This window comes from Strix uralensis, chromosome 5 (genome assembly GCF_047716275.1).
Source record: "Strix uralensis isolate ZFMK-TIS-50842 chromosome 5, bStrUra1, whole genome shotgun sequence".
Taxonomy (NCBI): domain Eukaryota; kingdom Metazoa; phylum Chordata; class Aves; order Strigiformes; family Strigidae; genus Strix; species Strix uralensis.
In genome coordinates this window covers 83,924,344-84,156,714 of record NC_133976.1, presented here as the reverse complement: position 1 = coordinate 84,156,714, position 232,371 = coordinate 83,924,344, and the positions used below count along the sequence as shown (strand labels likewise).

Here is a 232,371-nt window from a genome sequence, read left to right as displayed (position 1 = left end):
GGGAATATTACAATGTCTCCCTTAACAGACTGAGAAGGTACCTAAATTTTTGGCCTTGACCTGCTGGCATGAGACTCAAACTTTTTCAGGCAGCCTGCCCCAGAAGAGCTGTCTTTTGTCTAAGGCTCTATCGGTGCCAGTAAGGCAATGGGCTTGAACTTCCTCCATGCAGGGCTCGACTGCCTTTCACACAGCCCAGTTTCATGTAGTGCAACTCTGATATTTTCAGAAGCATTCTTTCCTAGCAGAAGTGAAGAACATAATCAAGCCTATAAGTAGAGATTAGTAGAGAGGGCCTTAGCAGAGAGCAGTGTACTCTAAGAGTAGTATTGTGCCAGCACATCAGACAACACTGTACGTCAGACTGCTCCATTGACATTAACCAGCAGAATCCAGGCTTTGAAGAACATTGTTTTTCAACTTGTATATACTGCTTGTGAGTCTTGATGGTTTTGAGCTGTCTTAGCTGTTGCCTTTCTACCAATGATTCGGAACATGTCCCACCGCTTCAGAAGACTGGCTGGATTGTTGAGCATGCTACAGGATAGATTTACAGGAATGTTAAATGGATTTGGGGAGGAGTCTTATATAACTTCTTAATTATTAAAAGCATCTAATCTCTCTGCTAACTTTTACAGACTTGCAAGTACCACTCCTCTACAGCAGGTGAAACACAATCTGGTATTATTTGTTGCAGCTCTGCATTATCAACTAACATCATACCCAGGAACCTCAAGAAACATAGTGATGCCAAGATATGATTTTCTCCACTGGAAAGTGTCCTTAAAAGTAAACTACAGACCCAGTTCCATTTTAACCAGCTGGATATTGCTTCCTATCATATTGCCTCCTGTGTATATTATTTATTACCTGAGCTAACTGTATTACCTGTAATAGACCCATCCTTATGGCTTATAGGAGCTAGTAATTTGAACCCATGCAGGCAGAGGTTTGTGTCCACAGGGATCGCAGCAGGACCTGGCTCTACATTCCTATACTATTCCAAAATTAGCGGGTATGCCTTTCTGTTTTAGCATTTAGTTGGTGCAGCATATAATGTGGATATAAAATAACATAATTTTCAGCAAGTTTCCATTCCCCCTCTCCCAGAGATAAGTGTATAAAAAGCAGTAGGTTTGCTCACTACCCAGGGAACAGATTAATTGGTTATAAAACATCAAGGCAAAACCCAGTTCAATGGTTGCTTCCTTTGGAGTATTCTCTGATGCTACTTTGTTAGGAAAAAGCTACCAGGAGCTCTATGTGATTGCACTATTGCCCTGTACCAAGCAAGTATGAACAACATTGAGATCTGTGCAACTGTGGATATCTGTGCAGAGTGATCAAGCAAAGTGCAATTCATTTGTTGAAATGGATGGGGTCATTACACAATCAAAAAAAATTACAGGTATATTACCTCAAAACTCCTATACATGAGCTATTGTGCAAGCAAAAGGCTGTAAGCTAGAGAACTTACACACAGCAACTGAGAACACCTTTTACTTTTTAAAATTTCTGTTATCTATTAGTTTTTAGATTAATCAGTCCAGAAGCTAAGGCATCTGGGTTCTTCCCTGCCTGAAGGCGGTTTCTAACTGCAGTTCTGAGATTAACATAAGATACTGCTAGAGTAAGAAGTATTTGATACCTGTTGTTACATCACTTAGAAATTAGGAAATGCCATTTCAAAGGAGTGACTAAGGAGAGTGGAGTGATTTAACTTTTCCTATTTGAAGACATTATTCTATGTGAATACTAAAGCAAGCGTTAAAAAAGTATTCTGTAACGTTTAACGTACTCATCTTGTCTGTATGCACAAAGAAAGAGTAATCAATACTTTTCCCCTCTTTTCAGGGGTAAGTTGTAGTGCAGAAAAGTTTGGCTGACATGTATAAAGCTGTTCAAGGTGGAGTCAGGAGTCCTGACTCCTCTTCCTTTTAAGTAAAATCAGGCATATAACATTAGTGTAGGTTATACATAAAATTCCTCCTGTGGCACTTCAGTTGAGCTGAAGTAAACAGATGAACAGAGTTATCTAATTTAATCTAATTCTCTTTGGTCTGCCTATAGCTATTTCATTAAAAGGGCAACTGCCTAGTGACAATTTGTCCAGAGATTAAAGCAGCATGTGTATTTCTTCGTCTTGCTGGAAATCTTTCACAGCACCCAGCCCAAGTTTTGGGACACAATGGTCACACTGCTCCCTGTATAAACTCAGTATCTTTGACAGCTTAGCCATAGTGCATTGGTACTTTTGTCTGTGATATAGACAGCTGGAATTCTTGCTAGTCATGACACAGTGCACGATCCTACTTCACAAGCTTGCAGAAACACTGTACTTTATTCAGTCATTGAATAAATCCATTTACCTCTCTCACACTAGAGAATCTGTCGTAGTGTCATAAACAGGCTAAAAGGAGAAAAAGATTTGAATTCCAAATAATTATACCTCTGTCCAGTTATCATTAACAAATAAAAGTCCTTTCTCAGATGGTATTAGTCAACAACTTTTCTTCCCAATACATTGCTTAGATTGTAAGGTTGAAGGCTAAGCAGGATCCATCACCTGTTCTGATTAGACAGTTGATTACAAGATAATCCCCTGAATATTTCATGCAGGAATGACAGTGCTGTATCCAGGCAGTAAGGTAACTTGAGTAGTTGAGATAGAGCCTTATAAAAAGGTTTCTGTACTTACCTACCTGGAAACACTGTAAAGCTTTGCAGATATAGACACTCTTCCCCACAGAAACCACCTCCAAGACAGTCTAATCCTTGAATAATGTTTTTTTGGACAGAGCTGGCTCTGTTGTAGAGCCCTGGTTTTGCATTAGCTTTTTTTCTTCCTTTCTTCCACTCCCTCTCCACTGCCTTCTGGGAAGTTAGGACAAAATATGCCTGTTGATATGTTGCTTGTTGAGGCATTATGAAGCATGAAGACAAGATGCTAAAATTCCAGCAGAGAATTGCCATGGCATCTCAGGTCATGGGAGTTTTGCCTTTTTCCTTCTCTTTCCTCCGTGATGGTAATCACCAAAACAAAAGGTCTTGCTAATTAGCTTCAGTCTGTGGTTTGCTTAAAGCAGGATCAAGCCAGGATGGAAATAGCTGCTAGGGCTGTTCACTACTTAAGCCAGTGCAGAGGCGGATTGTGCTCACGATCAGCATAGCCACATCCTATTAGCACTGATGCAACATCCAGCCAAACCTCCAGGCAACATGGAAACACACACACCAGGTAAGTTTATTCTCTGCTTCATTGTTAATTGCTGCCTATGAAGTTGAATAGATGGAAAGGGGGTGGGGAACAGAGAAAGGAATACTTTGAAAGGACTTCTGTGTCTTCTTTCAGGACATTTTCAAAATAACAAATTAAAAAAAGAAAAATCTGTGGCCCAGGTTACATACAGACAGTTCAGAGATAAAACATGCAGAATTCATTTCTTCTGAAGCCTTGGGAGTGCGTCTGTGGGTCAGTGTTGTGATCCATGTGGAAAAGACAATCACTAGGCAAATGCCTTCTGCTGGACTTCTACTGTTTCCATCTGCATTTGCCTTATTGCAGTGCAACTGGGGGGAGCGAGCAACATCCTTTTTCAGAAGGCAATGTGCAGCAGTGAGCTTTCAATTCCCACACACAAGGAACAAATCTGCTCAGTGCATAAAACGTTTGTGTTTGAGTTCCCAGTGTACAATTTTAGAATAACATTCAGTGCTGATATTGTGTCACTATTACTTTACTGTTACAGTCAAAAGCTCTGTGGTTGTTTCCACATTATCTCATTGTTTCTGGGGCCATAGCTCTGCTGTGAACTCTGAACTATCAGGCATCTCACTGAATCCTGCTATTTCTGTGCTCTCCCATCCAGTCCCCTTCCTAAAATTATTTGTGTAGCAGACCACAGTGTGCAAAAAGCCATTAGATTTAATGCCTACCACTGATCTTTGTTGAGTTATTCCAGTGTCCTTTTTCTATCTCCGGTCCTTTACTGTTGGAGTTAGTCCTGATATATACTTTATGTCAGAAAAATCAGGTACTTTCTGTAATCTTTACATGTAGAGTAAAATTTAAAAAAACAACAGGAGGGGAGTCTGTAAAGTTATACACACCATTGTATTATGTAGATATAGCTCCATTAAGTCTTCGGGTAATGCAAACATTCATAAGGTGGCTCAGGTTTTTGTTTTATACTGTGTGGTTGACACATCTATCTCCACAGCTCTACTCTGTTTCCTTCATTCTTGACGATTCAGGTTCATAGTCTTTCACCATTTAAGAGACTCTCTGGCTCATGGCGTGTGCCAGAGGTGAGTGAGCACCTCTGTTAACTCAGGTACATCCTTACTGATCCTAATGCCAGAGGTGAGGGCTCCTGTGTACAGGGGGCTACCAAAGGAGCACAACCACAGGTTTTTACGTTTGTGTCTGTGACCATAGCTATTCAGGCCAGTCAAAGCCAACAAGGATCTGTGCTTTCCCTTGGCTGCCCCTGTCTGTTTGAGGTGCTGCAATGCTGTTTCTGGCAGCAGTTCAGGGACAGACTGTCAGGGCCTAGAGTGCATTCCCCTTCTAGGCATTGGTCATGTTAAAGAGTTTAGCTGGCTGCATCCAAGGCCAGCTCCTTCACCAGCCAGAGCTGTTATGAAGAAAGCTGGAAGTGAAGTCCTGCCCTCCTTTCCCTTGCAGCTGGGGCTCTACCGCTCGCTCCCTGCCTGCACTACATCACAGCTGAGCAGCAGCTACACCTGCACCCAGTCTTGGATCTTCACTGGTCTGGCCCTGCCCCGACCCGGCGGCTCTGCTCCCCGGCTTGACCCCGGACCTGCCTCGTCACTGCTACCTTGCTGGGGAATCACTGAGCTGTGTCCAACTCTGATCACTGTCTCCAGCCCTGACCCTAATGCCGACTTGTTCTCCGTCTGGGCACCCTGTCAGCAGGGTCACTCACTGCTCTGCCCTATCGTGCTCTGCTCTAGGCTCATCTTCCCCTGTGGAGAGACAGCCATAGGCCTCCTTTTCCCTAAAATGATTGTAAGAGGATTGTTATTATCCTTTGTGTCAGTAACTCTTACTTTCAACAATCAGTGACTATGCACTCACACAAAGGGCCAGAGGGTTATGGACAAGTCACTCTGTTTACCGCATATTAGCAGATTCCTGACTCATTATAGTCTCAAAGTGCATGCTGATATGGGAAGAAGCTCACCCTGTGCCAGAATTACTTCTTGTGCACAGCTCCACCAAGCTCACAGCTACAGCAGGGTGTGATTTCCTCCACTGTGTCTTCAAGACTACCATTAATGCCTTTTAAGAATCATAGGAATTAAAGACAGACAAGACTTTCTGGATTGTCTCTAATGCTCTCTAATGCAACATGGTACAAATTAAAGCAAATTTCAGCTTAGAGGGTATGAAGCCTACCATGGAGAGGAGGAACTTAGAGGAAGCTTCTGGGAAATGGAAGTGTAAGTGTGACTTGGAGGAAGTAATAAGGGTTAAGACACGATCAGAGATGGAACAGTCATGCTAAGGTTTGAGTTAGGCAGCACAGCCCCACACAATTCCCTGTCTACTTTCCATCTTCATCACATTGTCCCAGTCATATGCCCTGGGCTAGCAGATCTCCTGGAGAATGAAATTGGGGGTGCAACCAAAGGGAGGAAGAAGCGGAGCTAGAAGCAGAAAACATAATTTTTCAGGTTTGCCACTTCCTACCTGTTCCCCCACAGCTGAGTTTCCACCAAGAGACGAGAGACCCAGATTTGCAGCCTGCAGTTGGAGTGCTCATACAGTATCTCTCAAACTGCAGATGGGAAGGGCAAAACCACCTATGAGAAGTCCTGGCTTAATGCCTTTGACAGTCTGGGTGCATCTGCCTGTCTGGACCTCATTCCAACATTCAGTTTGAATCCTGAGCCTCCAGGACACTCAGCAAAGATAATCTCTTGGGTAGGAATCAGGATCTCACTTGTGTCCCTTTACATTTGGCTGTACATAACACTGTTTCCCTTTCCTTCCCAGCCTCCCAAATATGATCAGAGAAGACGTACTCTTTATAGAGAGAACTGTCTAATGCTGAATTTAGTTATGAGACTGATTTTAGTTGAAGCATTTAAGTAGTAGGGGACTAAACATCTAAATGATTCTTAAGCCATCCTGAAGAAAGAAATATCAGATATCTGAAATTTAATGGTCAAACTCTATCCTTCTTTTATTCAAATAAGGAGTTTGAGAACACTTCACTAATCTAAATTATCTTTGATGAAACCTACTGGACCTTTTCCTTCAAGTAATATTGAATAAAGAATGGATTTCCTAGTAAAAATTTATTCCTAGACATTTCCTCTGGTGGCCTGTTTCCTTTAAGCTTGACCAAGGCTTATTTAATTAACATGGATTCCCTTGTGATGAAACTCTTTAATTGAAATATTAAATAATAAGCAGTATTTTGAAGAGACAAGAGGTGGAAGCTTAAGAAAGAACACTGCATTAGAATGAAAATACTTGCATACTTATACAGACATACCTGACTGTATTGAAATCAGCCACTCTAGATGTGCACGTTCGGAACTGAGAAGTCATTAGCTTAGTGGGGACCTAAAGAACATATGTATAACCATGGTACATCTTTTTATTTATATATATAACTCCTTTGAAGAAGTTATGTATAATCAAGCTACATAGAAAGTAGTTCTTTCTCATACCTACTCAGGGGGGTGGAAGGAATAAAAAGTTTGCCAAACAACGCTCCTAAATTGCAGATGTTTTGAACAACCTTACAGAGGAGTCTGTGCGAGTACAGGTATACTTCTGGCTGTGGTGTCTGTCAGAAATGCAGCCCATTTCTGATACTTAACTAGAAAGAGAGGAAGATAAATGCAAGCAGGCCAGTGTCTGTGCCCAGGGTGGCCAAACCATTTATAATGTATTCTGCAAGTAGTTGTGTCTATGATAATCTGACCATCTGGACCACTCAGATCAGATAATTGGCTGCTGCTCAGGATTTAATACAGAGCTCCTAATTAGGTAGACTCCTTTAATGCATATTTCACAAGCAGGATGGTCCTTTAATACACCCTCTCAGTCCTTCCACTTTTGGCAGTACGTGCAGCTTCTTCATCATTGCACTTCAGACAAGGAATTGGAAACTCAAATAGTGAGGTCAATTGTTGCACACGCGGCCAACCCTTGAGTTTACAAAAAGGTGAAGCAAAGGAATGCAGAGACTGAGCAAGCAAGTAGATGGTTACTGGCTGTGAACTGGTGCTGGAACTAGAGCTGGTCACTGATCTCTGTGCTGGAGGTAGCTTGTCCTTGGAAGCCATTTACGACTTAAAGAAGTTTGACTGGAGGATGGCTCCCAGGCTATTTTTCTAGAATGAGTGTAGTTCTTGAGCACTTGCTTTCCAGGTTGAATTCAAGATTCACTTTATTACTGTTCTCTGGGGAGGTGTGTATATATATGTGTGTGTGTGTGTGTACCAAGGCTATGCATGTGTGCATGTATAAAAAATTATATATATATGCACATACATACACACACAGCTTGTTTCCATTGATACTAATTCCTCTAGAATATTAACAGAATGAGAACATGTAAGGCCAGATGTCATAAAGGCTTACAGGGTAGAATGAGGTCAGGCAGCATCTGAAGCAGAAGCCCCTGAGGCGCTGCAAGTACCACAGGCAAACACTATCAAATGTGGAACTCATTCAGAACAAAACGCTTTGGTTCAGTTGGTTTGATTTGGGAAGATGTAAATCTTTTGGGAGAACAGAAGTCTTCCAAATTCAGACATGGAAATTGCATTTCCATCAAAAAACTTACTCTGACTGGAAGTCCCTGACTGCCTCACCTGCTTACCAGTGTTAACCTCAGGTTCGTGACACAGTTTCTGAAGGTTGGGAAGCATAATGGAAATGAAATCATTTTATTCTAAATGAACTGCAGATCTTTTTCCTAGGCTCAATTAGAAAGACAGGGAAGAAAAAAAGGGTCTTAATTGACTGTCCAAAGGTCTTGTGAGATATTCCAGGCTTAGTCTGAAAATACTGGAAAAACACTGTGTGTAGCCTTTGGGAATTGAACCTTCACTTATTAATTAGTTTCCTTGGAGTTTCCCTTGTGGCATCATTATGTGCTTCATTAAAGTAAAACAAGTGTGAGTTTCCTTGAAAGATCAGAAGACTGGTGAGTCAATCTACTGTACTGTTGAAGTGCTGCAGGACCCTAATCCATTATTGCTAGGAAACATAAGAATAATCATAACATTTAGGGGTAAGGTCTGTGCATTCCCTTCTTTAACAATTTACTTGCTCTGTTAGCACATAATTGTGTGTAAGTAGATTCAGCCTGTGTAGAGGGCATAGAAGATTAGTACACTAATTAGTAGGACACAATGTCTGCCTTAGACTCCTGAAAACAAAAGAAGGGATTCAACTGAATAAGGGGAAATATGACTTCCAGATTTTAGCAATACATGCTCCCCACCCCTCTGAAAAAAAAAAAAAAAAAAAAAAAAAGAAGAAAAAAGGGAGAGACAAAATTTTGTTATCACCATATGTAAGAATGGATCCTTTTAGATTTCCCTTGAATTATTTGAAGATGATGATCACTGCACAGTTCTATAGGTTTCCTGCATGCAGCCATCTCCTTCAATGCTCTGCCTTTGGAGATGCCATGCAAGGTATTTCTGCCACTGGTTGGCTGTTTCAGCAATGCAGGAGAAACACTCTTCAGTCACATGAACACTGAGTAAGAGACACTGTTCCTGCCTTCCCTCTTTCCCTGCCTCCATCACCATAAGGAAGCTGTGGAGGAAACTCCTCAAACTCTCCCAGTGCTTTCTTGTGTCAGAGAAAGGTGAAATCACTTTCTCATAACACAGTGCAGCAGATCTCATAGGGCAGTTCCTCCCGGACTGGAAAGTAATTATACTGTGCTGTTAAAGCTTCTTATTTCCTTAGACAGAAGGTGAAAGTGGGGGAAGAGAACTGCAGCTCTATCAGGATTGCCTAGTAGGAAGGCAAGAAGAGATACTACGGATGTAGCGTCTCTGGATATGCAGCGGCTGATGAATGTTCCAGTTATTTCTTGTTGCTGGAGAAGACAAAAGTCCTGACTGGAGAGGCATAGTGTTTTGTCTCTTTAGTGGTAGTAGGGCTAATTATGTGGGCAGATGGGTCTGCTACACCTATGTCTTCTCTCTGGTAGAAAACACTAATGCTTGAGGGACCAAGCCATAGTTTTTCACCCCAATAAGCTTCTCAAAGAAACTATGAGTAAAGATCAATCAATCCCATTTCAGTTACGGCACCACTAGAGGGGGAAAGAGTATGAACCATTTGCATGTCAAAACAGTTTCTGTACCTATTACATTTTATCATCATTTTTTTACCGTGCTACTGCCTGTCTGAGATTGACTTTGCATTTCCAACCCATGACCAAGCATTCTTCTCACATTCTGTTGTTGCTGTACCCTGCTCTATGGCAGAGATAGAGCTTACCAGTGGTGGTGAACAGGGAGCAACATCTAACTCCTCACCCCCTCCAGACCCTCCATTATGCTACATTGTGACCACGTAACTTGTCAATACAAGAGATGGGGAACACACCTAAGACTAAAGGGTTCAAGACATTAGTCCCTCAAGCCAGAACATGTAGGTATAAACTTAGATGTACTTTATGAGAATTTCACACCATTACATGTCTAAAAGTTATGAGTTCTTGGTGGAGAATGACCCTTAGCCAGAAGTTTGTACCTGATGCCACTAGATTTGTTCATATCAGACTAGAATTGAAACACAGCCCATTTCAGGCCTAGCTGTAAGCCATAGTCAAACGTGATTCAGTTCATTTGCAGCAATTTGGGTTCCATTTGGCATAAAAATGCTGCACCCAGAGAATCAGGGTGCAGGCACTGAAGATACACAGCTTGCTCATGTCCTGGGGAGTGCTTAGCTAGCTGCAGAGAACAGACTTTCCAACTCCTAACCTTACAACTGAGTGCAGGAGTACAAATGCTGTTGATGAACCAGGGTAGTGCTCAGCTAAGTGCAGTGTCGTACCTGTTGTTCCTCTGCAGCTGTATAGATCCCTCTCCATTTACTGAAGTGCAGCATCTGAGGTTGAATAGCATCTATTAACTGCAGCATTTCCCATTCCTTTAGGAAACTGCCTGCACAAAACCTGCTTTATATACCAATACTTATCTCTTATTCTCAGACGTTCCTCTAGCCTCCTCACGCCCAACTCTGAATGGACAGAAGACAGCAAAATCAGCAAGGGACTCTTTTTCAGCATACAACAATAAATATCTCACAGTTCCTCAAAACCGGACTTGCTTGCACAACAGCAGGGTCAATGGAGCTTTTGAAGCACCAAGCTGTACGGAGTCCTTCAGCAGTTCTGTAAGTAGGATTTTATGTTCATTAACCTACATCTAATGCCTTTGAGATGAGGAAAAGCCTTGAAGCAGGGTGAGCAGAGCATGGTATTCTTCCTGTGTGTTAGCAAATACACACTGTACTGGGAAAAGTGACTATGCTGATACTACAGCTTTAAGTAGTTCCGTAGGGTCTCAGCATACAGCAAGAACTAATTGCTACTGTAGTAGTCCCACCAAGATGTTCTTAATTATTTACTTTAGCCAAAACCTTACAGAGCAGGAATAGGGGCATTGTTATTACCCCCAGTATAGGAAAAGATCTGCAGGCTGATGACTAAATTGGCTAACCCTGTGCAAACCCTGGGCTAGCACGTGCCCAGGTGTTAATGTGGCTGGATTAGAAGGTGGGAGTGTAGCGTGGCTGCAGTCTTTAGGGCAGAGCTGTTGTTAGAGACCTCTTAGGATGTGTTTGTAGTGATATATTGGATATTAGAGGACTAGAATAAAATTGTCATGAAATGCTGAACTTACCTTCCCATCTTCTTATTTCTTGGTCTGCTGTCTACTTGTCTTGAAAATGTCAAGAAACAACAAATGTGCAACTAAAGATGGTAATTGAAATCACTGATTCTGACTTTTATAATGGCTGTGAGAGGGGAGGAGAGAAAGATCTTGATAGTTCCTTCAGTGACATTTTGGAAATTGCGATTTATTTGTGTTCCTCCCTAACAAGGTCTTCTTGTGGCAGAATGTCACATGGCGAGGAAAGCAGTGCAAATTTAGGGCCAGAAAACATCCTTACTGAAATCTGTGGGAATTTTGATTTGCTTTCTGTGCAATAGACACCCATAATAATGGGGATGGCACTTTGCTGCCAAGAGCGAGGAAAGGAGTCAACAGAGAGGGAGGGAAAGGCATTGTCGTACCTCCTCATCCTATTATTCTGTGTAACTACATAACATCAAATGTTGCTATGGTGCTCTCTCAGGTGGCTGGGATGTGGCAGCTGGCTACAAAGAGCAATAAACAGGAAAACCTCCCAGTGACATTTCATGTTCTCCAACCTCCTTGTACCCTTCCTGCATCTTGTTTGTGCTTCTAATTTCTGCCCACGCTCGCCAGTAAGGGAGGAGAGGATGCTTAGAGCTCATCTTCTCTAGAGCCAGCTAATGTATTGCATTGTGCCAGTGACTTGGTGGTGGTGACATCATTACTTCTGGGCTGTATAGTGTGAAACTCTCTGGAAGGGAGACTAGAAACCTGCAACGGGTTTTTCTTCACTGGGGCAGAGATGGATCCAGGAGGTTTGCATGGACTGCCTGTGAGTATTACATGAAAACGTATCTAACTAGGAAATGGGGAATTGCAATAAAATGCAGTGTCCCAAGCAGTTTTATATTCTGCCAGAATGCAGTGCTGAGTGTTAGTTTAGATATGCCTAAAGGGACTATATATACATTTTACACATAAAGTATGTGATAAGTGTAATGTGCAGAACAGATTATTTGGTGATAATTTCGTGAAAGACTGAATGATGTAGTATGCATATAAAACCAAGATTTATTTAGTGATATGGTGACTGAAAGCTACTTTGTGGGAAAGTAAGTGAAGCAGAGCAATGAAAAACAAGAATCTGGGAGATGTTGGGGTATATAATAATATGCACATTTATATAACACCTTCAGAAATCCGTGTTGTGTTAACAAATGAGAAAATTGCCATACAGCATGCTTGGTTAACTTTGCATTCAGGGCTACCAGTGCGTGTAATGGAAGGGGACCTAGAGAGAGAATGAAATCTGTGGCTGGTACCTGTCAAGATTTTGCTTGTATAGCCACCTATGGGAACCATAAATGTCTGGAATTATGTTATGGGCTTATCTCTTTGGATCAAGTTGACCCTGTTTGTTTGCATGTATCTTGTTCCCCAGTCACTGGAGGGCTGGTGTCACTAATGAATGACACTGTAGAGAGCTCTGCGAAGGGATTTAAGATACAGCATTGAGCTGGAAATGGTGGCTGGTAACAGTTTTGGAAAACATATGGGCTATTTTACTGAACGAGAATTGGATGTGAATGCCTTACAATCAGTATCAAGAGTTCAACACAGATGCTGCAGAATTGACGTCCAGGCTGGGGTGTGATGGCGGGGTTAGTACTGGAGCAGCTTCACCCCAGAGGGGTTCAGGGGGTGGAGACGAGAAGGCAGGGATGGTGCAACGGGGCAACTGGAGCAACATGGGTGATTTGAATGATTTTAGTCATTGATCTCCTTTTGCAGTGTTACTGGTCAGTCACATAGTATTTTCATGATACATTAAAATACAGGTCAGCTAGCATTGTTAGCCATCCATGGGGCATATCCTCTCTAATCCCTGGTATTTTCCAGAGTGTTTCTGTCTAGCCCTACCCTTCTTGCCCTTGTACTACATTGAGGATATTTCTTCTGTTCTAGCTCAGTTTCTTCCCTTTCTTTCCGCACAGTTTTCTCTTCCTTCCCCTGCCTACCTTTGCTCCACAGCACATCCTTTGTCTGTAATGTGATCCTTATTCTCACTTCTCCACCCCATTTCAAAATGTGGGTGTCTTCTGCTGGGTGGTCTGTGTACATGCAGAACAGAGAGACAGCGTTGGTATGGTATGTGCCTCTGTACCTGTCTGTCAGGTAGGTATCCCATGCATTGGGATGAGGCTGCTATCATTACCCACTCTCATTTTTTATGGTTAGAGGATGTCAGCGTGACTTAATCTGGTCTGCAGAGTGCATGTTTGTAGGTCATACCTACCCCTGCCTGACCTCCAATTTTGACTCTGCGCAGCTTTACGTGCTTGTGTTGAGATAGACCCTGGGCCTGCCGCCGCCTTGGGCTTTTTGGCTTTCTTGTCTGTGACAGTTGTGTGTTTCTCTCCCAGATTATAAACAATTACCTGGAAAGGACACAAGGAGAGGCCGTGGACAAGGCATCCTCGAGCGGCATGTGTTTCAGGGACAGCAAGAGAAAGGTCGACTATGTGTTAGCCTACCACTACCGAAATCGCCTTGCTCGGCACCAGCCCGGTGCGGGCTCACCGAAGCCGACACGCGGATCTGCCTCCTTGGCCCTGGTTTCAAATGGAGGGGCTGAGAAGGGCCACGCTGAGCCGCGGCAGCAGGAGGGTGGCCAGCGTGCCCCACAGGAGCGGCCGGGGTCTCCGGGGCCAGAGGTGATCGAGCTCGGCCCGCTGGACGCCCTGGAGGAGGAGAAGCGGCTGCAGCGGGAGGAGTACGAACACAACCTGGTGGAAGCAGGGCTGGAGATAGAGAAAGATCCTGAGGTAAGAGGGGGAGAGGCGCTCCTCATGCGCAGCACTGGGTAGCGGATACTTCAGTGCTGGAGGTGCCTGTGTGCAGGACATAACCGTGGCTGGGCCATGATGGTGGGGCAGCCCGGCGGTGACTGGGAGCACAGAGCATGGCTGCCCGCTCTCCCTGCCCGTGGGGAGGCCGCAAGCCCGGCTCTGGCCAGGCGTTAGCGACCAGCCTGGCCTGCCTTCATTCCTGCCCTACTTTAATGTTAACTGAGAGGCAAATCACACCTGTGCCGCCTCTTAAAAATGAGAATATTTTTCCTTCTAACACAGCCTCGCTGACTCCCCCACCGTCCTTCTGCAGCTGCAGCAAGTGTAGGATGTTCTGGAGGTATGTCTCGTGGCCAGGCTGAGGACCTAATCCTGAAGACAGCTTGTAACTGTAGTTCAATACTGAACATCCCTGGGTCAAATGCTGCTGCCACAGGAGCCTCTAATTAGGGATCTGCAGAAATATGTTGTACAAGCTACTTTATACATGCCTAATACATAGTGTGAAGGCAAGAAGGTGGTGGGGGTGTTTCTTGGTTGCTTGGTTCTTACTGCTTAGTAAATACGTGGTTGTTCTGGTTGTTGAATGCACTATTGAGTAGCCATTTCAATCTTCAGTAGAAAACATATTTCTTTATCTAAATGTTCTTATGGTGTGCAGTGAACACACTTTTCTTAAAAGAAAAAAGTCTTTACTTTTTAATATTTTTAAAATGAAGAAAGACTCTCTTAAGTAATTTGCTGGAATACAAAGTGCTGTTAAGACATTTCATATTTCCTCAGACTAACTCAGTGATTTTCAGTGTGACTTTTAGCTTTCTTCCCAGCCATACGTAAGTTTTGTGTCATTTCTTCATTCCACCCATAAAATGAACAGCTCCTACGCTGCAACAGTAGAACCTCCCAGCCTTCAATGTATTTATTCTCACCACATGTGCACGCTGTTGGATAGCACTATGGTCGTATCAGCTGGGAGTTGTGGTTAGGTTACTTGATTGCAGCCAGTTGGTCAATTGAACACGGGTCTTCCAAATCCCATGTTGATGCACTGAGCCCTGTGCTATCCCTCTGGACCTCTTTGAAAACCACAGATATTTATATCCATTGAAGGGAAGTCCCCGCTGGGTTCTAGTTTTAGGTGCTCTATTGTTTTTGACACCAAATTTAAGAAACTTAGGGCTTCTTTTCAGAGGTGCTGAGAACTTACAGCTCATATTGCTTTCAGTGCAACCAGTCAACACTTCCAAAACATGGACCAAATCTCAGATTGCATCTGAAAATTTGAGTCTAGCTGACTTGGCATAGCATACATATGTTAAATCACTGGCAGGAATAGAAAGACATAGAAAGGTCTTTGACTCTTAACATTTTCCTTGCTCAGTTTGCTGAGTTGCAGGTGGCTATGAGTTGTATTTCATTGCACAGCCTGGCTGAGCCATCCTTGCACTGAACAGAAAAAAGTGATCTCAGATCCTGATTCTTTTATGCTAAGCGTTGGGGTTAAGGTTCAATAATGCTAACACATGACTATCTTAGTGCTATGATTTTTATAACCAAATTGCATAAAACCCATGAGAACAGCTGGTTTTGGAGGCTTTTTTCAGTTCAGAATTTCATCAGAACCTGATAAGTCTAGCAGGAGATTTGGTTTTGATTATTCGACTCATTACTTATCCAAAGTCCAGCTGGCTACAAATTCTGGTTCGGACCCCTTCCAGGTGATGAAGTGCACTCTTAAATAATATACAAAGTAATAAATGATGTCACAGAGAGCTGATAAAGAAAAACCTTTTTGTCATGGTTTTCCTTCTGAAGAGGAAAAGGCTTTTTGTAAATGAACTGGAAAGTTCTGAGGAAATTATTTGGTGACCAGTTCTTTTATGGGAAAAATTAATTTTGAAAATTGCAAAAAATGCAATCCCATCACTTCTCTAGCTGTATATGTGTGTGTACATAGTCATTCCTGCCCACCCCCAACACACAAGTTGCCTTATCAAAAAGAAAAAGTGTTTTTCCCTCCAGAATCTCCTGAGAAACTGGAAGGAACTATGCATTATCCTTTTTCTTCCCTGCCCAAGACATGTGGCTTTTACTTCCTTTTCTGTTTCTCACCTCACTGTTTTTTTTTTTTTTCTCCTGTTAACTCCTGTTCAATCACGCTGAAGCTGCTGTCTGTTATCTTGCTGTGATTTTCATAGAACATGCTGACCAGGCACATGTGAAGGGTACAGCTGGCCTTATATGTTGATTATAATTGTATGTTGAACTGATATGAGAACAACTTCTGATTTTAGCCCTGGGAAAAATATGTCTCTGTAGGTTCATTAAACTCGGAACAGTCTTAAACACAGTATGTTGTATTTTTGGTGTATAACACAGCGGACTTTCAACTACTATATTTCTAGTGGTTTATGCTGAACATGCATGTTTGGGTGTTTTATTTCAGTGCTAGTATAACAAGTGGATCTTTTTCATATAGTATTATTGGAATTTGAGACATATTCTCTAATACATATCTCACTTCTTGCCATATGTTCTGGACCAGGTCCTAAGATGAGTCTGATCTCCTGATCAGAGGGCTGGCTACAAAGGTAACTCAAACCAGTCCTCTGTGCTTCAGCTTCTGTACAAGGGATTCCACTTTTGGACCCTTCGGTTAGAGCAGGCCTTGCTTTCCTCTACCTTATATCACCTGCATACAGTCTTGCTAAGAAAAATATTAATTTAAGAACAACAGGATATCCTGAACACAATCTCTTTCCTGAAACAGCATCAGTTTTTACTTGAAGTAGCAGCAATAGAAAGAAAGAGGGCAAAAGGATATCTGCTATGTCTGTGGTCTTCAATAAACATTTCTGCACTTTCTAGGTGGCCAATAGTAGCTATATAGCTAAAAAAAAAAAAAAATCTTTGATAGGGCCTATGTAGTTCTGGCCCTTGTTAACCTCATTCCTTGGACAAAAAAAAACCCCAAACAAAACCAAAAATGGGATCAAGCCATTGTCCCCTTTTTGCTGATGTTGTGGGATTCTTGAAAGATATATTCACTGTGTAATACAGCTGATTCAGCATTTAATGATTTCTAAGGGCATCTGTCTTGTGGCTGGAAAGTTGCTTAATCTATGATCTAGGTTAACCCTACTTTGTAAGCTTGATTAACCTAAATGAACTAAACACAGAATCTTTTGCATCCCGGTGCTCAGTCTACTAACCTCACAGGATATTGGAGTTCCTCTAGAAGCTGCTTTTGTAGGCTAGAACTGTTTAGACACCAGGAAGTTCATCTCTAAGAACACAGGATAGCATTATGGCAATTAAAAAATCTTTATTTCTACAACTATCTTTTGAAAAAGTGGGAATTTCCATGTTAACATATGATGTTAATATGGTTGTTATATGCTGAATAACTAGGGACAAACAGCTTTCTCATTTGTATTGTCAATTCATTGTGTAAAAGAATAGAGACAAAAAAACGAAGATACATAATTTGTGTGTGGAGAGGGGGGTATTACTCTTTTTTGAATATGTGGAATATAGGCAAGACTATGGACCATCTCCATACTTACCCAGTTATTAATTGTGAATTAAGGAATTTTTTACTAGTTTTCAACTTCCTTATAACTTTTTATCATTTGTTATTGTTGTCCTCCAGAGAAACTTTGTTCTCGCTTAATATAAACTTCTTGGGTTTTTTTGTTCTGCTGTCTTTAAATGGAGATATTATTTTGCATGTCCAAGACAAAATGCACAATGAAGGCAATGGGCATGAAGCTGAATGTTACAAATTTTTCCCCCCTAATCTGACATGAATAGCCATAATGATGGGTGGTCATGAGTTTTGACAACTAGTGCAGATTGTTCTCAAGTCATCTGAGAATTTCTTTGCAAGAGTGGTAAAACAAGAGTTGACATCATCGTTCTATAATATAAAAAGCATTGTAGAAACAAAATAGAAATGCATTTTTCCTTTGTTAAGGAAAAAAGTCTATACTATTACCATGCTCTATTACTTTACCATACTCTCTGGTAAAGTCATAGCTGATCCATACCACGTATTCATGTGTTATAACAAGTACTGCCTTCATGTTCTGTGTGTCAGAGACCATGGCACATCAAGTTTAAGAAGCTCTTTGGATGGTTATCTTCTCTTCAAATCAAAACATTTGGGTGGTCCAGTGTAGTCTGTGCCCATGAAAACAGCTGAATAAGCAAAATTTAGGGTTATGTGGAAGTGATATTTGGCGGAAAGATTAGGATAGAAGAGAAAACTCCCTATTCATATCTGATGACAGCAGTATAGCAACACAGAACTACTGTTTTACATAGTTTGCTGTGAGTAAAAATAATGTTTGCATCTGTAACTGGCCTGTTTGACCAGTCTACAAAGTTAGATAAAAGAAACCTGGTGTTGACTCTTGCATGTGTATGTAGAAATAACTACCTTGTATTTTACAATATTACATTGTGACTAATACAGACCCCACTAATACAGATCCTGTAAACACTTATGCTAATCTGCATCGTGTTAAGCATTTGCATGATTTGCTTCCTCTGCTTCAAAGCAACACAGTTAAAAGTACAGTAAAACTCTTTTCACAAGATGTCCACGCCAGAACCCAGATTCTTTGGCACGTCTTTGTAAACTTGGAAGGAATGCCAGCAGGACGCATTTACCCTTGTGAGCTAGCCGCCAAAGCCACGACAGTCATCTCCAGATAAACCCTATTTAACACTAGTGGCACAAGTCAAATTTTGCATTGGATACACAAAGAATTGCCTGAGATGGGGTCACCTTAAGAGTACCCTCAAATATTCCACCTCAATTCCCAGGAAAGGCCATAAATACTACTGACATTGCAGACAGTTCTTGGGGTTGAAACCTTTTGTTTTTCTTTTTGTTCCTGGGGAAACTGATCGTTGTGTTTCACCTAATGTGGAGCACCAGTAGTTCAGTTAAATTTGAGTGTATTGCTGCTTTAATGACTGCAAATGCAACATGTACTGTATTCAATTAGTATTATGTATGGCAAAGCATAATAGGAATAGAATAAGAAGACACTGGAGATGCACCTTGGCATTCTGACAAAGCAGGATCATTTTCCAGCACATTGGAAACGAAATGTACTTTGCTAAATAGCATTTAGGAGATGAAAATATCTTTTAAGAGGAAGATTATGACGATTTTAAAACCAAGTGTAAATTACCCTCCAAGAAGCTCATCTAACTTGAATTTTAGAGCTAGCATACTTTTAAGGATGTCTCATTAAACTCTGTTGGCTACATTATACTTTGAGACAAGGAAGTCCTTGGGGTCCTCCATGTATCAGCTTATGCAGTACTGTTGATAGTAAAACTACTGATGTTGGTGGTTGTGACTGGCTTTTTCTTCTTGATATTCCAAGGCATGGTTTTGAATTTTTATGAAAAAAAAAAAACCCCAAACAACCCAACAAAACAAACCTAAAACCAAAGCCAAACAAACCTCCCCGAATACACCCTGAACTCAAACAAGCCTCCACACCCAAACCAACCAACCTAGCCCGCCCCCCAGCCTGAACCAAAGAAAACCTTGAAGTGCTGCAGCTAGATTTTTATCTATGGGATTAAATTGCACTGCTTTGTCACACTAAGGTGCTCCCTATTTTCCAGTGGAAGAAGGCTTTATCTTTTATCTTCCTTCAGTGGTAAAGGACAAGAGTAGCCAAAGTTATATTGTAGTAAATTATTCAATGCAGAAGGGCTTTTTCTTTCTCTGTGTCCTCCTATCCCCACCTCCGAGGAAATTTCTGTTGAGAAGTTGTTGAAAGAACGCAGAGGGAGCCCAGCCATCATTTAATGCACAAAGGCTCAACTTTATTAGTACTCACACTTCTTTTATATCCACAATAATTAGTTCATACATATTGCAAAAAGCAAGCTCCTTATAGGTTGCTAAGGTTAGATACATTGGTTGCTAAGGTTAAATACCAATCTCGCCCCTTATGATTTCTACAAGGCCTTCTACATAGTCCTGCTTCTGTTCTTTGTTCTTCTTTGATACTTTTCGGTATTCTCCCATCACGTCGCCGTTGTCAGCAGTTCCTCGGTGCTGTGCCCTTTCTCACGTAGCCAGTTGTTAGCAAACTGCTCCACATCTCCCCCGTTTTCTTTTTGCACTTGTGCTAAAAATATTGCAGAGGCAGTCTTCTGCAGGGCCCTTTGCAGAAGACTGACAATACATGGCAACATCAAAAGCACAACCACAATTACCAAGATCATGACCCCCACAGACTTGATCAGAGATATTAACCATCCTGAAAGTCCCCATCCTTTAAACATCCTTGTTAACCAATCTAATCCATCATCTTCTGTTAAATGTTTGACACCATCCTTTAGCTGCTGTATGCTTTTGAAAATAGATTCTGAGTGGTCAGACAAATTCATGCAACACATTCCTTCAAAATCTTCACATCCATGTCCTTGCGCTAAGAGCAAAAAATCAATAGCTGCTCTGTTCTGTAAAGTAGCATGTCTAACACTATCAACATCAGTTAAAAGACCACTTAAAGCTAAAGAAGTAGCATTAGTCTGTTTGCTAAGCCAACATCCCAACTTATTCAAAGTAGTTAAGGCATTTGCAACACCAACTCCTGGTGCCAATATGGAGGCTGTTATGATTTGGCCTGGATTCCAGAATTCAATGTTATCTCGACAAGAACTTTCAAACCGATGAACGGTCCTTGGGACTCGCTTATGTTTTCGAGTCATATTCAGAATCATTGACACATTTGGTGTTAATAACGTGAGACGTCCGAGGCTACACGGGCCTCCATTCAGTTTAGATGGGACGCCTCCCCAGGCACGATCTCCACAGATTAGAAACACACCAGGAGGTAATGCAAGAGGAACAGCAAAAGATCGTGAGATGTTAGTCGAAGTATAATTGCACCAAGCAGTTGAATTATGATAAGCAGTATTAGTTGCATTCACATTTTGCCCTCTCCGTGTGGTGTTATAGGAGTAATTAAAAAACACACAAGCATCCATTATAACAGAGCCTAGCAACTCTAGCTCTTGAGGTTCTTGCGTAACCTGTGGAAGGTGACTGTATACACCATCCCAATTATCTGTACAATTTTTTGGAGAGTTGCAAAGAGAGAAAATCTGAAGGGTTTGTGGGATTGGCCATGTGTCTACTGGCACTCCCACCAAACAGGTGGAGAATGGATTTTCCGGATTCGTAGTAGAAAGGCACAAGGTTTCTTGATGTGTCATGTTTGCCAAAGTTACCCAGACATTCTGTTTAGGTTGTGAAACCATCCAGCCTTCAGCTTGATATATTGTCCAAAACAGGCCAATCACGCTGGATAGGATCTTAATGAAGGTTGCCATCTGTGGAGACACAAATAAATTCCTAATCCTGATTAATCAATTGTTCTTTGTACTTCTATCTTTTATTGCTACATAACGCCTTTTCATCTGTCCCCACCTACGGGGAGCAATCTGTATCCACGTAGGAATAGCACTATGTATGAAACACTCAGTCTGTAAACATGCAGATTTTGATTCCTGTTCTAACCATTGCTTATGATGCTGCAGCCACCAAACAGCCGCTGCCAGGGATAACGACTCTCGATTTTCCCACAAACCGAAACATTCTTGAATTGGCTGTCCTGCAAACCTTGCTAATGCCCTCTGTGGGTTGTCATTAATCCATGTGTTACGACAGTTAATACATCTTAACCCAAAATATAGCTGTGATTGGTGTATCCAATATCTTTTTTCACATCCTCCACAAAACACCTTTACCCACGCTTGATGATCTGGATTGTTGCAGTTTAAACAATTTTGCCCACTTCTTATTACATTCCCATTTAACCACTCAATAATTCTCCATACATCTGACAATGTTGCCCAGTAAAGTGAATGTCCGAGTAGACCCTCAAGTTGGGTCAAAACAGGCTGGATCTTCAGCCGCTGTCGATGAGCTTGTCTCTCCTCTGGTGTCATTGGGAGGTGCGGCAGGTTTTGCCCATCTCGCTGGAACCCATACGGTGCCTGTTGGTGTAGAAACACAAAGATATCCCCTTCCCCATATTACTACTTTAGCTGGTCCTTTCCACAATCCATCTTTTGGATCCTTATAATTTACCCATATCTCTTTCCTTCCCTCACTTACTTTTGCCTTCTCATAATGTAACATAGCTGGTGGTTGTTCTGCGTCTCCAAATATACACAAGTGATTCATTACAAATAATGTTTTTGCTAATCTTTCCTGTACATCCTGTATTTCCTGATATTTTGCTACATAACGTTTCAAGGTACCATTTGCTCTCTCAACTATGGCCTGTCCTGTGGGAGAATGCGGTATCCCTGTTACATGCTTCACTCCCCACTTGCTTAAAAATCTTTGCATTCGACTTCCGACATATGCTGGTCCATTGTCTGTCTTTATAGTATTCGGGACTCCCATTATTGCAAAACAACATGTTAAGTGTCTGATTACCTGTGTGGCTTTTTCTCCACTCTGCGCAGAGGCCCATATATATTTGCTATAAGTATCTATAGTAACATGTACATATTTAAGTCTACCAAAACTTTGTATGTGAGTCACATCCATTTGCCATACTTCATTAGATTTCGTCCCTCTAGGATTGACTCCTATTCCAATACCAACCCCTCTATTGTGAAAACTACAAACAGGGCATGTTTTTACTATGGCCGTTGCTTCCGCCATTGTGATGCCAAACTGTGTTTTTAGCCCTTTTGCATTCTGGTGGAATATGTCATGTGCTTCTTTTGCCAATTTGTCTTTCGGCATGGGAACATGTATAACAGTGGATACCAATTTGTCCGCTCGAGCATTACCTTCCCCAAGTCCTATATCCCATTTATGACTCCTAACATGAATTACAGCATACGGTTGTTCCCTTATTTTTATGGCCCTCTGTAATTGTAAGAACAACTCATAGAGACGCTTATTTTGTACTTCCCTGACTTCTGCATCTTCTATCCTTGCTACTATTCCCGCTACATACATAGAATCAGTTACAATATTCAATGGTTCATTAAACTTAACCATCGCCCAAACTACTGCCAACAGTTCCAAAGTTTGTAGTGTGTCTTGTGCTGTGGCTTTTAATATCTCGTGTTTCCATGTATTATCTTCCTGCCACGTTATAGCTGCTGTCTGAGATTTCTTTCCTGCATCTGTATAAACTGTGATGGCATTCGGGATCGGCGCCTGTTGTCTTTTTGGCTGTTCAATCCAATGTAATTGTCCTAACCATCTCAAAGGTTCCATAGATAATTGATCAGTTGACAACATCATTGGCCCATTTAACATGGCTTCCTGCAATGCTGTGCTATTTGCCAGGTACCACTGCATGGTTTCCTTCTGCATTGGACAGTATATGAATTGAGGTTCTCTTCCACTTATTTGAATAACTCGCACACGACCTTTCTTTACTAAATTTGCTAGTGCCTCAATTTTTTGAAGTAGAGATTTTGATTGTTGTAATGCTGGCGTGATCCATTCTAGCACCCATGTCTCCCCCGTTTTCTTTTTAGACTGTATAATAGCTCCGAGCAAATGCTGTGAACCCATCCACACAAGTATGTCCAGGGGGAGCTCAGCGTCTCTCCGACGCACTTGTCCAGAAGTAATACGGTCCATAATCTGTTGTAGCACTCGCTTCTGGTCTGCTGATAAAGACACCACCTGCGCAGGATCATTTCCTTTTAACAGTGGTCTTAATTGTTGTAAAAGCTCGTTTGGGATGCCCACTATAGGTTTTAGCCATTGTAAATCTCCTAATAGCTTTTGAGCATCATGCAGTGTTGAAATTTCAGGATTAATTGTCAATTTTTGTGGTGTCACTATTTGTTTCGTCAAAGACAATCCTAAATATTTCCATGGAGCTGTTTTTTGTATCTTTTCTGGTGCAATTACCAATCTTTGCTTTGCAAGGGTGTTTACAATTTCTTTTATCTGTGCTTCTGTAAATGGTTCTTTTTGTGCAAATAATATATCATCCATATAGTGATAAATTATAACATCAGTCCATTTTTGACGTAATGGCTGTAAGGCTGCATCTACAAAAATCTGACATAAAGTTGGACTATTTCTCATTCCTTGCGGTAAAACTGTCCATTCAAACCGTTGATCTGGCCCTTCTCTATTTATTGCCGGTAAAGTGAAAGCAAATCGGCGCATGTCCTTTTCATGAAGCGGAATCGTAAAGAAACAATCTTTTAAGTCCACAATCAATATAGGCCATTCATAAGGTAACATAGCTGGATTCGGCATACCTGGTTGTAAAGCCCCCATTGGTTCCATTTGTTTGTTTACTTCCCTAAGGTCATGCAAAAGTCGATATTTGCCTGATTTCTTTTTTATGACAAATATCGGAGTATTCCAAGGACTAGTAGATAATCTTAAATGTCCTTGCTGATATTGTTCTTGTACTAGCAAGTGTGCTTGCTCAAGACTTTCCCTTTTTAGTGGCCACTGCTTTACCCATATTGGATTGTCAGATGTCCAAGTTATAGGGATCGGGAAAGTCCAAGCAATGGCCATTAGAATAAATGGTGATCATTTGTCAAAACTATTCCCATTTGTGCTAACACATCTCTTCCAATTAAGCAATTTACCCCTGGAGGTAATTGCACTACAGCAAGCACCGCTGTGACTGTTTGTCCTTCAATTGTCAATTGTAGGGGCGGCGTTCGATTAGCTAAAGTTAAACCACCCACGCCAGTGATGGTAGTGGTATGCTCTTGTAACGGCCAGCCTTGTGGCCAAGAAGAAGGTGACAGTATGCTGGAATCTGCGCCTGTGTCTAACAACCCTTCCACAGTTATTGCGTTACCTTGAAATGACAGGTGAACAGTCTTTCTGGGTCTCGTACTCAGATCCAGTGTTAGCAGGGTCAGGCTTCCTGTGGATCCGAAGCCTTTATTTCCGCGACTCTCCTCAGTTATTGGTCGTATTGTTTGAGTCACTTGTGGCAGAGGCACCAGCTGTGCAATCCGTTGTCCCTGTGCAATCTTTACTGGTGGATTCAGTGTATATGCCATAATATAGATTTCACCTTCATAATCTGCATCAATAACTCCCGGTAAAACAAATAGTCCACATTGTGATGCCGATGATCTTCCTAATAATAAAGCTCCCATGGCTCTCCCATTAATGATGATAGGTCCTCGTACATTCGTAGATATTGTTTGAGGATTATTTGTTAACAGAATAACATCTACTGCTGCTGCCAGGTCCAACCCGAGACTTCCCCGGGTGGCGGGTTGAAGGACTGCGCTGCGGCTGCAATTTTGGTCGTTGCGCGGCGGCCGGCGAACGCGCTCCGTGTGGAGTTTCCCGACCGTCTGTGGCAAGCCACCTCATTATGGGAGTTGGATCGGCAAGTTTGACACCATACATTTCTGGCTGTACAACTCTTTCGTACATGCCCTGGAGCTCCACATCGGTAACACCGCAGCTGCCCCTTTTTAGGTGTTTGCACTTTAACTGCTGTTGCTGCTGAAGTCTGGAGAGGCGCAAGGGCTGCCATAACCTGACTTTGAGTAGCCTGAGCCTGTTCTTTCATTCCTTCCCCTAATTTCTTTATTGCCTCTACAAGAAAAGCCTGAGGTCCAGTGGGTATCGAGGACGCTTTTTCAAGTGCCTCCTCTACAGTCCAATGTGCCCTTAATGTATTCAATAAACTCTTTGTAGCAGGATTGCCATTTTGTGAAATACATTGTTTTAAGAGAGCACCCTGCATGTAGAGAGGTACTCTTGCTCTTTCAATTGCATTTACCAACTTATCTACAAAACTGCCCAAAGTCTCTTCTCTCCCTTGCTTAATTCCCATATACATTGGAACTCCGCCTGGCTCTTTCACTTGCTCTATAGCTTCTCTCACTAACCTCATTGCCTCTCTCACTTTATCCGGACCGAGCAATGCTTGAGCTTCTACTCTAGCATAAGGTCCTAACCCCATTAATTCATCCATTGTAACCCCTTGTAATGGATCTCCTGCTTGCCGCTGTACCGCTATCGATTCTAACACTTTCGCTTGCCAATGCGCATTAAACAACAACCACTGACTAGGAGAGAAAATTAACTTTGCTATACCCCGACAATCTGCAGGCAAAAGAAGTTGAGTGCTCCAGAGATAATCTAACATTTGACGAGTCGGTTCACCAGTAACACCATAAGAACTCACTGTAGAGCGCAATTGTGATAAAAGCTTCCAATCTAATGCCGTAACAGTAGCATTTAGTCCACCAGCTGGGTTCGGCTGAAACTGAACTGGAAAAGCCATTGCTGTCGCCATCTGAGTCATCTCCTCATCCCCTTTTTCTAGCCCCTCTCGCGCCAATGCATTCCAAGCCCGACACCTTTCTTTAGCGATCTCTATCCCCAGCCCATCTTCTGAGCCAGGAGTAGAATTCTCGCTTTCCGGCGTCACAGTGTGGCTGGACGCGTCAGGGCTACTCAGGGCAGAAGCGAGGGGAGCGGTAGGGAGAACTCGTTCTGAGCTTTCCTGTCCCGTCTCTTCGGAACGTAAAGGTGGTAAAACAAGCTCACGAAACGTAGGCGGTAATGGCCACTTAGTTTCCTCCTCCCCATATCTGGTGTTTTTCTCTTTTGCCGCAATTGCGCCCTGTGCAGCTCTTTTTTCAGCCTGATACCTGAGCAATTCATTATGAACCACCCTCCATAACTTTCCCAACTTTTTTGCTGTCTTATCATCATTCAATGTTAATTCCCATAATTTATCTCCAAATTTTCGCCATTCCGATAACTCATGAACTGTATGTGGATTAATAAAACAACCTTGCTCTACCCCATAAGCTAAAAGCCCCTGAAGATCCTTTTTTACATCTATTCCCTCAACCCGGCGTTGTGCCAGCCAGGATGCAAATAAATCATATGCTGCTTGCCTGTCCATACCTTAATTTTTTCCGTTGCAGCCTTTCCAGGTCTCGGCAGCACGTATCAGCAGAGCTCACCTCTTGTGACACCCTGGGCGCGGGCCTTTTTAGTCGCCTTTCGCCGTCCTCGCTGCTTAAGGACCTGAACAACCTTCTCTGGTCTTTATCCTTCGTGGTGCCTTATACGTCCTTTGGCACGTATCACGTCGGGGTCACCATTTGTTGAAAGAACGCAGAGGGAGCCCAGCCATCATTTAATGCACAAAGGCTCAACTTTATTAGTACTCACACTTCTTTTATATCCACAATAATTAGTTCATACATATTGCAAAAAGCAAGCTCCTTATAGGTTGCTAAGGTTAGATACATTGGTTGCTAAGGTTAAATACCAATCTCGCCCCTTATGATTTCTACAAGGCCTTCTACATAGTCCTGCTTCTGTTCTTTGTTCTTCTTTGATACTTTTCGGTATTCTCCCATCACGTCGCCGTTGTCAGCAGTTCCTCGGTGCTGTGCCCTTTCTCACGTAGCCAGTTGTTAGCAAACTGCTCCACAAGAAGTGCCATCAATGTTCTTGCTAAATTAGTTGTTTTTTTGAGTCTGCCCTAATATCACATTTATGTCATATATAGTTTATTTTAATGTTAATGCTTTTCATTGTGAAAAAGTGGAATTCCAATGGCTAAGAGTTTAATTTATTTGGAAAGACCTTTTTTTTTCCTTGACAAAACATTTTTTTTGGCATTAAAATATTTCAAATTTTAGTTAAAAGATTATGTATATTGCTTAATTTAGTAGTAATTAAGAGCCTGAAAAAATGATGTCTTTTTCCAAAATCTATCAATGTGATTTGTGGAAAATTCCAAGAAAAACATCTCATGCTCTTAGTACATGAGAGACAACTTGCAGGTACTCAGTGCGAATTTTATAGTTGTCTCAAAATGTTCATTCATCTAAAGTGCAAAGGAAACCTTAATAGTAGCTAACATTAATTTTAAAAGGATAGGGAAATTTAATATGAGTCTGAGACCTTTATCCATGTTAATGAACACCTCCCGAAGCCAATGAGAATGCATACAGAGTAATGTAGTATTGGAAGCAGACTGGGGTCTTTTGTGCTCTAGGACTTTGGACTTTGTATTTCACTCTCTCTTAGTACAGCACTCAGCAATACTTCTTTGGGGGCCTCTTAGCGTAACAATTATATAAATATTTGATGGTTATTTTTTAACGACTCTAGTTACAGAAGCATTAATTAGCTAAAACATGTTCTGCTCCTGTATGTTACTTATATGGGGCTGAAATGTAATACACAGCTCTTATAAAATTAAAGTTGAACAGGCAAGGCAAGGTTTTCAGTGATAGTCAAGTGGATGTGATGAAAATATTGACAAGTTGATTAACTATTTAAGAGGAAATTATGTCTCTATTTTAGAGAGGATTTTGGAGTAGCCCCGTGGGAGTTAGGTGTGGCTCAATCAGTATTAAAATAATGATCCATGATAACAGGTGTCTAGGTAGAATGGCTGTGAATTCAAAGCTGAAAAGTCCATACTATGAATCCTGGTTTTTAATGACTATGTTGTGACTTGAATAGATGAATGGGCAGACAGGCACACTTTGTGTATTTTAATTAACATCCAGACACTTAATGCTTAGCCATTAGGTACCTCAGTCAAAATGGCTTCCAAGGGACTTAGAGAAAATTGAAGAGATGTGCAAAAATGGGCCTGCTATGTTATCAATAACATTTATAGAGCTCTTGGGCCAGCAGTGAAAAATCTCATCAATTATCTGCAGGCTGGGAAATGCAGGTATCAATTTCTTGAATTTCAGATGGTGGTAGATTTGGGGTGTGCATTCTGGTGATGTTACGATGGGAGCTGGGCAAGAAGTATCCCATTCGTACATATATTTTTACATAATGCCGTTTCTGTCAGACTTGTCTGGTAGGAATAGCAAATAGCCTTCCGAATTTGTGTCTTCTTTTCACTGTGTCCTGTGCTGAGTTCTGTCACCTGCTGGAGGAGCTAATTCCAAACTGCTAGAGAGGTGAGAAGCCCACAGAAATGGCTTATACATCTCTGCTAGGGCGTAGTACGGAGAGAACAGGACGCTTGTAGGTTAGAGGATGAAAAGTAACGAAATCAGCTGCTTGGCTTGTTCACAGATGAATCCATGAAAACATTTTTAATTATCAGTGGTCTTGTTTGCAGCAGAAATTTTAATCTGCAAATTAAATCCATGGAGACAATTGGAAGAGCAATAGAGGGAGCCCTGAGGGATGCCACACTGCTCTAATGACGCTACAGTAGCTAGAGTGCCTGCAGAGGAGACTCGGATGCTGAAGTAGTGATAATTTCTGTAAGCTGTTTAGGCCAGTGCAGCTTGAATAGTAGTTTCATGAAAATAGTCATAAAATATGAGATAGTTTGGGGATTTTGGTCCTGGGTTTGTTGCTTTTCTGACCTTTTTAAGTATAGAAATCGTGCTGCTGTTGACTGAGGTGAGGAATCAGCTCCTACATGTGCTGGATAAGGATTGCCCAGCAGCAGTACCTGCTGCTGGATGCATGTCAGCCTATTCTTTGGCAGAAGAAGAAATCCCATATTTGGGAAATTCTTTTGTGGGGGAAATGGGACTTTCTTTGCATTGCTGTCCCCAGGCAACTGCCTACTTTGCTTATAGCAGCATATATGATGCTGCTCCTCTGATACCAAAGGAGTGATTGCTTCTGCATTTTTGCTGATTGAATAGTTGCTGTATGCTTTTATTACTTTGTGGAGGCGTTGCTTCTTAGTCATTATTTCACACCTCATGGAAAGGAAAGCAGGGAGGTCCGCCTCTATCTGGGAATGGACTGTAGATAAGTGCTCCCTGATTTTAATACATTGCTTGTACACATATATGTTCATTTATGTACTGTTTTATGTTGTTATAAAGGATCTGAGCTAAGATGGTGTCTCTCTGTTCTTCCCTCATGCTTTTTGGTTTGTATGAGAGCAGATTAAAAGGCATTCTTTGTCTGAAAACTCTGTGTCTCAGAGACAAAAATGAGAAACACAGACAACAATGACAGACAAATTGATTTTGCTTATTTTGATGGAAAAAGTAGGGAATAGAATTTGTTCTCGAGTGACTTCTTTCTCTGTGGAAGATGAGAGTGGTGCACATCTTTCATTGATCAGTGTTCTCTTCCAGAGCCAGGGAGAGCAAACCAGAGGTGCCATGCCTTCTCAAAGCAGGACAAAACAACAGAACAACAGTTTCAAGTGAAGCAGTGAATGGTTTCTTAGAAAGGGATCTTCCACCTCTGCTAGTTCTGTTTTGGCCTCTGATGAACCAGCTGTGGAAAAGCCTTCACTGTCCAGAGCTTCTGGATTGTCATAACAAGCATCAGTCCAGAGTTATTTTTTTCTCAGCTCACAAATCAGAGCAAAATTCAGTCCATTTTTGTGGAAGTCACAAGGAATACTCTTGAATAGCTTAACTGGAGGTGAGAATAGAGAAGGAGTTAGAAACCAAAACTAGAATGTCAGAGACAGAGAGAGAAGAAGAAGAAAAAGGAAAAAAAGACCTCTGCAAGAACATGAAAAGGAAAGGAAAATCCTCTCAACTGACCAACCAGTGGTACAGCGATGCTTGTGCCAGGGGAATGCCATAAAGTGGCAATCACCAGCTTCTGCCATCTCAGATTCGGGAATGGATTCCAGCAGAGAAAATGTTGGGGAGTGTCTGACTATGGAAACTGGTCTTTGAAAGATAGGACTGTCTTATGGGAAAAATCCCAACTGTTCATGTATGTGCGGAGTGAGGGGTTGGAATTTGCTATCCTTTAGCATATCCAGGGAAAGGTAATGTAAATAATGACTCAGGCTTGCGGGATTATTTTCATGTTTTTTGACACTTTGAAGGTCTTCTTGCTTTACTGATGACTCTAATGGCTGTGTGTGTCTTTGTGCCCAAATTTAAGGTATTAAAATGTCTGTTGCTTGTGACATCATGACTAGACAGGCAAGGATATTTCCCCAGGAAGAGAGCCACTATAGGAAAGGAATTATTCCCTGCCAGATGCACAACTAGGCATTTTATGGTGTGTACATTTTAAAATGTTATATTGTATATGAGAGGGAGGTATTTTGGAATGAAAATGGGATTCCTATTCAAGCTGGTAAGCATGGATAATGGAAGGGTCTTTTAAAGAAAGAAAGAAAGAAAGAAAAGTAATTCTCCTTTAGAAATCAGAACATCCTCTTCAACACAAACTGTTTCTTAAATCCTTTGTAGACCTAAGTTCTAGGTAGGGGCTGAGCTCCAACAACTCAGTAGTAGTCTGTGTGGATGCGTACAGATTTAGTGGGGGGAAGCTGTCACCGAGGGAAAGATTAGTTAACTGTCCCACTTTTACTGCAAGTTGAGAAGAATCTAAAAAAAATATATATATATAAATGGAGGGAGAAGTGAAGAGCATGGTTCACTGCTCTCCATGCTGGGTCTGTATGGGTGTTGACAAGGAGTCCAGTTTTTGTTTACATTTGGACTGTGCTAACGGCAGCTGGGGTCATCTATAGCTTCTGTAGCTCAGGGATGGTCTGTTATTTTCCAGCTGTCCAAGGATCTGTGTTGGCCACTGGAAACTGCAGAAATACAACTCTTCTCCAGTCAAACTCTTCTCCAGTTTTCCTGTCCATTTCAAGTATGGCACAAAGTTACTGTGCAAAAGCCATGCTACCTGATAACTCCACCTATTTGTATCACCAGAGGTAGCAGTATGGAATGAAATACTATCTCACTTCTTAACTTTTTTAGTTAGGGTTGGTCTACATGATCCAATTTTAATGAATGTATTTGCAGAGTGACAGCATCATTCAAGGGAAAACAGGAGAAATCTGAAACCACACAAGGTTTTTGAAGGCTTGATATATTTTAGTTCAGTGTAAGAGTGGATATGTTTGATGGTACCTGAATGGCAGCTTCTGAATATTGTTTCTAATTTCAAAAATGTTAAGCATCTCGTTGCTCTTAGCAGTGGGACTTGTTGGATGTATAGTACTTGGGAACAGGGCAGCACTTCACGTCTCTAAAAATAGTTTCAAGAAGGTGCCTTTTCAGTCTGGTAAGAGTTGTATTTATGCTTTCCATTTTTAAGAACAAATAGAACAACTTCAATATATGACATAACTCATAGCCACCATGATGGCATCTGCATTTTTACAGTGTTGCAATGTGTGCAGGTAACTGCTCACAGAAGTTCCTCTCTCCCTTCCCCAATGGCCTGGCAGGTTTATGCAGATGAAAGCAAGGCTCTTGTGGTTATGCAGGAACCAAGGTCACTTCCCTGTCTTCAGTGTGGTCTGGGCTATGTACTGTAGCAGACCATCCTTCAAAGGGACTGGGCTTGATAAGCATTTAACATACCACAGGCTGGGACTTCTGGTGGAGGAAAGACCTTCAGCTACATCTTAGACAAACTGAGATTGGTTCTGTGTACAAACCATGGTTCTTGTAATGCCTACATCCTGGAAAAAAAAAAAAAAAAAAACCAACCCAAAAACCTGTGATGCATAAACCTTATAGAAGGTTATTTTCAGCTAGAAGTATTTTTGCCAGTCACTGTAAGGTCTTTTAAATCATAGGACAAGGCAAATAATTCAAAACTGTATCACATATTTGTTTCTCTTGTTTCAGATCAGCAGTTACTTTGGCCTGAATAGAACAAAGAGAGAAAAAAATTCATTAGAGTGGCATCAGGCTGCACAATTCCCATTAACATCAATGGGAGTTAGGTGGCTAACACAGCATGGAAAATTTACCTTTCAAGGTGAATTCTCTTCTTGATACACAGGGCTGATAACTGTGTGCATGCTAGTAAGTCTTCCTTATGTGTACAGGTGTTCATGGTGACAGGTCAAAGATAAAAATCATGTAAGAGCTAGATATTGATTTCTTTACAGTTATTCCAGGTTAGCATTAATGTAAGAATAATTTCATCACCTGAAACAAAACAGTTTGACAAAATTATTTATTTTGAACAGCAGTATGGAATTTTATTTGTTATTTTTGTGGGTCTTTTTGTTTGTTTGTTTGTTTATGGAGATGGTGGATATGTTTGCTTTAGCTCCATACTCCAGCTCTATCACTCTATCATCTAGGATTTAATTTACCAGTTCACTGCTGGCTTCTCCCTTGAATTCCTTGATCTCTGTAATCATTTTAGATCATCATTGCATTCACTAAAAAGTTTGAGACCTACATACTATACTTGTAAGGAAATTCTTCTGGTGGAGTTAGGTAGATGACATCTAGTGGTAAAGCTAATGAACAAAATGCATTTGAGAGAGAATGAGCTACTGGTAGTTAGGGGGAAAAATGAAGCTATGTAGACTGATATTCCTTCTTTGGAAACAGCAACCTTTCTAGGGGGAACACAAAGACACCACTTAGAAGCATTGTCCTGAAAATGTGAGGTGGACATTACTTTCTGTAGATTAGTGCCAATATTGAGTACACTGGAAGAATAGCAACATCTTTCTCTTCCAGAGGAGCACAGTGCACTTCCCTTAGTTATGGCATCACTTTACCAGCTAGGAGATGGAGTATTTGTCTGCAGGCTTTGTCTGCATGTTCACCAAACTCAGTCATGGTTTATCTGGAGCAATTTAGTAATACAAAGAAAATTTAACATCTCAGAAAGAATATAGTGAAGATCTTGCAAATACTTAAGCAGAACTCCAAGCTGGCACCTCCAAAGTGCTAGTTTAAAGTTCTGTTATTTTTCCTTAACCCCTTCAAAATGGGGAAGGATATCCCTGCCCATTCTATGCTTAGGAGTTTTCTCCAAATCACTCAGAGTCCTAACTCTGCTCCCATTAAAACTGGCCACAGGATGTGAAGGATTATTTGTCTTTCAGAATGCTTTGAAACAAAGTTTCAACTCCAGCACAGGTTCTGTGGGTCGTGTTTAGTTTTTCTGGATTGATGTGTAATTGTTTCTACCTCTTTCTTGCCTTACTCATCTTCCATCATCTTCACTCATTTGTAAGTTGTAAACCCCTGATGCATGTCTTGAAAACATCTGGTGTTCCTGCTCTTTTTTCAACTCTCATGTTCCATACCACATTTTACAGGATTTGAATAATCATTCTTTGCTTGCCTCTAACCATTTACACATGTTTAACTGCCATAGAACCCTGTTAGGCAATCAAGACACAGTAGCGTCCTAAAGATCATGTACCTATGGAAGGTCATTGGAAGGCTACTGCATCCTTTCATTGCCCGCACTCTGGATAGTGGGACCTAGGAAATTTCATATGATATTCCTTGTTATGTAGGTGTACATTCAGACTTTCGCAGGACAGGCCAATACACTGTGGTGCCCTGTACCTCTGGCAAGCCTACTTGCTTGTCACAGGTCTCTGTGAGTTCACTGGATAATGTTTACTCTCTACCTCCAGTGGCACCGCTCAGCTTTCACAGGTCAATGCATGGTAACTGCTTCACCTCACCAGTGCTTGACCTGGTCACCTATCTCTGGCCTCTGTGTATTCATGGCAGTACCTTCACAGCAGTCTTCTGCAGGACTGCTCGCCTATCCATCACAGACCACTGCCCTTTCCAGGATTCTCTGTTTCTGTCCACAATGCTCTTTCATCTTCATATGCTATACCTGTAATAATCCTGCCACTTCTCAGTACAACTGGGTATCTTTCTTTGGTCTATGTGAAATCAGTCACAGAATCACAGAATCATTCAGGTTGGAAAAGACCCTTGGGATCATTGAGTCCAGCCATCAGCCCTACTCTACAAAGTTCTCCCCTGCACCATATCTCCCAACATCTCAACTAAACGACCCTTAAACACATCCAGGGATGGTGACTCCACCACCTCCCTGGGCAGCCTATTCCACTGTCTGACCAGTCCTTCACCCTTCCCTGCTGTCCATCAGTTACAGTCAGTCATGGGCCTACATGAAGTCATAATGTCCAAGACATCTGCTCCTCTGTGAAAATCTGGGGACTGCTACATACATGAGGACTTCATACTTCACAACTGCTTATCTCTCAAAAACTTCTGTGCAAAGTTTTGTTTCTCCCTTATTCTCTCCTGTTTTAAAGTAACGCTGTGTTTAAGAAACTGCTCACCCAAAGCTGGCAAAGCTTGACTTCAGTTAGGCACCAAAGTTTGCTCATTAGAGGATGTGCTTTACTTTTCAACTGATCTGTTGCAGGAGGCATTTGAGAGCACCATGGTAACGACATAAGTCACAGTTTGCACCTCAAGGGATCCCAGTTTGTTTTTCACCTGTGAGTCATGGTTCACAAGTGACTCTCCTGGAAAGTATTTGTTGGTTTAGGGGCATTGTGTCACATGTGGCCACCAACTGGCAAATCTTTTCACAGAAAAGTCAGCACAAAGAATGCTTTTAAATGCTCCAAGATCCAGTCGTAAATTGTTGTTAATTTCCAGATCTTCATATGCTCTATTAGCATTATCAGGCTTGCTCCCTGGCAGGACAAAACCCACATAACGGGAGACCTGCTGGATTATGTTGTTAAAGACAGCTCATTTTAGTATTAAAAAGTAGGTGTAGTTTATAATATAGTGATTGCTAACCCTCCTGATATCAGTATAGCTATTCTGTAGTAAGGTACTGTGCTCCTTGTAATTAATTCTCCATTTCCATTATTTCATAAAAGATGTAAATGTAATTATAATGTAAAACCAATTTTGTTAATGTTGTAGAATTTTAAGTACCACAAAAGACTAATAGGTAGCTCTAAAATGTATTCCTTCACTTGTATGTGTCAGTGGTAATTATCAATGAAAATAATAGGTGCATAATTATGGAGCACTCCAGTGTAATTAAAATCACAATAATAAGTGTAGCCAAGGAACTATACATCAAAAGCTGTAAGCCAAGTCCAGGAAATGAGGCAGTGGGCACCTTCCTGCTACCTGGACCCTTGAAAACAAATGGGAAGGCGGAAGAAATGCAAAAGCAAGAAGGCTGTTTCCTTAGTACAAACCTAAGTGCTCTTTCAAGTAGAAAAAGGACAGGGTAAATTCATATTGACTAATACTCTCCATTTCTAAGGAGAGTGCCTGTATTCTGATACATGCTCATATAATCAGTATAAAGGGGCAGGCACCTTTGAAGAACAAAGTTCATCCTGGCTCCCAGCTGCCTGTCCAGCCCCATCACCTTGTTCAGAGCAATGGCAGTAGCTTGAGGAGTTGTTATTACCTGCTGCATGTGAACTGCTCCTGCAGCTTCCCTCCTTTTGGTTCCCTAAAGGAGTAGCACTTGTCTTGTGAAGACTGATTGCTAGGCTGAAAATCTGGCAAGATTCTTACCTGTGTCTTTCTCCGTGTCAATGCCAAAACCGCTGTGAAATATCAGGCTTTTAGAAGGAGTAGAACTTAAAGTAAATACTACTCCCATGTCATTAAATACATGAGGATAGAGACAGGAATAAAACATAACTAGCCAAAAGCTATCATGGGTCTGAAGGTGGTGGTGGGGACAGGACATCCTGTCCCTGTGTTCCCTGCCTGAGGTCCTTATAGTTCTGGTTTCCAGTTTTCACGCCCTCTATTGCTGAACAGAAACAACATCGAAGTGGAGGTGAGAATTAGGTGAATGTTAACTCTTTTCACTGGCAAACAGGCTTTCAAATGTATGGAAGCACTTATGTGAAGGGGAACAAGAATGAAAAATGGGAAGATGTCTCTTGGCAGCATGTCTGTATTAATCTTTACAGCTAATTCTTACAACTGAAATTGTGCTTCCCTTGGCTTCTGTTCTTAACATGATTATTTTTACTTACACATGCCCTCTGTAGTTCTTCAGCTTTTCTTTCAGCAAATTTTGTCTTTATTCTGCCACTTGCCCATACAGTGACAGCTGTATTTATTATAGACTGTTTTTTATAAATTATAAAACTTCAGTTATTAATAATAAAATACAAATCAAATTATTTACAATTTCAGAGTTATCAAATGTTGCTTACCAATTTGTTTTGTCCAGCTGATGGCAAATGGTGCCCTACTTCAGTAAATTTAATATTATTTTTCTCTGAAAAGCTGGGTTTGGCAAATATATCATGATTAGATATTGATGTATGCCTGTTAACTACAGTCAGGCAAAGTGCACTGGAGTGAGATTTTAATGGAAAATATTTTTATGATTGATCAAAAGTATTTGGGGATTCATACCAATTCAATGATTAATTGGAGGGAGAAAAACCCAAAGTTTTGGAAAAACACACTGTTTGCTTTATTCTTTTTTTATAGACTGCATTTCTGGTCTGTTTGGATTTGCTGTTTCAAGAGGAGATTTGCCTAAATGTTACTCAAAAGCAGATATTTAAAAAATTAGAAAACAAAAGCAAAAAAAAATTTAAAATTGACCATTAAATTTAAGTCAAGGAAAACTTTTCTTTTTGCTGTTGTTTTCATTTTTGCAAATGTTCTGAAGGCACAGGGCAGGCTGATCTGAGTTAGGGATTGTGTGAATCTGTCCTCTTCTTTCCTACCCTAAGCAATGTGTCTTGCACATTCCTCTGTCTTGCAGTGTTGCCAGGAGTTGATCACTCGAAGTGTGAATCCAGTTGAAAATTAATTGCTCTTTAAAACTAGGATTTGGTTTTCAGGGTACTGATCTGGCTATAAAGAAACTCACTATGCAGTTATATAAATGTGACTTCTGGCTCAAGGGGGTGGAGGGGTGGGTGTGTATGGCGAGACCCAGGGAGGAATTTGGGACCACAACCTCTGTAACTGACACCAGCCCGAATTAATGTGAAATGGCAAACTCCCAGCTGCCTGTGTGAGTTGTGAGCCTGCTAGATGAGGTGCTCAGATGGATCACAGAGAGGGGACCAGTAGAGACTGCCTTGGAGAATAACAAAGCATGATGCTCCTGCTCAGGACTCGCTCTAAGTACTACTTTCTGTATTCTCATCCTGCTCAGTGGGAAGGCCAAATGCTGCTTTTTCTTTGGTCAGGGCAGGGGAAGAAGGTTTGAATGCCAAGGCAGTCTCCCTGGAGGGTCAGAGTTCAAGCAGGGGTTTCTAATTTGGGTATATGTATAAAACTGGGTGTATGTATACTGTGCATGTGTGTATATATATTGCTCTATACTAATGTGTGGAACATAAGGGGAATTAAGGCACTTTTTAGACTTTCAGAGTTATATAAACTTGTGTATGTGTATGCTTTTAGTCAGAAGGAAACATTGCAATTAGTTGTATTTTTTTTTTTTTTTGTGAACCATTTCTATAAATATTTGAAAAGAGCTAACACATGTTGCAAATATTTAGTTAACGGTCTTTGTTGAAACGAAATTTAAGAAAGCTCTAAAATCATAATATCCTACCAGTATTAAGAGGTCATTTTGTGTATGTGTGAATGTTCCAGTTGAAGCCTGTTTCAGCCAAAACATCTGTTCAGTTATCTGTGATTGATGTGTGAATATTTTGGCAAAAGCCCCACTCAGTATTTTTAATAGTGAATGATAAAGTTATATTTTCAATGTTTTAACATCATGTGCAAAAGTTATATAGCCAGATCTGGATCTATGTGGTTACTGCTATTTATACTACTGTTGGGGCGTACGACAGATGAGAATCCAGTGTGTTCTGAATAAACACAAAAGAAGAAGATGGATCCTGTATTAGCAAGATTATCATTTATGTGTAAGGAAATAGAACAAAGTAGCCAAGATAAATTGCAGTGGGAGCAGAAGGAATCAGTAACATGTGCTATCCTCTCAAACTTGTGTAAATGAGCTCTCGATCTGACCAAAGAGCTTAATGGTTAAAGATATTACAAAGCATTTAAATTATCCTTGACCACAAATGTGATATTTGTGTAATATAAATGCCAATAAGGATATGTAGTAATACATATGTAGGCAAAGACACAATTTTCTGTATTGTTTCTTTAGTAAGCCAAAATATGCAGTTAATTTATTGCCATGTCTTAGTCTGCTCATTTCTTATTGTTTGCCAATTACTGCTTAAATCTGCTATTTTTTTTCTTGTTTGTTCTCTTGCTCCCAGTTTTGCAGAATAACTCGAGTCTCTTATCTCATAATACTCCCCTACTGCATGCCAAGAACAGAAAGCATTTTGTGATCAGTATTAAACAGATTGATTTGGTGACTCCCCCTGAAATGGTCCAGAGTTTTGCTTGAGGCAGCTATGTGTACCAAAGACTGCCAAAACAAGTTTTTTTTTTAAAAAAGGCAAAACAAAAAAGCCCCCACTTTTTTCTTTTGATCTCAATCCTGATATATCCTTTCTGATAAACTTAATGATAGCACCTGATGTGTGAACACCTCTGAACTGTTCATACGTAGAATCATAGAATGGTTTGGGTTGGAAGGGACCTTAAAGATCACCTTTTAGTATGTTAACACTTGTCCAGCGATGCCAGACAGGTGAAGACAGTGAATGCCATAGCAGTTTCTGTTATGAGATCATGCCCAGAGGTTCTTTCTCCAGCAAGCAGTCACAGAATCACAGAATCATCTAGGTTGGAAAGGACCTTGAAGATCATTTAATCCAACCGTTAACCTAGCACTGACAGTTTCCAACTCCACCATATCCCTCAGCGCTATGTCGACCCGACTCTTCAACCCCTCCAGGTATGGGGACTCCACCACCTCCCTGGGCAGCCCATTCCAATGCCCAACAACCCATTCTGGAAAGAAATACTTCCTAATATCCAGTCTGAACCTTCCCTGGTGCAACTTGAGGCCATTACCTCTTGTCTTATCGCTCATTACTTGGTTAAAGAGACTCATCCCCAGCTCTCTGCACCCTCCTTTCAGGTAGTTGTAGAGGGCGATGAGGTCTCCCCTCAGCCTCCTCTTCTCCAGACTAAACCCCCCCAGTTCCCGTAGGAGCACGCCCTACTGAGGCACTCAAAACTTAGCATAATATGAGTTTTTGCTACAGGAATTAATTCCTGTTTGTTCATTTTGTGAATGCTCTTAAAGTACCCACTTAAGATGCAAGCTTAAGTGTGTGACTCTATCGGGGCTTTAAAACTGATGGCTAGATTCTGCAGGCCTTAATAACACTAGTATAAAGAGGTTTTTTTTCCCCCCACTGATTTCAGAAGGCTTTGACTTAGCGCTCATGTGTAGCTTTCATCATCACAGAAGGAAATACATTGGAGAGTAAATGCATTACAGGATGTGTCTAAGGATTGCAGTGCCTAACCAACAGGAAAGATTTCACTTGAGCATCCTGAGCCTCTGAGCAACATGCAGACCTTGCAGAACTCTGGAGAGTAGCTGGCTTTTGTTATGAAAAATTTGAGTATTCTGTTGCTGAACATATTACTAAGTCACAGCCTAGCATAGCCTGTGTGCGGCTTTGTTACTTAGCCCCCCTTTTCTGAATTTTTAACGTTTATCAGAAAATAATACTACTTGCTAATACTATTCAATATGGCAGAAGTCCAGGAAAAATGTGGCAGAAGCATGTTGAAACAAAGGCACAAAAATGTTCAATGTGATGCAATATATAATTTTTTTTTAAAAAAAAGGCTGGATAGACAGAGGCACTATGTGATCTTCTTTGAGTGCTGATGTAAAACAAGCAAAAAGATTTATGCAAAAGGCAAAATGCAGAGTACTTCTAATGAGGCATAAAATGGATTTTAAGATGTGGATGAAGGTACTTATTGCTATCAGTGTATAGCACCATATTTATTACCAAAATCTGGTAGTGATTTCCTGTAAATTTCAATTTGTGTGATACCACCAGGTTTGGAATAACAATTCTTACAGTTTTTCTTTGTTAATTTGTTTCCCTCAAGGCACAAAAACCTTTGGCATTATATCAGGTCAATATTCATATTCTACATTCTATCTGCTAAGTATCTTTTTCATAGTTTTAAGTTAATGGCCCACCTGACCCTTACATCTCAAGAAGTGATTTGTTCAGCTTTCTACATAAATCTTCATATTTCAGTGTAAACCCAAACATAAAACCTTACTAAAATATGCTTTTGTTGAATGCTGCTGTGAAATATATTGGAGAACCTACAACTTTATAATGTGTCGAGTTTTACCAGTCATTGTTACAGTAACAACATTTGCTGATAGTTTATTCTTAGAATTGTAATAGAAATTGAAAATCACATTTCAGTTACAATCATTTGGCAACTGATTTTTTTAAAAATTTTTATTTTTACCTGACAGATGGCTGGTCAAATAAGCAATACAGTTGATGGCTAATCCATCTTTAATTTTTTCTTACAAAGTTGCAAATTGGCATTTGTAAATCCTGACTGGCTGCTTTTTTCTGGGTTTTTTTTTTTTTGTTTGTTTGTTTGTTTGTTTGTTTTTTTGTTGTTTTTTTTTGTTGTTGGTTTTTTTTTTTTTTTTTTTTTTTGCAAAGTGACTCCAAATATATGTTGATAGAGATGAGAGATAATCTGGCCAACATACGTTATGGCATGTATGAAGGAGTACGGCTAGGATGGATGAATGCAGTAGGTGTTGTAATAGGTTTTCTGCTGATATCTACTGAATGACTGTCCTTTGGACCGTAATTTCTGGGGAGCTGAGACTAGCAGTATAGATGGGAAGATATCTGATGTGGTGATAGGGTGTATTGAGGGCTGATTTTCAAAACTTGATAGTTCAGCATGTTCTACGGAGATCACTAGAAAGTGCTGGCTAATTAACATTTCTGAAAATCTACTATTGTCCATTTACTGGCTGATTTTAGTAGTGATCATCATGCCCCTGTGGGAAGATATTATTTCCAGCCTAGGTACCACATTAGCTGAGAGAGCTGGGTCTCTTAGAGTTCCAGAAATAGTATAATACTGCACTTTCCATCTATGAACGAGGTATTTCTTGGACACTGATTCCCAGCCTGTTTGCCAAGCGTCTCATGTTAGGTTCAGCTGCAATGTTTCAAGCAATTATTTTTCTTTGCTTGATGATTTGCTCAGATTGCAGGGCTGCTGCTGCTGTTGCTGCCTTCTAATCATCTTCAGAGCCTGCAAGCATCCAGTAGAGCTTATCAGCATGGCCTCCACCACACTTCATCTGAAGTGTGCTTGTGCCTCACTGGCTGGGAACTGCTTCTCTAGGAAGCCCTTGGACACAAGGAACTAGTCCCAGAGTCACTGTGGCTGTTTTATATCCCTGCTGATGCTGGGCAATTGGAAATGCAGTCTGTTTCCTTGCATTATGGGTTAAGTAGAAGAAAAAGAGATGTTCCTACCTGAATTTAGTTGTCTTGTTCGCTGAAGAAGTGCGAGAAATACCATTGTACTCTTTTGCAATCTGTCTTTGCTCTTCCCCACACCTGGCTGTACAACCTAAAATGAATAGCACCAGGACTGTAAATACAACCTAATAATAATCAAAAATGTATCACTGTTGCAACTAACTGCAGTCAAGTACTCTGGAGATGTGATAAACTCCCTTAAAGAACACATGCTTTGAAGAAGTTTAACTTGTAACATTGTCAATGTAGGAAAGGTTAATTTTTATACTGAGTGTTGTGATTTTTTTTAGTGCCAAAATGTAGGAGATATACTGATAGTGACCATTTCCAGTACCCACTTTCCCCATCCAAAGTTAAATCCCGTGTTTTCTAATCCCCCCTAATAGACAATAACCCACTAGTCTTTGTGGCCCTCACATCAGCTTTTGAGCATTGATGTATCTTGACTCACCCAGTCTGAGATCTTCTGGTTCAAAAGAGGAATGACTTTCCGAAGCATGCATGGAGTATGCTGTACTTCAATCTTGTTCCTGCTTATTCCTGTTGGCAGCTACCAAGAACAGAACCATTTACCTTGTACTATGCAAGAAGAGAAGTGTTTTTTTCTCAAGTAACCAGAGTATTGGGACACATAACAAACCAGCATCGTTAGCTTTCCTTTGGTTGATTGCTGAAGATGGCCCTTAAATCTCAACAATAAAATAAATTTAAATTATTTTCCTTGTGTTAAATTCTGTCTGTATTTGTTCTTCCTTCAGTCAGTGCATGCAGATTCCAAATTAACTTTGATCTTTTCCCCTTGCTGATAAACCTGGTCCAGCCTCAGGTATGTTCAATTTTCAGGTCATAACCTTTAACAATGCCCATCCAAATATCTCTGTTAACTTCGTGTAGCTGCACCAAATTACATCATCTGACAGCCTAGCCTGATAATCTCATTAAAACATCAGAAGGAAAGTGATTGTATCATAATCTGTATTATTTATTATAAACTAATCACTAGATTGTAGTATAACCTGAAGATAGAGGACTGCTTAGTGCTGAGATTATGAACTAGTAACAGCTCTTGAGTTCCCATTACTTTCCAGACTTGAGGCACTGTGAAGTGTGATATGGTAGGGAACGCAGGCATGGTGTGAGCACCTGCCGAGACACCTTTGGTCTGCTCCACCACCAAACAGAGCGCTGTTAACCAGCCCCTTTTCAAAATGGTATGGAGCTGATCCCCGTGACAATAGTGTCATAGCAGCCCATAATCTGTCCAAGGGTGAGGCAGTCTGCTTGCTTACTCTGTATTTTTTGGCTACACAGTTATATGAAGAAGAGGTGATAGTAGGAAGTAGGAGGTCAGATACTGGGGAAAAAGAAAGGCCTAAATTCTCTCCTATTAGATTTGGCATAAATACCATATAATGATCCTATCATTTGGGACAGTCCATCAATGCAGTACAATGTACCTAACAGTTGCAATGGTAAAATATTTAGGAAAAAAAAGGAATGGTACAAACTTTTATGACACTTTTACTCTGATGTTCTCCTGATGACAGCTACTTTCAGTTCAGGTGATTTCCCCCCCACTTGATGCAGTTTGTCTATCTAGAAACCTTCTATGGATCTGTCTTCCAAAGTCTGGTATAGTTTCTTCTTGAAACATCATACAATTTTTTGTACCCACAGTCTTTTGGCAAGACAGAGGTACTCTGTGTCCTCTTGTTTATTTTGAGTCTGGCTCCCAATATCTTAGTCTGGCTTTGACTGACACCCTTCAGTTCTTGCTCTGAAAGAGGCAGTAGGCAGTCCATCCACAGCCCTCTCCTCACACATGATTTTATAGACTTCTACAATGTCTTCCTTGAGATTGCTCTTTCCCAGAATGAAGGGTCTGTCATAGCAAGGCTTTTATGGTTGCTGTTGCCCTCCTCTGAACTCACTTGTTTTATCTCTTTGGAGGTGAGGAGACAGGGACTGCACATTCAGCTTGAGATATGGATACAGCATGGATTGCTATGTTTAAATAGTATTTTTTTCTTAGTCTTTATTCCTTTCTTAATGGAACATAATGTTTTCTTTACTTCTCGACTCTTACAAAATACTGAGCTGATATTTTCAAGGAACTTTCTGTTGCAACCCTAAGATGTCATTACTGACTGGTGTAGGTCAATTCAAAGCTCAGCATGTTATATATGAAACTGGTTTTAACGCACAGATGTTGCTTTATATTTATCTACATTGAAAGCCATTTGTCATTGTTCAGGCTTTTACTCTTTTCTACAATTTTCCACAGTCTGCCCTTATCCTTGCTACCCTGAAAAACTTCATCAGCACAGTTTGTCTTCTCATTGCTTATCTCTTTTTCCAGGCCACTTATGATGATGCTGTACAGCGCTAATTCTCCAAAACCCCTTCATTGACTTTTTTTTTTTTTTTTTTTTTCAGCAGTGCAGGATCTCCTCCTACCCAGTTTCCTGTTGTTTAAAAAATTATATATCCACCCCAGGACCTGTTGCTTTATCCAAAATGTGTTACATGATGTTACTGCGACAGCCTACAACTGCCAGTGCTTCTTCCCCTTCTCTTCCAGTTTACACTGAGGGTGTAACTGTCCAGGGAGGTTTTGAATTCCCCACCAGCAAACAAGCCAGCCAGAACACTCTGATTGTCTTTATCTTAATCCACTCCCAATCAAGCCTCTGCAAATACAGCCAACCTTCCTTGTACTGCTACCGATGTTTGGTGAGAGCCCTCAAAGTGAGACACCATCCTGGAAAGGCTTGTAGCATATGATTAGGAGAACATAGTAAATGAAATACATTTGTACCATCTGTTAACACTTTTAAATTAAAGAAAAGTAAACTCTCCAAAATATTTTTCCTAAGAATGAATTGAAATTTAAAATCTTTCAACACAAAATTGAATCATCCCTCTGTATGATTGTTTGTTAATATCCCAGATCAAGTACTGACTGATGAAGCAATATTTTAAGGTGTCATTGCTCTGGTTTTCAGTTTGGTATCCTAACCACTCTTTTTTTTTTTTTCTCCCTCCAAATTTTTTTTCTTGAGATTGAGTCTGCAAGAGTAGGGGTTCAGTCTCTATTTCATTAATCCCCCTACTGGTAACATGCCTGTTATCTGGTCTAAAGATTGACTTCCATGATCTTGCTGCTTCATCTGGAATATTGTTTAGGGTATAAATCTCTGTGCAGATTATTGTGTCTCATTCCCTCAAGAGGAATTACATTTTGCCCTTTTTAATGTTAACTCTTTGGCCTCAAGAAGTTTGTTGATTTTATTATTGATAATCAAGTTTGATATGATGTATTTCACAGAATATTGGCTTATTTGCTAGCTAATTTGGCACTGAATGTAGCCAGGCCAGCTGATTACGTGTTTTTCCATTGACACTGCCAAAATACAGGAGGTGGTAGAGTAGACACACTCCTCTCTTCCTCTTTGAGGAAGTCTGATTTTTTTTTTTTTTTCAGTTTTGCATTTTATTATTATTTCTGGTATTCTTCAGTCTCAGAAGATGTACTGAAATTGTGATATGTTTTTGTAGCAAGAAATTTGTGTCGCTGACATAGGAGAAATTTGATGATAAAGTTATTCTAAACAAATAGGGAAGATTTGAAAGTCACACTTATGCTGTAGTAACTAGTGGCCATAGGTAAATATCTGGAAATTAACCAGGAAAATGCACTGATTTTTAAATCCAAAATGTGCATTCAGAAAGAATTAAAGATGAATGACAAACCTGACGTATTTGTTACTCACGTCCATATAAGTTCTGCATTGAGTACTGCAGTAATGCAGAGGTCTGTGCCTTTTTTGTATTTGGCAGACTTAACAATCTATTCTACATTTGTGCTTGAATTTCTAACAGCTCATTTTCATTCTGTTGTGTGCCATTAAATATTTCCATCTTCTTCAGGGGAAGCACGCCTGTGTTTTTAGGCTTCCTGTATCATCTTCCATTCAGAGATACTTTCTGTCTATAGATGAGTGGGAAGATCTTTGTTGGAAAGGTAGCCGTGCCGTGAAGAAACATTGCAAAGGATGTGCGAAGTCAACTGTTTCATTCCACAGTGCTTTATCTAAGGAATTAAGGTTATATAGTTTCTTTTAAAGTGTTTTGGCCAGATCTTTCATTCCAAGGTGTTCTGTTCTTTGCTTATACACACTAGTATATTCTTTAACTGTTTATGTTCAGAGGTGGGAGTAAGAGAGTAAAATAAACAGGACATTAACACTGTCACTGTCGGTGGAAATGAAGAAAGGGAAAGGCAAACTGTCAAAATGTGTAAATTATTGCAGCTTTGCTTAAGGTCTAAAATTTGGACTTGAGCATGTCTGCTTTGTATATTGTTGAGCAGCTAAAAATAAACCTAACTGTGAACTAGATGGAGCTTACCTTTGCTGTCAGTGAACAAGCCTGTGCTTTGCATCTTTACGCTTGTGCTATGCGTGACTGGTTGTCTGTCAGGAGTGGAACAAGTTCTTGGAGCTGTCGGGGATGGCTGCTAATTTTTTCTAATACTGTTGCAAGAGAATCTGCAGTCATTAATGAGGACCTCATGCTAGGCACTATACAGCCATAGAGTAAGATAAATCTGTACCCCAGAGAAATAATGATAATAGGAAAGGGGAAGTTTGGCAAAAGGTAAAAGGATTACAGGTTTTGAAGGAAAATGTGAAAATTATAAAATGTGTAGGCAGTAGTCATACACTCTTGTTTACTGTATTATTTGAACACCTCTTAATCTGTAACTTCTTTATCTTCACAAACATCTTTTGATAGTGGGAAGTTCCATTATCTTAATTTAATCAGTGACAGAAAGAGCTAAATTACCTGCCTACAATTATGTAGATAACATGAGTAGGAAATTGCTCTGGACTGACATCTCTTTGTCAAGACATTCTGGGTCTTGACGTCTCACCTGGACTAGTGCACTGCCCTTCCTTTTCGTGATGCAACTGACATACACTTTGATATGCTTTGCAATAAACTGATTTTGTATCTTGGACACCAAACATTAAGATCAGCAAAATGCCAATCCTTGTACAGACAGAGATTCAACACACTTGGCGCAAAACATAGACGCTTTCACAGTCGCTGTCTGATTCTGGCAATGACATGTCATTCCGTCACATGCTACCCGTGCAGGGGGCCAAAGCAGCTCAGTATTTGGCTCAGTTTTTGTAAAATGTATGTAGCTGGAGTTCTGTGATAGTAACAAGAAATTGCATTTTATTTGCGCTATCACATCACATTGGTTTTTTCCTCAATTTCCAGGGCTGGTATCAGGAGAGTAGACATTAATTTTGAACAATTGCATTTGCAGACGTGACTGATCCATTTGGTGATGGAATAAATGGGAAGATGATTACTTTTACTGAGATACTAGGACCTGTCTTTTTTTTTCCCGCTCTACAAACTCTCTCATTTTTCCTTTCCTAGTGTGGCTGGTATAACCCATGTCAGCAAAAGATGTCTGATTATATTAATTGAAGCCATTAGAAACTTGCTGTCTGTATGTGTCTGGTATTTTTCTGTCTATTTAATAATCACAAAAGGATAAAATGTTTAAGGCCCACATAGTTTGTCTTTTGAAGAAGGAAGTTTACATGCTTCAGGTTTTATAATTTATGCCTTTCCATTTCCTATGTATATTTTTTTTAATCAGAAGAAAGATTAGCAGTTGCCTTGGATTCCCTTAGGCAGTAGTTAATCACTTCTGTTCAGCTTCTTTCTGCCCCTCAATGTTTCTCTTTTCTTTCTATTAAGATACATAGCAGAAATCTATTTATTTGGACAAGTGCTTTAAAATATCTTATTTCCTTTAATATACATGTTATATATAACTATATTCCTTTAATATAGGATGAATGATAAGTGATTTCACAATGAGGAAATAATGGGAAAGACTTACTAAAATGTTGCATTCAGCAATGAATTTTGTATTTGCAGAGCTGCTAGGAGCAATATGTTAACCACAAAAAAAGTCTGAGGTTCTCCCAAAGTATAATTATTGGGTTTTCCCTTTTTGTTTTCTTGACTGTGACTGACAAATATGATGCCTTCAGCACCATATGCTTTAGCTCATATTAGAGGTGTCTAAATAAACTGTTGAGAACACTTCATCTTGGGGTGACATGTCTGACACCTGACAAATGGGTTGTCTGAATGAGGTAAGGTGGGAGTCAAATTGGCCTGACAAAATAATGTCACTATGAGAAATCTTTGAGCTGGACACACAGTATTTCACCTCATGGAGCAACAGGACTTCTCCACAAACTCCTGCTGCAATTGAGAATGCTTTATGGTGCATCTCCTCAATCTGTGATCTGTCCCTGCAAGGGCTGGAATTGAGAAACTGTGAACTGGAAGAGATTAATAAAAGCATCATAATTGTGTTATAGTGACTCAAAACCATTCCATGTTACAGCTGGAAAACTGTACTGTCAAAGTGTGTGAGAAACATGGATCTGTCACTAACTTTAGAATGACAAAATTATCATTTGATATCTGACTTTTGTAGAAACCTAAGTTCAATGACAAATCTAAATTTTTGGGCAGAGAGAGATTTTCTACTTACTCTAGCTATCATGCTTGTCCAGCCATGTTTCAGAACATTCAGGTTTTAGTTAAAAAGAATCATCACTTTTTGAGTTTTTACTAGTCAAATTACAATCAATAGGAGTACATTCTTTATATACATCTATATGAGAGCTTTCATAGTTATACTTTTTTGTTTTTCTGCTATGGCCTTGATGATGATAAGTTTGCAATAAATCTTAGACTTGCAGTTGATGCAGGTGCTAACGTATTTTACTGTTAAGGCATGAAAGATAGAAAAAGTCTCCTTGGAGAAATATAAATTTTATTCAGCCTATATATTTCCACTATAATACAGAAAAAAATGCAATATAGACTGCTGTTAAAGTCCTGCTTTAAACTACTAGGAATACATGATAGACTGAAAGAAATATCTGATATATTTTTCTTCATGTGTTGATTGAAAAGCAAAACAGACCTTCCAGATTTTCTTCCATTTTACTTTAATGCTGACTTTTCTTATTGAAATGGGAAGACCCAATTCAACTTTATAAAATAGAAAAGAAGGCAAGATACAAATATTTCTTGAATAATTCAGAACCAACCTATTGAAAAACTTCCACTCTTGAAACTTATTGGAAGAACTCTGTAATATGGAATATAGATTTGATGAAAAAAGGGTCATGAGAGCAACGAATCTGTTTGTCATCTGCATAGCAACACTTAGTCATTTGAGTAATATAATCAGGGAATGCAATGATATAGACATAGAACATCGCAGGGCCAAGAATGAAGTCCTGTGGGACATCAGCTGTAAGTGAAAAAGGACTTGATTAGGGATGGCTGTATTAAATAACAAGTGAATGGTCAGACAAAAATAACGTTAGCCAGCACAACGTGTTAGCTTTAGTGATACATCTAGAGCACAATGAATAAGCAATGGTGATTGTGAGTATTCAAAATAGAAGACTGACAGCATTTCATTAAAGCAAACATTCAATTATATTCATGAACACATGTACTTTGATCGTTTCAGGTGATTAGCCGAATGACACCATTTAGTGGGTGTCTCCAGTAGACAGTTATAAATCCACTCTGGCAATGAGAAAAACAAGTTCTAACTTTTGCTAATGTTCGCAATACAATAAGCACTCTGGGAATAAGCTAGTTGAACAGATCTTTGCCAGTCATCATAACGATAATGACAAAAAGGACATGCAAACAGACAACAGGAACTACTGCGGGTGAAGGCTTGAAAAGTGGGGAAAGGACCCTTACCAGAGGAGTAGTTGTATAGGTTTTTATTTTGCTGGCTCAGTAGAAAATTAGGTAGATGGTTTATCCCTTGAGATACGATATGAGATTGATGATTTAGAATTTATTTAAAATTTCTTTGATTAATTTTAATGTTAGGAAAATATAAGAAGATGTGGGAAACATGGTTCTAGTAATCCCAAGATAAATACTCATCTATTGTTTTTGTTTACCATGCAACAAGAATCACCTGGTCCTGTTTTCCTTAGTTTATTTACTTTGCATTAGTCTTTATTAAAATGATCTCAATTTCCTATCATGGGGTGATTTTTAAGGCTTTTAAAGATTTTTAAGGCTCTGATTCCTCAGCATCTGATATCACTTCATGAACAGCACAACTTTCCAACATATTTTTGTTCAAATGTACAAAAGTCATATTCTTCATCTGGTCTTTTCTCTGAAATTATCTGACTGATTTTATTTGCAATCTGTGTAGTCATTTGAGCCTGAGCTGGAAACAACCAATTAGATCAGATTGTCCCTCCTCTTGCCAATGTGGAATATAGTCCCCCAGACAGAGGACACACGCTTGATTTTAGCCAAAAGCTGAGAAGCAGCCTCCTGATCTTCACTCGCTGAAATTTAAACTCTCATCTGTTATTAATCTATTTTCAGCAAATGATTACCAGAACATCTGCTCATGCCCAGTAAATTTTTACTTCCTTCTCTTAAAGCTGACTTCCCCAGTGGACTGATGAAAGAGACATTCTGTAGCTCATTCTGCTCTTTAAAATAACATCGGTCCACTGAAGATATGTTGGCTGAAAGTGATGTAGTGATCTTTGTAGTTCATGTTGCAGCTATAAGGGAAATAAGAGCAAAATGATTACAAAAAGCATAGTAGGATTTTCATTTAGACCCCTTTTTTTTTTTTTTTTTAAATCAGGAAGCATTATGAAACATTCAGCAAATGCATGTTTGGTGTTTACATGAAGTTGTAAGCATTTATACACTTTGAAAAGATTAAATACTGTTCTAAAATGCTGATGCCAATGTGATATGATCCAGATTTATTCGGAAATTTCTATAAATTGTATGCAAAATGAAAAAAAAAATCACCGAGGGGGAGATTTTTCTGAGGTAAATGTGCTACAACTTTCTTTGATTTAGACATACGTTTAGACTGTGATTCATATGTCTGTCTAAAACTTTTCGTAACTCAAAGCTTTTGAGAATGAGAATTTTCTTGGAGTCAATTTCCAACAGAAGATGCTAAGTTTCCATGGATATGGCCTGTGTTCCCAGATTTGTAGAGTTATGCTTCTTCTTGATTATAGTGACACTAAGCTATGTCCATTAGCATTCTTTCTCTAGATTTAAGTAACTGTTTGTACATATAATAGGCACCTACTCACAGACGGGGCATCCAAGTTTTGCATTTAAGCCCAACATGTAACCCAGCTATATTTCTCACCAGGTTGGACACCCTGCTTCAGTTTTCTTGACTCGGTTCTAAATTTCAGGATATATGAGTGACTGCAAATATAAGTTCATGCTCCCCTGGAGGGGACTCTTCTGATCCTTAAACGTGTATGGGTGAGATAATGCAAAGTGACAGTATGCCCTAGCAGCAAAGCTCCAGCAGGCACACAGCTACACAAAGAGCATTAACCTTAACGTTAATCAAGCCTTTAAAGTCTCCACCTGGCCACTTCCATGACCTTCCCAAATATGTCCTCATATCCTCTTTCTAATCTCCCTCCCAACTTTTATTCCCTTCATTTCCACAGTAAACATCCATCTGTATAATTTACTGACATAATCACGTGCATTGTGGAAAATTCTGTATCAATATGCCTACATTTAATTTTCATGTTTTTGCCAGGGGTGCTGATTTCTGATCTTAGACTGCCACTGTGTAGCTTAGATGTGCTACCAGGACAGTACCCTCTCAATAGCCCAGATCGCAGCAAACTGTGCAGAAGCCCTCTTGTGTAGTCTTCTGCCTCTGCACAGCATAGCCAGTTATTTACATAAACATTAGGCTCACGTCACTTCTCAGAAGTTAAATTTGAATATTTTGTTTAGGGTGGCTACTCCATCTACAGATATTTAAGGCAGTAAATGTTGGGCCTGATCCCCTGTAAAGAACTACTACTCTGATGAAGTGTCTAGGAAATAGTTGGGCAAAACTAAAAAATGGGAACCCAAAGGAAAGCCCACCCAGAGCAGAAATGTCTTTTCTTTGTCGATTCAGATGGGCACAAAAGCCCACTAATAAGTCATATGACTTAAAAAATATGAGTGCAGAATCTGTAGCTTGGGGGTTTCCAGTTCACATGATTCCAAAATCTGGACCTGTTGCCTTCTGTCTTCATGGTGCACACACAACTACACTCTAAGCAGTAGATTAATGAATTTTAGAGCATTAGGAGATTTAGCTTTTAAAGGAAACGTCACTTTTAAACCCAGTTGTAACATGTTAGTTATTCACTGTGATTGCCTACTGTTGCACAATTTAGTTGGAGTTGACATCTTGAAACCTTATAACTGTGTTCTGTTCAGTAATAGTGAAATACATTGTTTTCACTATTTTATGTTTCAGAATAAGAGCCAAGGATTGAGTTTTGTCCGGATACATGCACCTTGGCAAGTACTTAGTCGAGAAGCGGAAATCCTTAAGATAAAAATGCCCACTAAAAAGGTAAGTATCTCCCATCTTCTATCAACTAGTTGTATGACTGAAGGAGGAGGGGGTGTGTGTAGATCAGAATGACAATTAAATATATAGAAGCCCATGGAGTTACTTTATTTCAAAATCAGAGCAAATGAACTGTCAGGATTATTCTTTCACATTACTAATTATTTTGAGATGATTTAGTATTCACAGTCATATTTAAGATGGGATTTGCAAAGGGATTTTCAAAGGCTGCAGAGGCGACAGGCTCACAGTCTGCATTCAGAAGAGTGATGACAGAGGTGAGTTTTAAGGAGGGCTTTGAAAGCTGAGAAGGCAGTAGCTATCTGGATTTTTGTCAAGGAAATTTCCTCCAAGGTGAGGTGCAGTATGGGAGATAGTATGATAGCTAGTCAGTGCCTTAAGATTTCTCTAAAGCCTGGGGATGCTGAGAGAGTCTGTTTTGGTGGTGTCAATGACTTAGTGAATTCAGACTTGTCTACTGCCATTAAAACTTTGACTCACTATCTTCTTTACAGTCTTTACAGTCTGCTTTTAGCAGAGTTGCTGGCAAACATTGTAAATTCTGAGTAGCAGATCCCAAACCTTGAGGTCCTGCAATGATTTAGTGTGTTGGCTGACAACTCCGCTGAAGTCAGTGGAACTACCTTGTGCTTTCAGTTAGTGAATCTCATCAGTTACACTACTGAACACTTACTTCATTGCATTGTCAGTAGAATTCAGGGAGAAACCAATTTTGTTTTCTTCCATAGAGTTGTTTGTTTTTCATTTGGGTGGGGTTTTTTTTCCCCATATTGATTGTTTTCACCCAGTAAAAGCTTCAGTTTTGTTCACATCTCATGGTGTTACAATCTGTCACTGTCAGAAGCTTGGCCAAGACAATTTTGCATACTCTTACTGTATTGTGTTTGCATCCCAGGAAAAAAATATAAATCTGGTTACTTTTAATCAGTCTTCAAAAATGAGTAGATTTTGGACAGCTACAGTACCTCTGTCCTTTCTGGCATATTGATGATGTGTAGGCCCTTTCTAGAAATGGACTTAAATATTCAGCTCCTCTCTTTGATCCCTTTCCAGCTTTGTTCCTTTTGTGCATTTCTAGTGCCTGCTCATGTCTCCCTCCTTCTTCCTGCATGGGAATTTCCCCCTCTTAGCTTTTTGCAGGTACGCTGAAGCAAATCTTACACTATTTCAGTTGATGAATATTGCCATCATATTGTTCTGAGCTAAGGTCTGTCCTGGAGCTGATAGTCTCCAATGACCACTCTAGTCATTCACAAACACTTTCACATCCCCTTCTCTCCTCTGAATGTGAGAAAAAATGCACAGTATGTCATAAGACTTGAAAGACACAGAATCATCTGGCGTAAAGATATCTAAAAATATTGACCAATTACTTCATTTAACCACTACATATTATACATTATTTATAGCATCCTTTCCTTTAAAGCAACAGATTTCAATGAACAAATCAGGTCTGTGCACACATGTTGAACGAGATTGCCATATAACTGACTTTTATTGAATATTATGATAAATATTCAAAGAGTAAATGAACATGCAGTCATTGATTAGGCAGTTATGAAAACAGCATTCAGGTTTGTACTTGTAATTTATGTTGGTCTGTAGAAGAAGACTAAATGAAATATGCCTACATATGTCTACAAACAAGGAAAACAGATGTCAATTCTCCTGAAAATTCACCCTAGGGTAATAAGTTGTTTTGTATAACTTAAAAGTAATGTGACATTTTGAAGGAGAAGATTGCTGACAACTCTTGTTGACTACATTATTTTTCCATTACCTCAACTGCACAAATGAAGCACTACCAGTGCACTATCAGAAAGCAAGTACGACAGGAAAACTGTGTAATGTCTTTTTGTTTTTTGCAATTAAAGACAGTTGGAAGAGGAATTTCCTGTGAAGAAAACAAAAATCCACTTTGAAAAACTGAAATTTCGTATTTTGGGGATTTGGCAAAACAAACTGAAAAATTAGGCCAGTAACCACTAAAAAGAAAATTCTATCTTGTTCAGAGAGACAAAAGGTTGTTTTCAAGGCACATTAGATATTTTCTGTGATGCTATTTTTATTTATTTAAAAATCCAATGAAACCATAAACAAGGCATTTATCCACCTCTAAACATGATGAATTGTTTGCAAAATTTTTTTTAAAATGTTCAGTTTTAAATCATCTTTTAGGACAAATGACATGCTGGGAAAAGATCCTTTTTGAACAATTTTAATTATATGTATACTTCTGGATACAACAATAGTTGTTTTTGATGAGTGAGAATGGGCCACACTCAAACGTGAGTATGAGAAACGAACAGTATGAGAAATAAACAGGACCAACTGGAAGCTTTGGTCCATTCCCAGGGCAATGAAGTGTCTGGTGTTAGTGAGACTTGATGGAATGAGTCCTACAACTGGAATGCTGGGATGGAGGGCTATAGGCTGTTCAGGGTGGACAGGCAGGGCAGGAGAGCTGGAGGAGTTGTACTGTATGTAAGGGAGAAGTTTGACTGTACAGCCCTTGCAGTTAGGGATGATATGGTTGAGAGCCTCTGGGTGGGTGGGGAGGAATTAAATAGATAGGGGGGGAAATTAAATAGATTAGGGGGATGGAAAACAAAGCAGATGTCATTGAGGGTGTCTCCCACTGATTGCCTAGCCAGGATGATAGCACTGATGAATTATAGGCAGTTAGGAGAAATTTCTGGATTGATAGCCCTTGTCCTTATGGGAGATTTTAACTTTGCAGACATTAACTGGGAATACCATGCTGCTGTGACAAGTACATCTGAGATATTCCTGAAGTGTCTTGAAGATAATATCTTGTCACAAGTATTCAGTGAGCCAGCTAGGAAAGGTGCCTTCCTAGACTTGCTATTTGTGAATAGAGAATGACTTGTGGGAGATGTGATGGTAAGTGGCTGTCTTGGCCACAGTGGTCACAGAATGGTTGAGCTTAAAATTTTCAGTGTAATGAGAGAAAAGGTCAGCAGAGTTGTTACTCTAGATTTCAAGAGAGCAAACTTTAAGGTACTCAGGGAGCTAGTTAGCAGTGTCCCCTGGGAATCTGCTTTTGAGGGCTTAGGAGTCCATGAGTGCTAGTCAGTTCTTAACAACCATCTTTTAAAAGCATGGGAGCAGGCAATTTCAGTGCATCATAAGTCAAGCAAGCAGGGAAGAAGACCAGCTTGGTTGAGCAGGGAACTCCTCATGAAGCTCAAGAAGAAAAAGAAATTCTACGATCTCTGGAAGAAAAGCCAGGCTTTGCAGGAAGATTACAGAGCTGTGGTTCACATATTCAGGGAGAAAACATGACAGACTAAAGCTCAGCTAGAGTTGAAACTGGCCAGTGTTTTGTCAGATAGCAAAAAGGTTTTTTAAAATAAGTTAATAGCAAGAAGAGGTCTAAGGAAAATATTGGACTGATACTTGTTCACCTGACAAATAGGGATGAAGAAAAAGTGGAGGCCTTCAATGCTTTTTTTGCCTCACTCTTAAATATTAATGATAGACCTTGGGCTGCCTGGTTACTGTGATTTAATCCCAGACAGCAATTCAACACCATGCAGCCACTCACTCACTGCTCCCCACTCCCAGTGGGATGGGGAGGAGAATCAGGGGAAAAAAAGTAAAACTCATGGGTTGAGATAAGAACAGTTTAATAACTAAAATATAATAAATGATAACAACAACAATAATAACTAATAATAATAATTTTAATTGTAATGTAAAGGAATATAACAAAAAGTGAGAGAAATAAAACCCAAGAAAAGACAGATGATGCATAATGTAATTGCTCACCACCTGCTAACCAATGCCCAAGCAGTGATCTGTCCCCCAGTCAACTCCCCCAGTTTATGTACTGAGCATGACATTCTATGGTATGGAATATCCCTTTGGCTAGTTTGGGTCAGCTGTCCTGGCCATGCTCCATCCCAGCTTCCTGTACTCCTGCTTGCTGGCAGAGCATGGGAAACTGAAAAGTCCTTAACTTAAGATAAGCACTACTTAGCAACAGCTAAAACATCAGTGTGTTATCAACATTATTCTCACGGTGAATCCAAAACACGGCACTGTATCAGCTACCAGGAAGAAAATTAACCCTATCCCAGCTGAAACCAGGACACTGGTTCTCTGAGTAGGAGGACCACAACTAGGGGAACAGTGGCTTTCCATTTGTGGACACTGAATTTGTAAGGGACTATCTGTATCAGCTGAATGTTCATAAGTCTACGGGGACTGATGGGATTCATCCCAGAGCACTGAAGGAGTCAGCAAATGTTACAAGACCCCTTTCGATCATCTACCAAAGGTCTTGGGAGTCTGGAGAGGTCCCCGCTGAGTGGAAGCCAGCCACATTATTAGAATTTACAAGGGTGAGAGGGAAGACCCAGGAAACTACAGACCTGTTAGTTTAACCTTAGTACCTGGAATAATTATGGAGAAGATCATACTGGATGTTATTGAAAGGCATTTAAAGGACAGTGCAATCATCAGGCACAGTCAATATGGTTTCATGAAGGGAAAGTCCCTTCTAACTAATTTTATATCCTTCTGCGGTATGGGTTCTTGCCCAGTGGATGATGGGAAGGCATTAGATGTAAATTTTTCTGGATTTTAGTAAAGCTTTTGATAGTGTCCCTCACAGCATCCTTCTGGACAAGTTGTCCAGCTGTGAGATGAGTGGTGCACTGGGTGAAGAACTGTTTCAACGTTAGGGCTCAAAGGGTTGTAGTGAATGGGGCTGCGTTTGTCTGGTGACCAGTCACCAGTGTTCTTCCTCAGGGCTCAATTCTAGGGCCAGTTCTGTTCAATATATTTGTCAATGATTTGGATTCAGGAGTTGAATTCACCATTAGCAGGTTTGCTGATGATACCAAACTGGGAGGTGCTGTTGACTCTTGAGGGACAAGATGCCTTGCAGAGGAATCTGGATAGATTGTAGCATTAATAGGATGAAATTTAACAAGTCAAAATGCCAGATTCTGCACCTGGGATGGAGTAACGCTGGGCACAAGTATAAACTGGGAGAGAAGTGGCTGGAGAGCAGCCCTGCAGAGAGGGACCTGGGAGTGCTGACTGACAGCAGGGTCACCAGGAGCCAGCAGTGTGCCCTGGCAGCCAAGAGGGCAACTGCATCCTGGGGTGCATCCAACACAGCATGGCCAGCCGGTCAGGAGAGGTGATCACCCCGCTGTGCTCAGCGTTGGTGCGGCCTCCCCTTGAGTGCTGGGTGCAGTTCTGGGCCCCACACTTTCAGAAGGATCTGAAGGTCCTTGAATGTGTCCACAGGAGGGCAACAAAGGTGGTGGAAGGGCTGAAAAGAATGTCCTGTGAGGAGGATGTAAAGTCATGTTTGGTAAGGTTGTCTGTGTTTCAGGAAACAATACTTTATGTCTCTGAGAAGCTCCCTAGTACTTTACATCAATCTGAATCAGCAAAAGCTAGGTCCTTGCACTTAAAACTGCCACAGAGCCATGAGCCTGGCATCCTCACTTCTAATGGCATGTGTTCATGTGCTGTCAGACCATACTAGCAATTATCACCCAGGAATAATTTATTCTGCCAGGGTAGTATAATTGGCAGCAGGTAAAGGTCCTTCCTGCTTTGTCTGCTCCCTCTATTCCCAGTTACAAAGTCAAAATAATTACTCTACCTTTCCACCATCTCCCTGCAGCTCCTAGTTCAGTTAGTAAGGGTGTTTCTCATATTAACAGTTCTGCACTGAGTTTTCTTCTGGAAGTAGCTTGTGAACAACAAGAACTTTTGGGAACTGAAACCCTTATGAATTCAGGTTCTTGCTGTTTTATGGGAATATATCTTCAGAGAAGGTGTTTATTTTAATTACAGATTTAAACATATGTGTATAGCAAATTCTTTTTTTTTTTTAAATTTCAGTGGATTTTTGGAATTGACATGGTAATGTACAGTATTTTATTTACTCAGGTGTATGAAATCACAGAAGAAGGGGGAATACTCAAAAAGTTAAATGAAATATGGTGCAAATTGACTGGACCTCTGCAACCCCAGGTGCCACAACAAGAAAATACAAACATGAAAAGCCTGTCTTATCCATTCTCCAGAGAGAAAATATACTTGTGAGTACTTTAAATTGTGATGAGCAATGAAGAAACTTATAACTTACTAGTTTAGTGTTGTCATTTTTTCTACCAGTACTTCAATCAAAATTCAGAAATTCACTGAACATTTCTGGAAATCCTGAGGGAACATCCAAGTTGTCAGATTATTCCTGGATAATATTTCCAAGTGATAAAAGCATATGTCTTCATAAAACTAAATTTATTGAAGGCTATTAGTTCTAAAGTAAATGAACATGCATTGACACTGAGTTCAATTTCAGTGGTTAACAGAAATCTAAGATGTAGAGACTTTCTGCCAGTGCTCTACTTCCGTCTGCTGGATAAGGCACTGGAAGCAGTGCAACAAATAAAATATCTATGTTTTTAGCTTGAACTGTAAAAATCCTACCACCAAATTCCTGATTATTTGGTTAAGGATATTACTGTCTGCTTTGAAAAACGAAAGAGCTAGTAGAACTCCCATAATATTTTTCCTCTTGATAGATTTATTATAGTAATTAAAAATTGGCTAATAATATGCAGATAAGAAATTCTTGACACATGCCCTTTCACTCAGAATAATATTTCTGGGCCCAGTTTGACATTAAACACTCATTTTTATCCTCATGGGTGTCTCCTTGTATTTATGTCTGATAAAGAAAATTCAGTAATAAATATAATGAACCACCATATCATTTATTGTCCTCTCTGACAAATTTAATTTATGCTGAATACAAGTCAAATTGATTGAGGAGAATAAACTAGGAAGCTAATTTCACATATGATGATTTTAAGGTTTAAGGGAATGCACAATTCCAGTGGAATAATTATTTGAAAGCAAGTGAAATGTTGACTAGATAGTTGCCTGGGAAAGAGTAATGAACATCTGCATTAGGCTAGTTGAAACCTGATAATGTAACCTCAGAATGTTAAAGTGTTGAGGGTATGTAGTAAGGGAAAGATTAAAAGGTCTTCTTGTGTAAACAATAGATAAGCTCTCCTTAGCTGAAAGGCATTTTACATTAGTCAATATTTTTACCCATCATCATTGTAATCCAGGTAGAACTCTGCATGACCAGGTCTAAGACACACATATAGCACAAGCTATAATGCTGTACTATTTAATCTAGATTACCTTTAAACCTCTCTCTTTTTTTTTTTTTTTTTACTTGCTGTGGTTTCTAAATGAATTCTAAATCAGAATCTTATATGTTATCTTACTTATTGCTACCACATCTGAAAACATAACTGATTTTTTTTTCTCTCAATGTTTTAGGTATAACATTAAAGACAAAGACACCTTTTTTGACAATGCTACCCGCAGCCGAATAGTAAGTAAACAAAAGTAACTTATCACTGACTTCTTGTGCTGAATAGGATTTGCTTTAATAGTGAGTGTTGGTGACTACTTTGCTAATTCCATCAGTTTATGCATTTCTCTGTTCCTGCAAAACACTAAGCAGTGATAAATATCTAAGAAATATCCTTCTGGAGCTGCCCAGTGGTCCAGGGGTAGGAGATGCTATGTAGGGAAACACTGCTACTGACTCCTCTTCATTGTTCAAAGTTGTTATTAAGCCCTACTTCCTAATCTTTAACTAGATTTTATTTCATGAAAAGGATCTCCTCTACAATCCTATAGTAACTTCCTAGCTCCAGCAGTCTATGGTGGGAAACCTTGTACCATGTTCCTGAGATACTGCTAGGTCTCCAGCAGGTTGGTAAGGCAAGATTTAAGATTTCTTTTTACATACACAATTCCAACTCCTCCCTAATGTGCTATGCTCGTCCATAGACACTCGGGTTTCACAGATATAGCATACTTACTGATCACTTTATGTGCATTTGATGTTATACTTCCAAATGTGAAAGCTAAATGTTTTTTCACAAAGTCAGATTTTGTGGTGATAGTGCAAAATTCTCATTCACACGAAGTCCTTATATTTCATATAGTTTTATAAGGATGTGACACAGCAGAATCTAGCCTACAAATGTTAGGGCAGATAAGCCATTAGTAAGACTTGCCATAGCGTTGTTAAATTTTAACTAGTGGCCTAAAATCATGCATTTATATATGAGTGAAACATATGATTTAAATGTATGTGCAAACGAACTCTACAGAAGAGTCTTATTTTAAAGTTTTATTTTATTGCTAGCTTCGTGATGAAAGTAATGCTAAAAGACAATTTTGGTGTTATATCACTGTTCTTTTCCACAGGTACGTGAAATTTTGAAGCGCACCTCTACAAAGGCCAGAAACAGCATGGGTAAGAAGGAGGGAAGATAATTATATAGGTTGTTTTGAAAGGAATTGTTTAGGTATCTCACAGCATATTTATATTTCTAGCAAAACACAAAAATATGCTGGCACATTTTCAGAAAAAATAGAGATTGAAACGATTTTTCTGAGGAATAAAATCAGACTTTCTGGTCTATGGTTTGGATAGGACACGATAATGGGGGCTTGCTTTTCATTTCTACAGGTGCAGGATCTGGCACATAACTTGCATCTCATGAGTTGTTATAAAATTGGATTTGATTATTATGTGATCTGCTTTTGAAAATTCAGATGTCAGCTACAATATGTTGTATTATTTCTTCCGGGAGCAGATTTTTCTTGCCATTTCAATAAAATAATACATCTTTCCAGGTTATTTGTATCACTGCAGCTTTAAAAATTATGTCCATGAACTGCATATAGTGAAATACGACTGTTTTGAAGATATTGTGTGATACTTTTGGGGTAATCCTGAAATACTTGGAGCTTTTGTTTTCTTGAGGTTCAGAACATATACATGTGTACTTATTCTCTTTACTCTTTTCTCTCATCCATTGTGATATCATGACACATATCTCCCCGGTGGCAAAGAAGTGATAGTGCTTCTTGTCTGAGATATTTTCTGGAAGTCCTTCTGTAAGCTTGACCACTTATGTGCAGATCACAATGTCCTAGGGTAATGTACTTGTAAAGAACAAGTGTACTGTAGGAACCGATTCCTGCACAGTTTTGTTGTAACTTTGTGCAGTGAAGCTGCAGTAACAGATTTCTTTGGTGCAACAGCTGGAGTGGAAAATAGATTAATTTAGGTTTCCGTGAAATAGATATACCTTTTTTTTTTTTTTTTTTTTAATTATATGCCCAGTACGAACATTTAAATTTATGATTATTACACTGTTTCCTTTAAAAAAATGAAAAGATGGTTGAGAAAATGTCAGACGTTCTTCACTTCTAAAACATTATTCAGCTGGAGTCTGTTTTGCTCACTGTTTGCTTTGTGTTGTTCTATGTTGTGATCTGCTCAGAGGCTCTGGTGGGGCAATAGAGAGAAATGCTACCTTATTTTGCTGGATTGCTCCAGCTGGCATCCCGGGAACCATCCTGGTAACTGGGGAGACCATGCTTTCCCTGGGAGCTGTGGAGCCTGTGCAAGTAGATGTCTCCAGAGTGCAGGATTTTAGAGACAAGGCAGTGTAGGGTATATAAAACAAGAAGCCTGAAGTGCAGCAGGGACATTAAGCCTGTTGATGTAAAATCCGGCTCCCAGAGCTGACACTTTCCCAAGGGATCCGGAAAGATTGAGTAGAACCTGTTGAAACTGTTAAGACTTTGTAAGTTGCTGAGCTGAGAGAAAGCATGAAAGAAGCGTTCTGTCCTACAAGGACACAGTAGGAAGGGAAAGAGCACTTCACCAATGAGGTTTTTTTGTCTCTTAATGTTTTCTCTATTTTAATAGCTTGTTCTGGTTTATAGTGTAATAAAAGCCATCATTAGAGATCAAAGCACTAGTAGTGATTGATTTTTCAGGCTTTTTTTCACAAAAGGTGAAAATACAGGCTGATCCACTCAAGCTCAGGTCAGCTCAAGATCCCATTTGACATGAAGCAGATATTTTAACCATCCTGTCCTTTCCATCTTTCTGGCCCATAGACAAAACATAATTATGCATCACGTTTGACCTAAATTCACTAATTGTTTTGGTCTTCCGAGATCCTTCCCCAAAAGTCCTATGCTTCATATGTCACTAAGGTTTTCCCATCTCACTGATCTTAAGACTTAAAACCATTTATCATGACTGATTTAAAGGATTTTTTAAAATATCCTTGTTTTACCCTGTTTTTTTAACATTCCATTGCCTATTTTGCACAAGAGGTAGGACAGCGATGTTGGAAGTACTTATAGCAGTCTTTGGTTTTCATAAACATACGTTCATAATAGGAGGAAAATAACACTTCAAATGTTTGCTTATTGATTTTTACACCTGCATAAGGCTGAATCTGATTTCACTTCTATGACATTATACAAGGAAGGTATATTTTCTTCTAGCATAACTCTGAATCACTGTAAACTTTCCAAACATGGCATGTTTTCAGAAGAAGACTTGACATTATCCAAACATGAAGATTTCCTGATTCTATTAATGCATGTAGTGGTAAAGGTATTTGTCTTTGTACCAAGGAAGAAATTTATTGGTAATGCCTAACTAGCATCTCTGACCCAACTGTTTGAGAAAAACCCAAAACCCATCTCTGACCCAAATGTTTGGGATATTTTCCCAAACATTTCTGAATGATAGTTGTGTATTTTGACTGTGGATTTTTTTTCTAGTTGTAACTAGCTGGTTACTTTTTACTGGGCATTGAAAGCAAAAAGGTCTGGAATAAACTGCTAATCTTAGCTTTAATTGTCATTTTATGGAACAATTGTTTTCACCTGCAGAGACTGAAGACAGAATAGCTACGAGTCATAGGTCTTGAGGGGCAGCAGTGGCCTTGTGTACGTCTGTAGGTGCTGTAGTCATTAGCTGGGGATTGAGTTGCTAAAGCCCTTGGAGTGCGTGGTCACTGCGATAGCGCTATGTCCCTATATCTTCCTGTACCTTTCACCAGACTTCCTGTTTGCAATCTTTAGGACTCAGCAGTTTTTGTCCCAGTGCATCCAGCTTTCCAGCATAACCATGATTTGGTGAGCACAAACTTATTTAACTCTTGCAAACAAAGAAGCATTGTTTCAACCTTAGAAGGATGACCTAAAGTATTGATATGGGCAAGGGTAGAAAACACAGCACTTGATTCAGTGAAAACAAGACCTGATACAATATTAATCAACAGAGAGTAAGGGTTTCTTCAATCACAAACTTTTGTGAAAGTGTTTGGTTTTGGTGGTTTTTTTTTTATTGTTTGGGTGTGTCAGTGGGGATTCATGGTTCTGATCATTGTCAAACTTCAAGAAGGACTTCCCAGGTGCTTTCCTCCTCATTCACACTCCTCTTTGCTATCAGGATGAGAAAGTGGTCAAAACAGTCTTTGTACCATACCAGTTCACTCAAGAAAAAAGACTGTAAGGAAATGAGTCTTTCTGTGAAAACATGTTTTCCATAGCCAGGTACTTCTAGGTTGGTATATACTCATCTTGACCTGATTTTTGAATATCTTAAGTAATACAGCTCAGTCCTCTTTGTAACATCATGAAACGAAATCTGTAATAACGTTTTCTGTTTAACTGTGCCTAGCTGTTGACCATATTATTTTTTTTTTTTTTTTTAGGTATTGGCACATTAATAGCAAACAATGTTTATGATGCAGCATACCCACTCCATGATGTATGTATATACTATTAAAAATCTAGTTCCCTGAGGGTATTCCCTCAGTAGTGCATAGACATTAATGTTTATTGCCTGTGACAGTGAAAGTATATTCTGTTTGTGAGTCTAATATGAAAACTCTTACATAAATACATTTCAAGTTGTGGCCTAAAAGTAAAATCAACACTGTAAGAACAGCTGAGCAATCTTTTACTGAATTTTATCTGTGTTTACACCAGTTACTAAATTATTTTCTTTCTCTAGGGTGAATATGAAGGCCAAAATGATGACATGAATGACAGAAAGGTAAAATACACTGAAAAATTCATTTCATATTAGATTTAATGTGATAAATATGATTTAATTTCCTAAATGCTATTGCAAAGCGTTAGCCAACATTCAAGTGATTTGCATTACTAATTTTCCTATATTTCTGCATATAAAAAATTTTCACAAGACTTTTTATAAAGTCTTCTTATGAAGTATTTCAGTGAATTTAATTTGATATTTACATCTTGAAATGTTTCAAGTTTCCCTCTGCATGCATAGACAAAAGTTTTCAGCCTGTCAAGAAGCAAAAGTTGTTAAATAACTTATATGATAATTTTCTTTCTGTAACTGGATGGTACAATCGAACAATGTTTGCTAGAATAAAACATAGTTGTATTTTTCATTTAATTGTGCATTCAACTAAATTACATGTCATTTCTAAAAATCTGTTTCCAATTATTTTGAAAATAAAAAGTTTCTAGCTATCAAAAGACTTCTGAAAATATATCACCCACCAACTCTTTGCACAAGAGAAATGGATGCATAATCAAAGACTATGTGAATTCAGACTGTTTTTAATACATATGCTTACTATTAGAAATGAGCAATGCCATTTAATTACTGTACTCCATTAAGGTCCATTCCATATTGTTCTCTAATGTTTGCTCATTTTCTTTTTCCTTGATATACAAACAATAAGATAGGAAACGAAGAGGGAAAATTGTGAGGAGAGAAAGGCGGGGGAGGGAAGAAGGAAGAAAAAGAATGTTTGGATGCCTAAAATATTTACTATATTAGAAATTAAATTACATATATTCTTGGTGACTTGTATATTATTTCATAAATGTTTTTAACTCTGTGGTATTATATGTTGGTATGTGCCATCTGTTGCTTGAAGGAGAGCTAAGAAAATGCCATTTATTTGGCAAAAAACAGTGTAGTTCTCAAGAGTGTAATTGCCACAAATGATGATTATTTGAGCATTTGAAATGAAGGCTGAGTTCATAGTTCATACAAATAAATTTGATTTCTCCAATGCTGGGTTAGTAAAAATTTGTAAACACAATCTTTGTAGTTTTTGGTAAATAGTGTTAATGTTCAGCCACTAGATGTCTTCATGTGCCATATACAATTAATTTAGTATATGAAACTTTGTAAGCAAAAGAGACAAAGTTGGAAAAGAATCTATAAAGAAGATTGTGTATTTATGTCTGTTATTTTGAACTTTTTGTTCATGAAGAAATTGTCTACCCTGTACTTGCAGAATTTTCTCTAATTTACTAGTGATATAGTAATGGACTCTGAGAGTCAGCTACGTAGTTTACTGACTTATAAGGTTAGCAAAATTTTTAGAGAAGAAAGGTAAAAGAACATTAGTCAATGGAGGAAGATTGGGTACTATGGAACAGGGGGGAAGAGGGCCTAAAAGGACTAGTGTCTGGAAAAATATTCACCCTACTAGTTGTATTTTGTGTTGCCTTCTTTTTATTCTGCCTATTAGGCTCAGTTATGAAGTGTTAAGTATTAAAAACATAAAAGCTTCTTTCCAGAAATACTTCATTGATTATTCACATATGTCTCTGCTGCCTAGCCATTGAATCTGCTGTAGTATTTCTATGCATAACATCATCTGTTTTCTATCTGAATCTAATAGTCTCAGTGTTTAATTTCCTGAAAAGCCCTGATCAGGTTTAAAGGAAAGGGGGGCATTTTTGAGCTTTTTTTTTTTTTTTTTTTTTTTCCTCCGCCCCTTTAATTTTGTCCATTTTAACTTATCTGTATCTTCCATTTCAATTGTCTGTTGCATAAGCCCAACAAAATGATGAACTGAGCCCATCTGGGGTACTTATGTCAATAAGGCAGCAAAAGTAATTAAGGTTTATGTACCAGTTCATAATATAAAAGGTTAATCCTTATTAACCCTCTTTGGGATTTTCTTGGAGAAAATGAACAGTGAACAATACTTTTGTCACATCCTATGGGAATTAGAAATCTGCAGTCAATGAAACCCACTCTTTTGCTAAGGCTGTTGATTGGAGTAAAGGAATTTCCCTGTTTTAGTGTGATTTCTGCTCTTGAAAAAATCTTTTTAAGAAAGCTATCGCACAGCAGCATGGTAATAACTCAACATGAGTATAAACACTGACTTGGTCTTCTTTAAGCTTCAAGCCCACTAGCAACTTGTAACCCTTCATTGCTACCAATATGTTTGACATAATGAAATACACTAAGGCTTTGTTACCTATCTGGGAAATACACTGTTGTCATATACTGCAACAATATCCCTAGAATATTAGAAGAAGATTGGAAAGTGTTATTATAAGCTTAGAGAAAGTATTGCTTTTAAATGAAGGTGATAAAATACAATACAAAAATACAAAAGCTTTTCCTAGAATTCCTCTGAACTTAATAAGTATCATGAAAGGAAGCACATTCCAGGTTCCAGATTAAGCTTAATCTTGGAAAATGGCAGTGTTGAGACTGAGGTTTAGTGTGGGCAACACACGTGAATGGAAAATATTCATGCCATAAACTCACCTTCAGTGCTACGGCTTTTGGAATCAAAAATAACCAGTGTGACTCTGTAGTCTGACATAATGCCATAGCAACCTGTTCCTGAACCAATGCAATTTTAGAAAGACCTTTCTTCTTGGTCTTCAAATTCCATTCTGTAGCTATGTTCAAAACAGCTTTTAAGTAGTTTTAACAATTTAATAGCTTTAACAAATTGTTTTGTATATTACAGTGAATGCATTTATTAATATGATTATTTATGGAAATAAATAAAATTGTAGGTAATGCTGTGGGGTAATGACAAAGGGTGATTTTGAACAGGTAACCACAAGTATTGATATGAAAATATCAATATGGCAGGCAGGGCAATCGTCTCCAACTCCTGTTGAAGCCAAAGAAAATCAAACCTAGTCTCAACGTTTCTTTCCACAAGCGCAAAGCATTTTGCAAGACTCTGCTCTGTAAGAGCTATATTCTAAAAGCCAAGACTCCACACTCCTTGAATCTCATTGCTGAATTCCCAATTGCTTCAGCAGTGTAGGGTTTATTCCCTTTTCTATGAATAGAAAATACTTTATGCTCTATCTTTAATGAGTATGCAATGGAATAGCTCATTTTAAAGGAGCTGACATCACCTCTCATATGCTACTCTATTGCTGGATGCCCTCAACTTCTTTTTTGAAAAGAGGGACAAAAGGCTTGACACCTGTCTTCTTGGATGATAAAGATTTATAATCTATAAATTGTTTATAAAATAATCTATAATTTATTTATAAAAATAAAGTGATGTGGTTACTTTAGTTTCATTTATCATCATATTCCAGTTATTTGTTTGTTTTGTTTTTTTTTTATGCATTCTGTACTTCAAGAAAGAGTTTTCAATGAGCATGCTGTCTTAGACTTTCATAGCCTAAAACTGTGAATGGAGTATGAACAACTCAGGTGGTTCCACAGAAAATCTTACTCTTTTGCATGGGACTGCCCTGATTTTTCTTTTTCTCTGAAGATAAAATGCAGTGAACAGTCATCTAAAAAAAGATCACACTGATGTTTCCCTTGGGCTTTCTCTGGTCCTCACGTAATTCTGGAACTCTTCATTTTTTAATGTCCTTTCTGGATTATTGATAAATGTATACACGGTTATAAAATGTAATGTTATCAAATTAACTCATTTACCAAATTGTTAATTGCATGGTAATTTCTATCTAGCAGCTGGCTTTTGTTTCAGAACAGTATGATGTCTTTCACACCATAATTACCAGTTTCCTCTAGAGCCTCTTGTAAAAGAGTGTCACAGGTTTATTTTTTCTCCTTGAAAGTTCAACAAAGTTGTGTCCCATAGATCACAGCAACGAAAGGGGGAATGAGGAAGACTATCCCAAGTCCCTTGCTTATTGCAGTTGAGTGTATTGTGGTTAATATAGCGCAGGTCTTGAAATATTTCCTTTTATCCCTGACTCTTCCTACTGGATTCCTCTCATTGTAAGAAGTTTCTGTAGGATCTGTGCCTAGCTTTGAGCTGCCTGTAAGCTGTGGGTGAATTTGCATTTCCAACAGGAAACATGTGAACCTGTGTGTCCATGTGCAATATGGGGCAAGAAGGAGCTTTTATATGGGCTCTACTGGGTATAGTAGCTTCAGGAGCTGAGTAGGAAAGCAGACTGGTTTTGACACATTTATTACCTCTTGGTATGATTTTACATACCAGTTTTGAACTCTCACCTCAGTTCACTTCATCTTGGAAACACTGGTCAGTAGTTATTTATGGTGTGATTCCAGACATTAAATAAATTACATCATAGAAGAATTTCACTCTATAAGTAGGATAATTTCTGGCATCTTTCCAAAGATTTCCACAAGACTACAACATCTTTTATTTTTCCTTTTGAGCCTTTCTATTTAACATCACTATCTAATAAATCTGGTGGGGAGGAGGTAGGTACCTGGAGAAAGATGTGTGTACACCACCTTCTCATTGCTGGCTTGGTTGGAGTCTTCCATAACCGTCTGAAAAATGTACTTAGAAGTTTGTATTGAACTGTGGGAAACTGCTTTTTTTGGTACATATATTTTTAACTCTTAGAAGATGTTTGTAAAAACAGATGGGAGCACTTGTTTCAAGTTAATTTTCTGTGTGTTTTTTTTATTTATTTATTTAGTTGCTGTATCAAGAATGGGCAAGATATGGAGTATTTTACAAGTTTCAGCCTATTGACCTCATAAGGTAATATGGACCTGTATAAAACACTAAGGGATCTGGTTCTTAGCTGATGTAAATGAATTAAATTCCTTCCAGATACTTCAGCAAATGAAATCTTGGATTGATCAGGGCATTAAAAATAATGCTCTCATTGCTTTTCTGTAGCTCTGATGATAGTTTACTGTAACAAAAATACACTAACAATAATATACCTTTGTTTCTGTATAGTGACTATTCCTGGAAGAATATCATACTTCAGATTTTTTTTTAAAAAAATATTAATTCTTTCAGAAAAAAAGAATTTCCATTTATAATGATGAATTTTTATTGGAAAGTATGGTTACAAAATCTGGTGAATAATCAGAAACTGGTGTTCACATCATGAATCAGTGTAAAAGTATTTGACAGTTTTGAAATGGATTTGATTTTTTACTCCTGGTTTTACAAGTTTTATTCATCTGAACACATCCATATGTGTTCCCAGTGGTTTTTTATATATTTTGAATTTTGATGTTACAAACATATAAGAAATTGGGCTTAAAATAAGACAAAACAACCATGCTTTTTAAGGAATTTCCACAATATCTCTACAAGAAAGCCAGAACAAAACGAAACAATTTTTGTTGTATACTATAAATATGGAGTAAAGAAAAGGAAATGTTTGTGAAAACTGCTGACTTCAAATATTCTTACATAAGATATCTGTCTAGGAATAAATGAACTGTGATATTAACAAACAAATAATGGAAAAAAGTAAGAAAAATCTGTTTCTGGATAATTTGTCTACATAAAAACAATGATATTCATTAGTGTTGATCTTTTAAATAATCAAACTCCAACTAGGTTTTGTTATATGATCTGCCCCAACATGATTACCTGCAAAAGCTGGATAATCAATAATTTTGTAAAATATTATTGTATTTTGAGTTAAAGTTGGAATACTGCATATAGTTTTTCAAAGACTTAAGCACTAACTTGTAATGTGAGCAGAATTGTTCTCTACTGGGAACAAGATGTTTCAAATCGGCAAATGGTAGTGAGACCATCAAATCTTACTGGGGTTCTGCAAGGCTTTGAATTTTCCTCTTTTTTGCCTTAATGTTTTTGTGCAGGATTTATGTCCTTTTTGATTACCAGTTATTCCAGGCCAGGCTACTGTATGAAATAGGTAAACTCAGACCAAGATTACAACACCTAGTATGTTGTTAGTAAATATTACAAATGTTACGTTAAACTATGACTGGCTAGAGGAATTCTCAAGTTTTACCAGACCTGACAGCTCAGCTGAATTACAAATAGAGGTACATCTGCTTACACTCCATCTTCATTTGTATTTTGCTGTCTCCATTACAATATTTCACTATCTTGATATGATTTCATAGAGATTCTGTGGTTTAAACTTCTGTGAGAAAGAAAGAAAGAAATAAAAAAAAAAGGATCAGACATGTGCAATTGATTCTTTGTTCTCAGAGATGATTTTTCTTGCTTTTATCTTCCATATTTTGCTTGACTGCAAGTTTGACTGTTACCACTAAAATAAATGTGGTTTTTATTTTCTGGGTAATGTTAGAGCTTTAGAGTATATATACCTGAAGAATTACCACCCTTTTTTTCCTGCAACTGAAACAGGCTTTTTGTGCTTCTCTACTGTGGGGGGGATTTGAGGTCAGTCTCAATGTGGATGCTTATTCCCTTGGCAAACACCAGCCACACTTTGTGGATTTTGATAATTTACTGGGATCCTTCTTTCTTAGATTTATTAGATTATACTCAACTTTTTTCTGGTTATGGGAGCACTGTGTCATTTACCAAGTTTATACTCAGGCTTTGATGGACAGAAGCAGCAGCATTTATTTTGCCTTATACTCAAAGACTGTTCTGACTGATGTTTTCAAATACATTAACTCTGTTGAAGTTTGTTGCTTAAATAACATTCACATCCCCAATGAATTAGACTTTTTAGTCTAATTTTTAATACAACTTGTAACAGTGTAAATCGTTTTAACTATTACTGTTTTACCTTTATTCAGTAAGAATGCAAATTGAAAGTCATTCTTTAACTGAAGTGCCTATGCTGGAAGACTAAATATGGCACCGTAGAATTATTATAAATAATTCCTGGAGCCTCAGTACCTTGCTTCTGGCCATACAGTTGTTGCCAGTTTCCAAGTGACTGCACACCAAAGCTAGGAACCACATATTTGTTATGCTCACTCCTGGCACAGACTGGGAATTCTCTGAGGTCTCTTCTAATGTCTGACGTCCTGAGGGAATGCTAACTGCATAGTCAGTCTTAGAATATTTTCAAGTTCTCAATAACATAAAACCAAATACAGGACCATTACGATATTCGCTGACAGTTTCGTTCATGCCTGTGTCTTAACCTGTAAAAGTATTCTGCTCTGGCTTTACGTACCTCTTTGGGTTACAGTGAAAAGATAATTTTTTTATAAATTACGAAATGCAGTTGTGAATGAGGAGGGTTTCACCAAATGAGAACACGGTGGGTGTCACATATTTTTGTTCTACAATAAAACAATTTCAGTTAAAAACTTCAAGGGATTATATAGTGCAGATCATGCAGATAGTACAGTGTGAATTGAGGGCTGATTTGTAAAACGTTTATGCCATCATGTCTCTCAGTGCACATCCAGATATTAAATAACATTGCTTAAAACAAAGCCTGGCTAATGCATTGTTTTATTTTCAAAAGCATGTGAATGTCTAAATATAGCCATACGAATTCCATTTTTGCTTTTCATATATATCAATTTTCAACTCAGATGAAGAGGATGCTAAACATTTTTCTAGCAGGAAATTACAAATTATTTGCTGACAGATATCTTAGGCTAGAAGTACTGAAAATGGTTGACCTCCTCTTTCAGTCACCCTTAGACTTGGAAGGCATGAGTGGTATATTGACAAGTAGAGAATGAAAGTTGCAGTTCTAGGATGTGCAGGGCTCTAGACGTTTGTCTGTTATAATACACTTTTTTTCTCATCCTAATGTAAGTATTGATGTTACTGGAGAGGAGTTTCTCTAGTGTAGCTTTCTTGCACTTATCAACAGTAGTTCCTCTCAATCCTTGTAACATAATATAGAAGGTGGTATAAAAAAATCTGTGGTTCAGTGATTTCTTTTCTATTTTGATAATGTTTTTTCTCGAATGAAGATGAGTTCAAACCCAGTTTTTAGCAATTTTTGCAGTTAATGAATTTGTTAGTTTCCTAAGGGGTAATACTACTGTTGATCCAGAGACAAGAAGGACACTCCCTAGGAGTTCTATGAACCTGCGTAAAGAAAACAGGTTTTGTGATTTTTTAATAAATGTTATAGTATGGTAATCAAAATTTTAACAAAGGGATTCTAGAATTAATAGGTTGTCCTTAGACCTACCCTTTGCTCAAAGCAGGGCTGGCTTAAAAGCCAAATCAAATTGCTCATGAGTTTTGAAATCTCTAAGGATGGAGATCACACAGCATCTCTGGGCACCCTTTCCAGTACTCTACCACTCTCGGGGGGGAAGAAATTTTTCCTTCTGTCCAGACCAAATTTTCCTTGGTACCACTTGCAGTCACTGTCTCTTGTCTTTTAGCAGTGCACCTCTAATGAGTTATAGCAAGTTAAGAAATTATACAGCGAGTATAAGAAGTACAATAGGATTTATAATAAATTGTATTTCTCGTTGAGTGCAAGCTTTACCACTCAGGAGCTCTAAATGACAGGTGAAGTGAGGATGCTAAGGTTGCTGGTATCATAAAGAGATGGTTATCCTTCTCAGACAAAAGCTTACTTATCTTCCCAGTTTTCCAGGAGTTATCTTCTTAGAGGACATCTTGAAGCATCTGCAGATGAGAACCCATGTATGAACTGAAATTCTGGATGGGGGACCAGCATCTTGTTATTAATATAAGATTACCTCACCCTAGGGAAGTCAAGCAGAGCTAGTTTATTTTTAATTGTTGTGGAGCTTATTTTAATATTAGTACTTCTAAAAGGACACAGCTCATCAGCTCCTTCTAATCTGTCTCATTTTTCATGTTTTCATTTCTATTTCCTATTGCTAGGACTTCACCTAGCTTCTTAGTAACTAACAGTCTACATTATCTATAGCATGATTACTTTCAAAGCTCCAAGGGACTCCATATGCTTATCCTGCTGTAAAGCCTAAAACTGGGGACACATGGCCATGGTAAAGGTTAAGACTATGTATACAATAACTCATTTTGCAAGAGTAGGTGGAAAAGTGTTAACCAAAATATTATTTATAGCATGTAAATCCACACTTGGGAGTTTCTGTTGTTCAAACTGCCTAATATATTTCCTCCTTCCTATTTCTAACTATGTTTTTCTTTGGTATGGAAAATTGTTTCAACTTTGTGTGTAATGAATTCTGGCCCTTCGTTGCAGTGTGCCTGTGTTGAACCTGCTCTTGACTGAACAGCCACCAGTTCCCCCCCTGTTCCTGCATTGCTGCCTTCCCAAAGCACAGCAGCCTGTACCTTTCTCTTCCTGGCAGTTTTTAAAGCAATGACAGACCTATGATGTTCTGAAGTTTGGTTGTCTTGGCTCTGGGTACTGTTGCCTTCACTTTCAGTGTCTTGGGGCCTGTTGTAATGAAGTGTTCAATGTAAGAAATCAGTCCCCAAAAGTGTTATTACTAGCTTGCCTTTTTTTCCTCTTTTTTCTTATTTCACTAATTTTCACCACAAAAACCAAAACCGGCTATATCTGCTTACACTACTTAGGACAGGGGAATTTTAAAGGAGCAATAAAATAAGAAAAGGGTACTTCTGCTGCAATGGTGTTTTTATTGTCTTTAGAGATAAGCATTTCTTCCCTGGCAAAAGTGTGGTTAAGATCAATTTCTGGTACAACATTCCCCTAACTGTGACCATCTATCCTGCTTAATACATTGGCAAATCACTGCTTCTTTCACCGCTGTGCTTTGAGCCACATCTTCATCTCTTGAGAGAGAACATTTGTCTTCACATACTGTCTAGAACGTTAAGAACTTGAAAATAAAGGTCTGTGGTGCCCTCCCTAATCCAGGAGGTACACTCAAATGTTGTTCAATCATTGTTTATGCTAACTTCGGGGTTATGGATCCTCAAAGTGCAGATTCTCCTGTATGTATTAATTCCTCTGCTTTGCTGTCACTCTTCTGTTGTTATTGTGAATTAATCTAACCAAATGTCTGACCTTTATTTTTTTATGCAATGTAACCACTTTAGCAGAAGACAACCTTGTAATATGTGATTATCTCACAGGGATTGAATAACCTTCTCCAATCCTTGCGTCGGAGCTAAGCCTAATCAGTCCAGACTAATATTTTGGGAGAGAAATTCCCAAAACAGCCCCATTCCACGGTGGGCTAGCTGACCAGCAGGTCAGTCTTACACTTCCCAGATTTGCAACAAATACCTGTATCTTTTCTGAAAGGCAAGTTTGAAAGCAGGGAACCACCAGGCCTGCCTCCCACGCACAGCCAGCAGACAGAGAGCAGTGAGCTCCCTTCACACCCCGCCTCTGCAAAGCTCACATGATTATCACCAGCTTCCATAAGGGTGCAGAGTGAAAAGAAAACTCCACCATGGTAGATGTACGGGGTAACACCCCCTTCCTAATGCTTGGTGAATAGTTACGTTACAAACTTTTCTCCCTGCTGAAACAACTGACCCTGCTAGGTCAGGTGGTTGTTTACTACCTCCTGAGTAAGACATCACTTGCAGTGTGGGGTCTGTACACTATTACAGTGAGGAGCTTTTATCTACCTGACAGTTTGATTCCTTATTTAACAGAAATGCCTTTTGAGTGGAAACTGAGTATATTTCAGGCTTACCCACTGATTCTTTTATAGCCCCTTTTCTTCACTGTATGCCAGTGGGGTGCTCCCCATTTTTCAGGGTTCCCTTTCCCTTTGAGGGAAGAGGGAGCTTGATTTCTTTTGGATATTAGCAATCAGTGTGTTCAGAGTGTTGCGTTTTCCCTCTTAGCCTGGTGAATTACTGTAGCATTCTTTTGAGACGACACTGATTCATAGGATCCTGGAGAAGGTCCCCTTATGCCAGGTGGGCAATGACAGTAAAAAACAGTTCTTCTTGGTAAGTAACTAAGTGACTCAGTTCCCATAAAGAAATATGGGAACACTATGCAATTCTTCCATGACTGTCGTATCTTCAACATTCACAAAGATGCTGAGGCTATATGCAAGGAATTCTTTATTAGGGAAAAGAGAAAATGGCTTTAAGCCTGGGAAAATGCAGTAATCGAACAAACATAGCATTAAGTAGAAAAATGCCCATGAGCTCTACCAGTAACTTTGGCAGTAGTCCATCTAGCTCCTTTCCAAACCTCTGCTGAGAACGTGCCTGAGGCAATAATCTGAGCATATCTTCTTGCTATAACCCTTTTGCACTTTGAGTCCAACATCTTTTTATAGTTCCAACGAACTCTACAACAGAAGTTCATTCCCAACATTGGGTACGTTCAACTTACAGTTCATCATCATTAAAGTACTAGGTACAGTGGGAAGTGCTATGCCAGCATCCACTCAGCCTTCATGTTGTCCTTTGTGCCAGATTTTACAGATAAGAGCTTCCTGGAGGGAGCCAGAAGCAGGTGGGACCCTGGAGCAGAGTCCTAGCTGTTGAGAAAGGAACGCTTTCTCCATCATTATAATTCTTTCCCCTTCCCCGTGTCTCTCCGATTTCATTACCCCTCGTGATCCCAGTTTATTTGTCAAAGGGCTTTTGTATCATGTCATACATCTTTTAAATGGACTGCATATTAGATGCTTGATGCTAGGACAGAACTTTTCATCTGCATTTTAGGGAGTTTCTCCTCCACCCCTGGAACTTCTCATCACAGGCCTTACATAAGTGCCCCAGGCTGTGTTTATTGCAAAGCAAAGGGGGGTTGCTCATGGTGCATAAATCACTGTAGAATTTGTGTTGAATTATTCTGCTGGATGCAGGCCTGTGACTGGAGTGAGATGATTTACTTACAGCTCTGGATTTCATAGACTTTGCCAGTCCTGTAGGAAGTGGTTCTCTGTCTGTTTTGGCAAGAGCTTGATCTTATTTATTGGTGCTTGTATGAGAGATGAAATTTTAAACCAGTAGGCTTGTATTGAAGTAGTGAGGAAAGCCAGACCCCTGCTTTCTGATAAACATAATTCCCAGGCTTCGGGGTCACTGTCTGAGCACTGAGGTCCTCCTTACCATCCAGATTCCTCACTCCTTTGGTGGGATTTTCAAAAGCTAGATCCAGCAACACATGTGCACATCTACGTCAAGACTTAATGCAAAGCCAAGGCTCTGAAGACTTGAAGTTGTTTCTGTGGAGCTTCCTGGTGTCTCCTCCTTGGATTGTGTAGTTTTCTAGGCAGCTAGAGTTCAGTTTTATCTGTTGTCAGAACTGTCTCAGGCTAAGTTATGTAGTGCATATATGATGCCAAAACTTCATAGCCAGAAACTTTTATTTCTTAATGGACTTGAGTGACAGGTCCCAATCCAACAGGTATCTTTGGAGATGATATCAGTGTATTTTGGTAGAAAATGAGGTTTTTTCTTTTAAACTGGAGAAACAAAAGCCAGAGGCCACATTTGGAAACAAAAGAGAAAGTCCTGAACATTTTTATATACGTGCATGCAAATATCTGTAGGCACCTAGAGGTGTGTATGGCTGGGAACTGCAGGGAGTAGAAAACAGTTGCCTCTTTTGGGTGGTCATGGTTCTGCCTTATCTTTCTTGTAAAACTGCTCTTGACATTTTAATCTCTGTAGAAAGTTCTGGCTATAGCATGCTAGGGTGAGAGGAGGACCTATTCTGACTCCTTGAGTGCTGAACAGGGATTAAGACCAACCCTTTTCATCTGGTTTAAAGGTGTACCCCAATATTAAGAGGCTTTGTATGAAGATCCTATCTCTCTCTGTACATAAGTTACATGAGGATAGACCATAGCTTTGTCTGAGCCAGTAACCTGTCTCTGTCAGTGGGCAAAACCAAGGTAACAAGGGAAGAGATTAAAAACTGGGAACCATGTAACAATTATCCCCCCAAAACACCCCCATAAAGAAGGCTTCCAGCATGGGAAATCTCTGAACTTCCACAGTCAGCACAGAGAGCATAAAAATTAACATTTTAATGCAATATTGAGCAGGTGATTATTGCTGTTGTGTATTACTATCTTGGTGGAATAGCTGCAATTGAAGTTCTCAGAGATTACAGAATCGCAGGATGGTTGAGGTTGGCAGGGACCTCTGGAGATCATCTGGTCCAAACCCCTGCTCAAACAGGTCCACATGGAGCCAGTTTCCCAGGACTGTGAGTAGATATTTTTTGAATATTTCTAAGGAAGGAGACTCCACAACCTCCCTGGGCAACCTATTCCAGTGCTCAGTCACCCTCACAGTAAAAAAATATTTCCTGATTTTCAGGGGGAACCTCTTGTGTTTCAGTTTGTGTCCATTGCATCTTGTCCTGTCACTGGGCACAACTGAAAAGAGCCTGACTCAGTCCTCTTTGCATCCTCCCTTCAGGTATTTACATACTTTAATAATGTTCCTCTTGAGCCTTCTCTTCTCCAGCCAAAACAGTCTCAGCTCTCTCAGCTTTTCCTCATATGTGAGGTGCTCCTGTCCCTTAATCATCCTTGTGGCCCTTCACTGGACTCTCTCCAGTATGTCCACGTCTCTCTTGTACTGAGGAGCCCAGCACTGGACATAGTACTTGCACTGTGGCCTCAGCAGTGCTGAGCAGAGGGGAAGGATCAGCCCCCTTGACCTGCTGGCAATACTTTGTGTAAAGTGGCCGAGGATAGCATTCACCTTCTTTGCAGCAAGGACATGTTGCTGGCTCATGTTCAACCTGGTGTGTAGCAGGGCCCCTAGGTTCTTTTTTGCCAAGCTGCTTTCTAACTGGGTGGTGCCCAGCAAAGACAGGTGCATGGGGTTGTTCTTCCCCAGGTGCAGGACTTTACAGTTCTTGTTGAACTGCACGATGTTCCTGTCAGCTCCTTTCTCCAGCCTGCTGAGATCCCTCTGGATGGCAGCACAATCCCCTGCTATATCAGGCACTCCTCCCAGTTTTGTGTCATCTGCAAACTTGCTGAGGAGTACACTCTGCCCCATCATCCAGATCATTAACAAAGATGTTAAACAGGACTGGACCCAGTATTGACCCTTAGGGTACACTGCTAGTCACTGGGCTCCAACTAGGCTTTGTGCCGCCGATCACCATCCTCTGGGCCTGGCCATTCAGCCAGTTTTCAATGCACCTCACTGTCTGCTCATCCAGCCCCTACATCAACCTCTGTGAGGATCTTATGGGATACAGTGTCAAAAGCCTTACTGAAGTCCAGATAGACAATATCCATTGCTATCCCCTCATCTACCAGGCCAGTCACTTCATCATAGAAGTTTATCAAGCTGGTCAAGCATAACTTGCCTTTGGTGAAGCTGTGATGACAACTCCTGCTGATTCTTTCATCTTTAATGTGCCTGGAAGTGGTTTCCAGGATTATCTGCTTCATCACCTCCCCTGGGATTGAGGTGAGGCAGATCGGCCTGTAGTTCCCTAAATCCTTCTTCTTGCCCTTCATGGAAATGGGGGTGACATTTGTTTTCCTCCAGTCTTTGGGCACTTCTCCCAGTTACCATCATTCAAAGATTATTGAGAGTAGCCTTGTAATGGCATCAGCCAGTTCCCTCAGCACTTGTGGGTCCATCCCATCAGGGCCCATAGATACATGCATGTCCAGCTTGCTTAAGTATTCCCTGACCTGATTCTCTTCCACCAAGGCCACATCTTCCTTGCTCCAACCTTTCCCCCTGGTCTCTGGGACCTTGGATTCCTGAAAGATAATGAACCAGAAACTCTTGCATGCATTTAACTTGAAGGATGCATTTGAATGTGTTTTGCCTTTTCATTTGTCACAGTCTCCAAAGACTTGAGGACTAGCAGTTTAAATTTTAGTTAAATAAGAGAGTTCTGTAATTCTCTTATTGTCTCAAAATGACAAAAGGCAAGCCTTGCTATCTCAAGGTGTACAGGAATATTGTGACTAAAAGAAGAATTTATTGTCTTTTACTGGAAATTATACATGTTTATTAGCCGCTAGATGGTGTGTATCTGACAGTAGTAATACCTACAGTGCAAGTACTTACAAGTACTTACTAAATCAAATACATGAGATTAATTCAGACTCTGTAGTGAGACCTAGCTGTATTAATTTGAAAAGCAAGGAAGTCTTCATGAAATATTAGTTATTATAAATCAAAGATATTTATGAAAAGAAGTCAGTATTTGAGCTTCAAACTCTGTTAACTTAGATGAAAATCATGCAAATTATCTTGTGAAAACTGAAAATTAGGTAAGTGATAAAATATCAGTGACCTCACACTTGTTCAAGGTAAAAACTTGGGCAAACATCTCATTTGCAAGTAAAGAAAAGCTAGAAAAGCAACTCATAATAGGTGTTAAAAAAATAGGAAGAAAAAGACTGCCAGTCTAAAAGACAGGCTGATTCCCTGTATCATATTAAATAGGTTACTCCTTATTTGTAGGAGCTTGCACAGTTTGTTATGAGAGAAAATGTTGTATGTATAACTGAATTAATTATTTGTTTCTTAGAGTGTCACTTGGTGTGCTGAGGTGTTTATGAAGTGAAACTGTACTCCCTTCCTCATAGGTAACCTCTATTGACTTACATCACTGTTGACTCAGCCTCAGGTAGCCAGGCTACCTGCTGTGGATTTTTAATTTTCCAGGTATGGAGGTTTACTGACAGTTTTGAATGTTAAATATGCTAGAGAATAAAGTAAGGAAAGCTAAAGAGAGACACTGAGTGTATGTAGGTTGTCTTATGCATGAGTTCTTAGAAGTGATGGGACAAGCACTACATTACTACTCCTGCTGAAAGTGTCTCCCTTTAGTAAGGTGTGCTGTGGCTACTGCAGTCTCAGACACGTAGAACTTTTGCAGGCAAAGAACATGACAGGCAAATCCACACATCAACAGAATAATGTAATCAGGCACTTAATACTTTCAAACATTTCATAAGGTTAAGGACTGCTATTACTGCACCTAAAATGCTATGTATGAGTACATTATTATTTTTGTGTTCCTGCAAATCACATCCTCTGTGTCTAGCCCTCCATTAAAAGGTCTCTTTAACCATGGGGATCTGGACACAATGCACAAATCAAAAAATGCTCTGTAAAAGCACTGAAGATTTGAATTCTCCCATAACAGAGGGGAGAATGCAGTTACAGTGCTTCTGACTAACCAGCATCATGTTGCTTGCTTATACAATTGGTAGGTAGTCAGCCTTAATTTCTGTCTCAGTCACATTACATGCTTAATTATTATGCTTCTATTGTTCTTTGTGTTAGAGTCAGTAAACAAAGGCTTTTTTCAGTTTATACTCCATCACCACAAACTATGCTCTTTCAGTTGTATTCTGAATATTTCTTGGAATGGAAGCAATAAAGTTTGTGAATCTATGAAGCTCAGTGAATGGCTTGTCCTGGTTTTATTTCTTTACAGGGTAAGGTCTGATCTTTAGCTATTTTAAACTGCAGTTAATACTCAAATTCTGTGACTTTTATTCTAGATATTTTTCCCAGGTTTTTGAATACATTAGAATTTGAGAACTTAAATACTCCCTTCCTCCACACACATCACCTTCTCCCTAAACAGTACCCTGTTACTCTGTTGAATAGTACTTATTTCTTAAGAGACAAGAGACTAGGGGAAAACATAGTTCTACATCTAAGTGAATTTCAAAATTTCTGTTCTCTAAGGAGTTGCAATATTTTGGCAGTGTTTTTTTGTCCCATAATGTTAATATTGTCCCATAAGTAATATTTCACGGTGACTTGGAAGAAAATATATCTGTGGCTGGTATAGTCTGTAATTTAGGCAGGTTTGCCTCCAGACTTCAGGTACTATTGGAGAACACAGCAAATTTTTGTTAACTAATGTATTCAAACAAGAACTTTAACTAAAAGGGCTTGATTAAATGGCTCTTGTGGCATCTTGCTTCATTCTACTTCCAGGCAAAAGGGTCAGACTCATAGTTTCTCTGTTGGTCTTTGGTGAATGCTCCTAGTCAGAAGCACTGCAGATGACTTGCTAGAGAAAATACACAGGGTATGAAGTCTTTTATAGAAATCAAAAGCCAGGCTGTGGCTCTGAACTTGTTTCCATGTCTTACTGATCTGGTACTAAGTGTTCCAAAGTGAATGAGGGACATTTGCATATGTGGACACAAACATGAACGTTAGAGCTAGCTTTCAGCATTTAGGGTTTGATTTAGGGTTCTTGCACAGGCTTATCAACTATTTTCACAAAGACATTTATAGTCACTCTCTAGTGGACAGTCTTGATCTTTATCTCCAGTTTAGGGAAAGTCTTGTGCTCTTACCTTGGACAGAGCTCCTTTCCTTGTTTTCTGCACACAGAACCAGTTGGCCTTTCTAATGGACTTTTTCTTTCCTGCCTCAGACTCAGCTGCATTGTAATTTAACTGAGGTTCTGTAGTTGTGGTTTTTTTCTCCTCTTAAAATTTTAATAAAAAAAGCTTTTCAGTCTCTTGGCAAATTGTTCCAAGGGGGGTTGTCTTCTGCCAGGAGCATTTCTTGGCTTCCATAATGCTCCATTTGGTGCATTCTCTGTATTTCTGGATTTAGCACTGATATGTTTCTTCTTGGGACTGTCTGGACAGAATATGTGCATATATGCTGTCAGGCACAAACATGGTAGAAATCTCTAGGATCTCTGGATGCACAGCAGCCTCAGTGCTGCTGCTGAGTGGTAATTCCACCCAGGTGTCCCAGATGGTTGTAATAAATGCTTGAATCCTGCCCTGAGAAAATTTTCAAATGGAGAAAAAATGACAAATCCAGAAAAGTTTGGGCATAGGCAACTCTACTTGGAGTGAAATGGTGGGGTATACGGAGATGTTATGTCCTGTTCCTGATTCTATTATAGTGACTGGGGTTTTCTTTATATTTCAGCAGTCTTTCTGAAATAAGCCTACAGTTTTGAGATGGCAACTTAAATTTGCTGAGAACTATTCTCTCAGAAACAAGGAAGGATCTCCTTTGTTCTGAACTTAATGTGTGCTAGAAATTAGTTCTATATTTGTAAGGGTAGTCATTGTTCTACCTTTGGTTTAATGGTAGATTTTCTTCTGGTGACAAAGCCTCCTGAAGGAATTAATTGTCTTTCTGAACCTCTGCAACAGGTTGCCGTTCTCTCCACTGGTTTGTCACAGCTGTTCATAGGCCTGTGCTATGAACTGGCTTCTTGTGGGTCAGGAAGGAAATGCACACCTGGGCTGGAAGCTGGTGTGAGAAAGAAAGTTTTTAAACTGGCTCTGGTAGCAGAGGTGTTCTGACATGAAACTATTCTTTGAGAGAATGGCTTGTCTTTTCTCCCAACAGTAGAAACACCAGAATTTTGTCCACAATCTGTGTGAATAGGTCTATTTTGAAGACATAAACTAATGTAAGCAAAGTAAGGCATGTGACTTGTTTGACCATTTGCACAGGGGAAAGCCTACTCAATAAATAGCTGTAAATCAGTTTAGTTTTGCATAGAAAATATTGCATTGAAACTATTCCACCACCATGGGGGTGGTGGAATGAATTGTGGCAAACATGAAATAACAGCTGGCCTAGAATGGGGAATGGAAATTAAAAAAACTGAAGAGTTTTGAACAGATTTCCCAGTTAGGTGACTCACTGTCTACAACATCTTTTCCTTGCTTTTTAAACTTTGTTCCTGAATGACTCCAGAGTTCTTTCCAGCATGTGTCATGTACCGCATGCTTTATTGGCATTCCAGGTATCACACACTTGTTTTCAGAGTCAAAAACTAAGGGGTTTTTTCCTTCTCTCTTTCTCCCCTCCTTCCCCAAATCTTAGTTTATTTATAAATTGCGCAACTTGGCATGGAAGCACTGTGACCAATGTGCAAGCATAGAGTTTAATTATCAGTTATTCTTTTTGATGTTGGTTTGGCAACCAGACAGACAGAAGTGTATTGCAGATGTCTGGTTCAAGTGTTACATGGGTGAAGCAGAAGGAACTGAGTAAACATTTTCACTGCATCCTTCTCAATAATTCTGCCATGAGAGGGAGTACACTTTCTACAGGTGGTGGTTGCTGTTGTTTTTTTAATGTTGTTTGTGATCATTTGCTTGAAGTACAACTTTTGCTGTTTGAAGGAGTTATGGAAGATTTGGCCAAATCTTCCCTTAAAGACATGATTCTTACTCAAGAGAACTTAGTGCTTGGTAGGTGGCCATTTTACCAGCATTCAAAAAATCTGCCAAAGTGAAAGGCACAAGATTTTGTCTTATACTGTAACAACGCCCAGAACAAAAAGCTTGACTGCTACTTCTGGTAGGAGCACTACACATTCATTATCAAAGCCCCTTGCTTTGGATGCGAACTGCTGTTCTCATTGCATATGTGTATATGAAGGGACATTTCTCTACATTAGAATGCAGTTAATATGGAAATAAAGCTCATGTAATGTAGAGGGCACCCTCTTTTTTGTGGCGTACCGCAGTAGGCTATCCATGAGCATACTTCAGAAAGGATAAGTCCTTAGCTTTGTCTGGATATATGTGAACTGGATGTCAGTTAGCTACTAAAGTAGGGCAAAACTCTCCTCTCAAGTCTCCTCTTTTTCCATGCCAGCATAAATCATGAGTAATTCCTTGAGTATAATAAAGTAAGACTGGTTTTTAATGCAATGTAAATGTGAGAAGATGCCAAGTTCTTGGTGTAAATATACAAAAACTTGCAGAAATCCATTTTCTTGATGTACATCTTACTCTACCCTTGAAGAACACATATTTTTCTCTTTATTTTCTACAATCATTCTAATTTTGTTCCTTTTAGTGTGAAAATATAGAGGGGCTAGTATATCCGCATTTGAGAAAATTTATCATCCTGCTTTCAAAGTGAAATAACATTGTAATTTGCTAGCATGAAACTATTGACTTGAGTAGGGGTGGAATGCTTTCAAACCTTGTAAAGCTATGCTGGTGTGTCTTTCTTAAGATATATTTAGAGGGGTGCTAGAAAGATACCCACATCATGGTATTCTTCAGGTCTGAACCAAAAATCACTGAATCCAGCTGTGGCTGCAGTAGATGTTGTCACAGGGGGCCACAGGTATTTGCAGAGGCGTGGCTCCTATTTAGAGCCGTGGGAGAACAGTTCTTGGGACATGTCAAAAAAGGAAGGACCGTGTCCACGTCCTGTGTTTTTCTAGCTTGATAAACTCAGATTTAAATTTGTCATCATGCTTCCAAGCACTGTCATTGCTTTTCCTTAGGTTATTTCACTTTCTGGCACATTGGTGGACTGAGCTTGGGCACAGAAATCTTAATTATTTTTCTTTTTCAAAACAGTTAAGCCACAGAACATTGTGCAGTTTTCTTCTTGGCAACTGCTTTTTTCTGTACTGCCAGGACATTGTTGAGCTCTTCTCACTTTCTCTTGGCATGGATGCACATAGCAACCCTTTGCTTTATAGGTTACAGATCACATTTATCACTGGAAGGCTTCAAATTTCCAGAGGAAGCCTCATGAACCATAAACTTCAACTTCATTGACCCTGGTCAGCTGTTCTTTGCTCTAATGCTTCTGGGATTTGAACACTTTCTGTGCTAATTTGTAGCCCTTTGTCAAAACAATAGACAGTTTAGAACAGCTCAGATTATGGACTCTTTTTCATGTCTGCTTTGACCTATTTGGAGCACTGCACTAGATATGCATGTTGCCCAACTCTACAAATAAGGAAGAAGTAAGAAGAGAGATAACCAGAATAATCCCCCTCTCCTTCTCATTGCATGTTGCTAGGATGTGTTCAATGACATTTGCCTTACTGTCAAATGCAGGGTGTGTCACTTCCCAATCAGGAGGAAACTTGAGAACAAATTGAGTCTCCCTCTGTCCTGGGCTGCTCCAAGACCATTGCTGCTGCATGTTGACTCACACAGGAGGCTTGAAGAAAAGCTATAGGCCATCTGATTATTTCTGTATTTTAATCAAGTATTTCCTGCCTCACTTCATATTTAAAAAAAAAAAAAGAAAAAAATTGTGAAGATAAACTACCTCTTAAAAATTACCTCCAAAATTACCTGGCATGTGCCAGGTTACAGGGTAGTCCCACAGTATTTGGATTGTATTTGGAATGTGAATAATTATGTTTATATTTTCATAAACTCTACTATATCATATAATATCATATTTTCTTATATTCTGTGCAAATGTGATAATCTGTATTCCCATTCTGACTTGCACAAGTTGTCTTTCTGAAACAAAAGAGAATTACTCAGCTAATTAAGTTATTGCCATTCGAGTCAGTCTGTTGTGATTCCACTTGTGTTGTTTGATACTTCACACGGTCTGTTGCTTAGGACAGCCTTGCTAATGTCAGGTGTAGGGGTCGGACTTTTTTCCTAGATGATTCCTGAAATTTCTCTCACTTTTGTGCTGGTTCTCCAAGTTATGACATCCCTTTATACTGAAGATAATGTTGTCTGTGTAGCCCCTTAAAGTACTTCTGTTTTGCCTTTTATGATTGCACATACCCTTCCTAAAGGATAAGCAAGGTTGGATAGACACAAACAAATATAGGCACTCGTGTAAGGCAAGACTGAAATAGGCATGACCACACTGCCCACTTTCCTGTGAGAGCGCCAAGGAATGTGAAGTTAGTTGCAGCTGTGATGGTGTAAGAGCAGCAGGAACTGTAGTAATAAAAAAAAAAAAAAAAACCAACAAAAAACCCAACACTGCTTCTACCCTTACTCCTTTCATCTGAGCTGGAAACGACTGTGGAGGCTTGTCACATTGTCCCATGGCTCTCTGCCTTGGTTGCACTCCTGCCCCTGTCTCTTCTGTGGCAGGAGCAGCCTGGCCCTGAGACGCACATCCTGGAGTAGAAAATTTCAGTTTTGCTTATGCTGCTGAAAGGACTTGAGCTCTACTCTACAGACATGGAGGTTTGTCATTAAGTTCTGTCAGAACTTATATCTGTTAAAGGAAATCCTGGGCCTCCAAACATCTCATTTAACCATTTTCATTAAGAATTGTTTAAATCTGGGGTGTTAATTTGGATAGAACTCTCCTAGTGTGAGTAAATTCAGAATCAATCTCAAAGTGGGATTATGCTCAGCCTTTATGAGGAGTAAGTCTTGTCTTTCTTTTATTAGACATGTTATCTTGAAATTATTTTTGTTCTTTCTGCCACCACAGTGTGAATGTATGTCTCACTGATTCCAATGCAATGTCATGCCCTGAGTGCTCTCTGTATAATGGCTTTCTGTCCAGCATTCCCCCATCTTATTCTCTGGCTTGTGAAATGTTTTGAGCTCTGTTGTTTCTTATCTAAATTTAGTCTCATTTTAGTGATGATTAGTTCTTGAGCTCTCTGAGGCTCTTGGTGTTTTGCAATATTTGTAATCACTCCTAACAGTACTTTGGACTGATCAGTGAGTTTCATCTGTGTTTAGTTTACTACTTGCAGTGTGATTCATGAAGATGTTGGGTTGAGTACTAGCACATATTCATCAACATCTACAGTGAACTGTTCCTCGGAGCAGAAAATGTTTTTTCAAACCAGCTGTTCAGAGACTGCTAATTTGTCAAAAATATTTATTCTTTCCGAAAAGCCAGTGCTACAGGGTGCAAGCAAACCTTGTTCTTTAACAGCAATTCAAGGTTACTAGTCTTAAGATATCAGAGGATGTTGTCAGTATGTTCCCATAGATGTCATTTCCATGGCGCTGACCAACTGAATCCCGGAGGACTAGTCTGAGAAGCCGAATTCTTTCCAGTGTTTTCTGGTAAACATTTGGTTGAAATTCTGCTACTCTTGGTGGAAGTGGGGGATACTTCACTGACTTCATTTAAGCGATGCAAAAGTTGCAGTCTTCCCTGAGTAGATATTATGTATTATAATGATACAGGTCTGTCTTTAACTTCTCAGAATGGAGAACACCAAACTGCCCCAATCACCCCCTTCATTTGGTGATGCTGACTTCAAGATACTCCGGGTTTTCATGCATGTCTTTGTCAATAACTATTTTAACTTCTAGCAACTGTTAAGAAGCTGTAAAACACATTTGAAAGTTATAACCTTGACACATCATGGTTTTTTTTTCCCTCCCGTCTTTTTCAGAAAGTATTTTGGAGAAAAGATAGGACTTTATTTTGCATGGCTGGGTTTATACACAGAATTCCTCATTCCTTCTTCAGTAGTTGGGATTATTGTATTTCTTTATGGATGCATAACCATTGAGAGTGACATTCCTAGGTAAGTTTCTCTGCGATCAATAATTTGTTACTTGAAAATTATAAGACTGTGATTTTTGTTTGTAATCCTTAGTGAGAATAATTGCTTTTTAACATATCTGAAGAGCAATGTTGTATCATTAACAACTCTGTGAGCATTAGAAATGCACATGCATTGAGTAGATAAGGCATTTGAATGACACACATTTATTTGACTGTTCAGTATTGCAGCTCCTGAAACAGAAATGTTCAGTGAGTCTACTGCATTACTGTAAATTCTTTTTTATGGCATCCATTTGTTTTTTATGAATGCACACATCTTCACACTCACCCAGAAAGACATTGTGCAGAACTCACTGATATTAAGGCAAATACACTGTTCATTACTCTTGGATTACTTTGTTCTTCTTAATAAAATCAGGCTATTTGCACAAGTAAAATGAACATAGTTAGCAGATTTAGCATATTTGGTATCCACAGTATTCTCCTTCTTGACAGTTACAAAAAAATTTTGACTTTTGTACTGTGTGTCCTGAGGGTGTTATACTAAACAAAAACTGCCAAATTGACACAGTGATGTTAATGTCTGCTTCTCATTAAAAATAAAGGACATTTCCTCTGTGTTGTCTGTGTCTGACTTCTGGTGGAGAGAGGACACTGGATTACTAGTACTGCTGGTCACACTCATGGCAGTTTCTGCATTCTCTCAAATGAATTGGCAACTTTTCAAGTGGATCACTGCAGTAGGACATTATTACTGATAGGTAAATGATGAATAACAACAGGTTTGAGTCAGGGTTTGTTTTCTCAGCTTGATCTGAATGAATCTTGATGGGCTGTGCTTGTCTGTAGGAAAGCCTGTGCTAACATTTAAACTTAGGTGAGATTTATGACTAAGATGTATCTGCAGCACCCTCTACTGCCTTTTGAAATAGAAGAGAGCATTACTATAATGATATGATAGCTGGAAACAGCTGTATGCTTTTCAAATTATGTAATATTAAACATATTGATACTACAGTTTGAATAGTTCTGTTTTCATTTGAAGTCATAGAAAAAATGCTATTTAATGATGGTCAGTACAGGAACAATCATAATCACAATATGCCAGCTATCTATGAAGCAATGTTGTAAGTCTTTCCTTAGCTCACAATCCCGGACAGAACAGTTGAGCTTTGCACTACTCAGTTCTTCTGAGTAAGACTGTGCAGGTAGGAAGGTCTTTCACATACAAACATTATGAAAAAAAACCTGAAAGCATACTCAGCAGTGTCAAGTAGGGTTAGGCTTGTTGAAGAGATAGTGATAATGATTTTTTAAAGATTTTTAGAAACTGAGTAAATACATAGCAAATGAGACTAAGAATGAAAATACCAATTTTAAAGTAAAGATTTTAAAATCTGTAAGAAAGTCTCTTACCTCACATTTTCCAGAGGACAGCAGAACAAATGCAGTAAACTGAGGAAAAGGAAATACAACTTAACATCTGAATATATGAGACAGAAGTGGAAGCTTTCTAGTTTTTATAAGATTTACTGCTGGGGGAAGGGGGCTTTTTTCCTCCTTTTTTTTTTTTTTTTTTTTAATTTTTGAAAATTAAATTAGCACTCTGTACTAGAAAAACAAGGAGCTATGGAGACCAAGAATACCACATCCATATTCAGCATGAAAACTTGAGAACCCTGAAATGTAACGGTATCTGGTTTCCTGAAACCACTGTGCACACAATATCTGAACACCCTTACAACATACTAGAACGGGTGCCTAAAATAACTGCTCACACTTGAAGAACTTAGCCAAAACCTTATAGCAGGTGGTGGTCCAGATGAAAATTGGTGTTAAAGCCCTAGGCTGGGAAAACAACCATTGCTTTTATAAATACCTCACACATAAAATGCAGGGTAGAGGTGAATCTCAAAGAAAATGTTGTGAAATATAACAACCTTGCTAAGAATGAGACTCTTGGCTGGTGTAAGTCTTTTAAATTCAGTACACGTATGTCAGTTTGTACCAAAACTTAATATATCTTGCAAATGGTGTTGCAGAGTTATTCTGTCTGTGACACAGACCAGCCAACGTGCCTGGGTGCTGGGTCTAGCTTTTATGCAGACTTACATGGCCAGCCCTGATACACAAAGCAGCATGGCATTTGGCATGAATTTTTGTGCCACCGTGTTAAAAATGTGTGTTTTGTCAAGGGCACAGAATTTCCTTTATGGCCACTTCAGAATTCTTTTTCATGAATTTAAATCTGATATGTATCAAATCATATAACTGACTGTAGAGATGACAAATTTCACTTTGACTATGTTTTATTTTCTTTTAACCTCAGCCTTCAGTGATGCAGTCTTCACTAATTCACTAATATAGTGTAGTGATTAGATTGGTTGTTGGGTTTTGCTGTTGGTAAGGTGCCTATAAGTATTTTAATATTCCAGCCCATGGCAATGTGCCTTGAAGGAACACACAGCTTCTGTTTTCTGCAAGTGCAAGCCACATATCTAAGAATTTGTGCACTTGTCATCCACAGTAAAGAAATGTGCGACCAACGCAATGCCTTCACCATGTGCCCCCTGTGTGACAAGTTCTGTGATTACTGGAACCTCAGTTCTGCTTGTGCTACCGCTCGAGCTAGCCACTTATTTGACAACCCTGGCACAGTCTTTTTCTCCATCTTTATGGCTGTTTGGGGTGAGTATTGCTTTGCATGTTAACAGTGTCGCTTGATCTTTGGACCCCTGACAGAAGTGAAAGCTGCGATGCACAGTATTAGAACATGGAGTAGCCTTACATATAATAAAGTGCTATTAGACTGAATGTGATATCTGTGTCTTTAAGAACCTGGCAAGGCCAGCTCAGAAGGCCAGTGAGGAGCTGTTTGTGCTGAGACTGGAGAAAGCAGTATTACAAGGCTTTCCGCTGTCAACAGCAAGCTTTGGAATAAATGGAGAGGAGTTGGGTTGATCAAGGAAGAAAAATGTGTCTTTTCTCCCTCTACTGCCTTGTTTAATGGCACTTCCAATCTTTGCCATGTTTTTCTTCATTTTTCTTCATTTTCTATCAACATAGCAAGTCCCTTTAACACCTTCTGCATTTGGGGCCAGAATGTATTTGGGGATTGGTATGGTGTAGGCACCTGAAAGAGTTTAATTTAAGCACAGAATGCACTTCTATGTGGGACAACTTTGTAGCATAGTTTTATCAAAACTTTATGGGATTCCAAGAACAATGAGACTATTATTGTTTTAATTGTAATATGTTCTAAAGTATTCTATTTAAACAATCTTGGTTTTCTTTAACGGCAAATATGCCCCGTCTCACTGAGGATATCATAACATGTCATAAACACTTAATGAATGCATTGTAGTGTTATTGTTTCTGGCCTCACCTCTGCCCTGAAAAGTGTGTGTACTGTGCTTGCTGGCATTATGCCCTCATTCACTCTAGATCTTGCCTATTGTGAAAGTTTAAGGTGTTATTGCTACTGTAAAATGATTTTTTATTTCCCTATTCATTGTTCACACAATGAAATTTTCATCTTAATATGAAATTGAGCAAATATATTATTGCATTATAACCATCCCTCAGCAATCAGTGTGTTATACTTTGCAACCCTATTAAAATTTTACAGCTTGTTTTAGAAATGACTGATTAGTAGCTTGGTGTTGGATATGGATAGCATAGGGTTTTTAAGGAACTTGCAGACAGAACAGGTCAAGGAAGTAAGAAGTTTTTGTTTATCAGTTCCTGGAAACCCTTCAGCAGAAGTTAGAGAATATGTAAGCACCATGACTGAGAGAAATGACAAAAGGTGATGAATTTGTAGACTCTCACAATGACTTACTTTCCTACTTCAGATTGCTGCCAATTACAGAGTAGGCTGGCAGATAAGGTGTCACAGTTTACCTGCTGCCATGAAGTGTGCAGTGCAGTGTCTTGTCCAAGTTTCAGCGTAGCTGTTTGGACAGCATGTGTATGAATGACAATTCATTTACCCTTTCAGAGGTAAATAGTATTTTCCTGACAGAGAATCTGTGTTGTGTACTTGTGTCCATGCAAATGATCTTTTCCATGCAGCCTCATTCAAAACAATTCTATTTTAGTATCAGCAATGCAACGTGCAAAGCAAAAAGTTGATATATCCTTGCACTAAGATAAATTAGTAGAATCTGTAAAGGAACAGAAAGGAACAAAAAGTTCCATATGCATTGCTTTTAAAAAAAGGCATGTAAGAATAACAAAATTCTTTCTGAGCTGTAGCCCCCCTCCAAAAAATTTTTCTCACAGATTGGAAAAGTCTGTTCTTGGGACCATGATAACTGAGCTTGTCAGTACAAGAAAATACAGCCGTCATATACAAAGAACAGCAAAGTGAAATAAAGTATCCTTTACTAACTCTGACCAGCTTGCCTATTAAGTATTAGATTACACCAAATTTTGCTGCCTTACTACTAGGAGACTGAACTGGTTATATCTAGAGCTCATTCTGCTGAATGACAGATCTCATTCACACACCTAATCAGCTTGCCTCACAGTATCTTGAGTAAATGTTGCCTGAATGCTTTTTCGTAGGATATGGTATAGTCATGTGGAAACTGGCATGTCTTATGACTTACAATTGTATACTTAAAGGAGCTAAGTATGGTAATTTGAGCTGGCTTCATTTCATGATGGTGTTGGGCACAAGAAGTTTTCATCCTGCTTGCCTTCTCCCATTCTGTAAAGGGCAGATGACTTACTAAGGTTAATATCTTGAAAGGAATCATTATTTTCCTAGATGATCTTGATGTCTCATAAAATATCTTTGTGTTTCCAGCAATGCTGTTTGCAAATGACCATACTCATAACATACGGAGTAATGCCTGGCTAATTGTGCTTAATGTCACTGGTGTTCTGGGATACTGAATTTCAGCTGTCAGATGTGTTTATTAGAAGGGCAGTTGAATACAGTGGGACTGTTCTTCTGCTAGTGTAAGTCGGTGCAAAATTGCTGATTTCAGAACAGCTACTGTGTCTAGCCAAATAAATTCTTACAGAGCTAAATGTGGAACTGACTATTTGAATAGCAGGAAAAAATGGAATGAGTACTAGCACCCTATAAAATAACCAAATGTTTTTGCATTTAGGATATCTGAAAACCCTTGAGTTTTCAAAACATGTTAAATATAGCTTTTATATGTCCTCTCCTCTGTAAGGAAGGACCAGAGATAGCAAATTAATTGCTTAGTGTCTGGATTTACTTTCAGTGTAAAGCCAGTCCTGTGTTTGATTGATATTTATTTCTTGCATTATGGGAGGATACCTGTGCAGAAAATATTTGCAGCTAACTGTTGGAATAGATTCTGTCTTGTAAGAGTTAATTTTAATAGTAGTCTAACTTTTCCCAGTGTTATCTTACAGCTTACACCAAGTGCAGATACAGTCAAAGGATGCTGGATCTAATTCTCCACTGTTGTGTGTCTTGTGGAGCTATCTACAAGATGTTCAAAGTGATGTAAATACTGCTGTGATCTAACAGTGTTTTTACAACCCCCTTTTCACCAACTGAAAAGGTGAAGTGAAGCATAAGAAAATGGAAAACAGTGCTCACAGTTGTTTATAGGTATAGCTTTTACTAGTATAGTGTGTGGTTTTAGTTGGTATATACTGGTTTAGTATTGATATAGTCATCTGAAAATAGGTGTCCACAATCAAGTGTAAGAAGTGCTATTTCTAATAAATTCGTAAGTCCATAAATCATGAGCAGCTAGGCAAAGGGTTATTTAGAGGAAACAGCAATTATGAGAGGAAGGACAGGAGACTTAAATAAGAGACAACAATACAACATGTGTTTCTTCATATTAATTAAAAAGGAAAAGCAGGAGGCTGAACTACTGGCCAGTCCTTTAGAACAAAATCACTGTGTCTATGCAGGACAAAAATGTTCAACTGTACCACTATAATATATTTCAAAAGAACATTATATTCTACTTATTACTGATGGTCTTAGTTTACATATAGGCATCGATGATTTATTTCAGTAGCAGGCTACACCTACCTTCTCCACGTGTTTCCAACTGATTAGAAACACTGAAACAGCAAAATCTGTTTGGTCAGTTGCAGTGTTACAGATTAATATTTAGACATAGATTTTGTTTCATTATATGCTTTGTACTCATGATTTATAGAATAACGCATAGTAAATTAAGAGAGATAATGTTCTTGGGGTGAGTATCAGCTGGTATGGGTTCAGTTCCAATCTCTGACAAGAATTTACTGGTGCCTTTGGGCAATCCATGTTGTATCTTTCTGTATTTTATTTGTAAAGACGCAGTAATTATTGTTTTTATGCTTTGCTTGTGTTCTTTCATTAAAATTGGGCCTGGGGCTGTTAGTGCTTACTTGTAAAAGACCTAGCATAACGGGATTCAAATATCAGTTGGGGCTTATAAGTAACACAAATATTCCCCATAGTGCATTGGATTTATAAATGTAAATTTTTTTTTTTTTTTTTTTTTAAAGCTACTATGTTCCTTGAACAATGGAAACGTTTGCAGATGAGATTGAATTACTCCTGGGATCTAACTGGACTGGAAGAAGAAGAAGTAAGTTTTCCTCTCCCTGTGTTAATTTACTGTATAAATTATTCTATATCTGAAGATATGCATTGATATTTAGAGTTTTCATGAGCATTCTCCAGCCCAATGCAGCTCATAGCTATGTTTTTCTCAATGACTATAACTGATAGAGTTTTGAGTTCCAATGTGTCATTAATCATCACCTATATCTTACTAGTCAGCACTCTAATTTTAATAATTAATGTTGAAAAGGATTATAAGATAACAGCTGATCATTCTTTGCTGAGAATACCCATATACCATTGTACAGAGTGCAGGAACAGAATGTTACAGAATAAATACTTTGTTATATATAACAAAAATTCTCTGTGATGATGTTTGTAACATGTCAGGGTAACATAAATAATATCTGCATGCAGGTCTGTGCTGCATCTATGATGTCTTAAGTACACATCCTGAGCTCTGCGTACCCACCCACAGGGCTGTTGCAAACAACAAATGGGGTTGGTTTCCTGAGAACAATTTTTCAGTGCTTTGCAATGAGCCCATGGGGCTTATAACTGTACCTGAACTGACTGAAAAGTGAGACATACTTTCTTATTAGTATTTACAAAATCCCTAAATTTGATTTTAGTTCTGTTCTTAGGCATTGTTTCAAATGTCATGGCCTATGATCTGTTTAAATTACCGACTCTTGCCAGAGACTAATTTCTAACTCTGACTAAAGAGAGTACGGTTAGTAGCTGTAAATATCATACTAAGAACAGGTAGAATTTGGTACACATCCCCTAACAATAGATGTCAATGTATCTCTAAAACAGGGTCATATTCAGTAATTCAGAATTGCAGCAATTAGATTCTCTTTTACTGTTAATAATGAGCCAAGTACCTGTATGAAAAAATTCAGTGTGTCTTGCTCTCTTCATTGACTTAAATAAAATGTGTTCAGGTTCCTGGAAGGTGAGTTGTAGGCCTGCCTTGGTTTGATGGGAGGATTCAAATCCATTTCTTCATGTTGCAGCACAGTTCCTTAAACATCAAGACCACATACAAGCCTCCAGCCCTGCTACTTGAGTTCAGCTCAAACAGGATGTAGAGTGCAAATATCCTAGAAGTAAGCTGAATCATGATCTTCATGATGTAGCATGGTGATAATGTTATTCTGCTTTTGTCTATTCCTCAGATAAAAATCATTGGATAAAATGAAAAAATAACCCTGAGAACAGACAGCAGACTCCAGTATTCACTTATTCCATCACTATTCCAAAATGCAGCCTTTAGCAATGCCTTTAGTGTAAGGGAGACCTCACAAGCATTCCTTCACTGATGACTTGACTACAACCTCCCCTATTTTGCCTCTGGTTTCTCAGCTTTTTCACTACTCGCTAGCCAGTTATGATGTGGGTGATGCTCACAGTATAACCCAGCACTCACAGTTTGTAAGTTGTGATGCAAACCAAGCGCATCAGCGCATCAGAAATTATTGCTTGTCCTATGTGGAATGTCATAGTGCTCCCTGGGAAAACAACAATTTTGTACTAATTACAGTACAAACTGAGAAGCTGGATAGGAAACTCTTGGCTCTGAAGCATTCTTGATGAATCCACCAGATTTTACTGAATTTCAAGTTCATCACTTGCAGCACAAAATCCTAAGGTTTAGCTCAATATTTGCAAAATGCTGTGAAAGAATCTATAGATTTGTGAGGTCCTGTGTTGAAGAGCTCTGAAGTGGTAGAAGTTTGTGGACAGGAACTCTGGGATCAGCAAGAATCCTTTGTTTATGACAAGTGAAGGAGTGCCAGATACATATCAGCACAAGTTGAGGAACTAGGAACGTAGAAACAGAAAAATAAGGCTGGAATGGATCTTGAGGGGCCATCCCTTGTGCACGGTAGGATCAACTCTACTTAAATCATTATTGAGAGATGTTTGTCTAATTTGCTCTTAAATAAATCCAGCAGTGGAGATTTCACTTCCTCCCTAGGCAATCTATTCTAATACTTATCTATCCGTACTGCTAATAAGTTTTTCCCAGTGTCTAACTTAAATCTCCTTGCTAAAGGTTTATTTTTTTTTTGTTGTTCTTTCTTTCAGCGATAAAGAGATTACCCCTGTCCTCTTTTCAGCAAAATTCAACATAATACCATATTTCTCTGCCACCCTTTTTAAAAAATGAACTAGCCTCTGCTTTTTCAGTCTTTGTCCTTAAATAATTTTCTAGATGTCTGTTTATTCTTGTTCCACTCTGGACATTTTCTAGTTGATCCAGCTCTTTCTTGAAGAATAATGCTCAAAATGGAGGTGTCTCTTGTCCTGACATCTTAAGCAAAAAACCATGCACTGTATCATCTTCTGTCAGCTCTTGGTACTTCAGCAAAAATGCAGGTTAGATCAGGTTTTGTTCACATTTTATCCATTAGATTCATAAAGATGAGGATAAATTTGTAAGACAGATACTGGCATCGTGTTTCGGTGGTGATGAAGTCTTTACAAGTGTTGAATATTATGTTGGAAAATTGTGTCTGATCAGGTTAGGCTAGAAGGAACTAGAATTGGAATGCACAGGATCACTTAACAGAGCAAGAAGGAAAGGGACAAGGAAATATTTTGGAAGGTTTAACAGTTTTAAGAATAGATAGGGTTAAGTTATTTATTACTATCAATTTCTTTAGAAAGAGAAGTTACGGAACCAAAACAGGGAGGAAAACAACCATAAAATTTGAAGAGCTGAGAAGTACATTGTGAGAATTATATTGAAATAAATGCCTTCAGTGTAATCTTTGTGGACTCTTGACTATAAAATTTTCAGTAAAATTACTTTCTTTAAACACACTGGGCCAAATCTTTTGCTTCAAAAGAGTCACACGAGAGATTAATTTAGTCCATTTATTTGTAAATATCTTGGCAACAGCAGTCTGAGAAAGCAGACTCCCTAAGGCTTGCTTGCATATTTGCAGCTGGCAGCTGTACAGACTTAGAGGATTTGCGTTTGTACATCTGAAATCTGCAAAAATATTAGGTAGCATTGGGTATTAGACTGTAAAATAGATAATTGTGTTGAATAGCAGTTGAGCAACTGATAACTATATGGGAGAGGGAAAGAAAAGCAACAAACCCACACCAGAACCATGAAAACAGACAAAACCTTGGAGATACCATGAATAAACACTCAAGTGTCATACCACAGACTGTGTTTGTGTAACCCAATCAAACAGGTTGTACACTTGGTTGTTTTTCAGGCTGTGTAATAATAAGGGATATAGCCTTCAATAAAGCAGGGGTAGAGGTGAGACAATCCATACCCTTTTCTACTTGTGAAGGAGCTGGTGAAGAAATACTAAAGGACTCAAAGTGATGATGTGGGTAGTAGAAACTATTGGCCTCCCAAGAATCTTCAGAAATTGTATTTCTAGGACCCAGGCTGTTCCTGCTTTAGGTTTTTTGGGTGGAGGAGATTCTACTTCGTTTTGCCAACAAACCTGTGTAAACTGAAATAGAAATGCAATTATAAAAGATGAAATCTTAGAATCTGGATCAGAACTTGGAAGAATAAATGAAGAGAAAGTCCACACTAACTGAAATGCCAACGAGTGGAGGTCTTGTTATTGTTCAAATAGTTATGCTGTTACACTGTTTCAGTACAACAGAGAGGAACTTAGGTGTCTGTCTTCATTAGAAACATGTTTAGTGAGTTACAATTTTAAGTGAAAATCCTGTGCTCTGTAAAATGTTTGCAAACTCTGATTCCCAAAGTCTCATTCCACCTTTTGCCATTTGATGACTTTAAAAAAAATATTTATTGAATGCCAAAGGGAAGACTATAAGATACCCTGTGGATTATTGCTGAGTTAAGATAAAGTAATAAGGAAGGTAGATTGGGTAAAAGAGAATTAAATAGCAAGTGGACTTGATGACATTAAATATGTTTACAGATACATCCCATTCTCTCCTAACTCGATCATGGTTTAACTTGATCTTCTTTACTACATTTTCAAATTTGTTGTGATCTGATTAATTTGATGTTTCACCTTGTTCTCCACCTTGCAATTTATAGGAGCAGACTCCTTTTCTGGAGTTCTAATAGTGTCTACTAAAACAATCAGTATAAGACATTTGTGTTTGCATGAAAAGTGGAGGAGTGAAAAGCAGACTAATAAAATAACTGTATTCACAGCTTAGTCATCTTGGGGAAAAGGTGGTCAGTAATGTTAGAAGGGGTATGTGTAACTACAAAACTTTGTGTTGTCTCAGATCTCTCCTTTCACCCTCACTGCATCCTCAGGTTTCTTGTGCCAATGACATCTTTGGTTTGGGTTATTTTCCCCAGATGCGTTATCTCACATTTTCCCCATGCCTATTCTGATTTTCCTGTTGGGTCCATGTTTCCAAATATTTTTGATCTCTTTGGTTTTTTACTAACTTTTCTTGGGTTTTGTCACTCCTAGTGAATCTTCTGTCACCTTCATTAAATTACTGTTAGCACTAATTATTTAATGATCCTAGGATAGCCTGGATCTTCTGAACAAGTCCTTTCAACATTAGATCTAAGTGCTATGTTTAGGAGGATGAGAGTTTTATTAGGATAGTTGGGGAAGGAAGGTTGAAAAATGGATGTTATTCCTCATGCCTTAGAGGAAACTATTTAGTGCCAGCTGTTGCTCCATTAAAGAATTACACTTTAAACATGTTTTAGTTTTTAAACTATAAGAACCAAAGCAGGGGATAGTTTCTTTGCTCGCCAAGGAGTTGGTAAAGATATATGATCACATTCTTTTCAGTCCAAGACTGTTGATCTAGAGATGTGCTACAACATGCTATGTTCTAGTTAATTTTCCTTTTATTTCTCTTCTACCAAACATATCAACATGTTTTCATTTCTTTTCTTTTATTCCTTTTTCATGATAATGACCTCCTGTGCCCTTTCCAGAACTGAATTGTCTACAAACCTCAAAGCTGTTTGATTCCTTATAGGTAGCTTTGATTCCTCAGGGTGTTGTGATGGGCCACTCAAAGGCTGGGTCACCCTGGGGTGACATGAGTTCTCTCGTCCTGTAGACTCCTGAGTTCAGAGAGGAGACTCACGTCTTCACGTTCTCTGGTGTAGGCGCAGAGTTGGGCAGTTGCTTGGAGTGTGAAGCTATGGAGGAGGAGCTGGAATGAGCTCTTTCAGCCTGTGCAGCACATCTCTCTGCTGTGGTTGTTGTTGCCCAGAGCATGGTCATGACATGGATGATGGAAAACAGGAGCTATTAGTAGAAGAAAGGAACAACAGGGAGGAAATTCCTGTTTTCTAATAGTTCTCTGCCTTGACTCACTGCATCCCATGTCTTTATCCAGCACTGCCCCTCTAGGAACAGGAATAATCTCTAGGCCTTTCCTTCTTCCTCTCCTCCTCCCCAGTGACCCAGGAGATCCAGGTAGGTAAGCAGGTTTGCCAGCGATGTGCTTCTTGCAGAACAGGCAAGATATGGAGTGAGGGTAACATATCTGTACTACAAGGGAGCATTTTTTCTGAGGGAGACAGGTATGAAGTGGAAAGAGACCTTCTCCTCTCCCAGAGTCTCACAAACCCTGTCTGCATTTTTCAGGTCCCCCAAAGTCACAGTACCCCCTTTCCTAGCTCTCTCATACAAAGGTCTCTTAGGCGCCATTGTTTTTTCCCAGCCCCTTTTTCCCTCCCCTCTGTCCTCCTCTGCTGCACCTAACAAAATCAGTTTTCCTGTGCGTTGAAGGTGTCTTGGGCTGATTCAGTATTAGGTAAATTAGACATGCTGACAGCTTCCAAGATTAACCTGCTATTGGTGTTAACAAGGAGATCAGAATCTGGTCCTAGTTCATGTGGTTGCTCCAGGAACCTCAGCACCACATCATTATGTATTCTCTTGTGTGAAAAAAGAACTTTCTCTTTAAGAAAGTGAGGTTTTTTATTTTAAATTTAAAATGCATTTACATACTCGTGTGTATGAATGGAGGCTGCCATTGTTTTAATGCCAGCTGCATATCTAAATAATGTGGAAATGAGTTAAGAAACTTACTCAATGAACTAGAATAAAGAGGCCTAAATGTCATTTATTCTTCTCTAAAGTCTTTTATTGATAGGTCATTGATATTTATTCTGTGATTTTTTCCCAAGCAGTGTCATTGACACAGAAAGATTAATCAAGACTAAAATAAGATGAAAGGAGAAGTAACTCTACTATCAATCTGCACAGTGTACTAAACCCAGTGGAATTTATTTCTAAAAGTACTTTTGAACTTGGGAAAAGCTTTTAAAATTTAAGAACAATACTTCATGATATTGTTTAATGACAGCCAAAATTGCCAATTGTTTAAAATTAATGCAGAGTTTCAGAACTCATCATATTTCAGCAGAATTGGTTCCTATTCTTTAGTTTTGCTTTAAGCTTTTTTATTTTGTTTAATTTCCTTCATTTTCACATGCATATGGATGCTTATGAGTAGTGCAAAGCTGTTGCAGATGCATGCTGATGAAAACTTTCCCACGTTACACCTATATCAAATATCTGATTATGTGGTGTGAGACAATGTTTTATTGATACAAGTTTCGAATGGTCTTGCTTTATTGATTACTTTCCAAGAGCACATAACTGTGTGGTTTTTTTCTAGATTCAACCACACCTCTCTGGGTCTGAGCTATAGAAGTAGTTCTAACCCTTGGAAAACATAAACACTTTTTAAAATTCTGAATCTTGACTTCAGATCAGTATAACTCCACTGACTCTTTTCAGATATCATCTTCCTGCTTCCGTCTTACTCTGCTACTTCTACTGCAAAATTAAATTTCTTCTAGGCAGTGTAGAAAGTTTTTGCCATTTTTATGTGTAGGTCTGTGTGAAAAGCTTCTGATCTGTAGCTTGTCTGTTAATAGTTCATTATACAATAATGAAATTCTCAGTATTTCTGAATGTATGCCTATCCCAGCATTTTCAAATATGAGTGTATTAAGGTAGACATCTTAAGCTGAGATTTTCAAAGGACTCTGAAAGTTAAACATCCAGATTCCATTTGCTCTTCCACAGAAGGTGGGTGACCAGCCTCCTTAGACCTAACAGAACAAATGCATCCAAAATGTAAATTCAGGCACCTGAACTATGTGGCACAGTTTCTAGACGAAAATCAAAACACTTCCTTTCTCTTTAATGTGATTCTCTCTTTTCTAAAAATCATGTTTTTGATTAGGTGATTATCTATGGATTTATTCACCTCAGTTTATAAAATTAAGAGGTTAGTAGGGTTTTTGTTTTGTTTTAATGTATTGGCCATGTTATTCTCTGAAGTCTTTGAAAGATCTAGACTCACAGGTTGAAGTTGCATAAAATGCCTTAGTAGTTCACTGATACCACTAGGTAGAGATCCCCTCCTTACTTTCATACTGCTAATTCTAGTGTCTCCTCCACCACCTGAACCCACTGTTTAAACCTGTGGAGAAGTAATTCCAAAAATAAAGTGGACAGTGTTTGTGGTGGAGGGGACCAATTAATTAGATATGTTTTCACATAGTATAATCAGGGTATTGGGCAGGGGAAAAGAAGCACGTGGGTTAGGAAGACCCTTCTAGCTATAGTGAGCCATTAAATCAGCTCCTCTGTAGCATGCAACCTCATTTATAGATTGCAACTGCATAGCAGCTTAAGCCAATCTAACTCCACACTACCGTGGTGCTACTATCCCAGCCATGCAATCTTGTTCTTCCTCTCACATGCATGCTGGCAGATATACAACTGAGTTGTGAACAGTTCAGACAGCTGATACAGCTGAAGGGTTGCTGGAGGCATGAGAGGTAGGAGTTTTTATCCTGCTCATACCATGCAGCTGCATATGCCCTGATGTCAGTGTAAGGACAGAAATGGAAATGTGTGGTTAGTGCAAGGTGAAATCGAGAGCATGGGAGCCCAGCCTTAGTTTGGCTTATGCTGCTGAGAAAATCAAGCCATTAAACTCAAGCCTGAAATATAAAAGCTTTTGACTACAAATTCAATGTTCACGTTTCCTTCAAATAGGTTGTATTCATGAACATTGCTGGCTGTAAATACAGTCATTGGGATATTTATGGAAAACAATTAAAACAGGCACTGGTACGGCTGAAACAAATTAATAAAGACTGATCAAATATTTATGGTCAAAGAGATTTTTAGTTCAGATTAGCTAAAGTGTGTCTTTCTCCACATGTGAGAGGAGCCAATCCTCTAATCTGGATCATGTTTCAATTTGAAAAGTTCACAAAGGTTTGGAAAGACAGTAGTTGGTCAGAATATACACCTTCTGGAACCAGATAATTCTGGATATTATAAAGTGTTTGTTATCTTGACTCTGATATATGTGCTTTAAGATGTTTTAGGAAGTGTACTTTAGAATGCTATATAGAGTCCCATTGTTTTACCTAGTAAGCCAGGTTGCTTGTAAGCCACGGGTTCCAGGTGCACAGAGGCTGTAAGGAAGAGAACTCCAGGGAAATGAAAATTCCAGAAAATATGATAAATAGCCAGTGCTGGGAAAATACTATTTCATAAACAAAAATCTGATCTGATATTACCTGGAAGACTGGGCTATTTATGAGACATCTTTATTAAAATGGGAGAGACTGATAGAGACTTTGAGATCTGGCATGCTAGAAACTTTCTTCCCTTATATTCACTTACCTTTCTAGTAAGTGAAAGACAGGGAAATTAATGATATTTGCATTCTATCAGATAGTTCTATCTATGGGATTGATACAAGTACTATGTTGTAAGCTTGATCTAGAATTCAACTTTGACAGCTACTTCCCACTCAATCATAGATCTAAAATCCGTGACCTCTGACCAGCTGTAATAGGATGAATCTACAAAATGTTTGTCTCTTTTGTGCATCAGTGATCTTCTCTTTTAAACCTCTCTCTAAGTTTCTTAGGATCACTGTGGTGCATAGTGTGTATGACAAGTTCAAGGTCCAGTGTCTCATGATTTTCAGTTTGCTTAGAATTAAAATACCTTATCTTAGTTCGAGGAAACTGTTGATTTCTGACCTTGTTAATTTGTAGGATAATGTATCTTGAGACCATAATGTTATCATTTGTGAAACAGCTATTTTAGATCAGATTTAAAGGATTTTGCACTGTTTATTGTATTTCTTTTTGTGAGAGCTACAAATCTGAAATACATCCAAAGTACACTCAGTCTTAAATATTGACAGAAAAAAATTTCCATAAACATGCTCCCCTAAAGAGTGCCTCCGCAGCCAAGTCTTCCCACTGTTACACATTATCAGACAAAACAAGAAAACAGTGCTCAAGGGGGAAAAAAATCCCTTCTTTAAGAATATTTTTTTGGAGAAGATGTTCTATGCTTCTATAGTGGCAGTGAGGGTCCCAGCCCATGACTACTTGATACTACCATAGGACAACTAAAACAATAGACATAAATAATAATAAAACAGACATTTTAAATTTTCTAGAGTCCAGGTAACATTTTATCTAAGAGCAATAAGATAAGCTGGAAGTTGTTCCACTGGCAATGGGGTGATGCCCCATCTTAATGGGCTAGCATCCAACTTTCCAGCTGGGTTTCTTTATGTTTGTCAGATCATTTGTTTCAGCAATGGCTTACCATGTAGTAGAATAAGTAATTTTAAGCAAAATTTTCAATGCCATAGTTCAAGGGACATCTGGTTTCGCACAATTCCACTTCTTGATGTAGAAGTATTTCAATGGGTTGGATTTTAATTGAATAATGAACAAAAATAATGATGCTAAATTCTGCTATAGTTACCCACAAAATGTGATATCTTGACATTGCAATGTCAGCATTTGTTGTTTGGTCCTAGCTTAAGGGCACTTAAAAATCTGAGGCCATATTTCAAAATTTAATTTTGCAGGTAATCCTCCAAAGCGCTACTACTGTTCTTGCTCAATGGGAGCAAACAAAGACAATCTATCTATCTGGCAAATATATTTCCATAATATGCCTTATGGGTTCTTGTGTTTTAACCACTTCAGTTTTATGTTGCTTTAGAAACCTTTGATAGTTGAGTTCCTATGTACTTGTTCAGTGGCTTTTGTCTTTTAACATCCCTAAACTTGTAATAATGTTAGATGACTTATCCAAGCTTTTGTTTTAATTTTACATAAATGAAGTTTATTGTGCAAGGGATCTAGACTGAAAAGATTGTGAACATCTACCAGTGATCCCTTCATATGTACTGAGATGTAAAAGTACTTTTCCTTGGATGAGCATCCCATTATTAGGACGTTCTAAACAGATCATTAGTGTGAATGACAGTCTGTTCCTTAGACTTCTCCCCCTGCCACCCACTGTGTCATCATCATAAGAGAAAGAGGGTTTTAGTCCTTGATTTGTAATAATTAACCCTCTTGCAGCAGAGAACAGCTGGGCTCTCTGTTCTGTTCATTCCAAGTTTCCATCTTGATTTGGGGCAGCAGCTGGATCATTCCAGTTTTCATTTGTAGAAACCTTCCTTCCCACCAGTGTGCACTGCTTTGCTGCTCTACTTATGTTCGGCATATTAGCTTATCCTAATATGTTCAATGAATTCGCCATGTTTCTTTGACTTTTCTTAAAATGTAAAAATGAAGCAGTAGCTTGTCTTATTTTTTTGCCGGTAACTCTTTTGGTCTGTTAATCTGGAATAGTTTCTAAGGTTCTATTTTATTTTAGCAATCCAGATGTGTTTGTCATGCATGCTTTGTAAAATTCCATTATCACTTTCTTCCTAAATCAAGGAGAATCAAAGAGAGATTGGTTCACATATATTCTTATCAAACTGGATCATTACCTACACAGCCTTAATTTGTAATGTATAGTGGATACACATGTTGCATGTTTGAGGCAAATCCTGGAGAGTGTTCTCAGGGAAAATTCTCACTGACGTCAATATGAGTTTTGTCTGAGTAAAAATTTCATGATTTGGCTCTTTGTTTTCAGGATGGGAATTATCGTTTTCTACTCTGAGCACTCATTTGGCCTCAAAGTACCTTGGCTCACATGGTTTTCAATAAGTGTCTGGCAGCTGTACTGGCAAACTTCCAGTATTGTGGGATTCATATTTATCCCTACATGGACATTTGGCCTTCTTCAAGTCATCACAACTATTTCTAGCTTATTGTCCTAAGTGAAGAACTCTTCTCATTTTCAGACAAATAATTGATTCTGAATCACATTCTTTTTACATCGGAGTGGAATTGTTCCTTCACATCCATCTATATATGATCAGGATCAAATATCTCTAAATCTGTACTGTAAAGAAATGTTTCATGCAATATACTCCTAAAAAGAATATACAGATACATGCATTCCGTGAAGTGTTGTGGTCTGTTCAGTCAAGGGTAAGATGACTTGGCAGATTCAGTGAAGACAGATCAACTAATTTTCCAATCCAGATGTAGGTGTATGAAATGCAGTTAAAAGGACATTGAATTGTCTTACGAGGAAAACTAAACATAACTTGACCAAATTTGAACAGAATATGTACTCAAAGCAAAACTGCCAATATCAAAAAAGTAAGTTACAGTACAATGTTTTGCTTGGCATTTTATTTTCTCACCCTGTTTCCTTTCAAGCCAATTTTGAAAAGTTGTTCTGAACTCTGGCAGCTGCCCCTGGTGTCCCAGAATGCTTTGCTTAGCAGAAAATAAAAAAGGAAGAAAGCCAATTCAGTTCTGCAGGTGCTCTCATAATGTGATTAGATCTGTTTCTTACAGCTTCATTTATCTCATTTCCCTACTTTCATCAAGCTGTCTCCTCTCATGTAGCCATCCATGCCTGATGCCTTCATCCTTCCTTCATTTAAGTCTAAAGATGTTTCTTCCATCTGACCTCTGAACCTTATCAAAGGAAGCGTGATACAAATTAATGCAAATCAACAAGCTAGTGAAAACTTACAAAACATGAAGATATGTGCATTGACCACATCTTTAAACATTTTTTGTTGTATCTTTGTTTTTCCTTTCCCCATCCCGCTCACCACCCTTTCTGGTGCTAATCAGCTTTAGTAATGTCAAAGATTACCCATGCCTCATGCTTTCTTGGAGTTCCACATAGAGCACTTTTTAAGGAATAACAACAGTAACCCTTGTGACAAGAAGTGCTATAGTGATTCCTGAACTTCATTCATTGTGGTATTGATTTTTATGTGAGGCATAAGTAACGTGAAAGAAGTCTGTGATGCAAAGTGTCGCACTTGCACCCGTAGAACATGTTTTATTAATTTGAATAGTACATAAAATTACAAGTATAAAACAATCTGTCATGCTAGCAGTTTCATTATATTTGTTTGGTATGGAATCATAGTGCTAGAGTCTCAGGGGCATAGCGGTACTTGAGCTTTAGAGAAAAAAAGTTCCTTCAAGTCTCCCAGGTTAGTACCAGACTCCCTGGGAGCAGTAGAACGCACGTACCATTTGTGGGACTGCCTTTAGGGCAGACATACATATGACTTGTTCATAGAGTTCAAAAAGATATGGAAATATTAATTTAAGGCAGTTATTTAAATGGTAGTGTGCTCACGTTTCTGTTCAATATGCCAGGAAAATCTCATCATCAGGATAAAAAAAATACATTGGAAGTCTCACTGTGTCTATATAGTGGTGTGCAACAGAGAATGCTCAAGATGGTGTCTTGATGTAGTGAGAATATTACAAATAACAGAAAAGAGACAGCACATGTATCCCCCAAGGAAGACTGCTGAAGTTCCATGCAACCCCCCTTCTATTGTCCATGAGGATCAATTAATTTTTTTAAAATGTTTTTTATTCTCTTCATGGCTATCAGATTCATCAAAAAGTGTTAGTAAGTCGATTTGGTGACTGGGCTAATAAGCATATATTCTAATTATAGTAAGGATAGATGGTAAGAGCAATGCCATAGGAATAGCCTTTTTGTGGGAGGCATCAAATCCAAATTCCAGGCTCTGAATGAACTCAGAACTTGGCAGGAATGAGGACATACATGGCATTTGTCTTTTTTATGAGCTGCTCTCTTTAAAATTGTTGTAAGTTTGTGCTACCATGCTTAATTTATGCTCTAATTAGGAAAAGAAAAATATAATTTGCAAGCAAACCTTGAAAGGTTATTGATAGGGGAAACTGGACCAGATGCAACAGCCTAAGAGAGGTGAGGCAGCCACAGCTCCATGCCCCGGGTCCAACCTGTAGTGAGGTGAAGCATGTATTCCCAATAGACATACGTACACAGAGCACACATATACACCATATATATGCATATATACATGGCTAGCCACACAGATTACACAGACAGAAACACACAGCAGGCACAAAACCACAGACAGCACAACGGCCTCATCCTGCTCCTCTCCCAGGCTGAGCAGGATGGAGGTCTGCTAGTGAGAATATATTTATGCATATATGTACAATGTGGATCCCCCCAGCAGCTGGGCTCAATCAGTCTGCCCAGTAGCTGCCCCTGGGCCCCAGTCCCCCCAGTTGCTGGCACCCAGAGGTACAAGCCTGCAACACTACAGCCTCTCTCCAGTTGCTCACTTACAGATATATCTTGCTCCCCAAGAGCTGGCTGGGACTTGTCTGGTCCCTCAGCTGCCAACCCACACTGGTCTTGATCTTGAGGACACACAAACACACAGACACACTTCAGTGTGAGTGTGGGTCCAGCTGATTGCACTCCCAGACACCCCAGACCCTGTGGTCTCTCTGACAGTTGGCTGGGACTCCCCTGGTTGTCCTGATAGCCAACTCCACTGTGGTCTCATCCTTAGTGACTCACACCTCCCTGGCTCCCAGGCACTTCACCTACTTCAGCTTGATCTCCACTAGCACTTACGTACCCAGTTTCACACCTGCACTTGCTCCAGTTGTTGGTGGTCAGAACCCCAGACAGACCAGCAAACTATTTACATGTGACCAGCCTTTTTCATCCCCTCATCCCTCTATTTTTTCACAGTTGTTCCTCCCCAAGTGACCTAGATCTCTGCTTTCCCCAACTTTGGTTTCTCCCCTAAGCATCCCACAATAAGTCCTGTACAATCCTTAAACACTCTTCCCCTGCATCCCATAATGTATCCCATACCTCTAGGCAGTGATCCCCCTAGTCCAAAAGCTGCTGTGATGTTGAATCATCTTGATGGCTTGGATTGTGGATAAGTGACCAGAACTTTTCTTTTTTTTTTCTTTTCTCTTAATCATAATCACACATTTGGTTGCTTTTTTCCTTTTTCAGGAGCATCCCAGACCAGAGTATGAAATCAAACTGCTGCAGAAAAAGCTGAAACATAAAAACATCACAGCGGAAAATTCAAATGAAGTAAGATGCAACTTACTCTTTTCACTTATATTGGATTTGTGTTTTGTTACATTGGGATTATCTTTTTTTTTTTTTTTCTGTCTCTGATGGATAGTTTGCAAAAGGCACGTTTGGTGCTCTCAATCAGCCTTGTAAGCTGCTTGCTAGGGGTCTGGTGTTATGCAGCCCTGCAGTGCCATTGAAAGGCTTTGAGGTCATCACTTTACTAGCTCTGCCAAGTAAAGCAATTTGTATAGGAATATAGCTGACAGGTGGTTCAGCATCTAATCTGTAGAGTGATGAATGATTAGTAAGATAATCACCGCAAGAATTGTTATAGCAATGACCTAGAATTTCAGTACTTTGTGGACAGTAGAGAAAACAGCTTTTATTACAGTGATTTCATTTGCATAGGTAACATTGGCATCTTTAGTCATGTTGCAGTTACACAGTTGTGCAGTTTTGGTAACATTTCCAGTATAAATGAAAAATAATTGGTATATCATTTTCAGATTGAAGTGTGTTTAAGCTTTCTATGGCTATTTCAAACCTAAGAACAAGCACTTTTTTTCCCCACTCTCCTCTTGTAAAATGCTGGTTGAGGCCTATTTCCTAAGCACTCATAAGTCATAAGTAGACCTCATCACCCTCTACAATTCCCTGAAAGGAGGTTGCAGAGAGCTGGGGATGAGTCTCTTTAACCAAGTAATAAGTGATAGGAGAAGAAGGAATGGCCTCAAATTGTGCCAGGGAAGGTTTAGACTGGATATTAGGAAGTATTTATTTACAGAATGGGTTGTTAGGTGTTGGAATGGGCTGCCCAGGGAGGTGGTGGAGTCCCCATCCCTGGAGGTGTTCAAGAGGCGGGTTGATATAGCGCTGAGGGACATGGTGTAGTTGGGAACTGTCAGTGCTAGGTTAACGGCTGGACTAGATGATCTTCAAGGTCCTTTCCAACCTAGATGATTCTGTGATTCTGTGACTTTGTCAGTTAGGCTTGGTTAACCATTGCTTATTACATGCATGCCACATGTGCCAGCAAAGCTAAAGCATTCCAAAACTATGTCCAGTTTCCAGGTAGAAGGAAACAGCTTAATTTGTTTAAACATTGAGAACCAGTATCTGAAGTGGAGAATACTCCAGTTTTCATCTGGGTCCAAAAATTTAGCCTTGAAGCTTATCGAAAGAACTTAATTATCCCTTTCTTCTCCTGATCACTGTCGAGATTGTGAAGTGTTTGCAGTGAATCTTTGATCTCAGTGAGACTGCCTTTCACCTGCTGGGTCCAACCAAACTCCACAGAAGACTTGCCCAATACGAGCAGGGACTCTCACATGGCAGTATGGGGAGGTGTTCCCTTACACATTAAACAGTTCTTTGGGCCTTCCAAGTGAGGGATCAAAGACTGCAGAAGACAGATAAAGCAGCTGCTGCTGTTCAGCTTTTTCTGACTTAAAATAAGTGAAATCTGAAAACAAGTCAGTGATTGATGCTGTAGAATATTAGACTTCTGTAGTCATGAGGCAGTGTTAGATAATTATCTTGCTTAAATAAGACACAGAAATCACAGCATTATAAATTAGACATTAATTTAAGGTAAAAGAAAGCAATGAAAAATGCTAAGAGCGTAGGTAGAAAATGAGGAACAACATAAAGGTCCAGCACTATCAAAATTGGAAGAACTCCTTTCAGACATCAAGGGAAAGGCTTTCATAGAATATTTTTTCTCCAATTACTTTTTGTGCCAATGTAGATGGAAAAATAGCACTCAGAAAGAAAATACTTGTTTCAAGTTTTTGGGGTATCTGTATGCAGACTTTCTCCTATGTCCTCATAGGAAACAAAATCCTATTTTGGAAATTGATGTAGGCATTTTGAACTGCAAAACTCCTGATTTTTGGTGATATCTAATTCTGAAGTAATTTTGAAAAAAAAAAAAAATTAGTGCATTAAGTCATTTGAGTATTTTCTGGAAATTTTTCCCATAGTCATCTCAATCTCTTTTTTAAACTTCATTAAAATTTAAAGTACTTCGACATTTGCCATCAAACAGTTACTCATAGGGAGCAAACAGTTTTTTATATGGCAGAACATTTCATTTGGGTTGATTAAGATAAATTTCTAATAAATGCACTCATCCTGCAACATACGGACTACTATGTCTCCCCAAATTACTGAGATATATTTCAAACCTCTGAGCGGTTTTCCATCAGTCAACATTTTGCTTACTTAATTCTGTCACAATCACTTTTTTGATTTCCCTCAAATTCTTTCCAGCAAGCAGAACATTAGTCTGGGTTTGGAAGATGTGTTGCTCAGTGGTTTGTACCTTGATGTCTTATGAAATTATAAGGGCATGACATGTTTGTGTGAGACCTGCTGAAGAGGAAAAAGATCAGTTCGTTAATTAACTGTTGTGTTTAATATAACTGTGGAAATGTACCACTACATTTTGCTTTGGAAGTTCCTGAAAAGTTAGACATTAAAATTGATGAGTATTTAAGACTGCAATAGTTCTTCTGCCTAATTTTTAGAGGTTTTAATCTTTTCTTTTTCCTCCTTCAGACAGCTGTATGTTATGCTCATTGCAAGACCACTAGCTCAGGACCTTTTGCATGGCAGGTTAATATTAAGGAACAGGTTTCTGTGAGGTCTCTGGCTCAGTACTTCTGTCTTGTTGGGTCAAAGCCAGGGTACAGGACTTCGTCATATTAATAGTGCAGATCTAGTGTTTGGACAGGCATCAAAGCAGAGGTCTCTCTGTAGTTAAAGATTCGGCCCTCCTAATTTCTTGGTTTTGTATGAATAAGCAGATGCCTGTGAGGTCTCAGTCTCATCATATCTTGGTTGACAGTCTGTCATGGCATAAGTTTCTGTGAAGTTCTTGCCTGAGTATTTTTAGCTAACTAGTCTAATCTAGCATATCTTTTGGGTGTAGCTGGTCAACAACTGTAGTGTGGTGTGTTGATATCAAAGGACAGGCTCTGGCATCACTGCCTAAAACTTCTCATTACTTATCTAATATGAAGTCAGAAGTCTCCAGTTCAGCAGCTGTGACTTGTTGGGATAGAAATGATGCCAAAGCTGCAGCTATTGTGAGAATACTGATTTAGAGCTTATTGGAAGGCATATATTTCTATAAAATTGGCTTGTTTCCAGTATGTTAATTCCTCTGTTCCGGTGAGGATGTGACTAGTTTTATGGCAAGAAACTGAGCTTTTATGTGGAAATCTCTGTGTACGATGCATTTTTTTTTTTTTCTTGCCTTATTCCAACCAGGAGTCCTTGTGAAGCTAATTGGATTATTTTTGCAATGAAAGGATAGGGGTTTGGTTATGGGCTGGTTTTGTGATTGCAGAAGATAATTGACACCACTTACTGTCTTAAATGATAGCTTGAGAATACTTGTTAAGAGGAAACCTGCTTCAACATACAGGTTTCCTTGTCCGCTGTTGAAGTCATTAACTTTAATGAGTGTGGAAGATGCCCAGCACCTGTCAGGGCCAGTAAACATATGAGTCACTCTACTCAGGCAACAAATTCCAAATCACCTTGATGAGACTGGCAGTAGAAAGTATTACAGATCTAATGTATTACTTGCCCAGTGGGGTTTGTGTTATAGGATACGGCTTTCATACAAATATTACTTAGGGTATTTAGGCTACCGTAATGAACAAAGAACAAAATTTTAGCCTACACCACCCTGTGTGGTTCAGGCTGTTTTAAAAAATATTTTATTGGTTATTTTGAGAGTGGGAAAGAAACTGTGAGGGCTCAGAGCACTTCACAAAAGATTGGTGTGAAGTTACTCTTGCATTAACACACCTAGGTTCTACTATTTCAGTAGCAAATTCATTTAAAGCTAAAGGAGTCAAAAAATGTACATGAAATGCCTCAGGTTAGGTGACAAATGCATAAACAGATAGTCCTTATAATTTATGACATTAGTTTAGAAAAATGGTGAGTTTTAAGGGACTGATTCTGGAAACCTGCAATGATGTGGTTTATAATCAGTAGCACTATTTGATTCTTTGTGGTCACATAAATAAAGGCTTGCAACATAGAACTTCTTGATTCATGTACATTAAAAGGCTTCTTTATCCTTGCAACAGAGATGGAGGCTTATGTGTGCATGTATGAATGCATGTGTCTGATAAAACATTCATGCAAATACGGCAGATGCAACTTTTGTAACAGAGCCATTCATATTATTTTTGTTCTTGTTTAATGCACTGTAACATGGAAGATGTGGATAGAAATATTTAACGAATTGGGTAAAGCTACTGTATCTGCAGAATGTTAACTATAAAAGGTGTTTAATAGTTGTAATCTTCTGACAGGTTGTTCCTCTCTCTGTGCAATAATAATGTTGTCAACGGAAATACATGCAGGTCAGGAAATGAAGATTGGTCTTGTGCCTGAAAACATGCAGATGAGGCTAGATCCAACTCTCGCTGGGGCTGATGGAAAGAAAGCCTTCCAGTCATTTCTGGGAGAGATGGATCCGGCCCTGACTCCTTTTCATTAAATGTCCAGCTGATCTGGCAAACATGACGCAGCATCATATATATTCTTATCTTTCATATTTGGCAGGAAACTGAGTAACTTATTCTACATATTTCTCAAGGAAAATTTTCTTTATAGAAAATTTCTCTTGGCTCATGTCCTTACTTGGAGCAAACCTTGGGAATAATAGAATCTGGCATTCTAGCTTGCCTTTAATTAATTTTAAATATGAAAGTGGCAGAATAAGTTATTTAAATTGTTAATTCAGCTGGTAATTGAAACAAAAGAAAGAAATATTTCATTCTGAACCATTGTTTCAGTTAACAACTGAATTAAAGCAAGCTCGTTTGAAGAGGAAGATCTCTAGTGTAAGGATGACATAGGTAAATATAAAGTAGAATTCTATATTGCTGATGAATACTGTATATAGGTATTTTTAAAATTTCAGCATTGCAAAACATGAAATAGTAATTCTTGCTACTAGTTGGTTCTTTACCCGGTTTTGCATAAGCAAATCTCCCACAAGGCCTCAGAAACACTTCGGGTGTTGAACCACTTCTTTATTAACTAAGTCCTTGATAAGAATTATCAATTAAAAAAAAAATTAAAGAAAAAAATACTTTTTAGAATATGTTAGCCGTAACTCTGTAGAAGAAACCAAGATAATTGATCATAAATACTAAGTTGAACAATCAGAACTGTAAAAGAACTGTGAATAAACCCAGAGTTCCTTAGTCACGAATATTGATAAAATATTTTTTAGCATTTATTGGACCTTATTATTAATGTTATAAACCCACCAATTTTGATCCAGTATTTCTTAAATTGGCCAGCGTCTTTCCAAACTCTTTCATTGCTTTATTTTGACAAATAACTTCACTTTCCAAGCATAGGGGATAGTAAGAGGAACATGTATTACTCTTGGGGTTTTTTTTCAACTTATTCCTTGAATCATTAACTTTTGAAAATAAAAAATGGAGAATGAGTGAAGATGAATAAGGACACTTATGACAATAATTTTAGGGAGAGATCTCACTCTCTCTGTTGTACCAATATTTGGCTCACTAATTGGATCAAGTCACATTTGATGGGTAAATGTTATAATTCTGGTTATTTTAATGTTTATTTGAATTCTGAGTTACACCAGTTTTATATCAGAGTATTCATAAGCAGAATTTGTGTCTTCAAAAGACTGCTGACACGGTCTTTCAGTGTGTTCTTATTTAGATGTGTGGGTTCTTTGACTATAAGGTATATGATGTATATTCAATCCCTATTGTGGTCTAGGATTTTGGTTATTTTTGTACGCAGCAGTGTAAAAAATGCAGCTAAAAAGTCCCACTTGCTCCCTGTATCTGAAAATCTGAGGTGGTGTTTTCTCATTTGTATCAAATAAATGAACCCAAAATATAGGCACAGTTCTGTGCTCCAATATTTAGAATTATATTCCATGCAGCCTTCAGAAGGAGCTCTTCCAATACTCTTGCTATGAAGAAAGAAAATGCTTTAAAATATACTATCATAGAATAATTAAAGTTGGAAAGGCCTTTGGGATTTTATCTAGTCCAAACTCCTGCCCAAAAGAGTGTCAGCTATGGTATCAAACCAGGTTGCTCAGGATATTATCCAGTTGGGTCTTGAAAACCTTCAAGGATGGAAATGGTAAAACCTTTGAACGCTGTCTGACTGTCCTCATGTTGTGAAAGCTTCTCATGATATCCAGCCTGAACCTCTCTTGTTTCAGTTTATGCCCATTGCCTCTCCTCCTTCCAGCATGCACCACTGTGAAGAGCCTGTCTCTCTCTTCTTGATGACCTCCTTAAACAAGCTAAGCGAGCCTTGTTCCTCAGCCTCTCTTCATGGGACAAGTGCTTCAGGGCCCTGTGCTAAACTCACATAAGTTGGGCAACTTATTTTTTCTACTGGAGGGCTCGAAACTGGACACAATATTTCAGATGCAGGCTAATGAATGCTGAGAAGTGGAAATAATCACTTCCCTGGATCCTCTGGTTAAGCACTGATTAATACAGCGCAGGGTGCTGTTGGCCTTTTCTGCCAGGGCACATTCCTGCCTCATGTTCAGCTTGCTGTCTACACAGACACCAAAGGGCCTTTTCAGTAGAGTCTACTATTGCAAGGAGTTTTCCATTTCAAAGGCGAGTCTTTGCATTTGTCCTTGTTGAATTTCATGAGGTTTGTATAGACCTGTTCCTTCAGCCTGTCTAGGTCCCTCTGGATGGCAGCCATGCACTTGATCATATTGCTTGATCTCTCCCGAATCTGATGTCATTTGGAAACTTGATGAGCAAGCATTCCATCACCTCTTCCAGGTCCTTCTTTAAAAATGTTAAACAGGGCAGTCCTGGTATAGACCCCAGCAGTACTCCAGCTGTTACAGGTCTCCATGTAGAGTATGACTCATTAGCTAATACGCTCTGAGCCAGACCATGGGACTTGTATTTTGCTGAAGTCAAGGCAAATGACATTGGCAAGTCTCCTCTCATCCACAAGTCCAGTAATTTTCAGGCTGGTGCATCAGGATTCACCTTCGGTAAATCAGTAATTTGCAAACACTTACTTCTCCTTTAAGAGCTCAGAAATGAGTTTCAAAACCACTTTCCAAGAGGCCAAATTGAGGCTGACTCCTTGATTATCCTTTTGTCCTTTCTGTGAAGATGGATAAAAATTTGTTCTTTCTCCAGCTGTCAGGGCCATTCCCTGATCTCAGTGTCCTTCCAGAGATGATAGAGATCAACCTTGCTCCTCTAGCTTCCATTCCTCTTCTCCAAAGTTACAAGTAAACAAAATCACTGCTTATTTTATCTAAAGGAATAAATCATCATTGTTTTGTCTAGACATCAAAATGGTGTTTAACTAGGAATACTGGATGCTTTTTTATTCAACTGTTGGAGGCTGAACAGTGAAGATCAGAACCAGGATTTTAAGAAAAAGGTATCTTACTCTTATGAGACTCTTTCTGCCAAAATAAAAATTAGTGGTCTTTTTCAGAAGAACTTTGAACCTAGAAACAAGAGAAGGCAGGGCTGCTGTTTGTTGGTCTTATTTGTGTTACTTACTAAGATTTTGGCTCAAGGAAGCATTCTTTCTAGGGCAGTACTATAGCTTGTGCTGTTTAATCATGTCACTGGGTCTTAAGCATATGATTAAAGTTAAGCACATGCCTCAGCATCCCGAATACAGATACAATTAAGTGCTTTTTTGAATTGAGGCCTAAGCTTCTTATTGTCAACTTTAAAGATGATGCAGGTCTCTTTCCTATTAAACTGAACAGAAAGACTCATTCCTACAGGTTGTATTCATCACTACTTGAAATTAATGGGAGTTCTGCCTGAGTAAGTAATAAAGTATTAGTCCTTAAGTCTGCAGTTACTTCAGATGACTTACTATCACACTGTACCCAGTCAAAGACTATAATAGCAGGTTAGAGTGTTACAGCAAAGTCTCAGTTTGAAAAATAAATCTCCAGAATTCTTCTGGGTTTTAATTTAATGCAAATACTTGTACTTAAGAAAAACTAGAGTATTTCCCTTTCCTGTGTGCTGGTGACAAACTCCTATATCTTGGGGTATATTTTTTTACCTTCTGTTGAGAATATTTATAGGGTAAATTTAATGCTATTAATCTCCAAGGTCAAAACAGAAGCCCAGATTTGAGACAAAATTTACACAAATTGGCTATGGCAACAACAGTCAGTTAAGTTACTTGCCAAGAATTTTTTATTTGATACATACTGAAATCCCGTCTGCAATTTTTAAGAAATAAACTGCATTTACATTAAATTCCTTTGGGCATCCATCCTATGAAGATGAAAATTCCACATACTCCAAGATTAAAGAGCTAAAGAAGTCAGTTTGAACTGCTCAGCTACTACAGCTATTACCATGCTTAATTGAAAAATACTTGGCTGCTGATCTGCTCATTTTCATGATTCTCTTAATTTAGGGATAAGATGGCATGGTGCTTGGAAGCTCCTTCACATCATAGTATTTCATGTAATAGATAAACCTGAATTCAAGTCAACTTTTTCTCCTATTGATGTCATCTGGGCATTGTACAACTGAATTTAGGGAGAGTAGACATTTAATTATTAACACACAATGCCAGATTCACTGCTTCTTTCAGTCTCTATTGTTCATGTAGTGAAAATGTAAAGCTGTTTGGATGCATGGACTAATTTAACAGTTTCCAAATGCATACTCTAACTCTAGCCTCAGAGACTCGTGCATAGCTAATGATATAAATAAAGATGGAATATTACATTTTTAAATAGTGAAAAGAAACCTCTAGTGCATCTCCTCTTCTGTTAAGGAGTCCACTGAAAGATGATGGAGTGGTATATATGTGCCTTTAGCTATTCCTTTGTAGGTAAGCATAACTGTTCAAAATTCAACCCTCTACATGATTTTGTTTTAAATTTCCATGAAATCAAAACAGAAAATTGAAGGAGCTTTTTGGACTGTCTGATGCCAGAGCGCAAGAACAGTTTTAAGGTTTACTGCTATCTTTGGCCCAATTGCCAAATTTAGCCAAAATCTTATGATTACAATTGGTCTTACGTTTAAAATGGCCACCTTACTGGCATGGCAGTCTGTGTAAACCCTTCCCCTCCAACCCCTCTCCCTCTCAAAAAACAATGAAGATCTTCCTGATGGGTTTAAAATGGGATGGTCCTTTGAACATCAGTCTGGAATCTTCCCTAACCCATAGACACCCGTTGCCATCCTTTCTTGTGTAACAAATTACAGTGGCTTAGAGAAAGCATAGACAACTTAGTGGACCAAGTGCTGCACTCTGTTTTGCATCGTTTGGACCTGATTGTTCTGTTCTGTGCTTGATTTTCTTATTGAGATGAATTGCCTGGAAAATAGGTCAGACCTCATTTCTTAAAACAACTTAAATACCATTTTGACAGGGTTGATGCTTGTCTTTTACATTGCAAATAGATCTTGAAAAATTAACCTACTCTTTGAAAATATTTACTATTGCAGTCAGACTGCTTTGTTTTACAAATACTGTATTAAAAATACAGCTTCAGTTCTGTCTTCCTGTCGATGCGTTACAAAAGTCATCCTTTAGTCAGGTGACTTTTTTCTTTTTTTTTTCCAGATCTGGGTCCACCCAGTGAATTAATTTCTTGCATCTCTTTTCTCCTCTACTGTCACTCCCTCACTGCTTTGTTTCATCCTTTTCTTCCTACTTCCTTCATACCACTTCCTGTTTTCTGCAGCTCCTATCACAGCCTCTTCTAGTCTTATTCTCCTCCTTCCCAGATTATTTTCTTCTATTCAGCCTCCAAAAAATACTCATTATTTCTCCATCCTCATTTTGCATCTCATAATTTCACATCACTACCTATATATTCTGTCTGTTTATTTTTTCTTAGTAAGGGCACATTATAACAAGGTACAGTGGCTATGCAGGTGAAGGAGGAAGAGATCCCACCTTTACTTATGGGGCAATCACTGACTATTAGTTCTAAGTTCAGAGACAGTTTGGTGAAAGCTTACACTTTAAATTTGAAATATGCAGACTCAGTTGACAGCTCTGTAATTGAATGTAAAATCAAAAGTAGAGAATCTTCACAAGAGAGGGGAGGTCAAATTTCACTGTGTGCTGTTAATTTTAAATCAGTGGAATGGAATGAAAGCTCTTGGATGGCAGGAGTTAGTCAGTCCTATGACTGCTTTCATTTCTGATAGGATCTAGTTTGACTCCTCCGTAGCCTGAAGACTAGCTGTGGACTGTGTACAGAGGGGCCTTAGTTTATCCATTGCCCTCTGTAAAGCTGAGCATGGTGATAATGGTAAAATTATAATAAACTAAAGTTCTTGTCAAGGAAAACCAGCCTAACTGTGAGTTCTCTAGAAGGGCTCAGTTAACTGACTCCTACTGGTTTCAGGTATAACTTTACCAAGGCCATTGATCTAACAAAACACTAAGGAAAAATTTAATCCCATTTCTCTGATTCATAATGCAGTATACAGTTGAAATTTCATGTTTAAAATGTTTCCAAACACACTGTGTAGGTAAAGAGCCTTGAATTTGTTGTGTTACAGATAGTCATCATTACTATTATTCTGTTTGTTGTCCTTGTGTATGCAACTCCTATCTAGGTAGATCAACAAGGAGATTTTACCAGGCCTTTTGGAATAGTGGATTTAGAACAATGATAAGGTATACTACCTCATCAATCCTTCCACATGATTGCTAACACAGAAAGACTGTGGGTTTATTTACTGTAAATTATTATTTTAAATAGCTTATTGTGTTTACTTATGCTTGTCTGATGGATATCTTTCAAACACTACGCAAACCATCATTCTTTATATGGAAAGAGACCAAATAACCAGAAAATTATAATTAATGTGATCATCTCAGGCATTATTTAAAGGGGAAAAATTATCAAATCCAGACATGAGTAATGAATATTAATTTGCAGGTAAAGGAAGCACTTAAAACAGTTTCAAAGAACTCTTCTTTCTATAAATATTGAACATAAAGGTATTATTGATTTTACTTTTCACTGGATCCATTGTTAACTAATTGGTACATACAAAGCAAAGTGCACTATGTTTATGGAAGTATCCTTAAAAGCTTGTGAGTCAGCACCAGGCATTAAGAAGCAAAACAGCAAAACTCCAGATAACAAACTGTTTCAGATGTATTTCTTGAAATGGTCTGCTATTCTGGAAAAAATACTAACAGTAAATATGTCATATCCAATAAATGAAATGTACTCTGTAAATAGTTTTTTACTGCAATAAGGAAATCTTTGAGAAGTGAAAGGTGTCAATTAGTGAAGTATGCTGGATTGAAGAGCTTTGGGAGTTGAACATGGAAGAGGCTTAACATTTCAAAGTTTTAAAAATTATTGTGGGTTTGCATCCAAAGCATGCATGAAAAAAAATAATAGGAAAAGGCTCTGGACATAATTAGGCTTAATCACTTCAAAAAAGTCATCAGATGCTAGAAGACAGTTCACAATGATTAAGAAAGTAGCTGTAAAGTTGAAATAAATGTTGCAATGCAAAATTAGGCTTTTAAAAAGAAAGTTAAAACAATTGAAAGCTCTTTAAACATACTGATAAAAAGACCTCACAAAATAACTGACACATCTCTGTAGTAAAAATGAGATTCTAGTTTCCAAAGACAACACTTTTTCTCCAGTATGATGATGATGATCTTAACATAAGAGACAAAGGTGGAAAAACTAGTTGAAAAAAGGGAATGGGAGAATGTATAATCTGTATTTAAATTTGTACCAGCACAGGCTAGGGGATGACTGAATGGAAAACAGATTTGCTAAAAAAGGATTTGGGTGCTTTGGCAAAAAAGTTGAACATGAGCCAGCAACGTGCCCTTGCAGCAAAGGCCCACAGTGTCCTCGGATGCATTGTGAAGTGTGTTGCCTGCAGATTGAGAGGTGGCATCCTTCCTCTCTACTCAGTGCTGGTGATACCACAGCTGGAGTGCTGTTCCCATTTCTGCACATCCCCGTACAAGAGAAGCATGGGCTTACTGGAGTGAGTCCAGTGAAGAGTTTAAAATATTGGAGCATCTGGCACACCTCTGGATGAGCCTTTGAGAAGCTGAGGGCTGAGATTGAAGAGAAGGCTCAGGGGGGTTTCATCAACATGTTCAAATACCTGAAGGAGAAGGATTAAAGAAGATGGAACCAGCCTCGTCTCCAGTGTCCAGTGGAAGGACAAGAGGTAATGGGCACCAACTGAAATACAGGAAGTTCCATTTAAACATAAAAACTCTCTTACTGCGGGTGGTCAAACACTGGAACAAGGTGCCCAGATAGTTTGTGGAGTCTCCATCCCTGGAGATAATGAAAGCCTAACTCAGCAAAGGCCTCAGAAACGTGCTCTAACTGACCCTGCTTTAAGCAGGGTATTGGACTAAGATGATCTCCAGAGGTCCCTTCCAACTCCAGCTGTTGTGCAATTCTGTGAAATGCAGGAAAGAAACGATCCAAATGAGTGAAGACAAATTGGTTTGACCACAACAGGAATATTTTGAAAGAAAATGTAATTTGAGCTTTACTAGAAGTACCTGAGAAATGGGACAAAATGTAACGTGGGTTTACTAAAGGCAGATTAATAACCATGCCATCTAAACTGATGTCTTTCTTTAATGATATAATTGATTCCCTAAGGAAGGGAAATGTAGTGTACTTCAGTAAACCCACATAGTGGGTGTGCCACAAGGGGAATATCACATATTTAATAGGTTATAAATCAATATATTTCACTGGAACTGACTGGAGGAATGGTTATTAGAATTTTCATTAAAAAAAAAAAAAAAAAGTCTGATTTTAAAATCGTGAATTTGGCAATGCAACTACAGTGCCTTCCAGCCACTGCTGTTTGGTACTTCATGCCTCATTCTTCTCTGCTGTTCTTCATGTGATGTTTTTCCATCGTTCTTTTTTTTCCTTTTTTTTTTTTTTTTTAATGAACCAAACATAAAGCACAGTGTGCTGCCAGTAAGGAGGGCAGATGCTTACCCAGCCCAAGGAGAGAGAAGAGCATCTCTCTGTGGGTATCTGAAGAGGGGGAGTCCTGCACTCTCTGTATGCTTTCCTACTCTTATTTCTGGCAAATGGCAAGGGGTTAATGGCATACTGTTATCACTGCAGGGCTAGAGGAGATGATCTCCTTGTTTTTAAATGTTTACAGGACTACCTGTGAAAGAGATGGGCTTAGAACTCAGGCCATGTCCAGTTAGTCATCTTTAATATATTTCTCTGGTTGCTTTTTCACTGTGTGCATTTCAGGTTGTGCACCACAGGACTTTTTCCTCTTTATTGTTGTTGTCCCTTCTGATCCTAATATTTCTTTTTTTCCCCTCAGTCTACTTTTCCACACAAACCTGCAGCTGAGTCTTTCAAAGTGTGTGGCATGGCTTCTTTTTCTTTCTGTGCTTCATCTTTCCATGTGTTTAAGTGTATATGCCTTGATTCATCCAGGTGAAATGAAATAAAGTATCAGGTTATATAGTGGAAAAGGTGTCATGCTGAATTTGTCTTTATGAACTCCAACACATATTTCCCCTCATCTGTATCTTCAAAGGGACTTGTAATTGCTGCAGAATTGAGAATAGCTTGCTTGAAGAAAGCTAATGTAGAGAATGTGGGAAACTTTGCAGGTGATCTGATCACTTTGAAAATGTCTGAGGATCTAAAGCTTTAGAATGTAGATAAGTCCTCTTCTTGACAGATTTTGTTTCCCAATGTATATGATACAACAAAAATATTTGTTCCTTAGTTATTCCTACCTCAGGCTTGTTCAGTTACAGAAACAAGCACAGCATGGCCAGGTTCTGGCACTCTGTTCTTCAGGATTTAGAAGGCTCCCATATTAAAAAGCCAAGCTTTGATTTACTTTCATTTATTCCAGTATAAAATGACTGTTGATGAAAATTAAGACACTTTTCACCTAAGCACCAAGCCAGGGAATATCACAGACTTTTAAGACTACTTTTGCTGGTTAGTTTCTCCTTATAAAATGGAAAATCTAGAGCAGATTCAGAGAGACAAAAGCTGAATCAGAAAAATGACATCAAGCACAAATGTGATTAGATTTTTTAGAAGAAAGTAGACAATTGCCATTTTGGCTAACTTCCAGAATGGCTAAGATTGAATAACTAATAAAGTGTACATTTAAGCATAATTTAAAAAATACATGTGGGTTTTTATAAAATAGAAGTGTATTTTCCTAGTTTTGTACTACATGGTAAGAGATGGTCTAAATGGGTTTGCATGGGAGCTGGAGCATTACCAGCCTGAGCAATTAAGGTGCAGATTAGAAGCAGGACTAAAAACTAAGGACAGAAAAGGATATCATGAAAGAATAAAAATAATCACAAGCTTTTGTAGAAAAGAATAATTATGAACAACTTACAGAGCTTAATTGCTATCCATTTAGGAAACATAAGGCCAAAAGCAATGTAGACTGAACTGTTCAAAACCCATAGTTGTGTAAGTAGTGAAGAGTGAATAAAACTTGCTATAGCATTCTCCCACCCCATCTCCTTGTGCCAGTTTTTTGTAAGGAAGAAAAGAAAAATCCTCATAGGTGGTGAGGCAGAGGGGAAGACTGTGCTCCAAAAAAATTCATGTTATCTGATTTTGTAACCATGCCATGATGCATTGTCACAGCAGCAGAACAATATATATATATTTTGCATGGACTGATAGTGCAAAATCAAGCTTTGTTTAAGAGCTGATTTGTTGTGTGTCTTTAGTGTTATAATGATTATAATTTTTTCCTCACCTGTCCCCTCCTCCACCTCTTCCCACACTTTTATTATTTTTTTTTTTTTGTTAACATGGGGTTTTAATGTAGTCACTAGGAATAAATACTTCCTCTCCATCTTGGATTTACTTTTCCACTGGCGAGTGCATGATGTGTTCCTTCATCCCGTCCCGTTCTACATCACAAATCTCTGCTTTACAAGCAGTTATGCATGCCTGAAATCTTATGCATGTACATAAACACTGAACCTGGTTTAGAAAGACTTAGATGCTTGGTCTTGGTTTAGAAAGTGCTGAAAGAGACTGTTAAAACTTACTAAAATTTCTCTTGGATCTGGTGGAAATACTATAATCACAGAACTGTTATGAAGACTGCTTACATGCTGCTCATTGAAATGTAGGAACTAAATACAAATTAAATAAAAACCTGAGCTGCAGGGATATGCTGACATGAAGCAGCGTGGTTGATAGAGAAGATACACATCACTAGTTGCAAAGATAAAACACCCCCTGGACCTAAGAGGTTCTGTATATGAAATATAGATTTTGGTGTTTGGCTAAGCAAAGTTTACAGTTTCTGCCATTTCCTTTGCTTTTGTGTGGAGTCAAAATTAACTAACCACTGAAGCTAAGAGTAGCGCTTACTGTCTTCAGAATAAAAGCACTAAACTATATCTAGGAATTGCATAACCTATACATTGATAAACAAGCAAATATAAGAAGTAAGCAACAGAAAAATATTCAACCTGCTCTCAGTAAATGTATCTATTTCCTCTAGCTATTTCATTTTTTTCCGTTGTAGTGTCACACAATTTTCATTTTAGCCATTTGTTATAGGTGGGATTTCTAGTGTTGGGTCTAGTAAAGTTTCATTGATTTTCAGTAGCTTACAGCTGTATAAAACAGCAACTCTTCAGGCCAGAATTTTCTGTCATGAATTTCTGAATAGATTTTGGAATTCCCAACCTCTGAATGTCCAAATTTTCGACTTTCACATACTTTTTGATGTAATCTATTGGACAAAAGCATAGAATCTGCTTATGTGGAATGACATCTGTCTTAAAAATGCATATCCTGAGTCTTCTTCTACCTAATTCATTTCACCTTCACTCTTTCATCTCCATTTCTGCAAGGTAGGCTGGTACTGGCCTGTGTTTGCAATGTGTCTTTTAACAGTGTGGAACACAACTTTTTTGGTTCCTTCTACCCTGCTAGATCTTAGTGTGGCCAGTCAGTACAAATAGGAGTCTTCTATACTTTGTGTAGGCTTGGATTGTTAGAGCTGATCTTTTAATTCTTCAGTGAATTTTGCTAGCACCGATTGTATCTGTTTATTATTACTGTTTTAAACAAATGTCTAATTCACATTCTTGCTTCTTGCTAGTGGCCAAATAAACACTTCATTGAAATATTGTTTTCAAAATGTGTGTCTCACAGAAGGTTACAATTTCAGTGTACCACTGTCTTTAATTTAGGGCTAGATTGTGTAATTATTAGTGAAGTGTTTTAAGGTTTTCTGATGGACTGAGAAGTGCAAGTTAAACCCTTGCTCTGGAATAATTCTGAACATCCTGCTGCCTGTCTCTTGAGTCAGTCATGACTGAGTTTTGGGGCAATCATTGCAGGAAAACAAAGGTAAAGGGATGGGGTGTTTAAATGCATTTCAACTGTGTGTGCAGCTGCATTGCCTACCTACAGTGTTAACTGGACTGATGTGATGGGTCACTTCTATTTGTCTAAATATTTCATTTTATAGAAGAAGTAGTTATGACATCCTAGAAGTCATCCAAGGCAGGAAGTCCTTAGGTGGTCAAATTGTTAGTGGGACACAGCTGTTCTACCTGATGTTCACATAAAGGTACGCCCAAAAGAGTACGAGGCATTAGCATAGCTCTTCACTTTCATGCTTCCTAGCTGTTCAACAGAGCCATCAGGACTGTGAGAAACTGCTGACTGTTGGCAAGGGGACCTATTATCTTTCATATGAAACCTAATGGCGAGATCATTTTGAATGGAAGGTGGGTCAGCCAGCTGCATTCACAAGTGTTTGGTAGGGAAAATGACCATACTGAGGTTAGGAGAATGTTTTAAATCCCTGGATGGCTTTTGGTGGAAGTATAAGAGGTAGAAATTTCAGGCAAGCAAACTAAAACCCAGGCAGCCAGATGAAACTTAAACAATGAACCCTGGCAAGCCTACCCTGAAAATCTGGAGAGTCCCAAATTTACAGCAAGCAAGTTTCTCCAGGTTCCCCATTTTGTTCCTGGAGCTTTGTACAGACGTGGTGCTGCTCTGAATGCACTTGAGCTAAATGTGAAACAGCCCTTAGGAGTGGCCCAGTGCAATAATTTAGCAGTATGCAATGAAACTCACTAAGGATTATGCTCTATTTCAGCTGAAAAATAATTGGAGTCCATACAGCATGCCAAAGCATTTCACTGCCAGGCCAGCCAAGTGTTTTGGCTGCAGTTTTATAAGGAAGAGAAACCTTGAGTCACTACCAGATGCACTGTGCTGGTTAAGCCCAGGTATTCAGAAGAGGTGGCTGCTAAGAGATGAACTGTTGTGGAGAATGGCACATTCCCCCTACGCTCTTAGAGGGTCTACATTTGGGCTCTTCTCAGGAAGGGATGCTGCTCATTGATCCACAAGCTTGAGGTATAGCACTCTAATCACAGCTGTCAGGAGTGCAGGCCAGAGGATAAATTGAATTCAATTTGTTTTAATTTTATATATGAGTATGTTTTCAAAAGGGCTTAACAACCAATAGCTCCCACTGAGAACAGTAAAAGCTGTTGGGAGTTGAGCACTTTTGAAAATCTGGCCAGCTGTGCCTTTTCAAAAAGCATCTCTAAAGTTTTCTTTTGCAAGGACTGAAAGAATAAGCTCTTTTCAAAAATTTGGACCTGAAAGGTTACAACTGGAGCAGGACCATCTTTACGATACTTTGGGCTTTCTTTTATCTGGCCAGTGATTATGACCCTATGAGATAAAGATGTACCTGCATCACTAACAGACTCCAGAGTCACTGAGGAGAAGTGGCTGGGATATTTCCAGGGATTAAGCGTCATCTCTCCTGTGCCCATAGGTAAGTGTAATGTTCAAAGCTCACATGGACAGCCTCAGTGTATCCCTTCCAGCCCTATTTCAAGGTTCTGTTATTTCCGCTGAGACCATACAGGGTGGATAAACTGGAATTGAATGCTCCTCTCTATTGAAACAAAAGGAGAGAGAAAGGCTATGTTGTCTCTCTACCTTAGGTACTGTATAAAAAGAAGAGAAAATTATTTCCTTTGGGTTACAAGATAGGGAGCACTGTCTGAAGAGCTATTCTTTGACTGTAGATAATGCAGGGAGCAAGTAGCAAATATTAACACTCCACCTGAGCCTGTAGAAGTCTATGGGGTCTAATGTGAGATGCTGCCCAGCATTACTAGCCAGGCTAATTTTTGTTTTGTTTTGTTTTCACCTCTTGCTTTGAGTGTTTGATGGACAGAAATTGGAAGAGCCCAAAGTGAGTAACTGCTTTTATAGATACTGCCCCAGGGTAAATGTCCTATCATTTTCAAAATAAGTATAGTTGTCAGTTGAAAATAGGGTTAAAGGAGAGACTGCATCTATGACTAAGCCAGCTACGTCCCATGTACACCAATCTGGTGAGACAGAACAGTAAAATGGATTACTAAACAGGAGTCAGATAGGAAGGAATGTCAAGGTACTAGTGGGGCACACCTAAGGTTTGATACGTTCTGTTGTCTTGTCAAACTTGCACCAGGGGTTGTGTCCCAGATGGGTAAAGGGATTCAGAAAACATCATGCTGTCTAGATGCACGTGGTATCTACCACAACAGCAGTGCCAAAATATCTAGTCTACATGACATAAAGCTTCTTACTCCCTGCTTTTCTTCTATCTGTGATTATGTGTCTTCTCTCAGATCTAATGAGAATTTGCTGCAGTAGATAACTCAGCTAAAGAGAACCCAGACTAAAAAAATTACATCAGTAGTTATGCTCTCAACTTTTGAGTCTTGGGTGTGTTTGCAGCAAGAATACCTCACATTTAAAATGCAGTTTTCTGTGTGGGTTTGCCTTTTTGATGGTTCCTGAGAGTAGCATTTACATTGTCTTTTGTTTCTTAATTGGATGGTGTAAGGAATATTCATCCTGCCTCCCAGCTACTGTGCTCTGCCTCTTTTGTTCTGTTTTGTCTGAGCCTGGAGACTGGTGCTGAAACACCTTCTGAAGGAGAACTAGTAATGAACATTCAAAACAGGGCACCACCACAGTAGCTGGCAAGCAATAATTCACAGAAGAAAACAATCGCATAAACCTGCTTGGTTGTTGTTTTTTGTTTGTTTGTTTGTTTGTTTTTTCTTTTAAGATTATGAGTTGCTAGATTTCGCTTTCGGTTTATTATATTTTATCATATGCTGACTTCTAACTTCAGAAGAAACAAGCCAAGCAGGTGCTAGCTAACACTTCTAGGATGAAGGGGACTTTTTGGTATTTTTCTAAACAAATTCTGTTTGGATTTTGGCCTTTTAGTGGATGAATAAGGAACATTTTACAAAGAGGTAAATCAGACCAACTAGAACTACAGCAAAACCCAATGGTAACTGCAGGGCTGTTCAGCTTCACAATGGCTTGGTAAGACCTTTATTTAGCTCCTTACTGTGCTGCCTTATCTTGCACTGTCATCTGCACAGAAAGTCTCCACAAATATGGTATTCCGTAAGCATGTTCAAAACGGCACAGTGATCCTAACATCAGAGCAGCCTATTCTTTTTTTGCGTGCTTGAACTCATGTAGCTTTTCTATGGAGTCCAACTGATAGTCATTAGAAATGTTATCGGGTAAATCAGTAAAAAGGGAGGTATAGTGCTGTTTTGTTCTAAATTATGAAGTGATTTGCATATAGAAAAGTTAGACAATTCTGGCCTGAAGATTTCTCCTTAGCTTTCTTTAAATATAAATGATGCACTTTAGAATATTGTTTAGCTGGATGGGGGTAGAAAACTGTATTACGGAACAAATACTAGTTCGGCAAGATTTGTTAATGAAAGTTTCATGATTCTTTTTTGTTCCTGAAAATACATAAGCTCGAATTTTTGAAAAAACAGTACAATAAGATATTTTCTCTACTAGGAACTGTGGTAATTCAGTGAAAGTATTGGTATGACCCACAGCCTGTTGCCAGGTGTTGCACACTTGCAAATGGTAGACTCATAGCCTAAGGGTTATGTTTGCCTTCAAAAATATAGACAGAATCAGGAAACACAGAGTCTGAGGCTTTGAAAAGGGGAAGGATGCTGTCTAAATGTAGACAAAAAGGAATACTGCCATTCTAGGCATCCATTGCACAATGGTTTCTTTGTCATAACATGACAGTATTATCTAAGGCAGATTCTGGGAAAATAAAAGATTAAATAGAAAAAGAACTGTAGCAGCTACTTACTGTCTGTAATAAACCAGTAGCTAGTAACGCTAATTGTCATCTAAAATTATTCAAGTTACAGAAGTCTTTTTTTTTATTTTTTTTTTTTTTTTTTAAACTTACCTTTACTTATTGGATTGTTGTTATTGTTGTTCACCTGGCAAAACTGCCAATTTTTCCTTATCTGGCTAGGTAGGTATCACTTCCCTACTCCTGGTTCTTTTGTGTCTCTCTGCTTTTCTAAGTCACTATCCTAGCAAACAAGAATCTGATATGCTGAAGTGCATATCCACAACTGAAAATAACTGGTTATGTTGGTTGCAGTAAATCTTTTAAAGCAAGAAGTTGATAAAGTTGGATCAAATAATTCTGAGTTGGTTTAGCTTAAATTGAAATAGTAGGCTAAACCTTCCTCAGGCTATGGTTTTTAATAAAAGTAGAAAGCTGAGGTTTTTAATTTTAGTAGCAATACCGAGAAATGTAGGAAACTTCTTTTCAAAACTAGCTAGTCTGAAGCGATCAGGGCATGTGGGCAAGGCTTCAGTTTTCTTGAAGTTAAATTTATAAAAGCATAGAGAAAGCACTTATATAGAAGGATTCCATATGATTTAATGAATAAGATCACTGAGGCAACTTAATGGATGTTTTTCTTTAAGGAGAATTTTGAAAGCAATAAGAATACTAAAAAGTAGTGGAGGAAAATGGATTGTTCAGCAAAGAAAACTGTATTTTGGGAGACAGAAAGAACAGGCGTAAACAAGAGTTGCCATAAGTCCAGCCTGAGCTAAATTTTGCATAGGAAAATTTTTTAAAAGAGAAAAAAAAAAAAAACACACCAAAAACCCCCAAAGCAATTGTAGATGCACATATATGGAAAAGAAAAAGGAATGAATAATGTGGGCACTGTTCAGTAGGGCTGGTATTAAAGATAATCTAGTTATGGTATTAAAATTAATCACAGAGTTGTAGGATGATATAGGTTAGACAGGATCTCTGGAAATCTTCCAGTCCACTCCCCTGCTCAAAGCAAGGCCAACTTTAGAACAGTTTGCATAAGGCCTTGTTCAGTCAAGTTTTGAAAGTCTCCAAGGATGGAGATTTCCAGCTGTTCTGAGGAATCTGCTGTAATGTTTAACTGACCTCATTGTGAAGAGCTTTTCTCTGATATCTGATTGGAATTTCCCTTGTTGTAACTTGTGTCTGTTACTTCTCAATTTATCACTCTGCACCTCCAAGAAGATTCTGGCTCTGTCTTCCCTATACCCTCCGTTGTGAACAGCAATAGCATCATTAACCTCTGCTTCTTAAGACTGAACAAATCCATTTCTTTCAGCCTTTCCTTCTATGTGTCCCGATCCAATGACAGAGGAAGTTTCAATATGATCCCAAGAGCGACATTAAGACACAAGCGAAGTCAAATGTTGTACACCCAAAACAGTTTTTATTATTAAAAGTGAAGAATGCTAGCGATAGGACAGAATGGAAGGAAAAGACAGAAATCAAGCAAGCATCCAGAATAGAGCTGCAAGAATAGTCACCACCATGGATCCAGCAATGTCCTATTGGTCCTCAGTTCTTCGATGGTGGGTGCACACAGAGCAAAGTTCTCTGTTGCCTTTTAAGTTCGTCTTATCATTAGCATATCTGCCCACCCTTAGTTTTTCCTCTGTTCCCACAGGTTTTTGCTGAGTTCATGCTTCTTGAGCAATCATCCAGCTTCTGGGGCAGAGACTCTCACCTCTTATCAGTTCAATGGCAAAGGCGCAAAGTCATTAGCAATGCATACATGGTGTCTGGCGTACACAATAGAGCCACAAAGTATTATACAATGGCCGGTGATCAGCGGTCCTTGTGCTTGACAAGAAACACCTGGTTTCACTCAGTCCACCTCTTTGAGGTTTATCTAAGGAGTTTGTCAATACAACTGCAAGGGGGTGGGAGGGTGCATCCTTCGATACACTCCTGCTTCCTCGGGTGATATTCCTTAGATTAATTACAAAGGCCACAGCTGGTCCTTGATGAATGTTCGAGGCATTACTGACACCACCCAGTGACTCAAAGCACACACACGCACAAGCTTTGAGACAATCATTTGATATTTCAGCCTCTCACACTATGTAAGAGCTATATCCCTATAAACATCTTGATGGCTTATGCTCAACTTGTCTCAGTATATGACTGTGTTTCTTGAACTGAGGAGTCCAAAACTAGACATAGATCTTTAGATGCAGTCTCAAAAGAGCTAAACAGAGTGGGAGAATTACTTTCCTTGTCCTGCTGGTTATTCTCTTGCTAATACATCCCGCTATGTGGTTGGCCTTTGAAGCAAGGGTGCAGTGCTGAGTTGTGTTCAAACCATTGTCCAGGAGGACCACCAGATCCTTTTGACAAATCTGTCTTCTACCACTTGGCTCGCAGGCTGTACCACTGCATTCCACCCAAGTGCAGGATTTTGCTTTTTCATTTGCAGCAGTTAATGAGTTTCTATTGATTCATTACTCCAGTCTGCTGAGGTTTTCCTGAAGAGCAACCCTGCTCCTCAGGGTGTGAATCACTTTATGCAATTTGTTATAATCTTCAAAGTTGTGAAGAGTCCCAACATCCAGACTATTAATTAATATATTAAACTGTATTTGTTTGAGTATCAGCCTTTGGGGAACACTGCTGCTAGTTGGACTTTATACTACTGATACTAACCCTTTGAGCCAGGACTGTGGTTGCCAGAATCAAAAGATCGTGCATCTGAAATAAAGCAGTTGCAACACAGACCAGTGAGAAAATAAAATAAATGTTGACATTTGTCTCTATAATAATATAGAATGTGAGGTGGTTAGGAAACATGGTGTTCATTTTTACTGTTGGGCACTGTACTAGCAAATGAGATAAGGAAGATCTTACTTTTAGAAACTGGCATATCACAATATTGCTGTGGTTTTCACAATGTGGCTAATAGCATGATTGAAAGTTGCTCGAAAGTTCTTCAGCCAATTAGCATTATCTTTTCATTATTAAATCAGCAATAGCCTGTAGATTTAATTACCCCATTTTCATTTCTAAGGCTACTACTTCATACTGACAGATGCAATGCATACAGTAAGTTTTATGTGGTGAGGAAGAAAATGTTTTATAGTGAATGTAAAAAGCTCTTATGGAATGGGGAGGTACTCCTTAATTGGGTTGTATATCACCAGGGTTTTAATAAATTTGATTAAGGGCTTGATTATGCTATTCCTTTCTCCAGACCCCTTACTGAAGTCAAAGGGAGAGCTACAAAAAGAAAGCTTGCAGACAAGGTCCTAGCATGAGAGAGCATAAGGAAAGCTTTATCCTAGAAAGCAGACACATAGCATCTGTATTAATCACAGTATTAAAATTAGATATTTATAAAGAGTTTTCAGGATATTAAAACCATCACTAGCCAGATAAGAAGTTACTGGCTTTACCTTAATTGTTCAATAAGAATTACTCTGTAGCCAAAGTCCATCAAAGTGAGGATTCTTTCATTTCACCTGACTTTGAGACGGGTTGACAGAGATGATGACTGTATAGCTGCTATAACTGTTACAGATTTTCATCAAAAATAGCTTATGAACAAAGAATGTAAGACCTGAAGATTTTCAAAGGCTTTTGCATGTGCATGATTTTACAACCAGAACTCATCTTGTTAACTGGGGACTAGTCACAGCAGTAAAATTAACAAATATAGAAGGAATTAGATCTGTGAGTCTTAAAGATTGTGTCAAGACTTGAGGGCTTCATGTAATTTACTGAGCCAGTTTATTTTTGAGGAGGAAAATGACAAAATCAATATGCATTTGATTTCAAATGTATTGATTTCAGATTTTGCCTTAAAGGTTAGATAAGTAGGCTTTTTACTCAATGGCTGTCCTTTATAGGGCTGTTTCTGAGAATGTGGAATTTTTCAGAAGTAAAAGGGAAGGAATAGTTCTTCTTATTCGTATTTTATGTCTATATATTCAAAGATTTCATGTGAAAAATGTGTTGGTAGTGAATTATCTTGGAGTTAAAGTGCATAATTACCTTTTTCTTTATGTGAACATTAAGACCAACTTTGTAAGGATCATATTCCATTTAGATTATACAAGTGAACACTAAAAAGAAGCCAAGTAATGCCTAATGTCATAACAAGTCTTGTTTTCCATTTCTGTACTGAAATCTCCTTTACGTGATTCTACTGTTGGAAAGGTTAGGGAGTTTTAATGCAAGATAATGTTTGTAGCATTGACATTCTCTCACTGAATAGCTGCAAAATTCATACTTAAAAACTATGTCAGAGCCCCAGAAATTTAAAGTAATATGGGTTTATACTGTATTCTAAGGCTGAATAATTAAATGCATATTTAAAATTCAGTAAAGCTGAATATATGGCTTTACAAAATATAAGAATATTGCTGATGTATATTTACTCTTTTCTGGAACACCCAATGCATCTTCTTTGTATCTCAATGCAAAATATATGCTATACCTTTATGGACTCATAGCAAACTGGCTTGCATATTTATATGCTGCATAAGTTTATTTTGTCTCATAATAACCCTACAAGTTAAAATTGGAATGTTTTCTTCATATTTTTGGTTAAATACTTCACACTCTAGGCAGATTTATGGAGAAGATTGCAAGACAGCTAGGTGATTTTGTTTCTTATGTAAACATTTGCCAGACGCTTCCAAATTATCTGCCATATCAACCCAAGCTAACTAAATGTTTTGAACTAGGAAAGGGTTTTATGACTGAATTCACAAAAAAGCCCTTGCTTCTTACCTAAGATCTTATATGACAGTTAGCTGAGAAGACAGCTACCAGTTTATCAACAAAAACTACGATATTTATTAACATGATATTAATATTAAGTCAATGTAAGTTAGGGATTTTTTTCAGATATTCCTGCCAAGACCATGAAAGAAATTGGGTAACATGTTAGTGTTCACGTTCAACCCAATTATTTTATAACATGAAATTACTTCATATTGAAAAGGGAGTATATAGTGCTTCCCACTGACTACAGTATGATCTCTGAAGTCAAAAGGTACTCTGCTAATTTGTTGTTTTTTCTCTTCTCGTGTATTTAAATAAAATAAAGGTGACAAAGCTGTTTTGCTGTGGAGGACATGAACAGAGATACCAAAGGAGTCTGTGTACAGAAGTGAATTTCTCCCTCTATTTGAAGATTGAATAATTTTTTGTTGAACTAAAAATTAACATTTTCTAACAACATGAAAAATACGAAAAAGTATAGCTGATTTTTACCACTATCCGTTATGTCTAATTTTTGCAAGCTAAGGATACGAAGATAGGATCTTAAAAGGCTTCTCAGATGGGCCAGTCTTCTTAAAAAGAAGTTTCTGCCTTTTTCCCATGCGCTGTGCTGGCTTCCAGTTTACCTACTATGGATATATGGGGGATGTAAGCTGTGTTGTTCTCCCCCTTATTATTTAAGGCAGAGAAGAAAGACTGTTTTCATTTTTTGGACTACTCAAGTTGGTTCATCTTGGTGAGTCTGAAGCTGTACATGAACTTGTGGACTCTGATGGTGATTTGCAATAGGGTTTACGGAGTTGCTCCTTGACTCTTCTGCTGAGGTTTGACTAGCACACCTCTCTTTAGTCAGATTTTCCTTAGAAAGAGGTAATTACTTTCTCTGCAGCCAGTACTGGCTGGCAAAAAGAAATAAAATCCTTTTTCTTGTATGGAACAGTAGGGAAACCTTGTATAACATGACAAGTGATCACTCTGTGCTTATGGGAAGATGTTAAGACCTTTCTAAATTTTAATGAATGACTGTTGTGTTGTGGGCTGGAAGAGAAGGGTAAACCTGTGGAAAATTTGAGGCAGTTGAGGCTGAAATGAAGACCAGCTGGCTAAGATGCTGCCAATAAGACAGTGATCTGTAGGAGATAGTACAGTGCTGTTTGAATATGTGGAGCTACAAAGGTGTTCCCATGTTTTCCATGAGCAGTGAACACAGGAATTTCACTGAGCAGTATTATAGGGGAACCCGCTTAACCCTTGCTTGGTAAATCTGTACCTGTTAATATGTTTCTGCCTGTTTGGAGAGATGTCTGAAAATAACTTTTTTGTGATTTAAAGTATAGAGACTTGGGGAGGCTCTAGCTATAGGAATCCTAAAACTTAGAATGAGAAGTGGAGATATATGCAATAATTGTAGAGGACGCAAGATCAAGATTAATTTGGCTTGTAGCTAGGAGTGATGATAGGAAGATTGAAAGACGAGGTATAAATGAGCCAAAAAAAAAGACTAATTTGTAGTCAGGTGCAACTTCAAGATGTCATTTGCAGAAACAACAATGTACTTTCACACAGCTCAGATTTACTTGTGTTATTGTGAATTTAACAACAGAGAAGTTAAGATGAAAATAGGAGGAATTCCACCCATACTTTCTATAAGATTCTGTAAGAAGGAAGTTTTCATGTAATATTGAGGGAAACACTTCCTTTTAATCTCCTTAAGGTGCATGGATGATTTCAATGTGAGCTGAGCCTCAGGTGACAAGTATTCAAGACTTTTTTGTGCAACGCCATACCTGGTAGCTGAAGTAAATTTATTTATTTTAGAAGGAATATAGAGTGAAATATAAATATGAGAGCGAGCTCAGATCTAGGAAAAATATGATCTGTCTATTGCAATGAAAGTCATAACAAAACATCTAGTTTCAAATTGCAACTATAGAAATAATTTTAACACCTCAAAGCTCTTTCATGCAAACTGTAATTTATTATAGAAATGGCTACTAATGAGCTTACAGCTGTATTTTCATTAACAGGTAAGGGGAAGATAAAAATGACAGTTATTTGTACAATGTTGATACAGTTATTTGTACAACCTTGATTGTCTTGTGATTGGGAATGGTGTTTATTCACATTGCCTTCTGCAAACAGCAAGAACTGGTTGGACTAGATGATCTTCAAGGTCTTTTTCCAACCTAGATGATTCCGTGAACAGAACTACTGTTCTGGAAACCTGCTGCTGGCCTGCTATTTGACCTCTTCTTGTTGTTGGAAATACGTGTCAGATAACTGGCTGATCATGACTGCATACAGTGTTAGACACCTTGTGTTTTACCAGTAGAAGTTGCAGGAAAAATCACTTACTATGCCATGGTATGAAAGTCATCACTAGAGAAATTGGGTATAAAAACATTCCCCTATCGTTGAAAAGCTTTCTTTTACTCTGCATGAAAAACCTGATTTAAAAAGAGCCTTTCTATCATATCTAAACAGCACTGGGATACTTTTAGAAGTATATGCTTGTGCATATGTGCTTAAGTGTCAGCACATTTGTGCATGTTGTGTTTTTGTAGGAGGAGGATACGTGCTTATAAGATGGTTCCTGCCTAAGAAGAACAGTTGGCAGAAGATCCTCTTTTTTAAATACTCATTTGTTTCCTTGAGGTTAAGACCATCCCTGCTGTTGTAGCAGGCCTACATGTGTTGGTCTGAATCTAGATGTTGTCTCCAGAACCCTGTTTCTGGCAAATGGAGTTTGTATTTTACACATATTCAGGCACATACTTATGTTTCTGCTTAAGCATTTTGTGCATGCCATTAGCCTCACTCTGCTTGTCAGAACCGTGGTCATTTCACCACAGAGTTCTCCACTGAATGTAAACTCCAGTAATAACGCAGGTTAGAATTATGTGAGGAATATATTGGCTTTCCTGAAATTGCAGGTTACTATCATCATACATAACGTATGTGCATGCAAGCTGTAACTGTCCTATTAATTGTAATTGTCCCAGCCTGTTCCTGACTGTTATAAGCAATCATATCTGAACAAGACCTTGATCTCTGTTAAACTAGTATGAATCTGGAGTAATTCACTAGGCTTAACTGAAAGTCCTTCTAATTTACATATGTGGAACAGAAATCAAAATCTGACCCACTGCGTATGTTGCTGTATAAGAAAAGAAAGCAAACCAGACAAAACTGTCAGTAAATAATGAAAATTTCTTTCACATATGAACTTTACACTTTATGCTTTACATTTTTCAGTTTTTATGTTCTAAGGAAAGAATTCTCTTCATAAAAAGTCAAAACAAAATAAAAAACCCCGTGATTGTGAATTTCCAGAATAATTTATACACGAGGGACAGAAGACTTTAAATTTAGATCTCTTGGTAGTAGAATATTCTAATAGCTTGAATTGAATATTTTTATATTTCTTAAACTGATATTATCCATATTAGCTCTGATAATTAGCACTGATAAAAATCCAGTCAAGGTGGCAAGTTATGCAGTTACCAAGTCAAAGCTCCACAAAAGATGTTCCTGATTCACATGGTGTGTTTTAATGATACATTTTATATTTGGGTCCAATTAGCAAGCATTTGCCAAATACAGGTATGTCAGTAATTCTCTCCTAAACAGGGATAAGATTTTCATACGTAATCCTGGAAAGTTAGAAAATTATGTCACTTTAATAATTGTTTCTTAATACATTAAATTAAGGTAGAAGGAGAGGTGTATGAGCTTGAAATATTTCATTTATAACCAGACTTTTCTGTATTACTTGGGCAAAGGAATATCAGATTGCTAAGCATTTCCTAAATCAGCTTTCTGCAGCATATTCTCTCAGAGAGATAACTCTGCTGTGCAGAGGTGATTTCTCCAACACAAGGTTATTCCACTGATTTTGAATTATATGAGCAGTTCTGACAGAAGGGGTCAGCTCAGAGACCTGCACTAGTTTAGTGCATTTTTCTAGCTAACTACTGTGCTTCCTTTTGTGTGTTGGGTATGCTTTGTGGTGTTTACATAAAAGGAGTAAATATGTTTGGTTACTTGTACCAGAAGTAGCACACTTAGCTAGTAGACCACAGTCCTCAGTCTATCTGTCTATGTGGTAGCCCCTTGTGTCTTTTTTGTACCAGCACCTGTTTTTAAATTAATGTGGTTTTTGTTTTATTTGGTCACATCAACGGAAATCAGGAATTATGTATATACTCTGATAGATATTAACATATGTCTACATTTCTGCAGTATAATGAGACAATCTAAATCAATTAATGTCACACAATACAATCGATGACAGTGATGGGGTTTTTTATTTTCACTGACAGTAACTATATGTATCGTGAAATCTTGACCTTCACTGTAAGAGAGAATTCACTGGTTTATGTGGAACTTTATTCCTGATGATCTTATACATATAAAAATATCTCATATTACTGATCACTTTATATTGCTAGTGGCTTTATGCAACTGCAGCATTAGATCAGATACTTAGATTTCCATAGGGCACCTGGACATCCTGAGTAAGTTATGCTTTGATGTGATCCTTGCAAAGAGGATCGTTCTCTGTGCTGTGCCTCCTCATTTGGGAGAAAAAATATCATTGGCTGCTCTGTATTATACAAAATGATATATTTGCAGAAGTTTTCATAGCAGGTATCACACCTGTGGAACTGAGAGAGATTTCTAGTACCATTAAGCAGCTCCTTCTGTGATTCTTTGCAGTTACTGTTACACTGAGAGGTTTCTATTTTAGGTAACTGCTATTTTGATGTTCCATTCCTGTTACCCCAGAGAGTCTTGCCCTGCCTCTTTCCGCATGGCACTGTTAGTGGGGGAGAATCACTATTTCTTTCTCTTAATTTATAACCATTGGAATGGAATTTCAAGGGTCAGAAACAGGTTTTCCCTTTAGAGGTATATAGCGAAATGCCCATTCTGTCAGCATAAGAATATAAACACATGTGCTCTACAGACTTTTTCTTTTTTTCTTTTTTTTTCCCAAGCAGGATAAAATAGCTTTGAACAAAAAAACAAAGACCATCTTTTATTCTAATTATAATTATATGTTTTCACTTTCAGTACTGTTTGCAAATACTCAAGGAGAAGCACAGACCAACTCTTAACTCCATATTCAATAGAATTCAGCTCCAGTTTCAGCACTCAGCCAAACCAAACTTATGCTTATGATAAATTGGAATAATTCAAATTTCCTCCCAAGCCCTGATGCATTTAAAAACTAAATGAATATTATTCAATTGTACATTTTGGCATGAAAATTACTTACAAAATGCCAAAAGCCATTTTCTATTCTCTTTTGTTATATATTCACAAAGAAAATGTAAACCAATTGTAGATGCTGTACTTGGAGTAGTTGGCTGTTGCAGTAACAAAGATAACAAGGATTTTGACAGCAGCCTTTGGCAAAATTTAGGAAAGACAGAGAAAACAGAGCACGCATGGCCCAGATTTTTTCATCAGGAAAGGAATGTTAAAGAACAATTTGTATTTCTGGTGGGCTATTTTCCTTTATTAAAGTAGAAAGGGTGCGCATATTCAGAACAAATTGATGTGCATTTAGAAGCATGATGTTGCACTTTGGCCCACATGTGGAAAAGTGTCAGAAGCTTTTCCCCATTGTCCATAACTCAGGGGAGAATGTAGTAAACTGAGTATTGAACTGGAAGCCCAAGGAGGTAGAGTTCCAGCAATCTGTGAACTAGTTTCTGTTTTGCCCAAGTGTGTGAGAGAAAGAAACTAGAATGAAACTTTCCCTGCTCTTCAACTCTGATTTTAGGTGACAACTGTAATTCCTTCATCTGTTTTTCTGAAGCACAAGGGACGTCCGTGTCAGTTCCCCTGCAGTTCATCTCATTGAGGACCATCTCACTGGATTTGGCTCAGTCATTTGTAAAGAAGCCTTTTAATAGTATCACCTGAAACATACACACAAGAATTGAAATTTAGGTTTATCCGTTCCAGGGTTTGGGTTGGGAAGGACCAGTGATCTGACTCCATTCCCAGGGCTTCAGCACCTATAAGAGTTGTAGCCCAGGTTCAAACCTTGAAGGAAGAGAGCAGTATGTTGGACATTCCAGCGCTAAGTCATCTGTAGCATTCATATGACCTACACACTGTTAAAGACAGTAGGGTGAAATGAGCTGCTGGGTCAGGAGCAACACTGGGCTCGAAGCATATTCTGATCTTTTGTCCATGAACAATCAACATCATCAAAATCCTCCAATGAATTTCCAGGTTTATGAACTCTTGAAGTTTTATTACATTCTTCAGAACATATAATACTTTTTAAAAGCTATATTTCCTGAAGTCATGTGAATAGCTAAGAAGCATCATGTTATTTTGTTAAACTGTTACTTTTAGGTATCCTGATGAGGAATAAAATGGGAAAAATAGTGGAGACTCAAAACCCAGAGAGAAAGTAAAACAAAAATGTACTAAAGCCAACATTTTTTAGTGTTTAGGAAAATGGACTTTAAAATTTTGAAAATTTGGATTTTCTAATATTACATTTCTGTACCAGTTGCTGGTCTTTCTTGCTGCCCTCATATCAGGTTCTTCTAAATCCATGTTTAACTGTCTCAGAGAACACTTGCCTATAGCTGATAAGAGCTGTTAATGACCATCTCAAAGGTGGCTGTCTGGTACTTGCTTCATTATACTTAAGTTTATATATCGTGGTCATTTCTTTATAAGGCCACACCTCTTATCCCTCTCTCTCAGTTTCTTACCTCCTCCCCAGTATGTGATGCTGCTGTGGAGGCTGCTCCTGTGCTTGAGCACTCTGTGTGTTTCTTTGCCTAATGCAAATATTTCTGCATAGGTGTTAAACAGCTCAAGTCTCTCAGTGCCCTAACAGCTCAAGTGCCCTAGCGCTCAGCTTTTACATATTTCTATATGGAAGAAGCAGAAATAAATCTAGTACAATTGAGAAGTGTAATGATTAGGCAGATTGGTGAGCAACTATCTGATACTGTGAAAAGAGACTTATTACAATTAACATTTTGCTGACTCTATACCTTTCCTTTGTCAAGCATTAGGCATAGGGTACATTTCTTTATTAATACAAGTGTTATCAAACTATTAAGCATGGACTAAGGATTTTCTTCAGATGAGGTATAGTATCATAGTTCACAGTGCTCTTTCCAAAAGGTTACGACATATATCAATTATTGTGATGTGTATGAGATCTGCAGCAGAGGTTCTTCAGAGGGTTAATTGTTACTTTAGACTACAGATTCTGCTAACTCTGAAAACATAAAAAAAAATTAAGGAGATGCTTTCAGATGAGTAGTATTATTCTGTGGCTATCTGTCTATATAATAGCCAAATGGTGAACAGACACTAGGCAAAGCGTGGATCCTCCTGTATGGGGGGAATCCAATAGAAGTCCAAATCCCACAGACAGTAGCAGAACAGTATCTGGTACTACTTATGCAAGAGAATGAAAGTACCAGCCAGATGAATTACTGTGTCTTTCTGCTTTTCTGGATTGTAACACACGGGGAGGATAATGGTTGTGACATGACAGAGTTTCCTGCGTATTTGCTTATGGAATAGCATGATGTGTCCCTGCAGGTAAAGGATTTGTCCCAGTGTACTCCTTTTGAGTTGTATGAGCGATTGTCATTGAACAGAACTTTATCTTGGGTGAGCTACTGAATGTCAGGACTTTCTGAGTTCAATTAGAACTTGCATTAACAGAATGAGAGTGCTGAATTATTAAATAGTGCATGTTCTATGAAATAGCTACCAATTTAAAACAGCTGAAGTTAAACACAGAAGTTCCAGTTCTCTCAAAACAGTGTTACAGTTAGGAATTTAAATGTAGTGACTGGACTCCTCTATTTAAGAGCACAATAACGAATTTCAGCCATAGTGGGGCCTTTGCAGTACCATTTTTAATACAACATAGAATTTTGAATCCACAGAACTCTGTCTCTCTGTAATTACAAGCATTTGGCAAGATGTTTCTTTTTAATATAGTTATGATAAAAACATAATACTTGGTCTGTCATTACTATTGCATGAGGTAGACTTTTTGCTGTTTTTCTCTCAAGCTTCTCTATACAAATATGGAGATATATTGTGGTGGTGCAGAGACTAATTTTCTATTCTAATAAAAATCGAGGAAGATTTTCTGAGAAAATATGTTTCTATTTGCAAATGTTGAATTTTTCCTCAATATGTTGCCACTGTACATGCACAGGTTTGGGAGAAAGTCTTTGCAAGTCTTCCTTCTCTACCTCTTACCCATTCTCTGTTTACTAAACAGTCTCGTCAAGGCCAACAGGCATCAGGAAACAATTGACACACCTGGACAGCATTCCGCAATGTCTCATTGATTTTCTATCCAGATATAAACCTCAAAATTAATACAGTTCAGGGCCATACTATTTGGGAGACCTAGTCAAGGGCAAGACAGTCTTTCACAAAGCTACAAGGTGTGAAAAGGCATAGTGCTGCACCAGTGAGTTTTGTCCTGGGATTCAGGTAGAACCACCTCAGATGCAGTGGTTCCTACAGTTCCCTATGGCTTTTTGAAGTGGTTATTTCATCAGCAGCTGTTGAAGCAGGTGGAGTATGTTGAATGCAGTATGTCTGCATGCAAGAAAGCACAGACTGCAGGTCTGTCAAGCCTTTTTTGCGGGGTCAAGTGAGCCGAAGTATTTTTTTGTGTCTTCAATCCCATGAAGAATATACTATGTAGAATCTCACCTTTACCACTAGGAGTCATTTGACAGGACAACACACAACATGCTTGATAAGCATTAACATCAGGGTGTTCACAGAGCACAAAACTCCAAAACTTCCCCTGTGACATTTTCCTTCTATAGACACCTGTTGATACTGTGTTGGAAGAAACTTGAGAGCAGAGCTGTTAAAAAAATTGTAGAGTTGAAACTCCTCTCAACTGGAAAATATTGTTTACTGAAGCTGTTTTTTTTTTAAAACATGTTTTGATTTTAATGAAATATCTTAGTTCAACTTTTATAGAGTGAGGAGTTTCCAACTGCTGTTATTAAATTGCTTTTTCTTTCAAATGCAATTTATGTTAGAGGGTTTTTAAAAATAGAATAAATCAAAACAAAATATTTTAAGTTGTTGACGTAAAACATTTCGTTCACAGTAATTAAAACCACTTTTGAAAACAAACACTTTAGCTTTTCATCCTAATTTGGGACACAATTCCCTCCTTCATTTTTCTTTTCCTGAAATGCTATAAAGCTTTCATTGGAGGAAAAAAAAAAATCAGTTATTGCACTTTTTAGCTTGCGTAAGTGCCTATGAAACCTAACTTTTCATTGCCACCTGTTCAGAACAGATCTTTTGACCCCTTTTTTAGATTGAGAGTGACTCTCTGGTCTATCTTCCTCATTATTCTTATCCTTGTGATCTCACCCAGGTTACAGGAGAAGAAAAGGAATAGTTTTGCTACCATCAATAAGATTCATGTTAACAGATATTTTGGAAACAAACAGAATATTTTACAGAACTTTATGCCAGAAAAACATCCCTATCAATGAGCATTTCCAGTCTAAGACGAATGCTTGAAGAGAGCAGGTAAACAACATGGACTTGTGAAGAGGAGCAGTGTGAAAAAAATGGGAGTAGAATGCCTGTGTGTTGTAGAGAAACCAGTGAAACCTGTGATTCTGTGAATAGAGTAGGAAGACTGGGCAAAAGAGGGAGCAAAGACAGAGACCTTTGCAAAGAGAGGCAGAAGCTGATGTCTCTGAATGAAGTAGGATTTGATAAGAGTGAGGTATGTGCTGGAAGTTCTTTAAGGCTAGTGTATATGGAGAAATGTGACCAGAAGAATGCTAAGAAAGGAATGATGTAGACAAAGTCATCAGTAGGTTTTCTGGGAGACACCACTGCGTAGATGCCTGCTCTTCACTCCAGAGAAGTCTTCTGGTGGGAGACTGGGCAGAGGAAATATCTGTCTTACTAAAGAATAAGGCAGGAATAGAAAAGTGTGCACTCCAGAAGCTCTGTGACAAAGGGGCCTTATGGTGTCTGGGTTATTTCTAGAGTAGCAGAAATCCACAGGGCTAGAAATTATGACAGAGCTTTTTTTATAATTGCTGGGGAAACATTCCACACACTCATTATCCCCAGAGGACATTCTGGTTTCAAAGACTGGCAATCCATACTGAATATCATCTCTGAATAGCTTGTTTTGCCTGAAGAATAGCCACCTGGCATCCCTGGAGGTACTGACAATAGTATAGACAATTCAGCAAAATAGAAAGGGGCAGATGTGGGTGGTGTTCAGGTAATTTCTCTGGAGAGCATATACCTTAGATACGCCAGGTTCTATGTCTTGGGATAGGAGTAGGGAAGTGGGAGCTGAAATTCCTTGTTGGGCCTCTGAAGGCCCCAAAGTGTGATGTTGGAAATTTGGACTTGAAAGTTTGAGGTCACTGAGCTCTCTCGTCTCCTTTGAACCTGTCAGTGTTGTATCACTTCCAGGCCTTTGTAAACCAGATTTCAGGGTTCAGTTGACCAACCACACACAGGCCATGCCTGGCAGCATTAGCACAGTGTTAGTTTTCACCTTCTTTAAAATACAGAACAAATAGTTCATTTATTGAGCAAACAAGCAAACTGTTTTCTCTTGGCTGTTTCTCCTGCTGCCTGATGAAGCTCATCTGTGGTGAAATAAATATTAGACATAAATCCCAACAGAAGAAAACACATCTTTTCTTAATAATCCTGCACATTTAGTCAAATTATTTAAAAGGTTCCAGATGCTTAATCTGTTGCTAATTTGTTCATTCTTATTTGAACTTAAATGAAATTGCTTTATTTCTGAAAGAATGATTCCATTTTATTATTCACATGAATATATAGTCTTAATTCTGTTATAATCCTATAGGTTCAGTTAGGCATTTCTACAAACATGAGAAAAATGGCATTGATACATTTTAAGCAATAGGTGATGCAATTATAATACCTCCATCTATTTGCAGTTGGTGAATTTTGCACAGTGCCAATCCGGTGAACTGTGTAAACTGTAGTAGCACAATTTCACAAAAAAAGAAAGCAAGAGCATACGTAATATGTATCTCCACATGACTTCAGGGAACTTGAATTAGTTGTAGTAGTAGATTCAGCTTTAGTTATCAGATGTACCTGGGGCAAGGATACTGCATTATCTTGTATAAAAGGACCAGAGAACAAGCTGCAAAAGTTGGAAAGAATGATTTTCCAACCTGAAACCATAGCCCAGTAATTAAACTCGCTGACTTGCATGTGTGTGTGTATTTAGTTTGTGGGGTTTGATGAGCTCTGTGCTCGTAAACCTCCTAGGTGAGCACCATCTCCTTCAGCATCTCTGACCTGTGGTTCCTGAGGAGTCATGGACTAGTGAAAAACTATGGGATGAAGGGACAATTCAGCTCCCTCAGAAGAAGAAGAAGGAGGGGAAGCTTACTCAGCAAACGTAACTCCTAAAGCAGGAGCTGATATCTGAGACATCAGACATTTCCTTTATTCCCTCAGCCAATGCTAGATAACAAAGTTCTGAGCTTGTGGATTTGGATGGACTGTAACTTGGGCTGATATTACTAGGTCTGAACCTCTGGGTGGTCATGGTTGTGTTTAGAACATGGAGCTGTGAGGCCCCTGAGCAATCATTTTCTTAGACTGGTGTCTAGGTTGCAAGACTCTGTAGACTTAAGCACTTCTGGTTTGTGGCTTGATATCAAGTGACATGATGCCTTAGATCATTGATTCAGAATCTTGGCTTATTGGAAGGCATATTTGCTTGCCTGTAAGGTCTGCAGGTCAGCTCTCCTTGCTTTGTCTGTTGGTGTCAACGACACAAGTTGTATGTCTGTTGGTTCAGGAAGTCACACTTCTCAGTTGGAGGTCAAGGGACAGGCCACTGTGTGGTTTGATACTTATGTCATGTGAAGATAGAAGATTTCACTGGGAGTGTGTGGGTTAGCAGCTCTGTTGGGTTCCCCTGCTATGGAAAAACGAAACTATCTGTGAGGTGCTGACTCAGCTTGTCTCTCTAGCTCCTTGGCTTGGTGAAAGCATTGGTCTGGTATATCCAAATTTCCTGGTTATATTCTAGGTATAGATTTCTGTGAGGTAATCATCATACAGTAAATATTCTCTCTTGTTTAATAAGGAGCATGTCTTCAGTGGCCACTCTTCCCCTGAAATGGTGCTAAGATCGTTGTATTTGCTCACATGAGTTAGTGTGTGGATACATGATGAGAGAACCACTTATTTATGTGTGATACTACCTCTACTCACATCCTACCAGTAACTGCTGTTAACTGCTTCAGTTTTTAATTTCTTTTACTGGTAATTTGAGGAAAATACATGACATTTATCAGCATTTGATGTTTTTCTGAAGAACAAGAAAAAGAAATAGAAAAAGTTCTCAGTAGCTTAAATGAGTTTAAGACCTCAAGGGTCATAGGCATCACAGAAAAAAAAACATTCAGGAATTACGCTTGGAAGGGAACCCATGAAGATATCTAGTTCCCTCACAGTGCTCCAAAGCAGGACCATCTATACCCAGTGCCATGTTTTCCAGAAGTTTCTTTAACTTGTTCTTAAAAATCTTCAGTAATGAAGATACCACAGCCTCCTTAGGGAACTTATCCCAACTCTTACCTACACCTGTTTGAAGGATTGAAGGATTTACTGTTCCAAGGATTTTCTTCCTGTCCAATCTAAGTCTTCCTGGTAGTAATTTAAGCCCCTACTTACTTTGTACCTGTATCAGCAATAGACATAAAGACTATTAATCAACTTCCTTTACAGAAATTTATTTTAAAATACTTTTTTGCTTTAATTTTTATATAATCCAATTTCTTCTATTATCCAAGTTATAGAATTTCACTAAATGAATACTGCAACAATTCCATAACAACTGATCGAACTAAAACAAATAAAAATTTATAGAAAAGCATATGGCCTTGATTTCAAAATTACAAATAATGGAGAATTCTTCAGTATTTCTAGATTCCAAAGATCTTTTTTCCTCCTTCTCTTGTCTCTGCAGGTGTACCAGTAAACAATGCATGTTCTATCAAGGGTGAAAAACAAACATGCCCTTTGCCTTTTGAAAGAGGTCAGGCAGGTAGAATGAAACACAAGTGTGAGGTCTCTACACAAGTTCTCTCTGTCCCTGTACTGCCTTTCCTCCTGTTAACTCATGATTGAATGGGAAGTTCAGAGGCTGACTGTACTAGACAATGAGACAATTTGGGGAGACTTTATTTTGGTAGGATTTTGTCTCATTGGGGATCATGATTGTTTTATGTGTGTGTATGTAATGATAATATGAAGCTCCAACATTTCAGCAGATGCCTGTCAGAGGTCTGGTTGCCCAAATCACAGGCCACTTAGCTGAAACTTCCTCCAAAGACAAACCAGCTATGTAGGTGGTCTAGGTCATATCTGCCACCTTCATTTCAGCCACATATCATATGCTAGTCAGAGGAGTGGGACGTGTAATAGAAGCCTTTATATCAGATTTATGTCAACAGAGGATTCCCAACAAATCCCTGTAATTTTCCCTTGGACAGGGTCTACCTTGAAAGTCTTCCAGCAGTCCAGTGCAAAGTAGTTGCAGCAAATGAGAGGATCAGTCTGCATATTTCTGGGAACATTGCGGAAATACTACATCGATGACTTCACACTGAAAGCTGTTTCCCAGAAGAAACTATTTTTCTTAACTTTTGTTGAAATTTGGTTATAACATAGGATTTAAATGCAAGATTCCATACCGCTGTAAATGCTTTGTGGTCTTTGGAATGTAGTCGGGACAGTGTCAGAACAGGAAGAGATGTAGATAAGTGTTGTTTACATGGCAGTGTTATGTCCTTCTGTGATCTGCAGTAGGAGCTCTGAGTCTTCTGCATAGGCTAGTGCAGTGGGTGGTGGTGCCCCAGGATGCAAAAGACATTTCAGTAGTCTAAAACAACAGGTGCATGGCAATAAAATGCTGCACAGGAGGCCTCCCTTGTAGCTTTGCCTCTGATTGGAAAGTGTCTATTTCTCCCCAGTATTTCTGTCCCTGTTCCCACAGCTAGGTTAAATGACCTAGTTTATGAATAATCTTAGTAACAGAATCTTGTCTACCTTCTGTGACAACAGCAGAAGTTCAGAAAATCTTCAGCTTGGTATGGGGACTTTGGGCAAGTCTCTCAGGGGAAATGGCTGAACAGGAGCCAGCAGTGTGCCCAGGTGGCCAAGAAGGCCAATGGTATCCTGGCTTTTATCAGAAATAGCATGGCCAGCAGGGACAGGGAAGGGATCTTACCCCTGGACTCGGCACTGGTGAGGCTGCACCTCGATTCCTGTGTTCAGTTTTGGGCCCCTCACTACAAAAAGGACATTGAATGACTCGAGCATGTCCAGAGAAGGGCAACGGAGCTGGTGCAGGGTCTGGAGCACAGGTCTGGTGGGGAGCGGCTGAGGGAACTGGGGGGGTTTAGTCTGGAGGAGAGGAGGCTGAGGGGAGACCTCATTGCCCTCTACAACTACCTGAAAGGAGGGTGCAGAGAGGGGGGATGAGTGTCTTTAACGAAGTAACAAGTGATAGGACAAGAGGTAATGGCCTCAAGTCTCGCCAGGGAAGGTTTAGACTGGCTCTTAGAAAGTATTTCTTTGCAGAAGGGGTTGTTGGGCGTTGGAATGGGCTGCCCAGGGCAGGGATGGAGTCCCCATCCCTGGAGGGGTTGAAGAGTCAGGTTGACCCAGCACTGAGGGATCTAGTGGAGTTGAGAATGGTCAGTGTGAGGTTCATGGTTGGACTGGAGGAGCTTCAAGATCTTTTCCAACCTGGATGATTCTGTGATTCTGTGAAATGGAGCATCCCAAATCACCCTATTTGACTCGTGACTCTTTCCAGAGGTCCTCTCAGTGGCCTCATATCCAGTCATCTTGGGGATCCTTTCTCTAGTTCTAGAAATAACACAGGTAGGGTCAGCTCACATCTGGGCTCTCCCAATATATGTACCTATACTATTCTTGCTCTCTCCCATGTGTAAACAACTGCCATAAACCCAGCCATATCCTTTGCTATATGTGAATGCCAGAGGTTTTTTTAACTGCATGTCACTCACTTAGTTCACTCTGTGGAATTCAAGTGCCTTGAATTTACTCCCATGCAGATTGTGCATGCTTTAGAACATTCATCTCTTCACTACCAGTGAGAATGACCCAAGTATAAATTACCACCATTTCTATTCTCTCCAGATTCATCTTCATACAGTAATTCATTGCTCTCCAAGAACCTATTTAATATCACTTTTTCCTTTGCTGAGCATTATTGCTGTCTCTAATTATTTTCCTAGTTGTATCAGCCTTAATTTGTCCTACTTGAATCTCGTTCTATTTCATGCTTGTATTTCTGACTTCTCAACAGCTCCGTATTTAAGTCTCTGTCTTCTTTACTATTCACAACTTCTCCTAATTTATTATCATCTGCAAATTCAATTTATATGACTTTCAGAGTTATTGCTACTTTAAAAATAAGACAAACAGTATACCGATCTTTGACTAGATACTACATCACAGTTTCATGTATAGATTGCCACTACTTTCCACATTTTTCTGGTATGCGACTATAGAAATTTATTTTGTTGATATACCTACACCATTTTTATTAATGATAGGAAAGAATCAGACAAGCATTTTCAAGAGAATGAAATGTGAAATATTGTTTCCCACTGTTTCCAATTTTGCCAACTCTTTTTGTGTTGATTCCAACTGGGACATTTCAAGGCAACTTTCAATAGATCTACATTTTACTGCCAACTACCAACACAACTATATCTTGAAGGAAAAAAAAAGGGAAATGATCTGGGATGCTGGTGGGAAGGAGCTCCCTGGAAATCTTTGTGTGTTTTCTATACAGTTTTAACACATATATACAACTTGAATAAATATTACCTAATTCAGCCTAGTGTATGGTTAGTTATTATTTCTCTGTTTGGAAATCAGAAAGGATTTGGAATTAGAGTGCTACGAACTTTTGTTCTCCATCTTATATTTAGATCTGGGAGATCTAAACAACTTTGTATGAAGTTGTTGTTGGCTTAGTGGAAAGCAGTTAAGTTGTGCTTGTCAGTCAGATTTGGTCTAATATATCTACTCCCTTGTGTTGTGAAAAAACCAGCAACCAAACCACCAAAAATTCAAGTGACCAGGCATTGTGATTTGGTGATTTGAAACTCCAGCTTTGGGAGCACTGAGGAGTATTGTACTTCATAAGAAATGACTGCCAATTTTATAATGTCACAAATATATATACTTTACAAAAATAAATTCATCGTTGAACTTACATTTTGGAAAAATGAAAATTGATATATACACTGGTGGTTGTAATTCCCTGAAATCACAGCTCTCAAAAGTCTAAAGATGATGCTAATAGTACCATAATGTATGTCTTTCATTACTCTATTAATCTCTAATTTCTGTCTTTCCCTTCCAGTGTTTCACAGATATATCTTTCTTACTATCCTATACTCTTTCACTCTTGTATCATTTTGGGGGGAAGCTCTGTGGTGTGTGTGTCTGTGTGTATGTGTGAGTGTGAAGATATGGGGATGTTCGTTATGGATATCTACTCAATATGACTTTCTTCATAGTCAGCCAAAAGAAATATTTTTCCTAGACATGGGGTCAGACCAAGCATCAAGTTGGACTCTCTGACTCTTCCCTCTGGAAGTGCCCCTTTCTGCACAGACTGCAGAGGAAGCTGGTAACAATTAGTCCCACTGTAATGAAGCAAGGCTTTGTGAGTACCTGCTCCCCTCATACTACTTCATTTGTGTAACGCATCTGGTGTCTGTTTCCCACCTCCCAGTCCTTTCATTTTTTGTGCTCATGGCGTGGTGATGCATATCTAGTACTGGTTGAAGAGTTAATGCAGAAATGGTATACCAACAAATTTCACTGTCTGGCTTTAAACAGTCAGGTAGAATGGCGCAGCAGGAGAAAGTGCATGGGCAGGACTCATATATCTCTGAAATGTGGCTTTTTTGGAGCAGACATGAAGATGGCTAAAGGCTGCTTTGCTCTTATACCCCTCCCCATTCTTCCAGTCTTCCATTTGTTGACTGTTTACCCAGAACTTGTCTCTGCACTTCATCTATATATTATTAGCAAAAGTTTGCCTTTGTATATTGTGTTCTTCAAATGAGTGTCAATTAGTATAACATATTTAAATGTTAGAGTACAAACTTAATTAACATTTTACAGCTGCCAATAAATGCTCTGGAGTCAGGAAAAGAATCTAGCATAGCCACATCCCCTTTTAATTATTTCCTTGCTTCCCAAACATTTAATTACTAACTTTTAAATGTTGCTGAAATTTACACCACTTCACTCTCCTCTGCTGTTGGTGTGATCATTCACAGTTTGTGTAAGCTAAATTTGAAATTGCAACCAAAGGAAACCCATATTGTGTTGCGTGCCTTTTTCTCCCACTTTGTGTGAGGATAAGTGACTTCACATGGTGTAAGACAATGGAGAATCTGGTTTTAAGTGTGCAGTGCCAAAGCCTTGGAGTGAGATTCTGCTTCATTGGAGTCACAGGGAATTTTGCTATTGATATCACAGGAGCAAGAATTTCAGCCTAGATTCTTCAAGCTAGGACACTGGACCAGAGTTGGGCCAGATAAGCTTCAAGGAAGCATAGAAAGGACATCTTTCCTCAGAGTCTAGCACTAAATGCATCTCATCCAGAACTGAAATCATATGTTCAGTTAAATTTTTTAATTATGTTCCCTTCACATTGAGGGAACTAATACATGCAGTTTAGAAATGTAACAAGACTATTAAATGTTGCTAAGAGACTCCCATATAAAGAATTGTAATTTGAGCTTTGCAAATTGCAGAATTGCCAACTGGCTTAGTTCCACTGGGCCCAAGTGGCTTATATTAAAAAGTATAATGGTGACTGAATGAGTGATTTTACAGATAAATTTCAGGTAAACTGTTATCTATCTGAGGCAAATAGACTTAAAGTTAACATAACATAAAAGATAACATAATTTTGGACCTTTTTATATTCTAGGGAGAGATACTGCAAGTAGTTGGTTGTCTGATTGTGTAACCGACACCTTTTAAAAGGATTTACACAGAGAAGATAGTCCTATACTTAAAATAATTTACAGAGAGAAACTTTTAAAATCAATGGTAGTGAATTATGGGAACTAGTAAAAGGTCATTTTTTTTCTGAAAAATTATACCGGATAAGTTGTTTTAAAATGTGCCATGTTTGTTATTCCATTTACTTCTCCATCAGATGCTCACAGTTTACATGAGAAAGTGTGAAACCAGATTGACTATTAAAGTGATGGTGTTCTGGATTTCAGGGTACAAAGTGGTTGAAAATCCAGTTAACTCCAGAACAATGTAAGGGAGTGAGTACTGCTGATAACTGATTTTTTTTCTAAAGCCGCTTTTGAAACCCACCTTGTTCTCCCTTTGTTTAGCATGCCTGATAGGTCCGTGTCTAGTCAATATCAAAGCGCAGTAAGTTGATCTAATTGTGCAATTTAAAGTAAGCATGTCTGACACAGAGTCTGTCTTCCTTATGCATGACTATGTTTATGTAAGCATATTTTAAAGCCATGTGTTGCTTTTCATTACCTTCTTTGGGATAGGATCTCAGGAGTTACACTACAATCCAAAAGTTGACCAGGTGACAGGATATCCCTTCATGCCATGAACTTAATTTGTGGCATCCCACTACCACCTTCCCTACTACGACAGACCTGTGTACCACTGTCAGTCAGTTGTTTTGGAAATCCCACCAGATGTCTAAGTGTATTTGTGCATCTGTCCCTTTGCCTTCTCGGGATCAGACTCATTATGATTTATTAATCATCTACAAAGAGCATTGATAAACAATGAATATTTATGACTACAGATGTAACCCTATTGTTTGTGTAAATTATAGTGGTTTTCTGGTAATGTTCTGAATGGCTTCAAGTTTACATAAATAATTCATACTTGTAAAGCCATATGTTAAACTGTCATTGTAAAAAAAGAAGTGCTGCCAGTTTTCACTTGAACCGTATGTAAATATCAAGAAGTTGATTTTAAACAGTGATATAAAGACTAAGCACCTTAATGCCATTTACACAATAACGATCGCAATATGCTACAATGCACTAGACGCATTAAGATGAGTATCAAAAGCAAAATAAGTTTTAAATACAGCAGAGAAAGGAACCATTTTTATTTCTGAATAAAGTACAGTGTGTTAAATTAAACAAGTCTAACTTTACAAATTTAAATTACAGTGATAGCAAACTTCCAGCCTTTTGTTATTATCTTTAAGTGAATGAAGTGGCTTGAAATACTTCCTTGAAACTACTGCAAGGAGCATTATTTTTTTATCTTTGAAATGAAGGTAGAATTTTCAGTGACATTGTCATATTTGTATGTGATTTTGAGACCTTGTGACCCTACCTGTCTACATACCCTACAGCTAATAGTTATCTCCTGATACAGTCGGGGTACATGCTGTTGCTGCAGAGGGAAAATCAGTAAGAAATCTAGCTGGCATGTTGTGGCTTACCCTTATTCCAGCAGTATGGTTGGGCAAATGGGCACATTCACCATGCCTTGGAGAACTTTGATGATAGATTTCATCTATGGACTGTAGCTTCTATCTCTCAGTTCTAATTGAATAATCAGAGCTAGTTTTTATCAAGGTATTCATTGTATGCATGTGATACACGTACACACACGCCCACATTTAAGTGTGTGTGTATATGTCAAGTTGTGTATATATATATACATATACACACATAGATACATACTTTGAGAAAGTTCAAAATATAGTGTTAAGACTATAAGGACTAGAAGATATTTGGATTAGCGGATCCTTTCCTCCATTCTGCCAGTGCCTCTGTTGACAGAGAAGAGGCTGGTGTGTCTTCTTTTCTGCCGGGCTTCCTTGTTCTCCATGACTGGAAGTATGACCCTCACCTAACACAGTAACATCAGATGTCTGGTCCTGTGGAAGGGATGTGCATGTGCGTATCTTGAGGCACAAGGACTTGGCTACTCCCACATGCTTTCATAAGCCTTCTTATGTGAAACGCCAAGTGAGTGGCCCATGGCAGGGCTATAGTCTGTGGGAGATTTGTTTCCAATCACATCATAGGGGAAGAAACACAGCTGTGGGCTTGACTGATTGTTCCCATTCTGAGTGAGCGGTCTAAGCTAGCAGGAAAGCCAAGAGGTTGCCTGATCACAGTTTGTAAGAACCTACAGCCAAAACCAAAAATCTGCCAGTAGATGCTCTTAACTGACAAAGTTGTAGCTAAATGCCAAGGCTGGAAGATGCAGATAAGCAAATTCAGCTTGGAAATAAGCCATACACTTTCAACAGCTAGGATAATTAGCAGTTGGAATGACCTAATAAGGCTTGTGACTTATTGTTCATCACAGAAATGCTCAAGCTGTGATTAGAGGTTTCTCTAAAAAATGTTAGTTAAAACACATTTATTATCCTTATAGCTAAAATCATCTCAAGAAAGTTCCATAGTTGCAAAGGAGACCAAGACTGGCTGGTTAACAATAACATTGCTTAGCCTTAAATTCCGTTAATTTCCATGATCCTAGTATTGAGCCTTGCACACACTTCTCATAGTTCTCTATTCTGCATTTCTTCCACAAATGATTTAGAGTGTGTCCATTAAGTTCCACTGAAAGCTATCAGGGTGTCTGTACTATTCTGCATGTTTCAAAGACAGCAAAAAGTTTTTAATTAAAGGTTTTGCAGTCTTTCAGCTGGCTCCAAATGAGTCTTGGCAGTTCATTTTCCATGTGCAAGCCTGAAACAGAATGCTGCTCACAAAACAGAGCCATCTTTACTGTTAAAATGCCCTTACTGCTTTCTAATTAAGAAGAATAGAAAATGTTGTTCTCTCTTTTCATGGGTCTCAAACCAAAGGCTGTTTCAACTTCTGTGGGAGTGTGAAGGTAGAATTCCTAGCGACATATTCAGACTGGGATAGACACAGGCATTGGCAGATGCCCAGGGTGGCAGCAGTTTTGTCTTTCCTCTCAGAAGTTTGAGGGCTAGTGGTTCCTAATACAGGCTGGAACAGTCCCATGAACTTGTCCAGAGTTTTTTAGCTGTAATTACCACTGTGGGCCCCTGAAAGATCCCAGAAATGCTGATGTGAGTTGACTGCATCTCATTTTGTTTTGCCACCCTGGAATCCATTGTCTTCCAAAATTGCCTGTGTCATAGGCTTATTCTGGCTCTTAACTTCTTTTAACCTCCAAATAGCACTGAAGTACGCTCTTCTCCTTGCCTTTATCTTATTTCATGCACAAAGTAAAATTATAGCAGCCCTTTAATTCAGAAGCTCATTTCATTCCTTGTCTTGAGCCTGCTATACACATGTGATATTTTGTGTGTTACGCGAATACAGAAGAGCTGTATTTGGTACTAAAATTCTTATTTCTAGATGATCATTTGGACAGCACAGTTTTTACACAAATTAAAGCTTTTGTTTCTACAAAGAAAAGTGCAGTTATAAAATTTACATTTATTTGTTTGATGCTTCCTGGGTGTACTTAGACATGAATTTCTGGATTTTGTCATCGGAAATATACTTTTGTGGCTTTTTAGTGTTGCTAGCTGTGCAAGACCTTAGGAAGCCAAGAGAGAGTGGTCCTGGATTCCATTCTTCCCTGAGCATCTTTTACTAAGTTCCAGTCAATTATTGCAGCTCTGTGCAAGTCCAGTGAAGTCATTGGGGTTGCCCAGGTGCAACCGCACTGAAAAGCCTGAATTTCAGAACTGGAGTTACAAAGCAGGATGCAGAAGAGAGAAAATATGTTGCTTTACTCCCCAAGTGCAGGTTGAGCTGGCATGGCTGATTGTTAGAAACACCTGCTTTGAGGAGGTGTTCTCTTGTGGGACAATATAAATAAATAACTGAAATACTTGTGATCTGAGCAAACTGGCTGTGGTTTAATTCACAGAGAAACATAGAATTGTTTTCACAAAGCCGCTTCGTGCTGTCCAAGTGCAGTATATTTCCAGGTTTTCACAGCTCAGAGGCCCACCTGAGCATGCAGAGCTCCACATGTTGGATCTTTGCCATGTTAGGTAACTCATAAGGAAATAAACCATCCAGCAAAACCTAGATGGTGCTTAATTTTTTTTTTTCTCTTCTGATCTTTTAATTTTATTTTTTATTTTCTAATAGGAAAGAAATATATTCCTGTATGGAACACATTCCACACCACATTAAATATTGAAACAGAAACGCATCACTACACCCAGAACAACAACTATTTTTTCCTCCAATACAACTGGAAATACATCACTGTATTTAAAGAAACTGAAAGAAAGATTTTAAATGATATCTTTTAGTTTACTTGTTCACCACAAAAATATATTCTCTGTCATGAGGTTTTCTGTCTGCATATAAATATTTCCCTGCAATACTGTTTCTCCTGGGGAATATTCCACAGTGTAACATATCTGTCACTGAGATTGTTCTTCATATGATTTGTTTCATATTGTTATGTCAATAAATGCATACACCTCTTGGGCTGCTCCAGATAGATTCCCTGCCTGCTTGGCTGAGTTTTCATCAACCTTCAGGAAAGCTTTCCTACCCCAGTCTAAAATCTAGGCAATGTTCTCTAATGCACGTTATTGATTAGAATGGGGCATGTGTCATATCCTATGAGAAATTTATGAATGAATTCCACTAACTTAGGATAAACCACACTTGCTGCAGTGTGCAAGTGTAATATTTTGATCACAGACAAGGTGTTCTTGATACCTCACAGTACAGTCTTTTAGCGGCTAGATGGCACTATTGCCAGAGAGTAGAATCAGGTGCGATAGAAAATACCAAGCGAATTTACAGATTTGGTTTTCTTAGCAAGAGCCGTAACAGAAGGGAGCCTTCAGCTGCCTACTATATTGATTTAAATTTCAGAATTTGGTTTGTGCCATGAATGTTGTCTAAGTAACTCAGTAATATTTTCAGCCAGCTTTTTTATCTTCCCCTTAATGGCATAGCAACTCAGGCATGTTGTTCAGATCTCCCTTTGGCTAAGCACTACAGAAAATGGCAAACTCATGGCAAAGTCACCTAAAGTTAAAGGAGGCACATGCATGAAAGAGAAAGCTGACTGGATGGCATGCTGATCTTCTCTTCCTTCCTTTCTCCACTTGCCTTTTCCTCTGCACACCCTCTCCTCCCTCCTCTCCCTAATTTCCCTCTTTGAGTCATTCATTGCAAGGGACTGGGGAAGCACTGCCAAAGTGTCATCACTCCACCAAGCTCTGTTCAATCTGCACTGCCTTGTTCAGTGTTCAAAAACAAACGTGATTTTGTTTATGCCATTGCACCAACACCACAGACGTGCCGGGTGCTGGTGCCCAATCACTGGCAGCAGTGGCTGTGGGGGTGGCTTCTGTAAGAAGTGGCCCAGGATGCTCCAGTGGACCCACCGCAGGGCACAGCTGAGCACCTCGGCAAGATCTGGGAAAGCGTGTGCAAGAAAGGGTAAAATGCTGCCTGGCAGTGAGGAGAGAGGGGGAAAAAATGTGAGAAAGCCCTGAGAGCACCAAGGTGAGAAGGGGAGGAGGGGAGAAGGCGCTCAAGGTGTCCGAGCAGAGATTCCCCTGCAGCCACTGGAGTGACCATGGTGGGGCAGGTATTTCCTGAGGGCAACCATGGAGCAGATACCCACACTACAGCCTGTAGAGGACCCCATCCTGGAGTGGGTGGGTATTTCCTGAAAAACTGCAGCCCCTGGAGAGCCCACGCTGGAGCAGGTTTATGCTGAAGGACTGCAGCCCATGGAAGGACCCACACTGGAGCAGGGGAACAGTGTAGGGAGGAAGGAGTGGCAGAGAGGAGCTGTTATGGACTGACCCCATAACCCACCGTTCCCCATCCTCCTGCACCACTTGGGGAAGGAAATAGAGGAGTCCAGAATGAAGGACTGGACTCGGCCCTGGCAAGAAGTTGGGATAGAGTTGAAGTGGAAGGAGTTTTTAGTTTTGCTTTTATTTCTCACCATCCAAACCTATTTTCAATAGTGATAAATTAAATTAATTTTCCCCAAGTCATGTCTGGTTTGCCCATGATAGCAATTAGTAAGTTATCTTCCTGTCTTTACCTCAGCTCACAAGCTTTTTCATCTTAGTTTCTCTCCCCATCCTTTGGAGGAGGGATAGTGAGAGAGTGTCTGGGTGGGCATCTGGCAGCCAGCCCAGGTCAACCCACCACAAGAGAAAGGACTATTTTTGTCCTTTTCAGCAAGGTATTTTCTTTGGAGGCAGTCCATAATTCATTAGTAATTCCCAGTAATAAATTTAAATTTTAAGAATCAGTTATGCTTCTAAATCTTTATTCCAGGAATTTATTTTATTGAATTCATCAGGCACAAAGTGCTTTTGAAAAGCAATAATTTATGTAAAACAAGTATTCAGGTGTTAAACCTAGGGCTTCCAAAATGACTGGTGTTGTTAAATGCCTCTACATTCTCAAAACACCTGCTGAGATTAAAGAGGGCAAACACTCTAATAACTGCAGTTCTTAAACTCTCCTGAAGTTGGGACCCTTAAATGGGTTAATCCTAATGTCTCTTAATGCCTGGAAATGTAGGCTTAGGCACATCTTCTGATAGTCATCTGTAAAAGTACACGTCAATCATTGCCCAATTTTCCTCATTTTCTTCTTTCCTGTAACTATCCAGTTCTATTTTTCTAAAAAAACAAACACTTCTCCCCCTAAACAGGACAAATAGCTATTTATTTTTCATAATGGACAACTGTTTCTTAATGTATTCCCTGATTTCTCAGTTTTGTAAGTTGCTGAGGAATTATCAGCATGTGATTTTTCTTCTTGACTTGGATAGCCAGTAGATAATGTCAGAATCCTGGCTGATGCTTCAAAATACAGTAAATGTCTTACATCACCAGAAATATTGAACAAAAACCCACAAAACATGAAAAACCTTGGTCACTTTGCAATTCAGGGTTTGGCGAGCATGATTCATGACATGTGAAAGTTTGATCTTGATATTATGGTTTCATATTTTCCAAAACTCTTACTGCTAGAGAGATTTTTGAAGTAATTTTCTTGGTAATTTTTGCCAGTTCCTGGCCCTTTTGTATAAATCACAAGTTTCTCTTTCCACTTCAGTATGGTTATAAAAGATTTTTTTTTTTTTCTTTAACTGCTTTGGCTAGCATTAACGCATTCTGCCGTTTTACTTCTTTAGTGTTTTTCCCCTAGTGAAATTGTTAGATGTGGTGTCCTTCAGGCCTCCTTGGAGTATATTCACTTAGACCTTCTTTATGTCCTGTATAATTGCTGAGTGGTAAAAGCCAAAATGAAATGAAATGCATCTGTGCTTTCACAGAAATGCTTTTTAAAGTAGCTTCCAGCTAAATGATGGACTCCATTTATGTACTGTATGGAGTATTTATGTACTGCATACATTGGGCCAAATTATTTGTGCTTCTGCTTGGGTTTGCTATGGCCCAGTCCTGCCAGCATTCTCCCACAGGAGACATGCTTGACTTGCCTGTTTGAACAGCTGAGCTGAGAAGAGGGGATGCTGAGTAATGCTACTTTCCACAGTGTTTGAGGCACCACCACAATGGCAATGGTTATGTAGACAGGATCATGTCTTTGGTCTAATTCCACATCCCTGTAAACTCCATGAGAAAATTCACAGCTGCATTTCTGCACTTGGAGTATATACTGTACTCCTAGTGCTTCTTTGGGAAAGCCTTTTACAAAGGCATAATACTTCCGTATTTTTATTTTTATCTGAGGACAATTGTGCCTTAGAAATGGTTTATTTGAAACCTTTGACCTTAATTCTAATCTGATTTAAATTCATTTAAATTCAGAATAACTGGGTTAACTCCAATGTAAGTGAAGTACTAGTCCATGGGATAGCAACGGTGGTTCACAGAAATGCAAACAGCAGCTGGCTCTGTGTCCTTAGTTAATTCGATTATATAGTTTTAGTTTAACTTCAACAAAGTAATGACCTTATTATTACTTTAAGAAACCTATTTTGAGAGAAAGGAATCGTATTTCTTATATAAATCTACTTTCAAATATCTTCTTTAGATGTACACGTTGCTAGAGATGGAGTTAGGTTTGTGTGGGGAGAGTAAAAGCATACTAGATTTCACTGATCACAGTTGCTTTAAATTATGCAATGAAGAGAGAGATGCTGTTTGCACATGAAGAAAACAGGGTTGGCAGCAGAGATCACAGAGGGGGCTTGCCTTTGTAGTTTCTCTCTTCTATAGACCAAGTACCAGGAGAAGGATCAGGGTGTCTTTGCAAGAACTATCTTAGGGGCCACATTTGGCCAAGGTAATCATTAGACAAAAAATCTGTGTTCAATGGTAGTAATCGTCCTTTTCATGATTTCTGTCTCAGGCACTATTCTTCTGAAGTTTTATAAGAAGCAATTGAAAATAAATGTCTGAATCTTGCTTTGTCTAAATGTAAATTATAGTGAATCTCAGGGCTTACTCCTGATATTATGAAATTTAGTAAGAGCTGAATACATTTCTTCAAATATTAAAATCATAGTTACACACACTTTCTGATTTTTGCAGGCATTTTCTATATATCTTATTTAACCTCTTACCCTGTCTTCTCTCAAATTAAAGTCTGCTTTAAAATATCAGTGTTCTAAATCTTATAATCATCTTCAAAATTACAACAGGAGTAGGGGAATTGAAAACATTTTTCAATAAAAGATCTTACTAACTCCAGTATTTGCTATTGTACAGTTCTGTAATGTCTATTAGTTTCTTTGTGTTTTGTCACAGGATGAAGAGAAGCTGACATGGAGTGACCGTATGCCTGGATATGCAACAAATTTTGGATTGATTTTATTTATGGTAATATAATCTGCATTTCTGCACATTTATTAGGTGTGAGAAACTTTGCAATGAGCATCTTGAGTGGAATCATGAATTAGTATTCTCAAAGCTGCTAAAAATCTGAGGAAAGCTAGGGTTATAACCTGCAGTTTGTGAGAAATATGTGTCCTGTTAGGAAGACTGGTAGAGCTCAATGCCTACCTCCAGCTTTATTGTCTCTTTCCAAAGGCTGCTTATGAGAGGGCTGTTGGCTAGATGACTTGCTGTAATGACAGCAGCTCATTACTTGGTTTCTACTCCATCCTCCATTATGTGATAAAGGGAAGCCTACTGTGTACTTGCTTGTGTGTATAGTATTGCCTATGCTCTGTCCAAATGACATATAGAAGTGGTGAGCTTACTGAATAGGTGACATACAGGTGGAATGTTGCTGAGAAGTACGTGTCCAACACACATTCAGGGATGTACTATACTGTAGTCGAGGAAGACCACGGTATACAATCCTCACTTGAGAACAAGAATAAGGTGTGCAGGTCAGCCAACTGTAAAGTGTGGACACCACTGTCCTAGCGAAATTTCCAACAGACCATAAACACATCATCAAGCTGCTAGACTTTGTAAATAGCAATAGGAAAGCCTGGCTAATAAACCTTAAATTACATTGCTAAGCATCCCATTATCCCTCTGGTTACAGAAATTACTGAATGAAAGCATGTATTCACTTCTAGAGCCAGTATAAAATGGCAATGAAATATGCTGGTTTACACCACAGGAGAATCTGGCATGGGAAACTTACTTAGGGACTAAATTATTTTAAAATACATAAGTGCATTTCTAATATACTGGAATTTGCATATACTGCAACAGATGTCCTGTGAAGATTTAATTTCTATTTCTGACAATGAAAACCATTTTATATTTACAATGAAGTCAAATTAATGTCTACATTTTTATAAATACATGTGTATATATTTATGAAGATATATATATTGTATATTAAGTATATTTTCTGTACATATTAGGTGTGTCATTCACATATATATGTATGTACTTAGAACATTTTAAGTGAGTTTATTGTCCTGAGGCCATATCAAGCATTTTTTTTTTAGACAGAACCTCTGGCATCAGTTGGGACTTTGCTTAAAGCAGAGTATACTGAATATGACTACGCATATAGCCATGATTTCATTTTTACAAGTCATTCTTTTGCACACAAGGTGCTTACATGTGCTCTTGACTTTAACCACATGTTTAAATCTCCCCTAAGCATGAGCTTAAAGTGCTTTCCTGAGTCATAGCCTATGTATTACACTTCCTGCTTACTGTAACATCTCAGAGAGATTTATAAAGGTAAAACGTAGAGCTCCAGTTCTTCAACTTCTAGTGGAACTATGCTGGTTTTCACCATTTGGAGAAGTGGTCACAATGATTTTTTTAGGGTATTTTGAACATTAGTAAGATGTAAGCATCTACAGGAGACAACTTACAAACCATGCATGAAATTCAAGTCAGCTCTTGATGAGGTAGAGCCAGCTCTGCTTTCCCATGTGGAGATTACAATCTACACTTTACTGTATGTAATGTTTCTTTTTTTTTTTCCTGCTAGATTAGTTAAACAGGAATTGGAAACATCAGACTAAAGTTTGCTGTCAGCTTGTGCAATAGAATCACACTGAGGAGACTAAATTGGTCTCATCTACCTCCGTTATTATTATTCACACAGACTAATTCTTTTACCTGTAAGCACTACATACATAATAGGTGATGAAATCTTGAATTTATGTGTGCATGTGCACATATACAGCACACAGACATAGAAGAACCAGACACAGATACACACACACACGGGCTGCAATTTCTAGTGCTGCAGAAGTGATTGTTGAAGTCTTAATATTACCTTTTCCAGGCCCAAAGGGTCTGGCAGCGCAAACCCTCAGGTATTTTCCATGAAGATGTCTACATTGTTATAGAATGATGTAGCTGTGTTCTGTCCCTCCGTCCCCCAGTTTACATGCCATACTGTCCCTGATGATTCTTGACCCTGCTAATGGTTTTCTTACTGTAAAACGTTTTCTCTTTATTTTTCATTTGCACACTTCTTTTGTATACTTCATTTTTGTGAATCCTCTTTCAAGAACGGTGTGTTTTTGTTTTTTTTTTTTTTTTTTCCTTTCTGGCTTTTCCTCTGTCTTTATTAAGCTAGGTATGCTGTTGGTTTCTTTAAAAGTGTGGGTTGAAAAAAATGTTGGATTTGGTTCTCTTGCCCAATCAGTTTTGGTGTTTTACACCACCAGATAATTCTACACATTTAGATGCTTTAAAATCTGGTCACAGCAATTTTGTTGTACACAAAGCCTCACTTGGCTGCAGAGGAGGCAGAAGATCCAACCTCGATTTAAGCAATGTCTTTTAGCACAGAAGTCCACAAGTCTTATTTTTGCCCAGTAAGACCAGTGGTATGTGGAGGTCTAGACTCAGCTGGGCATATACAGGTTTGGCGTGTGTGTGATTAGTAACAGCATATGTCACAGTTTAGAAACTCCACATTTAGAAGGTACATGTCATGGCGAAGATTTCTGAGTTTGTGATGAAAACGTTGATAGCTGCTGGAAGAGAGCAGGATGACATGGAGCATTGCCATCACTGGAACCTTTCTTTGTCTTCATTGCATGTGGCTCAGTCAGAGGAAGGAAGAAAACCAATTAATGTCATGGCACAAGATTTCAGCCTGTTCCTTCTTTTGGACCCTGTTGCCCTATTCTTACTCACATGGCATAATACTTGACTCTAGAATAGCCCCACTGGGGAGCTAAAGAACTATTTGGACATTAAATTGTTATCCTACTTGGATGAAGGTATCAGTCTAGCCCATGGGGTTTTATAGCTTCCTTCTCAGATCTAGTATGTTTTCCTGTTTGTCTTCGTTCATACCAGGCTCAGTAGGTGACCTTTTCTGCAGCCAATTTTTACATCTGTTTCTAAACAATTCGGTCCTTAACAGACTAGTTTAGATATTCAGTGAAGAAACTGTCTGCCATGGTAGGAGACAGAACAGCCCAGATGAAAAGTTGACAATGACAACAAAAGCCAAAGTAAGCAGTTGAATGAAAGGCGACCATCTGATCTGGAATCTGGGCAAAAAAGGTATTGTAAGGAACTGGAGAAACGCTGTGAAGATACAGGAACCACTCCCTCCCAGTGACTATCTGGGGAGTGAGAACTATGCTCTCAGTTACTGTGCAGTCCTACAAGTCCTCCTCAATTTTCTCTTGTTGCTGGATGCATAGATAATGAAGACTCCTAAAGGAGTGTTTTTCCATCTGTGTCTAAGCAGATGTTTAAAAACAGCTGGGCAACCGAGTACTTTCTGAAGCCCTGGTGCTTTTGCAAAACCAATATCTTTGTTCTTTAAACAAACAGAGCATATTTTTGGGGTAACTTTGTACGTTTTGCTATGGCACTGGATGGATTGAAAAGGCCTCAATAGTGCAAGCCTCTGATAGTATCTCATCCTCCAATAATCTTCCTCATTGCTATGGTTCCCTTGAATCCTTTGTTCAGGTTTAAGAGTATGCTATTCAACCTCCATGACCTGAAATTTCCTCTTTCTCTGTTTAGTGATGGCTGTCCTTGATGACTTTTCTTCCTGTACAGTTAAGATAGCATTTCTAAGTGGAAGCTTGTTATGGAGATAGGTGTCTGTGGAGGCTCAGAGAGCTCTTCATCTCCAGAGAGTTACATACAAGTTTACTTTGCTGGTTTTCCTTGTTCACCATTATAGTAAAATTTTCAAAGAAATCCAGATGGGAAAGAAACAGGAAAAGAGTATTTGGAAGGTGATAAAGAGGAAGAAATCTGTGACCCAAACTAAGAAAAAGAAAAAAGCTTAAGGTGACTGTAGAGGTGGAAGGTGAATTAGATTACTGCCAGGTGGTGCTTTTTTGTTTTCTCTCTTTGTTGGGGATATTACTCTCTACTCCAGTAATAGTTTCTGCAATGGGCAAATTAGGTAAAAGTTCTGATCTGTTCCTGCACCACTTCTGTCACAGCAAGAGTTGAGCACATAGTTCAACATGAATCAGATTTTTTTTCTGTATGTTTAGTAGGTAAGTGAAAAAAAGATAAAAATAGGCAGAAAAATTAGAACTGTTTTCCCAACACAATGAAAACTACAAAAAGAAAGGAAATCATTTTTTCCCCATTTGAAACATTTTCGAAGTGTTTTATGTTTGGACTTTTTTCTTTAAAACCAGTATTTGAATTAAAAATATTAGCATGAAGCAAAAACTCATCATTCACCTACATTTCATTTAAAGTTGAAACATTTCTTTAAACAATCAAAATTAAATATTTTACTACATCCAACATTTTATTACTATTTTCTCACTAAATGTCTTTGTGAATTTCATTTGATATCTCCAGGAGTTCCTCCAAATTGTTATTTTTAGTAAGTTTATGAGTTCTGCATTAAAACTAAGTGTGCCCAGTTTTCATCTGCAACCTTTAGTATAGCTCTCATTCTTGTTCTAGTTCTTTTGCAACAGTATTTTTCATAGGACAACCTTCCTCTGTATACAGAAATTCAACAAATTATTGGTGGATCATTAAAATGACTTAAATTTCCTTAAACCTGCATTGTGAATCTGGGCCCCTAGGCCCATTGAAATAATTGCAATAATCTAATCTTTAACATTTAGGTAGTCTCTTTCATCTGAGGATCTCAAGTTGTTTTACCTAAAATAAGGAATGTATATTAGAATTCTTGCCAACGGCAAAAATGGAAGAGAAAAATGTACCCTCTCCCCCTTTCCTGCCTAGGCTATGAAAATTTTCTGGACTTTATTGTTATTTTATTGATTTTTTTTCATGGTGGGGTGGGGTATTTTTGAAACCAGGATACCACAACCCTGTGAAATTCAAATTATTCTTGTGGGAAATTGACCTTAAGTAGCAGGGCTGACTTTCTTTATCTCGTGGGTCAAAGACAGCTCATGAAGGATACTGGGCTACTAACTGATTTTGGGGACAGAAATGTAAAGTGAAGCCCTAGTAACCCTGTTTAGGTCAGTCTTAAAAGAATAATATCAAGGTAAACATTTACTTTTTTTTTTTTTTTTTTTTTTAAATTTAATTTTTGGCAAGAGTTGAGCAAACACAACTGAAGAGTAAGGTGCCACTTCTGCTGTGCAGAGCTGAAGCTGTTTCAGCCAGTAAAGCCTATTTACTTGTCTGCACATACAAGTAGGCCCTTCAGGCCAAGCCATCTGAATCTATTGCCAAATAAAAGACCTTGCTTAATACCTGCATTTGGACCTGAACTACCTGCGTTCCACCAGTATGGCATGAATAACGTGTGGAGCTTTAATCAGGGAGAGCATGCCCATCTTCAAGAATTGTTGTGGCAGTTCAGAGTTCTGCATCCAGTTTCTTCATTTATGTCTCTGTTAGGGAGTTTTGAATTCTCACATTTTAATTTGATTATCCCTGTATTATTGTTGCGCTAAGAAATAACCACATAATGCCAATTCATGGAACAAACCCAACATATCAGTCAAAGTTTCTGTTTAAATGCTAGTATCAAACTTGAGCTAATCTATCTGCACATTTCTTTGCAGATTATGCTGACGTTTTCAGCAGTGTTTGGTGTGATTGTATACCGAATCACAACAGCAGCGGCTTTGTCCTTCAGCACAAAGGAGACAACCAGATCAAATGTTCGAGTGACTGTGACCGCAACTGCTGTCATCATTAACCTCGTTGTGATACTTATACTTGATGAAATTTATGGAGCTGTTGCCAAATGGCTGACAGAAATTGGTAAAACTATCTCACCACATTCCTCATTAGTACGTTACATGTATTGACACGAGAGTATGCAAGGAGGTTCTAATAGGAATATTTCCCACTAAAGAGTGCCAGTGAAAATATTCAGGCCTATGGGGTAAGATGCTCAGACATGCCTCTCTGAACTAGGGGTCTAAGCTGCAACATGCAATGTGCCACTAATAGGACTAATTAGCCTGGCCATAATGCCATGTTAACGCAGCTGTGCTATTTCCAGGATCTCAGCTGGTATTTCTGCATTACATTGGCTCTGGGCCAAGATCCACTTATCTAGAGCTGGTTGAGAATTTTTGACCTGGTGTGTATTTTGATATATGTCTTTACCTCTAGGAGCTTGGTTTATTGAAAGTCATTGGTTTGTTTCAATGATGTTGCTGGCTCTGGCAAAGCTAGTCTGGCAAAGGTTTACCATGTTATGTTGCTGCTGTGATTTTTACCAGGTCCTTACCACTCAAAGGATTTTATTGCCATTATATGGCATGTCTGGGCTGGATTTTTTAATAATAATAGCTATTTCAGTTAGGGGTCGGAATTATTTTTTTTTTTAATGTTTTTGTATTATTACAAACCTGGCAATGTATTTAAATCTTTTAGAGGCAAGTCAGTCCTTTGACTACTATAGGGGTTTAGTCTAGAGTTTTCCTTTGTTATATACATTAGGTCAAAGATGTTTACTGATAGGGGTTTATGTGGGAGTTTTGTTTTGTTATGTAAATTAGGCCAAAGGTGTTAGCTGATAAGGCCCTAACATGAAATTCTTATTGCTGTCATTAAGTATTGTTTACCACATTTTTATACATCACTTCTAATTCTAGATGCTTCGAAGCCTAGGAACGTAAAATCAATTACTCAAAACACTGAAAATCAATCAGCAACCACAGATGCCTTTAACTGTAGTACACGCTCTACCTGTCAATTTTGGGTGTCTAAACTTAGGCATCCAAATTAGAAACTTTTTGATAATTGGAGCCTGACTCAATCATTCAAAATTGCAGATTCCCTTCTTGTAAAACCTACAGTGATGTGAAGCTGGCTGGAACTAGCAGATTTCAGATTAAAAATTTAGGAAGTCTTAAGACTTATGCTTTTTATCTCACATTCTCAAGACGCTTTTAAAGTCACAAGTGAAAATGTCTATTTTAGTCTTATTTTCTGAAGAACACCATAAACTAAAGTTTTGTAGCTTTCATAATAGATGTCAAAATCTGAATTTTTGAAATATGGTCCTGTGGTTTTACCAGTAAGAATAGCCTGATAGTTTAGATTAAATTTGTAAAGTATTTGAAAGAAGCTAAGACAAAGCAATTCATTTTCACAGAATGCCACCATATGGTGTTAATTTGTTTGCTTCTGTTTCGATCCAGCTTTGGGCAGAATGTATCAGGGTTACACAAATGAACTCTATTCTAGTGGCATAAGGAAGCTCAGGCTTACTGTCCAGGCCAAAACTGTTCCCAGATTTTCAGCTTTCATATAACTGACAAGCTGCTGACTGTGTGCAATCTGATCAATTCTGTCCACTGCACCTGCCCAGGTAAGAAAGTGCACAACTGTTAAGGCACGGCACTGCTGTGTGAAAAGAGTAGGAAGAGATGAAAGCCAGACTTATTCTCTCTGGCAGTTTCTAGGCAAAAGTTGGGAAGTGCAAGCCACTGCCATTGCCTCTCTGGGGAAGCAAAGAAGCAAAATCTCTCCCTTTGAAATGTGCACCTCTCTGAATTGTGAGAGAAACAAGAATTTCTTCTTTGGTGATTATTCTCCCCTTGTCACTTTGCATTTAATTCTAATCCTGCTATCTTTATTTAGGCAGCATTCCTAATTAGCCATCAGATGTTTTCTTTAAGAAGGATCCATCTGAGTAATCTCTAGTGCCACAAATTACATGAGTTAGAAAGTTCATTCAGGCAGCTTTCTCCAGTGCTAGGCTCAGATGCCAACTGTAATCACAATGTTAAAAAAAAATTGCAATTCATTCATCCTGATAAATGCTCCTTACCTTGTGAACTTTCATTTTGCTGAGCAGAGCAAAACATACTCAATTATTTTTTCACACGGCAGTTAATCAACAAGTTGAGGAACACACTTGTTGAGCTGGAGGAGCAGCTCTTGACAGCATAGGTTTTTATTCCAACCTCAAGCACACTTGAATCTTTGCTCAAGTGAAAAATTAAGTACATCTGTAAACACAAGAATAGTACCACTGATAGCAATTGCATTCTTCATAGGATCAAAGTAATGCATCTGCCTCAATACCTGCTGAGTCAGTGCTTGGGGGAAAAAAAGTAGTAGTATTGTTGTAATCAATACAGAGAGCTTGTCGAAGATGCTCTAGGACCTCACGCACCTTGTGTGGATCCAGCAAAGCAGGGAACGGACGCCCCCTTACCCCAGATCAGACCAGCAAAAGAGCAGATTATATCCTGGTATTCTGAGGTTGATTACGTCATCTTCAATAATCAGGTGGTGTCAGACTTGATTTACAACTCATTTGCTCACTTGTAACTTCACTTAGGTCAAGGCAGAACCAGTCAAATGAGTATAAAATCAAAATTATTTGAGTTTGTGTCTTATAAAGGCAGCAATTCCTTCAGTGAACTAAGGCCCGTGACCCAGGTATCTCAGCTCATTCTCTACCTGGAAACTTTCAGCTGCCCAATTTTGGTGTAACATGCTGCACAACCAGCCATACATTATGAGTGTATCTTTTTTTCTTTTTTTTTTTGCAAGTTTTCTCTCTTACTAATGCATCTATTCTGGCTGGATGCATTTCTTGTGTAGCAGTCTCCTCTAGCTAGAGGACAAATTCTATGCATGCCTCTATTGGTATGGTATAGTATATCTGAGTGTGGGGAGGGAGTGAAGTGCTGGGTGAGTCTCTGGAACCATATACGGTGTGCAAATTTTCATCCAGGGTCTGAGCTCATCTTTGTGGGAGTTCTCCATAAGGGAAAGGCTAGGATTTTTCTCCTTCAAATTAAAAGCTGCCCCACTGTTACTTGATATTCCTGTTGCTTTGAGCTGTTGTCCTGAGGATCTCTCCAGCATATGGGGTCATCTACAAATTGTTCAAATCCTTTGAAGGTTTAACGAAGCTTTTCTATATGTATAGGTGAATGATGGCTTAGGGCTCACCAGATTGTGTATTGACCTTTTATGAAAATCTGGTTGAAAGTATCACAAATAAAGCTGGGCAGTGAGGACTCATTGGAGCTTTGCTTTAGTGCTCAAATAAACAACATGCTTCTTTTTTAAGAACAAATCCCAGAGCAACCAAAACACCCAAATTATGCCCCAAAACAAAACTGTACAAGTACAGCAGTATTTTTAATGAAGTTCTTAAAGGCAGAGCTCTGGATCTACCTTACTATTTCACACTTCCATTATGCTACAGAAATGCAGTCAAGGATATGCCACAATACAATTACCTGCTCTCACATTAGTTAACAGCTCAGGATGAGCATGGCAATACAAGAATTTAACTCACTTAGAATCTTTAAAAAAAGATCCTATTGTCAACTGGGAAAGCCTCTGTCTCATACCTATGTATTCTAGAAAATTCCATAGAAATTGGAAATAAATCTGGGAACGGAGTAATGAATACTGAAAATGTTTAAAACACATTTTTACAAGTTATCTAAAGAAGTCTAGAAAAGTAGAATATATATACAGTGAATGGAGAAGCATTAGTAAAAATGTGCATTTATTTTGCATGGCAGTTGACAATTCACTTAATGCCTTATTCAGAAAGGTACTTAGTCTTGGTTTTAGCGTTAAGCACATTAGCAATCTCATAGAAAAAAGGCTTGTGCACACAGATTTAAGAAGGCTTTTAAGGTGTTTTTTCTGGATGAAAGTCTTTGTACTTTGCTTTCATCATTCATAAATTGAGAATATTAATGCTTTGTTATTTCACTTGTGTAACTGATAAACTTATGTATGTTAAGATGCGTATGCTTATACGTATTAAAGCCATTTATACTGCTTTAGCTTTATGCAATTGAATATCAAGAGCCAATTATTTTTTTCTTCAAACTCCAGATAGATAGTAGAACCACGTAAATATATAATAATTATTTTTATCTATTATTATTAATAATAATATATACATTATGTTAATAAAATCTATTTAATTATATTATATAGTTAATAATATAATAGATGTCACAGTAAATGACAGAGGAGGTTTGTGCTAAGATTTCACAGATGTGGCCTAAAGCAGGGGAAGGTGATAGGGTCTGCCCAGGTCTCTCAGCAACGCATTGAAAAAGACTGGAAAAGAAGTGAGGTATTGTCAGGTCCAGACCAGGCGTCAGGATCTGTTAGGTTTTTTGTCACCAGGGTACTGGACAGACAACCGTGAGTAACTTGGGATAAGCTGTCAGAGGTCTATCAGAGAATCAAGGTCATTATGTTGTCATTATTAATGTTTCTATCAAAGAATCTTCAATTTCCATCTGGAAATCTGGAAGGACTCTCTGGAAATAAGGAGTCAGTAACAGAGGTATTGTGCATTGGTACAAATTAAAAGTAAAAGAGAAAAACAGTATGAGCTCAAAGTTTGGAGTTTAGTGTTGTATTTGCAGATATCAGGGATGTTTACATATTTACTAATTGATTTCTCTGGTTTACTTTTTCCCCCCCTGCCAGAGGTACCAAAAACAGAGAAAACCTTTGAGGAGAGACTGATTTTGAAGGCGTTCTTACTCAAGTTTGTGAATTCTTATGCACCAATTTTTTATGTTGCCTTTTTTAAAGGAAGGTAGGATAAATGTCCTTTACATATAGATATTTAAGTATATAGATATTCATGTGCGTATATATGTGTCTATATTAGTGGATCTGTGTTTAAAAACGGGCACAAAGGGCTACATAACTAAGCCTGGGACTGTCCACCTTCACCAGCTATGAAAAATAAACATGGTTGTCTAAAGCTTTCTTTTGAATAGCAGGGCATGATGTTGAGTATTGTCTTGTCTCTCTTCTAAGTAGAGCATTGTTCTGAAATGCAACCATTTTAGTTCATTTTCTAAAATAAGAATAATCCACACCTCAAAAAATAATTCCTTTTAGTTAAAAAGGGTGTTGCATTTATGAGTAAACAATGTTGCTTACAGGTCTTCACTTTTCACATTTTAGCAAATTTTTCTTGAACCATCACTTAGTTAAGAAAGATTTTCCTGTTTAATTTACAATTATGGAACTACTTTCTCTACTACTTTCTCAACATTTTGCACTATTCGCTCATATCAAGTTAAATTAAGAAATTGTTATAGTCAACTGGAAGTTGCATGTTTTGGCAAATGAATGGATTGACCAAAAAGCTAATTCAGCTGTCCTGCTAAATAAGTGTGACTTCCTATGGGTTCACGATCGTTGTCCTTTGGGACTCAGTTATCCACAGTATAATACATGCTTTTAAATGGGAAGCTTAAAATGATTGTTTGCTAAAACTTTGGCAAAAATGTTTAAAACATCTTCTGGATTCTGTTTCAGACCATTTTTCTGTTCCTTTTGGGGGCTGTAAAGTATACTAATCTATACTCTTCAGTAATCCTATTCAACATCATTGATTTAAGAATTAATGATACATTTTACAAGTGGTTTTAAATATTGTAAGACATTAATGAAAAATATCACCAATTTCTTTCATTTTTAACCATTTTTTTTTTGTGTTGTATGTTTATAATAAAATCAATCTCACTGTTTCTCCCTGTGTAGTCAGAAGACCCTTCACTGTGTATAGATGAGTAAATAACTCTATTCAGGGCATTACTCAGATGCAAGAGAATGTGAGTTAGGATATGTTTTCCCAGTTTATTTTGTGATCTCTAATCAAGAGAGGGAGATTATTATGTTAGAGCACAGAAAAATATTTTATTAAAATTATTTCATCAAGATGTAGTAGAAAAGCATTTGTAGAGGCCTACTACTTTGAAATAATTTTAAATAATCGAAGTTGAATAGGAGTCGAGTCTCTTAAAATTCATGTTGAAGTAGCTAGTTCTGAAATATTTTAGGTAATATGAATGAATGGTTACATTGTTAAAGTTAACTTTTTTCCTATTTTTATATTATTTCATATATTGTTATTGCTTTCAGATTTGTTGGCCGTCCTGGACATTATGTATATGTGTTTGATGGTTATCGAATGGAAGAGGTAAGTACATCTGAAATTCAAACAAAAAAATCCTTCACAAAAAGAGATATCATGCAGTGTATTCACTGGAATTTAGACAATAACGTAAAAATAGAAAACATGTTAAAACAAGATGTTAGATCTTCAACATAAATAGACAACCCCCAAATTTTCCCACTGGGGCACCTGTATCTTCTCTCTTTCTGCAGTTCTGAGTACTTTGCAGTCTATCTTAGGTGAAGCTTCACCATTTCTATGCTTTACAACTGAGCACTATGGTGCGAACAGATTAAATGATTTGACCAAGGTCAGTGGGAGACCTGTGGCAGAGACAGAATTTGAATCTGGCTTCACATTCTGTAAATCACTAGAAGCATAGCAATTTTAGTAGCCTAAAAAACTATAGCCATTTTGTGCTAAACCTGTAAACATTTATTTTTTAAAAAATTCCTTTTAACTGCTGTGGGTATTCCCTTTAAAATCAATAGACGTGCTCAAGGTTTTACAATAAAGCTTACACATAAGTCTTTGCAAGATTGAAGACTTTCTCCCCCCCTGGGAGACATCAGGTTGGAAGAGTACTGGTGATACTGCATTATGTTTATTACATTGATTATATAGTAAATATTTTAAAAGGAAATATAGTAGCCCCTGGGCACATTAAGTTATTTCAGAGCTCTGCATATTTTCCATAATGCAGTTTTATGAGTGGAGATGAAATACCTTGTTAAGGGTAGAACTGCAATGATCAATGAGCTCCATGCTCCTGCACAAATTGGTGGCACGGGTGGCAGACACATATAGACATCAATAGCTCTTCCAAGTGGGTACTTTTAAATTAATTCTTCTACTCCCTTCACACTCTACGGTTTTGTTTAATTACAGTGTGCTCCAGGAGGCTGTTTGATGGAGCTCTGCATTCAGCTGAGCATCATTATGCTTGGAAAACAACTGATTCAAAACAACCTGTTTGAAATTGGAATCCCGTATGTATCCCAGCCTTCTCCATTACCATGCATTATTCCTATGACACTGTAAATTAAAGCCTTGATCCTTATTCAGCTGAATGGGACTTCTGCCACTGACTTCAGTGGGTTCTAATTGAATGTGATGATAAATCACGTTTTTGGTTGTGATGAAATGATCTGGCTGTATTTTATGTTGAATAATTGGCTATATCTGCAGTAAATGGCTTAAAGAAAGTGATTGAATATATTAAATAATTGATCTAAATTAATTTTAGAAACCTGGGAAAACAGGCAAGGTATGATAGATCTCTTGGGAAGTTTTAGAGAAGCTTTCAGAGTTGCAGCATTGAATACAAATTAGTATAAAGTGGAGGAGAGATGGCATGGAGAAAAGCAATAGCTCATAAAAGATGTTAAAATGTATTACTTGATCTATGACTGTTTTATGGGTTTACAGATGAAATCCACACATTTCTAAGGTGCCTGTATGTCAGTATGTGGCTGTATGATGGAGGAGCTAGAGTATGGGAGAGATGCTAACATGCTGCTCAGTGACTCTCTGCCACAGAAAGCTTAGTGCACAGTGTCCTCTGCTCCAAAGACAGCAAGAAATCTTTCTTGGTCTGTCTCCAGCGCCAAGAGGATCTTCAGACACTGAGAATCCGCTGAGGATGTCCTGCTCCTGCCTCTTGGGAGGTTTGCTCTCGGTTCTTTTCACTGAAACATCCTTGGTGGTGGCAGTGGTCTGTGAAATGTTGTATTAGATGAAGAGTCTGGCTTACACACAAGCCTCAACTCCACTGAAGTTAGTCAGAAACTTTCACCTCTGGTGTCAGTAGCTTTTGGATCACATCCATAAGAAAGGCCTTGAAGATGCTAACTAGAAACCAAGATGAGTGATTCTTGAAAGATTATGAAATGTTTTTAAAATGAGCCTTCCTCCCTTTCCCTAGCAAGAACTTTTTTTTGGAAGTGATTTAAATAGGGAGCAAAAAAATATTCCCAAACAAATCAAATATTTCATTATTCTTGTGTCAAAGTTCAATAGGGAGGCCTGTTTTCTGTCTACATTTCACTGAGTTTACAGTTTATTTTGAGAAAAGGGTGGTAAATCATTCCCAAAATATCTGACATGTTGAAGGCTTAAAGCTTTCTCAGTGTAAACCTGGTGTGATTTTTTTTCCCGTCTTTCAAAAACTTACTGCTACTGGACTTTTTTAATGGGGATTTTATGATGTTAGAAATACTCTATTTATTATTTTTGATTCATGAAGGCAGAGGCCGATCCAGTCCAAACAGAAAATTCCTGTCAAATTATTTCTCAGTTCCCTCACTGCAACTCTTGGTGCAAGAATGTGACAATTTCATCCCATTTTTCTCCCTCATTTCTGCTCCCTCACAGTTCTGCCAACAACCTATGGCGGCTTCAGTTTTAAAAACTGAATAACTGCGTAAAAACATACTTTGGTCTTCTCCTTCCCAGAGAAATACCTCATTTCAGTCACAATGCTATCTTGTCATCCTGAAATAAGCACACCTGGTTTTCCTTTGCTTGTCTACATTCTCAAGAAAATCACGTGTGTATCTGTAGGGCTCGGCCCTTCTCACCGGACCTGTTTGCACCAAGAGAAGCACAGTGCTTTACTGAACACTTAATTAAATCAGAATTAGGCTTGTATTTCTGCACGGACCACTCTGCTGGTTTGGACTAGGATCCTTAGTGGTGCTCTATTCTACTTCATCTGCTCCACATACAGAGGAACACAGACCACTTTGAGTACCAATCAATCAGATTTTCAGAGGGCTGTGTATAGGTCTGTTGAACACATATAAACCCAGACCAAAAGGGACTCCAAACATGCATGTGTTGCACAAGTAGCAGTTCTGGCATGTCTGTGTCTCACATGTAATCTACTGCGTCTATACATGCTGTTGTTAGGAGATGTGACATGTATAGGTAAACATACCCTCGATCTCTGCCCTCCAGCCTTCTCGTCTGGCTTCCTACTGTGTGCTATTCTTTCTATTCTGCTACCTATTTTCCTTGGTCAACTCTTACAGTCAGCTCATCTCCTCTGTTTGATCATCCTTTTTCTACCAATAAGTTTTTAATTTTCCTTCCCAGGATATCTCTGTCTTCATTGGGCCCTTGTTTTAGTTTCCTGTGTCTACTTTTGCACAGGCTATACAGTGTGATGAACTGTCCTCTTGTAGCAGAAAGATAGATCAGTCTTTTCTATCTCCAGTTTCAGCAGCTGCATTTATTTTTCCCCTTGCCTTGTGCCTTTTTGAAGGGGATGAGAGTCAGAGTGAATAACACAGATTCTTCCACTGGCTCCCTGTGTTTTCACTGAGGGCAGAGCACGAGTGCTGCCATCAACCCTACCCATATGAAGGGGCAGAAGGGACTATCATAAATGGTGATTTGTTCTTCAGAATCTGGAACTGTCCTCTATATGTCTGTAACATGGAAGTATCTCTCTGCTAAGTTATATGATGATCCAGATCAAAAGAGTTTTCTTCCTTATTGAAATCTCGGGATTTCAGGATTATTTTCAGAATACCTTTTGATTTCATTCACCACAAAACCCAAGGCATTTTAACTGTTTTGCAGAATATCACAAAGCCTTACTCCCATTCGCTGTCTCTTTCCCTCAAAAATAATACTAAGTAGATGGTAGACTGAGTTTATAGGCAGCAGACATCCATTATGTCTCCAGTTCCCCAAATGTTCTTGCAATTGGGAACCATCATTCAATGTCTTCATTCTGGCTTACCCACGGTCAGTGCTGTGTAAGGAGTTATGAAATCAAACTTCAGATGGCAGCCCTGCACGGTTTGTGGTGATTGGGACACATCCTTGCTTTTTCCTTCAACATTTCTGGAGAAACTGCTGCACAGCTATGACAGATGTGAATTGCTGATCTTCTAAACCTTTCTGTGATTTCTTTTTCAATTTCTACACCCAAGAATATCAAAACAGCTAGGTAAGTGCAACAACATTTGAATTATAGAAAACTAAGGCTTCTTGAATGGAAATGTGTGTTCTGTGGGGCTGGAATTCACAAGTTTAACAGATGTAGATATGCTATAGTTCACTCAGATGTGTCACATACCATAATTCTTTTACTGTTGCCACAGGAATTGACCCTAAAAGGCTGCAGGGCTTGAAAGCCTTAACCTAGAGTTCCTTTAAGACTCCTTTTCTTCAGTTCTGTTTTTCTGAACTTATTGAAAAAAATCCGTGTGGTTATTTTATTACTCTCTGTCTTTGACCTTGGTGATAAACCCTTAGGGTGAAATTCTGGCCCTATTGAAGTCAACGGCAAAACTCCCACTGACTTTAGTGGGACCATGATTTTGGCCTTTCAATTCAATATCAGTTTCCATCACTTCAAAATGCACTTAAATATGCTGGATGTGAATACCAAGAGTTAATAGAATCAGTTTAAAGACACCCTTTCATAGCTATTACCTTTCATGTTGCTTTTCGCTTTTAATAAATTATTCTTAATTAATGGGATTGTTTTATTTTTTTTTTTCCTGGTCTTGGTTGTTGTTTTCTTCTGTTTGAGAAATCAATAAATCCCAAACACAACTGAAACTCCTGTAGAATCCAGAAGGTCTGAATATGCCAAGGAAATATGACTGTACCATAAATTTGTGGAACAGAATGAGAGATTAAAGTCCTTTCATTCTCTCCCTGCCTCCTTCTTGTACACCCTGTCTGTGAGTATGAGAAGATCTTTTCTTATGTGAACAGACTGTAGGAATATGACTGAAGAAAAGCCTGGATCTTCAGTGCTCCTTCCCCAAAGCAGCAAACAAAATTACAGGCAAGGACACAAGATTCTGGGTCACTGCATTTCCTTTTCAATAGACACAAGCACTCCAGCTACTCAACTTAATTGTCTTTTCTGCCTAGGTTTCTCCCTGTACCCTTTTCTATCATGCTACAAAGGAGAAAGCATCAACTGGAAGGATAGCTTTAAAAACCACCTAATATAAATAATCATCCATGGCAGCTGGATTCTAGGGGTTTTCAGTCTTTTCATGTAGAGTCTCTCTTGGCATCTCTGTTCTAAAAAGTATTGCCTTGCAGTACTTCAAATCCAGTTCTTGGTGACTGTCACAAGGGATCTGCCTTTGCAGAACTCAAGGGCATTTGTTAACTGAGAGTCTTGAGAAATTGGTAAACTGATCCTCACTTCCAATCCTTCTGGTGAGCTCTGGTGGAGATGCATCATGAGGACTACACAGCCATCGAAGACGCAAAGACTTGCGTCAACAAAATTATTTTTCTGAATCTGTCCTATTTCAACCTGCCCCCCAGCTGTCCCACCTCTCCAGCCTCTATGTTCCACTCTGTCTCACTATACAAATTTCTTATTTTTCACAAGTCATCATCATGTCTTCCCCTAAATCCCCCAAGTTCTGCTACTCCTTTTTACTGTATAGAGCAACAGTTGAGCCATCTCTCTGTTTTTTTAAAAGAAGGCTTCATGTAAGTTCACCGTGTGCTTGCAGCCCAGCCAGGATCACTTTGGTTTTGATTTCTCTCTTCTTTTCCTCAACTTTTTTTCTCAAAAGCTTGTGGGTTCTTCAGGGGTGGAGCATTTTCCTGTAGTAATTGGATGGTCTCCTCAGATGCTGATTATCTTACATAATGTGATCTTATTGGTTATATTAGGAATTAAGAGCAGCATAACTAAACCACATTCCCACCTCTTATGTAACACAATAGTTTGGTGTCAATACCTTGTGAGAAACTACAGCATCATTTTTAACTGCTCTAGACATAGCCTTCTGACAAAAACCTGTTCTTCATTTTCTTTCTCCCTGATCTTCATTCTTCCTTCATGCTATTCAGTCGCCTTAAGAATGTATCTTGCTTTTTGATATTCACTGACAAAAGCACCATAAATAATGGCTTTTCTACAGTTCTACAGTTTTCTCTGTACAAGTTCTAGTGGGGTCATGAAACTTTTCTGCCTGTGCCTCTTCAGCACAAAGCTTCTCGGAGGCTCATCCTGAATGGGCAAAACTACCTCTTTCTCACTTGTGGGGCTGCCTGGCATGCAGAAATCAGAAGCTAAAATAGCTCTTGATTATCATTGTCTGTCAACTTTGTTTAAAAATGTTGATCTGAGAAATTAAAAGACAGGTTTCACACAAGTTCATTTAAAAAGCTTACTCAGTTTTAATACCACAATCATATGTGCAGCTATAGAGTTCTGCAAAACTCATTTTCATTGCCCTACTGCTGAATAACACTGTGCAAATCCCTGTTCTCTGTTCCTTTAACTTTCTGACACATTTCTGTTTGGTCTCAAACTTCACATGCTTGGATATGACACAAAGGTACACTTTTTGTGGAAAATTTGGAAGAATTAGTTTGGCTTGCTTTCAGTTAGTTGATCCTTTAAAAAATTACATAAAAATAAAAATAAGAACATTCTTCAAAGCTTAACTCAAAATGGTTATAGGTGCCACTCCTCATGCCTGCCTTATAGATAGTGAGATGAAAAATTAAAAATTATTCCGAGTAACTGACCCCTGGATTTAGTGTATTCTCAAATAAACATTAAAAACAACAACTATTGTTTTAGTTACTGGATTCTCAGGGGAGTTATGTGTATGCATTAAACTCCATAACTCGACTCCGTGGTGCTATAACCAGAGGATTAGATCACACATGTACAGACTTCACATCTCAACACACCCAAATTTTATCTCAGCTGCTGCACAGTGACAGCAAGATGCTCTTCAACCTCATCTGCCCATGGAAATGTGAGGGACATTTATAGCTCATATTATTTTATTGGAACAGAAATCAGCACCGTCTTGAACTTATTGTTCACTGTCCTCTGAGAGTCCCTCACATTAGAAAATTAATTGGGATATGGTGGAAGAGCATCCTGGGAATTCTTTGATTGTTTTAAATCCTGCCCCCTGTCTCCTACCCTGCAAATACTATATCACCTCTGTCACAGACAAGTTCCCTTGATTGCCATAAAAGCAGAGGAGGGGAGAAAGGAAATTTTAGTGTCTTGAAATGACTGAGTTTGCATGATGTAGGAGGTAAATGTCTTTGTCAGGATTCATCTAATCCTTTTTTTTTGAAGTATTTTAAATCTGCCCATCCTTTTATTAAAACTGAATATTCTGGGTATTGAAAGTATTTTCTTAGCCCCAGTATATCTGGGTATTGCCAAAGTACTGAGGATGTTACCATCAGTCTTATGAGCTACATCTTAGCTGCACCTGGAACAAAAGCTGATCTGTTGGATTTTGTAGCTTTGTGATCGTGGGACTGATAGGCCCTGATGCAATCTAGATCTGTTTTAAGAGTGCCTGCCAATCCCCATTTCCTCCGTACTGGTGATGAAATTGAACGGGTCCTGTAAGCACTGGTCAACGTGGAAATTCTTCAGTCACTGTGGTCATTCTCAGGCTGCTGTAGAGCCTTGTGGTGACACGGTGTTCCTGTGTGGCTCAGTGTATATTCAGGAACAAAGCAATAAACCTACCCAGGAAAGCCTTTAGTGTGTCTGCCAGCTAGTCTTGCCCTGATACTTAAGCCAGGGTCTGAGAAAGTGGTTCTACTTAACTGAAAGGTGCAAATGAAACCCCTACCATTTCCCCATACGCTCCTGTCTCTAGGCCACACACCTCTAGTTCAAAGGATTTATCGCAAGCTGTGGGGGAAAAGTTTGTGGGAGAGCCCTGCTTACACTATTGGCAAAACATCACTGGAATTAGTCTGGATTTTCACTCATATGGCACATATGTGAAGAACTATAAAATAATGTTGTGCATATTTGTGAAAGGCAAAGTTCATCTGCAAAATGAAGACACAAAATAAGTATAAATCTTTATGTTTTATGCTAATTCAACTGTATTTCGCTTCCTTGATTTTGAAGAAATATCTCATTCTATTGCATTTTTCCGCAGGAATTTCTCAATGGGTAAAATAGCATGAAGTTTTTGATGCATATGCTTTTAAAATGTCATCTGTGGGGGGCACTGAGAATACTTTACTCTTATTTTACAGATGAATTCATTTTATTCTGGGACTATACTACTTATGAAATTCATATATTTGTCAGTGTCGTGAAATTTGTATCCCCATCTCAGTGGGACAGTGACTGATACTACTATTCCTACAGAGGTCCAAAGAAATACTTGCAACAATAATTGCTCACCCATGTGAGTAATTTATAGTCTGGCCAAAATGGACGATGTTATTGTAAAATGTGGTCAAAATGAGAACCTCTGATACAATCTTTTCTGATCTATGGGAGCTGGGAGACAACCGGTCTATATTTACTTAAGAAATAGTAGAAAACAGTTTTGCTTTTCTGCTTCAGAGGCAGTGAAAACTCACCAGCATAGTTGGTCTTGCAAGACATATATTTTTCAGGTAGCAGAAATATTTTCTGACTGAAATTAAGAATTTCCAAGTCTCACCGTAACAGCGGTTCCACCTTTCCACAGTGGTTCCACCTTTATACACACTGTGGCATATCTGAAAGAAAATTCAGAACCTCTAAAACTCTTGTGAGAAATCTCTGAAGGAAGATTATATGGTTGTGCAAGTACATAAAGCAGCTAACTCCTGGTGAAGTGAGTTTTTCAGGGCTGACATAGATCTGCAATACTTTGCCTTATACATGATCAGTAAACTCTCAGGAAAAAAAAAATTACTTCAAAAATATATATTTTTCCCATAAGCGTTCAAGGAATGTTTAAATTTTGATGTTAGTAGTCATAGAATTCTGTAGTTTCCAGTGGCTTAGAATAAAGTTGCAGCGAAGTTTCAGTGAGTTCCAGTTCTTCCCCAGTGAGTTCCAGAATGGGCTGCACTGTGTAGTACTGAATAGGCTGTTACTGCATATACCCCAAGTGACACTTTTGTAGCAATAATTTCTTACTGAATCCAAAGTGACTAAGGCAGGATTTCTGTTTGTGTGTAACAGGAATGATACACCTCTCTGAGACCAAATTCTGCTGACCTTGCTGAAACTCACTCATGAATGTGATTCTCTGTATTAGTTTGAACCCTGTTTGCACGTTAGGTAGAAGCAAGGGAATTGCATTTCTCCAGGATGAAAGATCATTAGTAAAATTAAGACATTGTTTATACTTAACATTTCATTGGTACATATTTTATTATTTTTATTAGTTGTAGCACCATTTTGGTTAAATATAAGAGTGCTTCGCCATTCAGGTTCCACAAGCAGTATCGTTTTTTGTCAGTTTAGAGGAACTCAGGTACATGTGCTTGTGACAAGGGAGCACTGGAATCTGAAAAGCTGCAGGTGTCTTTTGGTGGCCACAGGGCTGGCTTTAAGTCAATAATATTCATTTTTAGAGTCCTAAATGTCTTTGAACCTATCAGTATCTTGGAGACACTTCTTTTTTAGATGCTGCAGATTTATTAGCAGAGGTGCTCATTTCCTTTGCTTTGAAAACCAGACAATTTTTCTGCTAAAATGTCCACCAGGTTTAGGATTCAGTACATTCTTTCACCCTCTTTGTTTGGCAACATGTCTGGCCATTTTGACCTTAAAAGTACTATATTAGAAGTTCCCAAGTTTAATGGTGAGAGAAAAGTGCACCAGTGCTAGATATGTGGTATGAAGGTATCACATTACCTTCTGGTATTTTGTTTGTTTCTTTCTTTCTTTCTTAAGGGAGAGGTGCTCCATGTGGTGTTTTTGAGAGTGTTACTTATTACTAATATTATTTAGGTCCAAGGTGCTTGAGCTTCGTGAAGATGCCCATTCAACATGCACCTAGAGAGAAAGAATTATGAAGAAGTACTGTGTTCGAGTCCATTTTAACAGCGTTATGCTGTGGTAACTTTCCTCTTGACACAGGGAAACAGAAACTGCTGCCCCCAGCAGCCGGTCACCTACCTGGCAATAAGCAGCATCAGAACATCATAGGATGGTGTAAACTAAGCCTATGGGGCACCAAAGTAATATGATATACATTTTCTGTTGCTGTGAAAAGACCTGGGCCAAATCATGAAGGGAAAAAAAAAAAAAAGAGACTTGGTTCAATCTCAACTTCTGTTCCTCAGGAAGCTAAAGAAGCTCTTCAGGAAGCTGAAAGATGAAAGAACTGAGCCAAAGGAAACAGACACCAACCAATCAAAGGACCCTCAGCAATGGGATCTTGATTACAGCTTGGAACCTTTCACTGGGCTGACTCCAGAATACATGGAAATGAGTAAGTTTCCTGAATTCCCTTTCTCTTTCTGCAATAACCATAGCTTGACATAGGACCAATCACTGTATATAATATGTCATAAACTGTTGTGATAAAGGAGGAAAAGGAGAAGAAATTTTTTTACAAGGAGGAAAAAACCCAAAACACCTGTAGTTTGCAGAAATTACATGCAAGACAGCAGGGCTATAAGACGACCACATTACCAGCATAGCAACAATGATGGGTCCTAGTGTCTGTTAAAACTTAACTGTGAGAGTCCAGTGTTCCCAGCTGAGAAAAGTGCATAGAAACCATTCAGCCACAGAATCACAAAATAGCTAAGGTTGGAAGGCACCTCTGGAGATCATCTAGTCCAACCCCCTACTCAAAGCAGGGTCAGCTAGAAGAGGTTGCTCAGGCACATGTCCAGTTGGGTTTTGAATATTTCCAGGGATGAAGACTCTACAATATCCCTGTGCAACCTGTTCCAGAATTTGATCACCCTTGGAATAAAAAAGGTTTTCCTTATGTCTAAATTGCATTTCCTGTATTTCAATTTGTGCCCATTCCCTCTTATCCTTTCACTGGGCACTCTTGAGAGGAGTCTAACTCTGTCTTTTTAAATCCATCCAAGAGGTGTTTGAACACATTGGTAAGATCCCCCTGAGACTTCTCTTCTTGTGGTGTAACAATCCCAGCTCTCTCAGCTTCTCCTTGTACATCAGGTCCTCCAATCCCTTAATCATCTTAGTGGCTCTTCACTGGATTCACTGCAGTGTGTCCATGTCTGATTTCTACTGGGGAACACAGAACTGGAAAGAGCACTCCAGGTATGGTCGCAGTAGCATTGAGTAGTGGGGAAGGATCCCCTCTCTTGACCTGCTGGCAATGCTCTTCCTAATGCACCCCAGAAGGATATTGTCCTTCTTTGTAGCTATGGTACATTGCTCATTCATGTTCAACATGGTGTCCACAAGGACACCCAGGCCCTTTTTTGCAGAGTTGCTTCCCAGCTAGTTAGTTCCTGGTGTCTACTGGTGCTTGGGATTATTCCTCCCCAGGAGCAAGACTTTGCGTTTTCCTTTGCTGAATTTTGTGAGATTCCTCTTGGACCATTTCTCCAACCTCTTGAGGTCCTTCTCAAAGGCAGCACAACTATCTGGTATAACTCCTCCTAAAATTAAAATCACTCATTAATATTTCAAATGTAGTAAAAATATGTAGATTTCAAAATATAAATGTGTATTTTCTCATAGAAGTAAATTACCCTTTACAACAGAAAACTGTAGGAATATCTTTTTAGATTACTTAGTTCATGACTGAAAGTTATATGACATTGAATCACGTACAGAGCATTCCCAGTGATGCTTTAAATTAAAACCCACACATATATACAACAGGAGAGAACCTTCAGGTTATAGGAGCTTCTCAGTCAGCTGAAAGAGACAGTGGAAAGGAGAGTTGTTATTCCCATTTTACTCATGGAGATCTGCAGCATGCAGGTATTGAGTTGGCCACACTTTCTAAGGAAATCTAGGGCACACTTGGGAATTATTTCTCAGCCTCCCACCTTTCATACCAGTTCTGTAACCAGCACATTCTCTAGTTTTTTTAAATAGCATGTGCGTACTTCCTCTTCATGCATCACCCTGCTGGAGTGACTGACATCACTACTGGTGTGCATGGCCAGACATTTGGTCATCTTTCAAGCCCATGTAAAGTAGAAGCAACTCTATTAAAGTCAGTAGTCTACTTTTGTAAAGATGGTGCCTGCCATGTGTATGTCATCAATATGTTCGTATGTGCTTGCTGTTTTCATGATTACTTATATTGCTGCTAAACTATGGCAGAGATCAATTGTTTTTCAAGGTTGCTCCACAGTTTATTTTTCCACGTTAGAGGAGATAAGTATGTTGGTGGAAACCCAGGTAGAACTGGAAGCAATTCTTTGTTGTAGTGGCAAGATATCACCAGTTCTATATTTGGTAATCACACCATCACGTCAAGGAGAGAGCAGTTTCTGATTTACAAAAGCTGGATCTCCTGCTTCACAGAAACGCCCCTCTAAAGATGCAATGTCTGTCAGAGAAGAACTGTATGCACTATCTGCAGGTGTGGATTGCTGACATCTTAGTCACTTGATCCATCATTTGCATATCGTTAAATTCTCTGATTTAGGATCTGAGGTCAGTGTGGCCACTGTAAGTCATTTGAGATGCAGCATTCAAGAAAGAAACTTTAAAGCACTGAGTTTGTTCAAATAAAACATCATTAATAATTTATTTTCATTTTAACACATTTGACACTGTGCTATTGTGCTCAGTAGTCCCTTTTTCATCTTGATTGCAAGACGAACAAGAGAAAATGTAACTCCATTGTCCAAAGTTGCGCTGATATTTATGAAATGATGTTTGAAATTCTGACTACACTATCTGTCCAGTATAAATAGACACAGAGAGCAAACCCAACAACTAGGCATTTTTGGTATAATTCTGCTTTGTAAGGAGTCCTCTGTTGATTCCTCTCAGCTTTCACTGAGATCGTTTGATCACATTTATCTTCATGCATCCACTTACACTCATCCACTGCTCCAGCAGGAGCAGGTCAAACACTGGGATAAAGGAGTACACTACAGTTGAATTAGCTGAGGACAAGTATCAAGCATCTGATAGAGAATTCCAATGTGAAATATATACATGCCTTCCTTCTCATTCTAAAGCGTGTTTGTTATAAACTCCAAGGAGTATCTCTGTGACTCAACAGAACCCAGGAGGACAAAGGTGCAAATAATTGCCAAATAACTCAGTCCTGCAGCCCTGGGACACCATCCAACTTCAGCTGTCCTCAGGGAAATGAACCTGAGAGGAAGTAGCACACAGGGATGCTAGGGAGTAAGAGGCCAGGCTCTTCACACCAGATGCAAATCAGAATTGCAGTGTACCCCTCAGCCCTGTAGCTGCCTCATGAGTAAACCCTGGAGAGGCAGGGAAGGAGAAAGGGAAAATGGTATGAGTGGGGGAGGAGGGAGAGAAATAATCTAGGCAAACCCAAGCTTTAGGGCATAAAAGCATTCAGGAGAGAACCACAGCTTGTCAATGGGCATGTTATCTAAAACCAGACATCTGTTAAATATTGTATGTGACAACTTCTGTTTTAACAAGACACTGTTCTCAAAACATCTGAAAGAGAATGCATTTTATGACAAAAAAAAAATGAACACCATGTATGGTTTATCTCTCTCTCTCTATAAAAATAACTTGATTTATAGATATAATTTATAATGTATTCATAAATGTATATATGGGATTTTATATTATGATGGATTTATATAGATATATAAATATGTAAGTGTGTAGAAGTATTTTATATAAAGGCAGTTCTGGGGATCTATTTTATGGATAAGTTTATGGACTGAACCTTACCTTCTGTAGTGCCATTAAGTTGACATAAAGAAGCCTGCACCTGCCATCATCTCCCTCTCAATTATTTCAACTCACCTTGGTATCTGCTGGTGTGTTGCATCCTCTACTACTTTATCCCCTTCTGCACATGATGATACTTTTTTGAAAAATTCTCCTTTAGGACTGATTTTTTCCACACATTATTTCAGCCCAAGATGACTTTTCCTCCTGGAAACTTTAAGCAAACTTCTTTGTAATTTTTTGAGTTAAACAATGGTGGAAAAATATAGACATTTCCCCTTGTAAACATTTTCATATGTTTTTATGCTCAGGCATAACTCAGAAATGTCTACACTTTAACATCCAAAATTTCCTGCTTAGCTAGTTCTCTCTAAGGACAAGGACCTTTCGTTATTGGTAATAAACAAACTGAATAAATACAACTGTTTATAAATATTTAATTTCTTGTCCTTACACATCTGTGGTAGTTGATCTTGATCATTCTGGGAGCTAGAGCACGCGATTCGTTGCAGCATGAATGGCTAATGATAGTGAAAGCCACTGGCAGGGTAAGGAGGAGCCAGACTTCTTCCCAGTTATAATGGGCCAGAGACTGCTGAGTACACTCTGTGATAACCAAGAAGCGTGGCTGACTGTTACAGAAGCAGGATGGAGCCTTGAGCATGTTATGAACTAGAATATCCCATTTTCCAAGCATTATATACTGGTGCTTTCTCCTAATTGTAGTTGGACCTATTGCAAAGCACCCAGGTGTGGGAGGAAAGTCTTTCCTCTCTCTGTTATGTGTGGCAAACTCCCATTACATCTGAGATGATGCTGTCACCCTGATTTGAGATGTCTGTGTAGGAGATCACCCTTGATTCATTGATAAGGACAGCACTGAAATGCAGAGGTCTGCCTTGTTGGAATAACTTGTAGTAGCACGGTCTAAGCTACTAATGTTATAAATCACTGGACACTAAGCCTGTATTTTAGATTAGTCCCTTGTGCCTAGATCATAAACAATGTTGAGTGCCTCATCCTGCAGTCATTCAGGGATAACTACATAGATGCCCTGAAAATGAATGGATGAATTACTAACCCAAACATTTCTTTACAACTAGAATTAGCTTCTCAAGTGAAGAGACGAGCTCACTGAGCCTTGCAGTGTGCCACAGTGAGCTATGCCCTGCCCGTGGGATTCGAGACAAATGTGCAGCAAATGAAACCCAAGCTGCACCTCCCCAGCCCGCTGGTTGCCGAGGGTCCATAGCACTGCGCTCAGCTGTCAGGTTCACTGCGGAGTGGCTCAGACCACCCACGCCGACAGGAAGCACTTCGTACAGCTCAGCACTGAACCTGTCAGCTGGGATTGTTGTGAAGGGCATCGAGCTGAAATGGTGAGGCAAGAGGCAGTTACACAGCTTATTTACCTGTTTTTCTAAATTTGATTTGAGAGGAGGAGGGAAGGGAAACAACACAGTAAGTGCAGAAGAAGATTTTATTCCCCTTAAATTGCTTAAAGAGGCAGAATGACTGGGATGTAAGAAGAGGTATGATATTAAGGAGAAGAGAGAAATCTGGTTGCTCTTTCAGAATTTAGCTCTTAATTTTCACACTAATTTACTCAGGCAATCTCCGACTTGGTGGCTGTGGAGCCCTGTGGAGAAGGATTGAGGGTACTGAGTGATTAGAAGATGGACATGAGCCAGCAATGTGCTCTCGCAGCCCAAAAGAGCAACCATATCCTGGGCTACATCAAGAGCAGTGTGGCCAGCAGGTCAAGGGAGGGGATTCTCCCCCTCTAATTCTCTCTTGTGAGACCCTCCCTGCAGTGTTGTGTCCAGCTCTGGGGCGCCCAACATAAGAAAGACACGAACCTGCTCGAGTGGGTCCAGAGGAGGCCACAAGGATGATCAGAGGGATGGAACACCTCTCCTATGAAGACAGACTGAGAGAGTTGGGGTTGTTCAGCCTGGAGAAGGGAGACCTTATCTCAGCCTTTCAATGCTCAAAGAGGGCTTATAAGAAAGATGGGGACAAACAAGGGGTAATGCCTTTAAATGAAAAGAGGGTAGATTCAGATTAGATATAAGGAAGAAATTTTTTACAATTAGGGTGATAAAACAGAGAGCTGGTAGATGCCCCGTCCCTGTAAACATTCAAGGTCAGGCTGGACAGGGCTCTGAGCAACCTGATCTAGTTGAAGATGTCCCTGCTCAGCGCAAGGGGGATTGTAATAGATGACCTTTAAGGGTCGCTTCCAACCCAAACTATTCTATAATTCTATGATTTAGTTTTAATGTAAAAGTCATATATAAATCTAAAAAAAGAGAAAATATAAGAAGATAACCCCCAAAGTCTACAAGTCAGGCAGACTTCCATTGACCTCACTGGCATTTTACAGATGCCAGTAGTGTGGGAAGAAGAGGCGAACACTTCACCATGGCAAATAAACTCTTAAGTTTTCCTTTGGGGGAAGCTTTTGTGGGTAATTTCTCCAGTGAGCTGAACTCTGAATCTGATTTCCATCAGCAGACTGTGTTGAACTTCTTTCTTGAACAGGCCTTGTCAGTCAATAGCATGTCTGCACATAGTTTTGATTTGCACCAGTGAAATTTCTGATGACTGTTTGTTTTGATATTATTAACTGATATATATTTGTACTTTTTAGCAGTCACTCTTCAGCAGGGACACTCTTAATGTTCCTAAGTGATCCGAAAATTTTGCTCAAGGAATCCTGAAACATAAATTGTCACTGTTAACATGTGTCAAATTTGTCATTAGTACATCCTGTTTCTAAAACTCTTTAATGACTTTTGACCCAGCCCAATATACCAGACCACATGCATTCCCCAAGTACGTAGCATGTATAGCAATTTCCTCATCCAGCTGATAGCAAGTTTGCAACATGTGTAACTAGCCTGCAGTGATAGGAGTTGGCAAGCGATTGATGTTTAGAGTAGCAAGAAATACTGCTAATGAAACAGACCTTACGAAATTGGCTCCAAAACCAGCTAAATGATGCACGTGAATGTGTGAAATTTATAACACTACTGTTTTCTTGAGAAGAAACTGACATCAGCAATGACTTTCAGATTCTTATTTCATTCTGTCTTCCCTTCTCCAGTCTAACTCCTTCAAGAGTCTAATTAACTGGAAACATTTTTTCTCAAAGAGAAATAATAATAAAGGGTTTCATCATCCAACTTCTGTTAAAAATCAAGGGCAAAACTTCCTTTTGAATTTTAAGAAGAAAATGATGAGATCCAATGTTTGTAGCTACCGACTACCATAAGGATTAATTTTAGAGGTTTGGAAGAATTTCCCCTAAAGCAGGAAAAGCCATCAAAAAGGCAATGTGTGAGGCAGCAAAAGGAAAAAAAAAAAAAAAAAAAAGGAATCATTGAAGAGGAACCTACTTTTTTCTATAATCTCTATAATGAGGATGGATTTGAAAATACCAACTCAGCCTGTTGTGTGTAGGCTTGTTGCATACATTTATTACCAAGGAGTAGTAAATTACACCTTTTCCTTAGTTTCTCAGCCAAGTTTGGCTGTATATTGAAAAGTTCTTTTTAGGACTTGGAAAGTCACTTTGCACAGGAGTGATTCTTCCATTGTTTACTTCCAGTCACACATGATCCTATGACAGATATTATTGCTACAGAAGTAAGGAAGAAAGCAACAGAATCATAAAAAAAAATTATCTTAGGTTAAGTTTTGGTGTAAAAGATACTAGGGTTACACACACTACTCCCTGTGTAAATCTGATAGAACCTGAGTGATATTCACCGTGTAAGGTTTTATGCCAGGGGCTGATCTGTATCCCTTACACAAGAACACTAGCCAGCACTCTCCAGATCCATAATTTAAAAGCCTTGATCTGTGCCCTTAATCATAATTTGAAGACCAGAGTTAGAGGGACAGCATGTGCTGTCTTTGTTGGGGTTGGCCCTGTTCAGACCCTGTGCACAGAGGAACAGCTTCTGTGAAAAGTGGACTTCTGAGAAGTGCTGTCAGCTGAGAGATTTCTCTTGATGCTGTTTGTCTTCTATAGTTTTTGTCTCAGGGCCCAGCCAGCTTAAGCCTGGATGAGATGTTGCAGATGTGGCATCAGGTGTTGAGAACCTCATGGGCTGGCTCTGAGGCCTTTACCTCTTTCCTGCTTAAGTCAGACAGTAAAAATGACTTGTACTGAGCACCAATAGTCTGTGGTTTGGGGTTTTTCTCTCATCAGAAATAGAGTCTGTGACAGTGAGAGCACATCTAGTCTCCTGCTTTGATGGCCCAGGAGAAGGTGCTATTTCCCATGTCCTTGACCTCCCCTTATATACAACCTTCAATCATTTTGTTCACTAGCTTGTGCCATGAGGCTGGGTGATGTTTATCTCTGTTGTCTCCAGGATGGCCTAACAGGCAAGTAAGAAAGCTACAAAAGAGGCTGTATGTCCAGAGGTCCAACTCCTAGCACAGGTCTCTTTAGCCGTTTGCCTCAAAGCACAGGAGAATAATCACCCAAGTCAGGTAGGGCTCCTATGTGGGGTCATAGGGTTGTACGTGAATGTTGAAAGAGCTTTGTGTGGAGACCTTGTGGCATAAGTGTGAACACAAAAAGAGTATTCTAGGGTTGCCATCAAGTCCTCCAGACAAAAATAGGATGTCTTGGTGTCAGCTGTCCTTGATGGAACGGTCTTTGTGAGTGCCCTAAAAGTATTGTAAATGTTTCCACTGTGACTGGACAGGCATCCACAGACCTCCAGAACGCTGTGACTAGATTGCTTCTGGGACCTGAACTGTACAGAAGGGATTCTTCTCTTTTTAATCCATGCAGCTTTGCTAACATATTTGTTTTTACAAACACAGACCGAACTAAACAAGTACCTTTAAATTGCCGAGGCTGTTCACAGACTGCTTGTTTTGAATGATTGTTTGCTAGTTTACTACACAAGACCATCTAAATTATGGCGTGCTTGGTTTTGTTTTGTTTTGGGTTTTTTTGCCTGCTTTTTGTATCACTCACACTTTCATAAAAAGGAGGCTAGAAGATTGAAGAGATTTCAAGATGGCCACACAAACATTTCTGGTGTAGAGTTTTCTATGAAGACATATTTACACAACTGTTCAGAAGTCCTTTGCATACCTTGAACATTCTTTCATGAACTTGAAAAAAAATTAAACTGCATTTTCCCAGGCAATGAATAAAGGGGCTGCAAACAACATCAAAGCAAATGCGTGTGTGGTTTATACTTAAAGCATTGCAAATTCCTCTTTTTTTTTTTCTTTTTTTTTTTCTTTTTTTTTTTTTTTTTAACAGAAACCTCCCAGCTCTATTCCTGCTAAATTCACTTAAAACCAAATAAGGGATATTTTGGTGCTATGTATTTTTCTAAGTACTTCACAGTTTTTTGGGACATTACTCTAACATCTGTTTTTATTTCCTTGTTAATTCCTTTTCCTGACTCTGAACATAAAATATTCAGGAAAGTATGATTTCAAGGATAGGATGTTTGCATGCTTTGAGAAAGCTCCATCTTAGTGTATGTTAGGATATACTCTTTATCTCAAAGCAAAACAATGAGAATGAAAATCAAGAGGACATATATGTAATAGAGAGAGATAATACTTTACTGTGTAAATATTTTGTCACTGAGAAGAGAAATGCAGGAATGTCAGTCAGAAGACTTGCAATTTGCAAACAAAAAGAGATGCATGCAAGAGAAGATCCTGGAGAAAGCTGTTTTATCAGTTAGTTGTAGGCTGTGACAACAGCGCCTAAGGAAAGTATTTTAAAGTAAACAGTTGTACTGTGTAAACCCCCAATTTTCACAAAAAGTGCAACAAATTCCTCCCATAGTAGAAAGAGAATGTATACAGGGATTTACCAAAAAAAAGAAGCCACAATAAATCAGGCCTCATACATGCCAACCCTTTTTCTATACTACTATTTATTTAATTCTGAAGTGTAAAACACAGTTAGATTTATTAGTTTAATCTTACTGGGAATACTGCCTTTGCATTTGGACAGCATGCTTTTCAGTCTCTCCTCTTCTTTTACTCCTCATTAGTTTTCTCTGGTAATAAACCTCTCTCACTTCCCTGAAGTATTAATTTAAAATAATGCAGCATTTTTACAAGGAAATGATCCAGTCTCATGAGTAACATTCACCACTGATGCCTCCTTCTTTCCATGGAAGACACAGCCTTTTAGGCAATTTGTTAATTCCTCAGCACCTTGAAGAAAAAAAAAAAAAAAAAAGTCAACCCTTTTCAGATGTTAATTGTACCCAAACGAGATTTACTCAGATGAGGTAGATCATGAAGTGCCACTGAAGGAAGGAGAAATTAAGGATACTCTTCCCACCCAAAAACTGAAGAAACTTGCTTAGAGCTTTTCTACTACGTCATTCCAAGCATCTCTAGAACACTGAGACTTGTCAGAAAAACACAGTTGTGTCAGCATTGTGCTTTTTCATGGTGACATTAGTTCCTTAGCTGCTTAGAAGATAATTTATTTGCATCTGCATTTGTCTAGGTCATCCTATGCCCTACAAAAGAGACATAATTCACTCGGAAAACGATGTGTTGGTTTTGTTTATATCATTATACTATGGATGCTGAGCTGAACTCTGTGGTGCTACTCTTGTTCCCAGAACAAGATGATGCAAAATGTGTCATCCACTTCAAAGTGAGAGGGTTTTCTCTGGTTGGTTGGTTGGTTAGCTTTTTATTCCCCTGTGGAAGAAGCCAGGCTTATTTGTTGTGTATCTGTTTTAGATTCTAGTTCATGGAGAACTCAGGAGGTCTGTGCTTCACTGCGATACTACTTGTGCTTTAGGACCAGTGAACTAGTGCTTTCTTTCTCCCAAACTACTTTACCCAAATCACAAACCCAGAAAAAAAAACCCAGTGACAATAGCATTCTCCTTTGCTAGGACTTAAAGAGGAAGATTTCTAACTTTGGAGGATATCAGGGACATGGGGAGGGATGACAATGCTATATGACACCACAGGCTCATGCATCCACAAAGATACTTATTCTGCTCCTGCTCTTGACAGATTGCCACCAAATTTTTCATAGGAATCTGAGAAGAAACAGTGACCCCTTGTAGATCTTCTCCTCTTGCTTGCTTGTGTATCATTTTCCTTACAGGCAAAAGGACAGGGAACAACATCACGGTCTTAATCAGTTAATTATGTATAAATGCAGAATACATGCCGAACCCTTTGTCCTTTATTAAATTTATTATTTACTTTGGCTGTGCCTATGCTAGAGACTAGGAGCATTATTAGAAGCATTCATAAAGCATAGTGGCAAACGTTTCTCCCTTTCATAGACTTGTTTGGTGATATTTATTACTGGGACCAAATTGTGGAGTTTTATGGGTTTTGTAACCCACAAAGCTCATCAACAATTTGCTGTCAGCTGCATTTACCAGCTCCCTTCAGAAGATCAAAAACCATTTCATATTTCTCTTCCAGTTATCCAGTTTGGCTTTGTCACACTTTTTGTTGCCTCCTTCCCTCTGGCACCTCTCTTTGCTTTTCTGAACAACATCATCGAAGTCCGGCTTGATGCAAAAAAGTTTGTTACTGAACTGAGGAGGCCAGACACAGTAAGAGCAAAAGATATAGGTAAGTAATGAAAACAAACACATTACAGTGAAGATAACACCAAAAATTCAATAAGAAGAAAAATTATAGTAAATCCATTAATAAGTTCTGTTTTTCACTTCCAGGAATTTGGTATAACATTTTGAGTGGTATTGGAAAGTTTTCAGTTATCATTAATGTAAGTATTTGGTTACACCAGTTTCTAACCATGATCTTGGGAGCTTACATTGTCCCTCTAATGGAATTTAAAAGTGAAGTCTAGTTTTCTCAATTGCTATAAAATACAATAAAATCTAAATTATCCAGTTCATTATTGTGCAAGTGTAAAACATGAATTAATTACAAACGAGATGACCATTCACTCATCTCCTTCTCTCTATCCTTGTGTTATGTAGCACAGGAAGACTAATTCATATAAGTATTTCTGTAAGAGTAGCTTTTTTTGTTTGTTTGTTTTGGGTTACACACTCCCCAGGCTACAAAATCTTAATGGAAAAACATAGTATTTCATAGAACAAGAACATAATGCATGTCTGATATACAGATATATTATGTTTATTGTTCTACATGTATTCCTTTAAGTAAAATTTTCCTGTACATGCTTTAAGATAAAAAAGACTCATGCCCCAGGAGTTTAATCATAATACTATCTGGTGGGTTTTTGACCCACAGATCATAGAATCATAAAATCATTTAGGTTGGAAAAGAACTTTAACTGTAAAATAACAAAGACAAAGACATCAAAGCACTTTAGAAAGGCAGATGGTGATCACAACTGAACGGGAAACTTGTGCAGAGGTGTTATGCAACTTATCTAGTACAATAGCTTCTAGCACAACACCACTCTAGCAGTATGCAAGCTATCATTGAAACTGGGAGGACTATAATGCCTCCAGAGAAGCATGGGTGGAGCACTGTTCACTTATGGCTAGGCAGTTTCCAGGATCTAAGGTAGGAAATCTGTGCAGCCCTGCACATACCCATAATTTTGCTGTCAGGCATATATTTCAGGTTTCCAGCACTGATCTGTGCTGGATGAGCAAAACTCTGCAGTCTCTTGGTTTTATCTGAATACACTTTGCAGATTTATGATCCTTGATTATTTTCTGTGCCAAACAAATGCTGGATATTTTTATTTCCTTGGGATTCCATTAAAATATCAGTTCACTACTTTTTCTTTACAGAAATGTAAACATGTGCATACTCAATTTAAAAAAAAATAGTGAATGTCCTGTTCTGCTTCTCCACCTGAATAGTATTGATGCGGAAGAACTATTTAGCAAAATGTAGTTTTAAATGAATTTAATGAATTCTTATTGATATGATCTAGATACTTCTGCGTCTCACTTCACTAATATACCAGTTTTATACCAGCATGAGATCCACTGATGTCAGATGTGTTAATCCTGATGCAGAGGGAAAAATGGAGGATGACTACCTCACAGTCAACTTGTTTATCTCAGATAACACTGTGTAACTACACCAAATGATACCAGCTAGCTATTATGTCGTGTAGGTTTTGAAAACTAGTGATAGACCTCCTAAAGGCTCCAGGGATTAAAAGAGTTGGAGAAATGTACAGCACATTAATTGCTTTTGCTACTCTGTGCTCTAAGAAATATTCTACTTCCCTAAGTATAACCTTGCCCTGGAGAGACAGAGCAGGTCACTGTGCATTTATGTATGTTCTGTACCAGGTCTGGACATTCAACTCTCACTTCATCACCACTCTAAACTTACTTGAACATGAAAATTATCACCTGAATTCACTTAATCTGAAACATGTTAGACATAGATTCATAACACTGTTATTTGGTTGGTTTTTTTTTCCTCTCAGGCTTTTGTAATTGCTGTCACATCTGATTTCATTCCACGCCTTATGTATCAATATGCATACAGTCAAAATGGAACCATGCATGGCTTCATCAATCACACGCTCTCGTACTTCAATGTCAGTCATCTCAAGGCTGGAACACAGCCAGAAAACTCCCCATTTGCACATGATGTTTTATTCTGCAGGTAAAGTACTTTTAATGACAGTTTGCATAGTCAAAGTAATTTCTTTGGGTCTTTTGTCAGACAATATTTTTCCAAGTGGGAACTGATAATATTTGTGCCTTTAAAAAGACAGTTTTAATAGTACAGCTTTTAGAATATTCTCACTATGTTAGAAGGTTCTTAGAAGGTTTTTTTTCCAATACATTAAAAGGTAAAAGAAACAATTTACGCAGACTTACTCAAATAAAAAAATCCTTTCTTTATTGAAAGACATAACTTTCATTAAAAACAATGAGTTTTTAAAATGGACACCTACTAACTAGAACCAGGCTTTCTTTTTCTTTATTAAGTTCAGTGTTTACTTAATGAGATCTGAGTTTTCAATATATTCTGCCCATCTTTAAAACCTGCACCATTCCCCATCTACATGGTTTACATTTCAGATTCACTGTTTCAGACTGGGGAAACAAGGCTTGACTTCTTTTAAGGTCCAAAATGTCTAATACACTGCTCCCGTAGTGCAGATACCTATGGAGTAGTTCCAGTTTGCATGAGAAAACGCTAACATGGTTCCAGGGCTCTCAAAGTAACCTTGACTTTTTATAAATATATGCAGAAACTCAAAGAGCTGTTTTCAGGCAGTGAAACCCAATGCTCTTCAAATCTGAGCTCCCTGTGTCAGTGCTATATTCAACAGCCTGCCTCACCTTCCTTTTGGACTCCCTTGAAATCACACTGTGCTTAGCCTCGCAATGGCAAGAAACGATCACAAAACTCACTCGTCCATTTTCTTTGGAAGAATAGCTTTCATTTATGTGGTTTTTACTACACACAGGTCTTTAATTAACTTCCCTTTTTTTAATGCATAATCTGCATAACTTCGCTGTCTTTCTCTGATGTATGGCAAGGTGTTTGAATCTAGTACTCCTGATAGTTGCTATCCGAACCTGTCCTGGTTCTAAAACTAGTTTCACCTCTGTCTTTCCTAGTCTCCTTTCTCAAACTCAGGTCTTTACTCTCATGTTTTCATTGTGTGGTTTTACTCTGAGAACAAATTTTGGCTAAGGTGCCAAAGGTGGGATTCTTGAAATCTATCACTGTATTCTCTCAGCATCAGTGCCAAAGCAAGGGCACAAAATCATTTACCAAGAAGAGCAGAATTACAAGACAAATCTTACAGGTGACATTCACATACTGTCTAGCATCAGACTGGCCTTTTCTTGCAATACTTGTTTCCTGAATGCTCAGATACTGTCAGAAAATACTGCTGATATTGCAGATATTGTAAATACCAAGTAGTGTTTTCCGGTTAGAGATTTCAAATTCTTTCTTCTTTCCTCCCATTCACTTGAATTCATGGTCCTTGATAAATCTATATTCAAAATGCAGATAGACTTCTTCATTATTAGCTCAAGTGATCCCTACATTTCTTCATATCTGACATTAAGATTTTCTTAAAGAAGAAGGAACTTTTTACAAAGGCATGTAGGAATAGGACAAGGGGTAATGGTTTTAAACTGAAAGAGTGTAGATTTAGATTAGATGTAAGGAAGAAATTCTTCAGTGTGAGTGTGGTGAGACACTGGCACAGGTTGCCCAGAGAAGCTGTGGCTGCCCCCTCCCTGGAAGGGTTCAAGACCAGGTTGGACGGGGCTTTGAGCAACCTGGTCTAGTGGAAGGTCCCTGCCCATGGCAGGGGGGTTGGAACTAGATGAGCTTTAAGGTCCCTTCCAACTCAAACCATTCTATGATTCTATGAAATTATATTTACAGAGTAGATAGAGATAGCTAAGGCAGCTGGAAATTTTTTATAGGGTTACCATTAAGTTATGACCATTAGTCTCCTCTATAAATCTGCAAAAACAGCTCTCAGCATGACACAGAAAGCTTGTAACTAAAGCTAGTTAGGATGCACATTTTTGTCTTTGTGTTCACGTTAATGTTGGGGAGAGAAAATATTTCAAGTAAATCAAACATTTTGATTTAAAGGCCCACAGAATTCAATTAATTTTAAATATTTGCTGATTTTACCTTTCTAAAAAGAAATTAATGTAGAAACGAGCAGCCACTTAAAAGCAAAGTGAGAAATTAACTTTGTAATTATACTTCTAACAGGTGTTGTAAATTGTTCTTTCAGAATAGTTCACTTCTTTTCATTGATTATTTAAGGAATCATATTCTAGCTAGGTTCCTGAAGTAGCCAAAAACATCCCTTTCCTTCTAAATGACTGCACATTTCTAAACGTAGACTACATACCTATCTCCCATGAAATCGTTTTTTTTTTTTTTCCATTCTAATTTTATTAGGGAATAAGACATTTTGCTCAAATAGTTTGAGAAGGGGTAAATGGAAGTTCTTCAGTGAGGCCTACAAGGCAATACCCATCTTAGAGAATATATTAAATATTGTAATGTAATCATTTTCAAGAAAGAAGTCTTAAAGTTGGCATTATTCAATGCAGTTTGTGCATGTTTACTTCCTGCTCCTGTGCAAGCAGACTTTAATCATACTTAGGATCGCACTGATTTTAAGCAGGGTGTTTATCTCACCCAGCTATGACCCACAAAAATTACACATCTCAGTTCCTTTGCTGGGAGCAGGGTAAATGCAGAGAGAAATCTGGCCCTCTAACTCAGGCACTGCTCTTGGGATTGCCTTTGGGACGTACGTACCTTCTTACCTTGACTACAGCGGAGGCTAGATGAGTGCACAGATAAGATTCCTAACTTTTAAAAAGGTAAAGAGAAAGCGTATAACTCAGCACAGCCATGTCCTGGTGTCAGGAACTTTGTTAAAGGAATCTCTACTGTCTCTTGGGAGCAGGTCAGATAAGAGTTGAGTGCAGACAGAAGGGAAAAAAATAGCTCTCCAGTGCTTAAAGCTGCATGCTGTGCTCTACCTGCTGCTCAGCTTGTGGCAGACAGGGTAAAGCACCTTAAGCCTGGAGCCTGTCCTCTTTCTTTTCTCAAAATATTGTGCCCTGTGAGCTCTGCTATTACCCACGTTGGCATGTTGCAAGGAATTATTTCTTAGTATAATGTTACATGTGAGAGTATTCAGTATCTCCATACTTTCTGATAGACTTGTAAGTCTGTGAAATGCTTTTTTGCTCTGTTCCTAGCACTTTTAAAATTTTATTCCCAAATTAGCCTGCATTTTCCTTCACCAATCATCTTGATCCATACAGATCCTCTACTTCACTGTGACTTTGCTACTTTCACTTTGCTGCCATTCACCTGGTCTCAGTCTCTGCCCTCTATTTATTGTGTATGACTGCCAGTGTATTTGGAAATGTGTGTATTAACAACAGTGATGAAATGCACTCCTCAGATTAGCACGGATTCAACAGACCCAAAATACAGGGAGAAGGGAATAATCCAGGTATAAAAGCTGTCCCTGCCTGATAATATCAAGTCTATGCCACTGAGAAAAAAAAAAAAAAAAAAAAATTGATTGCAAACAAGAAGAACATACTAAATATTTGACCACGTGTTCATCTGAATGAGAAACAACTATGAAAGCATTTGTGTTCCATTATCAGGAAACAATTAGAAAAAGATGTCAGCATCCACGTTGACTGTTGCTCATTATCACCCCTCTCATTTGAATCTTATCAGAATCTCAGCTTTAGACAGAACTATCACTGTGATAAAATATGGGGTATCTAGCTTGTGTCCCAAGAGACAGGCAACAAACACTGTCCCTTAAACTGGAAATAAAATCTGTTTTTCTGTTTCTGGCAAATATGTTGGGAACAAGCTGACCTCTCTTATTCTTAGATTTCTGTGACCTCTGGAGATAAATGTGGTTACAATAAGCCTGCATTTTCCTCCTTACGGGCATTGCCAGAGATTAAGGTATCTTAAAAATAACCATAATAAGCCAGAAACAACTCTCCCACCAAACATCCAGAATACATTCTTTGAATATTTTGAGCAGCATTTTCTACAATGCTATGAACTCTTTGACACTGCTTCCAAATAAACATTGCTATAACGCCATTCTGACGCATAGCATTAGTTGTAATGATTTTTTTCAGAGAAAAACAACATTTGTGTAGCTGAAGGCAAATTAAAAGCAAACCTTGCTAAGTTATGTGACATTTTTATTGGTTTAGCCCTTTTAATCTTTATAATCTGGTATGATAATGGAGTACATGAAAGCACTCTGATAACACTGAAAAGAAGAAAGCAGCAGATACGGAGTCATTAAAGGGACTTTTCCCTTAACACAAGTCTGCTCCAATATTCAGCAAATTTATGAAGTGTCTTTGAATTAATTAATTTTCTTAATGCCCTGGGATCCATCTCTTCTACTCCCAGTCATCAGTGGTGGATTTTCCCTGAACAATTCTTATATGCTCCTGCATTGTTGAAGCACTACTTCCTTGTGATTCACTCATGTTTTCTTCCATTTCTTGTCAAAGATCAGCTGAAAAAAGGAAATTAAATAGATCAGCTTATTTAGATTGATTTGCAGTTCCACCTACATACACATTTTGATTTTTTTCTACCATTCTTTTTCCCCACGCAATATATCTGTGAATATACTAGCATATTTCTCTTAGCTCTAGCTTCAGTTCGGTATTGTCTAAGTCTTGTCTGGTCCTCTCCATCCATTCTCACTTCCCCAACATTTCTCTACTTTCAGTGTACATTTTGATTTTTTCCCTCAGAACTTCTCTGTGCTCTATTCTCAAACCACATTGACTACCTCATATTCTTCTCCTTTTTCAGTGGAATTAGTGTTGTTTGCTATTTTTGAAACAGAATAGTCTTTGCAGCACCAGTTGTTTGCTGTTCCTAGCATACCTGCTGAATCAAATATTTTAAGAATGAAGAATTGAAGAGGTGAGGGAAAAGATGACCTTTTTTAAAAAGAAACTCCCTGTGGAATATAGTGGTTAGAAAATGCCTGGGTTACTGCACTTTGAGGTCCCATGTGCCATAGAATAATTAAAAAGGGAGGTAGGGAGGAGGCCCAGCTACCTTGTATGTAGCTCTGATATCTCCCTTTACCATAAATCATTTGCTAATATTCTGTTGAATGTAGATTCAAGCATCATAAGCAGTGTGATTTCAAGCCAAGCCAGGTGAAATTTCCACAGGGTTTGATGTCCTGCAACACTTACATAGTTTATGAAGCTCAGAGTACATTAAATGGAAAACCCACCACAGTTGGTGACCCTTCCAGGTGAACCTGGGCTCCATTTCAAGACTGGGATTGATTTATAGTGCTAGGCAAAATCCACAACAAGCTCAGAGGTTTTCCTTGGCTTTGATGTTCAAACAGATTAAATTCAAGGGAACCGACTCTGGCCCTCGCTGCAGCCCTGGTACACAGATTTGAGCAGCACACAAGATTCCACATCATACAGGAAGGTGCCAGAGGGGGAATCTCACAGTGCAGGCACAGCATAGGAGCAAAGAGGAATCCTGTGTAAAACAGGGTAGCACTGAACAAAACAAATAATCCAGGGTCTAACACAGCCCAGATAGTGCTTCCATAAATGAATATGGCCCCCAATTTAAAGTTGTTTTCTCCTCCTCTCCCTCCTCCCTCTCCCCATTGTGGGTTGTACCTTGTGTCCTTTGTCTCAAGAAGGTGCAGCACAGAATTACATCCAGCATTTCAGACTGAATTTCTTGGGGGGGGGCGGGGGGGGGGGGGGGATGTAGGGGGTGTGAGGATTGTAAATGTATAATTTAACATGCAAAACCACGTGGATAGGACCTAAAGGTAATTTTGGTAAGCGCACCTGCAAACTGAAGCTGACAGATTTTATATATGAACCTTCTCCATTATCCCCCGATGGAGGCTTTTCCACAGTCTAATGAATCTTACTGTCAGGAAGGGTTTTGTGGTATTCAAAACAGATTTTCCCTTTCTTAATTTCATCCCATTACTCCTAGTCAAACACTGTGAACAGCACTAAATTATCCCTTTCAGTCCTAAGGGCACAATTTGTGAATGGTTATCATGTCCAACTGTGGCTGTTACTTACCAAAGTGGAGCAATACATGTGCTCTTCTTTAATCTTTTCTGGTGAGTCAGTCTCCTCAGCCCCTGGATTGTTTTGCTGAACCGCCTTCAATTTGTTGCTATCTTTTTCTCCTTTTTTTTTTTCCCCCTTTCTTCCCTCTGAAATCCCCACAGCTGAATGCGGGATGCAACATTCCAGGTGTGGCTTTACCTGAGCTCTTCAGAGAAGGGCTAATACCCCCCAGCTCCATCGTGCCTTTTGTCTGTACATCCACAAGTCATACTGTCCTGCTGCCATATTTCAAACTTGTGCTAACTTGCTGGTCAGTGTAAGCTCCAGGCTATTTTCATTGCATTTTCTTTCAAACTCTATCCTTTCAAAGATGCTTCAATTGTTTTATTTTTAATTATTTTCCATTTCCCCAGATTATTCTCATTGTGTTTCCTGTCTGTATTTCTTACTGCTTTCTGTGTTTCCTGCTATTTGCAAAACTTCCCAATTTAGGAGCATCTGTGACTTTTATTAGCCTGTTGTTTACTTCCAAATGATTAATGATAAAGCTAAAAGCATCAGTCTTTACACCAAACCACTAAGGCTCTGTTTTTTCCTGTCTAAGGCTAGACAGTTAATTTAGGAAGTGCCTTTCCCATGGCTCCCCCTGTCGTTAATGCAAAGACAGGAACCACCAAAGTGTGAGTCAGATTTTATGTGGGCTGAATTATTCCCTAAATTAACCAAGGTTTAGGTGAGATGAATGCAGCCTTGTCTCCTTTAGTCTGAAAATGCCTTGGGCTATCTCTGTGCTTTAATTTCAACCCTTTATTCCCTGTACACTGAGATCAATTTAATGTTAACAAAAAAAAGGGGACATTCGCAAATCCTGGAAAATCTGGAAATTTCCAACATTAGAACAATGTTCTGATTTTGGTTACAACTGTGAAAACCACACTAAGATTGTTAAATTCAGTGGAGATAGTCCAGGTTTAATTCTGGAGTTGTATTTCATAATAAGTGTTGAAGTAGGAACGTCTGGAGGATTTGATTATTTCATTTTTGTGGTTGGAAAGTCATGTTAATCAAAGCAATTGGTGCAGGAGAAGATTGCTGGAACTGTGTGATAACTGAGTTGTCTCCATCAACAGGTTCAAAGACTACAGAGAGCCACCTTGGTCCCAAAATCAGTATGAGTTTTCTAAACAGTACTGGGCGGTCTTATCTGCTCGCTTGGCTTTTGTTATTCTATTTCAGGTAAGTCTGTTGAGTTTCTGCAATTTCAGACACAGAAATATCATAATGAATGGATTGAAATTCATGTCCAAAGAAGCCAGTGTCCAGTAGAGCTTTTCTGTTTGCAGATACCCAGCCTGTTGTGCTTGCACCCAGCCCGCTGAGGTGTCAGTGGGCTGCAGCACTGTGGCACACTTCCTCAGCAGATGTTTCCCCTCCCTTCCTGGAAGTCCCACAGCCTGCATTAGCCCCTGGCACTAGCAGTGATCCCCAAAATACCCCAGGCTCTTGAATGTTTCAGTTAAGTGGTCTCTGTCAGCTTCTATACCCTCAGGGGCACCACTTCTAAATAGCACATAAATGCTATGTAGGCATGTTAAATGCTGATCTTCACACAAAGCAAGAAACAAACAGAAGTAATAAATCCTCCAAGGTATTTTGCTCCTTTCTACAAGTAAATGGAGTGAATTCTCCCCAGTGTAGAGATTTCACTGGCAAGGGACTTGCTATCATGGCTTGCCTTTTGAATGGCACAAGCCTTCTGCTCTCCTTTCATGATCTGGGACCCCTCCACAGCCAAATTGGGCCCACTCCTCATATTGAAATCTGCCTCTTTTCTCCTCACCTGCCAAATATTCCTAAGTGTGACTATGAGTCTTGCCTGGTTCATATTGCCCTCTTCTGCTTCTTTTCTCTATCTTCAGTAATTTTCCACCACTGGCTGCAAAACATTTGAAACCAACTGGTTATGCTGGGCTTCAAATAGCCTGACAGAGTACATTCCCTGGTTAATTAGCTTCATTGTCTCAGAAAGGGATAGAGGGGTCATGCTAGTAGCCTTGACAGTATTCTCATACATTTTAAGGCATTATACAACACAGCAGTTTTCAAAGCATTATCATGATAATATAAACCCCAAAGCATAATTTATCTATGAGTTTCACAAACAAGCAAAACTTTTTGCCTGCTCTGCTTCCTGTCTCTGTGTTATAAGCATCACCTGTCATGACCTTGACACCTGAGGTCCAGGGTTGTGGTTTGCACACTGCGGTAGGGTAAAAAAATTCTGTTTGTCAGCAGGCACAAGGATTTGAGAACACAATGACCATGAAAGTTGTCTGCTGTCTGCTCAGGCCACATTGAAAACACAAGGGTATGATTGTGTTGGAGGATGCTTTCACTGATGTTGCCCTTATAGTAATGGATTCTCAACTCAGTCTCAATGAATTTGATGTTGAGAACTGAGCACCTTTGGATGCCTGCAAAGAATAAGGCTCTTTTAGCTACTTAGGCCATGAATCATTTGATGAATCCAAGTCCTTTCCCATTTCAAACCGATCAGAAGCGTGTGTTTAATTCAACCTCTCCACTGAGGGAGACTTGTGCATAAACATGAGCCGTTTCTTGAACTAAGGCCTTACTCAACTGCTTAATATGACACACCGTCAGCAAAATGTGTGATACCTGCCTCACAGCTATAGCAAAGGTGTGGTTTTGCGCTAGTATTTTGGATTTTTCATACTTGTTTCACATCTGTTGTTGTGTTTGCAGAATTTGGTGATGTTCCTCAGTGTTCTGGTTGATTGGATGATTCCTGACATCCCCAAGGACATCACTGAACAGATCAAAAGGGAGAAGGCTGTGCTTGTTGACTTCTTCCTGAAGGAAGAGAATGAAAAACTGAAGCTGATTGAAAGCTTTATCGCACGTGACCAGCAGAAACACAAAAGTGGGACCAAAGGCGAAAGGATCCGGGCTGCCACCTTCAGTCAGTTCAACCGAAGTCCAAAAGGCAGCTTTACCTCCTTTAGCGCCCAGCACACAGAAGTGTGACTCCTTAGGGAAGGGTAACATACTGTGCTTACCTCTGCAATACTTGCTTACTCTATGATGTGATTCTGAACCTGGAGCAAGGGAGGGAGAGACAGTCAAGGAAGAGACAGGCAGGTAAAGGGAGGCTTCTTTTGCTTCCTTAGAAACTCCACATGCAAGGGTCTCTGTTACATTTTATACGCTCTCTGGGCTGCAGCATTTTCAGACTTTATCAGTGCAAGACAAGGGCTATATTGTGGCTGTAGCTGGTCCTTGTGGTGATGCATGTGAGTTGGGTAGACACGTAGGAATTCTCCTCGCTCATGCAGTCTCCGTGGTAGGTCCGCAACCGTTCTTCTTCTTGCAGACACCCTGTGGGGCACGGGGAATAGAAAGAGCACTCCTTCTCTAGTTAGTATCTATCTTTTGGCAGATCTGAGCGACCACAGCAAAGAGCGCACAACGCGTGGTCTCACGGCTTGTAGCTGCCAGGGGATCCTTTATAGACATGTGGAGTCTCAAGGAGTCATTGTGCCTTCCTAATGTACACTGCCACTTGGTGCTGTCTCTGCAGAGCATGCAGGGCTGTTGTTAAGGGCACAGAGCTGTGGGAAACGGAATGAAAATCACTGAGCACTTTCATCTACAGATATATTGTGTTTTGCTTAGCAGGAGCTTGAATGCATGTGCTAATGAGCAGAGAGGCCACAACATATGCATCAGAATGAAGTAAAGCTGCTAGAACCAGGGAAGATCATTGTTATTCATTGTCCTGAACAAAAAAAAAAAACCCAAACCCTGCATGTTTGATTTTCCTCTCACTTAGACTGGGAATTCAGCCAGTATCAAGAGGAACTGGGCCACTAAACTAACACCAGTGAGAAGCTGACGAGTGAGAATGGAACCAAGCCCTGTAAATCATGTGGCATTTTCATGTACATTGCGCATAAAGTAACAAAAGTTGCTGCTGTTGTGCATTTACTGTAAAATATTTTGCAGAACTGCATTTCATTGGAAGATAAACATATTCACTAACCAAGCTTTCATCTAAGAGCATTTAATGAAGAACATTATTCTGTTATGAATGAAAATAAAACTTTCTTAAAAAAAACTGTTTCTTTCACTGTTGATTCTGTCTCTAACCCGACTTGAAATTCAGAGTCTGGATAAAAGATTTTCTTCTCATTTTGTCTTCTCAACAATGGTTTTAAAACCATCAAAAACACAAACCAAAAGAAGTGTTGGTTTCAGGCATTGTATACAATATGTTTGCTCTTCAACATTATAATGGTATTTTATATGTTTCTGAAGCCTACGAATTGCATTGTTCTCTTAGATGGAAAGTTTTTTTTTCTATGAGAACTTTTGGTAATTTAATAAGATGTGGAAATATTTTTTTTTTTATTCAGTGCCTAAACTAAAGAAAATGAAAATGAGAGAACTGTTTCAGGCTGGGCTGAAATTAAAGATTTCATTTTGGATTTTCATTTTTTAAATTTCATTTATGTTTATTTATCCCTTCTATATAATAGATCAAATTTGAAATGATAACGTCAACTTGAATAAAATTGCAAATGTTTAACTTTGTTGAAAAAAGTCTGACCTCTCCAAATGTTTTCTTCTTTTTCCCCTGTCAAAACTCATTTGCTGAATTTTAAATTAATTCAGAGAGAGTTCTGCCCCCTTCTGAATTTTTTTTTTTTAATTAATAACTATTTGCTAGGGATATTGCCCAGATCTCAGTTTGACTATGTATGCTCAAGACTACACATACAGCTTGTAAATGTGAAAAAATGTGTAGTATTACAAAGTTTCTCCCTTTTTTATGTATACATTATCTAAAACAAGCTATTTGAAGAGCTCTTGACACAATATACTGTGTATAAACTATTGACTGTGTATATATTTTGTGTTTCTAATTGATTGAGCTAGATAGGAAAACTATACAAAAATTTTCTTCTTCTTAAATACCATTTAAGCTTTTTCTTAGTAGAAGTACTTCACAGTCACCTGTGGTCATGTGAACTACACTCCTGTCAGGCCCAAAAGTCATGTAATTGCATCTTGGGGAGCCTCAGATGATGTCATTTGTGTGACCAAAACAGAGCTATTAAAATTCAGGTAGGTTCCCTCTGCAGTCACCAGAGAGAGAAGAGCCACCACCAGCCAGCTGCTCATCCCATCTCAACACTGATGCCTGAGATGGGCAGATGAATCACCTCGGAGGATGCCCAGCTCCTTCCCTGCACAGCAACAGGAGTCCCAAGGGCTGTCTTTTGGATTGTGCACTTGGGCTTTTTGTTGCAGAAGACCAGCACATAACGTCCCAAGTCAGAGTGCTTAAGATGTTTAGATCACTAAAAGAATTAGTGACTGCTAGATTCCCCATTTATCATCATGCTTTGTTTTAATCACCATGGGTTTTTTTATCAGCATGCTTTTTTATCATCATGAGTTTTTTTATCATCATGTTTTGTTTTAATTTTGCTGCATGCTTGAATGAATATCTTTTTTAAGAATTTGTCTCCCTGCTGGAAATCTGGGGCAGGGCTGAGACATAAACCTTGGTTTCCCCCTTTTAAGCTTAACATTTAAATGAGGGCACTGTATCTCCTCAAAAACAAATTGTCTCATTTTACTTTCAAAAGACCAACAAGCTCTGTTGGGGATTCCATGGTCTAATTTATTAAGGCAGTCAGTATTAATGACATCGATTCCCTCATTTACACTGGAGGGTATTCTGTCAGTGGATTTTGGGGTTTGGAACTGTCTATGTTTATTGTTTAGCTGATTAAAATACAACCATTTTTCTTCACTCCAGAATGCCTCTGATGGGGGGGAGCATAATGTTTCCAAACAGTAGAAATATTAATTTTGACAGACCTTTAGATGATCATAATGCTCCCTTTCTTCTTCCACGTAGGTGGGAGTGCATGCAGAAATGGGTTTAGAAAGAGGCTTACAGGTTGCATGGCACCGTCTTTTCCAGTGGCTTGTTTAGTGGAGAATATTCAGAGTTAAGACTCTTCTTAAAATAGAACCATTTTTCTACACCCTCCCTCTACCCAGGAAATACCCTTTTGTCTTTTTAAACCCTGTGAGTCATTCAAAAACAGTTAGAAAAACGCCAACCCAAAGCTGAATTCATTAGGCTGTTGTTACACAGAATTTCCATAACAAGCAACTGAAATGCTTGCTATGGTCCAAAAATGATAATGTGTTTCTAGATTTCCTAGCAAAAGGAACTAGAGAAGCCAGCAGACGTACACTGATGCTCTGAAAGTTCTCCTGAGGTTTATATATTTCACCCAAACAAGGCTGGGAAAGCGGCATAGCAGCAATCAAGGCTGACGTCCAGATGGAATCTACCATGATATCACAAACAGGACAGACAGCTCAATTATCTTTATCTGTGATATGGTTTCTATTTTTCTCTTAAACTTGAGAGTTTCATTCACTGAGAATTCCTGCGTGTTTGGTACTTCACTCAGGTGCAGTCCCTGAGGATTGCATCCTTTGTTACATTTCTATGGCAACCTCTGGATTCTCCTGACACTGCTTCCCATCAGCTCCTGTAATTGTAGATCACTGATTGGGCATTCATTCATTCCCAGTTTCTAACTTATCTCTTTTGGACAAAGCAAGACTTTATCTGATCCCTTTTTATCAGCATGATACTTGTAAGCCTACCCACAAAGATCCCCCTTACCATAACTTGTCTCTCAGAAGCAGAGAAAGACTGTTTCAAGAGACATGCATGGAGAGCTCTCTCTAGGGAAGAAGAGAACAGGGTTGCCAGCAGAAGCACAAAGGTAATAAAACCTGTGAGCTATTGTCACTCCTTGCTTTAGCAATGAAAACGATCTAAAATCTCTGCAAAAGAAAGGAAAAAAGTAAGCAGAGAAGAAAGCACATATATGTTTCTTCACATTTAGTTCAGAATTTCATAGCCCTTTGGACTGTTCCAACTATAAAGTATATGAAAACCCTAATTAAAACAAACAAGCAAACAAATGAAAACCCACATGCTTTTGTGTGTGAGTAGCTAATACCGCACTGAGTACTACACCCAGTCACAAACCACCAAATCCACACTCTAGGCTTCATGTAGAGTTACATTAATAGGAATGTACATAATTGCACATCTAATCAGAACAGTGTGAATAGGAAGTAACAAAAGGGAGGAATGGGGCTTGTATAAAGCCTTAACACAGATATAATTGGATGTGACCTTGTAATTATCAGGCAACGTAAGGTGTGTCCACCTCTCTGTGGCCAGCAGAAGCTCATGGTGACTGAAAGAGTTTGCTGCTCCATTTAACCACAGCTTCTCCTTCGGACCGTTGGTGCAGGGGAGTTTCAAACAGCTTTTGGAAGTTATTCAGGAGAAGAAACTAACCCAGATGGAAGGGGGTCCCTGCTCCTGAGTCACGCTCTGCTAAACACCATCAGTTACAGAATCCATCTGATCCACGCAGCCAGATGAACCCTCTCACAGTGGTTATCTCTAGTTTTGAAGAGGGTTTGCAGGAACAGAATGAAGATGTAGGAACGTTAGGCCTTTCTGTTATGTCTTCATCATGCAAACTTCCCCATTTTCTTTAATCATCAGCACTAGATGTCTTTTTTTGTGATATCATTGGCTTTTCAGTCCTCAGCATTCTCAGTACGTAGAAAATATCACTATCTAAACCTCTTCTGCAATTTGACCTTTCATGACACTCAAAACTAATGAAATGTAGTCCAGGAAGAAAAGGGTAGCCTATGTGGAAGTATGTCTGTTAAATTATTGCTTGGAAATATCCAACTCAACATGCACAATATTTACCACTGTTAGCAATAAACTCTTCTGACTACAATAATATAACATCTGTTGCTGTTATGCAGTCTCACCCTTTAATTAGGCACAGATGGTCTTCCTATTCCCCGTCTGGTCTAATTCTTTTGCTTTTGAGATGAAAATATAAACCAGTTTTGTTTGTGACCTATTCTTGTAGGTAAATTCCTCCACACCGTAGACTGATTAAGACATCTCATGTGTAACACAAGATTTTCAGATATACCAGTACAAAGTGCCTTTATTGCACTTAGAAGTACGGAGAGAGGAGGAGGATGTACACCTGAACTCCCAGTTCTTACCTTGTAAAGGACATCGGTACATGGTTCATCTCAAAATCCCATAGACAATGGAGGTTGAAGAATATTTTTAGCAAGAAAATGAGTATAGATTCTGTATGCCTGTGTGTAACCTTTTCGAGGAAGGTTCTGCTTTAGCTATTTTCTGGGTGTGTTTCAACCCTTCCTAAATCCCTTAGTACTACCAAAACTCTGAATATTCCCTACAGTTCCCATCCTTTACCCATCATCTGCAAATGTACTCAATTATTAATTTATTATTAAATTATTAATCACTGCATTAATTAACAGGCTGCCTTACTGCCTCTTTCACACTGCCAATGAAATTGTTAAAATTAATCAGATTCTATAACAGCTCTGGAGACAGCCCGATAATACACTTTATTCATACATAATGATCTAATGAAAGCTTCTTATATATGTGTATTTTCAGTCTGCTTGTCAGCACAATCCTGCAGCTTTACTTCTGATTCTTAAGAACGTCACTAACAATGACCCTTCTACTCAGACATACAGTATTTTCTGAGCTATTCCCACTGATGTTCTAGTTCTACAGATACAGTTTTAATGATCAAAATGATTACTATCACAGGATTATATCATGTCTGTCTCTAATGTGGCCACCTGAGACAAGATCCCCAGATTCAAAGCTCACTGGAATCAGTGGAAGTTTTTCTTTTGGTTTCAATATGCCCTTGATCAGAGAGTGTTTCTTCTATGTAACTCTGCGTACAGCTTTCAACCACTTAGGTAGAGAAACAGGGCAGCAGTGAAAAAATGTGCATCCACAGCAAACTCTTCCATTGCTATGGTCTTCAATGAGTCCCACTATGTCAATGCTATGGAAAATGTGGCAGCCAGCAGTTTGGGATTTGACCTTGCATTTTCCTGAGATGGGATCACTCTTCAAAACTGACTAGTAATTTTGTCTACGTACATACTGATGTCTTTTTAGGGCTGGCTTTAGTAAACTTGATTTTCAGAACAGCTATCACTCTGTGCTTCCATGTGGCATGGATTTAAGGCAGACACAATGATTCGCTTTTGAAAACTATGATCCTGGAGTTTAAATATATAAGGAATTAAAAGAATTCTGGTATTCTGACAAAAGAGGAAGTAGTACACGATACTGTTATAAAAAATATAGGTAAGAATCTAAGGATATTGATCCATAATCTAGTTAAATCTATGTAGTTTGTGTAAGATACACAGCTTCTGGTGATGGGGTGCCTGTTATCCCATGCTACAGTGTTTGATTTCAGTAAATTCAGGGAGAGAATAAACAGGGAAATAATGTGATCCATCGACTTGGAAAAGCAAGGCTATTGCAGCCCTCTATCTGAACCACGCATTTTTAGGAAAGATTGTTCTGAGACTGAAGTCGTGCCTTTAATTCTAGAAAGAAGCTAGTTAGGGAGGTGGAACTGGGGGAGCAAGAGAACAGCCCTAGGAAGCTGTGAGAATAACACTGTTGTTCAAATGAAGGTCTCTGCATGCTGTTTGTTGGTAGACACATACGTTTCAGAACTTACCAATATCGTATTCCAGCCCATAGCCTCATCCTTTGCTGGAGCTCCAACTGCTATAACAGAATCAGAGGAAGAGACTTGCTAGTGCTAGTGTTTATAAGTTTTACTGCATCAAATGTCTCGGTCCATTCAGTATTAATTGCTATTCTTTCATTGACTACTAATGCTAGATGCACATTGACAATACTGGTATTTCACAAGTTCTAACAGTTTCACTTGAAATTCATAGACAGGGGAACAAACTGTTCTCTGTTTAAAGGGAAATTACGGGAAGAAATCACAGCCCTACCTGAATCGGACCCACAAAGTGAAGTCTGCTTCTTGAGTGATTCCTGACTACCCTGCTAAATTTTATGCACAAAAGACAGCAGAAATTCAAGACAAAAACTGTGGATGTTTTAACTGTACAAATGCAGAGAGAAATTCTAACATTTTCCACCCAGCACTTAAACAGAAGGCCCTGTCCTAACGAGCCAATTCTTAACAGGAATATTTTCAAAAATTTTTTTCATTAGCCACTTCTTTAAACAAGGGACAAACAAACGTGACAATAAAGTTATCTTGAATCTTACAGTTGTAGTGTAAGCTTTCCTCTGGCATCTAGTGTTTTAGCTTCTTTTTCATCTCTCTGAAGCTTTCCTTTTTTAATTATTATTTTAAAAATGAGAGTTACATATGACTGGTACAATTCAAATCTTCACAAAACATCCTTCTGTTAGTGCTGAGAGAGGGTTTTTAATTGTTGTTTTGCTACATCTAATCTTTTGAGAAACAACATATTTTCATAAGAGTTTGGAAGCACTGAAGGTCAGTAAGAATGAAAACCTATGAGGACTTTTAGATCTAGAAGAGTATTCTTACTGTCCGGGCTCTAAGTAAGAGCCTGAAAAAGGGGGAATTTTAGTTTACAAAATGTTCATTTCTTTATAAAACTAAAATAAATCATCTGTAAAAACTGGATAAAGAGGTTTCTTTTTTTTTTTTTTTTTTTAATACAAGAATAAATAAATATACCCATCATATGATTTGTTCATTCAAATGCCATGTAGAACTGGTTCCAGTAGATGGAGCAAGAAAGCAGAAGGAAAACAATGCCACATACCTAGGGTGCTCAAAGGAGGTGGACATGTTCATGAGGAAGGACATGAAATGCACACACGTTCATAAAACACACCTCAAACCATCAGAGAAGAGAGCACTTGGAAAGCTACTCCACAGATTCAAGTTCTGTCAGAAATATTATTCACATAACTGACACTGACAGGAGTTTTTCCTTGAAATTGGCTTAGTAGATGAAGAAAAATAACCACTTGGGATTTTCTCCAAAATCAAGAAAAGAGATTAATTATAACTGGCTTGTTATTCTCTTGGACTTAGTGGAGATCAGGACAGCTTAATCCTTCAACAAAAGCTAATGCTATGAAGAAGTACTAAATGAGACAAGCTTTACATATCCCATACGAACTTCAGCCTCTTATTTCGTACTGCCTCTCTCTTCTGACTCTGTATGTTACCTTGTTTACACACAGGTCATGCATCGCGGCGAGCATCACATGCTGCAGGAACCGTGGCTGGAGGCCCCGCACAGGGACAAGCCAGTTGAGTCACAGCTCCTGAGTGACACCATAGCACCTCGGGAGCCAAAATAATGCCAAACTCTTCATTTGGAATGAAATTACGTTCCCTTCCCCTTCAAGTTAACATCTAGGGAAAAAAAAAAAACAACCAACCTACACTTGTTTTGATGAAAAAGAATAAGAAGAGCTTTTACTCGAATTAGTGATTTTTTTTTTTAGCTGAACCTATTTATCACAAAAGCCTCCGGCAGCTGGCCAGCAACATCCGCAAGGCCTGTGTCCCGTCACTGGCCCAGGAAATCTGTGACACCCAGCTTAAGGGAAAGGGGAACATCTGCGAGTGCGGCTCCTTCCCCTGCTGACAGTGAGGAGGAGGGTCTCCATCCTCTTCCAGGCTCAGGGGAAGTCAACCCCTCTTCTTCTTCTTTCTTCCCTAACTCTTAAAACAGACTCAGACCTATGTGACTATCTCCAAGTCCTATGTGATCATCCCCACTGGCAGGTATTTTCCACGCAATTCCCACAGAAGTCTTTTGACAGCAGTGGTCATCTTGACCTCACTTTCCAGCTTCATGTCTCTGCAGTTTCCTAAGTTTCTTTGCTGAAATTGAGCTGAACAAGCTATTCTGAAAACTACATTAAAAATTGTTGTTTAATTTCCTTAAAAATTCATCTATTAAAAAAAAAACAAGAAAAATATTTCCAAGATGCTAAACTCCTTTAAAACTGCCTCATTCTTAAAAGACGTTTTTGACAGAGACTTTTTGTCTGGCTGTGCTTGTCAGGTGGGAGGACCTGAACAGGAGGAGGTGCTGGTGCTGGTGCTTGGCTGCAAGGCTGCCTCGAAGCTGTGGCTGGCCAGGCTGCAACTGATGATTCAGGTGGAACACACGAGTAGTGGAAATGTGGCTCCTGTGCCGGGGCTTCCATCCCAGGGCCAGCAGCAAATCCACACGGGTGTCAGCAGTGCTGTGGGGAGCCTTTTGTCATCTCCTGTCAGTGACATGCTTCTGGGGTTGCCTCAGCTTCAAGGTACTCAGCTGTGATTTGTGACCCTTTGTAGATAAGTTGATGTATGCACGTGTCAAGTCAGGGTTGCACCAGCTCCATCATAGGAGGGTCTGTGCCTGTAGTGCATTATAGACAGCAGTGCTTCTTTCTGCTGCAGGTGACCCTAGCAGGTTTGTATGGTTTCCTTTTGTTAAAAAAAAAGTCAGCTTTTTTACAAATTTCTTCCCCTTCATCAGGTTCAAAACCCTGAGAAAAGGCAATGATGCCCTTCACAGAATCACAGAATCATCTAGGTTGGAAAAGACCTTGAAGATCACCTAGTCCAACCATTAACCTCACACTGACCGTTCTCAACTCCACCAGATCCCTCAGCGCTGGGTCTACCCGACTCTTCAACCCCTCCAGGGATGGATGGGGACTACACCACTTCCCTGGGCAGCCCATTCCAACCTCTAACAACCCATTCTGGAAAGAAATTGTCTGTTACAAGCCAACCTTTTACTTAGGTGTGTCCCTGAGGTCCAACATGGCGCTCCAGCATGTACCTGCCACAAGCACAGAGAGCTGAGAGTTCTGTTCTCCCCTCTGGCTGCATCTGGAGCAGGGCGTATGAGAAAGTCAGTGGAAAGGTGTAGGGATGTTCCCACATACCAGCTGTGTAAGCAGATATTCACCCATATGCATTCATATATTGCAGGGGCAACATGAGGATTGTGGACACCTGATACGAAGAAGTAAACACAGCTCTTCACTCTTTTTCCCTCCCCCTTTCCCTTCAGGAAATGTAGAAGACATCTGAGTGATGAGAGCCAGTGTATCAGGGAAGGAAGAGAGCCAGGAAGAGAGGAGACTGGGCTCACGTCACATTTTACAGCTGTTGACTGATACTGCAAGGACAAACAACTGCATGGAGACCTTCCCAAGCTGTACAGGACCATACCTTCTGTCTGGGGTTGGGAAAGCAAAACAGCGAGCAAGAGGTTTGAGTAAAGAACAGAGAGATGTCTGAGACTACTAATTGGTTTATATCTGTAGAAGAGTCTATGTCTGGACATAAACCTTTTCCACTCCAAGTTGTCGCATAGTTACCCACGTCAGTCATGTGGGCATCACTGTCTTCCAGAGCACATCCAACAGAACGCTGATGGTACATCTCAAAGAAGCACAAGGGGAAAGCTGCTGAACAAGAATATTGCTCTGAATATCTGTAAATAATTTTTAATTAGTACCAACTTGGGGAAAAAAAAAAAAAAAGTGTTTTGCTTGTAGATGCTTTGTGATAGGAAAGGGTGGGATTTATTAAATAAATAATTCCTTTTGAGTTAGTCACCAGGTCTAATTAACAGATACCAAAGGGACAAAGAATCAGAAGAGCAAGTTTAAAGGAATATTTAGCTAAAACATAAGATAAAAGTAGTATTAGAGAATATAAAAATAAACAGTGTGTGTGTGAATGTTTTTCTTGGGATGAGCCAAGGGAAATATTTTCCTGGGGTTTGGCCCATACAACATGTAACAGATGAAACCAATCTGGTTGCTCTTTTGAATGAATTATACAATTAGTGGATAAAAGGAGATATAGTTGATGTTAATGCAAAGTCTGAATGTCATCTGAGCAGTAAATCCTGATGTTTGGGGTCTGCCTTATCTTACAATTCCCTTTCTTTGTTGCTGGCACAACTCCTTTGACTCCAAGGGGCTCACACCTGATTTCACCTGTTTGAAAGAGGAAAAGGCTCTTTGATTCCTGGCAAAAATTTTAGATATTTCAGCTCTATTGGCAAGACTGCATTTGCTGGAGGATTTTTCTCTTTGTTTTAAAGAGAGATGCAATTAACATCTCTAATCTGATCCTGAGGAAATCTGTTAGTCACAGTCTTGCTCTTCAAGCCATCCAGGCACCCCAGCAGATCCTCTGCCCTTATGATATTGCTAACAAGATTTGCCTAAAGCCTGATGTGTTTCGTTCCAACAGCTAGTAAATGGCTTAAAACATGAATATGCTGAAGGCAACGCATGGTTTCTCAGTACAGCATCATGAATATGAAGACCAGACACCCCTTTTTAGTGACCACCTGTTCTCCTCTCTCTGAGACACTGGCATAAATCAGCCGCATAAACAAAGCAGAGGTGAGAGGAGACTTACTCAAAAATCCGATAAGAAAATCCAGATCCCATGCGCTCTGTCACTGCTGAGACACACTCCCATCTGTTCTTGCTCCCTTTCTGTGTAAACCCGGGATAACTTCAGTTAACTTTGAAGAATGACTCCGGCTCTATAAGTGAGATAAAACAAAACACAAAGTGAAGGTGAGATATAAGTGTGCAAAATGCCTGTGTGGCACTTTGTGAACATTAAATGCAGAACAGGCTTCAATCCAATGTGCTTGGACACAAGTTTCTATTAAAATACAAAATTTACTTCTCTCTACAGTACAGTTTGCTGCTAACAGTAACTCTGTACTGTTACTGAATTTCCTAGTACTGTTCAAGAAGGATGGTTTTTTTAGTATGTGCTTGTGCGTATCTGTAGTTTGTGTGATTCCCAGACACAAAGCTACATGAAGCTGGGAGGAGGTTTGGGCGCCTATACCAGCAACACATGAACAAAAGGTGTGATAAAAACACTTGTAATGATCAAAAAAGCCATGCATTTCAAGTTCAAGAAATTAAAAAATTACTGGTAAATATAAAAGAAATCCATGAATGTTAATGAAAAAAACCCACATTAAAACATCTTCAAAATCTTAGCTTTACTGGAGAAAAACTAAGGCATATTGCATTTTAAGACAATTTCTTTTAATGTGAACACTGAAATGTATTAATGATAATCATATGACTATTGCATAAAACTATAACTGCACGTACTTGCACATTCTCAAAAAAAAGTCATTCTGTACTTAAAATAAGAGTGAGAACAGATCTCCTGCTGTGTTTTAACTCACGCATCCAGCTATGAGAGTGATGGACTGCATTTTAAGTCTGTGTATAGAGACAGAGGAAGGAATTGGGTCTTGCAACTGAAGGTGAAGCCTAAACAATAGACTAGGTATAGAAATGCCAGTAATGCACAATAGCTTTGTTTCTGCCTCTGTCCAGAAAGGCAAGGCTCAAAAGGATATTTTGTGTCCAGTCCTCCTCAGCTGAGGCAGAAACAGGGTTATTCCTCATTACTCAGATGAAGAAAGCACAGAAAGGCACAGAAAGATTTTTTTCCTTCCCCTTCACACATCTGCCTTGTGTTATCCCCAGAATCTCGCTGTCAGTGCATCTGAGAAAAGGAGTTTGGAGAGTATTATCTGCACCAGCAGAACTGGCCAGTTGCAGGTGGGCTGCCAGGGTTGTTGTAGTACGTGGTACTTTGGGAACAGCACCGCTTGTTGAAAGGTCTCTTGCCTGGAGAAGCCTAAACTCTACATACCAGCAAGTCCAGTATCTGATTTTTGATATTGCCTCTGTTGTAAGCATGACGGTATTGTCCCACCTTAGGATCTACACATGTAAGTTTTGAGAGTAAATAGCAACGTTATTTTTGCCTCCTCCCTACTCCTCTTGACATAGTCTTAGAAGACATAGCTCTATTTTCAAGCTACCATTTCTATACATGTATACTAAGTACACTCCAAAAAGAAAACATAAATTATCACAGAGAAATGTAAAAGGTTGATTTTTTTCTATGTAAAATGTTACATATCCCACAAAAAATGATTCAGAAATGGTGCTGAGCATTATAGCGAGGGAAGGGACTGTTATTCCAGCCAGCCCGTGAGCTGGCTTGGGATCTCCTTTCAATATTAACATAACTTGCTCTAAAAATTGGGACCAACTCTCCCTGTACCATGTGTGGTATTACTCAAGCAAATCTACACTCATCTCAATGTGTAAAGGAAATAGGCCTTTTAATCATGGCTAAATGCAAGGTAAATGTATTATATTACATGGTAACTAGTTATGGAAAAATGCCTGATTGTGGTACACGTAAGAGGATGGAGTACGTTATTTATTTATTTATTACATACCATAGTTGTTACATGCATTTGAAACTTTTTATGTTTCTTTTACATTTCCCATTCCTGTCCTCTTTGAATGTTTCTCCCAGGATATTAAGTAAATAGATAATAGAAACACATTAAGCCTTTGCATTGATAGTATAAACTCTTCATCTGCCAACTGATCTGGACCATTATTTACAGCCATAAGTGATACTATTGAAATTAAATGCAAGGAGACTTTGTGTCTGGCTGCTCTAATATGACAGGTAGCTCACTTTCCTCCTTTTCATTTTTAAAAAAGTCTCTACTTTGGCCACATGTCCATCCCGTAGAATTATGGTAGAACTAAATTCCCAGATGTAAGTGTACTGCCTCCATCATATGTTACTACTGACGTTCAGCACTGGTTATCCAAGCTTTCATCTCTTCATCTTTAAAACACTGCCATCTGTTGTTTCCAGACGGTTCAGTCTGCTGTTTATCCAAAACTTTGTTCCAGGCCATATGGAAAAAATATCTATTTTCAATTAACCATCATATTTTCTTAAAATATACCAGAGTGATGAGAAAAAATAGGCATCACTTACTCATAGATGTTCATGAAGGGGATGATAATTTATTACGAACTGTAGTTTCAAGATTTGGACCATGTGGTCATTCAGTACACTCAGATACCACAAAAGCTGGCCAATTTTGTAATAATACAAACATGTTTAAAGCATTTGAATGCTGTTATCATATATAGATTTCATTGGTACTAGCATACTGATGTAGTCATTTCCACTGGAAACTTTTCTAGCTAGGCCATTTTCAGCATTTTTCTTCTGTGGTCAGAAATTTCTCATGTCTTGCTATAGGTTACATATGACTTCTTATTGCAAATTTGGAGCCGATTACATAAGCTACTGATTAAGCCATGCAAAACCCTTAGATATTAAGTTTGTGATGTTAGGAATATGTTAAAATGTTGTAAGAATGGTGGGGTCACACTGCCTATGTATACATGAGCAAGCAGTACAGACCATGGAAGCAGATTAGTGGAGAGAAGCAGTGAGTGCTGTAGCCCAGATGTCCACTTTACACACATTTGAGAGGTGGGTTCCTTCAGACTACTTCCAGCCTGGTTGTCTGGACTGAAGTCTATTCATGGCTGGAGCCCTTCAGGTATAATTCTGGATGCCTCTACCAGGTTAGTTTCCTCCAAAAGTAATCCTGTTTGTGTGCTGTGAGAACATAATGCAGTGTGAACCAAAGGGCGGTAAGCAGAGACAATGAGGACATTACCTTCAACATATGAAATCAAGGGGGTAAAACAAGTCAGCAGAGGTATTCATCTAGAAGGCCATTTAAATGAAATCAATCCCATCTTTTCTTTCCTGAATTGGAATTTCTGATATAAATATTTTTCAATACTAAAAGTGAAGGAGATACCTTGCTTGGGCAGAAATAGATTTCTTCAGAACTAAAAAAAAAAAAAAAAAAACCAAACAAATAAAAGGATGTTATTCTTAGAAACGGGCTATGCGTGTCATTCCCCAGTTCAAAGGAATATTTAAAATGAGAAGTTGAGTTTCCATTCAAAGCCATCCTCTTTGATGCAGGATAAAGGCCTGCCCTTCCATCCTTCAAACAACTGCAAGATTTTCTCCTCCTGAGTTACAGTCTTGTCCTCCCAGCCGCCCACAAGCACCAGCCTCCCCCAGATACATGCAGATTATGGCTGTGTAAAGTGACCCAAGTTGAAACTAAGGAGAAAAACAGGTGCCAGGTGGCTAGAATATATGACGGTCACTGGTAAAACCAGAACAGAGCTATAGTGATAAAGATATGTATAAAAATGGGGAACAGATGCATCAGGACTCAGGCAAAGCACCCAGGCAGAGCATGCTTTGGGCTGTCCATTTGCATAAAAGAATACAGGCTTTGCCTTCTGGTTTAGCTGCCAGTAGGAAGGAAAGCCACCTCTGTGGATTTTGAGACAAAGTATTATAAGGGCTGAAAGCAGGATGGTAGAGAAGTGCCTGGATCTTCACCTCTAAATTTACCACTTATCAGTGCAGGCAGCATCAGGGAGAAAAACAAAAGAAAAGGCAGTAGTATAGATGTGGAAACCCTGTAGCCAAGATCAAAATCTAACCGCATGCTAAGTGTACACATAATATTAATGTGTGTTATATTTAATTAATCAGAAAATTAGCAAGCCCTAGCTGAACATTGGCTCCTTTCTGGTAGATAATTACATGCTGTTTCTCAGCTTGAAACAGTGCCAGATATATTTTTTGCCCATCACTTGTGGTACTTCAACCAATTTTCATCCACTTGAGAGTCCTTGATTGTATATCCACTGCAGTTCTAGAAAGGAAAATTTTGTGACTGCTGCGCAAAATGTGCTACCTTAGATATAAGGCATGGAGAATTCAGTATCTTTCTTTGTCCATTTCTATTATTTTTTTTTTTTTAAAAGGTCAGAAGAATCCCCTACCAGTTGGACAGTTGGACTGATCTTAGGTTTTGGATTTTCCAGAACATTTAACCTCTCTACATTCTTCTATAAAGCTAATCTCTGTAGAATATCATGCTTTCTATCAGCTCACTTTACCTCTTATGAGCTCACTCAGCCTCCTCCAAAACTACTTGCTTTAAAAGTCCTCAGTGTTTATATCTTAATATCAGGGAAGTGGAGATCCCTGAGGAATATTCCACATATCCATTTTTGGAACAATTTTTCACTTGTTCTCTGACAGCAGTGATCTTAGCCTAGGTGTGTCCAACCAAACAAAGTCCTGGCTGTGAATTTACAACCAAGAAGCAATGGGGATTGATTAAAAAAAAAAAAAAAACAAAAAACCAAACAGTTTTTTCCCCACAGGAAACCATAGGTACAGGCATATGGTGAGCTGCTGGGCAGAGGTGCCTAAGCCAGCTCTGAATGGAAACACATAGATACTAGGATCAATAGACGGTGTCAGCTTGGTGCTGACATCGTGTTTATTAAGGAACAGTGGTGCAAATCAGAGAGCTTGCTAGAGCTTGCTAGAGGGTAAGAGCCTGAGGCGGGGACCTAAACTCTCTTAGGGAAACAGCCCTCTAGTGTTAGCCACATTTTGCACTGGCAGCATGAGCAATGTGCTTCTTTAACATAGTAAAGACATGTTTTCCCTAGCTACAGAGACTAAAAAGAAGCCATAGCATAACAGGATCAGTCTATGATCATTCTTCAATGTTATTCCTTTCCTTTGGTAATTTGAAAAATGGCATATAGTGTTGGGGCTGCTCTGAGATTTTTGGATGGACTTTTCATCTGGAGGGGAGACTTGTTCTCCAAAATAATTATACAGCCCCAAACTGATTACTGCCCATTGATGAGTCTAATGATGGACACATTTTCTCAATGTCCCCGGCAGAGAGCACGCTTCACCTAACATTTTCCAAATACCTCACCCTGCTTCCTGAAGACGTTCCTGGTGCTCTTAAGTATCAGTGCTAATGTTGCCGATATGCCCATTGCCTCTAGAGTGGTAGTAGGTGTTTTGGGGTTCACAGGTAGGAAAACTGAAAACAATGCAGTCCCCCACTTTCAGAGCACATGCTCACGCTCAGGAAAGCCTTGTGAAAGAGATTCATTGGGCTTCTAACTGACTGAGTCTACAGTCAGGCAGCGTTGACATCAGGCAACACTTTTGATTATGAAAATGTTAATGATTAGGAAACACAGTGAGGTCTATGTTACCTTCAGTGCTTCAGAGATTTAATGTACTTACTATTTGCCAGTCTCTTGGTACAGATAGCTCATGAACACACATGCAAGACTGCTGAAAGAGCTGTGCTGCCCCTGGGTCCTATCGAAACATACAAATTATTAATTTTCCCTTTGTCTTCTTATTTTCCTTCATGTACTTAGATGACACAACTTTGGTGACTATCACCAATCTTTTCTACCTTGGCCCATCCCTCTTGATGGTTGAGTCATTAGATTTCTATTGTCTACCTGACACAAATAAATAAAGCATCTCTTCAAAAAGAGTCTTTCTCCAGGGCTTCTGTTTGCCCAGTAGTTTATGACTGAGATGGCATGGGAAGTGCAGGTTCACACCTAGTTGTTATGAGAATTGAGGAGAGTCACTGCAAGATCAATTCTCTTACTCTCATACAATTAAGCTCTGCTGCCTGGAGATGTTCTGGGCTATTGGAAACATCGTCATGGTCTTGTCTGATCTGTCACAAGTCCTACAGGAGACCTGTGCCTTTCCATAAGGACATGTAGGCTTGAGCTGGACTATGCTTGGAGAGCTCAAATGACCAGAGACAAGCACACAAGGCAACGGTTGTTGGTCTCTCTTTTTTTTTCTACCTGTACAGTGCTGTAAATAACATATTTTGCAGTCTGAGCCAGCTGAGGGCTTCTTGACAGTGTTGCCCAAAACTGAGTTTTACTGCCTTACAGGTGAGAAGTTACAGAATGGCTGCTTCTGCTATAGGGAGGGAGGGAAGGGAAGAAGATGAGGGAACTGGGAGGAGGCAAAAAGGAGAAAAGCCCTCGAAAACTGGGTTTTCCATACCTGATGCCACAGGGGATGTGAAATGTGTAGGGATGGTGAGTGCTGTTTCTCTGCAGGGCTGATTGTCCGACAGCACATATGGCTTTGCAGCAGAGATGGAAGGAGGATTTTAAATGGTTGCCCAAGTACATCACCTCAAGTAACAACCATCCCAGGAAGAGAGTGGGTATTTGAGAAGCTTGTGGGTATGTTCATGCCTATGAGATTTCAGTCAATGTAGTTCAGTATGAATGTCAGCAGGGTGGTGCACAGGCATGGATGATGAAAAATTTGATACAGAAAGCTAAGGGAAAGAATAAGGGGAGGAAAACTCATAGCCAAATACTCCATAAACAAGAGAAAACCAATGAGATTAAAGATTCTGTGAGTGTTCTCTTTAATGATCTCAAGTTATTTATCTCCCCAGAGACAGAGAAATATGGGGTTTGTGGCACTGGATCTTAGATAACATGGTAGTTTGGGCTAATTCCATGTGTGTCTTTAGATATCAAAATATTTTTACAGACCTGATAGCCATTTTCATAAGGTGTTACTGTAACCAATATGTCATCAGTCACTATAAAGTGACTACTGGACCAATATGACATCTGTTTACTCCACAGATCTCCTAATCCAAGGGAAAAATGTTGGACTTTGGCAGACCCAAAATAATAGACTTTCAGTGTCCTCATGGCTGTGGGAGTCCAGCTGGACAAAGGAAGGAAAATATTGTGATTTGGGGAAATTTGAGAATCTGGCAATGAGGACTGGGGGCTTCTGAAGCTGGGGATGGTCCTGGTCTGCTGCCCATCTTATGGCATGTCTCAAAGCCTCTGACTAACTACTTGAGGTATCTAAGCGTCAATCTCATTCTGCTATTGGCAACATAAAAATAATTCACGGACATATCTTAGACCTCATTGCTGTTAGTTGTGTGCTGTAAACACCTAGGAGACTAGCAGTTAGTAAAGTCCCTTTGTATGAAGTACTTTATGTCCTGTACTAATTTAAGACTCTTGCCTGCACAAGAGTGTATGACAAGTGGAATTCATTGCTGTCGGATGTTGCTGAGGCAAATGTAATGTTAGGGGAAGAGAGAGAAACATCACGTTAAACTGAACTGGGTTTGCTCTGACTGGTGCATCCATGATAGAATTTTTAACTTAGATACAGGACAAAATATAGCCATTCTTCATGGAAGTTTGAATGATGCTATGTCAAAAATTGGAAAAAGCCAGTGTGAGGAGAAAAACTTGCAAGCATGTCAGTCTCTTTTTTTGTTTCAAGATAAAACTCATCCAAATGTTTCAGATTCCAGAATTTGAATAGTTTTATTTTTCATAATGTAAAAAGTAATAAGGGAAAATACAAGAGGTTTATGGTAATACCCACCTCCTCTCTGAGCTGCCAGTTCAACATTCTTGTTAAGTGTGCTTTGCCTGAAAAATATGAATTTGTGCTGAGGGTGATACACTGTCTGGAAATAAAATCCACAAGCAGGGCTGGTAGTTGGGTAGAACATCTTTTTTACTGTAAATGCAGTATGCATCTTTGTGTGTGAGAGAGATTGGCTATGACTTAGAGATAGGCAATGATCCCAGAATACGGGAACACTGTTCAGCAGAATGAACTATTCCTCTGAAACCTTCTTCTGTGTCCTGTGACAAAAGAGTGCGTTTGGGTATGGTCACTTCACAATGATATCCCCAAAGAGGCAGAACCTTGTCTGCACTGTGATCAACCCAATGTTAGCAGGAGACACGGGCAGCCTTGTTGAGCATGTCTCTGCTGAATAACCTTGTGGCCTTATCCTCATCATCCCGCGTCATTCCTTTACCCTAGCTTGTGTTTATCCCCTGGCCCCTTTGTTCTGTCTGTAATTAGCATGTCAAACTTTCAGGGCACTGACCACATCCCCTTATCTCTGTGGAGGCTTTTATGACCTTAGCATAGATGAATGGAAGACAATGACCTCTCTCATATCTTTGCTTCGGACGATTTTGGCGATTGCTCCTTTCTGATCAAGAGTACATTTAATCATGTAATACATAGACTTCCATCTGGTTTGCATATCCTGAATAAGCTGATGAAATGGGAGGGTTTTGTACACAGCTGCATTCCATGCAAGGGTTTTCTAAGCTTTGGTAGACTGATTAAAGTGTATATAACCCCTTTTCCTACCTTCATTATGGAGAGATTCAGTGGAATTTGCCTTGGATGAGACCAATAAGCTTCAACACTGACTCCTTTCTACTAAAGAAAAACAGAGCACAGCAGAGAGGCGTGGGAGGTGAAGGTTTTATTCCTGGTCTGGTCACTGATCTCCTGTGTGACCTTGAGGAAGTTGCTTCACTGCAGTAGCTCTCATCCTATACTTTTTGTATCCTGGTTATTGAGATTTGAAGTGCTTTTCGGGGCAACAACTGTTTCTGCGTGCTTCTGAAGTGGCTCACCAGCCCGGATCCTGGTTGGGATCTTAGGGCTCTTTTGTAACATTCCTAAAAAAAGAAGGTTTACTGACAGGAGAAATAGCTTCTACCGACAAGATAAATGAGTTCTAACATAGATATGGAAGTGAAAGTACAAACAGAAGAACAGCAAAGCTGTGAGGCAGAGCCTGTCAGTTACCATAAGTGGTCATGTTACTTTGACAAAAGTTATACAAGTTTCACAGTGTCTGTACAGGCAATTCAACTGGTAATAAGACACAGCATTAAATAAAAAAACCCTCAAAAAGCACATACCAAAACACCCACTTTTTTTTGGTAAACGACTTTCTTTTCTTGAAATACTTGCTTATTGTAACTGTAGTGGTGAAAGAAATGTATTGGCCAGTTCCACAAAAAAATCTAACTAAATACTGGTAAATATTAATTATTCAGACATTTCTGTCACACACAGCATCTATAATAGGGATGGAGCAGGTTAAAGTTCTCAGAAGACTGTATTATTTTATCAGGTTTCTCAGGGTAACTTAGGGAAATTACTTAGGGATTCTCCTTATGGAGAAATTATACTTTAAATCCTTTTTGGGAAATGGTTTGAAACAAATCTTTTAACAGAAAAAAGGTCTCAGTGCCCATTAGATGTTGGAGATTGTTTTGATAGAGGCTGGAGAGTCAGTTCTATGCTGTATATCCTAAACAGAGCTTCTAATGCTTGGATCTTGCAGCTGATTACATAGGCAAAAATGAGTAGGGATCTGCACCAGTTGCAAGACTGAGGCCTCAGGAAAGAGCTGGTAGCCAAACCTGCTTGAACAGACTTGGAGATACCACTGCCTAACAGCCATGCAGCCAGAAAACATCTGTATTTTCAACTGAGCATCTAAAGCCAGTTGCCTGCCTTTCCAGATACAGCCCCTAATCCTATTTATGACCCCATGACTGACAGGCATCTGCATTCCAGACGAAGTACAGAAGAGTTCTCAATTACAGGAAATATGTAGAAAGTTGCAGCAGGTTATTTGCTCATTAGACTTCCCCCTCAGTGACTGTGGGAGTGCACGGTATGTTGGTAAACCCTCCTGCTGCCGATCATTTGTCTGTCATAATGTGATCAGCCATTCATTCATAATGAAAAGCTAATGCCTCGAGAGAATCCAAAGGTTGGAGTTCAACTTGGCTTCTTATGAAGATAAAAGGGGCAGAGCTAATTCTGAACGGATGTCATTTGTGTTTCCATGCGGCTGTGTCTGCTTTTATCTTTTTTTAAAATCTGTCCAAAGCTGCGGCTCTTCTTAGTGTATAAGGATTTCTTAGTGTCATTGAATTGCCTGATAAAGGGTAACAAGGGTTTCTCATCTCTCTCGGTGTCTCCTTTTGGGGTGAATTGGCTTCCAAAGAATTGACTGATGGAGCTCAGCAAGCTCTGTTCTCAGCAGCCATGTAGCAATGTCAAGTTCTACCATAGTGCTTCTCAATTGTACATCATGCGATTCCCACTGCCAGGGGGAGAACTGAGATATGGAGTGAAACACGACTGGGTCAAGGTTATCCATCTTGTCACTGCTGTATTAGACATTCAGTCCCCCGTTTTCCTGTTTGGTGCTCTCATTACTGCTGCTTTTCACCCATCGGAGGCATGAGTTAGACATGGTAATTTGATGTGTTTCCACTACGATTTCTAGAAAGAAGGAATGAAATTTTGTTCCCTGTGTTTCTTTAGTGATTACAAAGTGCCAAACAGTTCTTGTGTGAAGATCCTGTGGGCATGGACAGGATATAGGAGATAAGAGAATGAGATAGGACCTCTGTATGAGTGCAGAGGTCTTCTTTAGAGAGAAAAAGCAGAGTCTGTGCAACTTAAATTTCTTCTCTGGGATGAAAGGGTGAGTGAGAATGAGACATTAAGGGAATGGACTGGAGAACTGGTTGCATGTAAACAGGGCTGACTACTATACTTTATAAGACACTGAGGCAGAACTCTCACCATTCCCAGAAGAGAGTAAGTTCATCAGAAACGTGGTCTCCAAGGCACTTTTCCTCCTGGCCATGATTCCACTGAGATTTTTTCTGCCAGCAGTTCTGACTCAAGTAATTCCTCTCCTTTCAGGTACTGATTGTGCAGTTGCATGGCTAACTGGACTTCAACACTGAGCAGGGTTGTTAAAAAATTTCTTTTAAACTCAACTGAGCTCCCATACCTACCTCACTTGGCAGGCCCATAAACACCTGTTGGTGGCACAAGAAGGAGTGATCTGCTAGACCTGGCAGTCCCCGTGAGGGACGCTCACAGAACCAGGCCAGCACCCTTTCTTGAGTGTTAGTCTGTCCTCGATAACTGAGGTAGACATCTCCCCCTTGTCTCAATGCACTGCATGGCCAGGATTTCAAGAGGATTCATTATTGTCTCTTCCAGGTGGCCAGAGGTTCATATTCAGCCTTTTTTGCAAGAAACTGTAGTTTGATAGCCTTTACTTTTTCTACACCAGCTCCTGTAAGGGATAGTACTATGATTCTGCTATTCCCACTGATGTGACTAATTATATTTGAAACATGTTGATCTAGAGTTTTAATGTGGACAAATGTGTCTGCAATATCAGACAAGAGTCTGCTCTGATTATATGATGTTGCAGCATAAATAGAACTTGATACAAAATATTTCTGATCCCTAATGAGTAGACAAGTACAAGAGCATTGGATAATTCACGTATGGGAGCTATGGATAGTTCTCAAGAGCAATCTGCACCAGCAGGATGCAGAGAAGTAGGATATGCATTCACAAATAGGATAAATTAGAGATCATTATAACTGATGTGTGATCCTCCATGTGCATACATGCTTCACAGTTCAGTGGTGTTATCAGTCCAAGCTAATAGCCCATCTTAAAACCTCACATGCCAAGCATCTGAGTTAACTCTGGGAAAGACATGCTATGAGTGTGTGCCCATTTCAGACATGAAAGACTGAGGGGAGGCACAGCAGAAATGAGTTGTGACTGCATGTGTAAATAATAACAGCGTCCCTTTCTTTCCCCTCCTCCCAGCACCCACTGCTCTGAAAGACTCTGGACATCTTGACAAAATTTAACTCAAACAATTTTTTCTAACTGGTCAGCATGTCCTTAAGTAAACCTTAAACCCACTGCAGAGTTAGGCAAGAGAGGAAATAGCAAATCCTGACATCTCTTACACACGCAATGCCCAGAGCAAATGCACAGAGCCAAATTAGAAAGAAACAAAAACAACTTGAATTTCTCCTTGAAAGTGTTTGCCACAGCTGGACTTTGGCATGTGAGGAGGAGAGGTTCCAGCATCATAGACCACCATAGATGAAGCTATTACTTTACTGGCTAATTCAAGGGTCTTTAACCTTAACAAATATTCTTTTATTAATACAATTAACTTTTTAATAGAAGTTTCCAAAAGACTGGGATTTTGTTCTTGGGCATAGCCAGTGTACTGAAAAATGCAATTCCATAATTCCTGAAGTCCTCAGCAAATTCAGGTGCAGTTCAACAAAGAAGCTCAGCCTCAGAAACTCTCAAAAAACTTGGCTTGAAAAGCAGAATAGGTGCAGGAGAAGAACAGGAATTCAACTGTATTTTGCTGCTGGGAAGCTGTTGTGGTGTGTTTAGCACTGGGGCATTTGCCCAGAGTAAAGATTTTAAAAAAGCATTAAACTCTTTGCTTTGGGAGATATTGCCCACTTATATCCCTCAGGATGGCACCCAAACCACCCTACTATGTTGGGCTGCAATCAGGCAAAAATGCTGTGACTCTTTGTTGCTCACAGCAACCTGTTTTGTATAATAACTTTTCTCCTGAATATTTACACAGAATTAAGAAGAAGAAAACTGTTTTCTCTTCACTGCCTCCTCTCTTCATTACTCTGTAGCCTAATGGGTATGGCCCTTCCTGTGAGAGCTTTTGAGGTGGGAAGAGGAGTAATGAACCCTTATTTTCACATTCTGGTTAAAAGCTGTAAGTACTTCATAAGATAATGGATGAAAAACAAAGCAGGTGCCTATCTTCTCATAGTGGTTTTATGGCTCTAGTTCTTCCCTGCCTTTCCGTTTATCCCAATACTTCACATGAAATATTTCCTATTGAGTCAAAGAAAACAAGTGGCGTACTGACTGAAAAGGACTTCTCTGTGTATTTTCACATAAGAGAGAGGACAAGGTTAATTCTGACTCTGTATCTGAACTATCACATACTAGGATAATTCAGCAAGGTAACCAAATGGAGAACAATTAGTCATCCATAACAGATTCCCAAAGTCCTGCCTCCATTCGGGGGCCTTTGAATAATACCAGATTTCTAAAAAAGCAAAACAGTGGAAATTTGGAGGCTGTGGTACTGTAGCTGGGTCTGCTGCTAAGCTTCCTCGTGTCTTAAAACACGTCACTTCATTTACCACTGTCTGCTGAACATAAGTCTGACTGCTCTAAATCAAAAAAAAAAACCCCGTCTAGACCAGTAGCCCATACTGAGTGGTGGCTCAGCGGATACTTTGGGCAATGAAAAAGAAACACAAATATTTTCCCTGCTTCTGGAGACATCATGACCCAGAACAGGCATCTAAACGATTGTGCTAAATATCTGTCAATAGGGCCAGCCTCCATTAATAGTTTTCTTATATGAATATATCTATGGTTTTTGCCTCAGTGATATCCTACAACAATGAGTTTCATAATTTATAATGCTGTGGAAAGGTTTTGTTACTTTCCTGCCATCTTGATTTTTTCCCATTAAATATATCAAGTTTTTATGTTTTTGGAGTGCCTTGTACCCTGGATTTTAGTTCAGATTCTGAGGCCTAAGGTAATACTAATAAACATTGACTGACTTCTTGTTTAGACAATGAAAATGCCAGCTCCTGTTTGGTGTGACTAAAGAGAAAAAAGCAATAATTCAAATACCTTTGATTAAACACGCAGCAGTCATGACAATAGAATACAGTAAATTCCTTTGAAATCTGCTTTAGGAGTAACATTTTTCATTAAAAGCACTAAATCTGGCATCTTTACACAGATCAAGGTATATCTCATCTTGTGAGAAGTATCAATATTCTCACTGTCTGTGTGTGTACAAGCAAGGTCCAAGGAGCAGCGAAGATCACCACTTACTCTAAGATGAAGGCTGTGGTCACACGGATGCCTGATACACTTGCAGTCTCTCTGGGTGTTCCTGTGATGCCCTACCTAACTGAGAATCAACACCCCATGAAGCTGTATCCATCTCATTTGGGATGTGGAATTATATGTATTTCAAAGGTGGTCTCTGACTGTATCTGGGGCTACACTTTTAGTTTTGCTGATGACTGATAAATAATCTGATTTTGGTAAATTAGATGTGCTCTTAACAATACTGTAGGGACACACACATCACAACTGTTCATGGACTACAACTGCTTCTCAATGGTGAGTTTAAGCTGTTCAATGTGGCATTAAACCTAAGTCAGATTAAATAACTTTATGTCTCTTGACCTGAACGTAACAGTGCTTCAGATAACTATATATAGGCAGTGGAAAAAATTCATTGCCTATAACTAACATTGTTTACAAAATGCTCTAAATAGGGCTATTTTCCATTGCCAAATATAGACTCTTTAATTGAGTAGGAAAGCCAAAAGCCCTGCAGAACTCCCCTTATCGTCTCTGAAGCTTAGCCATTGGAAGAGAGGAACTGTTATGGCAATCCTTTGTACTCTTTCTTGGCTTGCATCTGGACTCATACCTTACCAAAGACAAGGAGAGTCTTTCCATTGACTTCCACATTACCTGGAACTGGCCCAGTGATCCAAGATGTGCATACTCGGTGGTTTCTTTTCAGGCCTAAATATTTGTTTTGACTTTCAAGAGGCAGAACATACAGGATATTAAGCAGAACACTGACTGAAAGCCTTTACAGAGTAGCTTCACCTTAAGAGTGAAACATATAATAGGTGCTTATGACCTCTGTTATTTTTGGAATGGTTTTGGCAGTTCTGTGCACGGTAAGAAGGAGCTGAACCCTCACTCTCTGTGCTGAATAAATAACTCTGACCACAGCGATGCTACAGGGGAGTCATTCCAATTACATTGTAATATCTACAAAAACGGTGTCATGTTTGGAAACAGAAGTATCCAACAACAATAGTTATGTGTGATTATTATCATGATTATTTTATAAGTCTCCTGGGGAAACGGAAAAAGAATCAAACTGAAGTGGTGAAAGTTAGAATATGCAAAGTGGGAACACATCTTCTGTTCTGATAACTGTGCAGATGCTGAGAAGGCAGAAACATGATCTTCTGAGGTATGGTGAGTGGGGAAGTCCTTGCATCCTGGGCTAGCTCCCTGCCTTGTCTGACAAGGATAACATTGTCTCTTTCCTGTGAAATGCTAGGCGTGCCCAAATTAATATGAATAAATGGAAAAATTCCAGGTGAATTCCTAGCCCCCTTACAATAAATAACAAGCTTCCATGGATTTCCATCTTTAAAGAGAGCATGAATCATTGTGTCTCATATTTGAAAAATTTTCTTATCATAAAGATGGGAAAAAGAGGGGAAATTAAACAGATGCAAAATATTAACTTAAAAAGGAGAATTAATTTCATACTTCATTTTGGAGAAAGGTATAATGCATGTGAAAATAAGGAAATTTTTATTTATTGCCCATCTGTTCTGAGAAGACTTGTTCTACTCATTAGGGGACTGCAGGATTCTTCACAATTTAAAAAATTTATTTCATTTTTATGCATCAACATATCAAGCACTTTCACAGAAGTTCCATTTCAAGTAGCAAATGAAGGCTCTAATCCTACAAAATCTCCAGACATCATTTTAAACTTGCGAACAGTGTCGCCATGTACTGTTTTTGCACTGTGTGAAGCTAAGCACATGTGTAAGTCTTCATTTAAGTGGAGCCTGAGGATCTTGGTTCAGATGACTCTTCTATTTTTCCACTTATGTTCTTGAAATTATACTTCAGTGCTGAATTAAATAGAATACATGACCCTGACCCTAAGTCTATTGAGGTAATAATAAAGATGTTCTAGCAATTTTGTTTGTTTGTTTGATTCAGGTGCCTTTCATCATTTACATAAAGCATATAAGAGATAAAACATTTGAGTCACTCTAAAACTGGAACTTTTTGTCAACTAAGACCTGACAGCAGGGAGGCTAGTGTCAAGCTGGCAAGCAGCATCCAGTCTTCAACTGGACTTGAATTTTCCTAATTGCCTGTATTGCTGGTAGCTGACAAACAAGGACATAACCAGCAGTGTATAAGCTGCATACCAGTCATTAATTTCCTCTCATGAGCCAGTCTGTCCCCGGAGACTTTGCTCTTCTATCAGTTCATTGCCCTGTAAGGAACAGATTTAAAATGTGACTATCTGGGAACTTTGATGTATGCCCTTGAAGAAAAGTTCTTTCTTGTGTGATACTAGAGACTAATGTTTCTTGTCCCTCAGCCTCTTCTCTCCTCCCATCAAACACCCAATACAGAAAACAAGCAGGTAAAGTCTTCGCAAGCAACCGCTGTTTCTCCACTCAGTGCTTTCTCCCAGGAATGCAGACAAGAGAAAAAATGTACAGCGGTAGACCTGTGCTCTGATTTCATAGATGTGGGGGTCTGAGATCAGCCCTGCAGATCTAAGAGCAGGATTTTCCCTTTGGTCTTTGCATCTTGGCTGAGTTCTTGCTAAACCACTTGGCCTGTATATAAGAACCTAATCCATGACGTCCTGCCGTGCAGCAGGCAGCCTGAAGTTTCTTCTCCACAGAGCGTTGAATTACTAAATTTGTTAGAACAAGTGGCTAAGTCGGAAT

The 232,371-nt window shown here is 38.9% G+C and overlaps 1 protein-coding gene across 2 annotated transcripts; it reads left to right on the top strand.

The window, feature by feature from the left end:
- The first annotated feature begins 2,994 nt into the window (after nucleotides 1-2,994).
- On the top strand, nucleotides 2,995-206,053 carry ANO2 (anoctamin 2). Of its 2 annotated transcripts, XM_074872042.1 has the most exons (25): nucleotides 2,995-3,238; nucleotides 10,227-10,411; nucleotides 13,302-13,703; nucleotides 52,314-52,412; nucleotides 58,368-58,519; nucleotides 59,778-59,832; nucleotides 60,720-60,768; nucleotides 64,046-64,101; nucleotides 64,348-64,389; nucleotides 69,027-69,091; nucleotides 87,279-87,413; nucleotides 89,922-90,082; nucleotides 93,893-93,975; nucleotides 108,158-108,241; nucleotides 160,073-160,144; nucleotides 165,742-165,943; nucleotides 170,618-170,729; nucleotides 172,070-172,127; nucleotides 172,992-173,092; nucleotides 182,163-182,311; nucleotides 193,174-193,326; nucleotides 193,431-193,483; nucleotides 195,143-195,324; nucleotides 202,430-202,535; nucleotides 204,066-206,053. In XM_074872042.1, the coding sequence occupies exons 1-25, from the start codon at nucleotides 3,190-3,192 to the stop codon at nucleotides 204,345-204,347; spliced, it is 3,087 nt and encodes a 1,028-aa protein (XP_074728143.1). In that variant the 5' UTR covers nucleotides 2,995-3,189; the 3' UTR covers nucleotides 204,348-206,053. The 2 variants fall into 2 exon arrangements, with proteins under 2 accessions (XP_074728143.1, XP_074728144.1); XM_074872043.1 differs by lacking the exon at nucleotides 160,073-160,144.
- Nucleotides 206,054-232,371: the final 26,318 nt, after the last annotated feature.

Coding starts and splice junctions, on each gene's coding strand:
- ANO2 (XM_074872042.1), top strand. CDS start 3,190: ATGCAACATCCAGCCAAACCTCCAGGCAACATGGAAACACACACACCA. Junction 59,833..60,719: donor ATGCTACCCGCAGCCGAATA/GTAAGTAAACAA, acceptor TCTTTTCCACAG/GTACGTGAAATTTTGAAGCG. Junction 60,769..64,045: donor AAAGGCCAGAAACAGCATGG/GTAAGAAGGAGG, acceptor TTTTTTTTTTAG/GTATTGGCACATTAATAGCA.